General features: G+C 45.5%; 10 protein-coding genes across 19 annotated transcripts; 5 read left to right on the forward strand and 5 right to left on the reverse strand.

Moving 5' to 3' along the window:
* Nucleotides 1-7,863: 7,863 nt before the first annotated feature.
* On the forward strand, nucleotides 7,864-42,742 carry PHAF1 (phagosome assembly factor 1). Its single transcript, XM_064723207.1, has 17 exons — nucleotides 7,864-7,900; nucleotides 8,240-8,366; nucleotides 12,933-13,015; nucleotides 16,764-16,847; nucleotides 21,578-21,621; nucleotides 21,914-21,993; nucleotides 26,478-26,572; nucleotides 29,039-29,136; nucleotides 30,687-30,799; nucleotides 32,797-32,930; nucleotides 33,587-33,670; nucleotides 34,364-34,446; nucleotides 35,236-35,279; nucleotides 37,210-37,253; nucleotides 38,583-38,641; nucleotides 40,181-40,253; nucleotides 40,696-42,742. Exons 2-17 carry the CDS (start codon nucleotides 8,303-8,305, stop codon nucleotides 40,783-40,785), a joined length of 1,272 nt encoding a protein of 423 aa, XP_064579277.1. The 5' UTR covers nucleotides 7,864-7,900; nucleotides 8,240-8,302; the 3' UTR covers nucleotides 40,786-42,742.
* A 5,515-nt stretch (nucleotides 42,743-48,257) lies between these two features.
* B3GNT9 (UDP-GlcNAc:betaGal beta-1,3-N-acetylglucosaminyltransferase 9) lies at nucleotides 48,258-59,041 on the reverse strand. Of its 2 annotated transcripts, XM_064723448.1 has the most exons (3): nucleotides 58,719-59,041; nucleotides 52,395-52,437; nucleotides 48,258-51,605 (listed from the first exon to the last, which is right to left on the reverse strand). In XM_064723448.1, exon 3 carries the CDS (start codon nucleotides 51,539-51,541, stop codon nucleotides 50,294-50,296), a length of 1,248 nt encoding a protein of 415 aa, XP_064579518.1. In that variant the 5' UTR covers nucleotides 51,542-51,605; nucleotides 52,395-52,437; nucleotides 58,719-59,041; the 3' UTR covers nucleotides 48,258-50,293. The 2 variants fall into 2 exon arrangements, with proteins under 2 accessions (XP_064579518.1, XP_064579519.1); XM_064723449.1 differs by lacking the exon at nucleotides 52,395-52,437 and having other exon boundaries at nucleotides 58,719-58,820.
* A 1,153-nt stretch (nucleotides 59,042-60,194) lies between these two features.
* On the reverse strand, nucleotides 60,195-70,093 carry TRADD (TNFRSF1A associated via death domain). 2 transcript variants are annotated; one of them, XM_064723466.1, is made up of 5 exons: nucleotides 70,023-70,093; nucleotides 68,673-68,824; nucleotides 67,363-67,640; nucleotides 65,507-65,699; nucleotides 60,195-64,580 (listed from the first exon to the last, which is right to left on the reverse strand). In XM_064723466.1, the coding sequence occupies exons 2-5, from the start codon at nucleotides 68,812-68,814 to the stop codon at nucleotides 64,273-64,275; spliced, it is 921 nt and encodes a 306-aa protein (XP_064579536.1). In that variant the 5' UTR covers nucleotides 68,815-68,824; nucleotides 70,023-70,093; the 3' UTR covers nucleotides 60,195-64,272. The 2 variants fall into 2 exon arrangements, with proteins under 2 accessions (XP_064579536.1, XP_064579537.1); XM_064723467.1 differs by lacking the exon at nucleotides 70,023-70,093 and adding an exon at nucleotides 68,913-68,973.
* Nucleotides 70,094-74,404: 4,311 nt separating this feature from the next.
* HSF4 (heat shock transcription factor 4) lies at nucleotides 74,405-95,175 on the forward strand. The gene is made up of 13 exons (XM_064723484.1): nucleotides 74,405-74,527; nucleotides 78,444-78,552; nucleotides 79,638-79,765; nucleotides 80,612-80,736; nucleotides 82,923-82,998; nucleotides 84,401-84,465; nucleotides 86,714-86,813; nucleotides 87,508-87,632; nucleotides 89,419-89,643; nucleotides 90,873-90,978; nucleotides 92,300-92,365; nucleotides 93,866-93,953; nucleotides 94,979-95,175. Exons 1-13 carry the CDS (start codon nucleotides 74,405-74,407, stop codon nucleotides 95,173-95,175), a joined length of 1,533 nt encoding a protein of 510 aa, XP_064579554.1.
* A 3,417-nt stretch (nucleotides 95,176-98,592) lies between these two features.
* On the reverse strand, nucleotides 98,593-110,624 carry DNAAF1 (dynein axonemal assembly factor 1). 4 transcript variants are annotated; one of them, XM_064722777.1, is made up of 12 exons: nucleotides 110,352-110,624; nucleotides 109,122-109,257; nucleotides 108,185-108,276; nucleotides 107,110-107,331; nucleotides 106,220-106,386; nucleotides 105,845-105,966; nucleotides 105,195-105,379; nucleotides 104,458-104,718; nucleotides 103,745-103,857; nucleotides 101,057-101,125; nucleotides 99,625-99,973; nucleotides 98,593-99,340 (listed from the first exon to the last, which is right to left on the reverse strand). In XM_064722777.1, exons 1-12 carry the CDS (start codon nucleotides 110,488-110,490, stop codon nucleotides 99,243-99,245), a joined length of 1,953 nt encoding a protein of 650 aa, XP_064578847.1. In that variant the 5' UTR covers nucleotides 110,491-110,624; the 3' UTR covers nucleotides 98,593-99,242. The 4 variants fall into 4 exon arrangements, with proteins under 4 accessions (XP_064578847.1, XP_064578845.1, XP_064578848.1 ...); XM_064722775.1 differs by having other exon boundaries at nucleotides 99,625-99,976; XM_064722778.1 differs by lacking the exon at nucleotides 104,458-104,718 and having other exon boundaries at nucleotides 99,625-99,976.
* HSDL1 (hydroxysteroid dehydrogenase like 1) lies at nucleotides 110,601-116,085 on the forward strand. 3 transcript variants are annotated; one of them, XM_064722780.1, is made up of 5 exons: nucleotides 110,601-110,731; nucleotides 111,538-111,770; nucleotides 112,404-112,849; nucleotides 114,684-114,911; nucleotides 115,797-116,085. In XM_064722780.1, the coding sequence occupies exons 2-5, from the start codon at nucleotides 111,551-111,553 to the stop codon at nucleotides 115,869-115,871; spliced, it is 969 nt and encodes a 322-aa protein (XP_064578850.1). In that variant the 5' UTR covers nucleotides 110,601-110,731; nucleotides 111,538-111,550; the 3' UTR covers nucleotides 115,872-116,085. The 3 variants fall into 3 exon arrangements, with proteins under 3 accessions (XP_064578850.1, XP_064578852.1, XP_064578851.1); XM_064722782.1 differs by lacking the exon at nucleotides 110,601-110,731 and adding an exon at nucleotides 110,918-111,219; XM_064722781.1 differs by lacking the exon at nucleotides 110,601-110,731 and adding an exon at nucleotides 110,918-111,215.
* A 2,711-nt stretch (nucleotides 116,086-118,796) lies between these two features.
* Nucleotides 118,797-140,157, forward strand: MBTPS1 (membrane bound transcription factor peptidase, site 1). The gene is made up of 22 exons (XM_064722774.1): nucleotides 118,797-118,983; nucleotides 119,432-119,689; nucleotides 120,094-120,297; nucleotides 120,671-120,781; nucleotides 122,008-122,117; nucleotides 122,486-122,602; nucleotides 123,577-123,644; nucleotides 124,152-124,254; nucleotides 124,975-125,126; nucleotides 125,960-126,121; nucleotides 126,628-126,772; nucleotides 127,833-128,021; nucleotides 128,577-128,749; nucleotides 129,339-129,454; nucleotides 131,364-131,520; nucleotides 132,279-132,403; nucleotides 132,802-132,879; nucleotides 134,393-134,533; nucleotides 136,804-136,935; nucleotides 137,448-137,574; nucleotides 138,249-138,379; nucleotides 139,390-140,157. Exons 1-22 carry the CDS (start codon nucleotides 118,797-118,799, stop codon nucleotides 139,584-139,586), a joined length of 3,183 nt encoding a protein of 1,060 aa, XP_064578844.1. The 3' UTR covers nucleotides 139,587-140,157.
* Nucleotides 140,158-142,811: 2,654 nt separating this feature from the next.
* On the forward strand, nucleotides 142,812-147,337 carry SLC38A8 (solute carrier family 38 member 8). The gene is made up of 10 exons (XM_064723162.1): nucleotides 142,812-143,006; nucleotides 143,463-143,661; nucleotides 143,862-144,015; nucleotides 144,151-144,255; nucleotides 144,563-144,620; nucleotides 144,885-144,999; nucleotides 145,126-145,276; nucleotides 145,361-145,560; nucleotides 145,731-145,785; nucleotides 147,080-147,337. The coding sequence occupies exons 1-10, from the start codon at nucleotides 142,812-142,814 to the stop codon at nucleotides 147,174-147,176; spliced, it is 1,329 nt and encodes a 442-aa protein (XP_064579232.1). The 3' UTR covers nucleotides 147,177-147,337.
* On the reverse strand, nucleotides 147,269-216,919 carry NECAB2 (N-terminal EF-hand calcium binding protein 2). Its single transcript, XM_064723161.1, has 13 exons — nucleotides 216,705-216,919; nucleotides 207,867-207,891; nucleotides 180,440-180,548; nucleotides 165,080-165,105; nucleotides 162,355-162,452; nucleotides 152,529-152,665; nucleotides 149,861-149,979; nucleotides 149,671-149,750; nucleotides 149,311-149,367; nucleotides 149,087-149,199; nucleotides 148,710-148,787; nucleotides 148,255-148,346; nucleotides 147,269-148,071 (listed from the first exon to the last, which is right to left on the reverse strand). The coding sequence occupies exons 1-13, from the start codon at nucleotides 216,900-216,902 to the stop codon at nucleotides 148,043-148,045; spliced, it is 1,161 nt and encodes a 386-aa protein (XP_064579231.1). The 5' UTR covers nucleotides 216,903-216,919; the 3' UTR covers nucleotides 147,269-148,042.
* A 23,753-nt stretch (nucleotides 216,920-240,672) lies between these two features.
* OSGIN1 (oxidative stress induced growth inhibitor 1) lies at nucleotides 240,673-267,215 on the reverse strand. 3 transcript variants are annotated; one of them, XM_064723473.1, is made up of 6 exons: nucleotides 251,191-251,343; nucleotides 247,182-247,287; nucleotides 244,628-244,764; nucleotides 244,095-244,286; nucleotides 243,685-243,776; nucleotides 240,673-243,027 (listed from the first exon to the last, which is right to left on the reverse strand). In XM_064723473.1, the coding sequence occupies exons 2-6, from the start codon at nucleotides 247,264-247,266 to the stop codon at nucleotides 242,034-242,036; spliced, it is 1,500 nt and encodes a 499-aa protein (XP_064579543.1). In that variant the 5' UTR covers nucleotides 247,267-247,287; nucleotides 251,191-251,343; the 3' UTR covers nucleotides 240,673-242,033. The 3 variants fall into 3 exon arrangements, with proteins under 3 accessions (XP_064579543.1, XP_064579541.1, XP_064579540.1); XM_064723471.1 differs by lacking the exon at nucleotides 251,191-251,343 and adding an exon at nucleotides 267,169-267,215 and having other exon boundaries at nucleotides 240,679-243,027; XM_064723470.1 differs by having other exon boundaries at nucleotides 240,679-243,027; nucleotides 247,182-247,284; nucleotides 251,191-251,317.
* Between the last annotated feature and the right edge of the window lie 14,230 nt (nucleotides 267,216-281,445).

A 281,445-nucleotide genomic window follows, 5' to 3' on the forward strand; every position in this document is an offset into this window, starting at 1 on the left:
TTAACTGTTTCTCAGAATTCTTAACCAATTCTCAACCAATAATTTGGGTTGAAAGGGAGCTCATCTAGTTCCAACCTCCCACTAGACCATGTTGCTCAGAACCCTGTCCAATTTGGCTTTGAACAGTTCCAGGGATGGGGCATCCACAGCTGCTCTGGCAGCCTGTGCCAGGGCCTCACCACCCTCACAGGGAAAAATTTCTTCCTGATACTTGATTTAAACCTCTCCTCTGTCAGTTTAAAGGCATTTCCCCTTGTGCTGCCTGCCCATACCCTTGTCAAAAGTCTCTCTCCAGCCTCTTTGCTTACTGGCATGTCTCTGAGGTCACCCAGAGCCTCCTCCAGGCTGAACTCCTGTCTACAGAGGAGAGGTGCTCCAGCCCTCAGAGCTTCTTTGTGGTCTCCTCTGGGCTTGCTCCAGCAGCTCCATGTCCTTTTGTTAAGGACCCCAGGGCTGGATGCAGCATTGTGGATGGGGTTCTCTGTGTTTAGTCTGTTTACTGAAGTCCTCAAAATGTGGATAAGCAGGTTTCCTAGTTTCTCTGGAGCTGTCCTGGGCTCATGCTCCCCTTTCTGAAAGCAGAAAACTGAGAAAATGAACTGTGAGTGAAAACAGCAGCTTTTCTGTTCCTGCAGACCTCTGCTGGTTTGTCTAATAACCAGCCTTGTTCAGGTGAGGGCTGGGAAGTTGGATGAAGATGTGGTTTGAGAGAGCTCCACAACTGCATGGCCTGGGATGACCTTGGCAGGACTTCTATATATTTTTTTTTGTTTGCTGTTAGTTCAAGACTCCAGTCTGTCATAGATGTATTAAAGAATCCATCCTGTCTGCACAGAACTAGGACCAGTTTCTGTGAAGTTGCATTATTTTGTTACTACATTTCCAATGCAAATAAGAGAATGACAGAAATGGCTTCAAGGATGGGAATTGCAGTGAGAACTTAGAGCAGAGTGAACATTTGCATGGGCAACATTTCTCATAGCTCATTTGCCTGACATCCTGTCTTCACACTGCCACCAAATGTAAATCCCAGGCCATGCATATTCATCAACTGCTGCAGCTCAGAGCTGCTCAGGGTTTAAGTAACTATTAAATAGGTTTCTCAATTACAGGTTGAGATAAGTGAATTTTCAGAATTGCCTTGGGCTCATTTCTTAAAGCTCAGGAATGAGAGAGGGGGAAGTAGCACAGAAGAGCTGAGTGCTGCCTCCCTGTGCTGTCACCTGGCACAGTGGATAGCTGCGGAAAGCAGTGGGAAACCAGAACACTTCTTGCTCAGTTTTGTGCCTCTCCCTGGGCCTGGTCCACAGTTTACCACAGCTGGGGAGACTTCTGCCAAGTCTTTGTTACTTCCCACAACTCTTCTAAGATGTAACTGCTTTCTACCCTGTTGACCTGATGAGGTCTTGGAGGACCCCAGAATGGATTTTCCTGGGTCTCCACTTTCTTGTGTTCCACAGGCTGTGATTCTCTGCTTTTCATGGGAACTGGTGGCTCCGCCACCTTTCCCTCTTTGCAATCTTCTTTCTTTCCTGGAGCAGGTCATGAGTTTAACTTGAAAAGAGACAGACCTTCTAGGAATGGAGCACAATTTACACCTGAAAGCTCTGGCTTTTCCAGCTGTTATCCACTGGCTTGCTGGGAGAGCCTGTCCCTCTGAGCCTTTCCCACCTGCATGTCCAACCCTTTCAGCTTTTGTTATTCATACCTCACAGAACCCCAGCACAGTCTAGGCATAGAGAAACAGCAGTGTAAGGAACCAAAGCTCTTTGTCTGTGGGATGCACTTGTCCCTGATCACTTCCCATGTGACTGCTGCTGAAGCAGATGACTGGGGTAGTTCTGCTGCCCTTGCCGGATTTTGGAAGAATTTCAGGGCTTTGGTCCCTCACAGCAGCGGTGCACAGGGGGAGTGACATCCTGACGAAACCCCAGGAGCTCTGAGCTTGGAGGAGAGCAGAGAGGTTGGTGGGGAGAATGTGGGTTTGCTGCTGGGTTGCAAACACAGCTGGGGGGTGACAACTCTTACCAGAAGACAATTCTTAATAAAGAGGCAGCTTTACCCAGAAACACCAGACTTGCCGTCACCTCATGGCCAGGAAGGCTGCTGAGTATCTCACTTCCCAGAATGATGTGCCACCTGCCCAGAGGAAGCACCAGGTTCCCTCCCACCGCCACAAGAACAGCCTGTCCTTCACTCCAGCCCCTGCACGGGGCAGCACCCCAGTGAGACACCTGCTCTGGGGGTGAGATACTGCAACACCTTCCAGCACCATCCAACTCCTCACTGACCTGCCCCAGCTGCCCCAGCGAACCTGAGGGTGGCCACCAGCCTGCAGACACCTGTAGCATGTCCATGGAGCCAGGAGCCTGTGCCCACCATGGGCAGCCTGTCCATGGAGCCAGGAGCCTGTGCCCACAGCTGCTGTGGCCCAGGAGGATGAGGATGGCTGGGGATGCTCAGACCTGCATGAGAGCCAGCTCCAGCTCACATGATCATACAATGCAAGAAATCTTAGCATTTAGTCCATCCCCTGGATGGACAGGAAGGATTCCAGGTCATTTGCTCTGGCTGTGTTTGAGGTCTGGGGCCAGGGCAAGGAAGGAAGGCAGGGCCAGGCAGAGCTGCAAGCACAGCCTGTGTCTGAGCTGCCCGGTGATTTCCTCCTGCTCAGGTCAGAGCTGCAAGCACAGCCTGTCCCTGTCCCTGAGCTGCCCGGTGATTTCCTCCTGCTCAGGTCAGAGCTGCAAGCACAGCCTGTCCCTGTCCCTGTCCCTGTCCCTGAGCTGCCCAGTGATTTCCTCCTGCTCAGGTCAGAGCTGCTGCTGAGGAACCCCCAGACATTTCCCTGGCAGCGACAGCCCCGGCCCAGAGCCCCTTGGCGGGTGCTCCCACACAGATGAGAGGACAGATCCTCTTTTTGGTTCTGCTTTCAGTTCTGCTCTGCAGAGCACATCTGGCGTGTGACTGCCGGGACCTGGGGCCGGTGGTCCTGGCGGCTGCGTGACTTTCTGAAACCACCAGCCCCAACACGGAGCCTCAGCACTGGCTCCTGCAAACCCTCTGCACATCCTGACCTCTGCCTCAGGGGCAGGATGTGCCACAGGACCACGGGCACTGCCTTGGGAGGAGGCTCAGGGAGCATCTCTGCTGCTGGCTCTGCCCACCACAGCCCGTGAGTAACACCCGAGTCACACCCTTGCTGTTTGTTCACCAGAAGTCAGGGACAAAATGGGCACAGATCTTCAGGGGCTCTGAGAGGGCCCTGCAGCTTTGACTCATCTCCTTTTAAATGATGAAACCTCAAGTACCAGGGCTGGAGCAGGCTGGTGTAGGGGGCTGACCCCTCTCTCTTTCTCATACCATGCCCCATGGCCCTTCCTCATCATCAGCTGTGACAATCAAACATCCCTTTTGGAAATATACCTGGAGGTGAAACTGAGCCCAGGTGAAAGCCCTGCCACATGTCCAGCACCCCGGAATCCATAAACCATTGCAATAAGTGGTTTGGGAATTCTGTAGAATCCCCAGATCCATCTTTTACCTTTTTTTTTTTTTTCCCATAAAACCTATGCTTTAATTTTATTTTTTTTTCAGAATCCCTGTGCTTTTCCCCAGGGTAAATTTCCCCACCAGTTTTCAACGCACGATTAAAACCCCAAGTGCTGGGCTGGGCAACACCCGAAGGCAGGATGCAGCAGCTGAAGGCAGGATGCTGCGGCCAGAGGCTCCTGGAAGGACTGACGGTCCCTCACAGCAGCTGCTGAGGCCGCTGGCTCCGTGCCGGCCCCCCGGGCAGGAGCTGTGCCCATCCCCGGTGCCCACCCCGGTGCCCACCCTGGTGCCCATCTCCTGTGCCCATCCCCGGTGCCCATTCCCGGTGCCCATTCCCGGTGCCCATTCCCTGTGCCCATCCCCGGTGCTCATCCCCGGTGCCCATTCCCGGTGCCCATTCCCTATGCCCATCCCGGTGCCCATCCCGGTGCCCCGGTCCCGCCGCCCTCCGGCTCCTGCCCGCGCCTGGCGGAGAGAGAAACCAGCGCATCTGTTTCTAATGAAGCCGAAGCCAGTTTAGATCCAGCCCCGCACGAATCCGAGCTTTTGAAATAGATCTGGAGTTCTGTGAAATGCACATGTAGCGCTGCCCTGGGGGGATGCAGGGGAGCCGCTGCCTGTGCTGAGCAGCCCCTCCCGAGGCCAGCCTGAGCTGCCGCTGCCTTTCCTTCTCGGGAATGCTCCCTGTCCGTCCATCTCAGCCCCTGCCCTGTGAAATGCTCTGTGTGGTGGGGCAGGGGCTGTCCCTCTGCCTGGTCGATGTTTAAGGTGTTTTATCTCCTCAGCACCCTCGGGTGAGCGCTGGCACCTCCCGTTCCTGCCCATCTCCAGACACCAAGCACGGTGCAGAAGCTCTCCATCCGGTGAGATGGTGAGAAGCGGTGCAGAATTTCCATCCAAATCTGGGATGTGAGGAGTGATGCTGGCGATCACCGTGGTGCTGGCTGAGCACAAGCTGCGCCTTGCCACGCTCCACACAGCCCGTGCCGGGCACACATCACCTCCCTACCCCTGGCCAAGCACGGAATCGCCTCCAAAATATTTATTGTGACTGTGCTGCACGGTCCAGCACGCAGCAGGGAGGAGGATGCTGGCCTGGAGCAGCCGGGGAAGGCTCCGGACAGGGCTCAGGACAGGCTGGAGGCTCCGTGGGCCCGGTGGAAAAGGCACCTTGTGCCCCTCAGCCCTGCACGGCAGCTCTTTACAGCACCAAAATTTCTGGTTTCTAGCGCTGATCCTGCTCATCCCGCCCGTGTCAGCCTCCGGAGGGTGCCAGGGGCACTGAAAACCACCCGGGCACGGCAGGGCAGGGCAGGCTCAGCCCAGACGAGCAGGGGAAAAGCTCTGAGCAAGGGAAGGACAGAGCCGGGGGTCTCCTTGGGAAGGTTCGGGTTCGGTGCTGCAGCAGCCCCTGCCTGCCCAGTAACCCCAGCCTGGCACTGCCCAGCTCGGAACCCTTGGCTGTGGGATAAATCCCCCTGAGGAGGTGGGATAGTCCCCCCCTGACGAGTGCAATGTTCCCTCTGGAGCTGCCAGCCCCGTCTGGATCCATTCCCGAGTGCCAACCCAGGGCGGGGCAGCTGGAAAAGCACTTCCAATAAATCAGAGCAACTTCAGAGCTTTATAGTGAATATCTTTCGTCCAGCTGAATCAGCGCTGCCAAGGCTGGGGTGTGCTTCCAGCCGTTTTTCCGGCCGCCACGGGCAGGTTTCCCTGCAGGAATGTGTGCTGCTCTGGGATCCATCGGGAGAGGGCAGCTCGCCTCCGCCTGAGAGCAGCGCTTGTCCCTCCTGGTGCCTTCTGCAATTTTCTGCTGTTTTTTAACCGGCTGGGTTGAGAAGCCCAGCTCTCCTCACCCAACATCTCCCTGCAGACGTGTAGAATTTAGGAAAAAAAGAACCCTCAAGTTTACAAAATTCTGAAAAATTTAAGAAAAAGCAGTAAAAATCCGATTTTTACCGATTTAGGGATTCATTAATCCCCTATAGCTGCTGATCTCACCCCGAGGCTTTGGTAGAAGCATCTCTGATGGATGCACCCACTGCCATTCACTCAGTCAGAAATGTCAACAACAGAGACAGGCTTTAAAAATTGATTTTGGTTTTCAGAAAGCTGTGCATTGCTTCCTGAGCCCTGGGGCTGAATTTCCTAAGAAGTGCTCCATGATCTGGAGAGTAAAAAGGGTAATTTTACCCTTTTAAAATGTAAGTTTTTCCTGTCATGAGCAGTTGCCAAAATGATGGTGCTTTGCCCAATCTGCCCCAAGTGGCAGACCTGGCAGTGCCCAGCCCTTCTCCACTTAGCCTGGGGTTTGGGTTGGTGAGTGAAAATGGGTGTTAGTGGAGAGGCACAGTCAGAAATAATTCCTTTTTTTCTGCCATTGTATTTGGCCTTTACTCTCCTTGGTGTATTGGGCTTGTACTTGTGATACTCTCCTACAAAGGAGGCTGAACCTTTGTGAGTGAAAGGCCAGAGTGCTGCATCCCCCAGTGTGTAGCACTGGGCATTCAAACACAGGAATGAGGTGGAGAAGGGTTTCTGCAAAGCCCAGCTGCTCTGCAGCCTCCTGCTTTCCACCAGCACCTCAGCCTGAGGGCTGCACTGCCATGGACCTGCTCAAAAGCAGGTGCTGTGTTTGTATTCTTCACATGAATGAGGCATGCAAAGCTTCTAGCTGCATATTTATTCTCCCAAGTACCTTCCTTATGGGTGTCACAATATGAAGTTACATATAAAAACACACAAATATTGTATATATACAAATATACATATATTTCATACATCTACAGTGAGCTGGAGAGAGGCAAGTGGCTCATAAGGATTAGCTCTGCTCCCAGGAGAGGAAAGGCTAATTTCTGATGTTGAGCCAATGAAGATGTGTCAGAGGGCTGGAGTGAAGGGGAAACATTGGCAGCACCTCTCTGCTTTTCAGCATATTAAGATGTCACCATGCTTGGATTAAAAAAAAAAAAAAAGAAAAAGCAAGCAAGGCATGAATAATAAATAGAGCAACATGCAGCTGACTTCAAGGGAAAACTAATTTCCCTGGGGCTTGCTCCACTCCATATACATTAAAATCTCACCTGCTTTGACAGCTCTGTGACCTGAAGAGAGATGCTGAGAAATTGGTGTTCAGAGCAGAGCTGGCCAGGGTCCTGCTCCCAAACACGTCTGGGATTTCTTTTCAATGCTTTGAGCCCCCTTGCCAGCCATGGCTTGCTCTGCCTGTGGAAGGAGCCACAGTGCAAACCTAGCTGAAATAGCTGAAATTATGTTTGACTATTTATTATTTTTCAATATGCAACCCTCAAATTTCTGTGTTGGGCAGGCTGAAGGGTATCCTGCTTTCCTGATGTTTTCTGTCCTGCTGTGGGACAGTCCATGTGATGGATCTGCTCTGCTGCAGACCTTGCTGGGACATGGTGGGCACAGGGATGGGGTGTGGGGTCAGGCTAGGATTGCTACTATCTTCAAATAAATATGGAAAAAATGCATCTCCCACCAGTCTCTGCTTTCCCCTGGAGCCTCAGCCTGCCAGCAGCAGGAGTTACAGCTGCTTCCACACCCTCTGCACCCTCTTGAGTTTCCATCACTGGTGCTGCCCTACTCCAGAAGAGCTGTCACTGTGTGAGCATGGCACGGGTCCATATTCTTGGTTTTTCTCTTTGAGTTCTTTGCTTATTTGGGCAATGCTTGACCTGGTGCCTTTTATCTTGGATCCAGTTTCCACCACAGAAGCGAGGGCTGGTCTGATGTGGGCTGTCCCAGGTGGTGGCACATCCTGGCAGACAGGGAGGGTTCCGTTTCCTCCTCGTTCTGGGGGGGAGCTTTGGGTGTAACCAGAGCAGGTTCCTGTGCTGAGCCCCATCCCTAGGGAAATGGGGCCTTTCCTGGGCTCAGCACTCTTGGGTGGCACTATTTGTTTGCTCAGACAGCGCAGCAAAGCCACTGACCTTGTTACTCCTCTCTTCATCCTCACTGAGTCACTCCCGAGCTCATTCCGAACTTTGCTCGTGCCACTGACTAATTTATCCCTAGCATTTCTTTCCTGCACTCTGACCTTTCAACTGGAAGAGCGGGTTGGCCGTGGGCAGTGGTTTGGGTGGGTTATTTTGTTTTTTTATCCCGAGGTTATCCGGGTGTGTCTGGGGCTGTAGGCTGAGCCCCATCTGCCGACAGTGCTGGGGCAGGACTCGAACCCACATCTCCCGCTCTCCAAGCCGACGCCTTCCCCGCTCGCCCACGGTCGAAAGGCGGGGCTCAGCCCGGCCCCGCCCTCTCCCCGCCCCCGCGCGGGCGCGCCTGACGACAGCTGCAAAGCACTTTTTCAGCAGCCGCAAGTGAGGTGAGTCGCGGCCCCGCGGCGCGGGGGGGGTCGGAGCCCCCCCGGCCCCTCAGGCCGGGCCGGGCCCAGCGGCGGCGCCGCGCCCGCTCCCCCGCCCCGCCGGGACCGCGCCGGGGCCGCAACGCCCGCGCTCCGGCACCGGGCGGGGCGGGGGGCGCGGGCGGCGGGGCCGCGGGGCGGGGAGGGGCGGCCGGCGGCGGCGGAGCTGCGCCTCCCGCGGAGCGCTGCCGGCGCTGCCCCGGGGCTGGGGGCGGCCGGTCGGTGCCCTCAGGGGGCGGTGGCGGGGCCGGGCTCGGGCTGCCCGCTGCCCCGGCGCTTCCCTCCCGCGTCCCTCCGCAGGGGTCCGGCGCCGCGCCCCGGTGACCGCCGTGCCAGCCCGCGGCCTCCGCGCTACCGGAGCCAATGCTCGATCTGGAGGTGGTGCCCGAGCGCTCTCTGGGGAACGAGCAATGGGAGTTCACCTTAGGTAAGTGTGCTCTACCCCCGGCCTGCGCTCTGCGGGTCCCGGGGGGCTCTCCCAGCGCTCTCGGGGGGTTGGGGAGAAAAAGGGAGCGAGAGGCACAGCTCGCCTTTAGCTATGGCTAAAAATACTAAAGTACGGGCTGTAAGCATTTCCTTGTTGTTCATAGTTTCACCTTTAGCTTTTGCGTGCCAACTTGTGCTTTGTTTATCTGATTGTGTGCTTTCATCTGCTCGTTTGCTTTCTTTTGTCTTGCCCTGTCAGACTAGTAATTCTTTTAAATAACTCCGAAAAGAGGAAGCATGAATGTGCTGATTGTCACCTGAATATGTGTCAGGTGGTACTTGCTCCAAGTGCTGCGCTTTTCTGTACAAACCCTTCATAAACATGAGTCGAGTTTCACAATTTCTTTGTGTCGCTGTTCGGTTGCGAAATAGTGGAGAAAGTAAACTTTGGAGATATTTTCTCAGGGTTGGATAACAAGTATTTTTCCCCCCAATCACTTGTATTTTTTCATCTTGCTGAGTAGTCCTTCCCTGCCAGTTATTGCTGTAGTTACCGTGATGAGAAAGAACTTTCCCTCAGCTGATGCAGATTTGTGTGGTGCTCAGGCAGGACACTTATATGAGATGATGTGGATTCTCTGGATAACCTGTGTTTTCACGCAGATATTGGTAGTCCTTAAAACTCTCAGAAAGTGCTGTAGATGTCACCTTTGCTGGGTGGCTGTGTGACAGATCAGTGTTGGCCTCTTTCATTTCCGTTTTTCATCACTGCTGCAGCTCTGTGTGTGAAGGTGGTGAGGGTTTGGTGGGTGTAAAGGAGCCCTTTGTGTGTCACCCTCTGTGCCTGCTTGGAGTTTCACTGGGGCTGCTGCTCCTGTCACCTGGCCGCCAGGGCACAGACTGTTCCTAAGGACACTGTTACACAGTTGCCCTGAACTAGGCTGGTCCTGAGGAGTGGTGCTGTGCCTTGGGGTTGTTTATGTGAAACCCATCAAACACAAAGGGCTGTTTGTGCTGCTGTGCCTTCACTCAAGTACAACTTGATGGTACAGACAGGGCTCAGTGGCTTTGGAGGCTAATTATAGCACCTCAGGTCCCACCCTTGGAAATCTGGGGAACTCCTTGTACCCTGAATGTCCTGTGCTCTCAGCTTGTGTCACCTTCTGCCATCCTTTAGTGCCTGTGTTACCTGGGGAAGAGCAACCTCCAGCTGCCTACCCTGTCTTCATAAATAGAGTGCCAGCTCCCCTCCATTCTCCATATCAAAACAAGAAAAGGAAAGAGAAAATGTTCTTCCTTACCCCAAGGAAAGCCTGTCAGTGCAGTCTCATGGTTAAAGTTTTCCAGTGTCTCTGTGTGTGTGCACAAACACACACATGCATAGATGTGAGAGGGGGAAACTCAGCTGTATTTCTTGGAGTAAACACGGCCCCCACGTGATGTGTCTAATATATAATTAGCATGACCTGCTGGTGCAGAGCAGGAGGCTGGCTGGCTCTGAGGATCCTTGCCTGTCCTGCAGCAGCACTGGGGTGTGAGGGTTGTCCCTGCTGACAGAGCTGCTGCAGCTGAGGCAGGGCTGCTGTCACTGGGGCTCTCACTGCCAGCCCTGCTCCACTCGTTGTTTGTTTAGCTCTGCTCTTAGCAGAACTAATGGCAGTATTCCTGAACTGCTGCTGACTCTGGCTTCCAGCTCTGTGCCCACAATGGAGATGACTGAGGGGAAATGCCAGGAAAATTTTGTACATGACTTTTTGGATTCTGTTTCTGGCTCTGGTGTTGACTCACTGTGTGACTGGAGCATGAAAAATTTAACTGAGACTGAGTTTAGGTACCTGTGCCACTGCACCTCTTGGGCTGCATTCCTGCTCTTTTAAAGGAGAACAATTAAATACTTACTCTATAGAGCCTATAGCTATATTATTAGTGTTTCAGATGTATAATTTCTAAGGCTTACTTGCATTTCTCTTGGGCTTTATACTTTTCCTACTGAGTATCATGTATATGTATTTAATGCATTATGATTAATCATCGATTTTCTTATATTTTTCTCCTAATCTTTATTCACTTCTCTATCCCCATTCCTTCAAGCCCCACACTCTTAGCATAGGCTGATGCTTCAGGCCCTGATGTTCCTGACCAGTGTATGTGAGGGAACTGCCTGTATCACTCCAGCATTTGGAAGAGGGAAGGTCTGTGACAGAGGAGCCCCAGCACTGTTCTTTGTGGCCATTACTGCCATGGCTCAGTTTGGTTGGGTGTCTGATGTGCTGGAAACCATGTTTGCTTCCCCATTCCCCTGACTGGTGAGCAAGGGAAAAAGAATTCTTTGTTTTCCTCTTTGACTGCAAAGGCTGACGAATGTTGAGGAAAAAGGGGATGTTGTGTATGAGAAGACTGGAGAAAAATAACCCATTTTTTATTCCTCCTTTGAATTTCTAGAAGCAAATGGAGGCAAAGGGAGGATATTGGCTGTTCAACACATTTTGGGTCCTGTAAACTGTTCCTGGAGAATTTGGGTTGCTCACTGTAGCTCTGCTAAGCAGCTGCATGGCCAAATCTGATTCTCAGTGGCTGAAAACTGAACCAAGGCAGTCCATGTCCATTTGCTTGCAGCCTGAGAAAGCTGTGAGTAAGGGAGTCACATGAGCCATCTGTTTGCACACTTAGCAGCCCAGGATTGCATCAGTTTACGTGAACTTGGTGTTTCTGCACTTCTTGAGCCGGGTGCTTTGTGACTGAATCCCCCCAGGCTGCTGCCACCATTGGCCCCTGGGTCCTGTCAGCCTGTGCCACTGGTTTGTGTTTTAACTGAGCCCATGCTCTTAGCTCTGCAGGGATTTCATGAATACTGACTTAGAACGTGGGTTTTGTACTCTTCAGTCAACCTTACTTTTTTTCTGGATTCACACTTATGCTAGGCTGAGAAATGTGGAACTTCCACAGCAGCATCTTTGATCTTAGCTTCTTGCTGCTATTCATGTTTCTATTCCATTTGAAAATATTATCTAATACATAATAACTGTCAGCTTCAAACTCTGCTGCCTAGACTGCAAGGCAACTGCTGTTTCCTAGATAATAGGAAACAGTACTGCTTTATTGTGTGGCTCTGCATTTTAATTTCATTACTGTTATTAAACTAATAACTCTTTTTTTATTTAATATCATCTACTGATGTATAATTCCTAGCTGCAAACCAAATTGTCTCCAAGATTATGGGCTAAGGTGAAAACCAGTTTGGCAGACAGGTTTGTATGTGGTATTTGCAAATTGAATCACTGTAGTTGTAATCAGTACATCTGTTTTACCAAAACTTGATTTCATCATTTCAGCAAAGCTGCAATATATGGGTATGACAATGAAAATTATATTTTTGGGGTTTTTTTCTGTGTTATGCCATTATTACTTTAAAGCAGTACCCATGGTGAGCTTGGTGTGTATGTTATAAATAGATATATATGAAAAGAGAGTTTTCTCACTTTAATACTGTAGATAATGTTTAAAAGGACATGACATATTGTCTGAGTTTGGTTGGTGTAGCAAGTAACTAAAAGTTTTGAATGTAATAAATGTAGGTTCAGAGGTAAATTATGCCTAATCAGGCCAACTTTCTTAACATTTAAAAATTAGAAATAGAAAAGGACAGGGCAAGGAATGGAAATAAAATGTCAGATAACAAATCTAAATTGACTTGCAGCAGTTAGTAAGAAAATTAAACTTCACAGTTATGAGCTCATAACCTCACTTTATAAATGCCTGCTTTGAACCCAGGAATGTGATCACATTTCATTTGGAAAGGCAACAAAGGTTTTTAGTGTGATAAATGATGAGATGGTGTGGTGCTGTTTTTTCTGCAGAATCAGCTGTTCCATTCTGCTTTCAAAAATATATAATTGTAAAGATAAGATATACACTAAGGAAAGAAAAAGAGCCCTTGGAATTGTATGAGGGGCTGAGTGACTATAAGTGCACTGCCTCAATTGAACCAAATTTTTAGTATGTATATCCTGTCTGTAAAGTGAGAAGATAAAGTTTCTTCCTTGACACAAGCAGACCCATATCAGCAGCTAATGTGGCCTCTGAGGTTTGAGGGGAATCATTGCTCTGAGTTAGTGTTTGTTTGTGCTCCACCAGGGTGGATAAAGTGTAATGGAAGCTGTTTCAGGAGCTGTTGAATGTGTAGGAGTGCCCCAGCCAGCTCTAGTGCAGTTTAATTTAGGCTGTTTTATCAGTTATTGGACTGATGACCCCAAAAGCAGAAAACTTTGTGCACAGGCTGTGGCAAGCTCCTTGCTCTTTCTGCTTGAACTTTGCTGTTTAATTTTGTGTCTAGAGAGCCTTTTTTTCATATATGCCCAACAACTGGTGGATAAACAATGACTTTCTGTTTCCAGACGCCAGCTCTGTGCTGATACCATGAGTCAGGTCAGCTTGTTTGTTGACCACATACCTTTCTTTTGTAACTCAGTGTTTGCTGATGGTGGCTTGGTTACCTCATGTGTAACCTTGCTGTTAAAACCTTTGTTACCTGCTGTCTGCACTGAAGAAAACCTGTTTTTATTTCCAGGAATGCCGTTGGCTCAGGCTGTAGCAATTCTTCAGAAACACTGTCGCATTATCAAAAACGTCCAGGTCCTCTACAGCGAGCAGGTGAGCAGGCATGGGCTGCCCAGGAAGGGCTCCTCATGCTCAATGAAAACATCTTTTGTGCTCTTGTACATTTTGGGAGAGTTGTGGGGCTGCTTGAAATTGAGCTACACCAAATTATTGCCACCATGTGAGAGATGCAGCTTTTATAAGCTCCTTGTCAGATGGAATAATCCTCAGCACAGCAGTACAGTGATTTAATGACTGTCAGTTTTGTACATGCAATGGAGGAGTGGCATTGTTTTCCCTTTAAAAAATGAAATGTTATGTAATTAGCTGGACAATTTAATTCTAGTCTATTTACTTTATCATTGTGAAGTGGTGCTGCAATTTTAACTGAATCACTCATTACTTGCTGCTCTTGTGTTTGGTCCAGTGGTGATGAGCCCCATGAAAAACCTTTTGCACCTTTTCTCTGCATCTGCAAATTTGTCTGCAGAAAGTGGGTGCAGTGATTTAAGCCAGCTATAAATGTTTTAATCATTCTTCATAACTCAGCAGTAAGTTCCTGATATGTTTGACTTCCATCAAGAAGTAAAACCCTTCTGCTAGATCAAGTAAAATGTGTTATTGTGATGGAAGTGTAAGGGGAGATAGGACAAAGGAGTCTCAGATGTCTCAAGGGACTCTCCAGATGTTTTATGTGCAATGCATGTTAATAAGAAGATCATATTCATATGTTGCAAATTACAGCTCTTTGCATCAGGAAAAAGGCAGAGTCTGTACAATGTTAGTTTGTATCCAAACAAGGATTCAGGCCTTGTGCATTTGCAGTGAGTACTGAATGGCCAAGAACAACCTTGACTCTGCTGTTCAGTGCTGGATACATATTTCATGTTACTAAATGAATTTTTTTTTCACTTCATGTGGATTTATGGGTTTTCTGATGACTGAATTGCAAATCTGGCTCATTGTGATTAATGCATGGGAGCATCTGTCTGGCAGTGAGCATGTTTCTTGTGTTTTGTATTCTTTGGAGAGTTTTAATTTTTCTTACCACAGTGCATTTGAATTACTCTAGAGTTGTTTAGATAAATGATGAGATCCCTGTTCCACTCAGATTGTAGAATCACAGAAGGATTAGTGGTTCAGTGCTAGTAAGCAGAGGTGTACCACTCCTTGGTCTTTTGCACCTCTTGGAAAGTTAAAATGTTCTTGACTGTGTGCACTAAACTTCTATTCTGGCTGCAGAGGGCAGGTTTAGTGGTTTGGGGTTTTTTTTAAAGATGTTTTAGCAGCTGCATCATCTGACAAAATAGTCGTTCCCACCTTTCTGGAATTGTTCTGGTGATTATTTTTTTCCCCTGTATATTATTGCAATTCAGTGCCTGCTGGTTTTTTTCACACATCACTCAGGGCCTGCATTTGACTGTCTGGCTCTGTCCTCACCCTTGTGCACAGTGTCATGCATTTCATTAGCAGCTGAGCACAAAGAGCTCAGTTCTTAGAAGATTCAAAGCCTTAAATTAACTTTGCCATGCACAACTTCTATCTCAGAAAAACTACCTGAACAGCCTTCATGTTTTTCCTCTTTGCCTTGTAAAAGAATGCCTTTGAGCACTGTGATCAAATGTTATTTAAAGCTGTTGCATCTCTAAATTTGAATTTCTGATCCTGGAACTCCAGCAGTGAGTATTTCCTTTCAAAGATTTATATGGCAATTAAATACAATTAGATCTGCCCATGGTGCTCTCTTTAACTTGACATAAATGGGATGCCCAAACTGTGCCAAAAAAGCTTTGAGTCCTTTTCTGTGAATAAAAGAATTTTAACTCATTTTTGGTCAGTTTAAGTGGGGTTGCCTAATTGCCTAAAATAATTGCCTTTGTTTTCCTGAGCTTCTTTCTCTGCATTGTGGCTGATGGCATTGTTCAGTGATAAGATTTTCCTGCATCTTTGTGTAGATCAGCAATATAACTGCAGATCTGTGGTGCTTCCTTCAGGAAGATCTTTCCTGTTGCTTCTTGGCATCATCTTTCATACTTGAGGTTCTGTTTTGTGTATTGAAAGTCACATGAACTAAATTTGTGCCCTTGAATCTTTCCATGTATTAGAAAAATATGCCAGCATAGAACAGAAGCTATTTGCTGTACTAATTATCAAGCTTTTCCTCAGATGTTTGGGGTTTTTTTTCCATCCACTCAAAAGTACTTGTAATGCTCTCATTAATTTTGGAATAACCTTATGGAAACTATTTAGAAACCAATAAAATGCAGAGCATATCCCATAGCAGAGCAACTCAGCTGGTGTATTTGAATGCCAGATTACAAGGTTGTTTTGCTCTATCTGTAGCCTTTCTAAATTAGATTTATAAGGGATTAGAAAATGACTGCCATGATCAACATTAGGCCTTTTTATCTCATGCTTACAGTTCTGTGGCAATGCTGCTTCAGTTCTGCACAGAGCCAGAAAGGTTTGTCAGCAGGAGTGAGGTGCCATCAGTTGATGGCATTGTGTGAAATATTGTGGAAGTTTCATTTAGGACAGAGTTGGCACAACAGCTCACTGGTGTTCAGGAAAGATGGACTCAAACTGGACCAGCTTCAGGGAAAGCTGCTGCAGTGACCCAGGGGAAAGGAAATTGCATCACAGGGGATGGAAAGCCCCATGGCTTGTTTTAACTCAGGGATGTGAGGTCTAGGACCTGATTACTTGGCTGTATGGTTTGGGAAGGGCTGGGACATGCACATGGAAATGCTCAGAAGATATCAAGGCTAGAACACAGTGCTGGTGTGAGGAAATTGAAGATGAGAATTGGCCTTTTGGCAGTCAAACCCCAGAGCTCCTCTGAGCAGAGCAAAGTTTATGGTTTATTCATGAAAGGGCTGTATGGTGTGGCTGTCCACTTTAGAAGCCTTTATTTGCCCCAGTTGTCCATCCCCATTCTGTTTTTTAGCTAGCAAACTGCCTGGTGCAGTTCTAGGGCATGAATCTTGCTGCCTGCCTGCCATTCAACCTTTTTTCTCCTCTGAGCCAGCTGTGGGGATAGAGCATTATGAAGCAAATGTGCTTTAGATGGTGCATGATCAAAAAGCTGAACTGGGGCCAAGTGGCTGTGTCTGTGTGCACTGCCCTCAGCTTCCCCAGCAGAGCCCATACAGACACCAGCAAAGCCAGAGGAATGGCTCCTATTGACTCCAGCAGACTGCAAATGAAGCCTTTAGTTGTTATGATTCACAGTAACTAAGGAAACCTAAATTCACAACATGAGAGTCTGAAGCCTTCCTTTTGAGGCCTAAAAAAGACTGTGACAGTTTGATTTTTGAAGTGGCAAGCCATCTCTTTGTCAAGCACATCCCTGGCTCTGATGTGAGACTTGGTGTTTTTGTGCACCAAGAATGCAACAGAGGCTGTCCCTGGATGATGAAATCTCTGATGTTAAACTGGGAATGTTAATTTTCAAGGTGGGGTTTTGTTTGTTTTTCTTTTTTTTAATGGGGTTGAGAGTTATATTGTTTTGAGTTTTTTGGGGTTTTTTTCCCCACTTACAGTAGTGGACAAAGTACTCCTAGGAGTTTTTGCAGGGCACAGATATTATACAGGGACTTCTATTTCTTTTCATAAGGAAATGGAAGGTTTGAGAGATCTGGTCAAATGTATTTTAGTTATGCTTATTCATTGAACAAGTGATTTTTTTCTGAGGTAGTTTTGTTTTTCTAAAGTAACCAATTTATACTTTTACAGTGATGTATATCTTAACAAAGAAGTCTTGAAATTAGAAGCCTAACAGCATTTTTCTTTGCTTTTACAGTCACCTCTTAGCCATGACCTCATCCTTAACCTGACTCAGGATGGAATCAAACTGCTGTTTGATGCTTTCAATCAGAGACTTAAGGTAATGAAACATCACTGCTGCAAGGAGACAATGCACACCAAAACCCCGGGATGTATTGACACTTGACAGAGCATAAGTGGCTCCTGTAGACATTTAATTTGTCTTAAGTAGAGTGCTCTCCTGTGATTATGAACTGCATTTTTTCAGTTTGGGATTTAAATCTTTGTTTCTGGCAGTAAGGCACCTTAGCTGTGCTCTGGGATGTACAAGTGCCACAGAAGTGTGGTGGTGCAGTGTGGCCTCACCCATCTTGTCTCAAGTGGCACAGAAATGCACTAAAGCTAAGCATTGGGTTTGAAATCACATCATCATTAATGCAAACCAGACAGTGTTGTTTCCTGCCCAGGTTGTTCCTTTATCTAGGCTGCCATTTTATTTATGAAGTTAAACTTCCTCCTATTCACAGTTTTCATTTAAGGTAGCTTTGCAGAGTGCTTGTGTGGCTGTGAGTGTGTGATTCCCCCCAGAAAACCACATCCAGGCCTCTGGTGAGCAGCTGGCTCCTGCACTGACTTCAGTTTGTTCTGCATGGGTTTTGATTCTTGCAATTGATGTGTTCAGTTCTGCTTCTGTGCTTTTAGGTGAGCAAGAGTTGATGTGCATCTCTCAAGGATGCTTAGTGTAGTTAAGATGCAAAACAAAAGGCAGGCTGCTCACTGCCTTCCCATGGCATTTCTCCTTGCAAGGTGTCTGTCATGGAAGGGGTTTGTTTATCCATACAAAGTGGGCAACTGTGGGGCTGTAGAGCTGTACCCATGGCTACATGGGTAGAAAATTTTGAAAACCTCTCAACTGAAGCCTTTAAAATATCTGTGTGTAACACCTTAGATATTCACAGTGGTCCCTTCAGCCAGACCAGCTGTGCTGAATAATTGTCACTGGTTCTCACCTGGTGGGTGTAAATGTCTCTGTGACAGAAGTGTTTAGGTGTTGATTTGGCTAATTGGGTGAGAGTGAGCTGCTCTAACTGCTGTGCTGCTTGACACGTGAAAGCAGAAGTGTGGAGTTAAGTGTGATACTAAAAAATTGAATGTTACCTGAAATTACAGTTTAGGTAAGTCTGGAATATTGTGCTCACATCCATACTTGCAGGGTTTGGAACAGTGGGAGGTGGTGCCCTCTGCCCTTTACTCACATCTAAAATAAAACCAGCAGAAAAATACCCCTCTCCAAAGTTCAGCCATTGCTTTATCCTAAAAATTACTGTAGGAGAGAAGCATGTGCTATCAGCTGAAACTCAGGCTCTTTATATATATATATCAAATTGTTGAATAGCAACTCAGATTAGTACTTATTTCTCTAAGAATAGGCTGTAACACCATGGCATGCTTGTATTTTTCTAAAAATTTTTATATTATAAAAATTTTATATTATTATATTATTTATAATATAAATATATTATATTTATATTATAAAATTTTTATATTATAAAAATACGCATTTTGAAGAAAATTTTCAGTTCAAATTGAGCTCAGCTGAGGGACAACTGAGCACTTTTCCCCCCGAATTTCTGTTTGTAATTATAATTGCCTTATGGTAGTTTCTGTTCATGAAATCTTTCTATAATAAAGGTATTCTCTTTTTTAACAAGTTTTTGAATTTACTTATTCAGACTGTGTACGTGGGCTCACAGTTTTTAAGATATCTTGAAAATTCTTTGTCAGCTGTACAGAATCTTTCTAACTGGATGTAATTCTGCAGGAGACTGAATTAAAAGTTGGCATAGTGATTTCAAATACATGGCCTGCTGGTTGGCTTTTTTGGGCAATGTTGCAATCCTGTAGTGTTTTTGAGGTGCTGTAAGTAATGTATACCATGTATCTTCATCTCCAGTTTCTGAGGGTCTGATTTTGTCACACCCAGTGTGCTAAGAACCAAGCAGGAGCTTTTCTTGCCTTTCTGCATTTCTTGCTTTTTTTTCCATGCTTGTCTGTATTTAAAAAGTAGTTTTAAAGAAAAAAATAGAAACCCCATACTCTTCTGGTATGTGTTTCTAGGTTTGCTTTTCCTGTATTATTTTTATTTTTCAAACAATCTCTTCTATTTTGTTGTGGTTCAGTGGTCTAGTGATACTTCTGTTTGTTTGAACTATGAATAGTCAAGCTGTGTAAATGCATACAGGGCTATGAAAACTCATACTTGTAAAAGTGTCCAGAAAGCTTTCTAAAAGAAATTTGGTGGGATCAGTTCAGAAGGGAGCAACAGCACTTGTAAAAAGATACAGTAGGTGTAAAGCAAGTAATGCCTGTTTTTAAGATGGTGTGACTTTGTTTTCAGTGTTGCTCAGCAGCAGCAAAACTGGAAAAATCAGGAGGCCTTTATTCTTTGTGTGTTTTTTTTTTTAGTACACACTTGCTAATAAATTTGACTGTGAAAAAGATTGAAATATAGGCTACTAAGATGGAAAATCTTGGCAATTCCAAGGAAGCTGGTGCAGGAATAAAGTCAGCAATTTTCCTGAGAAGTTTTTCCCTTTTTTCAGGGAGAAGGGGGAAAGACTCAGCCTCAGTAGCCAGAGCATTGCAGGAGATGTTGCTGATGTGAATTGGTGGATCCAGGACCAGGTTCTGAGAGGAATTTTAGCATTAAGGTCTCTCATGTGTCCTCCCTCTGAGGTGGAGACAGAGTTGGCTTTCATAGCATTGGTCTGTTATTGCTGGTAACAGACACCTGAACATTTTTGTGAGTCTTTGTAGTAATTATCAAAACTTTTTATAAAAAAAACTTACTATAAAAAAATTATCCAAAAGTGGGTGTGAGGAAACATCAGCTTTTACTCATTTAAAGCAGCTGTCTTCTGACTTGTAGTAAACCCATCACTGAGCAGTCCTTGGTCTTAGTGAATGTTCTCTGCACACAGAATCACACTGGTCTTTTTGGCAGTATAGCTGCTATAATTTAAAGAATTTTTTTTCAAGTGCTCTGGCCTATTCTTCATTATGAATTTCATGACTTATGAGATCCTTTGCCATTAATTTTTCCTATGTTTTATTCATTTATTCCTCTGCTGTTGGTAAAAAAAAAAATGTTGGTTTGAGTTGATCTTTTTGAGTCTCTTAGCAAACTGGTGCCTGTTGGCTGCTGTCAGGTGTTTCTCCTGGGGGGAACCACATTTGTGTCCCTGCAGTTCTTTGTGCACTGCTCCTGGTGTTCAGCTCATCCTTCTGTCCTGCACTCTGCAGTTTTGGTAGAACTTCAGGAGGGTGCCCAGTGCACACAGCAGTGGCTGCAAAACAAGATCTGGGGTGGGGCTGGTTCTCTCTATTTTCAGAAAAAATTTTGTGGAGGGAAAAGATGTGCAAGAGCACTAAAAAAACCAGTAAAATCAGTCCTAGCTTTTCATAAAAGTAGCCTTTGTTTTTTAATAGGCTTTAACAGTAAAGGAAATCTGGACATGTCAACTGCACTTGAATTAAAATACTAGATAACTAGGTTTTTCCAAGGAGCATAATTCCAAGTGTATTTTATTATGAAGAAGGATGTTTGTTGTCTTGTTGGTTCTGCCAAAATGTTAATTTGTTACTTGCTTTGTGCCCTACTTGTTGCTTATATTTTGAAATGCCATTAAATGTTGATTTATTTTTTTTTCTAAATATATATAGAGGTAGTGGTTTAAACATGGCAAGTTGTTTTATTTAGGGTTATTTGCTGGGCATCTCCCAAAACCAAGACTTCCTTCTCAGCTGGTGATATTTTTAGGCTTTAAAGCCACACTTGGTAGCAAGCTCCCTGGGAAATTCTGCTTTATTCTCTTGCTGAAGAGTGTGTCCTGCCAGAATCTGCCAGTTATTTGTTGGAGGATTATACAAAACAAAAAACAAAAAAACATGTTTTACCTTTGCTTTATGGTGGTTATGAGCTGTGTGTTTTCTTTTCCTGCTGACATAGGAACACATATGCAAGGTGGAAGAAGCTTGTGTTTTTCCATGGCTACTTGCCAAAAATCATCTGCTTAAAGCCCAGTATAGCCTCAAAATCCAGTGGCAGTCATAAAAATCATATGACATCAGTCTCAGATGCATGTTTGCAGTAATTATTCAGAGCAAAGGATCCATATCTTATATTTTCTGCAGAGAGGAAATCTCCTTGGAATATTCAGTGAGGTTTAAAGCATTTTCTGACTATCAGAACAGGATATTACTGCTTGCCCTGATTCCTCATGGACTGTTCTTCTGATTGTCTTCTGTAATGCTTGGTGAGGCTGCAAGATATCTAAAGTATAATTGAAATGGGATATTATTGCTAAGCCTTGCTGTGTTCATCTTTTACTTTAGAAGAGCTGGAGAGTTCCAGCAGTGCAGTCAGTGTAAGGCCTTTGTGCCCTCACAGGCATTCTTCAGGGGCATAGGAGCAGCCCAGGGAATGGCCCACTGACATTCATCAGAGGATTCCCTAATTAGCTAATCCTTGGTGTTGCTTTCCTTTCAATTTGTTTGAGTAAACTTTGTAGAAATCAAGATCCTGATGTTTCAGTGACCTGCAGGCAGTGCTGATGTGCATGGGATATGGGGGTTCTCTCCTGACCCCAGGGGTGTTCAGGCCTTATTTCAGATGTGCAGTTGTTGGTCAGTTTTTGAGTTTGATCTCTGACACTGTGGTTTATCATGGCTGAGTTCTGTAAGAAGGAGAGCAAGCAGCACTAGCTAGTCTTGCCCTTTGACAAGGATTTATCTCTGTAATGATTTGCAAGTATCTGAACTGTAGCAATGTTTCTGTTTCCTGTGTTTCAGGTGATTGAAGTTTATGACTTGACTAAGGTGAAGTTAAAATATTGGTAAGTGGTTGAAGACCTCCCATGATTTCCTCTTGGTTAGAGTGGCTGGTTTTACTCACTTTTTTAAAGTCCTGAATTCATTTTTTCAATTATTCATTTTAAAAATCAAAAATAGCTGTCATGAGGGAGTGTGCATAATCATCCTTTCTTGAACATGGCACTCAGTTAAATTACCAGTTTACTCTTCAGTCTTGGAGACTTCTTACAATTTAAATGTGGTATTGCCATTAGTAAATATTTGTAGCATCTGTTTGGCTTCCTTTAGGCAGATTAATTCTGTTTTCTTTTTCAGTGGTGTCCATTTTAACTCTCAGGCAATTGCTCCAACCATAGAACAAATTGATCAGTCATTTGGAGCAACACATCCAGGAGGTAAGCCAAAAACTTTCTGAGAAGCACACCTAGCCTGACAGACTTCTTTCTAGGAATCCTTTCCAGTGTGTCTGCTTAGAGCAATGTGTAGGCAGTTCTGTTGTCATATGATCTGGAGCTGTGTTCCAGAGTGGTCATATCCTTACAGCTGGAAAATAATTTAAATTGTATTGTCAGTTCACTTATGGCTCCTTTTTAAAAGGGAAATGGTGAGGCAGAGAGTCACTGGCACAGAGTTTGTATTCAGATGTCATTGATGATCTGTTTTGAAGTGCCAGTACCAGAAAATGGTGATGTTGGTTGTTGTTACACGTCCCTGTGCACAGTCAGCTCTCCAGCATCCTTAGGGATTGATTGTGTGTGCCATGAGCACAGAGCCTTGAGCTCTCTGTGCAGGGGCAGCCAGGGCTGTTGCTCAGTCTCCATGCTCTGTGAGTGTTATTCCCTGCTGGGCAGCAGCAAACATGAGAACATGAGCTGTGTGTGAGTGGCTCACACCTCCTGAGCCCCCTCCTCTGCTGGGCCACTGAATGTGCAGCATGAGCAGAACCAGAACAAGTTTGTTTCACCTGGCTGAGCCCACTCTGACTCTTGCATAGCCCCTTGGCTGTTCCCCCTCTCTGCAGCTTCCAGACCATCTGGAAGCTCCTGGTTTATGTATGAAAACGAGGAGTGGATTTCAGGGGGTTCCTAGGCCATGAAAATAAGGTGGTAGAGAAGCTTTTGAACTTCATAATTAAATTGCCTGTGAACTTTCAAGAAATGGAGCCACAAACTGGCACAACAAGGAAGAACTTTACCTCCATATAGTCAAGATACCATTTTCAGAGCCTCATTTTCTATTTTTAGCTGAAGCCAGTCCATTTGCAGTAGTCAGGCTGATCCCAAACAGGCAAATGTTCTTTGTGATGGATGGTGATTGCATATCCAGCCTTTGTCTCTCTCTGCAGACAATCTCTTGCACATTACAGAACAGGATTTATTAACTGGGGAGGGTCATGTGGGTAGAGCAGTATTATTGCATAAAAGCCTGCAGTAGTAGATGAATATCAGATTGAGATAAATGAAGCTTGGAACATTTCTAGCTGTAATACTCCAAGGACCAAAATTAAGCTTTCTAAATTTTGGTCCTGACATTAACAGTTCCTCTTAGATGGAAGCTCTGAAATCTATGGTTAGATTTATTATGAAAATGATATGTACAAGAAACTGTAGAAATAAAGAAGGGTAAAAGTAGTTCCATGTCCTGGGTGGGTTATAATTTTTATTTGTTCTGTGATTATGGTTTATTTGCAAATATGTGGAAGTGGAGCTTCCAAAATTGTGGTATTATGAACTGTGAAAACACATATCTAGCCATAAGCTTTGCCTGTGATAGTGATAGCATATTTTATTACTGCATAAAATTGTATGCAAGCACTTAAAAACATAGTTTGGCACCACGTGTCCTTGTGCTGAATTTGCAGATCTTGTTCATCTGTCATACTCAATTAAGAAGACTTGCATGCTTGCTTCATCTGGTGATAGCTTTTCATAACATCTTTTCATCTAGTGACATGTAGATAAGAAAATGTATTTATTAAAATGCTGGCCTCTATTACCATTTCACTAGTGCTTTTGCTTGTTCAAATTTCCTCATTGGAAAAATACTTCTTCCATTAACAGCCTACTTAGCAGAAGTAAATGCTCTGTATTAAGCTGCCTGTCACAAACAGTTTGAACTGGATTATGCAACTCAAGTTTTTGATAACTCTCTTTTTCCTTTGGCTTGTCTGAAACACAAAGGGTGAAGAAGGAGAATGGTTTTCAGCATGGGGGAAGGATGGTGATGGTGTTTTCATGTCTCACAAAAATTGGAGCTGGGATGGGAGGTGAAATCTTCCTCTTAATGTGACCAAAGCACTAAATACTAGGTTTCATGAATGAAAGGAATATAGCCATCCCTTTACTCCTCTGTGCTAATGCTCCTCCAAACCCCCAATGCAAGCACTTCAAACTTATTTTGTTTTTTATCTCTATAACAAACCTCCACTAGAATTTCACTCAAAATGTTGTCTTTCACTTAAAACCAAGGTGGTTGCAGCAGAACTTTCCTGTAACAGGATACAATGCTAGTTTCAAAATAAATTTCAAAAGGTTAGCAACAGTTTTGTGTTGAAACCAACCTTCAGTGAGCATTTTTGGTTTTGCCAGATCAGTGGTTTTAAAAAAGAAGAGTCATCAGAAAAATCAATCAGCTTCATTACTTTTTGGCTAATGGTAGTTTGAAACATTGCAGTACCTTTGTCATGGGGCTTATTGAAATACAACCACTTTGGAGGTCAACAGCTTCATCAAAGCCAAGATTTTTATCCCACATTTCCATGATTCTCTGACCTGACCTCCTGCTGGGAAGGACTTGCTTTTGCCAGTGGCTCTATTGAAACCACATCCTGTCCTGAGTGCTCATGGATGTGGCTTTGTGCCAAAGTGCCATTCAGCAAGGACAGGGCTGTGGCCTTGGGCTCAAGTCATAAGGTAGAAGAAAAAGTGCTTCCCACCTACCAAAGGCCTTTGGGTGGAAGGGATTGCTGTGTTCTGGCTCTCTAACTCTGACTTCACCTTCCCCTAAGGTGCCAGAAAAGTCTTGTGATTGATACCAGAAAGAATTGACTTCTGGATCTGCCTCTGCTTTTAGTAAAGCTGTGTCCATTTTGCAGCCTTGCTGCTGTTGGTGGTTTTGTCCTGTCAGCTCTACAGAAATATTTCCCAGCTGGTCACACTCTGCTGCCTTCCTGGAAGGCAAAACCTCCTCCCTACCCCCCACCCAGAGTGCAGTAGAAAAGAAGCAGTCTTTTTGCTTCTGTCAGCAATTTTGAATGGAATTAGCAGGGTACCTGTGTGAATAAAAAGAAATTTAAAATAATAGTACAAAAAATCCTTACCTTGTTCAGTCATGTGGTTGTGATCTATGGTTTTGAGGGAGACATGAGAGAACTTCCCAAAAATAAAAAAATTCCTTGCCCTTTAAACCCAAGCATCAACAAACATTGCAGGGGATGGGAACTGATGCAATTTGTATAATCAGATATCACACTTGGCATGACTAGGGGAAAAATAGTTCTCCAGCTGGCTGTGGGCTTTGGAAAAGATGTATCATAATTTATCACATGAGAGAGATTTGTATAATTTTCCTGCCGATCAAAACATTTCCCTCTCTCCACACGTTTTCCTTTCAGTGACAAGCGTGGAAAAGACTCTTAGCCAGCACATTCTGTAGAAAAGGCAAATGATAACTTTTCAAAAGTTTAATGCTTATTGCTCAACTATTATTTTTCTATCCTGGGTGGCCTGGCATTGTCCAGATACCCTGTGATATGTCTTTTAAGTTGAACGTTTGAAAGACATTGTGGGAGGGATGGAATAAAATATTTCTTTATATGCGTTTTTTCTCTATGCTATGTCATTTTAAATATAACATTGTAAGAAAAAAGGGAATTTTGAGCCTTTGGTATTCCTTTGGTAAAGTGGAAGAAAGCAGCTTCTCTTTTAGAGGGTTTCTTTATTGTTTTAAGCCTCTGGTGTTTTCAAGCTGTCAGAGCCTGTGTGTTGCTAGAACACTCTGTTCCCCTAGTGGCTACTGGGCACAGGTTGGAGTTTATAAAATCAATCCTAAAACAGTTCCCAAGCTCTCAGTCTTCTGGGATTGTTTTTTAATCTTTCCACAGTCTCAGAAAACAGCTTGTCTTGTTAGAGTAAGTGCTGGGACGACATTTATTGTTTTCATAGTTGATGTTGTGCAATGGATTGCAGTGAATCAGGACATCTCGTGATGTGGTGACAGCTGGAAGTCTGTGCGTGCTCTAATTTATTAGTGCTCTTTGTGGGAGCTGACTGGTTGGCTGCTGTTTCTGGTGATGCTATTTTTAATTATCATTGTAAATGGCCTAGGACCTGTGTGTCTGAAGCATTTCCTCCTTGGGCTGTGTCAGTGTTACCCGGGAATGCAGGAGCTGACTGGGGCATGGGAGCTCCTCCTGGGAGCAGAGGTGGAAATGCAGGTCACAGGGTCAGATCTCCTTTGAACTCCCCATGTGTGAAAGAGGAAGTTATCAGTGTTTGTGCACATCTCTCTCAAAGCCTTTCTGGTTAACACTGTCCAATGTTTTACATAACAATGAACAGAATTGTTTTGTACCAGTAGTGGCTATTTAAACTACTTTAGAGATATTAAGGTATAATTGATTGTGTCATGTTGTATAATTGTATTGTTAGGGATAGGTTAGTGCCTGCAGGCTTGCAGAAGCAACTGCAATGAATCTATGGTTTCTCTTATTGCTGTATTTTTACTGCATGAAATTAAAAGCAAACTGTTACTGTCCAGTGTAATTGTGTTCCTCCTGTATTCTGAGATTCATTGAGGTGATAAAGGTGCTGTTAGATATGAACTGGAGAAGTTTTAGATTATTTTGGTAACTCTGGTTTTACTTTCTTTTCCCTTCTAGTGTATAACTCAGCTGAGCAACTCTTTCACCTCAATTTCAGAGGACTGTCGTTTTCTTTTCAGTTGGACTCCTGGACTGAAACCCCAAAATACGAGGTCAGCAATCATTCCTAGTTAATGGATGGTGGTTTTGCCTCCATGGTACTTGCAGAGTATCACCTGCATTGTGTCTTGCTGTCTTTTGCAAACAAAAGAAACCAGTAATTTGGAAGGAATTGAACTCCTCTGTTGTGTTCTTATTAATGCTGTGTAACCATCTCAAAGTTAAAAATTTACTTCCTGTTGACAAAAGGCGTGTGATTAGGGGTTTTGCTTGCATCATAAACTGGGACTAGCAATTCTGTTGGTAAAAGGAGTAGTCTAAAAATATGAGTGCTGTCTATGCAAATACATAAATATTAAGCAATCTGCTGGGAGGCTGTTCTTTTATCAGATATTTTTGAATCTCATTGAAGTGATTATGCAACTAAAGTAGGATAGACTTCATAAAATACATTTTCTTCTTTAAGTGTCCTTCAGTATGAGTGCTTCTAGCAAGCCAAATGAATGAGTTTTATTTGTAATGCCTGTTTGCATATTCACCAAATGTTTGGATGAGTTACTGAATAATTAAATGCATTACTGCATTCTCTGAAATCTTTGGAAATTCCCGTCTAAAGTGGAAACAAGATCAGGTCCTCTGTGGTTTCCTTCTGTACTAATGAAAATGTATGTGTAACTTGGTTTGTGTGAAGATGGAAATGCTCTCAGTTGTATAATCTGCATTGACCAGTTAAAAAGCATTAAAATAAAGGAGCATATAAAGAGCCAAAACAAAGAAGAAATCAACCCACATAATGACACATGCTCTTTGTCACAGCTTAGTGCTTTAGTGGCTGTGGTTGACATGTCTCAGGGGGTAACCAGGGGGAGTTATTGTTCAGCAGCAGTGAAGGTCAGTTGGGTTGCAGATTGGAAGGTGAATAGAAGCCTAATAAGGCAAACAAAAAGAATGCCCCAACAAAGAGTAGCTTCTTTTCATGCAAGAGTTCCCAGGGCATTGGTGAACGAAATAGCCAAACTACTGAGGAAGTAAATTGTTTCACCAAAGATTTGAAAAGATCATAAAATATCTCAAGTTGGAAGGAACCTGTAGGGGCATCATTGAGACCAACTTCCTGCTCCTTGCAAGACTACCTAAGATGTTAAAATCAAACTGATGGAACAGTGGAGAAAGTAATTTTGCATTCTCCAAGTGTCTCATTCAGTTGCTCTAGTGAGGTTAGTAAAATGTTCTTTGCCAAGAGTGTAATGCCAAAGTCTCCCCAGGAACAGGTAAAAGTAGGGTTGTTTTGAAAACATAGCAGTATGAAACAGTCCACAGGGAAGACAAGTCTTTGTGAAAGTTTTTAGAGAGGAACATTAGAAAAGATTGCAGAGTGAAGTCAAATTTGAATCTGTCAAGTTCAGGGAAGATCATATAGAAATGCTAAACTGCTTAGCAAAGCAGTATAATCTTCTGCTTATGGAAATGGAAAAACTATGAAGAAAACTCTGGAGTTTATTGTACAGCTGGAGCAAGCTGCAGGTGAGGAGAACATGAAAACCTTTGCTCGCTTCAATAATCGGTAATTTCATGTTCTTTAAGAAGCAAAAGGTATTAATGTTCTGGGCAAATTCAGGATGAGAATTGAAATTGGGACATCTCTAGATTTGCTAAGTAATGGAGGTTCCTTTCTTAATATCTATAGCAGTGAAAACTGTTGTTCTAGGTTAATTTTTTTCCTAAGAATTTTTTGTGTGTGTGTTTACCTTATGTGATGCCTGCTAAAGTAGACCAGGTAATAGTTTGCATATTGTGCATCTTGTTTTTGTTGACTGCTTGTGACAAAGATAGGGTTTTTTTCTGTCTGGTGACAACAAAGTATGTTACTGGTCTTGAATGTCCTGTCACATTCAGAATTGAAAGAAATTCCTTCTTCTAGTGCAGTAAGAGTCAATCTGACTTCCTTAACATGCTTTCTATTTGATGAGAGCACTCAAATCCCTGTCAAAACAGTATGTGTAAGAATGTGGTGATAAGGAGAGTGGAAAATCTATTTAATGAACAAGTTTCTGTTCATCAGATAAAGCATATTGGGAAGCAGCAAAAATGTTAAAAGGCAGAAATTAATGCAGTGGGAGACAAAAAAGGGAAGTTTTCCTTTAAGACAGATGATTTCTTAAATACAACAGTGTATCAGGACAAATACTTGAAAATTGCTAGCTGCCCATGATGAAACCAAGGAGAGACTTGAATTCTCAGTTCACACAGTGACTAATTGTCAGACTAGTGGCATCTTTTGATGAATGAACGTGCTGAGTGTTTCACCCCAGCTCAGGAATCCAGGAGTGGTGGAATAGAAACACCACCTAGAAGCTTGGGTTTTCTGTTATTTTGCCCCCTTGTCTTTTGCTGGAGACTTGCCTGAATTGGTAAGCATATACAGCATCTCTAAAGCAATTTCTGACCTGAAGTGTCTGAAAGTGTCTTCTGAAGCGTCTGCTGTGGTGTATAACAAGGGTGATTTTGTGTTTCCCCAGCCTAACTTTGCCCATGGTCTGGCCTCTCTGCAAATCCCGCACGGCGCGACTGTGAAACGCATGTACATCTACAATGGAAACAGCCTGCAGGACACCAAGTATGTGCAGCTGCTCCTGCTCTTTCCCTCATTTATTTAATGCTTTGCCATTGCTATATACAATAGTATATTTTTTTAGTTCACTTTGGATCTTCAGAATGCCTTTAGATAATTTAGATTTCTGTACGTGTTGTCCTCAGCCCTTATAATGAAACATTGGTTTGATTTATGTTCCTGTAATATCAGCTTGGTTCAGCTGTAGTAGGCAAGTTCAATTGACCTGAAAATGAATTAATGTAGGGAACATTGTGAATTTAGTAACACCATGTTAAGGCTATTCTTCCTCCAGATTTTGTTTGTGCTGATGACCTCTTCTTAAGCAAATCAAACTCTGTGTAGGCAGTCTGTAAACTTGTAGGGTATTGAGAATATGTATGTCATGGCAGGGCCCTATTAAGAGTCTTAAATTCTCTTGCTAAACAAAATTAATAAACTATGCCATATGCATAATCTGGCATATGTTCAATGTATTTGCAGATACCTGACTGAGCTTATTATCTTAAAGGCCAGGCTGGGTGGGGCTTTGAGCAACCTGGCCTAGTGGAAGCAGTCTCTGTCCATGGCAGAGGGCTAGAATTTGGTGTTCTTTAAGGTCCTTTCCAACCCAAATCATTCTAGGATTCCGAGAATGATCTTAGAAATAATCTTAGAAATACCCCAAGTGATAAGAGGGTATTTTTCTCAGAGAGACAGTTGAGTTTTAAGGCCAGGAGATAAACACTGCTCAGAAGGGAGGGAGCTTAGTTTATGCAGACATTGTCTCTTAATTAGAAACAAGTGCACTTGAGAAAAGTGCTGTTGTCTGTGCCCATCTGTGACATGGTGAGCTTTAGTGAAAGCGCTGATTGTTGCATGGGGCTCTGTTGTGTGTGTGAGAGAGAGCTGAAAGCCCAACTTTTAGCTTGTCATTCACCCAGAGGAGGAACATAAGAACAGGGAATTTTAGGGAGCACATACAAGTTGATACACAGAAAATATGCCTTTCAATTAAAAATATCTCACTTGGCACTGTGATTATTTTCTAAAATAATGTTGGTGTTGAATTAAATTGAGAACTTCCCCAGTAAAGAAGCACAGTTGCCTTGGGTGTACCTGCACAAACTGATTTCATGTTTTGGGCTATGCAGTACCTTCCCAAGAGCAGTGGGAGCATCACAGAGAAAGCTCTTTTGCTGCATTTGGGTGATAGTTAGCTCTAAACACTCCACAATTTCATTTTCCCTGGGAGTAATCTGAGCTGACGTTTCCTCATAGGCGATATCCAAAGGCTAGATACAGTTTCTATAATTCCTTAATTCCTGGAGTCTTTGAAACTTGCTGGTTTTTTTCATGAATGGTAAAGATCTTGCATTTGAGTGCTGACTTGTTCCTCTTATTTTCCCCCATGCTTTCTGATCCTTCTGTTTAATAAAACTTTTAATCTTCAGTCTCGGTTACATGCAGCTTTGTCAAAATTAATGTGCTCTGTTCCAGTGAACTGGTACCAGCTTGTTAGAGGAAAATTTGAAGGTGAAGCAAATCCTGTGCACGTTTTGTTTGATTGGTTTCAGGGCCCCCTTGATGCCTCTCAGCTGTTTCCTTGGGAATGTGTATGCTGAGAACGTGGATGTTCTGCGAGATGGAACTGGACCCTCAGGTTTACGGCTTCGCCTCCTCACTGCAGGTACTGGAGAAACTCAGAACATTGCACTGCTTGTTCCCTTCAGGGAAATAAGGGTATAAACCTGTGTAAATTAAGCACAGGTTATTTGTAGTGATTTAGTAAGGGATTTCAAAGTGTTCTATCTACCTTACTTTGAATTATTGGAACAAAACCCAGTTAAATCTGTTTGAAGATGAACCTGCTCAATGCTGCTTTTTCCTGACTCTGGAGAAATTACTGGGAACTGGAGCCCTCACATGTTCTGAGTTCTTAGAATATGTTTGCAGAAATGGAATTTGTCTCCAGATGTATGTAGAAGAAAACAGATCACTGTTCTCAGTACCTCACTAAAAAAACCCATGACAAACCAAGAAAGCTTGTGTACATGTGCTTTTTGTGACATTCCAGGGAGCTGTATGGTGTTGCTATTCTTGTGCTTAAATCTGGAAGGCTTTTTAAAGTGCTAGCAAGTGACTGCATTAATGCTGCAGCATTAAACTGCAATTCCCATTCAGTTCTGTTTTCATTTACTGTAGGAGACAGTGGTGAAAGTGAAGAGAGGCTGATGAGTCTCTCTTTTTTTATGTGCTTTCAGAGATGGGAGGGTGCTTAGAAATTAGGGCAAGATGTAACAGCTGCAAAGGAGTCTTGTTCAGTTACCATAACTTGAGACTTGACAGTGTTTTTAAGAAAAATAATTTTTTACAATTTTCATTAGGAGGCTCAGCTTTTCACCTGTCCTGATTGCTAGCTCTGTGTATATTGAGGAAACATTTGGAATACACCCACAATATGCAAAAGTTGAAAAAAGAAAATTATAGATGAAGAATAAAAAAGGAGCAGATATTTTCAACCTACTTTGCTTCTCTTATTACAGAGGAAGATAAAGTAGAGCTGTCTAGTGTAGAGAACATATTGCCTCATGTACTGGGGAAGGAGTTAGCTATAGCATCATAATTACATAAATGATTTTGTGAAATTGGACATGTATAGTGTCAAGTTTTGTTAAAAATGTATATGCATGCAGTTTAAAGGAAATATTGTTAATGAGTAAAATAATTATTAAAATATCACTGATGTTCAGACAAACTTGCACAGAGGCAATCTGGACACGTTCTGTTCTTATCTTGCAAAGTTTGTAGAAACTCTTGTAAAATATATTACACACCTGTTCTAGCTCAAGTTTCTCTGCCTATGTATTATTTGAAGTTTCTGTTGCTTAAGAAATCAAGGATGACTGAACTGGATTTTTCTGATTTATTTTAGTGGGTAACTAGCTACATAAATAATGCATAGTGAGGAAAGCCAAGTGTGTATTTAGAGCACATCCTGTGCTTTGCAGTAACTGCTGCATATGTGTCCTTGCATTCTTGTAAATGTAAGATGCTGCATTCCTGAAAGCAAGTGGGCTCACAAACTGCAACATCTTTCCATTTCCTCACATCTGGTAACATTTGTCAGCAATTTATCTGTGTAATGGCTATTCAATAAGATCTGCTTTAATGTTGTTTGCACAGGGATATACTTGCTATTGATTTAGTAAGTTATGGGAATCTTGAATAAAGAATGTGTGTTTTGTGATACAGTTAATGTGGATGAGGGATTTCACTTCATGTGCTTGATGATTTTAGCTGGAGGTAAATCTCTAGCTGATGAAGTAGAATATTCTAGGGATAGAAATAATTCCTGCTATTTACTGCTAATAGCCAGCTGATCAAATTGAGATGGGCTGGGAAACCAAGTCATGTCCATGTGAATGGCAAGGGAGTGAAGGTAGTATGGCTGAAATTGGAGGTGGAAATGGGGAACCATGCAACAATCAGCACATGCACTGCTCTGATAAGAAATATTTACACTGCTGCAAAGTACATGGTTAAAATTTGTTTGGCACTGTTGTCTGAGGAATGCAGCTGTTTGGTTTGTGATAAATAGAGGAATGATGCTAACCTTTTGGTGCTGATGTAGTGATGTATCTGTGATCAGGAAGGATGGATGTAGAGCTGTTTTCTGTTGCTCAGGCTGTGGCCCAGGTGTTTTAGCCGATGCCAAGATGCGGGTATTCGAGCGCTGCGTGTACTTCGGTGATTCCTGCCAGGATGTGCTCAGCACCTTGGGCTCTCCACACAAAGTCTTCTACAAGTCTGAAGACAAGGTGAGGGAATTCATTCAGGCACAGACTTTGTTCATTGGTATCTCAGTCTCATCATGGTGCTTGTGCTTGGCAAGGTCAGTGAAGTTGAACTTCCATGTAGCACAAATTACAAGTGCTCAGCATATTACTTGACATGATAGACCAGGCTGAACCATTATGTAATAGGCTTTAAGAAGCTTTTTCAAAATCTAAATTGATGCAAATCTGTTTACACAATTTGATTTTCAAAATAAATGTAATGTTAACTGGATTAAGAATAGTTACAAATGGGAGTGCTTTTGTATCCCAAATGTGCCTTAGTAAGTGTGTGCTGCCTATTTTTTTTCACTTAAAGTGTATGTAAAATAACCTCAGTATACACTTTGATCTTTTCCTAATGTTTTTACACAGCATAATCTAAGTAAACCTTTTAATTATGTTTTAATTATGACCTTTTAATAATGTAAGTAAACCTTTAATTATGGTAACTGAAAAAGCTGATGTGTTACTGTGCCTGCTGCAAGCAGGTGATGGTCCTGTCATGAAGCCCAGTGTCTTCCTTAGTTGAACAAAGGTTTCAAATGAGATTATAGCAATTTGTTTGAATGTAGAGTTGTTATTAAAGGCATTCATCTTTAAGCATTATTGCATGCATCTGAAAAGTGTATTTCTTGCAGATGAAAATCCATTCGCCCTCGCCCCATAAGCAGGTCCCATCAAAGTGCAATGACTACTTCTTCAATTATTTCACACTTGGAGTGGTGAGTGGAAAGCTTCCCTGAACAATTCATGTAAACTTCTGATTTAGTTACACAGCAATCCTTTCAGGAGGCTAAAGGCTGTGGGAAATGAGGCTGCAAAACTCTTCATTGCTGCCTTAGGAATCTCTGGATATGAAAAGCTTCACTTGACTTTCCTTTAACACTTACAGATTTAATCAGCAGCATTTTATCTCCACCATTGGATGGAGGGCTCTTTGTACTCTGTCAGCTTCTTAGGTTTTCTCCTTTTCTGTAGTAGCTGATGCATAAGTAACTAGTTCTTGTTCCTGAGATCCATGCCCCTGTCCCACAGAGCTGAGGCAAGTGTGCCATAGCATCACTTGTGAAAGCTTGCTGATCTGTGGGGTGTAGTTAAGTCTTAATTTTTCTCCTTGCAGCTGTTTTGCTTTAGTTTACATTACTGTAAATAATATGCAGAAAAACAAGACCTCCTTAGAAAACTTGCTAACATTAGCAAATGAAGCTGCAGTTGTAATTGAGTGCTGGAGGAAATGTGTTATTTGAATTTACAAATAGTCTTATTTTCAAATACTAGTTTTCATAATTTGATTCAGTTTCAGTGAGATAAATGTATGTTGCTCTATACAGGGGCTATTTTAAGTAACCTCAGGTTAGTTATGGGAATGCCCCTTCCTACCCAAATTGCTTCATCTTGTTTTTTGTCTTCAACAGGATATTCTCTTTGATGCAAACACTCACAAGGTGAAGAAATTTGTCCTGCATACAAATTATCCTGGTCATTACAACTTTAACATGTGAGTGTACAGTACTCATCTATTAAAGAGTACATTAAAACAACTGAAAAGGAAAATCTTACATTCTCTTTATAGAATTACAATATATTTTCTAAGTCTCTTTGATGTATCTAGGAGCCTGTGGAGGTTGCAGACATCATTAGTAACATTTTTTAGTTGTGTTTTCTTTTTACTATTAAATGCCTTTATATCTACTGGCAAGTATGTCTTAAAGCAGTGAATGAGATAAGGTAGGTCTTGGTCCAGGTGTGATGTGCAAACTCTTGATAGAGGCAAACTTTGTATTAGCCAGAGTGCCCATTTTCTGGTAGCTACATTGCTGTTTTCTTCCTAACGTGATTTCAATTAGTAATTAAAAAAATCTCATTTTCTGAACATATTTTCAGTACTTTCTAAGTGTAAACTCTTTAGAGGAGGAGTATGAGTTAGTGACTGGATGTCTGAGTAAAGCAGTTAGTGACAGAGAAATCTATAGTGCTGTTTCATAGCTAAGTATTTCTCCATCCACTCTGTGCAACAATAGAGTAACAATAATGTAACAATAGAGTAATTGATGCTAAAGGACTTCTTGTGTCCTCTAAAGAATTGCATTAGGACATTCCCAGGCTCCTGCCTTTTTTGATGTAGAAAATCTAACTGAGAACATAATGTGCTATCATAGATCATCACTTCCATTTTATTATTGATATGACTTTTCATGAAAGGGATTATTAAGAGCTGTAAGTGTGTGGCTGTGCAGTTTCTTGGCTTCTCTGTTCTCTAATAGCTTTTACAATTTTCACTTTCTAGTTACCATCGCTGTGAGTTCAAGATTCCACTCGTCATTAAGAGAGGTGAGCATTTCCCTGCTGTCCTGCTGCAGGGGGCACAGAGGGCTCCAAGGGGAGCTGGGATCACTCTGTAACTGTCCTTCATTGTCAGAGGATGCTAACAGTGACAGTCTTTGAGGCAGAGAGGACGTTTTGGGATTAGGTTTATATTTAAGTGGAAAAGATACTTCAGGGCAAGGTAGCAGTTCTCTGATTTTACTTACACTACCTCTTCACTTACTTGGATCATGCAAATATTCAGCTGCAATATCACAATATCCTGTAATGCTGCTGCTCTGCTAAAATCAATTACCTTGTACCTGGAGACTCAAAATCTGTAAGGCAGTGTTAGTCTGAGCTCATCTGTCCAGTCCACTGGTATTTAATATAATCTGGTTTATCTGGGAATGAAAGTAAACATCCAGACATGTTGGCTCTGTGTGCTACAGACAAAATGTCTGTGTTCACCTGAAAATAAATCTATAAAAAAATAATTCTATAATCAGTAGTGCTGATTTGGCAAGGTACTAAGATATTCCCAGCTCTGTGCAGTAACTAATCTCAGCAAAGTAGGGGAGCCCTGTCTGAAGATCACAGTGATCAAAGTACACTTCTTCAACATAAGAAAAAATGTGTGCTGGGAAGGTATTTGGATTATCCAGGGAATGCCAGATGCTGCCTAGGTTTTGGCCAGGGATGTTTTCCTCATTCTGATTGGTATTTACTGCAAGCACTTTGCTTGCTGTGTGAAGTGCAATCCTCCTGTGGCTGTCACAGCAGTTTGAGCATATGGAGGATTAAAAACCTGGAAAAACAATGTTTGTGTATACAGGCTTACATGAAAGTTGATTTGTACTTCAGCCAAGAGAATGAACATGAAAATCCTCACTTCTAAAATTATTTCCCTTAGGTTATTGTACTTCAAAGCATTAATTTGTGATTAATTTTATTTACCTCAAGTAGCATTATGAATTTATTCCTAATGTGTCTCTCTATTTGGCATTTCTAACCAGCTTTTCTGGCCTCTAGCTTATGTCCAGGACATGCAACAAGTTGTGAACAGATGTTATAACAGCTTTGAAGAGCCCATGTTCTTCTCTCTGGTGGCAGTGTCTGATGCAGTTTTATTAGTTCCCTTTTGTGCTTCAAGTTCAGATGATAAATTAAGAGCCAGAGTTCAAGTTTCACAGACACTGAACTCTCAGCACAAAGAGAGCATATTTAGAGAGGGAAAAATACAGAGGAGCAAATGGTCTTTAGCTTGACTGAAAGCTCTGTTTGACATTTTAATGTCTAGGTCCATTCCCACTGTTTTGGGAACAAGCTTTCAGTATTTAGGAGTACCTAAATATATGTGTGTAAGATATGTATGACAGCACTTGAAACCACCAGCAAACAGTTTCTGTTTAAATGCTGTAATTGTAAATGCAATGCTGTCCTTTTATTTTTTAATAAGTAGGCTGTGATTCCCAAGCTCTTTGCCATCTTTATTGTGGAAGAGTGATGTTTTCACTGATCTCAGGCCTGCCAGCTCCTGAGTCTCCAGATGTCACTTTTAGCCAGCTTTCCTTCCAAGTGCAGTGGAGTGATTTGGAATTAATGAGTGGCACATCATGTTACCTCCTGGAGTGGCTGTGCTAGGCCTGGTAGCTTAGTGCAGAGAGATGGGGTATCTTCTACAGAGGTGTTCTTCCATCTGAGATTAAATCTTAAGCTTTTATAATCTTAAAGTTGGGACTTGCTGTAAATAGGGAGGTTTGCTTTATGACCTTAACTGGCATTTAGTCAGTGTTACTGACAATTCTGATTGCTAGTGAATGCTGGTAAATTTGTGTAAGACCTGATCTAATGCTCCTGTGTCTCCTGCTATCTGAATTAACATGCCAGAATAAAGGATTATGTAGGGGGCTGTTCAAGCTTAAGCTCTAAAAGCTTTTCTGGTTTTGTTTCATAGATAGTGCTGATTCACAGACAGAAACGTGTACAACATACAGCAAGGTAAGCCTGTGCAGAACTGAGTGTTCTTCTGATTTTCTTAAACCATGTAAATGATTCATGCCAACTTTACAACACACTTCAAGGAAATTACAGCAGTGGTATCATGCTGTTCTAAAGTGGAATAGTGGAAGGCCAAAAGTTAGTGTGTATCTTGTGTTTTAAATATTTTGGTATGTTAAATGATTGAGTTCATTTGTAATAACACTCTTCAAGTAAACTAAATTACTACATTATGGCATAGCTTTAACACAGCTGCAGGTAGAAATAGTGAAATAAATGATAGGGGAAAACAGCAGTAATGTTAGCTGGAGACATGTTCCTAAGCAAAATTCTCACAGAGCTACTGTACTAAGCATAGCTCTTGAAGACATGGAGAGTCCAGTGCCCTTCCACTTTCTTCTGAAGGGCACCAGTAATGGGATGTTTCTTAGGCAGCAGCCTTTAAAAATGTCACTGCCAATGTGACATCTCCTGGTGACAGCAGACTCCTTGAAGACTCCACAGCCTTTCCACCTAAATGAACTTCCCAGCTGGGCAGGTGCTGCTGCAAATTTGACAGCTGCATTAAGTTGAAAAACTTCCCAAAAACTGTTCATCAGTGTCTCTGCAGTCAGCATTCAGCCAGGGTCACCGCTGCTCTCTTGGTTCCTGGGGTGCCAAATGAAGGCTTTCCTTGGTGAATTTTGGCTCCCATACTGGGAAGAAAAATTAGAGTCAGCAATCTGGAAGATTCCATTCTATGCTTTTTGACTTGAATTAACTTACTCCCTTCAGTGCTTTGACTTACTTCAGTCTTGTGTGTGAAACTGCAGCTTCTTGGAGTCTGGTTCGAGTGAGGAAAACTGTTGGACACTTCCCAGTCATTAAATAGTGCAGCTTTCCTCTTCTCCAATATTGTGGCTTAAATTAAGGAAAGACTTATGGGAGAGGTAGCAGTGGGGCTATTTTTCCTCTCTGCAAATGTATGCAAGAGGATATTTTGTTGAAGCTTCCCACAACTGCTTTGCTCTCTGAAGTGCCCCTAAAATGCCACAAGACTTTCCAGCAACACTTTATCTATAAGCCCAATAGAAATTTTTATATTAATAATTCTAATTCCAAACTGTTTTTAGACAAAAATAAGAATATACCTTAAGATTACTTACTAGCCCTAGCAGTGGATAGTTCCATTACTGAATATAGCTTCAGTCACAAAATACTTATGTGAATACTTCAAGTTTATTTGACAAATAGGTTTGTCACTAACAAATGTGCATGGCAGTCTTCCTAGATAAAAAAAAGAGGTTTTTTGTGCCTCATTTTAACACGAATTAATTGTTGTATTTACAGTGGGACAGTATTCAGGATCTACTGGGGCACCCTGTAGAGAAGCCAGTGGTACTTCACAGGTAAAAATCTCTCTCTATTTTACTTGGCAGGGACTGGGTTGACAACAGAGGATGATGAAGAATGTTTATGGTGCTGGTTACTTTTGTACTGCTTTGCTGGTTAAAGTTTCAGGGTTTTTTGGCCACTAACAAGATGAGATAGCTGCTCTCAGAGGGAGTAAACTGACATGCTGAGTGAAAGCATTTCCAAAATTCCTTGAAATGCCAAATCCAGAGAAGATCTCAGAGTGAGGAAAATCTTTCTTTATGAGTAATAAATAGTGTAGAGTTTTTATAGTTTTTATAAAAGTATTTCAATAACATGACATGATATAGCACAGTATATATGCACATGATGTCATATACAACAGCAGTCTGTCTGAAGAAGCTTGCCTTTTATGAACATACATGATTCTACAGTTCCTTCAGGCTGACTGAAGATAGAATAGTCCTTAAATTTCCTGTGTTTCTGCAGGCATTGAGATGGATACTGGGTTAAATGGGCATTATTTATTTGTAGAGTTATCATTTTAGGATGTGAAACCATGATTTTTATCTCAGGACAAGTGTAAGTGATAGGTACTGTGCAAATACCACAGCAATTTCAGATAAATTAATGTATTTTTATCAGACTTTCACATGATTTTGATTTTTTTTTTCTTTTTCCCCCCTTACTCATTGTGCCCTTTGTTCCCCTTTACTCCTGTTATGCCAGTGAGATGATTAGAGCAGAAGCCATGTGAATGAAGTAAAGCTAAGGTGAAATAGTGATGACATAGAGCCCTTCTATTTCTTCCATCTGTGTTGTAGAGAGTAGTTCAACCAGAGAGCGCTTTACTGAGCACATCTCAAATGGCTCAGACATGCAGTTTGAAAAACTGACCAGTTTACAAGAAAGGACAAAAGGTAAATATTCATTAGGGTTTTTTTTTTTGGCTGTAATCTCAAATTCATTGCAGTCAACAGAAATTGTCAATGTACAATCCAAAAATACCAGAAAGAACTGGAAGAAAGTGGTACATAGATCCTGAAAAATGCTGTTTAATAAAACTTGGATTATTCTATTTCAGCATCATATAGGTTAATCTTCTTAACATGCTAAATCCAGTTGATTAACAGACAGTATCTAGTTAATATAAGCAATAGACTATATATAGTAAATATATATGGTAGAGATTGAGACACAAAGGGAAGGATCTTGCACAAAAATAATGGGCAGTAACATGGTGCTTCTCTCTTCCTGTGTATCTGGGGGTTTGTTAGGGTTCTTCCTGTTCAAGTTAAGTGCAGGAGAGTTTTCCTGTAGAGGTCACTAGTGGCTTTTTTTTTTTTACTTTATCCCCAAGTGTTAATAATGGCTCTGTGGCATCAACCAGAGTTTCCTTTGGCTCACTTGGAGTCTAGCAATGGTGTTCCATAATGTAGAGGTACTTTCTGTGGATAAAAGCCATGATAAAGATGCTGTAATTCACTTTATGTTGCTGAGTAGTTATTCCTCCTTAAGATGGTCCTGATCCTCAGATTCCCATTTTAAAATTTTTTCCCCTCTTTTCTGTTCAGGTCATCATCTCCAAACAACACTAACCCATTTGGGTCTACCTTTTGCTTTGGACTGCAGCGAATGATCTTTGAGGTTAGGAAAAAACCTTTTATTTTTGTCTGAGCATGGGAAGATGAGTTTGCTATTACTATGAGTGGCTTCCTATGGCAGTAAAAGCCAATGCTTGGGAGTGGTATAATTTTAGTACAGGGAAACTTTGCAACCTCTTCTCTGAGGTTGTATGTTGTATTGTTGTTGTATGTTTGTATATTGTTGTATGTTGAAGCTGAAACTTCAAGTTTGTCACCTGGAACTCGTGCTAGCAGGAGATAATTCACATGGCTGGTTGGAGCAGATGGTGTTGTGTCATGAAATCTAAGAGACTGTTTTAAGGAACTAGCCAAGAGCTTGTTGCTGTCGTTGGGATTTCTTTCATCAGGCAGATCACTTCTGTATTCACCATTTTAATACTTCTGATTTTCTGTTTATTGTAGCACTTAGTTTAATTTCCCTTTTCCCTGCTGTGCTTTTGCAGGTGATGCAGAATAATCACATAGCTTCTGTTACTCTGTATGGCCCCACACGGCCCAGCAGCCAGTTGAGAACGTCGGACCTTCCCCAGTGAGCATCCCCTGCAAAGTCAGCTAATCTCAATGCTACAGAATTAGTACAGCGTGCCTTGATTTGCTGCCACTTATAATATGGAAAGCACGTTATGATTTTATTTTTTTTTCAATAAGCCTTTCCACCCTGGAGTGGTGTGGAGAGGAAATTTCTCTCAACCCTTCATCATGGGGCATGGAACTGTTGATGGAGGAAAGCAGCTTAGGTGCCTGTGCCGTCATTTATTCCTCTCCGTTGCCCTCATCCTATGCAGCACAGACATGAAGAGACTGTCCCTCCTGCTCAGCTGGCAGAAGGGGGAAATGGAAGAGGGGCACGTAATGACTGCAAGAATTAGAAGCACAAACTTTCTGAGCCTTGGAGCATCTGGAAGCAGGTATTGATTTTAGTCTGTTTGTGTTACTGTATTGATGTGGTGGTCACATTTTAAGAAAACGTGTGTGTATATATATATAGATCTAAACACCTCGGTATTTCTGTGGCTTAGGACATTGTACCAAGTGTGACAAGGATGTATATATGTCCATGATTTCAGGCACCACATCTTTGTGTAACTTTAAACCAAGCAAGTAGCATGTGCATAATACTTGGTTGTAACATTTGCACTACATACACTTTAATTACTTGATAAACGTTTATCTTCACTGAGGAGCATCTGTGTACTGGGTGTGAGTGGGGTGTGGTGGTTATTTAATGTACACTGCGCATAAAGCTTATTTATACAGTGGATCAAATTTATCCACCTTCCTGCACTAATATGTACTTGATATGCTGATACAATTTTTTTCTGTCATGGCTGGTTTACTAATTTTTTTCATATGCAATTTCGAAAGAAAAAAAAAATTCTGGAAGGGGTTATTTCTATGATTGAATTATGTTTTAATGAAAAGATTTGATACAATTTTTCATACTAGTGAAAAATTTAACGAAGAAATAATGTTGCCTCATTTGCCTCTGTTCCAAAATCCTTTATTCCTCCTCTATTTCCTCAGAGAAAGAAAAGCTGTATATAATGGTATCTCAGAAAGAAATTCTGGAATTCCGCCATCACCGAGATAACCTTTTCTGTAACTTTTGATGTATGATTTTAATTTATGCCAAAGGTTTAGCCAAAGACATCCTCGTTGTAGTTTCACCATTTCTGTACATAGATGCTAACTGCACACCCCACCCCAGCAGACAGGATAGAGGCTTCTTTCTAGTTGGGAGATGCTGCTCGCGACATTTTATCCCAGGAGGATACTTTAGGTTTCTAGTTCTCTTACCAGTCTTATTTGGGAGAAAATAGGTGGTCTGTCTTTGAAATAATGAACCCTTTTTAAAAATGGACAAGAGAAATGTATAATTTTATCCCATTTTTAATATTTTGGTGTCGCAACTTGTGATACATAGATGACAATTTTGTGAGTTTTACTATGTGTGTACAGATTTTTGTAAATATGACATTTTTGTAATTTTAACTCCATGTACAGTGTAATCCTGTATAGTTTATCAATGAATGAGAGATAGGAAAACGAATGTTAACTGAAGTTTGGGATCCTGGACCAGTAGCAGGGATAAATGTGTGTGTGTGTGAGACGTTCTTTGCCATTTAGTCTTCCTGTATACTGTGATACTCTAAACTGTTTTGCTAAAACAAACAAAAAAGCCCCATGGAGAATCTAATGGATAAGGAAAAAGTTACTGTTTACCTTTATCCCTAGGTGTCACTCCTGTTGAATCCCTGTTCAATCTGTGCTGTCTCCTGTGATCGTTGCTTGCTAAGAAAATTCTATGCCTCAATCTTCCTTTTTGTTTCCTCTCTAATTTTAATTTCATTTTACATAGCCCTTCTGTAAATTAAATGGAATAATAATGAGCATGTACACTGAAAGAAAAATAAAAAGAGACTCTCAGTTACTGTTTTTGTGTTAAATACAGTTGCTGGGTGTTTTTGTAATAAAATCATGGTTGTTCTTGCTTTTTGTTTTCTTATCAATTAATTCTTTTTTTTTTTACTGTTTTTCAGCCATTGTATTAGAAGTACCTGACTAGTGTATAGTGACTTTATAGCCAGTTCAGTGTGTTCTCCAAAGAAACAGTAACTAACATAACTTGAAAGATACATGAAAGCATTTTGTAAGGTTTTGCCCTGAAGTGGAGAAGTCTTTAAACTGTGGTTGATAGCACTGTGGGTTCTGCATTGTGTTCAGAAATGAGATTGTTATGCTCCTGTGGGCCCTTGGGGGATCATGGAAATCAATTGAGCTTCAAAGAGGGGAATATTGCACAGCAGAAGGGAGGAAATGCCTGCAGTGAAAGCTGCAAATGTGAATTCTCCTTCACAGAAAAGCTTTGGGAGTCTCTGTGCCCTGAATCAGCTCCAAGGTTAATGCAGGGCACAGGGAAGGGACTCCTGCAGCCTCACCCTGCCTGCCCTGGCTCAGGGGGCTCTCACAGAATGCTGTGGTCTCTCAACTGAGATGCTGTGTGTGCTGATTCTTATTACTAAAATGTGACAGCAATCCTGATGCTAACTTTAAGTTTAATCCATCCTTTTCTAATAAAGGCTCCAGATAAGCTGCAAGAGGAGATAAATCCTTGATGGGATGATTTGAGTGATGGCTATGGAGGTGCCACCAATATCCTGCTCTCAGGCACATTGAGTTGAAGTTCTTCAGAGGAGTGAGGTCAGGCCTGCTGCTGTAGCATGAACCCTGAGACCTAGGACAGGAGCAGCAGCCAACCTGTGGTATTTGTTAACTACAGTGGCTCCCAGCTTCACTTGTCATGCTCTGGTGAGACCTAGTGACTAAAATAGTATTGATAATTAACAGTTCTCTCTTAACAACCCATATACTTCTCTAGGTCAGCCCCTTGATATTGAAAAATTCTCTGCACAGACAAAAAATGAAAGGCAATTTTGCATCTTGGCTGGTGCTGCTGGGCTGAGCTCAAAGCATTTAAATTTTGGGAGAGGCAGATCTGAAGAAGCACCAGGAGAGACAATGTGGAGCTGCTTTTATGGATTTCCTCACCCACCCTTTGTGGATGCAGCTGTTCACAACTCTCTTGTCTGAGATGTTTTGATTTGTTTGCTCCTTTTTGGACTAAGCCAAGCTGTTCCTGAGCTGATGCATTAGAGAAGCATTGTGGAGCATTTAAGGACTTGCTGGCATGAGAAGTTCAGGGATGGGTAGAGGTGACTGATGGGTTTTCAGAAGAGAGGAAGGAGCAGAGGAGCTCTGGGGGCAGGGCAAGGCTGGCAGTGTGGCAGGAAGGGAGGCTGGGTGAGGCAGGTCACCTGAACCAAGAGCTCCTCTGGGCAAAGGGCTGCTCAGGGGGGCAAGGGGCCAGCTCTGCCCCCTCCCAAAGGAACTGAGAGGTTTGGGCTGCATCAGATCCCATTTTGCAGGTGGCCTTGTTCCTTGTGATAATCCTGTGTGGTTTGATACAGATCCTGCATGTTGGCAACATGTGCATTGGTCCACCATTTTGGATTCATGTGATAAAACTGTTTGATATAAAGTTAAGTACAATTGCATTTTTAATAAAACATGTAGTGCATTGATCACCTTGTGATGTGTGCTGTTTTCCTTTGTTAAGAGGTGAGGAGTCTCTGTGTGTGTGTGTGTTTAACTTGAATATTGCAGTACTGTCCACAGTATTTCATTTGTTTATACTTGATAAAACTGATCATTGTGCTCTTTTTTAAGGAAGTGAAGCTGACATTTCCTCACCTGTTCTTCAGCCTTCCAGCACTCCTGGGCTCCTGTGATGGTTCCAGGCAGTGCTGTATAGATAAGTGCTGCTGTGTAATACTAGAACTCTCTGTTCCCCAAAATGCAGTTCTGACAAGAAAAAGCAATCTTCTCTTGCCAGGAACTGCCACATTTTTAATTCTAAACAGATTTTTTTTTTTTCCTGAAAGACTAATCATATGGTGTGTGAGAACTGATTCATGTGATCATGATCGTTCAAATTCCAGAGCTCCCATCCAACCTGTTTAAAACAAAATCTTTCAGCACTACAAGGAGATGGTGATTCATCTTTGCTTTGGGGCTGGCTGGAGGTGAGGGGCCAGCTGCTGTTTTCAGAGGGAAATCAAGGATGTTGCTGCCCCCTTCACACTGACTCTCTACCTGCTGCTAGAACCTGTTGGTCACTACTCTAAGCCAGAACTTCTACTAGGTTTTTGTGTTTGGTGGTTCAAAATGTACATTGCAAGTAAATCTGCCTGTGTGAGTTAGTGTGGCTCTTTGAAAGAAATGTTGTGTCCAAGCCCTCTCTGCTTGCTTTCTGCAGCGTATTTGGGCAAAGACCAAGTTGTCTGTTTTGGCACAATTTCCCATGGGCTGGTTGTGTTCAGAATAATTTTTGCGATTACGATGCAAGAAACGTTATTCCATGCTAGTTGCAATTTTTCCGTGTCAACTTCTGCCTGATAAACACCCTTTTTTTTAACCTTGATTACACCAGTGCAAAGGCCCCTCCTGTCTGCCTGACTGTCAGCCACAATGTGACACAGCACTTGTAGGAGATAAATACCTCACTGTGTGTGTGTGTGGAGTTAAAATACTGGTTAGTTCTGGTGGTTCTTTTCATATAAAGTGTGAACCAGGTTGTTTCAGAGAGGTAAGGCAAGGCTGAAGTAAAGCAAGGGGAAATGAAAGTTGAATCTTACTGAAGATCAAACTCTTTAGCATTAAAAATAGGCTTAGTAAAGGAGAGCCCATGAAGGATTTTTTGAGGGGAGTGTATATGTTCCTTTGTTCCTTTGTGGGCTCTGGTGCAACTTAAATGCCATCTTCTTTGCCTATGTGAATTTTTGCTGTAACTAATAAAGTCGCTGTTAAAATGTTTATCTGCCAAAGCTCACATCCCAAGCTCTTGTGGTGTTTGTGGGGATGTCTGTTTTTCCAACAGGTGAAATAATTTCTCTTCATGATCTGGAAAAAATGAGTGCTTGAAACAGCAGGAAAGGTAAGCTGAAGTTTGCAGAGTTGGGCACTCATTGTGGTGTAAGATAACATTATTACTGTAACTTTTGTTCTGGATTGGCTGGTTTAACATTATCTTTTTCATACATTAATGAATTTCCCTTTAAATTTTATTCCTTTAGTTATTTTAAAGTACTGTATATTCCAATTCTGGAAGATGGTTTTAAGTGCCTTAATGCTTTACACCTACACTATATATATATATATATATTCCACTGAGTGCTTAAGTTTCATTCTTTTATTATTATCCTTCAGAGAGACATTTAGTTTAAATACCAATCACAGAAAGCCCTGCATGATTATGCAATGTGCAATCTAATCAACTAAATTATCAAACCAGCCTGATTTTGCTGTATTCCCTTTTCCCCTCTGCTCATCTCAGAAAAGCTGCAGCCCTGAAATTCTGAATTTACCCTGTCCCTTGCTGGGTAAGCTCTGCTGCATCCACAAGTAGGGAGGTTACAGAGATTATTCCTCCCTATTCTGCTTCTCTGGCTGTAGACACCATTTGTCACTGTCACACCTTGATTCCCACCCAGGCCAGGCACCCCCTGGGACAAGGCTGCCACTGCAAACCTGTGTTGGGTTTTTTCCAAGGTTTTCCAAGGGATTGCCAACAGATGGACTGGGAAAGGGAAGGAGAGAGAGAAGATCCATGAGCTGAGTCTGAATGGTTTGGAGAGAGCATTAGGCTGGCCAGGAATGGTGGGGGAGCTGTTTGCCACTCCTGCAGGGACTCACTTGTGCTCCTCCTTTGGGTTTACTTTTCTCTTCGCTTTCACCCTCATTCCTCAGTATGGTTTTCTTACTGATCATAAACCTAGAAAATAATGAAAATTTGTATTTGAAAGTTTTACTGGTTTTTAAAGCTGTCACTGCAGTTAGTAGCAGCATTAGGGACATGTAGTGGGCAGATTTTCTGGGCTGCTGAGACTTGCAAGTCCAGCTGCAAGAGGTACAGCCCAGGAGATCAGCAGTTTTTCATGCTGGACTTTGGGATTGACTTCTTTTCTCTCTGATCTGAGTCTTTCAGCACTCCCCAGGGAATGTTCTCAGTGCTGATATGTAGTGAAGGGTCTCTGAGCTGTTTGATTATTTTGTACTGTTGGAGTTTGCAGCTGAGGTTTGCTTCTGAGAACCTGCTGTAGAAAGATGAATAATTAAGCTGCAGACAGGAAGCACAAGATTTTAATACTGAATTCCTTCAGAGTCCTCTTTGGCTTTTTTTTTTGTGATGTCTGAGTCTGCAGTGGCTTGACTGAATGATGGATCTTGGCATTCCCTACCAGTTTGTGTGTCCAGAGATGCACTTGGAGGTGCTGAATGTGAGGCTCAAGCCAGCTCTGCTCATTGCAGTGACCAAATCTGGCCACTTATGTAGAGCAGGAACAAAACTTGACTGTGTGTGGATGCTTGGGACTCCATAAAACTTACTGTACTGTATTAGTGTCAGAAGTTTATACTGAGAAAGTCTGCTTGCCTTGTTTGCTACTGGTGGCACCCACTTAGGATGTTTTAATGTTTCTTTTAATGTTTTCTTGTCCTGGGTTAGTCATGAAAAGAATTGCCAAGCAAATATTTATAGCAAGTGTGACTGGTGCACTCAGTTGGCCAGTTAATAAAACCTACTCAGAATGTCATTCTGAAAAGGATGGTTTGGGTTTCTGTGATGCATCAGAAGGGTTGGTAGAGGCTCCTTCCTGCCAGTTATCAAAAATACCTGGGGCTTAGGGTTTTCTGAAAAGACCCCCATCCTTATGGAAACAATCTCCAGCCTGGGTGAGGCCAGAGCCTTTGCCTACTGTAGCAGTAAGCAGAACTCAATGAACTGCAGGGGTTACAGCCCAGCCCTCAGCATTCCCCAGAGCATTATCCTCACATGTGGTGTCTGTGAACTTCCAGCTCAGCTGCAGAGGCAAATGGAAACTTAAACCAGGTCAAACAGGCCATGCAGCAGAAGCTGGAGAACAAAACCAGATGGATCTTTCATCAGGAGAGATTCTGGTATTCACTGGATAAGAGAAGTGAGCTATTCTATAGACTAAGATAATAGAGTAAACAGTTTACTCTAGTTCTGTTTCTGCCATCAGGGTGTGTGCTGGCACAGACTGTGTCAACACAGATGTTGAACAACAGCTTTGATCTGGGACAAAATGCACTCATTAATGCTGTGCTGTGGATAGATTGCAGATCTCAAGACATTACAGAGGGAGGCCCCAACCTCTGCATCTTCAAATGTAAAAGGAAAACCTTAATGAGGACTGCTGAACCTGACTAGGTGCCTCATAGGAAATCACAAGGTAAACTCTGTTTATTTCTCTGTCATTGCCATTAAAATAAGTCCAGCATAAGGAAACACTTACCAAGTTATCCAAAATAATGAATAATGTATTTTTCATGTGACTGTCTTCATGAAAAACCCCTGTGGTTTTAGTCTTACAACATGTGTGCAGGTGTACGTGACAAACTCACTCTGACAAGAGGCACATCTGCATGCTGTCTTTTAATGATGGTATAAATAATTTCCCAAACTGTAAACTACTCCCAGGTAATACATTTCTGTACAGTCTCATAAACACACATGTGTCACACATGTTAGCAGACATGGGCAGGGGTGACTTTGTCCTACCAGTGAGGCTTTGGCTTAGTCCCACACCCTGCTAAGCTCCTTGTGAAGCTCACGTGAACATTTTGTATTTCAGGATTGCATCCTGAAAATATCTTAAATGTAGAAATCTTTCCATTTCTATAAAGCTGAGTTTTTCTTGGAAATACATTATTGTAAGGCTTGAACTCATGATGAAGATTACCAATGTGTAAAGCTGCTGTCCATGGGCTGTTTGCCAGCCTGCTGCTCTCCCTGTGCATTGTCAGTACCAGCACTGAGCCCAAAGTGCTGCAGGGAGGGAGGGAGGGAAGGAGCTCACCCACAGATATGAAATGCAGCTGTGCTCCAGGCTCTGTGCAAGGGAAAGGAACTTTGGGCTTTCTTTGATGGCTGATTGTAATTTCCTTTGAAGCTGTGTGGATGTGCCATCCTGAGGGGTTCTCTGATGGACAGGAGTTTTGTTGAGGGGGTAAAAATTTGTAAAAGAATGAACAAACACAGTATCAGAGGTGAATTCAGGCTCTTTGTCCCATGAATTTCACAGCTTTGTAACCCTGATTTAGAGGAGTTCACTTCTGCTTTGATGCCTGATAAAAGTATATTCTTCTAAGGTAGTCTGCTGTTGGGAAAAACAAAATGCATCAAAGTCTGGACTATACTTTGAAAAACTGAGCAATTCAGTGTTCTTGTCTGATGCTTAAAATACTCACAAAGCTCCTGACTGAACCTTGGAAAGCCAACAGAAAGATTGCTGTGTGGTTTTGATTTCTTGCAATAAATTTAGATGGACTTATATTCTGAAGTCCTTTTGTCTGAAAACTTTCTCCCTTCACATGACATTTGCAGCAGTATGAGAGTCCTGGCTGCCCTCTGCAGCTGGCTGTGCCAAGCAACAGCCCAAGGTCTGTAGAAACCAGCCCAGTGCACTCTTTGGTTTGAAGCAGCTCCCAAATGTGATGCAAGCAGCAGCTCTGTGTGGGGTTATGCTTATGAGCAGAGGCCAAAGGATCTCTCCAGATGCAAACCTTCTGAAAATCTGAGTCAGATCCTGAGAGTGATCCAATACTGTTGGTGACTTCTGAATTTTCCATGAATGTCAGTCAGTGCAGTGCAGAAAGCCTGAGCTCAGGGAAGTGCCAAAACCTGTTCCACTGGTCCCCTGAATCTTGAGCATGTCAGTAGAGCAGATACTTCAACTGAGAAGAATGATGAAAAATCAAGATTCAAAGTGATCAATTTGAATTTCTTGTCCTTTCTCTTAAGGCCCTTTAGTCTGCTCCTTTCCAGTCATCTACTTACCTCTCCTTTGCTCCACCAGCCACACCAGCCTCAGCATCCAGTTCGATTTCTTGTAATCCACCTGAACTGCAACTGTAGGACCCCATTTCAGGAGCTGTTTGTTGTTCTCTTCTTACAAGGCCTGTGGAAAACCAACCAGGCAGCAGTGATGTGATCTGAGCAGACACTAAGGGGACTCCGTTTCCTGCACTCCAGTTCCTGTCTGGTCATTTTTCAATGAGTCCAAGTCAAGCAGGAAGTTGACAATGATCCCTGTGCTCCCTGGTGTCTGTTCTTACCCTGTCTTCTTTCATTTCTCACACTTCTGACCATGCTGAAAAATGTCCAAGGGCTGCATTTTTCAATGTGCTTTTGCACACTGTCCCACTAGGCACTACTATAATGCTAATAAATAATAATAAATTATATATATGTTATGATTATTTGGACTCATTAGTACACAAGGACCCACATGATATGTATGTGCGAATGTGGAATTTGGGCAAATTCCTGCAATTGTTTGTTGTCTTCTCTTAATGTAAATAAGACATGCTAAAATACTTGGAAAGTTGGTTTGTTGGGCAGTGTCAGTTCCAGGCTCCCTTTCTTGGCTGGTTTGCTGTGTGTGCTGCACTCTGCCTGCATTATCTGAGGGGTGATGCTGGTGTTGTTATCTGAGCTTTCTTCTTCCATTGGAAAGGCTTCTTCACCTGCTTCTTCTGAGTACAGGAAAGCCGTGGGCTGTGGAGCAGGTTCCACATCAGCCAGATCTCAGCAACTTTCAGGCTATGAACCACCATGAGGTCTTTGTAAAAACAGGGATCAAAGGTCTGCAGGTGTGGGGCAGCAGAAGGCTTAACAATGCCAAAGGTCTTGAACCCTTCGTGCAAAATGGGCTTGAGGTTGATTCTCTGTAAGCACATGCCCAAAAAGACATCATCAATGGGGAAGAGCTCCACTTCTCTGCACGCCCTGGAGAGCTTCCTCATGGTGCAGCTGGACAGCAGGAAGCCTCCTCCCCCGGCGTAGGCGGGGTAGATGCTCAGCCCATACATGCTCTCGGGGATGTAGTACTTGCTCTTCCGGACGCGGATGGGACGCGCGTTGTAGATGATGTCCCCAACAAAGAGGTCCTCAGTGGGGTCGTGCCTCTTGAGGAAATCAACAATGTTCTCCACATTGACAAAAACATCAGCGTCGCCTTTGAAAATAAATTTCACATTGTGGCAGAACTCAGCAGCCCAGCTCAGGAAGTGGATCTCCTTCAGGGTCAGGTTGAAGAAAGTGTCCATGAAGTCCCAGAGTAAGATGTCTCGGTATGTCTGACTCTCCTGGTGCACCAGGGTCTCCCATGTTGCCAGCACTGTCCTGTTCTTTGGTGTTCCCAGCAGGAACACCCGCTGGATCTGCTCCCCGTTCACCAAACCCTCCCTGCCCCACGTTTTCCGGACAATCTCACGCCTGTCAAAGTCCTCAACCACGGATTTGATAGCGATGAGCAGGAAGGGACCTCCTGGTGTCTTTCGGCATTTCCTGGGCTGGTTAATGAGGAGATTGAAGTTCCTGTTGTCCTTGTTTAGGAGATAGAGCTTGAAGTTGAAGGCAGAATCAGTCAGTGGGGCTGGAGTTGTAGTTTGGACCCTGGTTTTGGCCACTTCTGTTGGTCTCATGGCAGGGGTAACTCGGGGTCTGGGTGCAGTTGCCTTTGCTGGCATCAGCCTCCGAGGTGCTCTGGGATCAGAGAATATTTTTGGTGCCACTCGAGGTTTGTTCTGTGCTGGCTCCTTCTTTCCTGCTGGGATCAAATGTTCCAGCTGGGAGTAGAGCAAAGAACAAAGCGCCACCAGCAGGAGGAGGGTGCAGATCACATCCCCTTTGAGGCGAACTCTCATTGTCTCTCCACTGTTCCTGGGACTGCTAAAAGCTGTGTTTGAGCTGCCTGGCACCACTGCCCATCTGTAAATGAACACAGAGTGTGTCAGCAGTGAGGATTTGGCAGGTCTAAAGCAGGCAGGCAAGACTAAACATCATTTAAAAACCGAGCAGCAAAGCACATTTTACTCACACAAGCAGTGAGACGTTGAGAAACTTGTCAAAAGGCACACGGGGTTGCAAACTTACTGCTGATCCCAGTGCCAGCCAGCTCTGAGACTTGGTTAAGCAATCGTCCATCATCCTGAAAACCACCCTCTAAGCACAACCCAAAATCCTGCATCTCTTACTGCTGAACGTGCTTTGTCATTTCAGAGATTTCACTGGGAAAAGCAAAGTGGAAAATTATGAATGATGCCATTCTCCCATAAATAATGACCTTTTTTTCCTAGCTTGACAACCATTACTTGCTGCTTTTATCCTTTTTGACCTGGGAGGCCCAGAGCTGACTGCTGAAGGGCAGACTCCTCATGGCAGTGTGCTGCTGGTGTTTCCCTGCACACAGAGCCAACTTTTGGTAAACTGTGATTTGTACTCAAAATGAATGCATTGGGTACAATCTGGAATTCACACAGGACCTTTCTCCTGCCAGAATTCTTTATAAAATATTAAACCATTGTAAGTAACTTCCATTTATAAGGTTAGAAGGGGCCATGGGTATTTTTCCTGTGCCAAATCACCCTAACTCCCCTCAGTGAGAGGTGGGGAAATAAATCCCAATATGCAAAAGCAAGGCACAGCATGATAGGAAAATTTGGTTCATGTATGATAGGTGAAGCTGCCTTTTGAAATACAGGATTTTTCCTCACTTACACTTTTCCTGGAGATCTTCTGTCTTATTTGATCAGTTCTTCAACTGCAAACAAAATGAGAATGAAAGAGTAAGAAGGCAGCAAACAGCAGGTCCTCTCATCACCCTGTGGGTGCAGCCACTCCCTGCACCAACAACAGCAGAGCAGAGGGACCCCACAGCTGCTCCAGGAGGAGGTGGGTGACCATCATCATTCCCATGATCCATTCCCATCACCATCACCATTCCTCCTGTCCTCAGCAAAAAGGAAGGTGAGCCCCACCTGAAAATTTCCCCACAAGTATTTTATGCCCCCACTAATAATGTATCAGGTTCATGTGTGATTTGTGGCTCTCTCTTGCCTGTGCTGTACTAAGAGAAGCTGCCTGTGAAGGTATTACAGTTCTCTGTCCTGAATTAGCTGAGATCATATCCAAAGATGACTTCTGGGATAAACAAAACTGGAGAGAGATGTTTGATGAGGGCATACAGTGATAGGACAAGGTGCAAATGCTTGGTAAGAGTTTGGTGGTATCTGTTTTCAGCAGATACTGTCCTGGATTGGATCACTTGCTAATTGTTCATTAAGCAGCCATTTTATATCAGCCATAATGTTAAGTTTTCAAACTCAAAATTAGATTGATGAGTCTGTAATAATGAAGTAACTAAACAGTGGTTTTGTACCAATACCTGTGATATCTAAGCAATATTTCAAGACTTAAGAGGAAGAAAATTATTACACCAGTTGATTTCCTGGCCAGACCCTTTAAAATTCTTAGATGCACATTGTTTGGACATCATTATTTAAATACTGTGTTTTTCATTACTTGTTAGCTTCAGCTCCAAGGTACTGTTGAAATAGAGTATTTCACCATCATATGCTATTTCTTATCTTGGGAAAAAGATAAGCAGCTCCAAAATGTTTACTGACCTTATTCTCTTTGTCTCCATTATTTATGAAATCATTATTTTGGAAAACGGCATACCCATGCCTTGGTGTAAGGCTCTTTGCATTCCTGGTGGATTTAAAATCCCTTTGGCCTTGTCCTGATGACCATGGGTTTTTTCCTTAGGCCTTGTTTCTTACTTTTTCCTGCTCTGTGACAGAGGTTTTTCTTCATTTGTTAGCTTTTTTTGTTTACCTTTCACTCCTCTCCTAGGCAGATGTTTTCACTGGCATAACTTTGTTACTAATAGCAGGATTGAACAGTTTTCTCAGATCTCTTGTAAATTGTTGTACAAATGTTTAGAATATTCAGGATCTGTTTTCTGTTTATGTTCTTTCTGCCACGTGGCTTGGCTCAGAACCATGCTCAGCCTCATGGAACAGTCCCTCCTGACACGTATAGGATGTTGGTTTGCATTTTACATCTGAAGTCCCCTCTCTTTCTTCACAGAACACAGCAAATTTCTTTTTCCTTTTCTATGCAAAAGTTTGATCTTATTTCAGCTGCCAGGCTTCAGATGGTAATTAAGGAGCTGGATGAAAGTCCTGGATTTTTCCTGTGTTTAATGTTATCGACAAGGGTTTGGAATAAAACGAGCGTGTCATGAAACTCGTAATTTCCATGGCTTGCAGCTTCATACTGCCAGCATCTCAGAATCTGGCAATAAGTGCCCTTGGAAAAGCCAAGAAAAACCCTGAATTGTTACAAGCCTGGGCAGATAGCCCAGATTTTCCTCAGTGTTTTCTTTTATTGAAAGTAAAGGATCCGAAAGAGTGATTTCCACGCTGAAATAAAACAGTTCAGTGCTGAATACAGAGCTCTCATTTTCAAATGAAGTTGCCAGCCCTTGAAGTCATTCCTTGATCTAATTATATGGATTTTCCAGTCTTTGTTAGGTATTTCCTTCTTTGGAAGGAAAATACCCTTGATTGTCACAGTGGTGTAAGCTCTATCCATGGATGTCAGTGTGGGAAAAGCTGTTCTGCTCTCGAATACAGAGGGACTGATGATTCTGGCAGAGGCTCTGGCATGTCCTAAAGCCAAAAGGATTATTCATCCACCTTGACACCAGGGGAAAAGAATTACAGGGCTATCAAAGTGAGCAGGAAATGTGTGATGCCAAAGGAAAGAGATGAGAGCACAGCAGTGTCTCTCAGCACAGCACATCCCTGAGGGTCCGAGGCAGAGGCACCTCTGCTTCCTCTGCTGCTCTGGGGAACCTCCATCCAACCTGAAATGGAGCTGGGCTTACAAACTGCATCACTCAGGGCCTTGAGGAATGGCCTGGCTGCCAGCAGTGCCTCCTGTGTCCTCCCAGCTTGGAAAAGCAGGCAGCTGCCCCTCTTTGGCTCTGTGGGGATGGACACAGAGGGGGCTGGGTCTGGCCTGATGGGGTCTGAATGGGATAATGGGGCTGGGGATGTTCCATCCTGGGCTGGGCACCAGCAATGTCAGAGGGCTGAGCTGGGCAGGAGGAAGAGGAGATGGCAAGATGGGCAGCCATAAACAGGGAATGAGCTGGAAGAGCCAGGGGAGCACAGCCTGCAAAGCCCAAGAGACAATGAAAGGCTGGAAAGCTGGAAGGGGCCAGAGCTGGGCATGGCACCCTGATGAGCATCCAGGCAGGAGTCTGACCTGTGCTGCTGCACACTAGGGCAGAGGGCCCAGTCCTCTGCCTGGTTTTCATTTATTTGAGAGGAGGATTCTGAAATATGGCCAAGAACAGCTGCAATAAAAGCAGTCAAGTGATGATAAAAAAAATAAATTGCTAGCCCTTCATTCCCAGGTGAATGATATGAAACCTTGAGCCCATCCTGGCAATTCTTTTTGCAGCATTCATCACATCCATCAGTTCTGCTCAGGGCCAGAGTAGGAAAAAGTCCTCTGGATCCTATGCTCAGATTCAGTCAAGAGGCCTTGGTGATTCTGGCACGCTGCTTTGTGCCTTGAGGAATGGTTGTTTGATCCAGCCAGCCCTGGGAAAAGCAGCTGAGATAATCAAGCTGAAAACATGATGCACTGAGCATGGGGGCACAAAACCAGCAATGAGCTCTGCTGCCCACTCATCCCAGCCTGGCTCACAGAAACATCCATCCCACCCAAGCTGTGGGGTGTCCTTGGATCAGCCTCTCCCTGCTGCAGGGCAGTGCTCCCAGCTCCCTCCTGACCCCTCACTGCTGATGCTGGAACTGCCACGGGTAGGTTTGGCTTGGGCAGCAGAGGGACACTGTGTGCCCATGGAACGTGTGGGGCTGTGGCTGCAGATGGAGGTGTCCCATCTGTCTGCCCATAAAATGAGCTAAAGAAAGTGTGGGGCATCCAGCACTGATGGGTTTGATGGGGATTTTTTGTAATCATCAGAGAAGATTGTATAATCTTGGTGGTGGGGATACTTTGAGGCAGTGCTTCAGGTTTGGGATATTTGTTTTCATTTCATGTTTGCTGAATGCATTCCACAAGAACAAAGTCATCTTGTAGCAGCCAGGGCTGGATACTGAGACCTGCCCCAGCTCTGGCCTGCAAGGGGAAAAGGCTGCACACGTGTCCCTCTCCTGCCTCATTTACAGGAGTTTTTCCACTCAGATTCCCTCAGCAAGAGCAAAGCAAACTCCCAGAATCCTCCTCACCTGGTTCCTCTGCCTCAGGAAAAATCCTGACCCTGTTCAAGAAGCAATAATGACATTCCCTCTGCCCATGCTGAAGCTGGGTCTGCGTGGAACAGATGTGTGCAGGTGAGCTTTCAGCCACCAGAGCAGGATGCTGACACCAAGAACTCTGCATTGCCTGCAGCCCTGGAGGCTGCATCTTCCCTCTGGCACCCTTGGTCCCATCCCCTGCACCCCTGAGGGCTGTGAGAGTGTTTGACTCCTGTGCCTGCACCACTTTAACTTAAATGTCTTGCTGAACTGTTTAAAGGGGAAGAGTAGCTCTGTGTGTTGGAGCAGGGGAAGAAGCAGTGTTCTACTTCTGTTTGGGTGTCATGTAATGGCCTTTATTCCTCCATGGGTTTGGGGTTTGTTTCTTTCTTTTTCTTTCTTTCTTTCTTTCTTTCTTTCTTTGCTTTTCTACTGCCCCACTCATAGATGAGATGACCCTTATCTATTGATGAGGTCAATAACCTTATCAAAGTCATGGCTTCAAGTGGCCCTGGTGTTGAACAACTCCTCTCTGCATTTCAGAGTGCTTGTGAAGAGGAGAGTGCTTTCATTTGGAGTTACAGGGTCATAAAGTGATGCTGAATGATTTGATCTTCTTGATTAGAAGACAGAGATGGCTGAAATACAAAGACCCCTTTTGGCATGTTGGTAAGTGCAAAGCCCTAGAAAAATGAAATAACCAAAACTCTTGCTGTGCTGCCTTACCAGATAAAAACTCATCCTATTCAGCTGCTTACAGGTTCTGAAGTCTATAAACAAACTGAGAGCAGGCTGTAGGATTTAATTAGCTGAGTGTCTTCAGAGCTGTCCCAGGAACTGGGTTCCTGAACCAGAACCAAGGGAGCACAGGGAGAAAGAGCTGCCCAGTGCAGCACTGCAGCATCACTGCTGCTGGTATTTGCTGCGGCACCTGCAGGCAAAAGCTCTGTTGAGTCAAATACTGAGGAAGCAGGTAACAAAAATGCAGGCCCTGCTCCAAAAACAATTTCCAACTTTCCTGTCAGAGCTGCTTTTCAGGGCATTTTTAAATTTTTTTCCAGGCCAGAGCAAACGAATGGATGAAATCCATGCTGTTACAGGACAGGGTGCCTTATTTGTCTGCCTGCCTCAGTCCTCAAATATGTAGTTTGCTCAGCTTCCCAGCTGGCTGGTCCCATTTTATTGCAGTTTCTCCTGCTGGCACTGCCAGCCTTCCCTTTGCAATGCCATTCACGTTGGGTCACTGCTGCAAATGGCTGCTGTGGTCGCCTCCTTCACCTTCCAACCCAGTAAGAAACTTCTGTGAAATGCAGAAACTCAAACACAGAGGAGCTGCAGAGCTGCTGTGTGAGGCTGCTGAGGTGTCTGTTTGCACATGCAGGGGTCCCAGAGAGGAACTGGCCCCTCGCTGGGGATTGCAGTCCCACGGGAGCCCTGCTGAGCCTGGGCAGGAGCAGCTGCCTGCAGGACTGAGCTCAGGGAAGGAGCTCCCCCTGCTCCCCTGGCCCTGCTGGCCCAGTGTAAGCACTCAGGGCACAATTTGGGGCTGCAGCTCCTGAAGGCAGTGCTTGATGCTCTCTGTCCCTCCTGGGCAGGGGGCAGTGCCTGCAGAGCACCGAGCTGAGCACTGAGCTGTGCCAGGCACACGGGCTGGGCCCCCCACACCTCTAACAGGTGCTCAGCCACCTGCAAGGTAGGAGAAGGTAAAGCCCAATGACTTTCTGCAGGCTCAGCAGCCTCCAGAGGTGCTGTCCTACCTGCAGATGCAGTCCTGCTGCTGGCAGTCTGATTTTCAGAGTGGCAGAGGGCTCAGCAGCTCAACTCACACCCTGAGTGCTTTGGGGAGAGGACAGATCCATCCCGAGTAGCCAAGGTAAGGAACCTGCTGTCTCTTTTCCAAATGTTATTTTTTCTGGACCCCAGGAGGGGAATAAAGCCTTGCAGGTTTGTGAAGGAGTAAGAAACTGAAACAAACACCTTCCCCTCCCCAGCCCTCCCCAGGCTGCAGTGCTCGCCAGCTCTTCAGCTCCCAGACCCTCTTCTGATAGATAATCTGCCCAATGCACCCTAAACCCAAGCAACTGCAGTGCAGTAGCATGGAGGTATTGTTAAATCCATGGCAGATGGTGAGAAAGGGTGTTGAAAATTTAACTCGAGGTAGAAACAGGGAGTACATGCTGATGTACCCCATTAATTTCAAGATTATACCCAACACATAAGTTTCTCAGAATCTGCCCAATAGCTATTAAAAATATAAGTAACTGCCTGATGTTTCACAGGGGCTAAATTCTTTTCTATCTTTGTGAACCTAGAGAGCTTGAAAATTCCCATGTTTTGCTCACAGCATACCAGAGTGTAACATGGGGGAGATTCATGTCCTTTTACTGATGAAGAATGGCTTGTAAATGTAACATACCACCACTGGGACATGTCTGTGGTTGAGAGGAGGAAACCCCGTCTCAGAGCACTGCAGGCATTGTCTAAAGAAGGCCCAAATTTCTGTAAAAACAACCTAAACATTCAAAGAAAGTTCTTTGAAAAGTAAAGAGTAAAGCAGATGTCTCGGGGCTGGAGCCTGCAGCCGAGCCTGCTGCGTGTTAACCATCACGGGCCGGCCTGCCGCATTTAACACAATTCGAGAGCAGCAAGGCAAAAAGAAAAGCTGGGAGCAAAGGGAAGCAGTAAGGACAGACTCCAGTCTACCCTGCTCGCTGCACAACCCTCCCCAACCCCCCGAGATCAAACACACTCAATAGATACTTACAGCCCATTCGATAGCGCTGATCCCGCGTCCCCGCGGTGCCGTGTGTGCAGCGGGCTGCCAAGCAGGCACATCTGGATGTGGTTATGACAGACATCGCTCGGCTCTCAGCTCAGCCTGCCAGCGGAGCCCGGGACACGCTGGGGGCGCCGAGCAGCGCCGGGGCCGGGGCCGCTCCCGCAGCAGCGAGCGGAGCTGCCCGGGCCGGGGCTGCGGCTGCGGCGGGGCCGGGAACGGGGCTGGGAGTGGGGCTGGGCTCGGAGCTGGGGCTGGGACCGGGAGCGGGGCTGGGATGGGACTGGAATCGGAGCCGGGATCGTGGCGGCCCCGAGCGCAGCCCCGGCCCCGCAGCGAGCCGAGCCCAGCGATCGCGGCAGAGCCGGGTCCCGGCCAAGGCCGACACGTGATGGGCCCGGGAGCGCCGATGGCTCCGGCGGGACAGGGCGGAGGTGTCCAGAGGGACAACGCTCAGCCAGGTTGGGGATTTGCACCAATTCTGCTAAAAGGCCGGGTTTTTCTTTGCCGCCCCTCCACCGTAACTTTTTTCACTAGGAAATGAACTAATTTTTCTGAGTTTCTTTTTCTTCTATACTTTGGCTTTTTTCTTTTAATTTCCTTGTGAGTATTTACCTCTGCAAGGAGTCAAATTGAAAACTAGAGGTTGGGTTTAGCTCAGAAGTTAAATCCATTTGGGGGTTGTTTCTTTTTCTCATAGTAGGGAAATGATGGGAGGATGAGTGAGCTGAGCAGTGCAGAGGCTGGAGACTGATTCAAGGGTCCCTTTGAAAACAAAAAAAATACCAAACCAAACCCCACTTTTTTTTGCCATGCAGTTGGGAATTCAGCTTTGTAGTAGATAAAGAAGGGCTGATCTTGTGATTTTCAAACAGTGTTTGAGATTTAAGAGATTCAGGGTAAAATACATCTCTGCCCCAGTTCATGCAAAAGGAGTTTCCCTGGATTCAGCTGTCAGGTTAGCCAGTGGCTTCCTGTGCAAAGCCGCTGCAGGTTTCATATCCCAGCTCCCTGGCTCCCCTCCTGCGGGACAGGAGAGCTCACTGGGAGTGAGGCACTTGAGATTGCAGAGGTGCTGTGGCCTCAGAGGAGCCCCAGGTACCCAACAGCACTGAAGGAAGCACAGTGAGCTCCTCCAGGTGCCAGGGCTGGGACAAACCTCCCCTTCTGGCCATGCTGGCTGAAAAAGGCTCATCAAAGCAGTGACTGGAAACTGAACAAACCAGAGGCTTGGTGCTGTAATCAGAGCTGATCCCTCGCAGGTAGGACCAGCCTTGGAATGTCAGGAGAAATGTGTGACTTTGGGCAGCCACCCTCAGGCTGGATGCTGCTCTGGAGCTGCACCAAACGTGGCCAGAACTTCAGTGACCCCTCTCTTACTACTGCAGGTAAGTGTTCAATCAAAGTCTCTGAGGCAGTTTCATCAAAAGTATATATTTATTTATAAAAAAGAATGGGGGAAAATATATATACCAAAGAGGTTTTTCTGTAAAAGACAATTCCTTGGAGGCTGAATGTCCTAGACCCAAGAATGCCTGGCATTATAGTTCATAGCTGATCCAGATCTGATGCTGAATATCATGGGAATTTGGAATCAGATGGTCAGCAAGGGATTTTTCCACTGAAAACTAAGAGACATTAACCACACATCTCATACAGGTTTCTGTTAGAGATGTAAAGCCAGCTCCCTTCAGGGGGGTTAAAATTCAATCCAAAGGAAAAAAAAAATTTTTTTTACTCTAGGCCTTAAATTGCTTCAGTGTTTGAGTCCATACAAAAGACACATGGGCAGCCCCCTGTCCAGTGTACAGCACCAGTGTCAGGCACAAACTCCAATATGTGGGTCAGACTCACAAACTCTCCTGATCCCTCTTCTTGTACCTCCTTGGTTTAAGGATACCAGATACAGTACCAGAGGTTCACCAGAATTTTCAGCTTAACTAAATCAGCAATTTAAGTGAATTTGAGGCTCCTCATTCTGCCCATGCTCACTCCTGGTTTCAGAGTCTGTGGGCAGCTGCCAGGTGTGGTTCCTTGGGAACACAGAGGGGAGACAGTGACCCAGAGAGCAGGACAGCTCCTCAATGCTGAACCTGCCTCTGAAATGAAAGGCAAAATAAACAGAGGCAAAATTGTCTCTTTTCCTTTGAGACCCTTCTGTATCAGGGGATCCTGTCAGGTTTGCTTCTATCAGATGCCTCATGTCAAAGTATGTCTGGTGAGCATTTTAACTTCACTCTCCTCTTTGTTATCATCTGTTTGAACAACTGTAGGTCAGCTATGCCAAAACAAGTAATTCAAATTCTCCTTTGGATGGAACTTTTATTCCTTCTGGCAGACTGAATGGAGGCTCCTTCAAACCCGAAACATGGTTAAAATGACAAAAACAATCTGTACCAGAAAAAAAGGCCCTCTTGGATCTCTTCCTGTAAGCACATTTTGGCCTGATTTCTGCTGCTTGTTCTATGTTTTTTCTGGTTTAGATTTTATATGGAATTAATTAGCACCTTTATTTGCTTTTAATGTTGTGTTTGGTTCTGAAACACTAGCATGACCCCTGATTTTTTTCTTTTCCACAGATATATCTCAGTATATGGAGAAGAGCAGGGATAAGGCAAATTTCTCCAGCAGCAGCACTGTCCATGGCTTATCTCCCACCATGATGATGACTACTTATGGAAAAGGAGGTATGAAACAGCCACTGCTATGTCCCAAACCATGCCATGTGCTGGAGACAGTTTCACCATGGAATGTCACTGAAAAACCCTGTTCCTTCAAGTCTCTGCAATGAAGGCACCTGTGAATGCTGCTGGAGATTAAACATTCCAGAAAGGTTGCCAGGGGCTCCAGCACTTAATGGCACTTCTGAGAGGGAATTCTAACAGGGAATATGTGAGTAAGAGGAAATACACATGCCAGTCACTGGCAGAAATAAAACGTTTACATTCAGAAGAAAGCATTCATGGTTAGTCCTCTGCAAAACAGTAACAGCAGTAAAAAGTTTTCTGGACTTGAAGTAGATGCTGAATAACAAGATTTGCTCATTTTGAGCATTAACATGCTACAAAAACTAGTAATTGTCACTACTCAGTGGCTGCCTTGTAACTATATGTGCAACTTGTGCACATATAGCTGGTCTGAGAGCTTAGAACAATCAATTGCAAATGAGACAGCAGGCTATGCATGTGACCTTCCTTTCTTAAAAAACAAGGTCATATGCATATGGCATATGACAACAATTACTTTTCTTTAAAAAGTAATTTCTGCAAGATCAAGAGCAAACTCTCTTGCTCTTGAAGTAAATTTCAAGTTTCTGACTTTTTAATTTTTTAAAATACAATTTTTCAGATGGGTTTCTGCCAAACAGAGTTCCCCAGCTGGGATTTGGCAGGAAAGCTAAATCCTCTGAGGTATGGATCCACAGCAGCCTAAATTAGGCAAGATCAGCACCACTGTGTTGGTCCCAAAAGCAAAACTGTCAGAGAGGTCATTGCTTCCTTTTGGGAAGACCACTGGTACTACTGGAAGGGAGAGGGTGGGATGTGTGAGCAGGAATGGAGGGGATGAAACTGCAATGGCACTGATATAAAATGGCTTAATAAAAGGTGATGGAGCCACAGTCTCTGCAGAGATGGTGCCTGCATGAAGTTCTGTTTCCTTGGAAGGCAGGAGCAAGATGGAAACAGATTCACTCACACCTGAAAACCTTCTCCCCACACATAACCCCCTCCTTTCCTGGCTTTGTATGTAACCTCAGGGGTTCAAAATCTGCAGAAAACAAGTCATGATTCCCTGGCTTACACTGAGGATGGGATACTCAGCTCATTTGACCCCAGCTGGCTCAAAGCAGGGCATCTAAATCCTGCCCATCCAGGTCCCCAGTGAGTGATGCTCAGCTGTTCCAGCAGAAGGTGCAGGAATGTCTCCAGCCCCAGGAGCTTGGATCTGAGCCCACACCTGAATCTGAGGTTGTGTTCCTCCTTACTGAGTCACACGTTTGACTCCAGGGAAACAGTAAAATGTAAGTTGTGGTTTAAAAGGCCTCAAAGTTGTTCCTACCATGGCTGCTAGCAGCCTGATATTGTCATGTGCACACAGACTTGGTGTGTGTGGCCAGAGTCCCCCTCTGCACCTGAAAACATTTCCACAGCCCACTGGCTATTGCCACAGATGGGAAGGGAAAGAAAGGATAGAATTAATGGAATAGTATCAGTAAAAACCTATCAGGAAAGCACTGGGAATATGGCACAGGTAACTGAGCTGCTTTTGTGCTTCACAGGAGCCATGTCATGCCAGGCACTCACTGCTCTGTGCTTTGTCACAGCAGAAGTGCAGCTGCTGTGTTGACATACCACGAGACACTCAGCTTCTCCCACAGGAACTGAAAGCAGAAGTCAGCCCTGGGGTTTGGGAGATTTGTCTCTTAAACCATTTTTACCCTAAAAATCAGTGCAGGTGAATCCAGGCACGGTGGCAGCTGGTGTTGGATTGTCACACAGTGACAGCAGTGCCAGGGAAAGGCTCTCTGTAGCTCACCTGTGGGACACAGCAGGGTGAGCTGTCCCCTCCAGGGGCCCAGCAGGCTGAGGGTGGCCAGGAGGTGAGAGCAGCCAGCTGGGTGTGCTGATGGCTCAGCTCTGTGGTCTGAGGATGGCATCTGATGCTGCAATGCCCTGAGGGAGCAGCTCCAAACCAGGCTCCACAGGCACCTTGCTGATGAGGAGACTCTTTTCCTTCCAGCACTGTGTTTGGCTTTCCACAGCTGCAGGCTCCCTCAGGCTGGCAGGTAAGAGCTAATCAACAGTATTACTGTCTACCACAGATGAGAAAATGTTGACAATCATTGTCTGAATTTGAGTTTGTCCATGTTGTTTGTTCAGTGTCTGCCATTTGTTGTACAGCAGCAATCTTTTGCCCTGTGGAAGACTGTGGCTGTCCCAGGTAGAAGGAAAGCCTTCAGGGGGTGAGAGGTGGGAAGGAGCTCTAACAGAGCAGGGCAGAACAGGTATTCTGGCCATGAATGTTCTTTGTTCTTCAAACAAAGAAGGAAAATAACGTAAAATTGATATTTCCTTACTTTCTCCTTTTTCTTTACTTGATGTCATGGCTGAGAGCAAAAATGTTTTCAATGTAAAAATATATTGCAGCTCTCCAGGTGTGCTGGACACAGCCTGAGAAGCAGTGGCATTTTCTGCTTCCCAGAGAAATTCTGTGAGAAGGCTTGCTTGCTTTTCTCCTCTCCCTAATTCTCCCCTAGGGCTCTCTGTCTGGTTGCTTCCCTGTCACAGTCCTGAAGGAAGTCAGGGTGAAAGCCTCTCACCATTCACAGGAAGGTAGTGCTATATTTCTGAAAACACAATGAAATAAGGCAAATCAGAGGTCCATGCTGGCTTCTGCAAACACAGAACCTCTCCCCTGAGCATTTCCACCCCTATGGAAACCTGTGGTGACATTCAGGACGTTTACATTCCCAGACACTGGCAGCAGTTTCCTACAACAGCTAAAGCAGGAAAGCCCTTAGCAATGGCACTGTCCCTGGGCTCTAGGAGCACTCCTCGCTGGAATGGAGGCCCAGGAGCTCCTCAGCCAAGCTGACAAGCCCGTTCTCCTCCAGGGCTGTGACCAGCCGGGCTATGGTGGCCCTCTTGCCCTCGCACTGGATGAACCTGAGCAGCATCTGGTAGGCCTGTTCATAGAGTCCCTCGCGCTCGTACTCCAGCGCCACGGTGTCGATGGCAGGGTCGCGCAGGGCGCGGCAGGAGCTCTGCAGGGAGCGACCCACCTGCTTCCACTTCTTGGACACGGACTTGGCAAACTTCTGGTGGTCATCTGGTGTGATTGTTCTGTTGTCTGAAAGGGGCAGAGGCCAGGTAAGATACAGAAGGTTCATGGCTGATGTGATGCAGCTGGGGCCAGTTCAAGGTTTGGTCAGTACCCTGTGGAGCAGGGAGTCTGAGCTCCCTGCCTTGCCCAGCTGTTCCCTTACAGAAATCCTCCCACAACAACAAAGCAGCTGGGCTTGTCCCTACCCTGCAAGCTTGGCAAGGCCTATTCTTTTTTTTTTCTCTCTAAACTGTCCTGTGGTTTGCCAGAGTCCTTTTTCTTTTTTTTTTTTTTTTTTTTTTTTTTTTAGCCTTTCATAGGCAGCTTGGTAAGGCCTTTCTGACAAAGTCCCCTGTTCCCCACCTAAACATCCTCAGAACACTGGAATCCTGACAGGAGCTCTCTCCTCAGCTGTTTAGTACTGGAGACTATACACAGCTTAAGCCAGCTCAGAAATGATCTAGCTTACCTCAAGCTGATATTGCTATTGAGACTCTCTGAAAGCTCTCTGTAGGGACAGACCCCAAAGCCAGCTGGTGAACTGAGGGAGCCTGGATAAATCAGTCCTGTCTGAAAGCAGGGCTGAGGGTGTCCATGGGAACGTCCCCAATCTGATCCAACCGACACTATTAACTCACCTCAACCAAGTGACATGGAAGAAGAAAAAAATACTCTATATTCCTCCTTTCACTATTAATTTTAAGTTGTGAGGAATGTGGAAGGGACACAGACTCTGAAACATCTGGTTCTGTGCCACCCCAGAAAAGAAAACAGGTGGAAGCCTGATGCGAAGCATCATGGCAATATCTTAGGACTACCATAATTCCTTTCTTATGGGATGCTGGGAAGTCCTTGGTTTATCTGAGGTAGACCCCAATATGTAGTGATGATAATTCTTCCTGCTGGGCTGTGAGGCAGACCAAGGGCTCTGTTGGTCAGCTCTAGCTACTCACCAAACTTTTGTCCCTGAAAGATGAAGGTGAGCTGTGGGGGAAGGGAGCTGCCTTGAGGAGGATAAGGCTGAGATGGGGACTTCAGAGATGTGCAGTCTTTTGCAGCCACATTGTTGTTGGTGCTCTGGTGAAGCATCAGGCTCTTGAGGCATTCCTCCAGCTCTGTGATCTCCTCGTCTGGCAGGCGGTCAGGCTGTAACACAAACAGCATCAGTAACTCTGCCAGGGCCACCAGCTGCAAAGCTGAGCTTGCTGAGGTCAAGAGAGAAGCAATGAGATACAGCATGAGCTGTCAGCCAGCCCAGTGAGGTGGTCTAGTAGAGCTGTGGCTGTAACAGGACGGCTGTAAGTGGATTTGAATGTAATGGGATATGAAATAGACAATCTCTCCCTGCTGGGTTTCTCACCTGCACCACTGAGTGCTTACACTTACAATACACTTAGTTTTGTGCAACTGCTACTAGCACATGTTAGTTTCCAGCAGCCCTCTGCACGAACTAGGGTGCACTGCAGGCAGCAGGCTTCTCCCAGCTCCCTGTGAGGGTGAGACCCACAGAACAGGGTGATCTGATCCAACAGCTCATGGCCACACAAGCAGGCAGCTCCTATTACCCACCTTCTCTCTCTCTCTGCCCCTCTGCTCCCTAAGGTTTGTTGTTCCTGGCTCCTCACCAAGCCAGGTTTTTTCACTAGCCAAGAGAAAATTAGTCTAACTTCCAAAATGCAGGTAATGAGAAAAGGAGTAAAGAAGGCAAAGCACATGGGAAGAGTCAAAGCTGGCAGTGCTGTGCCTCAATCAGAGGCAAACAGTGTTTAGCTCACTTACAGCAGGTACCCAGCACTGCTCTCAGCTGCTGAAGGCTGTGTCCCATCTTTCTGCCTGTTGCACTGTTAGGCAGGGTCAGACTGAGTCACTTTTGGGGAACTGAGAATAAGCTCATTTCTTTTGCCCAATCAGCTAGTTCAGCACAGGGAAGGAGCAGCAAGGCACAGTTCACAGGGTATGGGATATGTTGTTTGGTTTGGAGATGAAAGGTTTGGGTTTATTCTCTGTGCTTACAGAAAAGCAACCTGGAAAAACGTGCTCTTGTGCCTAATATTCCTGATTGATAGTGAGTGCCTGGTGCTCAGGACCATTTAGAGGAACCAGAGCTAAAGTTCCAGATGGAAAAGAGAGGAGGGGAACAAGTTAGTGAGTTTAATCATGTCAAGTGCCTTGTAGTGAGATGACAAGATCTCACTGCTCTTGCAAGCAGGATTAGAGTGCCAGTGCCAAAGTGTGCAATGAGCCAGATGTCAGATGAGAGAGACTTTGCCTTCAAAGGGCAGCCTACTCCTGCTGGCAGCAGGTGCTGTATGTCCCTACTTTGACACAAGTTTTTGGTGTGATGTGCAGTGTGTGCACTCACTTCCACTGCTCATTTCCAGCTGCAGTTACCTTTGACACTCTGGGAGGAGGTGTTGTGCGTGCAGAGCAGTGATGGCTCCAGCCAGGGCTGCTCCCCTCTGCCTGCCTCACAGCTGTACTCAGGCACACTTGTGCTGACAGCTGCACTGTCTAGAACTCCTTGTCTTAGTGGGGTTAGCAGCCGCACTAGCTGTTTTACACAGAAGGCACAGAGAGTTAGCAGGATTTCTGCAGGCTGCTTTAGGTAACTCTGCTGCCCTTCCAGAAAAGTGCACAGCTCTTTTCTGAGCAAGGGCAGAGCTATTTCTCCATGTTAGAGTTAAGAGCTGAAGGACTGAAAAGTTTGTTAACCTGACATGCTGCATGAGAAGTAGATTTGCAGCCACCTCCGCAAGCCCAGTGCCACCCCTCCTCATTGCTGTCCATCCTCCCTCCCTCTCCCACTCACCTTTTCTCTGTAGATGCACTCCAGGCAGCGATCCTCATCCTTCAGCATCTTGTCAAGGTGCTCACTGCCAGCCTTCAGCTCCACTTCCAGAGGCACCATGGTTGTGGCCAAGGAGAGCTGGAGGTGGCTCTGGAGGGATTTCTGGAGCGCTCCTTCGCGGTAGCTGCGCAGGAAGCGGCGGCAGTTCTCCTGCCTGCAGAACCGCAGCTGCACGATCAGGTGGGGGTGGCTGCAGTGCACCTTGAGCATGTCCACACCATTCACGCTGCCAGTGGAGTCTGCCAGGGACAAGGGAGCACAGTCACAGTCCAGCCATGAGCCAGCCTACCCAGATCCACACCCATCTGTTGCGTTGTGATTTCAGGATTTACCTCAGAGACCCAGTTCCTCCCATGATAATTTCCTGCTAGGTGTGTTAGTCATCTCTCCCTCCCCCTCCCCTGCTGCCTGCTGAGCATTCCAGAAGGGCATCAAGTGATTGGGCAGATTCAAAGATGTCCCCTACCCCTGGGGACATTGGGCTGTCCAGGTGTCCTTTGTCCCTTGAGACCTCCCCTCCCATACCTGGTTGGTGGTCCCTGTGTTCCTTCCCTCCCCCTCTCCCCCGGGTAAAAAGGTGAGCAAACCACATGGTTTGAGACTTCTGTTGGAGCTGTTACTGGATCAGAGGCCTGTGGGCCAGGAATAAAGCTCTGGATCCAAACCCCTCCATCAGAACCAACTCCTTTCCTTCACCATTGCCTTAAAGCTTCTCCACCAAAGGTAAACCTGAGCTCTTGCATGTCTGGACTTGTCTCCAAGCACCCAGCTGCAACATCCAGCCAGCCAAAAGTGTCTCTGAGGTGAAATCACCACAGTTGTCCCTTTTTGGTCAAGCAGCAAGGGCCACACAAACTCAGGCATGTCCCGCCCAGCTATATTGGTAATTAGTCCAATACCCATCCACAACAAGCCTGCAATGGAGGAACTTTTGAATTCTCTTTGTGATAAAGTCCTCTGGGATGGAAAATTGTGTTAAACCAAGAGGGAAGTGTGGGAATTTATAAAAACTAGAGGGTGTCTCACAGCTCTCAGCAGGCTGTTGGTAGCTCCCCTGAAACCTTCTCTTCCCCAGGCTCAACAAGTCCAACTCCCTCAGCCTCTCCTCAAAGGAAAAGTACTCCAGCCCCCAACCATCTTGTGAACCTCTGCTGAGCTTCCTCCACTTTACTGCCTTTCCTAAACAGAGTGAGCATGAGCCCTCCTTACCCATGAGGGTGAGATTAAAGAAAGGCCTGGCACTGCACACCAAGATACCAGAGGATGGGTACCTGCTAATGCCAGCTTCAGGGCCTTGAACACACAAGGCTTCTTCTGGGAGCTCTCGTAGAGGGATGGCAGAGTGATGGTCTTGCAGGTGGACTGAAGGAACAGGTAAGCACTGCCAGTCCATGAAGAGGAGCTGCCTGCCATCTTCAGCACCCTACAAAATCACATGGGCAAGCTCAGAAACCATAAGGGATGCCAGGGGAGTGCTACAGCACAAGCACAACAGACTTATGGATATTTACTCTTATTTCTTAGAGCAGTGCTGATGTTGCTAAAGCAAGTGCAGCCTTTGAGGGGTTTACTGTTGATCTGTAAAGCACAGCACAGTGGGACACCATATCCCAAAGAAGCTCACAAAGCTTTACTTTCATTTTCCACTGGAGTCCATTCATTTTATAGTCCAAACATACTCTGAAGCAGAGTTTCAGTTCCTGTGCCTCTGACTAGCCAAGCTGGCAAAATGTGAAATGACTGAAGTGCTCCTGGGACCACCGAGCAGTCCTGGCTCTGGCATGCTCCCATGGACTGAAGCCCCACTGCAATCAGAGATGTTCTCCTTTAGGTCCTGGTCCCCAGGCTGTTCAGATGGGCCCTGAGCTCTTGTTACAGGACGCTCTACACAGGCAAGACAAGGGAAATCGTTTTAAACTAAAAGAGGGTAGATTTAGATTAGATATCAGGAAGAAATTTTTTACACTGAGGGTGGTGATGCACTGGCACAGAGAGGTGGTGGATGCTCCATCTCTGAAAATATTCAAGGCCAGGTTGGACTGGGCTTGGCTCGAGTTGAAGATTTCACAGAGGAGTTGAACTAGATGGCCTTGGAAAGGTCCCTTCCCACCCAAACCATTCGGTGATTCTGTGACCCAGGGCTACCTATCTGCTTTGTTTATGCCCTTTGTGCCCCTGCAGTGTAACCCAGGGGTGAATATCCCGTCCAGTGAGCACTGCCCCATCCAAGTCCCCGCTCCGCGGTCACACCGCTGTGGGTGCTCCAAAAGCCAGCCCGGACGGCAAGCCACGTTTGCGACACGGCTATTGCCTTTTCGCTGACTCCTGCAGGCGTCAGGCCGCTGCTGCGGCTCAACTCCCGTCCCAGCCCGGCTGGGAGGGGGCTGTCCCCGAGGGAAAAGCGCCGGAGCAGCCGCCGGCCCGGTCCCGCCGTGCTGTGCCGCCCTCAGGGCCGCTGGCTGCCCGCGCTGCCCGGGTGTCCCCTCGGTGTCCCCCCAGCCCGGAGAGCGGCCCCTCCAGCCCGGCCCCTCCAGCAGTCCCGGCGGGACGGCCCGGCCCCGATCCCCGCCCCGGCCCCCTGCCCGCGGCAGCCGCGGCCCGGCGGCCCCGGGCGGCGTTACCTCCTCAGCGCCGGCCTCGGCCCCGACACTTCCGCCAGGGCGCGGCGCCGCTCGGCACCCGCTGCGGGCGGGGAAACGGGAAGGCGAAAGTAAATCCCAAGAGCCCCTGGAATGGCCGGCGGCACTTCCCTGTTATGCCTGCTGGTTGTCCCGGGGCCCGCAGGGCAGAGGCTGCTGCGGGAAGCCCGGGCCGGGGCTGGCCGACACCCTGGCGCTTCCAGGTGTCCCCGCCGCAAGGCCGCCCGCCCAGCTCGGTGGCTGGGTGTCTCGTGTAGGTGAGGATCTGTCAGAAATACTCCGTTCAGGTGGCACCAGAGCTCGAGCATGGCATCCGTGCCCGAGAGCTGGGGTGGATGTGTCTCTCTGGACCATTAGCGATGAGGAGTGCGGTGGCTCGAAGCCCCTGCGTGGCTTGAGGCTGACACACGCGAGGCTGGTGGGTCCCGGCTGGCACTTGTCAGCTTGTCCCCGTAGTGCTGCTGATGAGAGTTCGGATAGGTAGAGAGAATGAAGCAGCATTTCCCAAGTCCATGAGAGGTTCTGTCAAGTCAAAGCACGATTTGGGTCTCCATTGCTCAGCCTCAGGTAGCAGCCCCCTGTCCAGGCTGCATCTGCCTGCACAGGTGCCCTGTGAGCTGAAGGACAGCAGCAGCTCCCTGGTTTGTCTCCAGCTGGTGAAAAGCTGCCATGGGCCTGGGGCCACATTTTGGGCTCACGTGCAAGCTGCAGCCACTCTGGCTTGGCAGTGGTTTGTGCAAACTGGGGGACTGAACTGCAAAAAGAAGCAGGAAGGATTTTAAAACACTAAAAATACCTATATATCTGATGCTATTTTGCAACAACAGTATTTTATCAATATAAACCTAATTTGTTTGCTAAAGGAAAGACATGATTCAAATAGAACTGTGAAGGAGTTCATCTGGGTTGGATCTCCTGGGTGCTCTGGATCACAGGGTCAGATCTAGGGAGTCAGGCAGTGCCCTCAGACCCCTTCAGGGTCAGCAGGCCTGATGGTGCCAATGCTTCTGGAAACAAAGCATTTATTGCTAACAGTTTAAGCAGGTGAGTTAATACATTTAAGTCTATATGATGGGGCTAAATGAACCTGGACATCCCAACATTTCACTCCAAAAGCTAAACCTGAAGCAGTGCTGGCTCCCAGAATCAGATGGGATCCACAGTGTGATTGCTGTGGGGAGCATCACCCATGTCCTGGAATGTTTTGTCTTGAAGCCAATCCACCTGCTGTATATTGTGGGGGTAAGAAAAGGATGGGTAACTGAGCCCCAAGTTTCTCCTCTGCTGACCCTTGCTGAGTTTGTGCCTTCTGGGAGCATCCCATGGGGTTAAATCAAAGTGCTTGATGAGCACTTGGAGTTTCATCTTGTTTGTGGGAAGTAAAGATGACAGCGAGGGCAGAGGCTGTGGCTAAGTGGGGCTCAGCTGGCACAGAATTGGGGTGTCAGGGTTCAGTGGCAGTCCCTGGGGGGCTGGGGCTGGGATAGGACAGGCTGCCCTGAGCTGGCAGCAGTCAGAAGGCTAAAAGCACACTCTTACTGTCAGTAAGATTGACAATTCTCCTTAACGGCTCCAAAGGCCTTAAGGAAATCATAAAACAAAAGGAGCTGAACACATGAGATCTCATTCATTTTGCCTTAACTCTTTGGCAGATGTGTGTTAGAGACAGTACTGAAAGCAGCTAAAAGCAGTGTCCGAGCTGTCGAAGTGATTGCCAGAGAAGGTGGCAGAGGATGCTGAGTTCCCAGGAAGGAAGCAGGACGGTGTCACTGGGCTGCTGTAGCCTGCTGGGTGGGAAGGGAAGGGGTTGTCACTGATACGATGGCAGATAAGATAGCAGAGCTGCTGTGCTGCTGCCACCTCACACTCCCAGTGAGGAGTCACGCTTCAAAGCAGCACATTCTACAAAAACGTGCAGTCCTGTTCCCCTCTGCCTTACACTTTCTGCATTGCTGCTCTGTTCCTGCTTCATGGGTTTCAGCTCCATCCCTTCCTTAAGGCTCTCTTGGTGCACAGGTTTTCATTTCAATGAAACCTGCCCTGCTGAGGCAATGCTGTGACTCTGGATTCCCCAGCCTCAGAGAGGGCATGCCATGAAATTCCGAGTGAGATTGTAAAACTTGGCCCACACTCCAGTGCTGCCCTGGGAAGGGGAATGTTTGCTTTTAAAAATGTCTTGCTTGGTTATGAGAGGGCTGAAAAAACATGTCATGGGGGTAGTTTAGTTTGTGCAGAAATCTGGAAGACAAGTGCAACACATTTTGGAAGAAGGCAAATGGAAAAGTTAGGTAATGATGCTCTAAACCTACTTCCCAGGCACTTACTCTTCTGCATTATGGTTCACAGGAAAGGTTGATTAAAATACACTTTGATTAAAATACACTTTTCCCTTATTGTGTCAGACATTGTAAGTGCAGTTACTGCAAACTGGAGTCAAAATCCAAAAGGTTTTTTTCCAAATTTCAACATCTCATCACAGACAAGGACCACTGTCAGTAAGCTGCTGGTTTCTACTCTAGGCCTTCTGTTGCACTATCAGTAAAAAATGGATATGTGAGGCTGTTTTCTGTGCAGAGCTTCTGCTTGCAAAGAGGTTTTTCCCCCACAGTTTGAGAAATCTGTCTCAGCTTTTTGAATACCAGTGCAGCAGTACCAGAAAATTCCCTTGCATTTTTATTACTCAGAGTAGCAAAACCTCACTGTAGGGAAAAAAGACAATTTTTCCCAAAAAACCTTTGATCTGACGTTTTTAACTCTTGAAATCAGTCAGCTTATTAGGATTGATTGAAAAAAAAAACAACTATGAAACCACTGACCAAGAGATTTTCATAATTTTTTAAGTTCAAAATGTGGTGAAATTTTAGGTTTGATTTTTTTTAACCTCCTCTGTAGTCCAGTTTGATTTGTTAGTTAAATCCTAATGTGTGTCTCTGCCTCTTTTTTGATGCACTTGTTTTATTTTTCTCAACAGGGACTCTTGAGAATTAATTGGAAGCTTTCCCGTGTTTAAACCTGACTGAATTGGCAGAATGTCTGCTCCAGTGCCAGAACTGTGGCATTACATCTCAGAAGGAAATCCTTGTCTGAATGTTGTATTATCTTTGAGATGGACACAGAATATTCCAGGTATGCAGACAAGGGGCTGCAGCTGCTCCTTCCAGCTCTGTTTGGCACTTCACAGAGCTCAGGTGAGAGGAGTGGGGTCCTGTGTCCAAGCACTTTGCAGGAATAACCTGATCCTTGTTTCCAGTGTGTGTCAAACATCTCCTCCACTCTGCTGAGGCACTGCTGACCTTGTGCCTTCTGTGTGTGATGATGTTACCTGGCATGGCTAGCACCTGCCTATATCAAATGTGTTCCTTGCTGGGTTTTGTCAGTCCCTAACGGTGATTTGGGTTTTAGGGGAAATACCACATTCTTAGTACACTGTTCTAAGTTGCCCTTTAAAAATGGCAAGAAAAGATTAATGCATTGTTATCCTTATCATGACACTTACTTATCTTGTCTCTTCTCACCTCCTGACTCTTTCAGTGTTTGGCCTTAAAGGACTCTGTAGGCATCAGGTGAAAAGTCTGTTCCATTTTTAAGCAGGAATATTGAGCTTTGCAAGTTTTTGCTAAGGACCTCAGGAAAATTTAATGTCGATTTTATATTTTATTATGTTATTTAAAGAGCAGTTTCTGAGTTGAAATTTCCCTGGCATTAAGCCACACATGTATTTAGAGCTATTTAATGCTTTTATATTAATGATAAAACCATCTTGTCTAATAGATTCTATGTGTAGTTGTTTTTAGCATCCTCTTTTCTCATGCAAGAAATAAATAATTTCTGTTGACAAATAACATAGCAGCTAAACCTGCTTACAATTTTGGCTTTTCAAACTCATGCTGAAGATGTACAGCCCTGAGTCTGGTCAGCTCTTGTTCGTCTATGCCAGCCAAAGTTCAGGACAAGGAAATTCCAGACTAACAACTCAGGTGCCTTCAGAAAGCTGTGATTTCTGTGCCTGGGTGTCCCCCAGCCTCTGGGCAGGTGGGCTTGCTCTGGTGACTTGCCCACCTCCCAGCATAAGGTGGGCAGCACGTGTTCCCTTTGCATGACGCTGCGGATTTATTCACAGCTCTGCGAGATCGGCTGCGGTGCATTTTCATTCTGTGCATTGTTCTCTGGGGCTGGTGATGCCATCCCATTGTGCTGAGTTTTTAAGAGTGTGAGCAGCACTGCTGATGTGACTCCCTGGCTGCCTACTTTCCACTGGCCTGGGATAAAATTGGGTGGCTCACTCTGTGCGGGACGCAGGCGCGTGCGGGGCAGCAGGCGCGCCCAGGGCGATGGGGTCAGTTTAGCTGGGGCACTGCAGAGCTATGCAGGATTCACCCAGCTCTCTGGTGATGGATGGATACTCCAGCAATGTCCCAGCCTTCCTGACAAAACTCTGGACGCTGGTGGAGGACCCTGAAACGAACCATCTCATCTGCTGGAGTTCTGTAAGTGCAGCAGGTACTGGGTGTCACTAATGCCTGCAGCAACAGGGGAAACCCAGGGGAGCTGCATGGCACAGGAGCTGCCCTCTGCTTGGCAGGAGCTGCCCAGTCACTGGCAGAGTGCAAAAACCAGGATTCAAGTACAGGCACTTCTGGATATACTTGGTATTATTTATCTGAAATATTGTGGCTTTTCTGTTTCAGAGGGGAAACTGTTTTGTGGGTGTTTTAATTATAATATTTACATGTTTCACTTGAAACATCCTAAAAAGTGCCTAATGTTCTAATTCTAAGAATTCCACATGCTTTGAGAGAAATATTTTTCACCTTGCTTGAATCTGCAGCTCCCTAACATTTTCTAGGAAATGAGCAAAGCCCTCAAAAAGTTTCACTGTTGTTTGGTATTATCTCACGTGTGTTTCTTAGCAGCCTCTCACAAATATCTAGGTGGAAGGTAGCAGATAAACAGCACTCAGTACTCAGACTCAAACCTATAATTTAAACAGATCTCAGACTATCACCCTAAATCATTTTGGAAGAGCTTTATATGATTTTTCAATGAGTCTGTGTGATGATCATGGTGATGTGAGTATATATTGTCTGTACAGCTTCAAAGGGATAGATTGCTTTTCTTTGGCTTCTTATTTGTCACAGAGGCATTAATATACTAAGTGCAATCACAGAAATAAAATTATTTATCCCTTTATACAACACTTTTATACCACATTGTGCTTTTGACCCACAACTTGCTGCAAATAACATGATTTGTTTTCAGCAGGGTGCATAAACTTGTTCTCCAAAATCAAGAATCTGTAAAACCAGCAAATTTAAAAGGGGGTGGAAAAAAATCTAAAGTAGCCTTTCTTATATATACTTTGTGTCCTGTAGAGTTTTCATTCAAAACCTGAGACAGGATTGGAGCTGCATTGATATCTGTGACCATGGTTGTTTGATGCTGGTATTACATGGCCAAACCTCTGAGAACCACCAAGTTTTAAATAAGGATTTTAAAGCTTGAAATTATTTTCTAACCTGTGTAAATAGTCCCCTCTCTGTTACACTTAGAACATTGTTATTTTTGACTGGCTACCACCCTGTTCTACTTTCCTGCAAACTAGCATTGGTTGCAACTGCGTCTTTGGAGGTTTTGGTAAGGCTTTTAGGTGTCTCATTTTCCCCTTGCTGTAGGTATCCATGTTTCACATATTCTTCAGCTTCTATAAATTGGTAATGTTGGAGCTGAGAGATTGTGTGCATACCTAAGATTTCTGGGTAATCAGTACTTCTAGAAAATAGGACCCATAAGGAGCTGTGAACTCTTTCTTAGCATAAAGCAGAGATGGAGAGGAGATGCAGTAATGGTTTATATATACACTAAAGTCTGCTGTAAAGTGGAAAGGAAAAGTCTGCTCTCTGTGTGTGTGGTAGATTGGGCAAGAAGTAATTAAATTAATTTTTAAAATGGAAGTGCAGTAAGGGAGAACTGGCAAACTCCTGGGCTATCACTTGTCTTGTCAGAACACAACATGTCTGTCCTGGTGGTTCTGTCAAAAACAGTAAAGATAAGCATCTGCCATGATTGCTGTGCTGCAGAGTCAGTTTGGCTTTGGGCAGAGAAGACTTCCAGAGTTTCTCTGAGTTTGTGCTCCTAAAACAGCCAAGGCACAGCTGCAGTGTGGGAGCAAACTGACACATGCACAGTTCATTGGTGAGCACACAGTGACCCCAAAGTCTCTTGTGTCTGTAGGAGCCATTCGGAGTGTGCCAGCTTCTGAGAACTTTGTGGCCCTGAATTCAAAGGAATGGCCACTCATGAGAGGCCATAAGGACTTGCTGAGGTATACAAAACTCTTGTGCTTCTCATTTTCCATCAGGGGGTCCAGCCTGTGACACACAGCTGTATCCCAGAGTAAGGGGGCAGAAGCACAAGGGAAGCAGAATAAACCAGCTGGGTCCCCAGGGCAGTGTCTGCAGTGTTGGGAAACCCTGGTCCCTGCTGTCCTGTCTGCAAACTCTCAAAGACAGGATAATTCCAGCATGCAGGCTGTCAGTGAATCTCACAAATGCTTGATCAGCCTTTGCCTCTGCTGCATGGGGTAAGGAATGATAGGAAAGACCCCCAAAATGGTCCAAGAGCACTATTGAGGCACAGTCATGTTCAGTGTTTGCAGCAGTAAGCAAGTGTTAGCGTTCAAAAACACATAATCACGTAGGGATTACATGTGGTGCTTTTTATTAAAGAGCTCTGGGAATCGGGGTATTACCCAAATCTCATTCCGACATACATCCAAAATGATCATGGTTTTATACTCTATCGTTATATAACTTTCATGTTAATTATTAAACTTATATTGTTCTATTGTATACATAGATTTAGCCCCCCTCTGAATTTCCAACATAGTTTCTCATTATTCTTCTTATGGTTATATAATAATTATATTTAATTACTAAACAATCATCACATCTAACAATTATATAATTTATTATACTGCTTACGCAGGTGCAGTTGATCTGGGAAAACACAAAGCTTAACATTTTAGATTCTATCTTTAACTTTTTTCCAGGGCTCCACTATCACAAGGAGCAGAAGTGCAGCAGAGCCAGAGTCCCGTGTTAGTGGGTGTTAATTGTTAGGGCTGCCAAATGAGCCTGAGCTCAGAGGCAGCTGGCACCATGTGCTGATGGAAATGCAGTGTAGGGCAGTGGGGTTTGCCAGCTGGCTGGATTCTGGAGGCCATGGGCAGGTGCAGGCACACACCAGCCCCTCTTTAGTCACTGAGCATCTCATGGCCCTGATTGCACTCCCTGTTTCAGAGATTTCCACACCTCCCTGAGAGCACCCTCACAGCTGCAGACCCCCTGATGGTGTGAGGTGGGACTCACACTGGTACCCTCCTCCTGCACACAGAGCCTGAGGGCTCTTACAAAACACTGTCCTGTGTCACAGACCAGCCCCTGGGGAATTCCCACCCAGGCTGACAAGCCTCTGCCTGCTGCTGGTAGCACTGAACACAGCAGGAGGATGATTGTGGTGTGCTGGTCTCACTGCCAACGCAGCGCAGACTCTGGTGTCTTCAGCTCTTGTCCCGTGAAACTCAGCTGCAGCTGAGGCAGGTCCCTGATATCTGCTGGTGTCATTGCACTGATGCAGCTGTCAGCAGGTAGAAGGCCAGGCAGGGAAGGCACATGGCCTGCAGTGCACCTTCTGCCAGCAGTCCCAGGCAGTTTGCCTTGTTTGGCAGGCATGGATCATTGCAATGCAACCCCAGAAATGGAAGCTTTAGCTGATCAACACGTGTGTTGCTAACTTGGACTGCAGAGCATGACTGTCAACATTTTGTGGGTTATCCTTGTGGCTGTTTACTATTAAAAATAATTGTTAAAATGTGTGTAGGGCTTCTGGGCAAGTGTGCTGTCTCCAGAGATGATTTGCTTCTTGCCTTGCTGTGTTTCTTGTGCCATGTCTCCAGGCAGTGCTCCCTCCAGGACTGCTGTGCTCTGAGCAGATGGGTTGGGGTTAGATCTGAGCAAGTAGGTCATAATGGCAGGGTTGTAATGGCAATTCCAACTTTCAGGGCCTTCTTAAGACTCGAGTCTTTCTGTGAAGTCCATGCAAGAAGGGATGATCACAGACTACCTACCAGCTATTTGGGCACAAAAATCAGTGGTATCTTTCTCACATCCAAGACTCTCAACTAAGCAGTGACAAAAAGCAGAAAAGAATCAAACCTGCAGCCACAGAGGCCTGACGGTACCAGAACTGAAAGGAGCACATCTGTCACTGAGGGCTGTTGTCACTCTTAGCTTCAAGGTGGCAGTTCAGAGAACAAGACTTCCCCTGCTGTAGGGCTGCTCCTGGGCCCCTCTCGTGGTCAGGGACTTTCCCCTGACTTCACCTTTGTCCTTGTCTCCTTTGCAGAATGGCACCAGCTTCCATGTGTTCGACCAAGGCCGCTTTGCCAAGGAGGTGCTGCCCAAGTATTTCAAGCACAACAATATGGCCAGCTTTGTCAGGCAGCTGAACATGTGTGAGTGCAGCTCCCAGGGCCAGGCACATGGGCCCCACACACATGGGGGGGATAGAGAGAACTGTGCAGAGGAAACTTTGGGGTCTCATGTATATGACTTGTTGTGGCATTATTGATTTTGCCAAAGAGGGTTTGCCTCTTGCATCCCAGAGTAGTGATCTCCTTGTGTTTACCTTAAATTCCAGCATGGAATTTCTGTTAGATTACATTTCAGGATGTGGGCTAAGAACTTTCACCTACCAGGTGTTCTGCTTCTCTTGCACTGATTTGATGACCTATTATTACTATTATTAATTTTCCATTTTATTCTATATGGAGCTTTATCCAGCCACCAACTGTGACACCTCCCCCAGAATGTGCTGCTCTTGTGGGTTGTGTGCCCTGAGCTTATCCCTTTCACCAGCCATATCACTGAACTGGTAACAGACAGTTCTTCTCCCTGCAAACATTGATATTTTTACCCCTTAAAGGAGCTGTCATTTAAATTTGGTGTAATTTTCAGCCACTTCAACAATATGATTGTCTGATAGTTGTTGGAGTTTTTTCAATGAGTAGTTAAGTTTCTTAATTCCTAAATTTTAACTTTGCTATTTCACTCTGTAAATTTTTGTAATAATAATTAATTTTTGTAAATTTTAGGCCAGTCCTTAAATACAGCTTAGAAACTTTCAAGGACTTCAGAGAAGTACTCAAAGCAGATTTCCAAATGTGCACATGACCCTTTTTTCCAAAAGTGACACCTGTTGATGGTCTCTGCCTTTGAAAAACCTTCCCCTGAATCCTTGTGGCTTGGAAATTGAGACAGGAATTCCCTAGGAGCTGGCATTTCAGCTCCTGGCAGACCAACATGCTTGTGATGGAAAAGCTTTCATGGCACAGGCTGCAGCAGGGGTGGCCAGTGGGATGCACAGGGCTCTCCCTTGCCCTGGGTTTTTGGTGGTTATGGCCCAACAACATGTCCAGGGGAAAGCAGTGTCAGCTCAAAAAGTGTGCAGGGTGATCAGAAATGTCCTCTAGAGTGATGAGGGTGAGAGGTGCAGGGGGTGCTGGGCCCTGTTGCCATCAGCTGTGTGCTCTCTGTGCAGATGGCTTCAGGAAGGTGGTGAACATCGAGCAGGGCGGGCTGGTCAAGCCTGAGAGGGACGACACTGAGTTCCAGCACCTCTGCTTCCTGCAGGGCCACGAGCACCTCCTGGAGCACATCAAGAGGAAGGTGAGGGCACTGTGTGGGAGAGGGGAACCTGGCAGATCCTGCTCAGCATAACTCAAGCATCACCCTGGGCTTGTTCCTGTCCTCCCCACAAACACATGAACCTGGGCTGGGGGCTTTTGGGTTGCAGGGCCTGGCTTGCATCAGAGTTTTGTCTGGGTTTTTCTGCTCTGTTGCTCTGTATCACTAGATGTTTGTGTAGTGCTGCAGGGCCAGGCTTGCTTCCCACCCCTCTGCCTTTGAATTGTTACTGCTTTCCTAGAGAAATATGGCATAAGTCCTACAGGGTCTTCAACAGCCATCTCTTTTTCTTATACAAGAAACAGCCTACTCCTGCCCTCTGCTTTCTGTCTTTTAACCTATTATTAGTGCCCCCAAAGTGTTGTTCTCTTGCTAAATTAGCATAGCAACTTCTAAAAAGGGATCTGAATAAAAGCTTTTTGGAACTCCAAGTGTGTATGTCAATTTGAAGCATTTCATCAGACTCATCCCTGTAAAACATGAGGCTTGATTGGGTATCTTTATAGTTAAAGTAGAAAGATTAAATTAATCTAGATCAATTCCTCCCTGATACGCAATACTTTTGTTTTCCCCCCAGGCTGGTTTGTAATCAGCTCTGACAGGGAATGTAATTCTGCCAGCAGACCCTCTATATGAATGGATTTGTCCTGCACTTTGCTCTGTCTGGCTCTTGCAATAGTACCCCTAGAATAGTTCAGACTCTTTGGCACGTGGCCTGTCCTGGTATTTCAGCTGGTGCCAGTCCTGCACCTGGGCCACCACAATGACTCTCCTGTCTGTGGCCCTTCTTGCACAGGTAAAATCTGCCTTTGATTTCTTTCTCCTCAGGTGTCAGTAGTGAAAAGTGAGGAGACCAAGATGCGCCAGGAGGACCTCAGCAGGTTGCTATACGAGGTACAGATTCTGAGAAGTCAGCAGGAGAACATGGAGTGTCAAGTGCAGGACATGAAGCAGTGAGTTGAATCCTACTCAGGCTGCTTCCTATGGGCATTTGCTTCTCTGGAGTGGGGAATGGTTGAAAGGAGGAGCCTGGCACACTTCCCAGGGACTGACCAGAGATCTGTTGAGACAACAACTTGTAGGATTTCTATGCACATCTGATCTACAAAATATGAATTAATGCTCAGCCTCTCTGTCTCATTTGTTTTCCCTTCACAGATGAGGAAAGCAGAGAAGGTCAGGCAGGAAATATGTGCATAACCTGGGGACTTAGATAACTATTGCATCCAGATGGAAATGGTGATGAAGATGTAACTCTCACACATACAAGAGTCCTTGGCAGAAATGTGGTGGAGTCCACTCCAGCTATTAAGAAATTACCTTTGTCCCATCATTCACCTCCAAAATTTATGACTGGCCTAAAAAATATAGTATGTTATAATATATAACATAAGAACTTGTGTATAATTTAGTCCATGGACTCATGTCCCTGAGCCTCTGTCATCTGACATGGCCAGAATTGTTGGATAAGAGCAAACCAAGCTGGTGCAATGCTTCCTGGGCTGCCTCCAGCTGTCTGAGACTCTGGGATTTTCTGACTCAGACATGGTCACTAAAAGATTAGGAAGTGGATATGGTTTTATAAATCATGTACTTGGAGAGGTTTTTCTTTGCCTCCAGAATTTTAATATTTACAGAGAGCTGTGTTTAAAAAGCACTTGAATAATCAAATAGACTCAAACCCTTTCTTTTATAATGAGAGCTGATATTCATACACCACCAGATGACACTGTCATTGTGGGCCTCAGGAGTAACACTGCATACTAGGAAACTTCATTCCAGACCAGCCCCTGACATGCAATGGATACATATTTTTATCCTGCATCAATTTTTAATGACTCCCACACTTATTACATGCATGAGTTTGCATTGTGAAATCCAGATACAGCAGCAATGAGTTTCTGATCTTGCATTTCATTTAATTTTTAAGGAGTTCCAGTATTAGTGATTTGTCATTGATTTTAATTTATTCTCCCTTTTGCTTTGCTTGCTCCTTCCCTCCATCTGGCAAAATTGCATTCAGCTGATGAAAATAATATGATTTTTATAAACTATGACAGAGGAGAAATCCCAAGCTGAATCCATGTTAAGAAATTTGCACTGGTGAAGAACAATTAGGACGTAACTCCAGTGCAAGCTGTCAGACTAAGGAAGGCTGCTTTGCTGAAAATCCTGTCAGGACCAGTACAGAAAGCTCACTGCAGAGATTCTTGCTGTACAAGCTGTTCTACTGTGCTCTTCAGATCTCTGGCCTTACCTTCCCAGTTCTAGCATCCATCCACACTAGAAAGACTGAAAAGCAAAAGGATTTATCACTTTCACCTGTATGATAGGTTTTGCTGGCCTGACAGTTTAGGTACATCCATATACTCTGGAGATAAATTGGCTGGCAAAACCTTTAGCAGTATGGACTTGGCTGGCATCCAGACTTGGAGGCAGCACAGTAAATAAACTCTGCCCCTCTCACTCCCACCTGGTGAGGCTGACTGTTAGAGCAGGCCTGTAAGCTCCCCTCTGTGCTGCTTCATTTACAGACAGAAAATACATTTTCTTTATGCACACAGGTCTGTGCTGGGTTAAATCAGTGGCTCCCACTAATAACAGCATTACAGTCCTCCTAGTTCAAGGCTCTGAGATGCAGTAGCATCTTTTTGTCTGCTCCAAACATGCATTTGAACCACCACTTGCATGAGTTTTAAGCATATAGCATACACAGGGTCTCTGTTCATATTCCTGTCTTTGGGAGCACTGGAGCAGTTGTGGAGAGGTTGGGCTTTTTTGGCTTCCATGGAAGGACAGTGGGTGATCCAAATAATTCAGAGTCACAAATCAGGCCTTGCTGAAATTCTGAGTTTGGCCCAAATGTTCCACAAAAACATGTGTCCTCCTGTTACCTTCCCCTATAAATGTTGGCTTCTCTTTATGTTTTTCCTCCATGCTTTGATCTATAGCTCTCTTGAGATCAAGAAAGAAAAAGGAAGGTGATTGTGTGAGCTTGTTTGGGACCCTGAAAAGAGCCAAACACTGCAAGAGCCCGGAAGTGAGACAGACTTTGCACAGTTGAACCTGCTGCTGTCATGGCAGTACCATGGGCTGTTGGTGTTTCTGTTCTCATGGAAAATGTCTGTTTCACTTTCAGACAAAATGAAGTTCTTTGGCGGGAAGTTGTTTCTTTGCGGCAGAATCACTCACAGCAACAGAAAGTCATCAACAAGGTAGTTACCATATAAACTCCAAACTTGCTTATGCTGTCTGGTCTATGTCCTCCTCTCATTTTTTTTTTTTGCTTGTCCCATAATTTCCACACTGTGATATCACAGTGTAATTATTTTCCCTTTCTTTTAAGTTGTGTGATGCTTTTATGTGTGCTATACAAACAAGTCATTAACAAAGCACAGACCGTGCCCTTAAGCAAAAGATTTTAATTTCTGTGTCAGTCCTTTCTTTGATGTTAGAAACCACTTTTTTGTTGAAATCCTGGGCAGGAGAGCACAACTCTCACTAATTGCCCTGTGTTGGCTGTGTTCTGGTTGTACCAATGCCTTTGGGCTTCCCAAATCTTCCTCTTCCAATTGTTCACAAGAGGAAGTTGCAGGTGGCAGAATTGGCCACCCATTGCCCCACTGGGGGAATGTAGCAGCAACTGCTGCATTTTCTGGCATTACTGGTAGAGCTGAGGAATTACTGTACAACCTTTCAGGCTGCAGAACCATCTCCCCTAAAGTCTAACATGACCAGTATAGAAAAGGCCTCTCCAGTGATTCCTGGATGGTGCTGACATGACTGAGCACATCACACATCCCAGGGCCCACGTTCTGACCCTCACGTGGCATCATGGAGTCACAGGACTGGACAGAAATGCACGAGGCCATCAAGCCTTCCTCCAGCTCTGGGACTGGAGCAGCCTCATGCTTCATTGTAGAAGCTTTTATGCAACTCTATTTTGTCACATTAAGCAATGAGTTAGAGCCAGCTGTGATATATAATAATAATGCTCTCTTTGTTTGGAGGTCAAAGCAGAGCATTAAGTTCAAGCTGACCTGGGAATATGTTGCTAAGTGACTCCTCTCCAAAGCTACTCTGCTTCCTTTTTCGTGTCCTGTTATATCAACACTGACATTCACAGAACTGAAAAACTCAACTGAAAGAGTTCAGACCCTATCCAGGCTCTCCATAGGGAGTTGCCTCTTTCACTTGCAAATTCTTTGCCAGACTTTACAGCACCTCTTCTAAAGGTCTCTGAAAACTTTAATGGATCCAGCTCTAACTCCAGGCCTAGGAATGTTTGCATGTGCACTGCACAGGTCTGTTAGGACCAGCTGAAGTTCTTCATGCACAAAGTGAAGAGAGAAAGTGCTGAGCACATGCTTCCAGGAACCTTTGCACAAAGCAGGCACCTGTCCCTTGAAAGCCAGGCAGGCTGTTTTGAGTTCTTGGACAGCTCATTTCTGTTTCAGGCTCCAATGTCTCATGCAGTTTGGCTCCTATATTCTGTGGCTGCTCCCAGCTTTGGGGTGCTGCTGGGAGGGAGGAATGTGTGGGATAAGAATGGCTGCGAGAGCGGGGAGTGCTGAATCACTCTGCTGATTAACACCGGATTTTGATCTCTCCTGACAGCTGATTCAGTTTCTGTTTGGCCAGCTCCAATCAAGCCCCAGCAGCTCTGGGATAAAGAGGAAGCTGTAAGTCCCCGTGTGTGGTGCACACGCTCACGGGTGCATAATGCTGCCCCCTCAGTAAAAGCACAAGCTCAGCTCGCCCGGGCGGGCGGTCACCGGACCAGGCTCCATGGTGATGGCAGCTGAATGGGCTGAAGTGCAGAGTCAGACCTGCTGACAGCCCCATTCACTGCTCTGTGGAGAAGCACCCTGTCAGCTCATGACCTTTATCTGGGGAACACAGCACGCAGTGGGACATGGGAGTGTTAACCAGAGGGAGGCCAAAGGGCAGGACCCCACTGCTGCTCCTGCACGTTCCAGTTTTGCCACTTGGCAGCCCACAGACACCTTCAGATTGACCCACAGTCACTGAATGGGCTGTGTGTCCAACACTGGCTTGGTGGTGTTAACCTGCAGGCCTCACAAAGAGGAAGGTGGGGGAAAGTTTTAGGTGAGGGGTATCTTTAGATAGGCTCTTCAAGGCAAGTGAATAGAATGACCTAAATTTGGAAGCTTAGTGCCTTTCAGGAGAGCAGCTATGCCTTTCTTGCCCTGTGCTTGTGATTTAAAGAAGGGGAAGATTATATTGAGTGGAATTTGATGAGGACAGAGACCTGCCTCCAATTCCTACCTTTATTACCTTGTGGCCTTTGACAACTTAGAAGCTCCTCCGTGCTGCAGAGAAAGGAGCCAGACCTCCCTCAAGCAGCTCAAAGGGGTCAATTTTCATTAAGTCAGTGTTCTTGTTCTTGACTGACTCCTCTTGTGAGGATTACAAAGGCAACACAGGATTGAATGGAGGAGCCTATAATCTGTACAAGCCAGCAGGGTATGTGCATCTCTGCCTACCCCCTCTGCTGAGCCTCTTGGAAGAGCTAAACACTGCAGATAGCAAAGAAAAGGGCTCATAGGGAGAATAGCAGCTGATCAGGTTCATGACTGGGGAAATTTTCACCCAGTAGAGTGGGCAAGCAGAGAAATGAGATGCAGATCTGACCTCTAATTTTCATGGTCAGGGCTGTGTCCTCCCTGTAAAAGCTTTGCAGCCCAAGAAATGCCTTAGACCATCGCTTTTTTGTAGAAAGTCAAATAATTGGTGAGAAACTGTGCTGAAAAGGGCAGAAGAGCACAGAACTACCTGCACAGCAACTGTATTGACCCCCTTATGATGGGGGTTACACTTCACACAACCAGCTGCAATTTGCAAGGTAATTTGAGTTCCTGCTTCCTTGGAAACACAAAGGTCTGTCTTCCAGAAACCTCAGCTCTTGTGTCTGTATCTGCATCCTTAGTGTCTTATCTTTCACAGTTGTGTTTTCCTGCCTCTTCTAAATGGCTGCAGGAAAGGATGGTGTGCAGAGTGGACACTAATACTGGTGCAGAGTGGTGCTGCCTGGGGGCTCTGGGTGGGTTTGGGCAGCATGGACAGGTCTGCATTCTTCCTCTCTCTGTTGGGTAGTGCTCTTTTTTGATGGTTGTCGGATCTCAAGATTTCAGTCCTGAGATGCTGAGCCTCCGAGACCACCTTGGGGGGCTCGGGAGTCCTGGAATGTTGCCAGAAGTGCCTGGTAGCTGGACTTTGGTCCTGCACAGGAGACGACAAGGATGAGGGCTTCACAGGGTGAATGGTGAAGGCATTAGCTAATTAGAGGGTGAGACACAGGGTTTAGGATTTATGTACAGGGGGGTTTGGAGGAGTAAGATGGAGGAATTGGGGTGTGTCCTGTCCTCCTTCTTCTTCCTCTTCTCCTCCATCTTCTTTGGCCACGGTGGCACCTTTGGATTGGTTATTACTGAGAGTACACCGAGTTATAAGAATAGATGGTATTGGGGAAAAATGATAAATATTGTACACGTAACAAAGGGTATAAAGATACGTGGCTGCCCGGGAGGGCAGACAGTGTGCCCATGGCTGACTGCTGAGCAGATCTCTGGTGGCTGAAAGAACATCTTTTAGATAAACAATTAATAAACATAAAAACCGAAAGAAGAACTGAAGCCTCTTCTCGTCCTTCGATACGCGGGCTGCCCCAAGGCCACCCCGGGGCCTTTCCAGGCCCCTCAAACAGCCGAGATAAACCGGACAGATGGTGACTCCTCCAAAAGTCTTGTTAGCCTTCCTTGCCCATAACACGGGGCAAGAAAGACTCTTAGAGCTGAGGAGAACCAGAGCAGACAGGGGAGAAGAGCTCTTGGCTCAGGGGTGTTTTGTGTATGAGCAGCCAGGAGCCAGTCACTACCTGCTGGAAGACAAAAGTGTTTCTCTCCACAGACCTCTGATGCTTGACAACGGGATCTCAGCTCCACCAGTGCCCAAGTTCAGCAGACATTTGTCCCCAGAGCCCCTCCACGAGCCCTACTTCATCCAGTCGGTGGGTGCAGCCCCTGGGCCCTTGGCATGGCTTTGGCTGGGGGGAATGCTTGAAGTAATAGTAGAGATTATGGAGTAAGTAACTTGGCAAGAGTTTGGCAGTGAAGAAGAAATGAGGTTTGCTAAGCTGGGTGACATTTAAAACTCCCCAGTTCTATGGATGCCTTCATGAGGGAGGCCATGGGCTTTGTGGGGAAAGGCAAAACCTGCACACTGAATTCTCCATGTTGTTACCCCAGCCTGGTTTACCTTGAGGGAAGAGAGGAAGAAGTGAGTTCTAAAAGTGGGATTTTTGAACCCTCTGAGGGATCCCCACCATCATCAGAGCAGACACCAGACACTTTTGTCATGCAGTTAAAATACATGAGCTGGCATGAGAGGCTCATACAGCCCTGTTGGGCTGTGTTGGATCTTTTCCTGCAGAGGAAGCTGAGCAGTCTAGGCAAAATATCAGACATGCTAAAACCTCTTGGTTGCTGACACTTCACAGGGTGTATTTCACACCTGTACCTCTGTGCGGTTGGAGGAAAAGTGAGTGGAAATTATAATGTTGCATAGTAGCTAAAAGCTTTCTTGGTTTCCATAAAAGGGGGACTCATAGTCACAGTGAATAAACCCTAACCATCTCAGACAGGGCCTTGGACCTGTTTTGGGGTCAGAAGGATAAATCTGTATGATTTTTGCTTTCCTCTTAGCCCTCGACAGAGCCTGCCTCTTGCTTAAACAGCCCTGCAATTGCTGGAGGACCCATCATATCTGATGTTACTGAAGCATCACCATCCAGCATCATGAATATGCAATCCCCTCCTGAAAATGACAGGTAAACATGTTTGTGATTAAAAATAGAGAGAGTTGGATATAAACATGCTTATGCAACTCTTCTCAAGAGTTTTTTGTGGCTGTAATTCTACCAGATTTTCTGTCTGATTCACAAATCTCTATAGAGATATGGGATGGAATGCTTTTTTCTAGTTTACAAAGTGGGTCAGGTTTTCAGAATTAGAGGGGGGTAATAGCAACGTAACTTTCAAAACAAATTCCTGAGTTTCATGCTGAGAACTTCCACTCCCCTCTTTGAGAAATAATCCATGTTTCTAATCCAAGTCCCAAGGCAGGGACTGTCTCAGACTTAATCAAATAATGAGATACTAACACTTGTTGGGTTTGTTGAGAGAGAGAAAGGAGGGTTTCCTTTTGGCCTTGGCAGGGAAGAAGCAATCAAATTGTACATCTAACAGCTAATGAGAACAGAAAGTTTGCATCACAACAACTTCCTATGTTTGACAACTTTTCTGTGAAAAGGCCCCAGTAACTTAAGAGCTGAATGCAGAGGTATTTTAATGCTTATCTCTTCCTGCCACAGACATGCAGTGCATTTAGGGCTAGCAGCAGAATAGCTAAAGCTATGTCAGTGGAAAGTAAGTAGACAGATGAATCATGGAAACAGTTTCTCAGGCATAGAGGCAAGGCAGTATAATTTCTAGTTATACTCTAGAAATTGCCTGTAAATCTGTTGCATAATTGAAACCATAGCCATAAAATTAACTAGAAGCATGTAAAGAGGTTCAGATTTAAAAAAAAAAACAAACCTGGAAGCCATTTCTAAAGCAGAAAATCTTTAATATAACCTTCAAGTTAAGTTGCCTATTTCTACTAATTACTGAGTGCCATCTGGTGGCTTCTGATCTGCTCTGTGTCTGCACAATTTTTAACATCTGAGCCAACCATGGTCTCAATCAGTTTAGATGTGGTACCTCCTAAATCAGCTGTGCTTCTGGTGGGAATTTAAGCCCCCTGAGATGAGATGGTTTGAAAGGAATGTTGCGGAAAGCTCTGTAGTGTCACATACCATCCCTGTTATCTCCATGCCTTTGTCACTTTGGCTCCAGCTGTGCAGGTTCACAGGGAGCTCTGAAGTCTCCTACAAGTAACACAGAGTAGGTTTTTACACACAGAATGCTTCTAAACAAAACTTCACTATCATTTGTCCATCTGGAAATAATGTGGGTCGGCTCTCCATTGGAAAAGGCAAACGTCTGCCTCCAACCGAGTAAAACATCTGACAATGACTGTCAGATCTCAACAGCTTCTGTTCAAGTCCTGCCACAAGGACACAGGGCCACAAGATCCTGACCTGAGTCACTGGGATCTCTAGAATGCTTGCTGATCCAATCCTAACTCCTGTTTGGGAGGGTCTTACTGATCCCATTCTTATCTCTGTGGTGGCGACTTTTCTTTTTCAGGGGAATGTCTTTAGCCCAGTGTCCCTTTAACCCGTCCCTAACACTCACCCAAGAAACGATCTGTGCGCAGAAGTTTATTTTCCATATTTGCAAAACAATTGAATGAGGCAAATTCATTATAGCTGTGACTGATGAAATGACTGCAGATATTCCAGCTGCATTCCAGGAATACATGAGCATGTTTGTGGAGCTTTCTGAAAAGAAAGAGAGGCTGCTGGCTTCTTTTGCCCATCTGAGGAAATGGAAAAAAGATCTGTGGAAGTTTGATGGAAGTGGAAGCAAGGCCTTGTGCTCCTGCCCTTCCCAGTGGCACGAGGCCTTTGCAGAGCAGCTGTGTGGTGCTGAGCCTTGTCTCTGCTGCAGGGAGAAGTGCCTGATGCTGATCAAGGAGGAGCCAGTGAGCCCTGGGGTGAAGGGCAGCGCCGAGCCCGAGGTGCCCCTGCCCGGCTGCCGCGCCTGCTCCGAGCCCCCGGTGCTGCCCGTGGCCATGGTCCAGTCTGTCCTGGAGGGCAAGGGCAGCTGTGCTGCAGCACCCCCAGGGACCTCCCAGGCACCTGAGAGGAGAGGCAGGAGGGCCCTGCTGGACAGGTGAGGAGCCTGGGAGAGCTGTGGCCTCTGCTCCCATCCCCAGGGTGGGGAGGGAGGGTGACTGCAGGCAGCCAAGGGCAGCCTGGTGAGCTCCATGCTGGACCTGTGGCACCTGCCAGAGGAGCCCTGAATGCCAGGGGACAGTTCACAGAGGTAGAGGGACATGTGGATCACCTGCTTGAAGGACCCAGCAGAGGAAGAGCTGTCAGAGGATGTGCATCAGAGCTGTGGGAGCAGGAAGAGGCTTTTTGCATTGAGGGGGATTTGCCCAAGGTCTGAGTGACAGCTGGAGCCCAGAGCAGGTCTGTGTCTGTGTCTGTGCTACACCCCTGCCCAGGGCACTGCACTGTGACACCAGGCTCAGCCCCAGGGTGATCCCAGTGAGCCTCTGCTGGGGCTGTGCTCTGGGACTGAAATCCCAACTGCACCCATGTCATGGGGAGTGACAGCAGAAGGAAGGCATGGTGCAGCTGGGTGGATCATGTGGAACTTCACTGCAGTTCATTCTTGATTGCAACTGCAGCACTGTAAGGAGGAAGATCAGGGAGGGGAACCCAAAACACTCAATAGGGTTATCAGAAAGCTTCCATTTTCCTTTAAGTCCTTACAGAGAATCAAAGTCCTCCCTCTGAACCCACTGGATGCTTAAAAGCATGTTACTAGAAGAAAAATAATCCCTGTTTTAAAGACCTGATTTTAAGAGAAAGTTTTTATAGATTTTGAGGGTCTAATCACAGCAGGGCATCACTGTTGCTCTTTTAGCTGAATGTCTCTAGTAAATGCAGCCTGCAGGGTAAATGCCTGCAGCTAAAATCACTCCTTTAAAAAGCATTAGTTAACAGTAATTCAGGCATCTTGGACCAAGGAGAATTGCAGTGCAACCTGTTCTGGTTCCAAGTGCATTTCTAAAAGGATTTATTCTAAGGAAAGCTTTAATTTTCCCAGTGTTGAGGAGATGTGCACAGACCATCCATCCCCAAACCACGTGTCACCCAGGAGAGGGATTGTCTCATTTGTTTTACCATCTGCCCAGTCCCTGTGTGCTCTGCTGAGTTGTACTCTGGGATTAAACCAAGTTTTGTGGCATAAACCCAGGCTGACAGCAGGCTCTTGGTTTTCAACATGAGATTTAAACAGGAACATCCTTTTGGGAGACTGCTCAGTCCTGCTTTCTGTAGGTGTCTCTGCAAGTTTCCTTTGTGGCAATGTTTCCCCTTGTGTTTCCTCAGAACAGATATTTCAGACCCGTTGGAGGGCACTGACTGGAGCCTGGAGGGGCTGCAGCTGCTGCTGAGGAGCCAGCAGTACAGCCTGGAGCCTGCCAGCCTCTTGGATGTGAGTGTTGCTGGGGAGGCTGCATCAAACAGAGCTGCCAAGTTCACAGAGGTTCCTCTGGGCTGGGATTCAGGTCGTGCTGCTTGTTCTCATGTGGCATTTTGTCTGCCACGTGTGGCCTGTGGAGTCACAGCTCTGTTTTAACTTGCTTATGAGATTTCAGCTTTAAATTGTGCCTTTATTTTTTTTAAAAATATGCATATTTGAACTTTAGGACTACAAAACACTGCATTTGGTAAAGAAATAAACATGAGATCTGACACATTTATGTAAAATAGGTTTAATATGACTCTCTAGCTAGTTTGGTAATTGCTTTGTAGGGGTTAATTTATTTTCTGCATATTCTACATCTTAGATATTCCTGTATTGTGTTTAGCTTTTTCTACCTTCCCCTCTTCCTCATATTCTGGGAAGTGTAGCCAATGTAAAATCCTCTCTATAAAGTCCTGAGCTATTTATCAGTCTCAGTTCTTAGATCACCTTTCTTTAGAAATGGATGGTGGCTTTTTCTTAATCAGACATGTAGAAATAGGAAGATTTGTTTATTTCTTTCTACATATAGTTGGTATATGAAAGGTTTTTGCCAATAATAAAATAACTCTGTATGTTAGAAAAAAAATCTTTATGTCAAATATATGGCCCCTTGAGGAGGTGCTTCAGATAAAGGCACATTGTAAACTTGCATGGATAAACAGATGAAAAGTCATTTTAAAAAAATCAATCTTACTCTCTTCAAGCAGTTCCCAAGTGTCTGTGACTGATTCTGACTTTGCAGAGAGCTTTTCTAATGGCCTGCTCTATCTCTGACTCTTGGTTTCTGTTTCTTGTTTCTCATTAGGAAGTGTTTTCCTGTTACTGACACACTTCTCTCTCTGTGCAACTGTCACAAGAGTGAGAATGAATCATAAAATTGGCCTCAGATCAACAGATCCCTTTCCCAAATTCCTCAGACTTGTCAAGAAATTGCCACCAAAGCCCTGATGCAGCAGTAACCTGTCCTCTGCTGCTAAATTCTGGAATGCTTTTAAAAGTCATATGGATCTGAGAGTGTCCTGGGACTCAAGAGCAGCAGAAAGGGGCTTTGATTTGTGTGTGCAGTGCCCTGGTTAGTGACAGGACAGTGGCAGGGGGTGTCTGTGCCCTGCAGGGAGCAGGGCTCGTGGGTCAGCACCCAGCTGTGCCCAGCTGTGCCATGAGTCAGCCCAGGAGCCTCTGCCTGCAGCTCAGTTAGTGCAGGGCTGCACCTGTAGCAGGCAGGGGAGGGCTGAGAACCCAAACCAGCCCACCTTTCACAGCCATAACTGTATTTTTGTCCCAACAGGTCTTTAATCCCAATTTATCTCTGAGTGAGTGGAATGTGACTGAAATGGAAGCCAGTCTGCCCCCGGTAAGAGCTGTGTGTTTCTGAGCTCTGGAAACAGCAATCAGAGAGCCCCAGAATGGCCCAGGTGGAATGACCTCAATGTTCCAAAGCCTCTGCCCACTGCAGGGACACCTTCCCCTAAATAATAATGGAGCTGTGAAGCAGAGCTTGTGCATAACTGAGGGAGTTGTTTCATAACCAGAGGGCAGAGTGAGCTGAAGCACAGCACGTAGGCATCTCCTGGGGACACCATGGCAGTGCTGTGTTACACTCCTGACCTGTTTTTCCCTCTCAGCCAGGCTTTGTCTGGAGACAGGCTCTGACTGACTGTTGGTATCCTGGAGGCTTTAATTGCAACTGGCTGCTCTAAACTTTCTCTCAGTGAGAATGTCACATCCCACTAATACCATAGATTTATGAAGTGGTTTTGTGCCAGAGCTCTTTATAAGATATACCTTTACAAAGTGCAACCATCCCTGCATGTTTCAGGAACAGTAAAATGCCATGCAATTACAACAGAGATTCCTGCATGCCTGTACATGAAAAAGCAAGGAGAAATTGTTTGGCAGTATTTCTTTGGAATTGATACTTACAGAGACATTATACAGAAAGAGCAGGTTTAATAAACAGTGAAGGAAACTGTACACTCACAGAAGGATTAAGGTTGGAAGTGTATTGCATGGCTGGGTTCCTTTCCTGTGTGATAGTGAATTTTCAGAGCCTTTCCTGACAACCAAGTTGGATGAAGGCTTGGATGGTTCTGCCAGATATCTCTACAGATGCACAAGTAGAGTGTTATCTACTCTAATGAAGTGTAAAAGGTCTCTAAGCCTTCTTCATGGTATCAACATCCTTTTAAGGTTTTAATGATTTTGAATTTACTAGGTAATTCCACTTCCTGAGTGTTAGGAAGAAGAGTGTTAAGAAGTAGTTAATATTAATTAGCAAGTCTTGGAAGCAAGGGCTATAACCTTTTAAAAAGTATTGCAAGAAAAGGCCAGGAAAGGAGGCTGCAATGTTCAACAGTTCAGTCCTTGTGCCCACTAAATTTCCCAGGAGCTCTTGCTTGTCCTCCAGAAAGTCATGAGTGTGGAGAAGTGTGGAAGCAATACATGCAGGAGCTCTGTGTAAGCAAAAACCAGCTTCACTTTAAAGATAGGCGTAGGAAAATGGAAAGAAAATCTCTTTCTTCTTTGTACTGGCTGCAGAGGACCGTGGGTTTGCTGTGTATGGCAGCCCCAGTGACAGCAGCCTGGCCCTCATGTGACATGAGCTTCACACACATTAGCCAGTGCTGAATGGGGGATTGCACCTCCCACAGCCGTGTCCTTCATCTGCCCTGAGTGTGGCTGTCCCAGTGAGGGGCAGTGAGGCTGGGAGGAGAGGCTGGGCAGGGAGGATGGCTTGTGTTCCTGTGGGTGTTGTGCACTGGGGTGAAGCACTGGTGCTCAGACATGGCCTAGCTCTAACAAGCTCCCCTGTCTTTGTATAATTGTACATTGTAGTTTATATTTTTGCACCAAGATGCAGCGACTCACAGTGGATCTGGAGAAGAGTGCAACTGAGTTGCCCCCAAAAGTGTTCAACCCATCATTCAACACCACCTGCCCAGGTAGGAGCAGCAGCAGCTCTGTGCACCTGGCAGTGGGGTGTAGTTCAGGCAGCCAGATGGGATGTCCAGCACTGACAGTTTGCCATTTCAGGGAGCAAACCACAGCTGTCATTTTACTTTCATGATTGTCAGGCAGCCGTGTTCCCACAGCAGCTGCTCAGTTCTTGAGCAGTGGGAAAAGGGTGGGGGATAAACTGAGGTGTAAATGGAATTGAACTGGTTGTGCAGTGGGTCCCCATCATGACTGTCAGTGTTTCCACTGCCTTCTCTGCCTGTTCATTGCCACCTCAGGGCAATGTGGTGATCTCAGTGGGTAGGAGTGGTAAGAGCTGGTACAGTCCTGGGTTCCTCTGGTTCCTGCTGCAGAGGAGGTGCCCCAGTAGCTGCTGGCAGCCAGAGGCACAGGCTGTGTCTCCCCTTCTCCAGACCTTTTAGCAGCCCTCAAGGGAACAGTCCAGCTGGTGCACTTGCTGACTCTGATAAAGTGTGTTATTGACCTTAGATGTGAATCCAGGAGTGTTGCCCTGGCTGTGGAATTGTGATGTATGTTCATGTGTGTTCAGCTGGGACACTCCTGAAAGAGAAGCTCTTGAGAGCCCCAGTTTGGTGCTGTAGCCACCTGAACCTGCCCCAGTTTTGATTCACTGTGTGTCATTCAAGGACTTCCAGCCTCAGCCTCTTTCATGAGCACCCCAAAGGCATTAAAAGCCCAGGTACACTGGAGAGAGTCCTTGAGCATCCCCTGTTTGCAAAGCCTGTCTACAAAGAGGGAGAAAGATACATCTTGAGTAAAGGAGAAGAGCAGCTGCTCTCATCCTTTTCTCAGTGTCTCCAACATTCAGCCATCCCTTTTTCACATGTGAGGCATCTCAGCTTTCAGGCAGAACACCTGGTGACCTGCAGAGACTCCCCTTGATTTTAATGGGCTTTTGAGTAAGCCCAAGATTTGTCACTTTTCAGTTCTACATATGTAAAACTAGGCAGCCTGCCTTCCAGAAGCTGAATTTTCTGCTGTCTATTCCTAGGGAAAGATGTCATCCTTGAGAGTGCCCAGCAGTTCCTCCTCGACCGTCAGTCCATCTTTGGGAATGACCTCCTCAGCTTGCCTGAAAATCCCTCACTTTATGTTCCTTCTGAAAATATAGCTTCCTACATGTCCTCTGGGGGTGTCCAAGGGGATATCCCTCTAAACCTGAGTTCTTCCACGGACAACAGCCAGTGATTTAGCTCCCAAGAAACAAAACCTCCCTCCCAAACATCCACAGGTTTGAATGTGAAGAAACAAAACTGACTCAGAAAACTGCAAGAGAGTTTCTTTTTGTACCCTTTTTATTTTATTTTTTTTTTTTAGTAGGTGGAAATGGTCAGTAGCTTTGCATTACCCTCCCTGCACCTGGATTTCAGTGTTTTTTAAAACAAAACACTACTTCTGGTGCTTGCTCTGAGGGGGAGTGAGAACTTGCCAGGATTTTTTTTTCCTTGAAAATGCTTTAGAAATTTCAAATCTTTTAATGAAATTTAAGTGAAGAGTAGCTTGAAAGTCCATCTGGGACTTCATAAAATAGTGATCCTGACTAGTGCCTGCAATGGCAAACTGTTGGATTTTTACTGGGGCAGCACAGATTAGCTAAGATGCCTGACCCTTGTTGATGCTGGTTATTGAATAGGAAAATAGTTCTACATGCCAGTCCAATGCTCTAAAAAGGTTTTTTGACCATTTTCTGGGTTTTATGGGATGCACCTGTTCCTGCTGGGGTGAGTAGGTAAAAGATCTCTTGGGGTAGAAACTTGTTTTCTCTTGGTGTAGAAACTTGTTTTCTGAGTGACCCCACCAAGAATGTGCCTCTGGCTCCTAGGGGAGCTACAGACGATCACAGGCCACAAATCATCCCATGCTGAGTTGAGAGTTTTGTTATTTGGAATTTGTTTTGCCCCAAATTTATTTTCTCTTAGATATAGGCAGGGCACTCCATACTTAAAAAATAGAAAAGGGATAGACTTTTCTGCACACACAATTTTCCATGTGCAGAGAGGGCTGAGGGAGTGCACTCTGGGTTTTGGTGCTGGCTAAGTACTTCATGTCCAGTCCAATGGGTTTTTTCCTTGGCTTTGACCTGTTCTATTTCCCTTGAAGATGTGCCTGTTGGTTTTTTGATGTGTAAAATCTGACTAAAGAGTTTAATTTATTGGATCCCCTTTTTAGATGGACTCTCAGCTGCTCAGTGTAGGAGAGAGGCAGAATGGTTAGTCCACCATGTCCCACAAACTTTTCTTCTGTCCTTTGTGCATCTGAGACCAGCCTCAAAGGCTGAATTAACCTTCCCCATCCATGTGGTTTCTGACAACTGAGTTCCTCAACAAAGCAGAGCTTTGTTTTTTATGCTGTAGTTCTAATGAGAACGTATTATTTATCTCAGTATCTTCTACCTGAGTTGCTTTTCCTTAGGAAGGTTACCCAAATGCAGTAGGACAGACCCAGGAAATTCCATTAACTCAGGCCTCCTAAGGGCTTAGACAGGGAGGTTTAAGCTGTGCCAGTATCATCTGAAGAACTGCTTTGCCTGCCTTCATTGCCATGACAATTCTTGGTTATGAATCGCATTTCTGAGCATTGTGGGCAAGCAGGATCCACCCCAGAGTGTAGCAAACCACTCAGACGAGTGCAGGCTCTAAAGCTCCTCAATAAGATGAGCATTTTTAAAATGGACCTTCCTGTCACAGCCCTTTCCTCCATCCATTTATCACTGTGTGAACACATGTGTTAGTTCAGAAACATTCACTTTTGAGCACATTTTTGCCCAGCTGACTGCTGTGCTGGGAGCTCTGTCACTGCCTTGGTGGTGTGGTCTGTGCAGGAGCGAGGTTGTGAGAGCTCCTGAATTAATCCCAGCCACTGTTTTTGTGTTCAGGACTAAGGGAAAATTCCAGCAGCCCCCACTGGCCTGGTATTTAGATGATGTGCTTGAGTGTATCCTGGACAAGGTTTTTATTTTTGACAAATTTGTGCTTAGAAATTTCACCTAGATCAGCCCATTTCCACCCTATTTTGCCCTTTCCAGTGATGGAAAGTTGTTAGTTGCACTCTGTTCACTTCTTTTCTCATAGGTAATTGAAAACTGCCTGGTGTCTCCTGACACTGACAGTGCATGTTCAAGATTTACACCCTTCTCTGAGCTTCCACACTCCAGGCTGCTGTCCTGTTAACACTGAATGTATTGATGCAACAAAGCATTTAAGCACATGCTTAACTTCAAGCTCCTGAGTAGTTTTCCTGTGTTTCTCTGGAGCCTGTCACATGCTTGAGGCTGGCACAGCTCGTGTCTGACTGGATTGTCTGGTTGGGCTTGAGAAATGAGCCCCTGGGGAGGGATGCCCGTGGGCACAGCCAGGTGCAGCCCTGGCTCTGCCTCAGGCTGTCCTCCAGGGCAGGCTCCAAGCCCGTGGGGAGCAGCCTCTCAGGAGGCTTCCAGGGCTTTTCTTTAGGCTTTTTGCTCTTCTATAAAAACATGAGATTGGAGCTTGATGGTGAGAGAGGAACCTCCAGGAGGAGCACTCAGGAGCCATCCCTGTGCAGAAGGAAGCTTGTGTTCCTCAGCTTTTTACATTGTTAATTTTACTTGAAGGTGATGTGCTGAGACTGCGTTTTTGCACTATGCTGTACATTTGTAAAGTTTTACAGAAGACACTAATTAAACATGTTTCCTTTTTCTCATTTAGTCCTGCTTTGGCATTTCTCACTCCTTTTGTCTGTCCCTTACTCCCTTTCTCGTTCCCAAGTCCTCAGTGACAAGTGAAAATCACTTCTTAGCATTCAGATTCCCTTGTGAGGGCCCCCGGGTGGGTTGTGGTCACTGTGTGAACACAATCTAAAATGTCCCATCTGAAATGTGGCCAAGGGAACACAGCTTGGAAAGCTGAAAACTAAAATGCCACTCAGGGTGGATATAGCTGGTAAAATCAGGATCACAGTAAAAGAATCTACAGTTCTTTAAACTATTTGCTGGGGTTTTTTTTCTCCTCATTTGCCCTGTTTTTCTTGCTTTCAGTGATAAAAGAGCTCAAACTTCACTCTTGGAATTATTTTTTTAAACCTTTTGTTTGCAAACATAGTGTGATACTTTCTGCTTACTTGTTTTTAGTGCAGTAAGTGGATACCAGGACAGGCACCAAAACACAGCATGGAAAATGCAAATTCCAAAGTCCTAAAAATAGTCCTTTTCCAGTTTTCTGTCAGAAAAGGAAGCAGGTACATTTTAGGATGGAGCTCATACAGGTTGGCAGCAGCATTTGCAGCTTTCTGAAGAGCAGATTCCTGCACCAATGCTTTCAGATACTCCTGTGCTCCACGGCCCTTGGCTTACCCCTACCCTGTCCTGGAGGCCAAGGCTGTTGCCAGCATGTTAGAACTCGTGTAGAGGGGAATGGATGGAATTTAAAACAATTGTGTTGTCCTCTCTGAGGGCTTTCACTATTTTGTGTTACTGTGAGGTCTGGTTTTCTTGCCACCAGATGGCACCTAAGCCCAGGTGATAGGGAATACATCTTCTCAACAAGCCCACAGTGATACTTTATTTCTTTAAATGTGCACACCTAAAGGAACTGTTAAATTTTATTTATTACAAATCATCACAGATGTATAGAAATATGAAAAAATACATTCACCTAAACTTGGCTATACTCAAAACACAGATCCTGAGACACATCTCAATGAAAAACAATAAAAGCAGCAGATAAAAGTGTATGTTTCATTACAGATGCCCTAAAAGGTAAAACCAGATTTTCTGTGCATGGATGCTATTTCTGCATCTTTTTAGGCATAAACAATCATAATGTCAAGGAATATTAGATCAGTAAAATATCCCATCAAGAAGCAATCTCATTTGCCATTGGAGTCCATCTGCTATGATGCACACTGGTATGGACTTAAAATATAAAACACCAAGTGAAAATACATGTGATTACAAATAGAATTTTTATTTAGTCAAATGAAACACTGAATTATGCTTGAAACTACATCTGTAATGAAACTCTGACATATAAACATGGAACTAAGGCATTTCTAGAAGGATGCAAAGGCACAAATAACACAAGACTGGAATATAACCTCAAAACAGTAATTTTCAAAGCAGTGACCAGGCAGCTGCCCTGAGGAGCTGGAGCCAAGGGCAGTGAGTTTTGATATCACAGTGTTAGATCAGTTTTAACAAATGGTCCCACTGCCAGCCTCCATACTTTGGGAATATTTCCACACTGTGCTCCATCCAGATTTGGTCTGGTTTTTCTAAGTGATCAATCCAATCCACTCTCATCATCCTTGTCAGCTTGTGCTTTATGAGAACATCCTTCCCCCTCAGCCAGGCCCTGTGCTTCTCTATCATTGCCATTCCCTGTTAAAAGCACAAAAGCAAAGGGCAAATGAAACTCACTTGTGGTCTTAATACTGAAAAAAGAAATACAGAGCCCAATTTTTAAAATCATTTAAATGAAAATCAGTAAGAAATTCTCTGTAAAAAAAGAAAACATTTTAATTCCTAATTTATTAGGATTCCCACATAAATAAAAGGGAGTGGTGATTGTAACTAACAGCCTTCAACAGGAGCTGAACAGATCCTTAGTGTGTCTGTGCCAAACCCTGTTTTTTCTGTGATTAATACTGTCCCTGTAATCTTACCATCCTCTTCCCATGAGCTGGGGTCATGTGGTTGGTGACAGTCTGGTGACAGCAGCAGATGATCCTTGGGCTCAGGGATTACCTCTTCTATCAAGGGTTTCAAAGGGGCTACCTCTTGATCTTTGGTCTCCAGGTATCCCTCTGAATTATCAGGCTCTGTAAACAAGCTTTGGAGAAGGGGTCTTAAGTGCTCCTTTTCATGCTCTTTATGGTTCTGACATACATTTGAAAAAATTGCTGTTGGAACTTCTTCTACTGAATTCTCCATCATGCTTTTATTGTTTTCCTCTAATGCAGAATTGCTGTCATTTGTCACTTCAGAAATTATTTCAATCTTTGGGTGATAGTCCTGCTGTAAAGGTAGAAATGTAATTAAATATTATTCTTAGATATAAAAGCCAAAGGAAGGGTAAATATCTCTTGGATCCATGTAACAGTTATCAGCTTTAATGTGCTGTTCTCTTAAAATATACGAAATAGATGCTTAATATATACTCTGCTGCTTTGTGAATGAATCTTAGATTAGCAATTTCTCAGGCATCACCAATGAACTGACCATAAACTAATTAACAGTTCATAAAAAGAGCAGTGTGTGGGCTCTGTTCTAATATTTTACTCCAGAGGAACCTGAGCAAAATCTTCATCTGCTTCATCTGAGAAGTGTTCAGCCTTTGGAGCAGGACAGCTGCCAACACATCCTCCTTCCCTAATCCTCTTACCTTGCCTTCTTTTAATTGGAGGCTTTGTTAGCCAAAACATTTTGCAACCCTGTTATGAGTCTGTGATCAAAAGGGCAAATCAATTCCATGCCTTATGATGGCTGTAGGAAAGTTGGCATTATCTTGGAAAGACTTGTAAGAGCATGTCCTGTACCAGCCTCTGTCTCCAGCAAGGCCAGTATGATTCTGTGATCAGCATGAAAATCAAAACTGTGCTTTTAAACTTTGTTGTCCTCTTTTTTCTCTTCTTTTTAGGCTTGTGCCTAAAAGATTAGTTTGAGCAGAGCAAAACTCTAAGGTGGACAAGGACCAGCCTGCAGTAGAGAGGAGGAATTTCAATTTCTCTGTGATTTCAGTTGAAAAGTCAGATTTTATTCAGCAGCAGGCAATTTTCACCATATTATTACTGGTACAGTATAATCTCTAGTATAACACTACATCCTATTAAGAAATTAAACTTATGTAACTGTTGCATTACTGATCATAAGTTTTTATTCTATTTTTGCTAGACAAGAATAGAAAAAAGTCAGATTTAAACAAAGGAAGGTTTTCATGTAGATATGAACTGATGAAACCATCCCTTTTTGTTTGTAAATTTGTACGTGATTGCACCTCCCAAACCAGCATTTCACAGCTTGGATTATCCTCATTTTGCAAAACCTTTGTAAATGTGTTTAGGGAAGTTTCATTGCTGGATTTAATGAAAATATTACCTTTTGAACAAAGATATCATCCTCTGGGGGAAACTCACTTACAACTACATCTTCTAAATCAGGCAGATCCTGAAAACAATCACAGATCAATAGTCAGTGAGAGGAGCTACTGTGACCAAATGACATCTCTGGCTCATTGGACAACTCCTCCAAAGCAGGGCTCAGGGTGTGAGGCCCCAGCCAGCAGGACCCCCCTCCATCCCCTCACAGGCACAGTTTGCTGTTAAGCACCTGTGGGAAAGGGAAAATTCATCTCTCTCCAGAAATAGCAAATGGGAAAGCAATAGCTCAAATGTCAGACAATGCTGTTTTCTACTGTGCTGCGTGATTATGAAAGAAAACAGGATAAAGAGTGAGGCATTACCAGGATTTTAAAAGCAAACATGGTTTATTCTCTTAGCTGTTTCCTGTCTATTCAATAGACTTAATCCCAATTGCAACCCATCTCTATGGGTAAGTGCCAAATCCATATCCTGAAACTGCATATCAAGCAAACTCTGTTAACCTAAATACACCTAATAAACCAATGTTTTACTGTGAATGCCTCATAATTAAGACACAGAACTGCAAACTTGCTGAGAACTGTTCTTCCTCAGACAGGTCTGATTTCAGCTTTCCACAAGAAAATATTACCTCAGACAACTAGCATTTGTTGACATGAAACACAGAAGGTGGGAATGCAAAATTACAGGTAGAAACTAATACCTTTCTGAATTTTTTTTAACTGTAGGTCAATACTGGGATAAGCATTTCCTTTTGCTTTTAGATATTTTTAGCACTTCATGACTTTGTAGCAGGCTGCTAAGCATGGTAGCATCAAGACATCTGTACTGTCTTGTGTGGTGAAGATTATTACACAATTAAAATCAAGAAAGGAAATTTCTCCTTCCTGATCTGGTTGCAGCTAGTGCAGCATGTCCTGAAGTCACAGAGTTTTATAAAAATTGCATTAAAAATGTACAAATTAAGATCTGAGACTAATGTGGAGTTTGATGTCAACAGGGAGATGCAATAGGTCTTGTTTCAGTCATCAGGTGCATTTGCAGACCAAGTACTAGATAACCCAGTCCAGGTATGTGGGAATGTGATTCCCACACAGCCAAGGCATGTGCAGCAACAGGAGCTTGTTTCTGCTTGACACAGGGATGTCACAACCACCCACTGAAATTCTCCTCCACTCTGCTCCCTTATATTCCCCCTGAGACCATTGGAGACTCAGGATATGAACAAGGACAGTGCTGCTGCTCCAGAGCCTCTCACCTTGGCCTCTCCCCAGCCATTCCCTGCAATGTCAGCACTCAGGTTCTTTGGAATATCTGCACTAGGGTAAGTACTGCAGGCTCTTGGGAGGGGCTCTTTCTGTCACTAAATGTTGGAGAACAAGTAGCACAGAACACTGAAATGTGTATTGGTGTGTGATTTGGGTTTGGTTTTCCTTCTGTAGAATTAAAACAGTCCCACTTTTTACATCTCTAAAACCCCACAGATGTGTGCTTAAGAGTTACTTTTATAGTGCCTTGAAGTTTGTGCACAGGATCTTCCTATGGTGCCACAGAGCATCAAGGGAAAAACCAACACTGAATCAAGGAGATCTTCACATTGTGGGCACCTACAGTGTCACTACATATTTACTTCAGACACTGTAAGATCTTTTACTTTTAATAATAATATTGTGCATACTTTAATTGCTGCCCCTTCTCTCCACTGCCTGTTTTAAACCTATGATTAAAACCAGCTAAACAGAGGGAGGCAGCAGCACACCCTCTAGTGAAGCAGGGGGCAGAGCCCTACAATAACATGGAATTTTTGCCTGGGAAATTAAGAGCATGGCTGAGATATGAGGCTTTTCTGCCAGCAGTTAACAATATACAGGGTATCACAGAGTGTATTAGGGCTCTGGGAAGGCAGAAGTTCAGAAGCTTTTATTGCTGATTATATCACAGTGTGACACTGTCAGTTTATCAGCAGTGTCCTAATTAGGACACGTTGAACAATTCTCCTTTGAAGTGAGTTTGTATTTTTCAGTGGTATCTATGTCCTCCTCATGGTTAAATGTGGTAAACATATTTAAATGTTTATCAGATAGACATTTTAGATAATAGAAGACCATGCTACAAATGTGAAACACTTATTATATATCTGAATAATGTACATTCTGCTCTTCCTGGAAACAGACATCAGAGTTCTATTTTGAGAATAAATTTATAGTATCTAATACTGCTGGGTAACATTTACAATGATGGGGCTGCTATTTCTTCCCTATGGTTCTTCTGAAATAGTTCACATTTTCAACTGCATATTTCATTTAAGTTTTGATTAAGAGGACAAATGTGTCTACTAGATTCTTTTCACTGCATTTTCTGTTTTTAAATGAGGGCCCTCATTAGCTTCTCCAGAGAGATCACAGAGATAGAAGGTCAACTTTAGGTGATTTACAGGACAAAAGGATTTATAGGATAAACAATTTAAGGACAAAATAAACTTTGGAAGCATTCTTCATAAATGCTCCACTGGAGAGAATACCCCTGCAGCTTTACTTTTTGGGTTATTCTTTCTTTTTATTTTTCCTAACAGCAGACCTATTAAAAACCTGCCCATACAGTTTTATTAGCCAGAATGTTACAAGAATTAACTTGTAAAAGACAATATACACATGTGAACTTCTCCAAGTCTGAATCCAATACATACATCAAGAGAAAGTGCTGCCAGCGTCTCCAGTTTGAACTGTTCAATTTCAGCATATTCCTTCTCCCTCTCGGGAAGCTCAGCCTGGTCAGTAGCTGCCTCCTGTCCTGGTAGATCTGCAGAATAATCAATATCAGTTGCAGAGAACTAATGGAATAAAAAATGTCTACATTGCAAGCACTGCAGAACCAGACTGCTGGGGACTGGCTACCACTGCAGAATTCACAGCTCAATCCAAAGCTTGGTTTTTCTTTTATAGTCTGGGTCTCTCTTCTTTGTATAAATTAATATTTGCATTTTGCAATAATGTGTTCCACAAATCTATAAAAGCATTTCTCCATGTGTGAAGGTACAAAACTCCTCTAGAGTGATGACCAGCTTCTGGTGGCAGAGACTGCCCAGTTTGTGTGGGAGCAAGGGAAGTCTGTAAACTCTCCTGGCCTTTCACTAAACCTGGCGTGTTTGAGAAGTGGAGTTCCACCTTTAAGTTGCAGAAGGTGCAGGTTAAGCCTTCAGAAATTTACTATTTATTGTATTTAAAGAATATTTTACCCAGTATTGCTTGATTTCACCTTGTCACTGTGGAAATCTAATGGAATGTTTTTATGTATGAGTTAGTTGGCCTGAGCCACAGCAGAGGCAGTGCTCCACTAAGAGAGGCTGGCTCATCATCTCTGCAGGCTCAGTTTGCTTTGGCTCTTCCCTGTGTACATTACCATCTGCCTCCTGCTTGACATCTGCACATTTGTCAGAGTCTGGTTCCTGTGCATCCTCTTGACCTTCACCAGGCATATTTCCAGATGTGAAATCTCTGCTATCTTCTCTATTTGGTAGAATTGTTATCACTTCATCACAAGAATCAAACCCCTCATTTTTAAATTTCTCAGTCTTTTCTTGAGCTGCTTCTTCTTCTGATCTATTTGAAGTTTCTGATGTATTAGAATTTCCATCAACATCTACTGAATTTGCAGATACTCCTACAGAAGAAATAATTTCATAAAAATTGCTGAGCTAACCTGCCACTGCTCATTTTAAATTTCCAAACACTACTGCAATAGGCTAGAATGTGCATCAAAAGCTCCTACTTTGAGCAGCTATCCATGGATGAGTAGTCCTCCCAAGACTGCAGCAATGCTGTTTTGCCATCTCAACTCCCCAGCAAACAGAAGTTCCCCACAAAAAAAAAAAAATCACCTAGAGAAAATGCTTAAATAATAAATGTCTGGCATTTCTAATACTTTGAAAAGGCTCACAAGTGACTACATATTTAAATACATCCTTGAGGATTTTGATGGATCAGCAACAAATGCTGGTTAACCTCTCCTTTGTGCAATCCACTTACTTGAAAAAAAATTTTAGTTGGTAGTCAATCCAAAGATGTATCAGATAAAGACTCCTCTGCACATTCAAATTGAAGTGGTCACAGACATCTTCCAAAACAGTAAGCACAAACCTTCTTGGGTATCTGTTGCAACTCCTTCCATGCTCTTTTGTTTCCTCTTTTCCTGTGCTCTTTCCCTAATTGCTGCTAAAGCATCAATGCTATCTTGGATTTTTTTTCTCTCTCTGGTTTCCCATTTTTCCATTTCTGCTTTCTCAGCTTCAAGCCCTCCAACAGCCCAGGCTTCTGCACAGGCTCTAATGAAAACACAAAGGCTCACTGTAATACAGCTATAAAAGCCCACCTTTGCAATGAGAAAGAAGTTTAAAAGAGTTTGCAACAGCACAAAATAGCTGCAAGAGAAAAAAGCAGATAGCAGTGACAATATCTTATGCAACAGGGATATACATTTATCTCACAAAAGAAACAGAGATATCCAAATGCTGATTGCTGATTACATCACCAGAGATTGGTCTGATCTTGGCTCAGCTGTTCCAGACACCTGCTCAGGTTCTGTTGAAATCAGGAGAAAAAATACACTGCTTTTTTCTAGGTATGTTAGATGTAGAACTCTGTAGTACAATACTCTTCTCCTCAAAGTCATCCACTTTTAATAAATTATACTGGTCAATCTTCCTTCCATGACAGTATTGACCAAAAATGGATGAGTGATTGTTAGCACCTGATTCTTATAGCTGTGGAAAGATGGCTGTGTTTCTTACCTGTCCTTTGGGAAAACTGGTCTGTCATCCAGATAAGTCAGCTGTTTTAGTCGAACAGTGAGTGTTTTTCTATAGTTAGCAATTTTCCTTATCACCTCATTTCCCATCAAATTCAGCACATGCTAGAGAAACAAGGGAAACCATTTTTAAGCTTGAGTAGCAAAAACCCCAGCCTGGATATGCACTTCCTCTGTCATTTCAAAAGCAAGAAATGAATAAAACATCCAAGGTGTTACAGGTGATCTACCAGAAACAAACCAATGTTTAATAGTGTTTCTTTTAGACTGATACCTACTGTGCACTGAACTACCCAACAAAGCCACTTGATGGGGTTCACCCAACACAAACACAAACCCTCAGCTATTTTTGGCTTACCAGATTGGGCATGGTCTCCAGGATAGCTACAATACTTGGATCACTTAGTTTGTTGTGGGAGAGATCAAGAACAGAAATACTTGGGCATTCCTGCAAGTGCTGGATGTCTTCCACTGTCTGTAACTTGTTGTGAGCGATCTGCAGAGTCTGCAGGACTTTCAGACAAGCTGCCAGACAAGAACAAGACAATGCAAGGAAAGGTAAGAGTTGTCACTTCACAAAGGGCTTTATGAGCAAGTAGAAAACTGCATTGTCAAACCAATAGTTTATATTGAATTTGGAGCTTTTTTCCAGATTTGTTATTCTGCTATATATACTTTTTGACAAGGCCTCCAAAGCTGCTTTCTTCACCCCAGGAAAAAAATAGGTGCTTGGTTTTAGGGTGGTAGTTTTTTAAAATTCACATTTCAAACTAAACAGTTACACAAAAGCAAGAGCTTGTGTTTCAAAATTCTCAAGTATATGCAAGTAGTTCTGTACAGAAATACAATAGCTGAAGACAGAATCAATCTTTTAGCAGATATAAAAGATTTAGTGATCGTGTCTGCAACTGCCAAAGCACATCTAAACTGTAAGGTAAATGGTGAAAACTGGATTGTCAGCCTGTCTGCAACACAGATAAGTACTGAGATGGTATTAAGAAGTGAGGAAAAACTACTTAATTATCCTAGGTATCCATGTGAAAGTAGGTTTTCTGTAGTAGTATTTTCTGTTTCTCAACATAGGTTTTATTCCTCCACAGAAGCCCTGTGGGCTTTGCTATGGATGTTGTGCAAAATTCTAACACAAATTAAAAATCCTTTGAAACTCGTGCCACTAACAAAAGCTTAGTCAGAACTTAGGAAATATGGGCTTGCCAGAGGCTAAAACCTTGCAGCAACAGTTCTTACAGAGATTTTCAATGGTCCTGATGTAATTGTTACTGATATTGAGGGAATCCAGCTTTTGTAAGGGTTCAAGGTTTTCAATTTTCTCAATTAAATTGAGTTGCAGGTAGAGGGAACGCAACTCTGTCTGAGCCTCCAAATTCTCAATTTTTCTTAAGCCATTGCATTGCAGCCACAAACATTTCAGTCCTGTATATTCTTCAAGATTCTCCAGTCGGTCAAATCCTGCAGAACAAAAAAAAGATGTTTTAAAATGAAATGGCATTGGCTGAAAATGGCTCTTTGGATGAGAAAATTATAGAAAAAAAATATAGGAAAAACCAGAGCTGCTGAAACAGCCTGAGAGAAGACTGGTACTGAAGTCACTGCAGTATTTCCACTGAATCCCTGGTACTGTTTGTGGCCCATAAAGGACAAAACCAGGTTTGTACCTATTCTGGTCTGTATCTCAGCAGCCCTTTAGATGCTAAATAACACATAGCAAAACCAAGGCTGAATGTAGAAGGTAGCATATCCTAATTATCCAGAAGAATTCTTAGGCTAACTAGGGCCAGGTAACTGCATCATGCAAAAACCTGCTCAGAGATCACCAGAGGATGAGTAATGTTCATTCTAACATTTTTTTTTCTTTCAGTAGTGTTTCAAACATGCAGCAAGTATTTACTGTTTATTTTCTTCTTGACCGTTTTTATTTGGCAGTAAAAAAGTTCCAAAAGGTGGAAAAAGCTTTTTATACAAACCATTTAAGGAAAAATATGTATATTTTCCTCTGAGTGCAAATCAAGACCAGTATTTTAATTTACATTTCTCAGAGGCTCCTGTTTCAGTAAAAAAACCCAAAAATATGTCCCTTGATTCCTACTGATCCTGTGGATGGCTCCACAAAGCAAGTTAGATGTACAGTTTACTTTCCTACCTTCATATTGACTCATTTTGTTTCCCAAATCCAGTATTACATAAAATTGTGTTCTAATTTAGAAGAATGACTCGATACCTTACTCCAGTGAGCCATGAAGTAGATTCTCTGCTAAAATGCTACTTGGAATGATCAAGCTAGGCAGCCATGTCCACATCTTACCTTTATAATGCAAGTACAGTGTATCATTTAAGTATGGGGTCCAGTATAATTTCTGCTGCTTACAGATGTCCAGCAGAATCTTTTTTGTCATCCTAAAGCAGTACAGGAAGCAGAAGCAAAATAAAAAATGTATTTCAGTGCACATTCTGAGATCTTTGGTTTCTTTACAGATTCCATTGCAATACAATTAACATTTCTTTCATGACAGACAAATAGCTACAGCTTTCAAAATTATATTTTAAAAAACCCACAAAAACAAGCTGGGTTTTTTTAGTGTGGCTTTTCATTTCTACCTTTGAGGTGAGTTACCGGGCCCTTCTGCTAAAAAAGGAGGGTTTATAGGAAAATGGGCAGGGAATTAGAGAGTTCATCTTCTTGGAAAAGGGCAGCATGATTTTATGTTAGCTTTTGGTTCCAATGTAGCTTCCTCTCCAATTCTTTCCCCTGTTCCTTGCTCCTTTGGTACAGGACCTTTGGTGGCAGAGCCAAATGCACTGTTTTTCTCAGACTAGAAAAATCAATGGTAATCAACCCAACATTTTATTGAAAAGCTGACTCCAAAACAGCAGTCAGGAAAGTTTTGATATAGAGCTGTTGGATGGCTGGGAATGCCACTAGGAATTAACAGAATGCTTTGTCTGAACTGAGGCAGAGAAATGGTTAAATCTACTGGCACATGACTTCCACAGGAGTTTGCACAATTTTCTACAGATCCATTAAATGACTTCATCATGTGGTTAGAATTTAGTTTCTATAGTTAGCAGTATAGTAGTGGCCATAAACCCCAAACATCTGTCCAGATGCTGGAAATATCCCTAATACCTGATTTATCCATTATTCTCAAGTTCATCTTCAAAACTGTTCTCCAAAACTGAGATCAACACACAGAATAGCAAAACTCCTGGTGATGCCAACACATCCACAAACAATGTATTACCTTACAGAGCCTCTCTTTTCTACTGTCTTTTGGCTGGATGAGCTGGTCCCAGACTTCTGATCACTATCTGATTTTTGTTCATTCTCTTGATCTGCTCTGGACGTACCGTTGACTTCTTTCTCTTGAGTTTTATCATCTTTTTAAATAAGAAAATGAATTGCAATTTAACAGCAAGGGTGGGGAAAATGTGTCATGTTGCCAATTGCTTCAAAGAAATACTGAAGAGCACTTGAATGTGAATTTTAAGAGTGTTTTAACCAAGATTTCTGCTGAGATTTTTAATGAAACTTAACTTTCTTACACAGCATCATAAAATAAATAGTAGCAATTGAAATCTGCATTTTTTTTAAATCAGAAAGCTGGATAGTACCCATTATTCTTAATATTCTTATAATGTACAGTCACAATAAAGTACTGATACCAATGTTCTGATGGTGTTAGACATTTAATATATATTACATTTAATCAACACCAATTTGAGTTTATTGTAAAGAGACTTCAGCAATGGTATCAGTCATCCCAAGCACTGTTGGTCTAGCTATTCTACAAATTTACCCTTTTGCACTCCTTGGAAGGTGTCTTTACACTGCCTTTGATTAATTCAAATTTCACTATTTGTCTCTTCAGATATTTGCCCTGTACCTTCTACTTGCTCTTGTAGTTCATAGAGAAAGTGCTAACAAGATGATTGTAACAGTTTACTTAAATACGACTGTAATTAAAACATAATAATTGGACATGTTTAGTAACACAAGAGGCATGGGCTGAAACTGAAGTACAGGGAGTTCCACCTGAACATAGGGAAGAACTTTACAGTGCAGGTGAGCATGCACTGGAGCTGTTTGCCCGGACAGAGCATGGAGTGTCCCTGCCTGGAGATGTTCCGGAGCCATCGGACACAGCCCTGTGCCCTGAGCTCTGGGATGGGAGCTCGGACCAGGGACCCGCTGTGGTCCCTGGCCCAGCCTGTGCCTTGTGACTTAGAGCTCAGGCTGGCTGTGTGATTGCAACACTGGGAGAAATACTTCTCCAGCAACAGGAAAGTAAAGAAATGTCGGAAAAGGAAAAAAAGACCATAGGAAGGCAGGAATTGAGTGAGTGTGCTTCAGTTATGTCAGGATTTCCAGTGACTTTGCTGGCAGGAGGCACACACTCGCATTTGCATCCAGATCAGTGTGAGCAGCCGTGATGTGCAGGCTCTGTGTGCTGGGGAGAGCCGGAGGGGCTCACCTGTGCTCACAGCGCTGCCCTCACGCTCCGTGTGGGCACCTCCGCTCCCGGGCTCGCCCAACGGCGCCTCCGACGCCTCAGGCGCCGGGACCTCCTCTGTGCGGCCGCTGTCCGGGTCTCCAGCGGGCGCCGGCTGCATTCTAACACCCCCGAGCCGGTGGGCGATTTACGCTCTGCCTTTTTCAGACAAAATGTCCGCAGGCTTTAGCCGGCGGCAGGCGAGGGACGGAGCAGAGCTCGAGCCACGGCTGCCGCCTCAGCCGTGGCCATGGCGACGCCGCGCGCAGCCCCACAAGGCCCCGCGGCCGCTCCCGGCGGCCCCGCGCGGCGCAGGCGGCAGCGGGTGCGGGCAGCGCGGCGGGCCCGGCCCGGCATCGCGGGTGAGGCGCCGGCGGGTCAGGGCCGTGCCGGGGGTGGGTCCGGCCGAGACAGCCCGCGCCAGGGAGGGCTCCGGGCCGGGTCATTCAGAGCCGGGGCTGGGCGAGGGGCCTCGGGCCGGGCCAGCTCGCTGGGGCCGCGCGGAGACGGCGCGCCCGGAGCCCGCTGTCCGCCCTGGGCGAGGGGCGGACGGGGTGTGGCGGTGCCGGGAGGTGCGTCCGGTGCTGCCGAGGAGAGGACGGATTTGTGTTTGGTTAAAATACGTATTAAGTAGTGAAAGCGTGAGGCACAGCCAGCGCGGTGTGCGTGATGCGCTGCACCGTGCCGTGGCTCAGGGACAGCGGCAGATGCGGTGCTTTTGAGCGCGCTGGGCACTGACGCGCTGTCTGTGAGCCTGCTTTGTCTCTATGTAGCTGTTTGTCCTTGAAAGAGCCTGGTGTTTCTTTGTGTCTCAGCTCTCCCGTGCTGGTTATCCTTGCTTCTCTTGTAGGTAACTTTTCATCTTCCAACATTGGTTTTCACTTGTTCAGTTTCTGCTTTAATTGTTTTATTTACAGAATCGTTGATCATTGTTGTTGCAGTATAACTGATTAATAGCTCAACCCTAGGAAAAGGAATAAACAGTACCGATACCAGTGAGGTTGGTGATAGGTGACACCCAAATTTTAGCACACTGACTTGTGGTTTTTCTGCATCAAAACAGTGCTCAAACTGTAAAATGCTGTATCTCAAAATTATCCATACAGTCTGAAAAGTTTACATGGGTCAGGAGGCAATTTTAATTGCCTGTGTCTTTTTTCTTTTTCAGGCTTGTGATCACCATGGCTGCAGTGGATCGATTCTCCCTCTTGTACCGAGAAATCAGTCGCTCCTGCAGTGTCTATGTAGAAGCCCTGGCTATTGTTGGAGCTTGGTACACAGTCAGAAAGGTTGTGTCGCTGGCCTTGGACACTTACAGTGCGCTCAGGCTGCACGTGATTCCAAGGCTGAGTGGGGAGGTTGATCTGGTCAAGAAGTACGGGAAGTGGGCGGTGGTCACGGGTAAGAGATGGTGAATTTCCTTGTGTTTATGTAACAATGTAACATACTGTGCCAGTACTGTGAAACTTGGTGGCTTGTGACGCTGGGTGAGCTTTATATCACAGGCTGGAGCCTGTATGGTCTCTGATTGCAGGTTAATCTGCCTGAGCAGTGGCTGTTGTTTATTGCCTTTATAAATGAATTCTTCAGGAGATGGGCAAGCTAAGTGAGTTGATGGACTGCTGAGAAAGAATCACAGCAATTGTTGCCCAAATTTGCAAGGTACCTCTTGATCAGCTGCCAGTGTAGACAGGAATGTAGACAAGATCCTCTTTTTGCTGTGGGGTATTCATATGTGCCCTAGTTCTTCAGCAAGGTTTGAGTCCTCTACCTCTGACATCCCTGCCTTTCATTAAGGTTCTCCTTTGAGCTCTCTCTTGTTGTCATGGAAAATATAAAACTTTTATGAGGGGAATTGCAGAAGATGGTTGACAGTGTTGTCTTTACTGTTGCGTCTTTGAATTCAATATATTTAGTGCCACATGATCTCAGAAAAAGGAATAAAGCTACAATTGAAAGAACTGTCAAGAGAGAAAGAAGGCTGGTGTTGCTCAGTTTTTCACTTGTGTGTTCTATTGCTGTTTTCTCTTGCAGGTAGCACAGATGGTATTGGGAAGGCTTATGCTGAAGAGCTGGCAAAGCGTGGTGTCAACATCATCTTAGTCAGCAGAAGCAAAGAGAAGCTGCAGGCTGTCTCCAGGAGCATATCTGAAACCTATAAAGTGGAAACAGATTTCATAGTAGCTGATTTCAGCAAGGGGCGTGAGCTTTACCCAACCATTGAGGAGGCTCTGAAAGACAGAGAAATTGGGATTTTGGTGAATAATGTGGGAATACTTTATGACCACCCAGACTATTTTACTAATCTGTCTGAGGATTTGCTATGGGACTTGATCCATGTAAATATTGCTTCTGCTACCATGATGACACATATTGTGCTGCCAGGCATGGTAAAGAAGAGGAAAGGGGCAATTGTGAACCTTTCTTCAGCATCCTGTTGTCAGCCAACACCGATGCTCACAGTCTATGGAGCCTCTAAAGTAAGTTGGGCTGTAGTGTTAAATGGCATGCACTGGAAACACATTCAGCAAGGATGTCAAAATACTTGAATGTTTCTAGGGGTTTGCTTAAATTTTGGAGGTGAATGATACATGTGTTATGCAGGAAACTCTCCATCCTCACCAGTACTGGGCTTTGAACCAGTCAGTGCTCTTGGATTTTGTGTGAAGTGTAGCATAACAGTCGTTCTAGGAGAAATGTTGCCTTTCTCAGATGCACAAAGCAGAGAAGCAATTCTGTGGGCCCTGTTGAAAGGGTCAAGAATTTAATCTCTCTCCAGCTGAACTGTGCACATACCTCAAGTCTTGCATACCAATATTTAGTAGCAGAAAGGGCTATACTCATGCTCAAGCCACCACTGTGACACAGAGCGTGGCCAAATCATGTAATACCAAGGAGTGTTGTGGCATATTTGGGGACAAGTGAAAAGAGCTCCCCCATAATTGTCCTTCCTGAAGAGATCCAAGCAGTAATGAATAGGACTGGGCAGCTGGCTGATGCTGGAAGAATGAATGCTCATGGTGATGGTGAATTTACCCTGCATGGCATGCTGCTGAATCCACAAAAGCAGCTGGGATTGTGAAGGATCTCACCTAGATCCAATGTCTAAACACAAGTGGTTATTGCTCCCAGCTGTCTGTGGCTGCCCTCTGTTGTAGCCTTGCTCCTGACATAGCTCTTTTATTTCCTTTAGCTTGGAGCAAAGCCAGCTCTTAAAACCCCAAGGTGTAAAACTCCTTGCAGACTTCCTTCAGTGTGGAAACTGGCTTCCAGTTACTGGTTCTGTGCAGAGTATCTGCCCCTTTGATTTTGTCAAGTGTTTGTAGAACTGCACTCTGAATTAAAACAATTAAAAGGCTTGAATGAGAAAGAAGAATCACAAATGTTCCAAAGTTTTTTGATTTAGCTGAGGTAATTAATCCATATGCTAGGTCAGCAATCCAGCTTTAAGCCTGGCCTCTGAACACAAGTGAGAACAGGCTGCTGTAACATCCTAAGCCTCTTTGTGTGCTAACAATGAACAATGCTTGAAGTGGTTGCTTAATTTTCCTAAAGCAGCTGTAAGAGAGTTTGTACAAGATGCTTTCCCAACAAACTGTTGGGAAAACCTTTTGCAAGGCTGGTTGGAAGCAGCAAGATATCTGCTCACAAGCTGAGTCTAAAATGCTCTTTCTAAGGGAGAACTGGCTGTGTGGCACAGCAGGGAAGGCATCAGTGTTGCTGCCCTGATAAGACTGAGCCAGGCTCATTTTTCAGTCTGATTCCAGCAGTCCCAGTTACCAGCCATGTGCTTTTCTTGTTCTGTAAAAGTAAAATGAGCTAAAGGGGCTAATGCAGATACATGTTAATGAATCATTTTGCCTCAGAGAGTCCCAGGAAACAGCTAACCTGGCTTCTGGAGAATGAATGCAAAATTCATCTGTAAATGTATTAAAGAATGGGACTTCATTTTTTTTCTTCTGACAGTAGTAGGTAGAGCTGTCTGTAGAGTATCCTTGCAATGCCCCCAGACCAGATAAGGTGTTTTAGATAAAATAAATGTTTTTGTATTATTCTTAAGCAGAAATTGTCAGATTGTGATAAGCAGTCACTTTGTCCTGCAAGTTATTGTACCGTGGCAGGTTTATAGCAAATAACACAGAGAAGAGTTGATAATACTTCAGAAAATCATATTTTATACTATTAATATTTATTAAAGCTGGTGCAAAAAATATGTTAAAACTTTTCTGTAATTTTAATAAAACTTTGTCATGAGATTTCATTGTTTAAGAAAAAAAAGAAAAAAAAAGTGTCTTTCTGCTTTTGTTTTTCTAGAGCTACTTGGACTATTTCAGTAGAGCACTACATTATGAGTGTGCCTCTAAAGGAATTTTTGTTCAGAGTCTAACACCATTCATTATTGCTACCAAAATGGTATCATTCAGCAGCATTATGTCAAAGAGATCTATTTTTTTTCCTACTGCTGAAGAATATGCAAGTCATGCTGTTTCTACTCTTGGGTTATCCATAAGGACTACTGGTTACTGGAAGCATGCAATACAGGTAATGGAATTCATGAAACTATTTCATGTTTGTCAGTAGAAGTAAGTCAGCTGTTTACTTTCTTAGGAGGCTGAATGAAAACTTCTCATTCTGCAAAAGTGTAATATATATTGTAGACTTTAAGGCTTTGTTATTTTCCCAGTAGTTCTGCTTTATAAACGTATGCTTGGGCATGCTTACTTTAAGATCAGAGAATGAATCCAATTCTCCCTTGAAATGTGTAGCAGAAATGGGAAAGTGACAAGTTTTTACTGAAAAACAGAGTATCTCATTTCTCTTGGGGTGTTGCTGACTGGGCAATTGTTTCACTGTCTTTGTAAACAGAAATAGCTTTTTTCAGTCTTAACATATTGAGCATATTTGTGCTTTGGGAAAGGGTGGGTAGGGAGGATGGAATAATAGCAGGAAAAACTCTGTATTTTCCTCCATTTGTTAGGGTTTTGATTTTTGGGGCACACTTTATCATGCAGTTTTTTTCATGTTGGTCACATCTCATGTATCCTACTGAGTGGCTTCCTATGGCATTGGGTTGACTAGATGGAAATGAAGAAATGGGGATTAGTCCAAAAGGAATAAAAGAGACAGGATGCATTCTGGCAAAATGTGGCAATTAATGGAAGTGGACAGAATGGCTGTTGTGAACTTAATCAGGTCAAGATTCAGTATTTATTTGCAGAACTGCTCAGCTGTGAGTGCTACATCTGAAACAGCTGAGTATGTGTGCTTCAAGGGGCTGAATTTAAGGCTTAGTTGATGATATTCTATCACATTTTGCTTTGCTTCAGTAGTGATTTGAGAAATTGTTTATTTTAATGGAATCTTACTCTGTCCCTTTCTGTCATTTTCTTTTTTTCTGTTCCCTTTTCTCCCTGTGCCTCACCTCAGTGGACGCTGGGCGAGTGCCTGCCGGAGTGGATGTGGGCATGGTTTGCTGTGTACTTGAGCAGAATTGTACGCTAGCAAGGTCTGGCAGCCAAAGCGAAATAGGAGTGGCTCGATGTCCCACGAGACAATTCTGATGAGTGCTGCAACAATGTTTAATGGACCTTGGAGGACTTACTGTAACTTATCCATACCTTGTTAAGCAAGCTACGTAACCTAGACAACAGAAGTCTGGATCCTCTCTGTATCCTTGTATTAAAATAGCTCCTCTGCTGCTTTCCTTTATGAGAGAGCGCTGATGTTCCTGATGTTAATCTCTACTCACTTTCACATTGCGATAATAGGGCAGGAGCAGATACACTGTTATTTCTGTCATAAGTGACAGTCCCTCACATAGTGCTACATGATGTCCATTTGTAACGTTGAGAGAATTTGAGACTCGTCCAACTCCATCAGAAACGGGACCCCAGAAAAATCAAGCCATTCACAGCGACAGCTATGAAGTTGTGGAGAAGACGGGGAACAGCTGGGAGGTACCAGGGTCAGGGACCCATCACAGGGCTCTGTCCACGGCTGACGCCAACCTCAGCTCCCCTCAAAGCCGTTTGCTTCAGTTGTGCGGGGTAAAGCTTGTGTTGCCAACAACGCCTTCCGCTCGCTAGCGAAGGGGCCTTAAAGCCATACATTTAGTTTGTGTAAGGGTTTAAGCGCAGCCTGCTCTCGGTCCCCCGGCCGCGGCTGCCGGCGCCATTCCCTGTGGAGAGCGGGACCCCCCCCGCGCCTCCTCCCCCTGAGCGCTCCCGGGCCGGCCCCGCCCACGCCTGCGCAGCGCGGCCCGCGCCGCTCTCGCGAGAGCGCGCCGGTAAACAGCGCTCAAGATGGCGGCGGGCCGGGCGGCGGCGGCGGCGCGGTGAGCACGGGGCGGGCGGGACGGGCCGGGAGCCCGCGGCTCCCTCAGGCTCTGGGGCGCCGGCGGGGCGGCGCTCGCTGCCCCTCGTCTCTGGGGCGGCCTCGGCCTCCGCCGCGGCGTGGAGCGCTCCCCGCCGGCTGTCACTTCACCTCCGCCCTGGCCGGGCCGGGAGCAGCGGCGCTGCCCCTCACGGTGCCCGGCCGCGCTCACTGCGGCTTTAGTGCGGCCGGACGGTACCGGGCCCGGGCTCGCTGGGCTCGCTGTGGTACTGGCGGGGCTCTCCGGACGGGACGGTTCTGCTGCGCTGCAGCCGGGGGTCCTTGCGGTCCTTGCGGGTGCCCAGCCCGCGGGGTGGATGCATGGGGGGCCTCGCCTCGGCAGGAGCTGGGGTGACTCCGAGCGGAGCTGGCTCGGGCAGGGGCGGGTTGGCAACTGCGAGTCCCGTCCTACCCTCACGGGGTGGGTGTTAAACACAACAAACCTCTGGGCGTGCTGCTCCTTTGCTCTTAGTAGCCGTCGTACTCTGTTATCGGGCTTACATACAACCTGCTATTAGCCACAAGGGTGTTTATTTTGCTCATTTGTGTGGTTGTTTTATTTTATTGCTATAGGAGTTATTAACCGATGAAGTGATAAGGCAGGCAGAGCTTAGCCGAGGCCAGAAGTCAGTGCACTGTAACAATGTTGAGTTAGGATTGAGGGGAAAACTGTAACTGCCCACGCGCAGTTCCCAGTCTGTCACGGTGTTGTCAGTCAAATAAAAATAGAGGAAATTTCTGTCCTTATTACAAGGAAATACTCGATAACGCTAAATAAAGTTAATTGAAAATGAAGTAACAGCTGTTGCATTCAGACTCGATTTATCTGCTGTGCTGTGCGGTCAGCCCATCATTCCCCCAAATCCTGTGAATCCCCTAATGAGGCCCCTACGCTCCAGTCCTGGTCACAGCTGCAATACACAGTTCTGTTCTGCTTGCCCAGGTGCTGTGACAAACCAGACATAAATGTTTTTCTTTTCTTGTCTTTTAATGGCCTTGTATCTCTCAGTTGCTGGTTGAGTGTTTGGAGTTCAGAAGAATACTAGCGTTGCAGTTTTTCTTGAGTGTATTATGCACTTTGGAACATAAGGGGGAGAGGCTGTGCCTCCATGTGGAAACACTTTCAGCACCATCCGTCAACTTCACATGCTGTTATCAGCTCTTATTTCCTCAGGTGCCCGTGTTTTTAATAACTCACACACCCTGGCTCAAAACAATTTTGAAAGACTTTTATCCTGTAGATTTTCAAGCACAGTCACTGCAGCTTTGCCTCTTCTGGTATCTTTTGTCCTTACCTGGCTTTGGCATAGAGTTTGAATCTGATTTGCCTTGTGTGAAATGAAGTTCTGTGCATTATTTCTATTTGTCATGTTTCTGATTGGAAAAAAAAGCATGCTTTTTAAAGTGTCTATGGACACTTTTAGTATTTTGTTTTGCACTTTTTTCCTGCCATGGAATTCAGATGTAATTTTTAGCTCTTTGCTCTATTTACATGAAGTGGTTGAGTTTGGTGGTCATTGTTGCCTGTTCTCTTGTGAGGTTAGTACCCAAGTGTTTCACATTTGCTCTGCTCTGAACAAGGGAAAAACTTCAGTGTTGGTGAAAAATTGTAAATGAAATATGAGGAACTTTTTCCCTGTTATTTCTAAAACAAACTACCAAGGGCGCCTTTTCTCCCCTGGTTTTCAGACTGCAGTAGCACACAATATTAATGCAGCTAATTATTTTCTGTATTGCCCTGCCTTACAGGTTGCCTTGCAATCAGCTTTGCTAATTCTTCCAGGGAGTTAACTTTGCCATCAGAAATGGAGTACAGGACTCAGCTGCCACATCCTGAGTGACTGAATCATTGAATGCAAAATGGAGAAGAAGCGGAGAAAGAAATGAGCCTGTTCACCTGGCTTGACCTGAAAAGACCATGAAATCTCGACTTATTTTGGATCCAGCTTTCAGAATATCCAGTTGAGCAGCACAGTGAAAGCAACGTTTACTGAAACAGAAATGAACTAGTTTATAAAGAAGAAAATTGTGATTTGAATATATGGAATTTTTGGAATGAAACCATTTTCTTCTATGACCATGAAGTTTGCAAACATCTGGCTTGTTCTGCTTGTTATTTTACTCTGTGGCAAAAAACACTTTGGTACCAGAGCAGGGAATTCCTCTCATGAGGCTCACGTGTGTCCTGGATGTTCTCGTCTTACTTTGAAAGTGGAGTTCACTTCAACGGTTGTGGAGCATGGTAAGAAACAGTGAAGCAGTAAAAAAAAATAAATCCATGTCATGTTCATGTGTGTGTCACTGATTTGTGGTGTTTGTGCAATTGTAACACTTGGGGTTTCTGTGGAAGCACATTATCTGTTAAATTCTCTATATTTGAAAAGAGGAGCACTTTTTCAAAGGTTCTTTGTTTAGCTGGAGACAGGGTTCCAACAAGAGAGAGAGAGGGAAACCCAGAGGATATTTACAATTCCACCTTCCTTTCAAAGGCTTTTGTCATATTTCTTGTTTCCAACACTCCCACCCCTTTACACAGTGCAGAAATAAATGGCAAACTTGTAAAAGCAGCAGAAAAGGGCCTCAAATTGTGATTATTTGTTCTAAGTAAAGAAAAATTCAGACTTTGCAATGTGAATTCATGCATAAGCTGCTTAAACACCAGTTCTGATAAAGTTGTGCTCTTGTTCCAGAGTATATTGTGGCTTTTAACGGATACTTCACAGCTAAAGCTCGAAGTAAATTTATTTCAAGTGCATTAAAAAGTGGTGACATTGAGAACTGGAGGATTGTACCTCGCAACAACCCAGCCAGTGACTATCCCAGTGACTTTGAAGTTATTCAGATCAACGAGAAGCAGAAGGATGGAGTGCTCACCCTGGAGGATCATCCCAACATCAAGCGTGTCACACCTCAGAGAAAGGTCTTTCGGTCACTCAAGTACTCAGAGTGTGAGTTATTTCTGTGTGCCTGCATGGGATCTGCTTTGGAAAAGTGTTCTTAAGCTTATTTCAGACCATCAGCTTAGCATTACACAAATGGGGAGTGCCCTGCAGTTTTTCTTTAATTAACAGAAATCTATTCTTTTGGCTATAAAATTGCAAGGGTCTTGTCATATGTTTGCTGAAGAATGCTGGTCTGTCTGCGACATAGAAACATTTACCTGAGACCAGGGGCTTCCGTATCCATAATAGACAGTCCAGCAGCTTTTACTTATATTGATTAGAGAAATTCAATTCTCAATAATCTAAAACTTTTGTTGTAGCAATATGATGCCTTAAGTTTGCGTAAAAATCAATTCTATGATGATTTTCCTTGTGCTGTTTTTAATTTTCCTCATCCTAATTGTGCCCAGCTGAGCCAGTGCTGCACTGCAATGAGAGCAGGTGGACTCAGAAGTGGCAGTCATCCCGGCCCTTGAGAAGAGCAAGCCTTTCCCTGGGCTCTGGCTTCTGGCACGCCACGGGCCGGCACTCGAGCCGGCGCCTGCTCAGAGCCATCCCCCGGCAGGTGGCTCAGACCCTGCAGGCAGATGTCCTCTGGCAGATGGGTTACACAGGTATGCTTTGGCTTCTTGCCTGAGAACAATAACCTGCTTGGAAAAACAAGTGAAGTGTGAGGAGAGGATAATTGACTCGTGTGTGTTAACCTCTCGCTGGCTGCCAGCTTGCAAAGATTGAGAAATAATTTGGTTTGGAATGCATTGTATATTTATGGAGTGCTTGTTTGTATGTGTGCACTTTACTTAGGGGAAGTTGGTAATGTTTATGATCTTTGACTGAATTTCTGAGCTGGAATATGAGTTTATTTATTACCTATAGTTGATTTGAATTGTAAATTGCTTACTACATTAAACAAAAGTTCTCTTTTAACTTGATAAAATAGATTTGCTATGTAGCTGAATCAGAAAAAGCAATGTTTTCTCTTAAAAGGTGCTGGTGTGAGAGTAGCAGTGTTTGACACTGGTCTGAGTGAGAAACATCCACATTTCAAAAATGTAAAGGAGAGAACAAACTGGACTAATGAGAGAACCTTGGATGATGGTGAGTCACTGTGTAGTTTTCCAGCTCTTCCTGACACTGGTGTGTTTTGTGCTTGCAGTTGTGCTGCTGACATCTGTTACAACTGTGTATCTTGATATTTAAAGCTTAACTTTGCAGTGTCGTAGATACATTGTACTCATACCAAATTCAGCAGGGACTATTAAGGTTCCAAAAGGATGGTGCATAAGTGTCCTTGGAGTCAGATGTGACACTTCATCATAGCTGTTGAAAAAATGTCAGGGCAAAAAAAGTTACCTGTGAATACATTGCCAGGGAAGGTGTCAGAGCAAACCCAGCAAAGGTGTTTTCTTTCCTACTCCTTTTCACGTTGCTGTTTCACAGTGGTGCATATTTCCATACTGATGTGGGACAGCATTTTCCTTCCTTACTGTGTAGTCCTAAACAAATCAGAGTTTGGCACCTTCCTGTAAAGTTTTTCAATTCTGTATTACTGAACCTCCTATTTTCTACACTGTTTGTGTTCCTTTTTTGTGTGTTGACTCTGACTTGCCCTGACTGTGTGTTTTCACAGTTTATTAACTTCATACACTTTGGGTCAGTGAGTCGGTTGGCTATTGAATCTCCCTAAAGTTCAAGGTAGATGCTTACATTGCTCAGTCTTGTGTGCACCTCCATGGTTTTGTTTACACAGTAATTACTTTGCATTGCAGCACCTGCTTTTGGATAGCTCTTCCTGTAAATTCTGCAACCAGAGTGTTGCTGGACAGGCAGATTTGAAGTACAAAAATAATATGGGCAGTCCAATAAAGCAAAAGCTAAAGCATTTTTTGAGGAGAGGAGAAAATGGTGTTTTCTTGTCTCACTGCTATGCTTAACAAAATTTGGTTATTGCAGACTCAGGATAAAAATCCTTTTAGAAGTCTGCATTAAAATACATTGACTTTGAAATGAGCTGCATTTTCCAAAGTACTGTTTTTGTCGTGATTTCATTGGTAGCAATCAGGAGTGGATGGACTGGGCAATTAATCAGCCAAGTTTCATCAGCTGGTTGTCTGGCTACAGTGTGCTGCAAATTCTGTCCCCACTGAACCTGGTAGCAAAATGTGGTTCAGAAAGACTGGGACTGAGCCCAGCACTTGTGGTTTGTTGTAAAGTCTGTTAAATTTATGTGATTTTTGCTATAGCTGATGTTCAGGGTAAAAATTCTTTGCAATGGAATTCTTTGTGTTCTGATGTCTTATTTTGCTTCCTTCTCATGCTGACAGGTTTAGGCCATGGGACTTTTGTAGCAGGTGTGATAGCCAGCATGAGGGAATGCCAGGGATTTGCTCCAAATGCTGAACTGCACATTTTCAGAGTGTTCACCAATAATCAGGTGCCTGTTTTACATGTGTTTCAGTTCTTGCCTTTTCAGGTTAATGCTGTAAAATCCTTTCCTTTGGGAATATTCCATGCACTCATAAATGTAGACATTGATAAGTGGAAAGGATACAGGTTTCTATTTATAAAAGACTTGCTGTGAGATTTCTGTGAGTTTCCAAATCTGTGTTTTTGAGAAACAGGATATGGAAGTCTTAACTGTATAATGGAGCAGTCACTCAAGTGTACTGAGTGCTAGAAATTTAAGACCATTTTCAGTTTTGTGCTTTATTTTGGTGTTGTTTTTCCTCTCTGTCTAAAGTCTGCATTGTCATGAAATCAGATTTTTTTGAATAGTAACCTTTCCCCCATTTTCTTACATAGGTCTCATATACATCTTGGTTTCTGGATGCTTTTAATTATGCAATTTTAAAGAAGATAGATGTACTGAATCTAAGTATTGGTGGGCCAGACTTCATGGATCATCCGTTTGTTGACAAAGTTAGTATGAGGAAATGAAGTGGGCATAATGTTTGTATTTCTCCCACAAATGCTGGACTTGCAGAGCTACTTGTTTGTGTCTGGTCCTGCTGACAGTTTCTGTGTTTCATTTGTGTGGCAGAAATTTTGTACAGTGTACAGGTTTTTAGAAATATGTATAAGGAATGAGTTAAAAAAACCCCAAGCACAACCCAGATGTTCACAGAGTTATGGAAAATGCCCTTTAACAAAATGTTTGCTAATATGCTAGAAAATTACTCCCAAGCAGACAACTAAAAGGACCTTTAATATGAGACACTTACCTAAAATCCACTCTTGGGTGGTTTATTTGTTTTAAATCTCTGCATGGTCAAATTACTTCATGGTAAAAAAATATGTATGACATGATTTCAGTGAATTTAAGAAGAAATAAGTAAAATATGCAGGTAGTTGATTCAGCTATGTGCCAAGAGATTTGGTTCAGGTTAAGATGGAATTAGTTTTTGTCTTTGTAAAGGTCACAGTTCCCTGAATGTTTGGCCTGGCCTTCAAAAGCATTAAGAGAATTAATTCACTTTTCAGCTAAAGGATAGAGTTGTTCTTTGTAAAGGCCAGTTAAGGAGTTTGAAGCGTATAAATTGTTCCTTTTGTTCCTTGTTTTTTTTTTTTTTTTCATTAAAAGCTGCATTGAAATTTAATTTGACAGTGATTTCAGTGTACTCCCCAGAGCACTACTGGAGGGGGTTCATAATAACTACTTGACTGTCACCTGCAGTGCTTTGTTACAGACAAGAGTTTTTCCTTTGGTGTAGGAAGGTTCTCTCAGCAGTGTTGCTGTCAGGGCTGGGTTGTTGCTAAAATCATCTTAGGAAAATTCAGAGCTTAATGCTAGATATACAGTGAGATGTATTTGTAAGGCTCAGGAAGAGGTTATGTCTGTTAGAAAAGTCTCTTTTTTGGTGGCAGAGCCTTATTGTAAACATTGGTTTTTGTAGGTTTGGGAGCTGACTGCCAACAATGTCATCATGGTCTCTGCTATTGGCAACGATGGCCCTTTGTATGGGTGAGTGTCAGCCACTGCTTCAAAGGGAGCTGGCTGGGGTGTTCTGTGGGTTTGGGAGTAGTTGTGCTTGGTCAGGAAGTTTTCTCTCCTTTTTTTCTCTCTAATCTTAGAAAGTGACTCAAGTTAAACTCTTTTCCCTGTCCTTATTACTTGCATTTTGTGATATTTTTCTTTGAAATAGTGGAAGGTCAGCAAAAGAAGAATGGCAGTGCTTCCAGCTGACACTTCTCTCTTAGTGTGAGCAGACAGCTTTGGGTACTGATCTTGGACTTAAGGAATAGAGAGAGGATCAACCCAGAAATAGATTTTGTTTTGTCTTCAAGGTACATGCTTTGATAGGTTCTGAGTTAGTAACTGCCTGATAAGTTGCTGTCACATGTGAAGTATAAGTATGTGACAAAAATCTGATGGCAGCACTTCTGTCACCACCATAAACTTAAGACTGTATCTTGATTTTTTGGGTGTTGTTTTAATTTTTTTATATTCCTGTCTCCCAACTTATTCTAGGACTCTGAATAATCCTGCTGACCAGATGGATGTGATTGGAGTAGGTGGCATTGATTTTGAGGATAATATAGCTCGCTTTTCATCTAGGGGAATGACCACTTGGGTAAGATATTTTCATGGTGGCTGCTCACATTTGCAGCCAAAATAAGGCCTTGGAAGGGCAACCTTTTCTGAGTGGGCAATCCTGTGTAGATGTGTGTTGGAGAAAACATTTCTTCAGAGATCAGAGTAGTTAGAAATTGTAAGTCTTTAAGTAAGAAGCTTTATGTTCTTTTCAGGGTTTCTCATATTAATTCTCACTACTGTTAACATTTTTGATGAATTTATAAAACATCCACTTCTTTTTGATTGATGGTGAAGACTTGTCTGTGTGGTTAAATCTGCAAACATGAAGGTCTGCTCTTGTCCTTTAGTTGAAAAATCCTGGGATTTCCAGGTGCTATATGTGAAATGGCACTTCCCTGCCTGTGGAGCTGAGGGGGTGCTTGCTGCACACACACGTGGTGTCAGATGTGCTTGCACAGCAATCTTGATCAAGGGGGCTGTCACAAGCTCCTGTTTGTGTAGCCAGTAATCAGTGTGGTTCTCCTTTGGTCAGTGGTTTCCTGCTTAGCAGAAATGCTGATCAGCCTAACCTAGAAAAGTTGGGAACTTCTGCTAAACAGCTTGAGTCTTTCTTTGGCTTAGTTGCTGTTCTGTGATGCTGAACCTCAGACAATTTGGTTGCTGATTTTACTTGTGAATGACCTCCAGTAAATGCCCAACAGAAGCCATCAGTGTTCATTTTACATTAGGGCAATAATCCTTTTGTTTTGTTTCACAGGAGCTGCCTGGAGGTTATGGCAGAGTGAAGCCTGATATTGTTACTTATGGCTCTGGGGTGAGAGGGTCTGGTATGAAAGGTGGCTGTCGCTCCCTCTCTGGGACAAGTGTGGCATCTCCTGTGGTGGCAGGTGCTGTCACTCTCTTAGTGAGGTAAATCTTATATAAGAATCTCTAGAAAGATACCAATCAGTAGGGTCATAAAATTCTCTATAAAGGAATCCATCAAATAAAACTAAATTGTGTTTACATGTAGGAAAACAAACTTGGAGAATAAAATCACTTGTTGTACTTGAGACATTACCTTCTCTGGCTACCTCTGTGTTTCATGAAAACATTTGAGAACTGTTTTGAATAATAGTTAGGTCTTTGAGAATATAGTTAGGGAGAGCAGTACTATCAGACAATTTTGTCACATTTTTAAAGAATTTGGAATTGCTGCCCTTCTGTCAACTGTTGTAAAAGAGCAGCTGCTGAAAGTAGGCACCTTTAGTAGGTAATTTTTTATGTACTTGTAAAGTTTATAGGGTGCAGGGTTTTATGGGCGTTATCCTGTTGCGTAAGCCAGCTCTTGCACACTGAAGAATTTGAAAGTGGGAGCTGCAAGTCCATACCCTGTGTTTGTCATAGCTACTCCATAGGGATGAGACAAACCTTTATTTGAGAAACATGCAAAAATTCAAAGTCACCACCATGTTTCCCCCAAAGAATGGTGTGGTTTTGTTTGAACAACAGAGGTATTTTTTTCCCCCCAGAAGACAGATATTTTATTTAGCATATAAAGATTCTGCCCTGGTTGTAATGACTGCTGGTCCTGGAGCACATTGTAAGGAGAAAATGTCATGTATTATTAGCTTTAAAGAGAAATATACCAGAAACTTGTTCCTCTTCTACATTTGTATAATGAGAAATCAAGCAATAATAGACAAATATGAACAGAGAATGTTACAGCAAGCTGATTTTGTGGTTATTTATTTCTGTTTCAGCACAGTTCAGAAGCGTGAAATGGTGAATCCAGCAAGTATGAAGCAGGCCCTCATTGCATCAGCACGGAGACTTCCTGGAGTCAACATGTTTGAACAAGGACATGGCAAATTGGATCTTCTAAGAGCTTATCAGATCCTCAACAGCTATAAACCACAGGCCAGGTTAATTTTAATCCTTAATTAATCAGTGGTACAATAGAATTTGCTCTTTTGTTTAAGAGAGCAGGTGGTGCATGTGTAGCTCAGTTGAGCAATCTGTGCTTGTGCAACAGTGAGGACTTGCACAGATCTTGCATAATCTCAAGCATGAATTTTGACCAGAGAATGGATGAAAAGTCATGCAGCAGTGTAGGGGATGATCCTTTTCTCTTATAGCCTTAGATGTTATGAATAATGTAAGGACACAGTGGAAAAGTACTTAAATTTTCACTTTTTTTAATAAGGACCTTCTCCCTGAACTGAGATGTTTCTCTTTCCATGAAACTTAAAATAAAAAATAGGAAGGGAAGATGATTTTGGGGCATATTTGGGAAGTGAGATGAGACCTTGGTAAACTATGACTGGCATGGTTTATCTGAAACTTTTTTGTAGTTATGTGTAGTGGCATGTTCTTCTGTTTATTGTTAATTTTTTCCTCTTTAAATTTTCCCTTCTCTGTCCTGCTGTAGTTTGAGTCCAAGCTATATTGACTTGACTGAATGTCCCTACATGTGGCCCTATTGTTCTCAGCCCATATATTATGGAGGGATGCCAACTATTGTTAATGTTACCATCCTTAATGGCATGGGAGTCACTGGGAGAATTGTAGACAAGGTAAGTATTAACATTGTTCCAAATTCTGACTGGTGGTGTTGCTAAAACCTTCCCAGAAAATACTAGTTTAGCTATGAGTAAAAACATAACAAACTTCATAACAAACTTCACTGCTGGGAGCAAGAGATGCAAAATATTTGATTAAAGGGTGCACCCACATTGGAAGATTTGTCAACATGAGCTGTCTACAAGTTCTCAAGCATTGCATTGGTTTCAGGGCGTGTAACATTTTATCTTTGCAAAACCAGTTTGAATTAAGATGTACTTAAAGATTTCTTTGTATTCTCTAATAGCATTTAAAATCTTCTGAACAGACCTTGTTAATTATTTTTTTTTTTTTTCATCCTGGAACATAAATTATCTCAGTGAAGAATGATGACACTAAATTAAGCCTTTTTCATGGGTCAGGGCAATCTGAATGTATCAGCTTAACCAGGCTCTGCTGCCAAACCTGTTCTTTCACACCCCTGATGTTGAGCGTGTTGGTTGGCTAGGGAGGTTTTAATTAAGTTTAAATGTAGAATAGATTTGAGAATTGATACAAGTTTAAAAAGACACCTGTCCTGTAACTCCAGCCATTGTAAAATGAGCTTAATTTAAACATTTTAGTGTGACTCCTGAGGTTTGTTTTAGATTCAAGTTTACATTAAAGGGCACTGAAGCTCATATCAAAGGTCATCAGCTTATGGTAATACACACAGCTGATGCAATTGGCCTGTGTCTGTTCCACTGTTAGCTGGCCTTGTTATCTAAGGGAAATCTTGTTCTCTCACCAATAAATGTTTGCACATGATCTCAGAATGTTGAAGCAGCTTCACTTGGGCAGCTTCTCACAGTCCTGCCTCTGAAAAGCCTCTGGTCTGGGTCACTGACACTGTCCCAATTGGGGTGATTCACTGACACAACACCAAACTTTTGGGCTTGGAGGGCATTTTTAAATTTGATATAATCTTCAGAAGAGCTAATATTTGTTAGCTCATGCTGAGGAAAAGGGCTATGTGTGCAGAAAGTAGTGATTGCAAATACTGTGCTAGCAGTGTTGTGTATTCTCATTTCACAGCCAGACTGGCAGCCCTATCTGCCCCAAAATGGGGATAACATCGAGGTGGCTTTCTCCTATTCCCCAGTCTTGTGGCCTTGGTCTGGATACTTGGCAATTTCCATCTCTGTAGCCAAGAAAGCAGCATCTTGGGAAGGCATTGCTCAGGGGCATGTTATGATCACAGTGTCATCTCCTGCAGAAAATGAAGTAAGTTCTGTGCATTTTGGATTTTCTGGGTGAAGAGTTATCTAAACTGCTTTCTGATACACAAATACCTTAGTTTTAAGGGTTTGCTCTAGCCCTGTCATTTGAAGCATAAGTTAAATTTGGGTCAGGAAATTAGAGAGTCCAAATAATGTTCTTTATAATTGAAAGCAAATTGCATATAATTTAGAATTGGGAAACTTCTCTTTGGGACCAACATCATAATTTCATTTGTTTATTGTGGATTTTAAGTAATGTATTTTGAAAAAGATTGCCTGAATATGTTTCTTCTAGAACCATGCTTAATTGTTCATGAGAAACTTCTAAGATTTTGAACAATTGAACCAGATCACAGTTGTAATATATGTTAAGTTCTGAGGATAATTGCAAATTGTTGAGTGCAGAAAAAAATACTGCGGCAATTTAGGGCAAAAGTAATCTCTTTGGCACTGGTGACAAAAAGTTGATTTGGTACCTCCAGTTTTTTGGTCTTTTACAATCCATGGTGAACTGTGCTGTGGGGGGAAGGATTTCAGTGCAGTTTGTTCTGTCCCTCAGTCTAAGAATGGTGCAGAGCAGACCTCAACAGTGAAGCTTCCAATAAAAGTGAAGATTATTCCCACTCCTCCTCGGAGCAAACGCGTCCTCTGGGATCAGTACCACAACCTCCGTTACCCACCAGGATACTTCCCCAGGGATAATCTGAGGATGAAGAATGATCCATTAGATTGGTATTTATCTCAGGTTCTATTAAATCAGTATTTCTTGATTGTGTGTTAAGGATATGGGATATCTTTACTGAATGTTGTGGTTCTGGCCTTTTTCAGAGGGGCATGGGATTATCTTTTGTAAGACCTCCATGTAAAGCACTTGGACTCTATGCTTTTGGTGCAGGGTTTTTTTCATGTGAAATGAAAAGCTTTTAAAATGCTGATTTAAGATACTGAGATTTTTTTTGGCTTTTTTATTCTGACCTAATTTCTCACAGGAAGTTAAAGGGGACACTTTATTAACTGCTTCAGCATTCACTTACCAAACAAACCTGACAATTCAAAAGACAAGAAGAGATCCTTTGTCTCTTAAGCAGGGAAGGACTTTGCTGACCTTTCATAGATGGAGCAGGGAAGCATCCACAGGAAAAGTCATGCAGCAGTATCTCAGTGAGGATTAATTGGGTCAGTGACCAGGACAGAAGCTTTTAGAAAGCTTCTTGGAGTAGGCAGAGGTGGCAGGTGGACAGGATTTCAGAAAATCAAAAAGGTGGAAATCAGATTTCTACATGCCAGATCTAAATGTCTTCAACACTTTTCTTTTTCTAAGGAATGGTGACCATATCCATACAAACTTCAGGGACATGTACCAGCACCTCAGGAGCATGGGGTACTTTGTTGAGGTTCTTGGTTCCCCATTTACATGTTTTGATGCCAGTCAGTATGGTAAGCATGAGTTAATTGCCTTGTTCTCCATACTGTTAGCTTTTTCTCAAATGACCTTTTGTTGGGAGACCAAAAATGTGTTGAGGGTACAAATAAAAATTCTAGTGGTAATAGAAAAATGTTTTGGCATTGGGAGTATTTATTATTTATGTGCTGATATTTAGTGTGTGGAGTATTGCTGGGGAAGCCTGCTTGGGGGTTTAGTAGAATTAATGCAGTTCTCTGTCCTTACCATGAAAAAAGAGAGGGAAAGCCAGCCTCTGAGTGGGTTAAAAACTCCTCAGTATTCAGTCCCACAAAGGCAGAGCTGCATTTGCCAAAAGAATTTGGTGCAGTCAAAATGAAGCATGACCTGTTTAACAGAATAAAATCAAAGGTTCACATCCTGGTTCTTTTTTCATGTTCAGTGATCTTTGATCAGATAAAAGAGTGGATAAAGTGTTCATCCAGCCATATGTGATAGCAAAGCAGTATCTGGTTTGTTCATCAGGAAGGAATCCCCAGGCTGGGGACAGAGCAAGCTGTCTGCTCTTTTCTGCTTCCATATCCCCCTTGTTTAACCATGGCATGCTCCAAAACTCCTCTTCTGCTTTGGGCTGGGCTGGTTTTCAGTGCACTCTAAGGTGAGGGTTCATTCTCCTGAGTGCCAGTTCTGGAACTGTTGCCAGTAGTAATCTTTTGTTTATCTTGATCTCACCACTGCTATTAGAGTTCAGTGGAAGTACACATGGATACATAAATGTTAGCCCTTTAAAAAGTAGCAAAATAGTATTTTTTCTGAGACCACTAGTTTTATAATTGATAGAAAGCAGCATTAGGGGACATCTCTCTCCTCTGATTCACCATTGTGTTGTTTGTTCCTCATTTGATTGTAGTTTGTTGGGCTTTCAGAATTTCCTGAAGAAGAAGTGAGGGGAATAAAACTCAGTGATCTGTGGTCCATGTGCCCCTTGTCCCTAGCTGGTGTTGTTTTCACACTTGGTGAGGGTGCACTCTGTCCCATTTCTACAGGATCTTTATCAGAAGGCTTTCCAAATGCAGGCTGCCTGCATGCCTGCACTTGTGGAGTTGGCTTGGTTGCAAGGAACTGTGAGATATGGGGCTCACAGTGGTTTATCAGATTGCTCAGGGTATCATCCTGTCAAGATTTGTGTTGTCTCTGAGGATGGAAATTTCACCACCTTTCTGGGCAATCAGAAAGGGAAGAAGCAAAAGGGCTGGTATTTAGAAGCAGTCTAGAAGCATAAGCATGTTTTTAGGGAATAAAAGTGTATTTTTCTGGTTATGTTTTTTTCAGTGATACAGAGAAGGTTGTGCTTGCTTGTTAACAGGAGTGAGAGAGGGTTATGTGAAAGTGGCAGTGGCCCTTTAGCCAGTCCTTCCAGAATGCAGCTGTGGTTTTCAAGGGGTGAATCAAACCACATTTCAGAGCAATTGCTGCCTACCTGGCAGCCAGTCTGCAGTAGTGAGGGGAGTGCTGTTAGAGCTGGAGCAGTGAAAAACCTCCTGACCAGGCTGCATCTGCATTAGCACTGCAGTTGGGATCAGTGGGGAATCCCCTCACTGTCCAGCTGTGCCACAGTTTGGCTCAGTTTATGGAGCATTTGGGTCACCAAACTGCAGAACACACACCTGACACATGTGGGCATTCAGATCTTGAGACCACACAAGCAGGACTCATAAGGAACACCCTAAAAACTTCCTGTGCTGCCAAACTTATTTTGGGATATGTTTGTCTGATATTTACCATCCTTAAATAGGACTTCATTAGATGAGCTGCTAAAGCAGGGCACATGGACCAGATAATGTGAAAATGTGCACTTGTGTTGGCTTCTGTGTGGGTTGTGTGAACAGTGGTGACCTGACAGTGCCCAGCCTGGAGAACTCCTGTGTCTGCTTGTACACACAGGGACTCTGCTGATGGTGGACAGTGAGGAAGAATATTTCCCTGAAGAGATCACCAAGCTGAGGAGGGATGTGGATAATGGACTTTCACTGATAGTCTTTAGTGACTGGTACAACACATCTGTGATGAGAAAAGTCAAGTTTTATGATGAAAACACAAGGTACTGACTTATTTCCAAGTGCTTTGGGAAACAAAATGCCATAGAATTCTACATGTTACCCTAAAAATCCCAACTGTGATGCACTGTACTTCAGCATTTGGATGTTACCTGTTATAAGGTGCTACCTTAAGTAGCAGAACTGATCTTAGGCTACAACTTAAGGAGCATAGCTACCCATTTTATCATGAAGGCCTCTTTGGCACTGTATTCTACTTTTAATGCCAAGAAAAACATTTACAATGAAGAGAAATAAGAAATTAGAGATGAGACCAACAAATGAAAATGGACATGTTTTTACTTTAGGGGAGCAGAATAGAAAAACAATGTGCATTGCAAGAGTATCACCAGGTCATGTACCTGTTACTGAAAATACTGCATGGTTATATTGCATATAAAGAAATAATATCTCACATTTTGCTTCTTTATAAATATGAGAAACAATGTATATGACTGTCATTTTTACCTCAGCCAAACAAAGAGCATAAGACTGAATTTCTTTCCAGTAAATTGAAGTTTTTCATGGAGCTGAAATGTACTGAGAACCTTTACATTAGCATTATTCAACTTTAACTCAGAAGCAGAGTTGTCAGAGACAACTGCTCAGATGCCCATGGAGTTAAAGAAGGCTCTAAGATGTCGTTCATTATTTAAATGGCTTTGGAAAAATCTGTATGCAGGAGGACATGTGACTTTGTTATCCAAACTCTAGGAGTACATTCTGTTTACTAATAAACAGTGTTACACTGTCATTTTTACAGGCAGTGGTGGATGCCTGATACTGGAGGGGCTAATATACCAGCTCTCAATGATCTGCTTTCTGTCTGGAATATGGCCTTTAGTGATGGGCTGTATGAAGGAGATTTTACCTTGGCAAGTCATGAAAGTGAGTACTGGAGTCCATTTCCTACACAGGCTGCAGTGGGGTGTTTGAAAATGGTTTTCTGCAGGTTTGTGGTTGAGCAAGAGTCAAGGGAACTGCTCAGATTCAGTGAAAAGAGTCTTATAAATGATTTCTTAAATTATTTCTTCCTTAGTAGACTTTTTCATGGTATTTGATTTAGCTTTTCAGTTTAAAAAAACTAAATTGAAAGATTTGGAAAGTGTGTAAAGGTGAGCCTGTGAAAGCTGTGCTTAGCAATGCTTTCTCTGCAAATACCCACATTGGTCAAAATGTGCAAATTCAGTGCAGTGTTCCTGGGAATGATTTCTGCTGGGGTTGTTGGTAGGGAAGGGAGGGAAATGTTGTTTTTGGTCTGACAGCAGTTTGGTGATGCCTTGCAGTGAATTACGCGTCAGGGTGCAGTATTGCCAAGTTCCCAGAAGATGGCATCGTCATTGCACAGACCTTCAAGGATCAAGGTATGAACTTCCTGGTGCTTTTTTCCGTGTTTTGAGTAGAACTTTGAGGTCACTGCACAAGCAAAGTTGCAAAGTCTGAAAGTCTAAAAACAATAAATACAGAACCACGTTGACAGGGTAGGTATTTTTACATTTTCTCATTTTGCCTAGTGCATGTAGCTGATGCCTAACAGGCAGCTGCAGTGTGACTGTATACAATTATTAAATAATGCAATATCCAAGCGTTATAGGCAGCCCTGTATTGTGGTTGCTGTGTGGAAACATGATCACACATGTACATGTGTCTCTGGAAGGGGAGGAGTTGTGTTGGAATTGTGTTACTGGTTCACATTTCTTGTGAGTTTCAAATGCTACTGAAATATATCCCCTTGCCATATTTCATTGCCATATTTAGCATGAGTGTTGTGGTAGCTGTGGTGATCTAAAGACATAAATAAGGAAAATTTTAGTAGACAAAATGTCACCAGTGAAATGTCACCACTCTCATGAAGGAAAATTTTATGCATACAGGATGCCTGTGGTCTCAGACTTGAGTGCTCTGTTCTCTGTGCATCTCCATTCTCTTTTGTCATAATATCTTTTCATTTGGGAGAGGGCAATTCAGAACTGTAATGGCAGCAGGTAGTTTAAAAAATAAATCTGATGTTTGATGAGCTTTTAGGAAGTGCTGTTCAGGAGCTCTGTGAGCAGAGTTCTTAGGGTGTTGCAGGTCAGTTTTGTGCAGATGGGTGAAGAGTGTTTGAGTGTGAGAGCAGAAGCACATGCAGTGCTTCTGATGCAAGTCAGCAACTGCCAGAGAAGATCAGTGAGTTCATTGTAGTTTTGACTTAGCAGAGGTAATTACCTCCTGGAGAAATTCTCTGGAACAGCAGAGCTCATCTGTGTCAGCCTTTTGGAGGAAAAGACAATATCCCTGTATGCCAATGACTTATGTATTTCCTTATGTGTGAGAGAGAAAGTGTGTCAATTTGACAGGTACCCTGCTGGACCTGCCTTTTCTGTTGAATCCTTTTCATTGCAATTCCTGAGGCAGAAGAGCTCTCTGGTTTGCTTCTGCTGTCTAAACAGTGTCTCAAGTAAAGAGGATAAATTTTAAATACAAAAATGAAATTTGTATTTATTTTTTCTAATGGATATAATTTTAGGAATGAAAGGTAGGAAACTTTTAACCTGAAACCAGCTTCCTGGAGAATTCTGCAGAAGGATGGAAACAACATAAAGACCTTTTGCTGAAGATCGTAGAATTTTTTATTCAAGGTTGTTGAAGATAAAAAGACCACACAACCTGGATTTTCTTTCTTTGGTGGAGAAGAAAAAAATTTATTATCAGTAGGGAACTTTACAATCAGGATCTTGGAGCAGTATCATTTTTACTATAGCATCATGGGGATTCTGAAACCTTCTTGCAAAAATGTGAGGCATTGTTGCATTTGTCAGCTGGAAATGCAGGCTGTGTTGTTTCATTGGTATTGACTCTCTGCAGGCTCTGAAATTCATTTGTGCTTTGCTTTAGGTCTTGAAGTTTTAAAGCAGGAGACTGCAGTGATTGAACACGTGCCCATTCTGGGGCTTTACCAAGTTCCCTCGGAGGGCGGCGGCAGAATCGTTCTGTACGGCGACTCCAACTGCCTGGACGACAGCCACCGGCAGAAGGGTGGGTGAGCCCTGCCAGGCCCTGCCTGCCCTCACAGCTCTGCTCTGGGCCTTTCACAGCCCCCAACAGCAGCACAGGGGTTTTAGGGACTCCAAATATTCCTTACAGGGGCTTGATCTCAGTTCTGCAGAGCTCTGCTGAAATGCTCTGAGGTGCAGCAAAGGAGCATCCCACATTACATAGCTCTCTGATAAATGGAGCTGGTACCACACACCCATAAGCTTTGGGGGCTGATTTTTGGGGTGGGCTGTTTGGCAAGGGGATTTGGTTTTTGGTTTGGTTGTTTTTTTTTATTATTTTTAGTGTGTTTTTGTTTGCAGAAGGCACTAACAGTTACACATTCTTGACCTGAAGTTATGAAGAGACCATTAGGAGTTCCTCCCACTTTTTCCCTAGTTACACCTTCAGAATGTTTATATAGAACAGTGGGTTTTATCTTTTGAGTTTGCACCTCAGCCTGCCTTGTTCCCTTTGCAATGTTTTCTGTGAAGATTTATGGTAATGTTCAGTGTTTCAGTTGTGCGTTATTACTTTCAGGTTATTCTATTTTGACACCAGCTGGTGTAGACGTGTCAGAAAGTAGGAACTTCCATTTGTTGTCAAGGCATTTATTTGCAGCTCTAGGTAGCATTTGTATGAGTGTTTTCTGTGGCTCCCAGAGAAGCCATGCTCTCTGCCTAACACTATGGCTGATTCTTATAAAATATTTTTTCTAGCAGTTTGCAAATTTTTAAGAGCTTGCTTAGGTTTCTCAGGACTTGTAAAGCACAAGCTGGAAGATCTGTGGCTTGAGGGGAGGCAGATAATCCAATATGTGAAGTCTTTTTCTGCATTTCCACTGAACAGAACTGAATTTTCCTTTTGTGATGAAAAGTACATCTATAATTGTTTAAGCTTTTGTCACTGATACTTTAAAATACTACATTGTGCTATCCATCCCTTGCCTAATTTATTTAAGCTTAAAGGAACTTATGGCCTAAGGGAGCTCTCTATTTGTAGCTCATTTCTTTCTCTACTATACATTTTGAAGTTTTTTTAGAGTTCTGTGATTTTTCCTTATCTGCCTTTGGGTTGCTTCCTGCACATTGGTGCCTTAGTGCTTGCTGCAGGTTATTGAAAGCACATAACAAAAGAGAAGATACATAGCTTTAAATTAAGTAATATAAAATAATGCTCTCTGACCTCCCTCATACTGTTAAATTCAGTGTGACATCTGATGCAAGAAAGAGTGGGAATGCTCTAAAGAAATCCTTGAAAATTAGCTTTTAAATTGTGAACCAGGAGCTATGTCTCCTGCAGAGACATTGGTAGCTTTAAGTGAAGAAAATTCCTAACATTTGTGAATATAAATCCTTAAAATCTGTTTGACCTCTTTGAAAAATCAAAGGTGAGGGTTTAAGGGACACTGGGATTATGAAGATTAACTCCCATTCCCAGCCAACTGTTCCTAGGGGCAGAAGTTCTGAGAAAAATACTTTGCTATGTGGTGGAACCAGCTGATAAGGCATTGTCCTACTCCTGCAAAGGGAAGCTTTAGAGTTGGGATGTGAACTAGCTGGAGTGCTTGTTCCTTAGGGGTAGCTCTGGATTAAGGTAGTAATAATTCAGGAGAGAATCAAAGTGAGGGATCAGGAGCTTTTGAAGTGCAAAATAAACCATGATCACGTGCATTGTGGTGTTGGTTGCCAGCCTGGTCTGTACCTCAGCTGCTCTAGGTTATGCTTGGACCTTTAGCTGGGATGTAGCCAGAATGTTTCTCCTTTGTTTGTTTGTTTATTTTTTAAACTTGAGAAAGCAAGTGAGTCATATCCTTGCACTGTAAACACTACCTTGTTCTTACTTTTCTTTGCAAGGTATTTATTTTGTCCTTTCAAAAAAAACAGTTGGTTCTCCATTTCCCTGTTAAAAATTATACCAAAAACTCAGAGCTTTCTTTGCTCCCACTGAAGAACCTCATGATGTTTGTCAGAATTTGAATGCCTTGTGCAACCTGGAATTCCTGTATTCAAAACCTTTTTTTTTGTGTTCTGCTCCCTAAAAGAGCCTGGTTTGGTACACAAGGGATAATATTTTAAGACTGAACAGTTTAATGCTGTGTTTGTGTGTTGAAAGTTGCATCTTTGTAAAGTGAGCCTAGAACCTCAGGAGAAAAGCAAGCACAGCAAAATGGATTGTAATTCTAAATGTCATTAAAGCCATCTTAGCAGAAAGATAAGCCATTTAAAATGTGGCATAATGCATGTCTTGTTTTGGGGCTGTGAAACCCACAGATTGCTTCTGGCTGCTGGACTCGCTGCTGCAGTACACGTCCTACGGGGTGATGCCGCCGAGCCTCAGCCACTCGGAGCACCGGCAGCGGCCGCCCTCGGGAGCCGGCTCCTCCCTCCCCGAGCGCATGGAAGGTGAGAGAGCCTCAGGGGGCACGCACAGCCCGAGGCTGAGCCGCTCACAGGGCAGGAAGGCTGGGGCAGATCCCTTGAGATAAGTGCCAGCAGGGTTGGTTTGCTGTGAGCTCTGCAGCGTTGTGCTGTTTTACTGGAAGAAAGCACAAATTGCAGGGTTTTGTTGGGATAATGTAGTTGTGATTAGACTGAAGAAAATGTTCTTTTCATAGAGTAGGAATGTTCAGGTGCCTGGTTCTGTAGGGAGGCATTCTAGTTACTAACTACACAGTATTACAAAGCACTCAGTCTTATCTCACATGTTGCCAGAAAAGCTTGGATTAACTGCTGTGGGTAGGTGCAGACTCTGACTGTTTTGTAAGGTACCCTTAGGTTAATTCACTCAGCTGTGAGTCCTCATTGCTGTAAGCAGCTCCTGGGTTTACAGCAGCACTGTTTAGCCCGGGGTCAGTGCTGGTAACTGTTATCTTGCCTGTCTGTGGGTAAGCCAGTCTCTCTGCTGTGGGTTGCAGGTAACCATTTGCATCGATACTCAAAGGTGCTCGAGGCTCATTTGGGAGACCCTAAACCCCGGTCCCTTCCTGCTTGTCCTCACCTGTCCTGGGCCAAACCACAGCCTTTGAATGAAACTGCCCCCAGGTTAGTATATGTCTTCCTTATACAAGAAGTCTCACTTTTGAGTTCAGCTGAAAAATAATTTGTCCTATCTGCTTTTGAAAGGGACAGCTGTAATCCCTTTTCCTAGAAAAATACCAGATTGCAAAGAGGAAATAATGATTAATTCCTCTTCAGTGAATAACTCTGACTCACCTGACACTATGAAACTCAGGGATTTTAAAAATAACTTCACAAGTCACTGTTGTGATTGAGCAATTCCAACTTTGAGTGAACAGTCTTGATAAACCCATCATCATCGTGTGCCTTGGAGTTTTCTGGAGCATCTTCTTGGGCAGCTCTCCTGTTGCTGCCTTCTCTTGTGCCTTTTGTCAGTCCCTTGAAGGAAAGTGCTCAGTACACAGCCCTTGCTTGTCAGCTGGTGGTTACTTTTGGAAGTCTGTGTGCAAGAAAGAGAGTTGTTGGTAAATAGTTGCTAATCTAGGGATTAGCACTATCTTGTGTCCCTTTGGTGTCTGAATTTAAATTTGGAGGCCTGAAAACTGCAGAACCTAAAGAATGGACTGGGTCATCATGTGGGTCCAGACTAGTGAGTTGTACATAGCTTGTATAGGTACTGTCACTTTCTCTGTATGTTCCTACAATGAAGCATTAATGAAGCAAGTGGGCAGACACCTCTGTCTTTTAATTTCTTCTAGCAACCTTTGGAAACATCAAAAATTACTGTCAATTGACCTTGATAAAGTGGCACTGCCCAGTTTTCGACAGAACCGACCCCAAGTGAGACCATTGTCCCCTGGAGAAAGTGGAGCATGGGACATTCCTGGAGGTAAATATTGAAAAATATGTAAGTTGCTGTTTTGGTTTTGCTTTTTGCATAAGCTTTGAAAAAAAACCCAACACCCAGTGCAGCCATATGAGAGGCCACTGTTTATTTTCAGCTGTGAAAAACATGCTTACAGTAGCATGGCTGTGTTATTAAAGGCTGTCTGATGAAGATTTTTTTTTGTATGTGAATGGTTTGTTCAATAGAAAGTGTGCATGACATACTGGGAGGAAGATCTTGGTGGGTGCATTTTGATAGTTGAGGTTTGTTTGGATCCTGTTCATTCTGATGGGTCAGCAGCAGCCTCTGTCCTTGGGAGCAGTGGGAACATACCCACTGCTAATTAAAATTCCTTCTGTGAGTGCACAAAAGCAGAATCCAGAAGAGTTTGTCAGAATGGTGCCTTGGGCAAGCTGTTACACTAACAAACAATGTCTAGCACTCAGAACAGCTTTCAGGTGGGCAGCTCTCCTTCACAAGATTGGCATTGCAGGCTGAGCTGGAGGCAGTTGGAAGCCTCATATGTGCTCTTTTCCCAGTCTGAGCTGCTAGACCAGAGACACCTGTAGAAATGAAGGGTTTGTTTCTCTAGCTCATCCTCACTGTATGCACAGTCTCTGGAGCAAACAAGCATGAAATCACTTTCCTTGTTCCATCAGGATGTGAATTACAGCAGTTACTTAGTAGTAAGATTATGGTCAAGTGTCTCCATCTCTCTTTTAGTGCAAAACAGAAGACTGTTGTTGCAGGGGAAATCTGGGCTATGCTTTCATGTGCCCAAATAGGTCAAGGTGGAAATGCTGGTGCTTTCCTTTAACTTTAGCATCCCCTCTGATTTTCACTAATCGGTCTGCAGCTGTTAATCTTCCTGTCTGAAGTGTAATCTGATTAATGGCTGCCTGGGCTTTGAACAAGAGTTAGGGGCAGATCCTTCTGCTCGATGGCATTAGCAGCACAAAGCCATCGTGGCTCACGTGGTGGCTGCTGCCTTGCAAACCTCTTTGCCTCTCTAGGTATAATGCCGGGCCGGTACAACCAGGACGTGGGACAGACCATTCCTGTCTTTGCCTTTCTCGGTGCCATGGTGGTCCTGGCCTTCTTCGTGGTGCAGATCAACAAAGCCAAGAGCAGGCCAAAGAGACGGAAACCGCGCGTGAAGCGGCCGCAGCTGGTGCAGCAGGTTCATCCACCAAAGACACCTTCAGTGTGAAACTCTGCCTTGCCAAAGATGACCTCCTGTGGCTGCTCGCTCCCAGTGGAGGTGCACCTGACATCATCTCAAAGTCTTTGGTTTGTGGAGAGAAAAAAAGAACCTCAGCTGATCATCTGTACATAAAACTGCAGCTTTAAGCAGCTGAAGCCACCAAAGACTTGAATAGTGTTGAAATGGCTGCTTAGTCACTACATATCCCAAGAGGGGGAAAATGGACCTTTTTTTTAAGCTGACCAAACTAAAATTTATTTGTTTAGAGGCTATTTTCTATATTTATTGTTGGGGAGGGCGGGGGAAAAGTCACTTTAAGGACCTCTGCTAAGGAAAAACAAGTGCATTTTTTTGGATGGAATGCAATTTTTTAGAATGGTTCTATGCTGAAGAGAGTATAATGTGCACCATTAAAGGAGGAAGGGACTGAGAGAGACCAGTACAAATCAGTGAGGCATACTCCTGCAGTTTATTTTTATAAAGCCAACTACCATGATGTTTTGTAATTTTTGGTCACAATTTCACCGTTGTTGGTGAAGCAGATTTTTCAATAAATATGTTATCTATATGAAGCAAAGACAGCTTGCTAAGTGGCTCTTCTTTCCACTTGCAGTCAAAGAGAGCAAATTGCTGGGTAGTGAAGATTTTCATGTCACCTCTCTTCCCACTGTATCTTTGTCCTTACCAGTGGTATCCCAAGTTGCAGGCTTTCCTTTGGAGCACTAACTGGGCAGTCACACAAACAGTGCTTGCTCTGAGTGAGCACAGAGTTCTGGAAACCTTCAAAATTCTGCAGCACATAAGGAGAAAGCTCTCAAAGAGCTGTACAGAAAATTGTCATGGGAATGGCACCCAACAGCACTGTGTGGTGTCACAGAGATGAAAACCCAGTCTCCTTTGGTTTGTCCTGCTTGAAAGCCTGTGAATTGTCACTGGCTTAAATAAGGATGCAGGCACAAGTTTCCCCATCTGTGCAGTGCCAGTTAATGTTGCCATAATTGAAATAGCTTCTCTCTTTTCCTAGTGAAGCTGTCAGCTTCTCCCTGCCAACTGCTTTCCTCATTGCTCCAGATGAGCACCTTTTCCTAGGAGCCAGGAGCTGGTGGCTGCTGTATTTGTGAATGGAATGGCAGCCTGGGCAGGTAAGCAGTGTGCACTGGTGAATGTTCCTGGGTGAGTTTGTGGGCAGCTCTGGGCATGGCTGGAGAAGGAGGAGGCAGGGACAGCCCTGCTGGGCAGTCTGACTGCACCCATCCTCCTAGGGCTTACCAGCAGGGATGGGGGTGGGCTGTGGGAAGTGCACTACAGGAGAGAACTTTGCTCCATGTAGTCGTAGAGCCATGGATAGGGTTTGTGAGTGTCCTGCAAAAAGATTGGGCAAACCAATTTTCCCTAACTTGAAGAGTGGTTGCCTTTTTCCAGCACTTCTGGAGGATGCACTGGGAGAGGCAACATTCTGTTGCCATGGCAGAGAAGGCACTGAGCTTTTGCTTTGGTGCTGTTAGTGGAAGCTTGTTAGGGCTGAGGAGATGGTCCCTAGGCTGGGCTGTTTGTGCCATCCCAGAGGGGCTGGAGCCTCTTGCTCCCCCCTTTCTGAACACAGATCCATAATAGGGATAGGGAGAGGGTTTTCAGCATCTCAGCTGTGACATATGGGTGAGGACCATCACAGGACCAGCCAGCAGCAGCCGTGCAACTTGTCCAGGTTATAAAAATCAGTAAAGGTGTGAAATCTCAAGGGCAAACCCTCAGAAGGGATTGCAGGTAGCAAAGCATAATTGTGATCAGTGTTTTTATTTGTATGAAACAAGGACTGTCCATTTGCATTTTTGTTCCTTCTACAGTCTTCAAAGATGATAATGTGGAAAACATTAACAGCCCTTTTTCCACCTGCCACAGGGACCCAGCATCAGGTACAGCTGCCAACCCACAGGGACCCTCAGGTTATGGCTTGCAGCCCAGGGACTGGAGCACCCAGATAAATGTGAGAAAAGGAGGAAATTATAAGGGAGGGAGCTCAGAGCCACTGAGCATAGAAGCTGTCTGGGGCTGCTGTGTTGGTGTGGGAGATGAGCTGCACCTCTTCCATCATAGGGAGACTGGAGAGCTTTGGTGCCACTTCTCAGGTCGGTGCTAATGAGGAGACTTGCTCCTCATCACAGCACTAATGAGAGATTAGAGCTCCACTGCAGCCTTGAAACCAGAATCAAGCTGTATCAAAGCACCAGTCCGAATTAAGAGCCTTTCCCAGTGGCTGGTATTTTACAGCCCAGTGGCCAATTTCTAAGTCATAGAGGCCAATTATTTCCGAAGCCTTTGGTGTGCAGCTAATGAAGGCTTGGAAGGGCCCTTCTGAGTGTTTATAAGTCCTGTAGGCGGCAGAGATGTAATGGAGGTGGCAGGCACAATTAGCCATCCATAATTCCTCCTAGCAGCTGATTAAAGTCTCTTTATCCGTCTTACCAAGATCAGAAGGGCACATGTTTGGGAAATCAAAAATGCATTAGGGGCTGTCAGCCAAGGCCAGGGCCTGTGTGCTGAGCCCTGGGGCAGTGGCATGGGCAGGAGTGGCACAGAGCTGCTGTGTGTCCCCGTGTGGGGAATGGGCGCCTCATTCCTGTGGGGTGCAGCCTCCTCCGTGCAGTCCTCTGCAGCATCAGTCACCCCATCCTGTTATCCTGGCATCCCCTTTGCCTGTGCGCAGCAAGCAGCAGGATGGGATGGCTCCTCTCCAGAGTGTCCCAGTGCAGGAAAGCACCAGTGGGCTTTTAGGTGTTTAGGAGACACGCAGGGGGGCTGGCCTCATCCTGCACCCAGCGAGCTGCGAGGGGTGAGAGCTGCAGCTGCCTTCCTTCACCCTTCCCGGGGCACTCCCTAATGCCCTTTGGTGGCAGTTTCATGTCTGAGTGAACAGAGCGGGATGAGGGTGGCCTCAGTCCGCCCAGCCCCGTGGTGATGATTTCGGGGATAGTGAGAGCACGAGTCCCGGGCGGCTGTGCTCCGTCGGAGCGCTCTGAGGGCCGGGGTGCCGCACGGGGCTGCGAAGGGGTCGGGGCTGTGAGCGGGACGGGGCTGTCCGCGGCTGGGCTCCTGCCAGGGCCTCCCCCGCCGCCTCCCGCCCGGCCCCCGGCGCCCCCTCCCCAGCCCCGCGGGGGCGGGGGGTCCGCGCTGCCCGCGCCGCCCCCGCGGGGCCCTGCGGAGGGGCCGCGCTCGGGCCACAGCCCTGCCGCGATGGAGCGGGCGGCGGGCGAGGGCCGGCCCCTGCTGCCGGCGGCGGGGGGCTCCGCCGGGCTCTCCTCGCCCGGGCTCTCCTCCGCCGGCGCGGTCTTCATCCTGCTCAAGTCTGCGCTGGGCGCGGGGCTGCTGAGCTTCCCCTGGGCCTTCGGCAGGGCCGGCGGGGCTGTTCCCGCCCTCCTGGTGGAGCTGGTAAGGGGGACTCGGGGGCAGGGGCTGCGGCAGCCCCAGAGGGAGCCGAGGGGCGCCGCTCCGGGGAGGGAGCGGAGGGAGGGGACGCACCTGCTCTGCTGCTCGGGGAGCTGCGGGCACCCCCTCCGTGCGGCACCCCCGTCCCGACCCCCGCCACATCCTTAGGGTGGTGTTGCGGTGCCACCTGAGGGATGCTCTTTGCAGCTGAAGCCACACTTGTAGCTGGCTTGTAGCTCGACTCAGAGTAAATGGGTGTCTGCTCCCGTACATGCCCCAAAACCCCAGATCTAAACCCGAAGTACCACCGTGTCTCCATCTTTTGCTGACCTTTGTTACCCAGGCCCACAAGGTGATCTGGCCGGTAAGCTGGTCCCTGGCCGTGGGCCTGCTGTGTCCTGCCCTGTTCTGGGGGTGATGGAGGGGATGTGGCGCTCCTTGCCGGCTCTGTCCCCGCAGGGCTCGCTGGTGTTCCTGGTGAGCGGGCTGGCCGTGCTGGGCTATGCCGCGGCCCTCAGCGCCCAGCCCACCTACCAGGGCGTGGTGCGGGCCGTGTGCGGGGCGGCCGTGGGGAAGCTCTGCGAGGTCTGCTTCCTCCTCAACCTCTTCATGATCTCCGTGGCCCTCCTCAGGGTGGTGGGCGACCAGCTGGAGAAACGTGAGTTGTTTCCCTTCACTGTGTTTGGGGCTTGCTTGGGGAGTGGGGGGAAGGTGGTCCCACGTGGGCTGGGGTCACCCCCAGGGTTTTCCTGGAAATTCTGAAGACATGGGGCTCCCTGGTTCTGCCATGGTGTGATGCTCCCGGCCTCCTTGGGCCATCTTTCAAGGTGCTGCTGACCCCCCCACTGCCCCCCACAGTGTGTGACTCCCTGTACCCCAACGGGACACTGAGCGGGGCCCCTCAGCTGCCCCCCTGGTACGTGGACCAGCGCTTCACCCTCTCAGCTCTCTGTGTCCTCGTCATCTTCCCACTCTCTGTCCCCAGGGAGATCGGCTTCCAGAAGTACTCCAGGTACCACCTGGGCTATCCCTGTGGTGGCCCACCCCTAGGCACCCTGTACCCCAGGTTACCTCCTCCTAGGAACCTGTGGGAACCCCCCTCCTCCCTTCCTCCTGGCTGTGTTGATGCTCTCCCATGCCCTGACAGCATCCTGGGCACACTGGCTGCCTGCTACCTCACTCTGGTCGTCACCCTGAAATACTACCTGCAGGCAGAGAGCCTACGTTTGACTGAGCCGCCCCAGCCCTCCAGGTAGGAGGGTCAGCCCCATGTCCCTCCTGCCCTGAGCTCCATGGCCTGAGCAGTGACATGGGGGCAGGGGTGAGGTGGGGCAGGAATGGCACTGGGCCCTGTGTGTGGTGGGGGTGAGCTGGGGGCAGCTCACAGTGGGTGGTAGCTCCCAGCCCCAGCTTTCACCGCAGCAATACCCCTTTCTCCCAGAATCACTGGGAAAGAGATTCCCACAGGGTGCAATCCAGGCTGCCCAGTTTATGGCATGGTTTCTTCTCCATGAGAGCCTCATGCCTTTTGTTCTGTGCTTCCTCTCCACATGCCACAGGTCCTTGTCCTGGACCTCCATCTTCAGTGTCATTCCCACCATCTGCTTTGGCTTCCAGGTAGGTCACCCTGGCCCCTCTGGCTGCAGCTGCCAGGGCAGTGCTGGCAGCCCCCCATGGCATCCCAGACCATAGGGATGCCAACCCTTGAAGGGCAGGTTGCAGGAAAGGGGACCTGTGGCTGTCACCAGAGGTGCTGTGGGGCAGGACACAAGTGCTGGGAATGGGGCAGAGCAGGACAGGGCACCCATAGGTGTGAGAGAGGATGCTGGGGGTGGGGACTGTCCCTGCATGGGGCCCCAGCACCATCCCCTTGCCTTGCAGTGCCACGAGGCATGTGTGGCCATCTACAGCAGCATGCGCAACCAGAGCTTCTCCCACTGGGTCACCGTCTCTGTGCTCTCCATGCTCATTTGCCTGCTCATCTACTCCCTCACTGGTAACCCCAGCACCAAACCCTTCACTCCTCCTTGCCCCGGGCTTCCCTCTCCCCTTGCCTCATCCCTGCTCCTCAGGATTCCTCTGTCCTGCTCACTGCACAGCTGCCCACCCCCCTCCCTGTCAGCAGGGCTCTATGGCTACCTGACCTTCGGCGAGGCCGTGGCGTCCGATGTCCTGATGTCCTACCCAGGGAATGACCCGCTTGTCATCGTCGCCCGCCTGCTCTTTGGTGTCTCCATCGTCACCATCTACCCCATTGTGGTGCTGCTGGGCAGGTGAGGGGAGGGTGACAAGCTGGGTGTCCCCCGAGCCAGTGCAGCTCCCCTGGGTGCCATCAGCCCCTCAATCCTCCCTCCCAGGTCCGTGGTGAAGGACCTGTGGGCAGCCCCGAAGCGCGGGGCCATGGCGGCGTCTGAGGCACACGAGCGGCGGGGCCGGGTGGCACTGACGGTCACCTGGATGGCTGCCACGCTGGGCATCGCCCTCTTTGTCCCCGACATCGGCAAAGTCATCGAGCTCATCGGGGGCATCAGCGCCTTCTTCATCTTCATCTTCCCAGGCAAGAGCAGGCACAAGGAGGGAGGAAAGCAGTGGGGGGACACTGGTGCCAAGGGCATTGCTGCAGGGGAAAGTGGCCTGTCCTGGCCCTGTTTTGGGGGTGCAGGGCTGTGCTTGGGGGGGACAGTGCAGTGACGGGTGCTGTGTGGGGCTGAGCTTCTGCACTGACAGCAGGGCTGTGCCTCGTGTGCCTGACTGGGACCCGCAGCCTTGGGCCACGCAAAAAGTGAGTGTCTGCCTGCTCAGCGGTGGTGGGGGCAAGGGAAGGGACAGGGACAGGGTGTGGTGTCCCATGGGCCATGGCCAAGGCAGACCCCTGGGCAGTTCCCAGGTGGGAACCCTGAAAGGAGGGGAATTGAGGTGTGGAGGGAAGTGCTCTGGGCATGCTCCTGGATGCCAGGGCTGTGTCCACACATCAAGGAGGTGCCCAGGTACCAGAGTGACTTTAGGGGCAGAACAGCTGAGGGTTTTGGTGGCGCTGGGGCACCTGGTGGGGACTGGGTGGGGTCAGGGTGGGGGTCAGAGGGGCAGGGTGCCCCAAGACAGGAGACCATCAGGTGTTCGGTGTCTGTTGTGCTGGGATGGTGTGTCTCCATCACTGCTCCTGTCTGGAGGGGCAGGGGCACAGCAACCATGTAAGGGGGACCTGACATGGTGCTGGTGAATTTGGGATGTGTGCTTTAGTGTGTCTGTGGTGCCCCTGGGGGAGCAGCAGAGTTTGAGGGAGGACAGAGGTTATGTGGTGAGTGGAGGCAGCACTCCAGGACATTGGGGTCTTGGTCAGGAGGGTGCTCTGGGGACCCATGAACATCTAGGGAGGGGTGAGGGTGTCCCAAAGGGTGCCAAAGTGCTGGAGGGGCCAAGGCACAAGGTCAGCAGGGGCACCCAGGTGGGTGACAAAGCTTGAGGAGGTCCCTTGGGGAGACCTGCCAGAGCATGAGCCCGTCATGAGGAGAGGGGCCGACATGAGCTGGGGCGATGGAGACTGCGAGGGGACAGTGCCAGCCTGCCCAGGACAGTCTGGGAAGGAGCACGGTGCTGAGGACCCTGCAGCAGAGGAGCAGCTGCTTTGGGGTGAGTGCTGCATGCAGGGGCTTGGTCTGGGGTGAGGTGGGCTGTGTGCCTGGGGAGGAGGGAGCAGGGAGGTGCAGACCCAGGGCTCTGGGGATTGGGGCTGGGGAGGGGACAGGGCTGGAAGCACGTGGGGACAGGATGGAGCTGGGGCTCTGTGGGAGTGGCTGTGTCCAAGGGTGGGGGGATATGGGTCTCTGCTCCATCAGCAGGGCCACTGGGCACAGCAGAACTGGGAATGATTGCGTGGTGGCATCTGCTGGCTTTTTGACCGAGGTTTGTGTGTCATTGCAGTGGGCAGGGGCTGCCAGGCTCTTCTGCCATCGACTGGGAGCGGGGCAGAGGAGGCTGAGCCTGCAGGGAGCTGCACAGCCAGAGGAGCTGGGGTGCAGGGGTGGCTGTCGCTGAGGTCAGCTCTACCCCGGCAGCCTCTGCTCGTGTCGCTGCAGGGCTGCTCTCATCGCCTGGGGCGTTCTCTCCGTGCTCGGCGGTGCCTTTGTCTGCGGGCAGAGCGCTGCCCTGGCCGTGCTGGGGCTGCTGCGCTGAGGGACCTCAGAGCCCACTGTGTCCCCACTGTGTCCCCACCGTGACCCCCCAGCGTCCTGCCCCGCACAGAGACCCCAACACAGCCACACCACTGGATCCCATGGCGGTTTTATTTGGCATCACCGTCCCCGTTGTACAGTGGCTAATAAAGACAGGAGAGGGTATTGGCAAAGGTCCTGTGCCACACACCCTGAGGGACCCCCACACACGGCAGGGTGGGTGTGGGATTGGCACAGATGGACAGACACACAAATACAGACCCCAGGAGGGAGGGGAGGCAGCCACTCTCACGCCTACAAGGCACCAGCTGCAACTGTGCACATGCAAAGGAGACCCCTGGGGACCCCCCACAGCTGGAAAGGATTAAGGGGCACCTAGGGAGAAGGGAAACCCCCCTCTACCACCACCCTGACTCCCCCTGGGGCACGGGTCCCCATCCCTGCAGGGACACACACACACCAGGCACAGCCTCAACCCCCCAGTCTCCTTGCAGGGTGGCCCCTGGGGACTTGCACAGACCCCCAACCCACTCCCTGCTTTCAGGGGGGGCTCCAGCCTCCCACTCCCATTCCCATCCCTCCTTCCTAGGGCCTGCGTGCCTGCACCCGTTGCCCCCCTCCCTGCCTACCTATATCTGAGGATGTCCCCCTCCCCAAACCCTGCCAGCCCCTCCCTGGCAGTCCTTCTTTCCCCTGAGACCACCCACACCAGGGAGAGGTGCCCCAGGTGGTGGGGGGCTGAGGGAGGACTCTCTGGGGTGGGGGACACACACACAGGGGAGTTTCCTTCACTGCAGCCAGGTCACACTGACACCTCCCCCAGGCACCGCAGAGGGGCAGGTGCTGGCAGGCCCCTGGCACTGACCGTCACTCTCGGCTCAGGGTGCACCAGGCAGCTGCAGGGGAACATCGCTGGGTCACACCTGCCCAGCCCCTGAACCCACCCCCAGCCCTGCCAGCTCAGCCCGTGCTGTCCTTCACACCATGCCCCCTGCCCACCCTTGCTCCCCAACAACTGGAGAGGTGCTGGCTGTCTATGGGTCCCTGTCCCCCACCCCCTGGAGTGGCTGCCCTCCTACCTGGCACGGCCACGCTGGAGATGGCCTCGGGCTGGCTGAGCGTGTCCACCTTGACGTGCTGGAAGCCCTTGCAGGTGGCACTCTGCAGGTGCCTGTGCCCAGGTGGGAGAGAGTGGGTGACACCCAGCCCCCCAGAAACACCAACCCAGCCCCCCACAGCACCCAGCTCTGGCAGGGCTGGGTGCCTGCAATCCTGCTCACTTCCCCTTGTGCAGAGCACCCTGCCCTGTCTCAGGACACTGACCCTGCTCATCACCACATCCAAAGGCACTCCCAGCTGGGAGGTGTAGAGACCCACCCCAAGCCCCCTGTCCTGTTTACAGGGACAGCCCCAGGACAGACAGACAGACAGCTCCTCAGTCCTGCTGTCAGATGGGACAGAGCTTGGGACTCAGCTGCTCTAACAGCCCTCCACGACCAAGCCTCCCAAAATGGGCTTTTTCAGCCCTCCCTACCTCTTCCAGTCCTCTTCAGTCTCCCAGAACTCGTAGACGATGAAGGTGACCCCATCAGGAAGCTTCACTGCAGTGACACTGGCAGAAACAGGGAGAGGGGGTGAGCCCCCAGTGTGGGACATCCCTCCCCCCTCTGCAGCCACAGGTGTGCTCCTGGGTGGGCTATTGAGGGGGGACCCAGCCCCAGCAGCCCAGCTAGGGGCAGCCCCGTCACCATCCCAGCACTCCCCAGCCCATGCAAAAGCAGTGTTGGTGGCTGAGTGTGACTGCATGCCAAATCCTGGCTGCTTTCCTCAGTCCTTTGCTTGGTCCCCACTCCATCCCACGCCAAGCCCCATCTCCCCAGCCCCCAAGAGGCAGCTGCTGCTGGTACCCACTGGAAGCAGTCCCGCTCCCCGGCCACGCTCTTCAGGTACTGCTTCAGGGAGCTGCAGAACTCGCCCAGGTGCTTGTGTGACACTGTCATCTCGTTCCTCACCAGGAGCAGGTACTGCAGGGCCCCCAAACACAGCATGTGAGACCGCAGGAACACAGTGACCCCCCAGTGTGGCTCTGTGCTGCAGGGGCACCCCAGCACCCACGGGGTACACGGCACACTCACCGCGCAGGCCGTGCTCTCGCTGTCCGACAGCCGCTGGTGCAGGTCAAACCACAGCGTCTGGGAAAAGGGCAACAAGCAGCAGAGGGGATGTGGATTCCCTGAGGCTGCTGTCCCTCCATGCTTGGTGGCTTTCTGTCCCCACCATTTGCAATGACTGTGCCCCCTCTTCCACAGGGAACGGGCTCCAAGAGCCACTTGCACCTCCAGTCAGGACCCTTCACAATAGTTCCCTCTGCTCCCATTGCAGCCAACATCCCCAGCACCAAATCCTCATCCCTGCCCCAAAACAGCTGGGGCAAGGTCCCTGAACTGTCCCTGGGATGGCAGGACAGCCCCACACAGGGAAATGCTGGCCCTTACCTTGTCCTCCAGCTTGCCAATCAGCTTGGCCAGCCTGTTGATCTGCCCCTCCAGCCCCTCTGCCTTGGTGTCAGGGGAACCTGCACAGAGCCAGGAGACATTGATGGAGTAAGGGCAGGCATCCTCTGAGAGTCCTGTGCTGCTGCTGGCACCCGAGTGCTCCAAGCCACCCCAGGCAGCCAGCACTTACCAGCCTGGAGGCTCTTTCCTTGCTCCCTGGGGACCATCCAGGTGCTGGGAGAGTAGCTGGGGACAGAATTGTCATACCAGGTGTCACTCAGGCCATGACCATCCTTGCTGGGGTAGTGTCTGCAACCAGAGAGCACACAGGGGGTCAGGACAGCAGAGCTGGCACTCACAGAGTGGCATGAGCCAGCCTGGGGAGCCAGCACTGGAGCCTCCTTTCTGGCAGCTCTGCCCATGATGCCAGAGCCCTTGGAGAGGTGAGAAACAAAGGAATGTCAGTGGGCTGACATCACTTTTCTTTCCTGCTTATGGAACAGCACAGCCCTCCTGGCACCACCAGCAGCCTTCAGGGCCTCTTTCTGTCCTAGACAGACACCTGCAACATGGGGCATTCAGGCCCCTGTGCCCAGCCAGCTGCACCTTACTGAGGCTGGTTTTGCAGTCCAATGCCTTTGGTGGCTTTCAGGCAGGAAAAGCTGCTGCCACCCAGACTGCCCATGCCTGAATGGCTGCCCATGAGCAGAGGCTGCGTATCCCACTAACAAACTGCAGCTGCTGTTGTCCTGGAGAATGGAAACACCCACTGTATCATTTCCTCCAGCATGCTTTCTTTGTCTGGGTCTACAAAGCCCATTTGGCCTGGAGGTTTCTCATAGATCCAAAAAACTGTCCTGGAACACTTCCACAGATGGAGCATCCATAATCACCATCCAGCAGCAGGTCCTTGGTGCTCCTCCTAGGCCCTCATTTATTTGCAAGCCAGAGAACATGAGAGATCTGCCATGTGCCTCTAGGCCCTCATTTATTTGCAAGCCAGAGAACATGAGAGATCTGCCATCCTCACAAGGGTTTGCAGCTGCCATCCATGTGAGTGAGAGGGGAATGGGTTTGGGGAAGAGTGACCCTCTCCTTTCTTCTCCACCACCAGGAATCCTGTGCCAGAGAGGGAGAGGCTGAGCAGCTCAAAGGATTTCCAGTGTTTCCTTCCAGCAAGAGCAGCTCTGTGCCATCTGACTGCTGACAGAGGTGCCTGGGAGCCCTGGCTCCTCTTTGTTAGTCAAGCAGCTCCCAGCTGGAGACAACATGCTGAGTGCCCAATGGGCACCACACCAGCCAGCATCTCCCTGCCCCCCTGTCCCTCCCCTGGCACCTGGCTCCTCCTAAGCACCATTCCTGGGCACTCTTTCCCCAGCTACCTTGTAAATCAGCCTGTGTGGGCTCCACCATATACACAGGGACACAGTGTGCAGGTCCCAAAGAACATCTCCAAGATAAGGAAGCAGGAACAACAATAAAGGGTGCAGGAGCATCCCTTTGCTATAGGCTGTGCAATTATAACACTGCTGGTCCTGGATTATCCACTGTCAATAGACAGGAAATTAGGCAAAAACAGGCAGAGATTTATTTTAATCAGAATTTAATGAGGTGTCTCCATCTTGGACCTCTGCCTTTGCACTTTGTTCTACAGCCCTTTATTTTCATGCTTTTTAGACCACCTCTTTGTCTTCATGCGGATGCAGTAGATAATTTTTTTGTAGGATTTGTTTTTCTTTTTAGCTATTATCTTCATGAGAAAATAACTACAATACTCCCCATTATGATCTGGGCCCACACATCAGCAAATAAAAGCCAGCAAAGTCTTTCATGGGCTCTAATTGCTCTGCCTGATGTTGGGTTTGTTTCCTCTTCATTGTTTTGCTGGAGCTCCTACTTCTTTTTGTACAAGGTTTGCCACAGAACAAAGAGAAGAAAGGGATGTGAGATGATGAAACCCACAGCATTCCTGCTGGAAAAGCTGGTGAGATGGTGGCAGAGATGCCCAGGTCTCGCTGTGTTCCACAGAGTCTGTCTTAGGAGGGAGCTGGGATTTCACTCTCCATGTGTCTCTCTGCCCGCTCATGGCTTTGGGAAGCCAAAACATCTCCCTGCAAGCATTCCAAGGCCTCCTGGTTTGAAGGAACAGCAGGAGAAGGGTTGGTCTGACAGACAGGTTTCCATGGCAACCTGTCCTGGTTAGAGCTGGTGACAGTGGCACTCTGGGGTGCTGTGTGACACTGACACCGAGGGGGCTGTGCTGAGGTTCTGCCTCTGCTGCTGCCACTCCTTATAGCCCAGCCCTGGCAGCACTCAGGAAACCTTGAGATGATCTCCTCTGTGCTGCCCAAGCTCAGTGGTGTGTGCTGGGCTGCTGGCATGGGGACAGCCCCTCACAGGACAAGGGGACAGAGCTGCCTGTCCTCAGCGCACAAGCGCCCTTTCCCTCTGGATGGTGACACCTGCTGAGTGCTCTGGCAGGAGGGGCAGCATCCCTGGCATGGGAATCTGTTCCTGTGGGCTGTCCCCAGCCCACCTCAGGCTGTGTTTTGCCCAGAGCTGCAGCCCTGTGCACCCAGTGCAGCCCAGCCAGGTGCTGCCCCTGGTTTGCATCCCCACACACAACACTCTTGTTAAGGGTGACCCTGGGGACTGCAGGAGAGGAAGGAACAGGGCAGGACAGAGCAGTGGAGAAAAGCCCCCAGAGTTCAGGAAGCTGGGAAGGGAGGCAAAGAGAAAGGCCCAGCTCCCCTTTGCTGCTCCCCTTGTCTGCTGCGTTTCCCTCACCCCACAAAAGCATCCTCCTCCTCCTCCCCTCCCACCCTCCTGCACCAGAGGAGGGCAGGAGTGCTGCAGACCTGGAGGGGTTGGTTTGCTCATCGATGGCATCCACAGCACTCTCCACGGAGCTCAGCAGGGACTGGGTCTGGTTCGCCGTCTCCTTCAGCAGGAAGCGCGTCACAAACTGATCCACGTTGCTGCCGCTCTCGTACACCTGCAGGGGCACACGGGGAGCAGGGTGAGTCCAGGGCAGCACCTGCAGAACCACCAGGGTCCCTGGGCAGGGCAGCCCCTGGCCCACAGCCCTCCCTGGTCCCCTCCCATGTCACCACGATGTAAAGAGGTGTTACCCAAAGCCTGTAGTTTCTCTCTTTAGCATGATCTTACATTACTTTACTGTTGCCTTGCAGCCAGTGCATGGCAAAAAGTATGAAAAGTGTGTCCTGTGCTTTGGAAACCCCTACCCAGAGAATTCAGCACATTATACAGCGCCCTAGTCCACAACAGTAAGGCCAAACCAGCACTCAAGTTAAAGGGGTTTGGAATGATTCACAGGGCTCAACATGCTGTTAGACTGACAGGAGCTCCCAGAGTAATAAAACTTTTTCAAGACAAAGAACACCTAAAAATATTTTAATAGAACAACTGATTCGCATGAAGCACCCAGGGCCCCTTTCCCAACACAGCCTTGCTGAGCCCTGCCCTGCTCCTCCACCTCCTGACAGTCACCAGCACAGATGGGACACTGGCACTTACTGTCCAACACTGACCCAACCAGTTCAACACCAGCCCAGTGGCCACTGACCTCATCAGCTCTGCCTGAAGCCAATCACTCAGCATCAGAACTGAAAACATTTGCAGTAAAACAAGGGTTCCCCAAAACCCAGGCTCAACAGCACCACTTTTTCCCAGACTCTTTCCCACCCATCAGTGCCTGCTGGGACAGCACTTTGCCCAGGCAAAACCCTGCTGGGCACTCTGTCCCTGTGTGCTCACATCTCCCAGCATGGGACTCCTCTGGGAGGAATTACTGAATTTTTGGAGCCATGAGACAGGGATGGATGTCCTGGCTCCCTGCATTCCATCAGCAATGACCACACTCATGGGACTGGAGTGGTCCCAGCACCGCTGGTGATCTGAGCCTGCAGCAGCACAACATGAGCACCCCAAGCTCCCCAAAGCAAATTATCCCTGTTTCATGGTGAAGCTATTAACAAGGGTTATTTCCATGGCAACTGGAGCAGCTCTGCAAGAACCCAGAGGGCCTTTATCCCCGCCCTTATCTCCTGTATTAAATCATAAAAGAAAAATGAGCTGATGGAAAAAACCCTTTGGGGAAACTGATCACAGAGCTGATTCCTCGCCCTGGTTTGGAATGGGAGCATTAGTTTCTTGACAGCTTCTTGAGCATCCAATTAGCACCATTTAATGACTTCTGTCTGACATAAGAAAACCTGCTCACAGCCACAGTGTTTCTGGGGAAAATGCACCACACAGTGGAGGTGATGGTGATGCTGAAGCTGTGAGAAGATGTGTAGTTAAATGGTGGATTTTTTATTACCTAACCACAGCCTATATTCTTGGTTCAGCTTTAGGAAAAATCAAACAGGTGATTCCCACATTCATTTAAATCAGTTGAACTCCCTATGTGCACATTGGATGGATGGATGGATGGATGGATGGATGGATGGATGGATGGATGGATACAAAGCTATTCCAGCCAGTGCAGAGAAAATTGGGGTGTTCATGAAGATCTGATGCTTTTTGACAGGCCAGTAAGCCAAATAGATCTGAAATCAAAACAACAGGGATTTTATTTCTCCCACTTAACTAACTGGCCATTTGCCAGCCCAGCTGTGAGATTTGCTCTCAGGATCTGAATCAGAAATGCACATGCTTAGAGGTTTTTTAACAGTCCCTCAGGTTTTCCTCTAGCACGTGTCTTCTTCAGGGCTGCAAAAACAAGCCATTAAAAAGACCAGCTATAAAGGGATCCTTCCCATTGTCTTACTAAAACATTTGTCAGACTATCCTAGTGAGATTTAATGAGGTTTAGTCTTATTAATTCCACCCTGAAGAGTTATTTCCTCCTTGCTTAGCTTGAGAAGTTAAAATATTTATGGAGATCATGTAATAATTGCTGCTCAATGAAGCTGCTTTGTGCCAGAAACTCTTGCACATCTCCAAGCCTGCTCTTTCCCATCCATCATTTCCAGACAAGCTCTTTGCTGAACTGCCTGGCCTTGACCTCTGCTGCAGCAAACAGGGGGGCCTGAGTGTTTGCAATGAACAGCAAGTGTGAAAACATCATTGAAAGGGTGGCCTTGAGATTTCTGTGATGATGGCTCTCAGGAGAGCCTCAGAAAGCTCAGGATCTGACAAAGCAGGAAATGAAACAGAGACATTCAAAAATGACAGAGGAGTGGGGAAAGGACAGCGTGCATTATTGAGGAAATAACGGGGTTGGTTCTCCGGTCTGCTGGCTGAGGTCCAAACCCCAAATCCACCCTCCTCCTCCACACCACAGGCTTTTCATGTGTCTGTAAGGCACCTTCCCACACACCCTGGCAGCCAACATAGGGGCACAGTCTGCTCAAAGCCCCACCACAGCGCTTCCAGCTTTTGATTTCCACAGGAACCCACCCAAAATCGCCCAAATTCTGGCACAGATTAATGAAAACACCCCTGGGATGTGTTACTTGTGCAAAGCATAACTGGGATTTTGATGCTGTTGGGTGCTTGGATTTGCCAAACAGTGCCAAGTTTCCCTCACCAGACACTGCAAATGGATGCTTAAAAATGGGCTCTCATGGCCATGTCCTTGTGGGGACCAAATACTGGGGAATGAGAGTTTTAATGTAGTTGAACATCTCAAAGCTTCTTTGCTGGCATTTTTAAAGGTCACTATTCAGCTCATTAAGACTACAGGATGTAAAATATAGATTATTTTGCACCACCCACGAACTTGGAGACCCACTGTGACCTCCCCTCACCTTCCCTTTGCCTCACAGGGTTACAACCTGACCAACAAGGCTTCCCAGGGCTGGCTTCCAGCAAGACTGGCCAAATTGGCTGACAATTACCACGCCTGGGGACACTGGTGACTTCTCCAACTGTTAATAACCACAGTCCAAGCACACCCACAGAGTGATGCTGTTTCAGTTGGAAACCAAAGGCAACTCCATTTCACCCACACTTTTCCTCCAGTTAAAAAAGCAAAACCCAACAGCAAACCTATTGCCATGCCATGTAACACCCATCAAGCCTCATCCAGGATGATGGGAGGTTATCTTCCACCCACCTAGCCCTTTAAAAACCAGGCATGTGTTGCACTGTAATCTCTGAGTGGCTGATTTAAATTCGTTGCTCATAATTGCCTGTTTGCTTCCAAGAGATATTTTCTTATAATTAAAATAACACTCAGACCTGCCTCTTTCTCCTCTCCCTCCCCCCAGCTTTCAAATCCCTTCCAAAGCAGACCCAAAACTGATTGCCTGGCACATAATCAGTAGGAGAAACCTGAGGAGAACAGGCATTTAAATAGTTGATAAATGAAAGCATTACCATATGAAAGACCCTCAGCCTTCCCGAAACAGCTCTAAAAAACCAAATGAGACACCTGTTCAGATTTTAAAAATGACAACAGCATCATATGGATTTGAAAACTTTTTGCTGTAAAATCCTCCTCCTGCAAATCTCAATGTTGGACTCTTCTCATCTCATGCTTACCTTGTCTGGTCCTGAAGGTTTCCAGCCATGGACTCTTCCCAAGCAATTTATCACAGGACTTCTCTGTTCTCACTATCAGAGAACCTCCCTGCTGCCCTGGATCCATCATTTCTGGTGCAGCCACAGGGGTGTGAAGGACAGGTGTGTGCTGGCCCACACAGGGGCTGTGCTGCGCTTCCCCAGGCTCACCTGTGGATCCAGAGGCTTCTGGCCCCTTTGCACCCTCACCCAGCAGGCTTGGAACAGGCTTGGGAATGTGGCCTCCCACTGCTCAACACCCTCCCTATAAATCAGCCTTTTGCTTCACACATGCTCCTAATTAGCTGTGTTTAGTACCCACAAGGTAGCAATTTGACACAGATTTTATTTCAGTTTTCCAAGGAAAGTGCAGATTTTGTTTTCCAAACAGGACCTACTCAAAGGACCCTGCAGATGTAGCAGTGTGGGATGGTCAAGCTGCTGAAGGCTCAGCCTGGCTGTGCCACATGCTCATGCTTTGACTTGCTCCCTCCCTTCAAAGCTGCTCTCAGACTACTTGGCAAGACAACAGCACTGGCACCTCCACCGTACAATTTACCTAAATCCCAGGAGCAACAGACCTAAAATGGGAGGGAAGAGGAGGAAAATCATGTTCTGCAGGAGGTCAATGAGAGCTGGAGCCAGGACAGCACAAGCAAGACCTCCAGAGAAGATGCTCTTCCTTTTCAGAGAGAATGGGGGGACATGAACTTGGCAGCAACAGACAAGCAGAAGAGCAGTGAATGAGGATCTTAATCTAAAAATAAGTTCCAAGAGAGACCTTAAGATTCATGTCCCTGCCAGTCCCTGCTCCCCACAGTCTGGCAGCCCAGGTGGATCTCTTGCACAGCCCCTGCTGAGCTGGCAGGAAAATCGCTCCGGATGGCATCGCACGGAGAAGCAGCTTTCTGGTCTGGAGTCTGAACTGAAAAGTTAGGGAAAATTCAGCTCTTGCAGAACTGAAGCAGCACATTTTGTTTTAATTTGTGGTGCAATATTTTCTTAAATCAGCTTCAGAGAAGAGTTGCAGAAATATATTTTGAGAATCTAAATGAGCGCCTCCTTTCCTTTCAGATTATTCTTCAACTATAAAGTTCCATAACTTTTCTGGAGATCAGCATCTGTTTTTCACTGTAGAAATTGACACAGAAATTGTTCAGAAATGTATCATTCAAAACACATGGAGAGTTGACTCATCCTTTACCATTTCACTGACCCATCACCATGATTACATCTCTAACTGCACCTTTGGAGTGTTTCAGACCTGGCTGTGCTGCACTGCAGTGGCACCCCATGACCTTCAAACCCAGACCAGAAATCTTCAGCTGTTGCTCATTTAACCACTTTGAGGCAAGAGCAGAACATGAGGTTTGTGAGAAGCTTGAGCAGCTCACATTTTCTGGGCTGGGCACAACTCAGAACTGCCAGCACTGTGCTGCTGTTCCACCCTGCCATGGGTCCATCCCCTGGCAAGGCACAGCCCTGCCCCAGGAGCCTGACACCCTCAGTGTGAGCACCAAATCCATCCAGCAGAGCAGGAGAAAACCTGCTCAAGTTAAATGAAAGGCTGAGATAAAAGGTTAGCTGGAGGATGGGAGGAAAATGTTCTTTTTGAGGATTATTTCTAGTGACTATTTTATCTCGAGGTGTCATCTTTCAAAAAAGAGCAACATCACTTTTGGCACGCTTAAGTGTGGCAGGTAAGAATGCAAATAAGAGCACTTTGTATTGCTGATCTGGGCTGTGCTGTAAAACAAAAAATACCATCCCCCATTTTTAGCATCTAAGACTGCTGGCAGATGGTTCTTGCTCTGAGGCTGCAACTGAGCTGCTCCAACAAGTGCAGTTTGCAGTTTGCAGTTTGCTGCTGGGGGGTGAAAACTGGGGGAGCCCCCTGGTCAGCCTGGACCAGCAGCAGGGAGAGCACATCTGCTGCAGCATCTCCACGAGCCCCAGGAGCCCAGCATCTCCTGTTCACTGCAAATACATCTCAAAGGCAGAGACAAGAAGGGTGGATTGCTGCAGGAACAATTTAACTCACAAATAACATGCAAACCTATTCACCTGTATGGAGATACCTCTGGGCTCCCTGCTGCTACTGGAGCAACAGCAGCTAGTATTGAAGGTCACTGCACTCAGCTTTTTATGATTTACATATTCTCACATCTAAATAATGAATTTTAAGGGGAAAATGCATTTGCAGCTGCTTTGGGTACAGTGCCAGTCCATAAGACACATATGGTGTTTGGCACTCTGACAGGAGAAGGCTCTCAGGGGGTGTGTGCTGTGTCACCACCTGGTCATATTTCCTCTCCAGGTCCATTAAATGAGAGAACTGAGAGACTGGCAGTGAGAAAGTAGGGAGTGAAACACTGTCTTTCACATATCCTCACTCTCTCTCCAGGACAAAAGGTGATGCTGAACACCAAGCAGCAGCTGGTCCAGGGCTACCCTCAGATCCTCATGGGTGCTCCATAAACCCTTCCTGCTGTACCCTACTCTTCCCTGCAGCCTGTTCATTCTGGCACGTGCATGGGCAGTTGCAATTTCAGCTCCAATTTTGGGTAATTTTGCTTTCCAAGCACTCTCCTTCCATCTGGGACAGGGCATGCACCAAGGTCAGCCACCAGACTTGTCTGCTGCCCAACAGGAGCATCCCCAGGAAAAAATGATTTGACTTTAAATATGAGCTGCTTCATCCTTGAAAATATTCATCACTCAGCATTTTTTTGGATTATTTGCAGCTTGTTTTTAAAGTTTGCTTCACCACTTAAGGTCAGCCTTGCTGATGCTTCCATGGTCAGTCGTGCAAAATGCTTAATGGGCAGAAGCTGGAGGCAGGAAAAATCCCAGTGCAGCTGGCAGTGGAATCTGGACCTGACAGGAACAAGACTAATTGAGTCTCTCAGGCTCAAAACCCCACACTGTTTTTTTACCAAGCTAAGTCACATTTCCTGGGGTGAGCACCACCTCTGCCGTGCGCAGGCACTTCCTCTGTCACCCCCAAAGCTGACAGGGGTGGTGGAAGCATTGGGCGGGCCCTGTGCCCTAAGGCAGGGGACTCACCTGGGGAGAGGCAGGGACAGCACCACCCTGGCTGTGCTCTCCCAGCTCCCACCACCCCTCACACCCCCTGACCCTGGCACAATCCACCTCCTTCCCCCTCATGTTGGTTCTACTCTTTGCTGACTGCACCACACAACAGTAAAAGTGAGTTATAGAGGAACATGTCCTGCTGTCAGCTTTATTTAGAACCCCAAAGTTCATTTCCTTTCTCTCCAATTTAGCTTTGCATTTCCAATTGTCACCGGCAGTGATTTCAGTGCAGCACGGACATCATTGTATTGGAAAATAATTACAATGACAGATTTTGTTTTGCTGTGTGAGACCTTCCACTACTGAATCTAATTACTGCTGATACTTTACGAGTTCCTTCAGCACGATATAATTGCTGCTTTTTCTTTTTATAAAGCAAGAAATAGTCAGTTGTCTTTTAAGGTGAGAAATATAAACAGCAATTAAATACCATGGTTCCTCGTGCCCTCTTGTCAGCTGGCACCTCTCAGAAAGACAACACAGAAAAAGGTTAGGCTTCATTTATTGTTTGCCCCAAATTCATTGTTTGAAAAGGAGGGAATAGGAACACTCCTGAATGGTCAATAGTTTTCTCCAGCTTAGGAAATGTGTATTTTATTATGGAGAAGCAGGAGCAGCTCACAAGCAAAGCAGTTTGCTTACAATTCACAATGTTCAGCATCATCACCTGCCCTTTGCAGGATCTGGCCACAAGAAAAGGCCAAAGACAGCAACAGGGGGCACAAAACCAGACTTAACTCTACCAAAACCCTGCTGCTTTGGTCACCTTTCACCTCTTCCAGTGTTTCTAAAAATATCCATGAAATCTTTTAACCATCCTGCTACCCCACCAGCATGGGACCCTTGGTTACAGCATCACATGGAGTGAAGATGGAGCAGAAGGAAACCACCCCATGCCTGAAAGTGCCCAGGCCAGGCTGGATGGGGCTTTGTGCTCCACTGCTCTGGTGGAAGGTGTCCCTGCCCATGGCAAAGTGGTGGAACTTGATGGACTTTAAACTCCTTCTAAAACAAATATATCCTGTTTGAACACTGCAGACAGGTTTCTCTACCACCCACAACAGCTTCTTTCCTGTTGGGTTTTTTTCCCCTGCTTCTTTACATGAACAAAGTGCCTGCCTTTGAATAATTCATTGATGAGGTTTGTACCACTTTGTTCACAAAATCACAGTGGGGAACAGTGCTTTTCATTAAATACTTCTTTGCCAGCTCCTCTCTGTGATGGAGCCTTGCTCCCTTGCCAAAAATCTTCCAGGTGAAGAGCAGCACAGCGCAGGGGCTGGTGAAATGAGAGAATGGGAGGATCTGGGGCAGCCCTCCCTCACCTGGCTTGGGAAATGTCTGTGCTGTGATCCTTCAGTGACACAGCAGGAAGGTGCTCTAGTGCTCCAGATCTCCCTGCTCCTCTCCACAAAATCATGATGGGGTGACCAGCTCAGGTTTAGGTAAATAACCTTGACCTGCTGCAATTCAGGCAGGTGAATCCTGCCATAATTTGCTGAATTGAGGAGAGGGGAAGGTGTTCTTCTTAAGAAAAACTATCCTGCTTCTGCTGCAGATGTCTCATCCAAGGTAATGCCCAAATGCTTAGATGTCTGATTTATAAGCAGGGAATAGACCATCTTCCTCTTGCAAAAGAAGAATTAGTCATAGATATTCACATCACTCTGGAAAAGCAGTGGTGGAAGGCACCACGAACAGCAAGCTGGAATGAATTACTAAGATCTCTATTAGCATGTTAACATTTATTTAAAATACATAGTTGGCAAACCTGATGGTCATGGAAATTGCTAATAATGAATATAAATGAGACATGAACAGACACAGAAGCTGAATCATAAAACATTCGTGTTGTCCTGATTTTTTTAACCCTTTCATAAAACTGTTAAAAAATCACTAACACTTCAGAAAGATCGGTGTTTGGCCAAAGTCTTCTGCCTTTAATTTATTATGGCAAGACATCAACATGTTAAATATGTACCTTCACTTTCCATGCTGCTTTCCTCACAAAAATCAAAATGGATGAATTTTGATCAAGCAAGGAAATCAAGTTCTTAACTCAGCAGCAAAAAGGGAGAGAAATTTCCCATTTCTCATTCCAACTTTTGCAATGTCTTATCGTTGCGACTTCTTTAATGTGGAGGAATTTGAGTTTCTCTTTTAGCTTCAAAGATAGATGGAAGGGAGATCCCCATGTGGATTACTTGCAGGAAGGCTGCAGTTGGATTGGGAAGTACTTACAACTTCTTGGAAAAAGCAAAACCTTCCTCCTTGGCTTGGCCCTCAGTGTAATACCTTACTGTTCACCCGTGAAGGGGAAAACTGCTTTTTATTCATCATGGCAGAAAACAACAATGCAAATGTGGCTGAAGGTGGAAGTAGGAGAAGGGATTGATTATCCTGAGGCAATAAATGTCATTGATACAGCCCAGTTGCACTATTAAGTGGTGTGGAAGGACAGGAAAGTAATTTCAAATTAACTAAAGCCCTATAAACACTTCTCTCAGCCTGGTAAGACAACAAATGAGTGGTGCACCTCTTAGCAGGGATGGTTATATGGTAAATCAGCTCAGATTTTATAGGTATTCATAAATGAACTTCAATATACTTCTTGATCAGTGTCACTGTCTATAATAGTCCAGTATCACTATCACATGATGGATTTTTTTTGCACATAAAAACCAGGTCATTATGTCTCAGTTGTGGTTCTTGCATGATTCCTCTGCAGTCCCTCAAGCACACAGCCCTCCAGTTTCTAATACACCAGCTTCACACATGGTAACTCTATTGGCCAAGCAGTTTGCCCTCCAAGGTGGAAGCTGGATTTCAAGGCAGCTTTATAATATGAAGTTTCCAAAAGCCCTCTCAGTGATGCTAACAACAACTCATGCATTCCAAACCCCACCTGAGAGACCCAGAGGCTGTGCTGTCTGCAGAGCAGGAGGACACAGCACTGCTGAAGAGGATGAGGACCTTTCACATTTATGTGCTCTGTTAATGCAAATTTTACAGCACTCACTCTGAGCCTGTGAAAGGTGAGGTGCAGGAAGGAGCACTCACCCGTTTGGTGTAGTCCATGGCCTTCAGGATGGAGAGGTTCAGCATCTCCAGGGAAGCCAAAACATCCTCATAGTCTCCCATATGGTCAGCAAAATAGTCTGGGAAAACCAAGAGAAGCATGATGGGAACACGTTAATGTGCACAGCAAGATCTATTACTGGTGGTAACATTAACCTGACAGGATGGCTCCAGGGGTATTTTTATATTCTATGTCCTCAGCCAAAGTCACAATTTGTCCTTCAGGGATGGGAAGTGGTGTGATTCCCATGAAGTTTGGGGCCATTGCAAAAAGGAAATGTAAGACCCAGTAGCTCCCATTGAAAATAACTCCTCAGGTTCTTTATTTCTATGCCTACTTCTGCATTTGATTGTTTATGGTCTCTCTCCCGCCTACTGCTGGCATGGAGGAAGGGGTCTCAAAAGAAATTCCCTTTCCATTCCCTTTCCATTCTTTGCCACTCAAAGCATCCAAATACCTTCCAATTCACCCCAGTTTATATGAGCTGAGACTGGCCTTACATCTTTCCCTACATTCCTGTCACATTTACACCTCAGCCCACAATCACAGGTTGAACAAGCTTTTGAGAGTGAAATATGCCTTGAAAGGAAGAGAAGAGAGCTGCAAGCTGGGCCCAAAATCACGTGTTCTCCATGGAATGAGCCACACATTCTCTGTGCCATCCTTGTCCTTTCCCTTTTCTGGTGACTGACACAGAGTACAGCAAAAAGCTGTTCCTTAAAAGCCACCAGTGCTGCTCTCAGCCTAGGACAGGGAGTTTCACACTGAGGTGACATCTCTGTGAAGTGCAGCAAGACATAAACTTCAGGAAACAATCCCACTAATTAGGTTTTCTTGGCTTAATTAGAAGTGCCTATAGCTATTTACAGTCTGAGAACATATCCAAAGGGAAGCAGCTTTTGGCAGAACCGGAATGTCACAGCATGACTGACAGCAGCTGTTCCACGATAAGTAAACAGCTCACTCTCATTGCAGTGGGCTTGTTTGGTTTTCCCTTCCTATTTGGGAAAGAAAAATTGAGCAGATCTGATAGGTAAAGACTTTTTCTAAGTCCCAATATAAAAAGCTGGAGCCATCCATTTCAGGGGAGATGAGCTGCTGTGGCACAGCCCTTGAGACTGACCAAGGAGCACATGGAAGGAATGCTGCTGACTTTAACAAAGCATTCTGCTGCTTTAGCATTATTTATTCATGTGAACCTGCAGGGCTCAAGAAATAACTTTTAAGATGCTCTCAACATTTTATAACACACAACCCATTTCAAGAGAGACACCACAGCTCCCATTTAGACAAACTGAGGGTTTATGTTTAGTGCTTAGAGCTGAAGCAAGCAAATAAATCACAGGCAAGGGCAGGTATTCAGCAGATAACAGATCTAGGCAGGAGCTTGTGCTGATGGATCCTTTCTCTGGCTTCCCCTTGCTTTCCCAGGAGGTGATGGGTTTATCTCCCTTCTCTCCTGGCAGCTTCACCCCTGGGAGAGGCAGTGAGATGGGATCACTCTGGGTGACAGCCATGCAATTTCCTGATTTTATCAGAGCGACGGAGAAAGCTGTGAGGGGTTAAACAATGCCATGGTTACCCCAGAGCTGATTTCTTGGGTCAGCCAGCAGGGAGACCTACTGCAATAGGAATGGAGGGGATGGGATAAGCCCTTCATATCCTCACCAAACCAAAAAGATTTTGTAGAAGTCTTTGTTTCTTGCCTACCAAGGCAAGGACAAGCAGGAATAACCAGTGGAAAGGGGAAATGTTACTGCTTTTGCTGCCAGCTGGGATGCTCAAAAGGGTGTGGGCAGGGGTTGAGTACACCAGGAGGAGGGAAACCCTGGACAATGTCCTGGTGCAGGCACACCCACGGGCAGAGAAGTGTTTAAGGTATGAGGAATAGGGAGGGAGTAACTGCCTGGTGCTGGCACAGGCACCCAGTAACCCCATCTCTGTCTGCAAACCCTCTCCCAGCCAGGCTTCCAAAGGCTGGAATTAGCTCCAGAGTGGTGAAGGTAAATGTTGAAAACCTGTTGAGGTGGCTTCATATATTCTGAATCCTGGCACAGGAGGAGAGGAGAAGAGATGGAGGAGCTCTCTGCAAAGCTACACACCTCTATTCCCATCTCCTCCCAAAAAGCTGGGGTGCAGGAAACACTTCCCAATATCAAGCATCCACAGAAAAATCCACCTGAGGGAGCAGTTTGAGTCACTTCCTAATGAAGCAAAGCCCTTCAGAAATCCCAGCAGGAAACATTCCCTTTCTGGTCAAGGTGTGGGACAAAATATTATCACAGATTTTCTGTTCAGCCTTTAATTTTGGCAAGCTGTGGGAGGTACAGCAGAGGTAGTGCACCCCTCAGGCAGCCTGCTGGGGAACAGGAAGGCTGGCCTGGGGAGAAACATGTTACAGGTCTTGCAGAGGGAGATGGATTATTGAACTTTAGAGTGAAGCTGGAAGCCACAACACCTCCAGAAATTAAACTCCAGCTTGTTATTGAACAGGGTCCATGTGCCTTGCTTAGCTCTGACCCCATTTGTGTTGCACAGAAATGAAAAAGTTCTGCCAATTTTCCTGTGGAACAAGGAGCAGAGCAGCAGCAGCAGGGCTGAGATCCCCCAGCTCCACAGCACTGCAATCTCTAGTGGGGTTCATGCAACCTTTGAGGGCCCCCATGCACAATGATTGCTGCTGCCCAAAGGAGGGACTGCACTCACCACACAGCTCCTTGGTGTCCACATTGCTGCAAGAGGGGACAACGAGGCAGGGAGGAAGCAGGACAAAAAGAGAGAGAGAAAGAAAGAAAGAAAGACAACTTTAATGACAAGGACAGATGAAGGCTGCAGTTAGAATTCCTGCAGGCTTAACTCCATCAACACCACCCACCCTGTCAGCATCCCCAGCCACAGGGGAGAGCCTGTGCAGAAGAGCAGGGTTGGTTCACGCAGAGCATCTTCAGCATCTGTGCAGCTGGAACAGGTTCACAAGTTATTCTGGATGTTCCCTGAGAGGGAAATGGGCACTTGTACATCCCCCCTGAGGAGGGGCCTTTGCCCAAGGGGGGACGCAGCACACCTGGCACACCAGCTCCTCTGACTTCCTTACAAACATCCAGCCTGGCAACACCCCGGTGAGACACTCACACAGGAATGTGGTTGTTCCCATTTACTCAGAATAAAAATTAGCAAAATATACTTTTCTCCATGGACCAATTCTCCTAATTCTGCCCCTATGAAGCAGCTCTTTCCTGGGACTGCCTCCAGACAAGATGGCACAATTACTCCTTAACACAGGAACACTTCGTTTACATAACAACATCTCAACAGACAAGCTGCTTGGGAAATAAAGATTGCTGCTAATCTCTTTGTGCCTCCTATTCCCACACAATCATTAGTGCCATTCAAGGACTGGAACGACCCCTTAATAGAATTATATCTTATCCATCCATTTATATCCTGGGAAGTTATTTCTTTACCTAAACTCATCCCTGCTCTGTCTAACCTGCATAAGTGGATTGGGGCTTTCCCTGCCAGCATCCTCCTGCCCTGACACCCAGATCAAGGCAAGCACAAATGCCTGGAGCCCAGGAGGTGCTGCCTGGGCCAATCCCTGTTTCCTGCTGAAAAAGGAGGTGGTGGTGCTGAAGCACAGCCTCTTTGGGAAGTGCTGCCTGCCATGGGGAGAAGATGTCACCTCTTGTCTCAGCCCCTCGTGGTCAGGACACTCCTGCAGGGCTGGTGGCACAAGCTGCAGCTGCCCCTCTCTGCAAAATGTGCTCCTGCACTAATTTATCTTCATCTCTTGGATACTTATCTTCCTCAAACCCTGGAATTATTTCCCTGAATCCTACAAAACTCCCTGGCGAGCTGTGGGCACAGCTTCCCTGGTGTTCTCGTGGGCAGATCCACTGAACCCACAGATCCAGAGCACTGAGCACCAGAGCCACTCCTGACCCCAGGGGCTCTGGCACTGCCCAGCCCTTGGCAGCAGGTGATTCCAACACGGAGCTGCAGCAGCAGAGGAGCTCAGGGGAGCCCCAGCAGGTGCATTTCCAGCCCTGACACAACCCTGCCTGGTTGTTCCCCAAAGCTCTCTCCAGCACACAGCCTGGGAAGTCAAATGTTCTTTGCAGACACATGAAAAGTAATTTTGACAGCAACACGACCCACAAAGTGTTTCAATAATATTTTCCAGAAGACAGTTATTGTTTATAAACACCAACTGACGTGGTTGTGGGTTTGCAGCTAGGGCATGTTACTGAGAAAAAAAAAATCTGTTATTGTATCCCATGTGATTCTGCATTGTAATAATTGATCTGCTGCTGCCAAAATTGGTCTTTTATTTCCTCACATCTTGCCATTGTACGATTTAACTTAATTGTGCTTGAATGTTAATGCAGCTGAGAAGTTGCTTTTAATTTTAAGCCATCTTGCCTTCAGAATAAGGCTAATGAAAGAAATTACTGAAGTCACAAGCTGACTTAATAAAAAAATATGATAATGTTCAGATGAAAAACTGTAAGGAGAAATCAGTGGGTACTTGAGCAGGCTGTTTCCATCCCCCAGGAGTCTGCCTGCTGGGAACATTGCTGACACAGAGCCACGTCCCCACTGCTCTTACAGGAGGGCTCTGGCTCAGCTTGGGAGCTGCACAGCAAAAGCCACCACAAAACAATTTATAGGCTGATCTGGGTGTGTAATATGCAGCCACAAAACAATTTACAGGCTCATCTGGTGGTTTCATACTGTACTAAATAAGCCCCACCTGGGTTATGCCAGTAGGGATTTTTATTCTGCAAATATTCAGAGGATCTGGGGGTCAGGCTGGCAGCTCCTGATGAGCTCCCTTGTCATTCCTAACCCTCCATCCCAGAGCTTCCCTTCAGAGTACATTTTTGGAGCAATCAGGTATCACAAATCCCTAAAGAAGAAAAACATTTATGTGAGCATTAGTTACCAATTTCTTTTTCACATACCAAATATTTAACACTCCTGTACACAACAATAAGCTAAAAAGAAAAATCATGACAAGTTGTTCTCGTGTTTTCAGGAAAATAATTTTAAAAGTCTTTCAAGTACCAGAACACTTGGCTGTGAATTAGCTTTCAATTTTTATTACATTAATATGACTAATTCAAGAGCTTATTGAAGCCATAACCCAACTAACTAAGAAGAGTATAATGAAGTTTAAGTAGAAATGAAGGAATAATTAAAGATTTCTGTGTCATACAATTTTTTCTGCATAGTAGGGCCCACATATATCTGATCTTGTTCCAAAACAAAAGTCTTTCTTCCAAAGGAGAAAAAAAAATTAAGAAAATCCAAGTCTTTTTGAAAATCCAGGCCTTCTCTCTGTTTTCCAGCCAATGAGGCTGCAGCATGGAGCAGCACAAACCTGCATCCCCAGCCCTGCAGGAGTATGCACTCTCTGAGGTGAGTTCAAGGCAAAGATGTACTTTGGAGATCCTCCTTCTGCATTTGGCACATGATTGCTCCAACAGGAGCAGGAGACAAACACAAGAGCTCAGACTTCAACCCAGATCAGCTTCTGGAAAGGCAGAGACCAAGCCATGAACTGCTGTGGCCACAAAAAAGGACAACTTATTACCACCATTCCCCCCTTTTTAAAGACCCTGGGATCATTTGACCAGAGAAACAATTGGCAATAGGGAAATAGTTTTCTCTCCTTGTTCACATCCAACTATTTCCAAGAAAAGGAAAAGACCTCTAAGTGTGATGCTCCTCCTGTGTGTGTGGGAGTTTAAAGAGCAAAGGAGGAGTTCAAAGAGCAATGACCATGCTGTGAGAGCATCCCCTCAGTGGGCTTAATTAACTTGTCCAGTAATTACTGATGCATGACTTGTGCAGCAAGAGGCTGCCCAGAGAAATGGCTGTGCCTCCTGCATGCTCCAGAAAGAAAAACATTTCTCCCCACAAAGCCCCACCCAGCACTGAACTGTGTTTTGATGAGCACCTGAGCTAATGAGGCTCCCTGGGAAGTCACATCTCTCTTGCCATGTCCCTGACTGGGGATTGTCCATGGACAGGGCTTTTATCAGAGCTGTCCTGCACTGACCCTGCTGCTTCTCCATCAGCTCATGAGCTTCCTTATTTCTGTGGATGCCTTTCTTGGAACATGCTGCCATCCTTGGGACTTCATCCCAGGAAGAAGGCACCATCAGACAGAGGAGCTGTTGCATCTCTCCCTCCCAGCATCTCCCTGCCTCCCTCAGGCAAGGCTGGCCTCTGACTTGCTCTCCTTAACATATTTTTCCAGACTTCAGCTGAAGAGAGGAGAGAACAAGTTATCTCAGAATGAAAGAGATAATGTGGAGGAGAGGAGCATGAAATTTCCTTCCTGGGCTTCAGCTCAGCCACAGGAAAGGTGTCCCAGGCACTCCCAAAGGGCAGTACAATCAGAAACATAACGGGGATTCAGAAGTTGCAAATACATCAAAGTCTCATCCTCACGTTTCTCATGCAAATATCTGCCTGGATGTGCTGCTCAGTGTCCCATCAGCTTCAGCTGAAGATAATAACCCTTTTCCTTGGGCAGATGAAAGGTTTGCATCAGCAGCCACACGGCTTAGTCACTTCACCAGCACAGAAAATGGAAGGGCTTTTTTCCTGAAATCACATTCTACTTTTATTTCCATCTTTTATTCACAGCTTTGGGTTTGCTACAAGGCTTCAAACGAGCACGGAAACAAATTATCCTCTAGCATTAACCACCTGCAGAACTCATTTTCATTTAGGAAAGACTAAAAAACAACAAGTGCAGCTGGAATGTATTATTATGTCTGATGATAAGGCTTCCAGCCCCATCAGCAGCAGCTCTGTGTTATCTCAACACCTCAGAAGTGGCAAATATGCATCCAGATGCCTACTAAGGGGTCACAGATGGTCACTTCTGATCATTAGTTTCTGAGCTCAATAAAACATGTTTTACACAAACCCCACAGTGAGAGAAATTATTCCAGACAGAGCAAGAGAAATACCAGATACTGGATGCCAGTCAGGAGCTGAATAATTCTAAAGAATTAAATAACTTTCCAAGCCCATCATTTTATCTACTGGTGAATTCTGGTAAATCCTTCCCAAGACCTACCCAAATACCTTCCTTATACCCACCTGATTGCTGAAGAAAAAAACCCAAACCAATTTTATGGTATTACTTATAAAAGGACTTTCAAAATCTGGTGTGCCACATGCAAAGGAACAGCAGAAACCATATGCCAAAGCTGTCCAGAATCAGAGGGACATCCAGCCACCTGCAGCTTCAAATGACACAGGCAAAGAAGGATTCAGAACATAAATCAGGTTTGGGCTTCATTTCTTTAGCTGTGGCAAGCTGGCAATCAGGGTTCTGTGCCCACCTGGCTTTACTTTAGGGATGGTCTTCATTTGCTGCCAGATGTTTCTTGCATGACATAAATCTGTGGTGTGCTTCACAGGAATAACTCTAAGGTGGTGCACCACATACTGGTGCAGGCACAATTGCCCTGCTCCCTATCCAGTGCAACAATAAAGACATTGAGCCTGAAATAACCCAGCAGGAATTTGCTTTTCCCAGTGGGGCAGAGAGCACCACAAAGGGGGAGCCATGAGGAATGAGCTGACACAGGGTTCATCATCCCCTCAGACAGAGGTTTCTCCCAAAATCCAAATTATATGAAAGAGGAAAGGTTTTGCAGAGTGCACATGGATCAGCACCTAACTGGGACGCAGCCAGTACTGCAGCACGATGATTTAGATTAAAACACCCGTGGAGAGCAGCTCCATGGGGGCTCCTGAAGGGGAGGAAAATGCTGCCTTCTCCTAAGCAAAACCAATAACTTTATCCTTCCCTTGGCATGTGCTCCATCACTGAGCACCTGGAGAGCACAGTAAGGGCCTCTGAAAGCCCAGCAACAAAACATGATTTTCTCCAAAGCCCTGGTAACATAGAGGGGAAAAAAATAGGGACAAAGAATTGCCCAGAAATAGAGAAACAAAAGGAGGATTTTGTATTGTTTTCCCATATTAATTTTGTATTACAGTCTCATCACCTGTGGAGCAGGGTTGGGGTTTATAACACATTTTGTGTGCTTTGAGAGATGGTCTCTCTCCTCCTACCTGCTATCAACAGGATTTTCACTCACCAGCTGGGCTGAAGTCCAGTGCCCCCCAAGGATGCTCTGCTCACCTAACCTGGGGTTTGGCTTCTTCCTGCTCCTTGCACACCTTTCCTTGGCACTTAGGCAGATGATGACCAAGATGGGGCAGTTTTGCCCCTTTCACACCCCATGCCAGCTGTGGCTCTGCTCAGCAGGATGGAGGGTGAGCAGCCCTGGGGCTGCACTGCACTCCTGCACCAGGCCCCTGCACAGCCATGTTTCAGTGTTTAATATTCTTTAACAGAAACATTTTCACACGGTTTTCTCTGCAGCCCCTTGCCTTTTTAAGCCATCTGAGTACTCATTAGCTGAGCTGCTGCCCAGATCCAGTTTCCAAAGCACACACCCACGTTCACTGGCAATGCTGGTGCCCAGAGCTGTGAGCTCTGCTCTGTGTGCTTCCCTCTGGAGCACCAGGGCAGCAGAGCCCTCATTAAAAGCCACTAATCTGGAAAACACTGATTTTCCAAGGTAAACTGAGCTGACCTTCTCTGCAAACAAGCACAGCAAATCTGGTAGGCTCAGGATAAAACACATTCCTTTACTCATCCTGTTCAAGGCTGCTCCCTGCCTGTACGACGAGACCCTGTGAAGCTGCACACTCACACCCTTGCACACCACTCACACTCACAGTTTTGCACACTACTCACACCCTTGCACACTACTCACACTCACTTGCACACTACTCACACCCACTCACACCTTTGCACACTGACTCACACTCACACCCTTGCACACTACTCACACTCACAATAAAGTCCTGCCCCTCCCTACCCATGGGTTGGCCACCACAGCCCTCTGCAGCTCCACTGTGGGCAAGGGAGGGTTTCCCCCTTCCACACCCAGCTGGGGCCAGCCAGGATCTGTGTGTTGAGAGCAAAGTTTGGTGGAGCTGTTTCTGCACAAGGAAGACAATTTTGGGTGATTAAGGCACAAAATCCCAGAATCCCAGAATAATGAGGTTGGAAGAGACCTCTGAGCTCATCGAGTCCAGACTGTGCCCTAACACCTCACCTAGACCATAACACCAAGTGCCATGGCCAGTCTTTTTTTAAAACACATCCAGAGATGGTGATTCTACCACCTCCCTGGGAAGAGCATTCCAGTACTTTATTATTTTTTGGGTGAAAAATTTTATCCTAATATCCAACCTATACTTTCCCTGACATAGCTTGAGACTGTGCCCTCTGGTTCTGTCAGAGACCAACCCCACCTGTCTGCAACCTCCCTTCAGGGAGTTGTAGAGAGCACTCAGGGCACCTCTGAGCCTCCTCTTCTCCAGGCTAAACAACCCCAGCTCCTTCCAACATTCCTCATAGAGCTTGTGTTCCCAGCCCCTCTCCAGCCTTGGCAATGTCCTCTTGGATCATTCCTTGTAAAACCATTTCGTGGTTTATTGTCACAGATGGCCAGAACCTCTAACCACTCACTCACAAAAGAAGAATCTCTTGAAAAGCTCACAAAAACTCTGAACAAGATGATTACACAAAAAAGTCTCCTGCTAACAGCACAGTTAATATCCTGAAAAACATATCAATGCAGCACACTGATTCACTAATCTTAATCCAACAGTTTCTAAGCATAGTCACCACCTTAAGTAAAACAGACATTTAGTACAGTATGAAACATTTTCAAGTCTCTGTATGTGCCAAATTCCTAATAAATTACATCAAAACCCTCCTTTTTTTTTATTTTTAATGGATGACTTTTTCTTGAAAAATATCACTCTGCCCACAAGTGCATCAAAGGAAAGAGAAGGCAGGTTTAATTACAGCCTACAAGTAACCTAGCTGCTAGGAGGGACGGCACTTCCAAATGTATTAAATTGATGATTACTGTGTTGATTCTATTCATCACCCGGCAGGGCCAGGCAAAACTGGGACTGTATTCCTTGGAGGGATGGGCTGGACACCTCATGGGCAGCACAGAGGCAGCACAGGCAACTTCTTTGCTCTCAGGGTCCCCACTTTGGAAACACAGCATGGTTTTCTGTGAAGTTATCATGATGCTGCATTGAGATAGCTGATTATTTAATTCTGACATTTTGGTCCCATGCAGTGTTTTCAGCAGCACAGCCTGCTTGTAAACCCCGCTCTTCATCTCCCCAAGGCCTTTCAGGAGCAGTAAATACAGCAGTTAGCGGCACATCCATTTTGCTGTCAGGCTCAGACAGAGTTTTTAGATGCCAGCTGTTCGCGGTGCGCTTGGACTGCTGTGAATGTAAACTCTGTCACAGGGATAGCTGCTGTAACTATTTAGAGTTTGTGCGAAATGGATTCCCTATCTGCAGAAAAATATAAAATAAGTAACAGGAAGGAAAAGAACGGTTTCAGCCTGTGATGCTCATTCACAAAATCGTGACGCGGGGTTTCTATGTGGTGCAATGTTTCTGAGCGGAGCGCTCAGAAAAGTGCTTTAAAACCCACAGAAACACAAATTTGTCTGGAAAAGCTCCCACCCCCTGCTCCGCCACCCGGGGAGCGCCTTTTCCACCTGGCCGGGCAAAAGACAGAACAAGCGTGTCCGAGAGCGGTCAGAGTGCAGGCTGCGGCCCCGCGCACCGGGAGCGATCTCAGGGAGCGGTCACCGGGATGGATCACTGGGAGAGATCACCAGGAGGGAGCACCGGGAGCGGTCACCGGGAGCGACCCTCGGCAGCGATTCCCCATAATGATCACCAGGAGCGATCCCCGATAGTGATCCCCGACAGCGCTCCCCGGCGCGATCACCAGGAGCGATTCCCGATAGTGATCCCCGGCAGCGATCCCCGGGAGCGATCCCCGATAGTGATCACCGGCAGCGCTCCCCGGTGCCATCACCAGGAGCGATTCCCGATAGTGATCACCAGGAGCGATTCCCGATAGTGATCCCCGGCAGCGCTCCCCGGTGCGATCCGTCGCAGCGATCCTGCCCATCCGCGGCCGGGCCCTGCGGCTCCTCCCGGGCCCTCAGCCGGGCTGCCGGGCAGGGCTGGGGGCTCGGGCCACCCCCCGAATGCCACCGCAGGGCCCTGGGGACACTGGGCTGTGTCACCCCCCCGAGCAGGACAGCAGAGATGGGCAGAGAGCGCGGGGTGAGCCGGTTACAGCGGCGGAAAGGCTGAGAGGGATCGCAACACGGACTGGAAATCGCTGCCGGGTTCGGAGAGGTTCCGAGCCCCTGAGTGACCCCCAAGAGCCATTTCCAGCAGCCCGAGTGACCCCCTGTGACCCCGTCCTGCCCACCCCGGCAGCCAAGCCAAGGGGGCTGCGACATCTCGGGGACACGGTAATGGCACAAACACCTCCGGCTTGCAGCCCAGCTACGCTCCAGCTGCTGTTACACAAGTGCCCTCCACTTGTTGGCCCTCTCCTTTACAGCAAAAGAAGTCATACATCCACCTTTTTAAGCTTTCATTATTTCTTTCAGCTCAGTTTTGAAAGCAGACCACTAAAACAAATGAATATTCTTTATGGAGGAAAAAGATCTCTTATGTTTTTATGTACAAACTGTCAATGCTACAAAACAGTCAGAAATGGCCTTTTTTTGATGAGTGAATATTTAACATTTTGCCTATTTCCACTTGATAAGAAAGCCTGGGCTAATCCAATTCCTACTTGTAATCTCTGTAATATTGGACTGCAAAGGAGAGAGGGATTGTTCAGAGCTCAGCTGAATGGGTTGCTAATTGCCAGAAGGAAATAACAAGATATTGAGCGCATGAGGTAAAAGTAAATCAGCCTTCTCCTCCTTCTAGATTTTGTAGGTATCTTGTTTATGACCAAAGTTGTATGGAGGAGAAGAAGAAATTAGAGCAGCAAATGTGCAGGTTTGGGTATGTAACACACAACTGGCAGGGAACAAGTAAAAGAATAGTAAAGCAAGAAATCCCTGGACCCTCTTGCTGTATTTTCCCCAATGTCTTTGTTTCTCATGAATGCTCTTCTTCCACCATTGAAAAATTATCTAAAAACCTCCTCCCAAATCCAGTCCCCAGGCAGAGAGCTTGCTCAGCCCACCAAAGAGCAGCTGGACATGTCTGCTGCTGGATGCTGGTGCCCTAAGCACATTTACCCAGAAAAACCCCAATTAATTTGCACAATTGGAGCTGCAGGGAAAGTCTACAATCTCCTTGAATGCCCCAGACATGACTCAAACACAAGTGGCTGGTTAGAATTAACATCTTGGTCACTTTTATGGTTTTAATGCAAGATCTTGGTGTCTTTCCATTCCCTAGAATGGAAAACCATTGATGCAGATGCACAATCCACAAAATAAGGTGCCGAGCTCCTTTTCCATCTAGAAAGGTCCCTGGTGTGACAGTTCCTCGCTCCATTTGCACAGATAAACCCTGCCAGCCCTCTCACTCTGCAGTAAGCACCAGCCTGCTGCTCCCAGAGCCAATCTGCCTCAGCACAAGACAGCCTCTCCCCAGGGACTGGCAGGGAAAACACCTGGGAAATTGCATTAGAAATAGAAAAAATGGCCTCAAATGTCAGTTCAAACAAGATTCCGTGCAGTTTTTCAGCTTTGTGCTTCTTGCAGTGACCTTCCCACTGGGTGATTTGTTTTTAAAGCCCCTTTTCTTTGGTGAGCCTGAGATGTTCTGTGTCTCCATCAGCACACAGATGCTGAGCACCAGCCTTGGCACCAAGTACTTCTTCACTTACATGAAAAATAGAGCACTGTATAGTTTAAATTACATGTTTAGAGAAGAATAAGCTAGAACTCAAAAACATCTTCCACATAAACAAAATCCACCAAGTGCCCATGCTCTTGAGAGCCAGAAATTAGAGCAAGACATGTAATTTTTGTGCAATCATTTTGTCCTTTTCAGAAGAGACAAGAACTATCTCTTGAATCAGTTAATCAAAATCTTGGCTGATTAAACCAGCCATAGTTTATTTCCCAGGGAGTTAATTGAGAACATTCCATATTCAGAAATGAAGCTGGTTTCAATGGGCACAGGCATCTCTGTAGTGCAGGCTTCAGACAAACACAGCATTCCACTGAATCAGGTTTGCAATGCAAATAGTCAAGATTAGGGAGAGGGAGAAAAAAAAAAGCCAGGAAAAATATAATCACAATCATCATTGTTCTTGCTCAAGAAGTAGAAGCACTTTCTGTTCAAATTTAGGAGGACTGGACTGCAGAAACCCAGAGAAAAGCACAGAGAGCAGAGCAGTGCTCCTGAAGTCTCCCTGCACAATCCAAAAAATGGATTTTCTCAGAGGGAGATGTCTCACAGCAAAGGACACCAGCCCTGGGGTGGGTGGTGGGAAGGGAAAGCGCCTCCCATAGTGCCTGGAGGGACAGTGGCAGCCAAACAAAGCAGGAACAACAGACCTTGTCCACCAGAGGGAAATAAGGGCTGGAGCAGCAGGACAGCAGGTGGCTGGGCAGGAGGGACTGAAGGTGTGTGGGTCTGGAGCAGGGCTGTGCTGGAAGGGAGGTGTTGAGAAACTCATCTCACCTCTGGGTATGGATGCACTCAGAGAGCCAGAATCAGTCTGTGGAAAGTGTAAGACCCATTTTGGGAGCTTCTGCCCCCACAGCTGGTGATGCCAGTGAAAGCAGGGGCAGTCCAAAGCTCCCTCCCTGTCCTCCTGGCACTGTGGGTCCCTCCCAGTGCTGGAGCTGGCTGCAGAGCTGGAGGCAGCACAGCTGTGTTGGCACAGTGCTCCTGGGCCTGACACGCTCTGCTCCACTGTGGGACTGATTAGTGCAGGCAGAGGAGCTCATCAGGATCATTACCTGCTTCTGGGGGTCCTGCACCTGTCCCCCAGCTCTGAGCAGGCTGGTACCTACCCTGACCACACCCTGTACTGTGTTGGTGAGTTTTACAGCTGCTGCTTTGGTGCCAGTGCCCCCCAGCACAATCACTGCTTCCCACTGGATCTTTTGGATGGGTGGCAAAAAATGTAGCACTCACATGGGCAAAATCGCTGCACCCTGAAGTGACCCCAAATTACTGATCTATAACACAGCCCCCTGTGACCCCAAATTACTGAGATTTATAACACAGCTCCCTGTGCTCCCCGGGCAGCTGAGGGGTCAGAGCAGGATCCTCAGAAGGATGCTGCTCAGCATCAGTTCTCCCCTCCATCCCCTCAAACCCCTCTGGAGCACAGCCTGCCCCAGTCAGAGCCCCAGGGATGGGAGGTGGCACTGCCAGGGGCAGGACAGGCTGCAGAGCTCAGTTCTCCATTTGTCACAATTCTCTGGCAGCGGTGACAGTCTGGGGAAGCTGCAAAGGCTTCTGAGAAGCTGCTGTTAATTATCCAACATGCACACTCCAGCCTCTTCTAGTGTTTGCCACTGGAGAGAAGAGCTCATTTAGGCTGGGGAGAGGGGGAGAACAAAGCCATTAAAAGAGTAGCTGTAAGCCTAGCAAAGAGATAACAAATGACAGAGCAGCAGAATGCTGATGCCATGTCCTTGTCTCCTTGTGAATGGACCTGTACAGCTCATCTGAGCAGTCCTGCTCCAGTGAGCAGATCCCTCCCCAAAGGATTGTCCTCTCCAGCTATGAAAAATGAATGAAGCAGAAAAGGAATTTTTAAAATCCTCTGCAAGGGCTGCCCTTGTTTGGTCAACAGCCATGTCTGACATCCCAGTGCTTCCCAAGAGTTCAGAGGGGCTTCCTCCATCCAAGGGGATGCAGAGGGGGAGTTGGTACCAGCCCAGGGAGCTGGCAGGACATGGGAGCTGTGAGCCAGACAAAGCTTTGTCCAGTATCACAGAAATACCCTTAAAGGGTTTCAGCTGTTCATTTGTGACCCTAAAACTTGTTTGATCTCATTCCTGCAAAGACTTTTTCCTTTTAAAATTGATACATCTTGTTAGAAAAAGTAAGCAAGTGTGTAGACAACTCTGCAAATATAAGTGAATTTCCCAGGTAACCATTAACTGAATTTCCCAGGTAACCATTAATCCAATGTTTTCTAAAGCCCATTTCTACCACTAAGCAAAAAGTATGTATTTAGTTATGTGTGTCCATATATGGCACATTATTTGTGCTGTTCCAGTAGCTTTGGTATTAATTGTAACATATCATTATCTCTTCAGTAATCTTCAGGCAGCTCCCCAAGGAGCACTGCTGAAACCTCCTGAAATAACAGCTAAAACCAGTGGTGAAAAACCACTCAGAAATGTTTTGTTCTTGTCCCCAGCTGTAGCTGGGAAGGGAGAAGGAGAGCAGATAGTGTGAGCAACAGAGAGAAAAATGCTACTTTTTTGTTGTTTATGAATATAATTTTGCCTAAAAATGCCAAGAGGAACACGGGACACCTTTTGCACCTTCCTGCTGCCAGATGAGTGATTTGGTGACTGTGGGACCCACAGCACAGTTCTTCATGGAGATATCTGGTATAGAACCTGGGCTGGGTGTTTGCAGCCCATGCCCAGCACCCCTCACCATTAATGCCCCAGAGACACCTCCCAGGCAGCCAAGAAGAATGGAAGCAGCTCATTAGTGCTGCTGGGTTATTCTGGAATCTCCCTTTCAGTTCAGCATCCTGCTGAGAGCACCTTGCTGTCATTGGGAGCTCTGGGACAGAAGCTCAGACTCCTCCAGCCACAGCCCCTCAGACCCAGAGCAGCACAGCTCCTCCTGCATCCTCAGCCCCCCTCATCCTCCCTCTCCTCTGCACAGATTTCCTCTTTTCCACTGTCTGCCCAGCTAATCCCAGTCAAGAAACTGGTGCAGACATTCATTTCATCCACTCCAGTAAGGCAGCTCTCTGATGCTAAAAATACCCCAGGAAATTGAATCAACATTTTGTAATTGGCTGGTAGCAGCAATTACTAATAATCAGCAGGAACATAATCTTCTTCATTTTCTCCTCTTGCTGTAATGTAATCTCAATAGCAAACTTTGCTTTGCACACTAAACAAACACAATGGCCTATATTAAAAAAATGGGGAGATAAAGCAGAGTTTCAAAAAACTTAAAAATAAGTAAATTTCTATAAAATAGCAAAAAACTGTGATTCAATGGCCTATATTAAAAAAATGGGGACATAAAGCAGAGTTTCAGAAAACTTAAAAATAAATAATCTTCTATCAAATAGTAAAAAATTGTGATTCACACAGCCTTTGGGAAAGATCAAATTAATATTGTTTCTACCTTCCCCTGTGTGATGGAAAAAGGAAAGCTCCACTCCTCTCCTCTCACTCAGGGGCAGCATCCCCTGCCAGGCTCCCACAGAACCCATTCCAACCCATTCCCTGTGAGGTACCCAGGGCACAGCAAGGGGAGAGCACACAGGACTTGGACTTGAAGGACTGTACTGGATGCAAGACTGCATCAAGCAAATTACCCAGTTCAAACAACTCCAGTTGTGCAGGAGGAAGCCTGGCTCTGAATAGGTCTTCTGAAGAATAAGGCAGCTCTTGCAGATTACAAACAAGGAATATTTTCCTTGCCAAGCTAGATAAATTTTCTGTAGATGTCTGTGCTTTGTAAATCAATAGACAAGTGCCAGTTTCATGCCAGGGTTTGGCTTGGGAGCGTGAGCAGCTCGTTGCTTTTCCTCCCAGCCAAGCAGAGCAGATGCTCTGCTGCTCTCTGCACGTTCCAGTCCCTAACAGGTATTGATGCCTCCATCAGCCAGCCTGGCCAAGGACAATCCCTGCTGGACTCTGGGAGCTCTTGTCACACTTGGGAGCTCCTCACCAAGGCTCCTTGCCAGCAGCACTGCTCAGAGCATTTACAAATGGCACATTTTCTCTCTGTCCAGTTTAGATCTCATCCTTTACTAAGGCTCAGAGAAGCTGCAAATTCCCTACAATCCCCAAGCAAAAATGGGCTGCAATCAAATTTCCCATTTCAAGGAGACCAGGAGAAACTTCCCCACACTCACCCCAAGTGTCCTGGATTGCACATGAACCATCTGCACCCTTCCAAAGGCCAGGTGGGCACTGATAGGCTCAGGCAATGCCAGAAATTATTTCAGAATAGGGGCAGGTGAGCACCCAAGAGTCCATTGGGAGCCCATCTGGGAGCATCACCTGGAGCTGGATAAACAGACCCACAAAGCAGGAGGCAGCAGCTGTGGGAGAAGAGCCTTTAGAAAAGATGGATCATTCCCAGAGAGTTAAAGTAATAAGATCACTAATAAGATCACTAAACTTAGTAATAAGAGTAATAAGATCACTAAACTTTCTTTGGTGCAGGGAAAGGTAAATACCAGGCTGGTCTTTGCTATTTTCGACCTTGGAAAACTTTGGAAAGTGCACACATTGAAAAGACATGATTTTGAGAAACCTCACATTTACTTTGCTCTTGGAAATTCTTCAGCAGTGCCTGTACTGTGTTGATGAGTTTCACAGCTGCTGCTTTGGTGCCAGTGCCCTCCAGCACAATCACTGCTTTCCACTGGATCTTTTAGATGGGTGGCAGAAAATGCAGCACTCACATGGGCAAAGCTCCATCTCCCTGCTGCCAGAAGGATTTATAATCAACCAGATTATTATTTTTCAATCGCTTGCTCACCTTGGAGATAAAGGGGTTTGTTTCTGTAAGTGCTAGAACAATCACAGCTTTCCTGGGCATTTTTGGGATTGGAAGTGAAGTAGGAATGGTCTAGGTGCAGAGACACCACAAAGAGACAGGACAGATGTGCTTAGAGAGATTCACACTGCTGCCTTTTACAGCACAGCAAAGCTTTTAGATAAAGAGAAAAAGTGAAGAGGTATTTAAATGCCCACATTAAACTAAGCATCGTTTCAGATGCTGTAAAGGCCAGAAAATGGCCTGAAAAACCACCAGGACAAAAGAAATCAAGATGGCTGTCAGGATAAGACACAAACCAAGCAGAAATGGAAATTTTACAGAGTTTTGCAAAGCAAGCTGCACTCCTGCAGCCTGTGCAGAGCTGCTGCACACCCTGATGTGATCCAAACACTGTGAAATGGAAGGGTGTCAGCACCCTGGGCTTACTTGGTGTTGTCTGAGTCAATGGTGTGAAAGAGCTTCTCAAGTTCCTCCTCGTTGAGGTTCCCATCAGAAAAGAAGGCCTGGAACTCCTCCAGGGACAGCTTCCCATCGTCTGCAAACAGCAACACAGCACCATTAGGGACAGCAAAGGGAGGGGCAGGGCTGAGAATCAAGAGTTATTTACAGGTTTAAAGCTTCACACCAAAATGATCTCCAATACCTCTGCAGAACTGTCCCCCAGCCAAAGCAGAGCTCAGAGGCCTCAGGGTGGGATCTGCAGCTCTGGCTGGCCCAGAGCAGAGGAAGATGATGGACCAGAGTAGATGGAGATGCTCCTGGGAATGGATGCAGTGGCCATTGGCAACTGATTGGGCTCTTAAGTCAAAGCATGGCTCAAACCCAAAGAGGAAAGACTGGTGAGCTTCATCCTAACACTTAATTACATTTAAAAAATTATGGAGTGTTTTGTCTACCCTATGTTCAAATAATGCAGGATGCTCATTAAGGGACATTTACCAGACAGGAAAAGACCCTGGGCTGGAATTACAACAGAATTACAGCATTATCTCTTGCCATCTCTGCATCCTCTCCAGCACAGTCCATGTCCCTGCTCTGGGCAGAAATGTTAAATGGAAGCGATTTCACTGATGTGGAAATCTGGCCACAGACTTTCTCTGTTATTTCATATATTGGTCCAAGTGTTCATTGAATACTGGGGCCACTATGGACTCCTTAAATGACCAAGGGGAAAAAGAAATTATCAAATTCATGTACAAGGGGCTGAAAGAAGGACTCTCACAAGTTGGACTGATAAGGTGACAATGGATTACAGTTAGCTGATAAATCTGGGGCCTTGCTCTGTGCTCTGTGGACAGGAACCCAGAAAGCTGCTCCTGTGACAAAGCTCCTGTGAAGCTCAGCAATAAAGCAACAGGAGAGACAAAAGAAACTCTAAAGAAACTATAATTTATCATTTCGTGTCCAAGCTGCTGACACCACACTCTGGTGTGCAGCAGTGCTTGGGGGGAATAACTACCCCAAGTCAAGTATTATTTAAGATCTTTCCATTCATACCCACAGAAGAGTCACAGGCTGGAAATGCTGCCTACTTTGTGGTAGGAGAATGTATCATTTATTATTTAATCAAATCAATAATAAACCCTGCTGTTTCTTTTTCAGGAAATGATGCTAGAGGAAAAAAATTATCCAACTCCTCACATACACATCAATATTTCTTCCCTAAAGTAAGGCTGCTGCTCCTAAAACATACCTGTACTGCCAAATGCTAACCCAGTTTCCCTTGCCTGGCACAGACAAATTTAGAGCAGTGATAAACTGAGTCTCAGATGCCCATTTAATTGGCAATTATGGAAGGAACACAGCAGGAGAGCAGTCTGCAGCAGCACTGGGTGAGGAGGGCACCATTTCCAGAGCACCACAATGGCTGCAGGCAGGGTCCAGCTGCCTTTATTGTTTTCCCCATTCCCTCCCCAAAATGTGACCTTTTTGCAGCAGGCAGGGTGCAGATCTGCAATGCACAGCTCAGGGAGTGGTCCTAAATCTGCTTTATTTTGATTTTGAGAACACTAAAGCACCGGCACTTCAGCAAGAGCCTGTTGCTTGAGCATCCCCCAGTGTCACCTGGAGGGTCACCCTGTGCTGCCACCCTGTCCTGGAGGAGACAAAAAGGCTTTGTCCAGGCAGGAGCCCCATCCCCAGCTCCCATCTCCACCCTGCACCCCTGCACAAGGAGCTTTTCCCCCTCAGTGCTCCCATTTGTGCAGGATCCTGGCTAAGATCCAGGTTTGGCTTCTTCTGATCCTCCCTGGCGATGAATGCACATCTTCAAGCACCAGGATCAAAAGGATGACAGCTTTGCAATCCCACAAGGGCTAAGCAATTCTTTATATATAGAACACTTTATTGTAAACCATAAATCAGTGCTTGTTCACCTTCAAACTGTCCTTCCACACATGGGGCAGCAGAAATAAATTCCCAGGAAAGTCACATAAACCAACTTCCTGGGAAAGAGAAACTGTAAAGTAGAGTGGATTTTTTTTTTTCAGGAGAGTTCTTTGATCTGAATTTACAGTTTGCTTAACTCTGAAAAACACAAAGGTGTTGCTAAGTTTAAGGCAAAAAATCCACACCCTTTATCTAGTTTATATCCTATAACTTCTGTCTTGCATTTTACTCTTGCTTGATTTGTTTTGCTCTGGGGTTTTGATATAATTTATTTTTTTTTAGTAAAGTGCTCCAGGATGCATTTTTGCTGCAGCCTCTGAAATATCTGTGTTTGAAATCTGTGCCAAAACACTGCTCTGACTCCTATCTCAGAGTGTCCAGAGAGAACAGGTAGACAGATACCAACTACCATGACAGGTCAGAGCACTGGAAACCAACCTGCCCTGAGTTTTTGTTGGCATTTAACAGCCTGAAGTAATAAACCAGAATGATGTAAGGATCTATAGGAAGAAGGAGGTGACAGTGAGTTTTATTAAATTTTTAATGTCTGGAGACCCCACAGCACTGCTTGAAGAAAAGCATTCTGACCCCGCAGAATTTGAATAAAAGTACCAATTTTATTTGCAAGCAGTGCTCAGGACTTTCATCTCCCCCTCAGCCACCAGCACCAAGAACCAGTCAGCTCAAAGCTGATGGTTATTTAATATAAACTGGAATCCTTGTCTGCAAGCACACAAAGCAAAAACCTTTCTGAGTGAGGAGATAATCCTTGAGCTGCATATCTATAATTGTGGAGCAGCCTGAGAGCCTGGGTTTCTGGAGCCCAGCAGGCAAAGATGCCTCCAGGGAACCTCAGGGTGATAAGAGGCAGCAGCAGAGAGGGGCTGGGATCTGCCAGCTCAGATTAAACTGTTAAAAAGCCCCTGGTGAGGAGGATTGGCCACAATGGCAGCAGCACCAGGTCCCCTGGCAGCAGCTGCTGTGATAAGGGAGAGCTGATGGGGCAGGAGGAGCCTTATCAGGACAGGCCCAGCTTCTCCTGCAGCACAAGAGTCTGCACACAGCAGGGAATGGAACAGACTTCCAGAAAGCAGCTCTTTGCAGAAAACTGCTGGGTTCAAGAGGTGCAAATTCTCCACAGGGACAGGCAGAGCCTCAGTTGGTTCAGGCTCACCCACACCCTTCCTTGGAGAGCTGCTCTGGGATCTTTCAGCCCTTGGGAGCTGCTCCTGACAGGAAGCATAAGGGGAAAAATTAGATTCTTTACCATATCTTACTAAACCAAATAAAGTTTCCATCATTTTTAAGATCTAGATCTCTCAAAGAGAGAAAAAAAATCACAAAAGAAAACGTCACAATTACTTGTGTAGATCTAGGTCATCTCAAAGAGATCTAGATCATATAGATCTTAAAATCTAGATCTACACAAGTATTTGTGACTTTTTTATCTGGACTGCCATACTAAAGGCAGACAACCTGTTTCCAGTGACTCCCTCCCTCCCCTCTACACCCAGCACTTGAGGGTAACACCCAGCTGGCAGCAAGGACAAGTGCCACTAACTAGAAATTGCCTCCCTCACACTGATGGGCTGAGAAAAGAGATCATCAGGCCACAGCTATCCTGCCATCACTTCTTCCTGAGACTGCAATCTTCATTTTCCCCTAGCTTTTCAAAATAATTCAATCACAGGCAAAGACCAAAGCAAATTACCAGCCCAACAGAGTTATCAAAGTTAGAACTGACTGAAGAGGGAAGGACATGGGAGAGAGCTTCAGAAAGCCCCAACTGGGATGTTATTATATCTCCATTTGCCATCATGAAAATGTGAGGAGTCCAGAAGTGGCTTTTATACCTTCTAACTCACACAATCAAGCTGTTCTCACTCGCTAACACAGCCCAGGGAAAAATCAAACTGAGATCATAAATCGTCCAAAGTATAGGAAATCTGGTGGCTGAGTTTCTGGAAATCCACTCAGTGGTACAAATGGCTTAAAGCAGCTACAAAATAAGGTCATTGTTCTGAGCCTGAGCTTGCTAAATATGTTTTCAATTACATGAGTCTGAGACTGCTCATATATTTTCCAGGTATATTATGAATATATTTTTCAGCTATTATTACGACTGTTCTTCATTATTTACTTTTATTGCTCTGTGAGCTCTAAAATGCTCTAAGCTCCACTTACTTGCAAGCGCCCAACAGCTATGGGTAAGCAAATTGGATTTTAGTAGGGCCTGTGAATAAAAATGAGAACTATTTTTCCTTATTTCCTGGGGGTATGCATGTGCAGATACATGAGCCAGCAAGAACAGGAATTGGCTTCCACCCTGGATCTTCCATCCAGCCCCCTCAGAAGCCAGGAGGAGAGACTTCATTCATTTAAAAAAGGGGAATGTGAGCTTGAGCTTTCCATCCTGGGCTCTTGGGGAAAATGACCTCCAGCCCCACAGGTCTGATCTGAACCTTTCCACTGGGCACAGAAGGGCTGTGCATCACCCAGCCCGCGCCAAAAATCATCTGCAGCTCCTCATCACTGACCCAGGCAAAAGAACCAAATCCACCCACCTCAGCTGCAGCCTCCCAGTGCTGTGCTGGGGCAGTGGCCCTCAGCTGGGAGCAGGGCTGGTGATTCACCCCAGAGCTGGTGATTCACCCCCAGATTGCCCCGGTGAGGCTGCAGAGCCAGCACAGCCCACGTTTGGGTGGCTCTGCACAAGAACAGGGCCATGGGCACTGGAGCACAGCCCCTGCCAATGCCTTTGCTAATGAGATGTAGCACACATCATTACAAGGAAATTACTACAATTACAGTAATTTTCTAGTGAAAGAAATTTACGGAACAGCTCCATAATTTTGAAACTTAACTAATGCCCAGCACAGCTGTTTGCACAAGGGTCAGTGCCACACCAAGCAGATAACCTGAGAGAGATGTTGGTGTTTCCAATGTAGTGAACAATCTCTGTCTGAAACACTCCTGTGCATTCCTAACGCAGCTGGGAATGATGGAGGGTCCGGCTGGGCAATGCTGGCACAGGAATGCAAAGGCTGGCACAGAAGAAGACAATTTAACATACAAAGCCAGGGATTGAACTTCAGGATCTGGGGTTCAATTCATTGAAAAACATGTGATAAATGCTTTTCTGTGTGCTGGGCATGATCCCCTCCTTTGCCTCCTTGCCATGAGCACAGTTTTGGGGTGGTGTTTTCCATGTGACCCAGGACAGCTCCTGTGGCAGTGCCCCCATTTGGGGCAGCCTGGGCACATTCACCAAAGCTCACTGCCACTGCCCCAGCAGCTCCACCTCAGCGTCCCCTCTGTGCCAACAGCTCATGGAAACCTCTGGGGGTTTTATCTTCCCAGAACATCTTTCCTTCCTGGGCCTGGATGAGGCCTTGGGGGAACATCAGGTGCACAAAGCAAATGAAAGAAATCCCTTAAGGAGACAGGTCCCCTCCCCAGTCATTCATCCCAGGAATGAAGATCATCTCTTCTTTGGGAATTTGGCTAATCTTTGTCTTCATCAAACACAATATTTAGCCAATTTTGCACTTCTCCTTTCTTCTCTGCAGCATAGGATGAAGTTTTGTGGTAAAAGTGAAATTGGGACATACCCAAAATCTGGGAATAGCACTTGATAGAAGGACCGAGAATCCTTTTTTGTGACTGGATTAGCCTTTGCATTTCCATTAAAATAGGGGGAAAGTGACTTTCATTTCAAAATTACCACCTCAGTCAGTATAAGACATTGAGGAATGACTTAAAACCTGGTTCTTGTCTAGGGTGATGGGTAATGCTGCATGCACCAAGCAGACAATGCCTGGGAATCTTCCCTGTAGGACCTGGACTGGAGAAAAATGGCATTTCCATTGTAGTCAGAAACTGCACCTCATTCCCATCAGAAATTGCCTGGGCATTAAGCAGTGTCCATTAGCATGCCAGAATTTTCCCCAAGCTGCTCAGCTTTTATCATGAAATCAAGCCTTTTGTCATCCTAGAGTTAGAAGTAATTTTGAAATTATTTTTAATGGCAGCTATAGATAGTTATCAAATGTAAGCTGTAGGTAGGGAGGCAGGCAGGACTGATCTAACACATTTTCTCTCACTATCTTTTGTGAAGATTCTACTTATTTCCCACATAATTCTCAGCCTGCTGTAATGACCTGATTTAAATATGTGTGTGTGAGGGGGGTGGTGGTTTCTGTGCTCACCCATTATATTGGACTTTTGATCACAGGTATCTAGGAATGCCTTCCACAGAAATTCCAGGTTGTTTATAAATTAAGTGCTGGAATTAGACTTCCCCAGGGTGTAAATAGCCTGGCTAGGTTCAATGTAATTGCTGCTTAATAGAGGTTATAGCAAAAATCACCCAAACATTTAGAAGAGGATTCAGACAGAAATGCCTGTAGCCCACAGAGCTTTCTCCAGCCACCATTTTCCTCCTGAAAACAGGAGATAACGTGCTTCAGTTTTCCTTTCACTATCCAGGTTATTTTCTCTCAGTTTAAATAGAAAAGCAATGTCAAGAGCTGATTTCAGTGCATTTGTTTCACACCTGTAGCAGCACAAGGGAAGCAGAGTCAGCCCCTCCTTGTGCTCTGTACAATTGCTGGGAGCTGCAGGGCACTGAGCCCTGTGTGGGACCCTGTGTGCATGAACATTGGTCTGGCTTGGGGCAGAACAGGGGGAGACACTCAGGCCAGGAAAGCAGAGCTTGCAGGGAGCAACCACCTGGCAGAGAACTCATCAGAGAACTCATTTTGAGAGGCAACAGGTGAATTCTCCATGGGTGCCTTGGGCTCCAGCCTGGGCAGCCAAGAGGGGCTGGAGGGGAGGCTGGGGGATGGCTGTGCACCAGGGTCAGGGTCATAGCACAAAGCAGACCTCTGGGCACTGGACCATAAATAAACAGTATTAGACAAATAAATAAATAAATAAATAATGGAGTGTCCTGATTTTTGTTAGGATAGAATTTATTTTCTTCCTAGAGGCTGGTACAGTGCTGTGCTTTGGATTTAGTATGAGAATAATGCTGATAACACACTGCTTGCTGTTCTAGTGGTTGCTGAAGGGGTTGGGGACATCCCTTCACCTCTCCCCCATCAGGAGATCTCTGTTTCCAGGCTGCTGCAGCCACCTGCAGACCCAGCTCAGCTCCAGACACACAACTGCCGCTGCCTCTCAGTTGTTTTTCATCTTAGTTGACCTGAGACTGCCTTTTATATTGGGTGCTATTAAATGGATGATTGACTTTGAACAACCAAAGCTTTTTAGCACCTTTGATTTATTTACTCATGTGAAGGCTCTGCCCTGTGAGCTCCACAGCAAAGCAGAAGTTCCTGTGCAGAGCCTGCAGCTCCTGACCCAAACTGCCTTATTATCTCTCCCAAAGCCTTTGGTTCTCCACATATTCAAACACCTGCCCTGCTCTCTCCATTGCTACTCAGTCTCACCCCCTCTCTGTCATCCTGAACATCTACTGAACATCTACTGAACATTTCCTTCCTTCTCCATTAAAGTGCCTCCAGTGTCTCCCCTCCCCATAGGTCCCACCTTCTTTTTATATTTGAACTCTTAGGTGTAACATGTGACATTGCAGACACAGCTATACAAAATCTGAATTTCTGTTTTAGAGAAGATATTCCAGAAAGAAGTGGTTGCAACATCATCAACCTTTGATCTCTACCCCTTGATCCCCAAAATTTCTGTTTATTGCCAGGCAGCCTTGCTGCAGACCCTTTCTACAGTGGCCTTCCTGAAACACTGTGCACAGATTTGATATTAGGAAAAATTTCTTTACTAAAAGGGTGGTCAAGCATTGGAACAGACTGGCCAGGAAAGTGGTGGGATCACCATCTGTGAAGGCATTTAAGAATTTAGATGTGGCACTTGGGGACAGTGAGAGACTCCAAGGGCACTCCATGATCTTAGAGGGCTTTGCCAACCTTGACCATTCTGTGATTTAAAAAACATCAGCAAACTTTCCTCTACCAAACCCCTGTCAAAGCCCATGAGCCACCAGCAGCCTCTCTAAATATTTGATCTAAAGTGGAAATGAAACACAAAGACAGCACAGCTTGTTGTTAATATGAGATCACTCTGTGCTTCAACCATCCCAGAGCAGTAAATCCTGACTTCAAAAGTTCTTCCTTGCATTTAAGGCAAAATTCTTACAGGGAGACCTAGCTAAAAGAGAGCAGAACTTATCTCCTGCAGTGCCCTAAAAATAACTATTCTGGACAAGAATTACTACAGACAAGGAAAAACGCAATAAAATAAATAGTAGGAGGAAAAAACTGATATTTGGATATTTATACTAAATTATTAAATAGCATAGCTTCTATTTTCCTATGCAAAAAATAGTTAATTTTCATGCATCAGCAAACTGCAGTGTGATACATAACTCCCTGCAAGGTTAAGCATTTCTTTGTGTGCAGAATAGAGGTGGCCTGGGAATCACAGAGAGAAATTTAACTCTGCTCCTGAGCCCTGCCACATCAAAGCAGAGCAAGGGGTTTATTTGGGAGACCCCTTTGCAGTTCCCCACTCTCACATCAAAAGCTGTGCATGGTTTCAAGCTGCTGCAAGGCTCTTACTCCTGCCATGCCATGGTGATCCTCCAGGTGCTTCCCACTGGGGAGATTTCTGCTGGGAGGGAAAAGTCCTGGGATGATGGGCAGAGATGTAAAACCAGTGCTGCCCCTGCTGTGCTACAGGAATAATGTGGGATCTGAGGGAGCTCCTGCCTGTCTGAATTCCAAGAGACCTTCACCATATCTGAAGAAAAAGCCCCTGAGAAGCTCCCCTGGGTAACACCTTCAGGGTCCCCTCTGCCCAGGCTGGCTGAGCACAGGTCACACACACACACCAGAGCCTGGCCTCAGCAGCCAGGAGGGAATCCTGCGTTTCTCTGTAGGGACAAGTCAAATTATCACTTCTGAAACTTATCAGGTCACTTGTCGTCCCTGGAAGTGTTCAGTGCAAGGCTTTGAGTAGCCTGGTCCAGTGGAATGTGTCCCTGCCCATGCCAGGGATTGGAACTAGATGAGCTTTAAGGTAGTTGCCAACCCAAACCATTTTATGATTCTATGATTCTATGATTTACTTTATTTCCATCTCCAGATGGGCAGCCAAAAGCTTCATTTTGCTGGAAATCAGTCCCTGAAGCTGCAGTTCCCTCCGGCACCCAGACAGAGCAGCAGAGTACAAGTGATGTTCTCAGGAAATCGCTGGAACAGCCCCAGCAAGGGCACAGCTGCTCTGCTGCTGGAGAAGAGGTTGGATGTTCTGTGTGTCCCACTGAGTTTAAGGAACAGCTCAGTGCTCTGACAGCAGCAAACCCAGAGCAGGGGGCTCACACAGAGCTCTGAGTCCTGGAAGAGCAGCAGGGGATGCATGGCCATGGCAAACAGGAGAGAGAGAAAGAAGAAAATTTTAGACAGCAGGTGCTTCATCTTCAGATATGAGGGAACACCATTACTTAGTGACAGTAACCTCATGCATTCTTAGAACCCACTGGAGCCTATAGAGGGCTCTCACACTGTCCCCTGCCAAATTAATATCCCCACTTCTGGTTGGGGACAGCTGAGATCCCAGATTTAGAAAGGCAATGTAGTTCTGTGCTGTGCCTGAGTGGGAATGGGCTGGCTGAAACATTTCTGCACTATCAGCTCCAGGCAGACTGCCAGCTCCAAAGTTTCCAAACTTTATCATTAAAATTTGTCAGAAACATCAAAAGGAAAAGTAAACCTGGGATGATAGATCAGGAAGTTTCAATCAAGGCAAAGCAGAAGCCAACACTCCCAACTCCAGTGCACCCCAGCTCTGCAACAGCCTATTAAATCCAGATATCTTGGAAAGCTCGAAAAAGGCACCAAACAGCCCCAATTCCCCTCTGCTCCTCATTAACCAGCCTTCCTGCTTGCTTTTTAAACCTGCAGATAGTTGAATATTTCAGAGAGCCAAGGCAGGGTTTGCACTATTTCCAGCTCATTATACCCAGCAGCCAGCTTCAAAATGAGGAAGAGGAAAAAGAGGAAAAACTTATGGAAATGCTTGGTGTGGCCTCTCAGCAGTGTGGTCCTGGTGTGGCCAGGGCATGGCAGGGGCAGAACCTCCCTGGGGCTGAGGCTGTTCTTGGCTGGGCTTGCAGCACCACGATGGATCTTGGCACAGCCTGGGGATGCTGCCAGAGGCTGCTCTGTGAGAGATCACTGCTGGCAATTCCCTGGGAGCTGCTCTGTGAGAGATTGCTGGCAATTCCCTGGGAGCTGCTCTGTGAGGGATCACTGCCACCAGCTCCCCTTGAGCTGCTGCTGGGGATCACTGCTCCACACCACAAGAGCCACCTCTCCCAGGGACAGCCTGGACAGGAGCCATGGGGAGCATTTCAACTGTGCTTTCCCTACCCAGGGAAGCACAGTGTTCATCTAAGGGAATTGCTGCAGGTAAAACAATAACACCTGGTTTGGTTTCCTGATCTCTGACAGCAGAAGTTGCATTTCAGTCTAACTGGAGGATTCAGTACAACAGCCAAAAGCAGTGCCCAGGGTGCAATGACTGTGCTGGGTCCCTGTGTGATGGTGGCATGTCAGGAATGAGACGGGGGCAAGTCTGAAAACTCACCTGGGTTCTGTCACTGCAACAGTTCCCCTGTTTCCCCCTTGTAAAATAAGCATTATCTGTGCATAGTAAAGCCTTGCAGTGGATGGGAAGCAATGGATGAGAAGAATGGGAAGCAGTGGATGATGAGAAGCAGTGGATGAGAAGCTGTGGATGAGAAGGATGGGAAGCAGTGGATGGGAAGCAGTGGATGGGAAGGATGGGAAGCAGTGGATGATGAGAAGCAGTGCTCTGAGTGACCTCCCACAAACACCCACCAGAGGCAGGCAGTGGCAGCGGGGCTGTTTCCATGTGGTGGCCACTGGAGCTGTTGACTGTTGACAAATTAGCAGCAAATTGCTGCAGATTAGAGAGCTACAAACTCATCTCTTTCTGCAGTCTCATGAAACAATATCCAGATTGCATTGGCAGCATCAACAGTTTTCCATTCAGCTAACAAGCTGTGCAGAGATGAAGACAGCAAATTAAGCTAACACGAAAAGCAGATTCCTCATTTGCATTCTCAAAGGCAGAAGAAGTTTCCTGACTCCTCTATCATCTGCAGCACACAGGACATCCAGCTCCCTGTGCCAGGGCTCAACTGGTGCTTGAATATCAAATGCAGAGCCTGCACCATTAATTACTTGTTTCTCATGTTAATTCCTGAACTGTGAAGTCCAGATGGAAGCCTACAACACTGACCTCCTGCAACACTAATGCTTCATTTCTTGAAACTTGATGGTCTCAGAATCCCTGTTGATAAAAGTTCCAGGCTCTAAACAAAACAACTGCTCATGTTTGATGGTCCCTCTCTGAGAAACCCCTTTGCCAAAAGATAATTTTTTTGGGGTAGTCTCTGCCTCAGTACAAATGAGAGCCAAAGGGGTCCCTCCCCATGGGGTGCCCTTGCAGGTCTCCAGCATGGTCTGTCTGTCCTGGCTCCCCATGGCTGCAGAGGGACAGCAGCCAAGCCAAACCTCACTCAATCCACCACAGCTGCCCTTATTTTTATGCTTCCACTTAAGAAGCTTCTGCATTTCCCATTTATTTTCACAGTGGAAATGTAAGCCCTCTGCTCAGTGTCTCCAGCTATTTGTCCAGGGTGGGATGGGTGTCTCAGCCCTGTCAGAGATATTTAACTTCTCTAAGGCAAACAATGCAGATCTCTTGTACACTCTTTCATCCAGCAAAGCCTCTGAGCAGCACAGAACAGAGCAGTCCTGCAGGGAAGGCACATCTGCTCTGGAAAGATTGCAAAGAAAAAACAAAACCTAAATACGTTTTTCTGTTCCAGCAAACTCAACTAGCACCTCTTTAATCACAGATTTCTACTTTTAACAAAGCTGCAGCATGAATATATTCTCTATTTTTTGTAGTTTGTTCATTTCAAAAGTAGGTTATTAAACCGCCAGAACTCTTATCTAGGTTTTTGGTTAAGGGAGAAGAAAGATAAGGTGTTTTGCTGCCTTTTCTGCAATGACCCACGTAGCAGAGACTAAAGTACAAATGAAAAACCACAAATTAAACAAATGATGAAAACAATAGTAAAAAGAATCGCTGCAGCTGCCCGGCAGAACCTCCCCCGACCACGGCACAGCTTTCACAAGTAGGTCAGGGCTGGCACCGAGAGCTGAGCATCCCCATGGGCAGCTGAGCATCCCCACAGGTACCTGAGCATCCCCATGGGCACCTGAGCATCCCCACAGGTATCTGAGCATCCCCACAGGTACCTGAGCATCCCCATGGGCACCTGAGCATCCCCACAGGTATCTGAGCATCCCCACAGGCACCTGAGCATCCCCACAGGCAGCTGAGCATCCCCACGGGCACCTGAGCATCCCCACAGGTATCTGAGCATCCCCACAGGCACCTGAGCATCCCCACGGGCACCTGAGCATCCCCACGGGCACCTGAGCATCCCCACAGGCAGCTGAGCATCCCCACAGGCACCTGAGCATCCCCACGGGCACCTGAGCATCCCCACAGGTATCTGAGCATCCCCACAGGCAGCTGAGCATCCCCATAGGCAGCCAAGCATCCCCACGGGTATCTGAGCATCCCCACAGGTATCTGAGCATCCCCACGGGCACCTGAGCATCCCCCTCTGCCATGCTCTGCCCTGTCCAGGCTGCACAGGCTGCCAAAATCCCTGGTGCCAGCTCAAACGGCAGAGGGAAACTTGTGTGCCAGCTCCAGATTCAAAAGGCAGAGGGAAACCTGTGTGCCAGCTCAAGATTTGAAGCACCCCCGTGTTGTGAAGCCCCCCTGACCCCCATCCCTCCCAGCATCTCGCACCAGCTCCTCCTGTGCTCAGCATCCCAGCCCTGCCCGGGCACTCTGTGATCCAGCCCAGCCTGTTTTACTCTGGCTAAAGCCAAGATGAGGAAAAAGAAAAAGGGTATCTGAAGGACAAAGTAATTGGAAAAATGCCTACAAGTTTGTTTGGTTTTTTTGTTTCTTTTTTTTTTTCCCCAGGGAAAAATGAGGTCATCTGGCTTTTCTTCTTAAAGAAAACTTTCAAAGGAACATTTGAAAATCCCAGGCCTAAAGTATTTCAAGTTTTGTTTCAGTTTAATCCTTATATCTTCCCCTGAACACTGACAACAGCCTCTCAAGTTTTTACTTTCCTACAACAAACCTGAACAGGTCACTGAGTTCCTAAATAGGAAAGGAAGAGGAAAAAAACCTCTCTACTGCAGTTTTTCATTGAAAATTGAGAACCACAAATGCTCAAACCACTGGGGTGAGCTGTGCATGGGACTGTTTCCTAGCACAGTGCTGGGGAAGGGTCTCCCTGCTCACTCACCCAGCCCTGCTGCAGCTCATCAAAATGCTTATTTGGGAGACCGTGTTTCAGAGGAGTCTTTGTGAATTTTTAATGCTCTGTGCTACTTAGTGTTTGCTGAATTCACAATTTTCCACACCACCTCAGCAGCATCTGCTGCAGCCATGAGGCCTGGAGCAGCACACAGCCCTTCCCAGCCCTGCTGGGAGCCTGGACCACACAGATCCCAGGGAGAGGCCCATGGGCAGGGCAGGGAGAGGCTTCCAGACCTTTCTGCAGAACCTTGTGGTGCAGAACTTGCCCAGGGCATCACCCAGGTTTAAGGTGGGTTTGAGTGGGGAGCACAGAGCAGCTCTGCCCACACTGGCATGCTGAAACCCAGCAGAACTGCAGCCTCTGCACAGGGAACTCTGCTCTCAGCTCTTCTTTTCTCTTTAAGGTCTTACAGAGCCCAAAGGTGAGGCAAGGAGAGCAGAGGGGTGTGTAGCCATGATATTTTCTGAAAAATCCTTTCCTTAGGATTTTTCCTCCTGAGAAGCTGAGAGACCTCAGGAACAGAATTTAAACAATGGTTATCTGCTGCAGTGGAATGGAACAGGTGGATCTGTGATTGGCCTCATGTGGTTGTTTCTAATTAATGGCCAACCACAGCCAGCTGGCTCAGACTCTGTCTGAGACACAAGATTTGTTATTCATTCCTTCTTATTCTATTCTTAGCTAGCCTTCTGATGAAATCCTTTCTTCTAACCTTTTAGTATAGTTTTAACATAATATATATCATAAAATAATAAATCAAGCCTTCTGAAACATCATCTCTCCCCTCATCCTCAGACCCCTGTGAACACTGTCACAGAGTGGGGAAGCTCTGGATGTGAGAAACCAGCTGGGAAGGAGGAGAAAAAGGAGAATGTGGCCCATGAAAGCCAAGATACACAAGCTGTCTGACACCAGGATGAAGCATGTTCTTTCTGCCTTTGGCAGAACTGAATTTACACAGGAGAGCAGCGGCACCTAGGGCCTCCAGCCGTTAGGGTGATGCTTAACAGTTTCCAAGATAAACCACACTCAGATGAGCTCTCTTCTGCTGTCCCCAGGCTCTGGTAAGAAAATCACTGGAATCCTTTATAGTTTTTAAAAAAAGAAACAACACCAGAAACCCTCCCACCAGAACCCAAGAGCACCTAGATTCACAGAAGTGCCATGTCAGGAAATGCTGTACAAGATACTCATAGGAAATCCAAACTGCTAACACTTTTTTCTTCCCCCAAAGCTGAGGAGCCCTAGGTTGGGAGCACAGCCCTGCTCTGTTCTACTTAGGAGTACAGAGGCACTACAGAATACTACAGCAGGAGTAAAGATAACCCAGCAACCAAGAAAGAAAACTCAGGAGCCACTCTGCACATGGACAGCTCACTGTGGGTTGCCTGGCTTGGCAATAGAAATACTTGAGGGAAATCTGTTCCCCTTTGATACGCTGAGCATTATGAGCTTTAGGTAATGGAATAGAAAATGGTAGGTTTAGCCCTCGATGATATCTCCTGTGATGTTTGATCAAACCCTCCTCGTGTGGAGGAGGTGATTTATTAGCACAGATTGGGCCCATTTGAAGAAGGAAGCATCCTGGTGCAGGAGAAGGCTCATCTGAGGGCTGCATCAAAGCAGCAGTTTGCAGAGAGGTTTTCTGTCTCCCAGCACTACCAGCTCACATGTCAGTGCCAAGCCTGCCATGAAAAAGCTTTCCAGAGAGCAGAGAAGCATCCTCACAGCCTTGGAGGAGCACAGCTCTCTGCAGGCTCTTAATTTCTAAAATTTCCTGCCTTCCCAAACTGTTAGCACAGGCTGGATTTTGGGACTGGTTCAATGCACAAAGCCATGGGTGAAACACAAAAACAGAGGACATAGGAGATAAGAAACAAGAGAGTCCTTGCAAACCCAGTGGGGCTGGTGAGGGCCAGGCCATGCTGTGGTGCCTGGTCAGGGGACATTTCTGACTGAGGGCTTGGTGACATTGTCCTTGTGAGATGACACAATATTTGCTGTTTCCAAATGTCCATCCTAGTTAGAGAGCAGCTAATTCCAAACCTTGCCTGTCTCCCCCATGCACACACTGCTGTGCTTTTGCAGGGAGAAGAAAGCTCACAATGGGCTCTGTGGTTTCCTCCCTGCCCAAATCCCACAGGATTTTGGCTGTGCTACACAACAAGGTGGCTCCTGATGCTGATCAAGCTCCTGATGCAGCTCAGCCCCTGTGAATGTGCACCCAGTGCTGCAGCAATAGCTGGGCAGCGAGAAACGTTTAATCCTCATTCTTGTTTTATAAAAGGATCAAAATGCTCAGCATGCTGACAATTCAAAGGTTTAGCAGCCCAGCACAGAAATACCTACTGCAGGCTTAAAACCTGAATACTAAAATTCTAGAAGACAGACAGTAAAAAAGAAAAAAACCCTACTCATGCTGCACTGCAATGGCCCAGTCCTGTTCTGTACTTATTTATGAATATAAGAAACTGCTTTCTTTCACAGTGCCTGGGTTCTCCAGTCACTTGCTGCATGAATACATTTGCTCAGGTCTGTAAGGGGCTCTCAGAAAAGCACAGGGGAAGGGAGCAAGTGGCCCCAGTGATCCAGAGTTTAAGGATTTCTTGATACTGAAGAAACCATGGGTCTGTTTGCCCTGTTAAATCTTTCCTTCAGCTGCAGCCAGCCCCAGCTGGGTTTGCTGTGAGCAGCCTGAGCTGTGTCTGCAGAGGGCTCACCCGGCTGGGAGGGAGCACATCCTTCATCCAAATCCAGCCCCAACATCCCATCCACCTTTCCTTGCCCACTTGCCCCATTCTCAGTCCCCTAGAGGAGGGGAAATGGGAGAAGTACCAGCTGTCCTTCCTAGTTTGGGTATTACAAATCCACCTTTTAGGAAACATCTGCAGGGATTGTGTGCCCAGGCAATGAGGCAGCCCAGCCCCACGTGAAGGACAGGCGAGGCACAGCACAGTCAGGTTGCATTTGCTGAACAGCAGCCACCTCTCCCTGCCTGCTGACCTTTGAAATGTCAGGCCCCTCATTTAGAAAGCAACAATTGGGTTTGAAAAGTTTGTAAGGCTCTGTGCCCTGCTCCAGCCAATTTTGCAGGCAGCGTCTCCCACTGCTTGGTTTTTCCTTGCCCTTCATCTCCCCAGGATTTCAGCATTCAGCACCTCGTTCTCTCATGCTGCTCTTGGTACAGGAGGGTTTAATATTCCTGGCTGTGGACAGCCCCACTTTTATAACTTATTTTCATTTAATTCTACCTCCAGTTCAATGCTAGAAAACAATTTCCCCCCTCTGACTTCCAGCTTAGGAAAACCTTTTGCAAGATCTAAACTCTGCTGTTTTCCTCCAAGTAGATTACAGGATGCAGGAGAGAGGAAACGAGTTTAGTTCCTTTCTTTGAAAAATATAAATATTTTATCTTGTTTTTACAGTCTTATGCAAGTACTTCCATTTATAGCACACACTTTTTTTCCCCACTGTTTGACACATACCAAGTGTATTAATTGATCACCCCAGCTACAAAAGGATAATCAGACAATTCTGCACGTGGCTGTGTTTGCATGCAGCCAAAGCCTGAGCTTCAAAAAGCCCAGGGACAGCCATGCATTCCCCATTCCCCACCTCTGGTCTCCAGTTTGAAACCCAGACAGGCAAGCTGTGCCTTCCTACCACTCAGCTTTCCAGGCAGAGAATTTCAAATTAATTCATGGTCCCTTCCTGCCCCTCTGTCCTTCCTTTCCTCTTATCCCACCCCATGGGGATGTCACAGGGGTTAAATGAGTGCTGCACATTTGCTCTCTGCAGATGGTGCTGGTGCCAAGGGAGGATTATTATTATTATTACTATTATTATTATTATTATCATTATCATTATCATCATCATCATCATCATCATCATTTTCATTATTATACTACACTGCAGAGCCCATTGATGTGAATACATTGGTAAAGATTTTGATAATCTTGAACATTTTGCCAGTATTAATTCAAGCTTTTTTAGAAGGTGGGGAGGGATTTATAAAGGAAAAAAGAAAGCAACTGCTGGTACTACAAAGGCGAGGAAGGAAAAGCAGCCTTGCTTAACAAAGTGTAGTATGTTTGAAAGCCAGCAAAGCAGCCAGCTGGAAAAGTAACAGGTCCATGATGACACACCCTTCTCTCACATGTATGTTATCTATGTATGTTATCTGGTACTTTAAATGAGTGAGAAACATAGGAGGAAGAAAAAGATACCTAGGATTTATAGCTGTTCCTGGCCAATTGCCTGAACACAGGCTGCCAGAACATATTTTCTCACAATTGTCAGGCAAAAATTGCTAGCACATTATGAGGATAACTTGCAGCAGTGTATTTGTTCTGGATTCAATTTTTGCCTTATTTAATTTTAATAGCTATAATAAAAAATCTTCAATAAATACAGCTGATCTGCAGAAGATACCTAATTAAAAAGGATGCCAGAGCCCAGTGCTCTGTCCCTTGTTCCCACAGCAACAAGAGCAGAGGAGAGCATGCAGGCAGAGAGGCAAAAGGAGTGCTTCTCCTCCACTAAAGATCTGCTCCCCTTCCCTGAGGGACCTTCCCAGGGATTAAAGGCAAACACAGGATAGCCCTGCTCCTGAGGAAGAGAAGCAGCAATAGAAGCTCTCAGTGAGATTCAGTGGTGTGGCAAGAGAAATAACCTGAGCTGGGGGTCACAGAAGAAGCCTGTGGTGGTGGCAAAGGCATGTTAAGGAGTCCCCACACTCCTCACCTCCACCTGGGTGTGCACTGTCACTCTGCACCATGCTGGCACTCCTCAGCACACACTGGGACGCACAAACTGCCCCAGGGGAGATCAGGGTAAAACATCCAGGCTGGAGCAGCCCTGCACCAAAGGCAGCATTTGCACCAGCCCTCCCAAGGGAGATTCACTGAGCACAAATGGAACCTTTGAGTGAAGTGATCTCACAGCCCCTCCGTGCCTTTGCATGCAGTTTAGGAAATGCGGCACTGACACTCCCCCCAAGGGTGCAGGACAAAACCAGGCCTTTTTCAATCTCAGTTATGGCACTTATTTAATCTGCCAGGATACTATATCCAGTCGAGCTGCAAAAATCCTTTCCAAGCACTTTAAAATTGTGTATCTGTAAAAAAAAAACCCACCCCCCCAATCCAAAACCCAAGAAAACAAAAACAATGTTAGCAGAAGAAATATTGATTTGCTGTATCTACTTTGAAAAGCAAGATGAGATATTAATGAGACAGATCAAAAATTGTTAAATCCTCAATGTCAGGGCAGATTCCCATCGACAAGGAAAGTACATGAATATAATATTTACATACATTAATATAATTTATATACATTAATATAATATTACAACTGAAATTGCTATCAGGATACCTACAGCCATGCTCCTCCAGGTCAACAGTCCTCATGCTCCAGAAAAACCAGGGCAAGAGCCACCACTTTTAAGGCACTATCAATAAAGGTTACATTTTTGGGGTTGGGTTTACAAGGTAATAACTCCACAAGTGTTTTATCATGCCCTTTGCTGGCTGTCCTTGTGCCATGCGCACACATTTGCTCTGCAGCCCCCAGTTAAACCTCTCAACTTTGGCTCTGGAAACAAACATCTTTAAAAATCCTCTCAGCTAATTGAGCAGCTTTTCAAAGTCTCCTTGGTAAACAACAATCCTTTATTCCCACTCTCCACAACATGGCCATTAAATCTCCTACAATAATATATCCCCTTTACTCCTGTCCAGCTGAAGCTTCTAATGAGGCTTGCAGAAGAAAACCCACATCTCCCAATCCACAAAGAGAAGAAGAAAATAAACTCCATCTCCTTTGGGCTGCACTGTGTGTCAGACCCTACTCAGAGTGCTTCAAAGGCTGCAGGAAAGCTGCCCATGGGATACAGAGCTCAAGTCCCCACCAAATTGCCAGGCTAGAGCACAACCCCTGCTCCTCTCAGCCCCAAATTGCCAGGATAAAGCCCAATCCCTGCTCCACACCCCCTCCCTGCTCCTCTCAGGGACACTCACAGCTGCTGTTTGTCTCCAGCCCTCTGTACTGAAGGAATTGAAAGGAGGAGCTGAGGGAGAGGGTGGATGGAGCAGAGAAAGAGCATTGTCTGTGGAAATGCACAGGCTCTGAGCACAGCTGCCCTCCCCAGTGCTCAGCCATGGGGCAGAGCCCCAACATGAGCATCTCCCTGCCTGCCAGGTCAGCACTCACTGAGCACAGGGAGCAAGGTGGGCAGGCAGGTTTGAACCTCAGACAGGGACAAACACACAGCAGGAAGGCTCAGCTGATGGAGCAGACTGGAAATCCACCTGTGGGGCAGGCTGGCGGGGGTTTCCAATGCAAAAGCTCTGCTCCAGTCTGCTCCCCCACATCTGAGCACAGAGATCACAGCTCAGCAGTGGCCCAGGGGCTGACAATCTGCCCAGACAGTGCTCACAGGGCAATGACCCTCCAGGTCAGCAGCACCATCTGAGATTTTAACAGGCTGAGGTGTAGCCTAATATGCAAGTGTAAAAGCCTGTGTGCTCGGTGTCTGACTGACTCTGAGGTTCAAATCCATTTATTGCTGGTGCAGAAATGTCAGGAAGCCCTGAGGGTTACAGCAGTTAATGGCTTTTACCATGGGTTTTGCTCAGCAGCTGGATTTTTGAGAAAGGGTGGAAAGAAAGGCTCAGCAGCCACAGGGAGGGATGTGCTGGGCACAAAAGGCAGGCAGGAGCTGCCAGCACAGCCCTGGGGTGCAGCAACATGTGGCTGAATATATTCTACAGGCACAAGGCAGCAAAGCACCACAGGCAGCAAGCACGCCTGAAGGAGGCCAAATACCAAGTAAAGATGATTTTCTAAGTTTTTCTTTAAGTCAGGTTGATATTCTAGCTGAGGTTTTACAACAAAAGGGCAAGGACACAGGAGATGGCCACCTGCACTGCAAAGTACCTTGAATAGTGAGGAAAGGGCACTCTGCACAGGATCAGTCAGGAACTCGGGCTGCCAGAGGCCAGCTGAAGTGTCAGCACACAGGTTGCACTCTGTTTAAACAGAAGAGCATTCCCAGCTCGTTATAACCCTGCCAGTGCCATTCCCTGCTCCTGGTGGTCACACTGACACCAGCAGTGCCCCCACTGCAATGAAGGATCTCACAGCACTTTCTATTTTGGCTGCCTGTTCATCCAGCAGGACAACAGAAATCACAATTTTGGACAGTACTGGGCCATAAGTCGATGCTGTGCAGAAATAGGTGGAATAGGGGCATTTCTGTCGTGGAAATTAAAGTTTTTGTGCTGTCACATCATTGACTTGAGTTCTTGGGGGTTTCTGGGCTGAATCCAAACCTTGCCCAGCTCAAGCCTTCTCTGGTTAAGCCTGGCACTTAGCAAGCCCCGTTTGGGCCCTGATTAAAGCCAGGCTGCTGCATAATTCAGCCTGTAGCACATGAGGGTGCAATTGTTTACAAAGTCATAACCCAGTGCACCCAATTCAAGGGCTGCTCTGCAGAATTAAGGTAATCCAGGAAAAAAAAAAATCCACTCCTTGATTCTAACATGAATTTGCTAACAAATGACAGGAAATGAATTTAGAAGAAAAACAGATCCTAAAAAACTCCCAGCTCTTCATTTCTGCTGCACACAGCATGCAGCAGACACCCTCAAATCTTTGAAGAATGAAAAAGGCAGCCCTGAAAGGGCAGGAGCAGCTGGGAAGTGCCCTTTCATGCCAGTCAATGATGAAAATCAAATCACAGAATCCTTTCCTAGGTTCACAGTGATGAAGGGTGGATAGAAGTACTGGACACATCTAATGACAGCCTGTAGAGCGTGGCCAGCAGCCACCTTTCACAATTATCTCAAAATTCATCATCTGGTGGATAGGTTTGTTTATTATTTTGGGAACAGCATGTCCCAATTCAAGCAGATGTCCTCCCTCCCAAATCATGTGCTGTGAGCTTTGCAAGGACTTGGAAGCGTAACCGAGAGACCTTGGGGATGATACAGGAGTCCAAATAACTGAAAACAAATCCAAACTTTCTCCTTGTAAATAAAGATCACTGCACAGCCTTACAAAAAGGTGCTTTTTGATTGTCACATGAAATCTAGACTATCTAAATGCAAATCTTTTCTTATTTACTCAAAAGACAAAGATAAATACATTCAGATTGGTCATCTGGTCATGGAAGACCTATCAGATTTACCCATAGTAACAAAGCCTGATTCATCACTGAATTTTTCTACTCATATGTGGGAGGCTGCTAATACTGGTTTTGTTATGCAAGAATTATAAATATTCTCACTGAGAACTAATGACTTAATTTAGATGCACCAGCAGGATAGGAATAGCTGAAGGTTTTCCCAGCACATGAGGAGCAGTGGCCATGCAGAAGGTAATTACCTGGCTCTAGAAATAAGTGGTTTTGAAGAGTGATAACCCATTAAGACAGGAACTGCAAAACACCCAAGAGCTCACAGCTAAAGCACAATTCACCACAGGGCTTGTCACTGTGGAAAGAAGGGTTATGTGTGCAACAAGAATCTTATTAGGTGTTCAGGGTCTTTTTATTCTGATATTATTTTTATATATATAGAGTTATCAGTCCCCTAACCTAGCAACTTTTTAGGATCCAATAAAAACACCCAAAGTTACAATGCCTTAATTTTTCCTCCTTGGATGCTTTGAAGGCCAGGTTATAGAAGTACTACTTGCTTACAGCAAGTCCTGTGCAAGTGTATCTTCTAAAAGGGCCTCAAATTCATGGGAAAATGGGGGAAGAGAAGTATTTCAAGTCTTAGAAACAACTTGTGGACAGTTACCAAGCTAAAAATGGGGTCTTTGGGTCATCTGCTCACCAGTGATCATTTTCTCCATCAGAGTCTGTGAATTTCTCTGTGATCCCACACTACCAGAACTGAAGAGATATTTTCCCTCCATTTTGCCCCCATTTCTGTAACAATAACTCAAGATCAGCAAGGGGCACTCTCAGAGTGAAAGGAAGAAAAGGAATAAATCCCACAGTAGCCTGTGTCTGATTGCATTTGTGAATTTGAGCTCTAGGCACATCCACAGACAAACACACATTTCTCCCACTTTAGGCTCACTAGAGGGGATCAAAATAACTTCTCCCAGTGGGGTCTGGACAAGGTGGGTGAGACTATGAGAGCTATTATCACTAAACACCCTGCAAATTCCCCAGATTTGCAAAGTCCTCAGAGGAACTGTCCCTGCCCACAAGCCTGACACTGAGGACAGGCACACAGCTTTTGTGAAGGGCTGGAAATTGCTGGTAACTTCACCCATGTGTTCCTCTGGAGAGCCCCTACACCAGGATTCATTCATCCTTCTCCCTCTGCTGAAGGCTCAGGACTCTCCCTGCTGTCCCACCACCATCCCTTCATCAAGAAATCCCATCCATGGGAGAAGCCTCACTCTCTTCCTTTGTGTACTGGTTTAACAAGGCTGATTTCTACTCAGCTGACACTTAGGACGTGCCTTCTTGAACATTATGAAGAACTTGAGCTTTTGAACATCTCAAGCTGGGGCTGAGAGAAGTGCCTGAGGCTTTTCATTTGCTTGGTTTTGTTTTTCTGCCTTTTTCCAGCTTTTGGAGCCCATGAGGTCCCCATGCCAGGGGTCAGCAGTGGCACCAGGGCCACAAAGCCACCAGGCAGAGCAGCAGGGCCAGTTTCTGTGCAGGCAGCAGAGCTCCCTCGCCTCACAAGGGCACAGCCCCACTCACAGCTGGCCAGGCTCCCTGGCCACTTTGTGGTGATGCTGATGTGCAAATGCAAAGCCATTTGTGTTCCCTTCTTGTCAGGAGCTCTCTGTGTGCCCCCATGGCTTGTAGTGCAATTTGCTATGAGACTTGTAGCACTGGGATGTGCAGACCTTTCCTTACACAGAATAGCAGCATAAATCTCATTTAATGAGCCCTTAAGTGACTAACAGAAGTCTGTGAGCAGCTATTTAAAGGACAAGCCCTACTGGGATAGGAATGGGCACAATGCCATTGCCCTCATGGCTCTTAACCAAGAAGCCCTTTCCAAACACCAATTCCTGCTTCATTCATGCTTCCCTTTTTTCCTTTATTAGCTCTGCTACGTCCTCTGCAGGCCCTCAGCTGATCATTCAGACCACTGAAAGCTGAAACCTCCTCTCAGCATTTGTACTCTGGGTTTCTTCACACTTCATTGGATTTCATTTCTGATAACAGGAGCTATTCAGGACAGCACTGAATGGCTTAATTCCCATCCTTCTCCAGCTATAGTTTGAAGGGAGAACCAGAACAGTTTGGGCTTGGGCTTGGTACAGAAATCACAAGGAAGATGCCAGGTTGACTGAACCACAGTACTAACCCATCACTGGTCACTATCAGGTGCAATACTGCACCACTGCCAGCTCCTCCTGCCATTTTCTGTAGGAGTTTTATAACCAAGATTTTGGCATATTTCCTTTTGCATCTCTCCTCTTCCAGGGCAGAGGTTGAGGGGAAACCCCCTAAAGCTCCATTGCCTGGGAAGTGAGACTGTGGGTGGGTCAGACTGGTGCCCATTGCCATGAGCAGGATCTGAGAGTTACAGCAAACCCCACCCAACTAAAGCACTAATAATTACAGCAAACCCCACCAAAATAAAGCACTAATAATTACAGCAAACCCCACCAAAATAAAGCACAGATTCAAGCTGGCTGCACTTTGCATTTAGTTACACTCCAGGCATGGGGGCTGGGTAGTTGCTGTGAGCTGGAGATTTCCAGATAAAGCATCGGTTTTTGGGAAGATGCTTATCTATAATGGATTGTTAGCAGTTAGACTGTTCTGCCAAAATGAAACTCTTTTAATCTTTCAAAGAGGATCCTGGGCTATTTAATTGATTAGCAGCTTTCTAATGAGAGGATTAAGTACACAGTAGATAACTGAGATGATTGGCAGCTCTGCTGCTCCAGCCTAAAACAAGATGCTTCCTTTTTCCCAGCACATTCCAATTAAATGATTAAGTATTGTTTACCAGGACTGGGAGGATTACAAGACAGTAGGTGGATTTATTAGCAGAGAAAGGAAAAACACTCCTACACAAAAGAAAAAAGATTATTTTGAATGACTAACAGCCATGCCCCTGCAAAGCATGACTAGATCTAAGAGAGTTATTCACTCTCAGGTTACACTCCAGCCCTTCTCCCTTTTTCAGAGCATTTGTCAGTTTATCCAGTTATCTCCAATGTGCTCAGCATTTCCAGGTGTCTCATGCAGACCATTTTCGAGTTTATCATGTAGATAGTTACAAAACTACTTGATGTTGTCACTGGGGAAAAGGTTGAGAACTTAGCTCACATTATAGACAGAATCTCACTCCTCTGGAACAGGAGACCAAGATATTTTTTAACAAGCAGGAGCTGCTTCATTAGCAGCCTTTTAGTACATGTAGGCACTGAATGAAATCACCTAAACATAAGTACCTGAACATGGCAGGGGAAATAACATGGTTTAGCATCTTGCAGCAAGAACATCCAATTTTACATGAATTAACAATTTATGTGAGAAGGTTTGGAAGAAAGGGGGAGGAGGAAGATGCTCTTAAATTCAACCTATCAGGCTCCATAGTTACCGTGCCTGAGCCAGCCACTCTGCTTTAACACAATATGTACAATTTTTACCAAGCTGGGGAAAAAAAATCAAGATGCTGAAAAGATTTCCAAATTTATGACCTCTTGACTGCACATTAAATGAGACTACTCCTTATCTTACAATCCTTTCCTTTGCCTTTTAGGTAAGCCTCTAACCCTCTGATCTCTGCATAGAAAAAGTTAAATGAGATGTTGTAGTTAAACCAGATGTCAAGAGCTGAAGTTTTATTGAGATTTTTCCCTGCCCTATTTCTGCAGGGTTCCTGCACAGGTCTGTGAGAGTGGCTTTGGCACAGCTGAGGAAAGCAAGGGTTGCCAGCTCTGGGTGAAGCTGCCAGCCCTCCCTACCATGGGGGCTCTCCCCAGTATCCCCCATCACACACTGAATAATGACCCATCTCAGCTGGTTCAGCAGAACAGCAAAGCCCCTGCCAGACACGAACCTCTGCTCTGTGCACACCACAGAAATAAAATATTTTGGTAATCTGTGCACTTCTGTTTTTAACAGCCTGTCCAGGGCTCAGGGCCCCATCCTGGGATTCTGACAAAAATAAAAAGTGTGAGATTTTCGTTTTTCCTCAGAGGGCTGTGCACAGCACCTGCTGTGAGACATAAAAGCAGCAGGCTGATGCTTCCACTGTTCCTTGGAGCTGTAACAGGCAAAGCCATGAATAGGCTGAATTTCAACAAATCAATAAATTAAAGTCCAGGATGTCACAGAGAAATTGTGAAAAAGAGATCCCCAGGGATACGAAACACAAAGATATTACCTCTGGCTCTGGAAACCTCTGAGCCCTAGTTTTCAGAGAGGCTGTACCAATGGAAATATTCTTGCACATCTCCTGCAGCAGCTGCTGTGAGCTGCAGGAGGCTGGAGAGGGGCTGTGGGGAGCTGTGAGCCCAAAAGGCTGCAGAGGAACACACTGAGCTAATTGTAATGAGTGGCAAACTCTGTTATCCAGAGTTCATCAAATATGAATGGCTGGTGACACCGGTCATCATGGCTAGCAAGTGCTGTGTCAAGGAAAAAGCAGCATCTAAATAAATGTGAGGAGAACCCCTGGAGGATGCACAGTCCTTCAGGGGACAGCCCCAGGGTGACAGTCCCTGCTCCAGAGTGACACGAGCCCCAGAGTGACACCTGGCAGGGGACAGCCTGGGGACAGAGGTGCCACTTAGCTCCAGGTGCTTTGTGCCAGCCTGTGCCCATGAAAAGGAAAGGGCAGCACTGATCCCATGGAGAGCGCCCACTGTGCTGCAGGAGCTGCAGCTCCTGGGCACTGCAGGCAACAAGAGTGGGAGCAGAGATGGAGAAAGCTCCTTCACCAGAGAGCACCTGGCCTTCCTTAGGAGATCCAGCCACTCTCCCTGCACTGAGGATCAGGAGAGGCAGGACAATTGACCTTCTCACCCTTGGCAGTTCAAATACCTCCCAGCACCATCTCTGAAGTCAGTCAATCTGATGCCAAGAGCATAAACTCATTTTTAACTCTCCACTCTCCTTGTATCACACAATTGCTCAGTTTTTCTAAGCAGCAAACTTCAGTATCTCATTACTCTGTCAGTTGCCATTACCAAGTGCCCACAGCTACATGGCATTTATTCTTATTTTGAGCCAGCTGGCAGCACCTCCTTAGCCAGGGGCAGTGAGGATACCCATCCATGAGCCCCAGCAGAAATCAAGTATCTCCCTTTCAAAGCTGGAGGAGAACAACCAAACTCTCCCCTGTGCTCTTCTGCATGACCCTCCCACAGGTCCCTCTGCAAACACACAGAGTTCTGATGCACATTTAATTTCCTTCTACAATTTCCTTCTACAACAAGGAAAGAATAGACACTAACTCTTGGGATTCCATCTGAAATAAAACTGCTTTTCAGGCTGTGGAAAGATCCTGGGGTTGGGCCCACTGACTCTTCTTTCCTTAAGCTTGTTATCTTTCCAGTTCTCCCTTTCCAAGTCATTTAATGAAGACTCATCCAGGTTATTCCAAATGCAAGGACTTGGCTGGGCTCAGTGCAGGTGTTCAGCTTTCCACAGGCACAATGTGTGCTGCTCTTTGATGTATGGTCCAGTCCCTCAGGAACCAAACTATTAATATTCACAAGTTAGGTTTGTTTTGCAAAGCTACTTCAAGCTTACCAAGGGGTGGATCCTCATTTATCACTTACCTGTGATTTATTTTTATATTGTTTTTGTGAAATTCCTCTTAATATGGTGGATTCTGCCACGCCAACCTGCATACCAGGATCACTTCTGCTCTAAGAGCATCTTTCCCAAAAAAACCCCAAAACCTCTTCTGATGTTTTGAGTGGATCAGTGTCAGACCCAGCAAACTGAGCAACATTTAAACACTTGGATGTTACTATCAGGAAAAACAGTAATACTGACAATATTCCAATCAAGAAATGTGAAGTATGAATGCACAGACTTACCATTTTTGTCAGCTCTTCTGAAAATCTAGAATTGAAAGAGAGAGAGAGAGAGAAATGTGTTAGCTGTGTTGTCCAGCATGGGGGTGAAGCCCTTTGCTCAGCCCCACAACAGGGCAGGTTCAAATGCTCCAGCCCTCAAGTTCAGGGTTTTACTGAGCTCACCCTCCCCAAAACTCAGCTTATCTCCCCCAGAGCAACACAAATTACTGGTGGAATAACTGCTGGAATAAATGGTGGAAATGCTTTCAGCACTTCCAGCACCTCCCTCATTTAAGAAAACTGAAACCATGAATCCAACACCAGAAAAATACACACTAAAAAAAATCCCAACAGCCGTGCAGCCAGTCCAGACAATTTCTCTGGAGTCAATAAAATCTCTTAAACCAAGTTTCACAGCTCTGCACTTCTGAAAAAAAAATTATTTACAACATTTTTTTTAAAGCAAGTCTCCTGCGTGGGAAGGAGATTATATTTAGACTTAAAACTACAGCGTGGAGAGCAGCCCACAGAGAGGAATCAAATGGCCATTTCAGAAGGAAAAAATTGCAATAATGTGTAGCACTGTAGAACTTGCCAGGGAGAAAGAGGACAGAAACAACTGCAGTTTTTTTCACCAGTCTCATCTGAGGAATTGTCCCCTAACTCTGAAATCAGCTGGTCACTTGGAGGGCCCTTGCTCTAATTGAGTTTTTAACCACACACACTGATTACACACTCATTAGCTAGCCCCACTTAGTTGATGCAAATGTATTACTTAATTTTACGCAGTCACACCCCTTAATAAAAATCCTCTCATGGATCCTCAACATCTGGAGTCCTTTATAGGTGGTTGTTCCTCAACCTCCACTTCTGAATAAGCCAAATATCTTTGTTTTGCAATAACTTCTACTTTGTCACCCCTGCAGAGCTGAGCTGCCATCCTGCCTGTGTTTTGCATGACTTCTCCATCCCTAAATTACATCCCTCATCTGCTTCTCCAGGGCTGTGCTGTTTTGCTCTGCTGACCTTGCCAATAAAATGCAATTAATAGCAAAAGGCCTGTGCAAGGGCTGGAAAATTACAGGTGCCTGCCAATAATGGCCACTAGCACAGGTTGGCCATAGATTACCAAAAAATTAACATGGGCAGAAAAGGTAAAATATTCTCATCATCTCTTCAGGCCTGACCCTATTAATTTGAGCAAGAACAGAGATTTTAGTTGTACAAAGAAATTTCCCTGAGGAGGGAATAAAAGCACCAGCAAGACAGATCAGAGTCAGCCATAAAATAGAATCTCATATTTTCTGGGTCACAAAACCATTAAATAAAAAAAAAATACCAGAAGAGAAATTGCTGCACAAAACAAGAACCCCCAGAGACAAACTGAATTGCAGAATATGCTATTTCACTGAATATGGCTTAATTAAGGAACATTAATCATTCTTTTGTCCAAAGTCCTTGTGAGGCTCTGCAGCCCGGGGCAGAGTCAAAGCAGGACCTTCTGGTGCACTTCAGCAGAGGCAAAACCCCTCTGCCTGAGCCAAACCAAAGTGTTGGGAGCCACAGAAACTGCCTGCAAGGATTACAGCTTGGCACCACAGCAAAACCCCTCTCGTGCTGATCTCCATTTTATAAGAGAAATTAGAAGGTTTGGAAGGGAAAATCCAACCTCTCTCCACACTTACAGATTTCATTGACGATAAATTTGGGGTTTGAAGTGCCAGCCAGTCATGGTTTGTCTATGGGAAGGAGGAATAAACCCCAGCAGGGCCCCAGCAAGTTGCTGGCTTCAGCACACATCCCTCACTGTGCTCAGTGTGCCCTGCCCACTGCATGAAATATTCCTCTTTTCACAGCTTGGACACCCCAAATCCTCACTCCCCACGAGCACCTCCAGATGAGGCAGCTCTCTTCCTGGGTGCTGGTTATTTCTGGGGTTTTTGTTTCATCAGCACATCCTTCTGTTGCCATTCCCACTGCTTTGAAACCAAGCAGGAGCAATGCCTGTCCTAAGGTCCCAGGGGAGATCACCATCCCACTAAGCACAGCTGGCAGAGGGAGAATGGGGAGGCAAAACCAATAGGAAAAATGTAAATTAAAGCAGGAGAAAGGCTCAACCTGCAGTGCTCTGCTCCTTGCAAGGAATACTTGGAGCAACAGGAAAAAAAAAATTAAGAAATGGGAGAAATGTTTAGAAATTGAAGTATTTATATCCAGCTTCACTAAGTGAATATTTTAGGGCTTTAACTCTCTCAGATACTCCCTAAAGTATGACTATTAGTAAATGAACACATTGATGTGTTGATGAAAGATCACATCAGCTGTGTTACTTATCAAAGTTTATTCCACAGGACCAAGCTGCTTGGCTTTTATTGCTAATGAGCAGGATTTATTCTTTCAACTTAATTGAAGCACCTAAAATTTGCACATATAAAAAAATAAATAAAAACTGGGACACCTGGAGGGAAAAAACAATTTAAGACAAAGTCATCTGTCAGCACAGGCAGACACTGCATCAAGGTATGAGCACTGGAATGAGCATTGGGAGCCTGATAAAGATGTAATATAGTCTGTGATAGCTTGGCAGTGCTGCCAAAATGCTGCTGCTGTGAAGAACCAGGATTTATGCTCTAGCTCAGCAGAGTGCCCTCCCCCACACACCCAAAGACACCTTCTGCTCAGGTCTTGGATTAGTTGTTCCACTGTGGGAAGGAGGTGGTGAGATTTCCATAAGGGAGAGGTGTGAGAGCTGGGGATGGAAGGGAAACCAGAGCCCCTCACAGCTTCCCTATGTGCCAGAGAGCAGACCCATGATGGTGCCAGGCTCCCAGGGGGCTGGGGGCAATGACAGCTCCAGAATAAGGAGCACCAGTGAGGCTGCTGTGTCATTCCAAGGCAGAGCTGCAGAGCCCATCCAGCCCGCAGCAGCTCCATCAGCAGCAAAGGCACTCAGACTCAGCCCTGGAGGTCAGGGAGAGAGGAGCCAATGAAATATGGATGGAGAGGTGCCCTGTCCTGCCAGGCCCCCAGCAGCCATTGGCTCCCCAGGCCTGCACGTGGCCTGGGACCGTCCCCTGGCTCAGCCTGGCCAGGGATGCTCTTTCCGCTCCATCACCCCCTGTTCCCAACCGGGGGGCACTGCAGGATCTCGGATGGGAAATGAGGAATTATCCACCCCAAGTACCACAGCCACCATCTCCCCCATCAGCTGTGCTTTGAAGCTGTTAAGCAAAGCTCCTGAAGCACAGGCTAAGTCGCACAGTGAGCCCACAGGATGCCCACAATATGGGCATTTACCCATTTCATAGGATTTATACAGGCAGTGCATTCAGTTTGCTGTCTGTGGCTCACTTAACACATTTACCAGTGGTTTAGATGAATATAAACACTATTTTCTCTAAAGCAAAGAACTTCTGTCAAGATTTCCAATAGGTTTTCTCTAAATGTGTGTTTTTGCTATTCTCTCAAATGGCTACTGTAGATATTTAACTGCCAGAAGTAAGCAATTCAAAACCCTGGTGGTAATAATAAACGTGAAAAAAAATGATGGCTTCAAATTTAAACATTTATATCTGCCTTCTCAAAGCTCCTGGATGAGAACATGCCACACTGGAGGCTTCTTAATGAAGGGTTTCTCACGAATTTTATTAAATTCACAATAGCACTCCCCTAAGAAGCCCAAGAATTATTAAAGGTTTGTGGAGTTTATAATCCCTTCACCCGGTTAATAAGATATTGATATAAAATAGAATGCAGCTGAGCTGAAATTCTGTTTTCCACCATAATCCGGGTGCAGAACAGAAGACAAACATAATCATGTCTCATGCATGAGGAAAGCCTATGGATGAGAAGGCATCCAGAGACCCACACAGACCTAAAAATATTGTTGATCCTCATACTATGGTCCTGCATTCCTGTTCTGGCTTTCTGTTCCTCTCCCTACAAGTCTTGACACTTCCTTTGGAGGTGAGACAAGATTTTCTATCAGGTATGGCCTTTATTTCTCAAACTTGAGGCACCAGTAGGAATCTCCTCTCCTGCAGCCTCTCTCTGTTGCTCTTTCTGGTGAAAATGTGAGAAAATAATGACCTGAAGCTTTGTCACTATAGACTATGTCCTTAGACATCCCCAGGCTGAGTGTTCCCCATGCAAGGAGAAAGGTTTTATTTTGTGTAAGTAAGGAATATACCATTGGTGTAGAAATACTGTTCCATCTGTATTGGATGTACTGTACTGGCTCCCCACAAAACAAGGTTGTGCAGAGCTCCAGGTCTCTGGGCATTTTCCCACTTCAAAGCAGATCCTTTTTCGTTTTCCCTTCCTCCCCAAGAGAAGAGCAGCTGACACCATGTCCCAACCTCTGCTTTCACTCTTACCTTCTCTTTAGACTTCACCTGGCTGTCCTAAATTAAAGTTGCATGAGAGAGGTGAGAGCTGCAGCTGATGTTCTGACCTGGTGACGTTCAGCACTAGAAGTTACTTTTCTGTTCAGCTGCATTTCAAGCACCCACTTGCAAAGGCTGGAGATCAGAGGAGAGGGATGGGCTCTCCTGTGTGATCCTGTGCCTGGCAGTGAGCAGCTCCTGAAGGAAGAGAGCCTGGCCTGCCCTGGCCCTCCTCTCCAGCTGTGCCTGCAGGCACAGCTCAAGGGAAGATGTCAAACCATGGATTTCACAAAGGGAGGATAAAGGAGGAGGAAAAGAGTCCTCCCAGCTCACTCACAGTGAGGAGGTAAACAAGGACAAGGGAAGGGGAATGAAGCAACCTTGAAAAAGAACATAAACAAACAAAATGAAAACAGAAGGAAAAAGGTGAAAACAGAAGAGGAGTGAGAAGGGATTCCTAGGATTCTTGTGGCTGAAAGAGCCTTGCTATTGAGGGCTCCACTGGAAATCATCATGGACAGAATGGCTGGAAGTGGATGTACATTTGGATGTACAGAATGGCAGTTCTGGATGTACATTAGGAAATGCACCATTGGCACAACCCAAATTCTCTGTATTTTCTGACTAGACACCTCACTCAATCCCATGGGGCTGAGGAAGCACAAACCAGAGTTGGCCACATAAGTGCGGTTGCAAGACTTGCCATAAGAATGAGAGATGGATTTGAAATTATCTTTTTGTCAAAGAATAAAAAATCAGACAAGGGTCAAAATTAATTTTCAGCAAGCAACAGGGTAGATAAAACAGAAAGCTTTGTCTCATCTGAAATGAATGGAACTGTGTTCTTCAGGAGTGTTTAAAATAAAGCCAAAAATCAATGCATTGGCAAGAAAGGAGGCAGGGAGGCCAGTGCTGCTTGGGGCTCACAGTCCTGCTGTGGGGATGCTCATTCATAACCAAGGCTGATGCTCATTTTAGATGCCAAGCAGGAGATGAGCTGTGAACCAGATGGAGCAGCTGCAGCTGCTGTGACCGACCTGCCTCAGGTGCTCTGGGGTTCCCACCTCTGCTGCCAGCTCAGGCTTTGGCAGTGACAGGAAGGCAGGAGGGAATGAGCAAGGGCAGTAGACCAGCCAGCTCTGAGGCACTCCCAGAGAGAGCAGCACCTGCCTGGACATGGCCTGTGCCTCCAGGGCCATCCTCCTCAGCCCTGTGTGCACGTGCGCTCATTCACACTCAGCAAATACAATCTCACTTTGGCTCACAGACAATTTACACCCACAAAACATATCCTCCTTTTCATAAGTGACATTGAGGATTTGTTCTTGGCTGGAAATGCCACCATCTCCTCGTGTGGGTTGGAGCAGCTCTGTGACAGTGTGTCATACAGGGGGTTTGTCCTTGTGGGTGCAGGAAGCCCCAGATACCCTGTGTCCATCCACAGCCTGTGCTGTGAGTGAGAATTCCTGCTGCACATTGCACAGCCCTGAGCCTTGGGCTCCTGCAGCTGGAGCAGACCCAGAGAAGGCACCTGAGGGTGGGCACAGGGTGGGTACAGACCCCTGGCTCAATCTCAACCCCTTAAGATGATTTGATCAATGTTGTAAGAGCTGACCATTCATTCATTCATGCTGAACTAGTAAACATTATTCAACCTTTTTTAATCTTTACCTAAAAGGCCTGAGGCAAAGTAAAAGAAAAGCACAGAAGCCAGCCCAAAGCTAAGACTGATCTTCCAGTGGCAGTAGCCAGGCTGATGGCAGGAGACATCTCAGCCCCTCGTTGTGTTTTGTTCCTCCTCAGCCTCAGTTTTGTCCCACAACAGCACAGTTGTGTTTCTGTGGTGGGAAAAGCACAGGGAAGTTTGTTCTGACACACCAGACACCCTCATGGAGGAGTCAGAACAAGAGACTGGGGATGGATGAATTCAAAGAAAGCCAGAAGAGGAAGAAGAAGTGACTAAGGTACTATTAGTGTCAAAGCCATTTTACCTAATTCATAACCAAGCCCAAGCTTTCCCCTCCTCCTCCAGCCCCCAAAAACTGCCCACATAGCTCATGGAAACCTGTTAGTTAAACATTAAATCTTTCAGGTCTTTTCCTTCTTCCTCCCCCATGGAGAAGCTGCTCTGCTGCATGGCTGGGACTGCTGCTTCCCCAGCATATCCATCAGCAAAAATGTGAAGGAGTTAAATGGAAAACAGGTTATCATCCCTGAGCGTTCAGTGGGATGCTTGTTACTTTCATGCTAATGTGTGAAAATTAAGCTAGATAGGTGTTCCCTGTTGAAACCCTTTGTATGAAAGGGGGGTCTGCAGTGCACTTGAAGAGCCCATTACAGCGAAGCCACAGCTTCAATTGCCTTTGCTATTGTGCCTGGAGAAAAAGGAGAAAATCAAGTTCTAAGGAAGGAGTGAAAAAAACCCCTAAGCTCTCAAATCTTACATTTCCAGAATCCATTTCTACTTTCAGCAGGTGAGAAAGGGCTCCCAGTACCATTGTGAAAGGGAAAAATGATCAGGAGCTTTACACCCAGCTCTATTGTACTTCCCACTGAAATAATACAATGCTCTACTGTGTTTCCCATTCTGAAAGTTCATGACTCTTTTCCTAATCTCAAAGCTCAAAGTGAAAAAAAAATCACTTAAAGATAGTAAAATTGAATGGATAAGATACCGTTTTGGTGGCAAAACACTCATAACCCAAGAAACCTCTTAGATAAATTTACTGTTGCTTCCTAATTGCATTTGTGCTCTGAAACTCCGATTCCAAATTATTGTAAGATTTTGGCAATTTCAGGACAGATTAAAAATCAAAACAAGCCAAAACAATAAAAATATAGAAAAAATCCCAGGAATTCCCTCCTGAACAAGTTAATTTCAAAGACATAAGGGTGTGAGTTGCACTTGTTTCCCCAGAAGCTCACTCCCCCAGGCTGCAGCTGCCCACCTGCTGGCCCCTAACACGGGCAGCATCACCCACCCATCCATCCTGCTCTCTGAGCTGCCTCTGGCAATTAGAGACAATGGTTCCTCAGGGAACCTCAGTGCCTCCCAGCTCAGGGTGCTCAGAGGTGGAAGAGCTTCAGGCTGTCCAGCCCACGCCAATGCCTACGGGTTCAGCAAATTATTTACAGAGTGTAAGGGCTTGCCTTGAAGAGCTACTACTGCCTATCCTATCTCTGAGGAGAGCATGAGTTATCCTTTACTACAGCCAATGCTTCAGTAGTTTATTTTGCATTCATTACTTCTTTTTTAATTTTTTTTTTTTTTTAGGCTAGGAGATAGCAAAACAGAGGATCCATGTGTTTAATTACTGGATGCTGCAGAAATACTGTAATTACACCATTTGCACTCCGGCTGATTCCACCCCACTCTCCCAATTCATTTAAGTGCAAACAGCCTCTGTAGCTCCCTAATCAGGAGGTCTATAAATACAGCAATCGAGGCACTGAGCACATCCCTACCAGCCCCTCCAGCCAGGATTAAACACCTACAGTGCATCCTCAGATGCAGGACCTGGGAAAAGGCTGCAGAACCGGGGTGCACACCCACGCCCAGCCCATCCAGAGGGTGCAGGGAACGGGGCACCCCAAAGCCCAGTCAGCCCTGAGAGTTCAGAGTCCTGCCAAGGAGAAGGACACAAGCTACATCTCCGTGCCCATCCGGTAAAATATGCTATGGGCTCAGGAGAGGAGTGCAGTATCCACACCGCACCCCGTGCCCAGCCCGCTCCAGCAGATGCAGAACCAAGGCGCAGCTTTTCCCAGCTGTCCCAGGGAGCGCAGGGCAGGGGGACAGGGGACCCGGGCCACCCAGACAGCCTGGGCGGTGCAGCACCGGGACATGACCCGGGCTGCAGCCCCATAGCCTGGGCAGCCCAGAGGCACCGATCTGGAAAGAAGTTGTTGAATCTGGGCACCCCTACACCCAGCGAGGCCGGGAGATGCCGGAGCTGGGCTGCATCCCCTGCCCACCCCATACCCATCCCATCCCATGCCATCCCAGCCGGCCGAGGATGCGGGGAACAGCCCTACTGCCGAGCCGCCCGCCCTGCAGGATCCAGGTGAGCTGAGAACCGGGCTGCAAACCCTGCTCAGCTGCTCCGGGAGATGCTGGAGCCGGGAAACAACCGCGATCCGAGCGGCTGCGGGACACGGGCAGGAGGCTGCGGGACTCCCACGCCCACCCAGCCCCAGGGATCGCCGAGCCGGGCGGCTCCGGGCAGCGCAGGAGCAGGGGAACATCCCCGTTACCGAGGGAAGGCAGGAGCCAGGGTGCGGGAACATCCCGAGGCAGGAGCGGGGGAACATTCCCGCTGCCGAGGGGAGGCAGGAGCCGGGTTGCGGGAACATCCCCGCTCCTGAGGGGAGGCAGGAGCCGGGCTGCGGGAACATCCCGAGGCAGGAGCGGGGGAACATCTCCGCTGCCAGGGGCAGGCAGGAGCCGGGATGCAGGCATGCAGGGAGCACTCACATCGAGGATGACGGAGGTGCCCTTCCTCTGGGCGGCGGTGGCTCCCGGCGCCAGCAGCTCCCTGTCGGCCAGGCCCTTGTCGCCCATCCTGGCGGCCGCCCAGCGCAGCAGCCCGTCCAGCCCGCGCAGCGCCGGCGCCGGCTTCCGCAGCAGCTTCTGCACCCCGGCCCGGCAGTAGCGCGCTGCCTGCTCGCACATCGCTCAGCCCGGCCTCATCCCGCCGCCGGGACTCCCCCTCCTCCTCCTCCTTCCCCTCCTCCTCCTCCTCCTCCTCCCACAGCCGCTCTTTGGGCAGCGGGCGGGTCCGCGGGGATGCTGCCCAGAGAGCAAAGGGGGAGTTTTGGGGTGGGGAGAGGTCAGCCCCCCTTACAACACAAAGCGCCTTTTTTAGGGTTTTTATGTCTAGAAAAGACTGTATCCGTGTTATCTCCCCTTCACTCGCAGCAGATTTTGTGAGGGCAGCTCTTTGTGAGGGCAGAAGAGAATGAATTTGTTGCTAGTAAATAAAACTTGCCCCTGCACCCCTATCCCTCCTCCAAAAAGTCCCTATTCAATGAATGGTCAGCGATTCCAGGTGGGGTATTGCAGCATCTGTGGCTACAGCACTAACCACAGTGCCCAGCTGGAAAATACTCCTAACCCTGTAATTCTGTATTGTGAAGGTATTTCTTTGAGATACTCCTGTGCTCAGCTTCAGCCTCTAAATCAGCAGGATTTAGACTTGCAGTAGAGGCAATAAATCTTCTGGACACAATGGCACTAGGCAATTTAATTTCCCACTCCACACCTGAGGAGGTGCTCCCAGTTTGAGTTCACACCCAGCAAGGCACCAAAGCAGGGGAGCTCAGACCCAGAAACTCTGAGGTTTCCCAGGAATTCTGGAGTAGCCACATGCTCCAAAGGGCTTTTCCCACCTGCAGCAGCCAGACCCTCTCAGAGGCAGCTCTAGAGGACTTTGGGACCCAGCAGGGCCAGATTTGAGCAGCTCTGTCACAGGAGCCAGCACACCCAGCATCCCTGCAAGCATTGCAGAATTCCCACACAGAGTCCTGTTCCAGCAGCAGGATCACTCCAAAGGGCCTCACCAACCACTGCCTTCAGTGAAACAAACAGCAGTAAATGGTTCCTTTCAACAGAGCTTACACATTGCAGTTCACCACAACCCAGACCCTCAGAAAAGTCTAAAGGAGAAATTATTTAGCTGCTTCTTTATTCAGGTAAGTTGGGGTGAATTGTCTGCGTTTGAGGTGACAGGTGGGGAATGTGCATTTTCCTCTCAGCTGCTGCTCAAAGAAAAGCGAGTGGGAGCCCAGTTCTTTCTGCTGTAGTACATGGAAAATAGCTGGAAGCTCTTAAAAGCCTCTTAATCAAACGAGGCACAGAGAAGCCCAGCAGTAGGTCAGGACACCCAAGGGCTGAGCCCCTCTTTCACCAAGCTCTTGCCTGTCAGGGTTTCCTTCTCCAGCAATGCCAAACTCACGGGGGGAAACAGAGGAATTTCAGGCGTTTATGATGGCTTGTGGAGCACTTCAATGGCTCTGTGCTCTTTCACAGAGACAGTCAGAGCAGTGTCCAACCCACCCATCACTCAGTTCCCAATCACCTCTCACAGCAAAGCCCAGTCCAGCCAAGCCACATCTTGTCCTCCTTGCCATGAGCTGGCGCCAACCTCCTGTGCCCCTCACAGTCAGAGCTACTCTGCTCTTCTGTACATGTACAATGCTCAGATTATTCACATTCTTCTTTCTCCTTTAGACACCCCTCCACTAAATGGCTGCTTCAGACTGTATTGATCACACCCAGGTTAGCATTACTATAAATGCTTGCTAATTAAAACTATTGACAGAATAAATTTAGAAATAAGGTTCTTTGAAATTTTCTTTCTATTTGCTATGAAGATTCATTACTTGGATTTGAAGTTTGGGGCTATTTCTGTGCTTTTGTGAAAAACAGCTCTTGCTTATGTCAAAACCAGCTCTGTGGCATTAAAATGCTCCTTTTTCCTACTAAACAGATCAAGATAGAAAAAGAAATTCTGCCATTCAGACATTAGGAAGAAGCCAACCATTTGTACTGGGCTGTGTTACTCAGGGCTATTCCCAAGTTCCTGTGAGGCTGAAGTCTCTCTTTGAGAAAAAAGTGGGCACCCAGCATACTTAGTGCATTTCATTAAAGGTGGAGAGAGCAGGACCAGCAGCACCACTGGCTGCCCTGAAAGCTTTATCCAAAATGCAGATGCTGAGTGGCACAGCAATTAATAGGAGAGAAGGGAGAGAATGCAGCTAAAAAGCACAGTTAGCAGCAGGCAAAGTGCATCCCTGGGAAAGCAGCAAGCATTAATTAATTACAGCTTCTGGAGGCTCAGCATGGTCAGGCCATGAAGGGCCAAGGGCAGCACAGCCCCTGCCCTGCTGGCATTTTGCTTCCCATGCTGTGCTGTAGGCAGAGAGCTCCAGCCCTGACCAGCAGGAGAATGGGAAAGGGAAAGGGAAAGGCAGCTGCTGCTGCTGCACCTTCTCCACCCTGACATTTAACACTGAGCCTCCCCACTGCTGTGCTGGCCAGGCACATGCCTTGTTCCAGACATCTGCAGGGTTATAAATGATGGATCAGTTGGACAGGAAGGCTGTTGAAGGCTGTTAGAGATCAGATCTCTTCCCTCTCACTCCCAGCTCCAGGTTCAGGAACTCTGAGATCTCAAAGAAGAGTATTGCCAGTCCAGTTTCAAGGCTGACCTTGACCTGACAATGTGTTTTGCCTGGTACATTTGGAGCTCAGCACAGGTTTATTTCTTCCACTGACAAGGTTTGCTCTGCCAGCTTTCATATGGGGTCTATTCAGGTGCTACAGCCAGTATTTTCCACAAGGACTTGGAGCAGGAGCACAAACTATGTGCTGTAATTTCTGATGAGAAGCCATCTGAAACACAAAGGCCTCTCTGAAGGAAAGGTCCAAGAGGAGCAGAAGTCCTGCCCACAGCCTGGCGTGGGCAGAGGCAGCGGCTTTCATCTCCCCTTTGAGTTCTGCCTTCTCTCCCCCTGTCCCTCTGCACCCAGCAGGCAGCTTTATTTAATTAAAAACTTCCAACAGGCAGGACCTGCAGCCTTGCTTGGTGCAAAATGTCACAGATGACTGACTAATATGTACTGATGATTGGGGTTAATGCAACAGTTCAGTGGCAGGAAGAGGAAATGGCAACCCTGTCACAGAGATGGGGATTTGGCAGAGCAGCCTTGCTCACCCAGCCTGGAAGCAGAACTGACACTTGAGTCCCTCTATTAATTTATGTTTGTTATGATGCAGCATCAACAGGTCACTGTAAGAAAATGTATATCCCAGCTTGAAAATGCCACTCTGCCAACAGCACCATGGTAACCCCAGTCTGAACTGAAGAGGATCCGGGGAGTGTGTCCATGTGCAGTGTGTTAATTCCTGAAAACACAGCACAGCCCAGGAAGCTAACTCCTGAAAACACAACACAGCCCCTTCCCTCTGCAAGCTGGAGGGAGCAGAGCTCATGGTTTGGTGACACAGCTTCCCCTCACCACTCATGAAGTGTCAGGTTCACCTCTCAGGAGCAGCTCAGCTCCCGCCTGGGCTGGGCAGCCTGTACAGCTCAGGACACCTGGGCTGGAGCCTCCACATGAGCTCCTGATATGGCCTTCAGCTCCTGCCCCATACAGTGGAAACCTCCAAACCTGAATAATATTGTCTTTTAGCTATTTTGAGGTGCAGGACTGTAGGCAAACAGTGGTTCAAATCCTTCTGCTGATGGCTGCTAAATAACTTCAGAGGGTGGTGCTTGATTCTGTTTTGGTGTTGGCTATTAAGGGAGTTTACCTGGCTCTGTTGTTTTGGTAATTGAGGAAATGAACATTTAACACCCAAACTAACACACCCTGATTAGAGGCCACCGATTCAATGCACCTTGTGATTATGGATTTGTAGGGAAGAGCTACAGCGACGTTTTTCTTGCATGTTTATTACTTATAATGGTGTTCAGGTAAAGCAAACCAAAATATTTTTCCCTTCAATATGCAACTGATGTCAGAACTATTAAGGACCCTGGAAGAACCTAATCCACTTCTGATGACCTTCCAAAATTACCTTTTGTTTCTTGTGCCCTATACCTCACTTCAGATCATATATATTGGTATGGAAAACATGGAAATGAAGAATTACAAACTTTCACATCTCCTAAGCCTGTGTGTGAACATGACCACCAATTTTAAAAAGTTTAATTTATGGCATCTAAATAAAATATTGCTTCTTCATAACTGACCTCCCCAATTACAACATAAAACTGATTATTTGCACTCTTAATAGTCAAAATGTGTCTGAGAATGTGTTGAGATCAGAGCTATCAAGCTTCTTCATAACAAGAGTGGGGAGGGAGGGACTGGCACATTTCCCATTGCTTATACCCTTTGTAATTAATTTCTAAAGTAATTTCCTTCTTTGCTTGGCAGATATCATCTCTGACTGCACTTGTGGGAGGAAAGAAGATCTCCCCAGTTTATTTCTGACAATAAACACAGTTAATTAGTGCTCAGGAAGTGGAATCTGACAGCTTTCAAAGAAAGCAGGACTCCCTCTGGGGTTCCCAGTGCAGGAACAGCGACAAAGGGAAAGGCACAGGGGACAGCCAGGGCAGGGGCAGGACTCTGGCCAAGAGCTGCCTCGGGGGATGGACAGTTTAGAGAGGTAAGACACAAACATTTCTCATTCTTCACATGTTCAGCCTGTGGCTAAAGCTGTGAACACCTGCAGGGGGCTCAGAAGGACACAGAGCTTTCCCTTTGAGCATCCCTTTGCCTGAGGCATTGCTCTCTGTCCTCCAAGTGATGGCACCGCAGGACAGGAGCGATGTTGGCACAAAAGCCGTGCCCAGAGGGGCTGAACCCACCAGCCAGGCTTGCTTCACACAAACCAGAGTGGGAGTGGGACCCCCTGCCCTGCCCTGCCCTGCCCTGCCCTGCTGGGATGTGAAAAGGCTCTGCTGGCACTGGGGACAGCTGGAGCAGCTGCTGGTGGCTGTGATGTGCCCTCAGGAGACAGCCAGCAGCAGAAGTTCTGTGTGGCTCTGGGGCTTGCTGGTGGCCATAGCCCGGATGGATCCCCAGGGCAGGGGATCACTGCCACTGCAGAGTGGTAAATGGCACTCAGGACAAACCCAGGGACAGCCAGGGACAGGGATCTGCCAGGGGCTCTCCAAAGGACCCTTACTGCAGCTCCAGCTGTGAGCTGGTCTGTGGGTGCAGATCATCAGTTCAGCAGCACACTCAGTGCTGCCTCTTACTGCCCAAGCACCAGGCACATTCATTTTTCCTCCAGCATTTTATTTGTCCTTATTTGCTGTCCTCAAAGTGACAGACCTGGGGAAATTATTTATATCTTACACTGCTCCCACAATTATTCACCAAGAGTTTGGGACACTCACTGCTGGACACACACACAGACAAAATCACTTCATGAGCATGTTATTGAGTTTCCTGGCTGTGGAGCTATTTTAAAATGCTGCTGTGTTTGCCACTTTGGGATCAAACTCATGTAATTTAATGGGTTTCACTGAGACATCTACAGCCCTCAAGGCAGATATCGATTTCCCACAACAAAGAGCTGCTCTTGAAATAATTTAATGGGATCACCAAGAAGTGACTTTGAGCTGCAGGTGCTGGGATGCTTATGAATGTCAGCTTGCTGGGATGTCATGGAAAATGATGCCCAAAAGCAAGGCAGCCCCTGATCCAGCATTCTCAGGGGAGCACGAAGATGGCAGTGAAGAAAGTGCATTTCCTCCATAACTTCCCTTCTGTGCCATAAAGCCAGAGCTGAAGAAGGGTCACCTTCATCCAGTGGTTGTCACCCTCGAGGAAATGTCCCACCAGCAGCCCGTGCAGCTCCAGAGGCTGCACATCCACAGCATGGCATACAAGGACCTCTAGTGCCTGCTGCTGAGGCTGCAGGGAGGCTCTGGGCTGCAGCAGAGTGTGGGTTTTTGGTGGCTCATCCCCTCACAGCAATGAAAAGTCCCCATGGGCCAGTACCAGCAGTGCTCTGGAGAATGGATCCCAGCAGGAGGGTATGACATGGGTCTCAGCTGGGGTTTTGTCTCTGAGCTGGAGCTCCCCAGCAGCCTGGCAGTGCCCCTGCCTGGCACAGCTCCTGTGGCCCCCCAGTCTGGGCAGCTCTGGGTGATTCCGGGCTCCGACACCCACAGCTCCCATGGCACTGAGGGAGCACAGCACAGCTGACGGGCATGGGACAGTTCTGTGTTCATCTGCTCAGTGCCCACCTTTCTATTCCTCTGGCAGCTCTGAGACATTCTCAAAGCCTGGCACAGACCCAGCCTCCCACCTGCCTGCTGCACCTGGGGATGGAGCTGAGCACAGTTTGCAGTGTGAGAAACCAACCCTGTTTGCAAAGGGAATGCTCCTGTCCAAAGCTATCCACAGACAAGCTGGGAAATTAAAGCTGCTTGGACAACACAAACAGGGCTTGTCAAGCCCTTGTGCAAGCAGAAATACCAAATCTCTGAGGATAATTTGAGCTGCTGACAGCTGAGGAAGGTGGACAATCAAGATGTCAAAACAATCTCATGGGGACAAAAGGTTGGAGCATTGCAGAATGACACATGGGTGCAGCAGCAGTTTGAGCTCTGTGTTTGCATGGCACCTGTCCTGCTGGTGTCCCTGCACAGCCCAGGGACACGGGCTGGCAGCAGTGATCCCATGGGATGGCAGCAGTGATCCCATGGGATGGCAGGGCAGGCACCAGCTGAGCCCAGCCTCGTGCTGTGGCGCAGATCAGAAACTCATCACACCGAGGTGCTGCCAGCTGCTCCTACCCACCATCCCCTCCTCAGGCAGCAGCCCTCACTCTGGAAAACAGACATTTGCTTTAAATGAGAATTGGAGAAGACAGTTGGAGATAGGGAAGGTCCCACTGGGCCATACTCCAACAGAGAACCTGCAATAATTACAGATTTAAGATGTCTGTATCCAGCACATCCCCGCAGGCAGGGATGGATCTTTTCATGCTTTAAAGGACATTTACACTGCAGAAATGAACCTGTTCTCAGTGAGAACAATAAGCCCTCATCTTGGGGATGCTGAGCTCTGCAGTCAGGAGAGGGAGCTGTGCTGCTGTGGGACAGACACAGGGTCACCTCAGGGAGGGTTGCAATCCTATTTCCAACCAGTCCTTGCAGCATAATGCTATTTAAACATTTCTTTAAAGAGATCTTAATTAATACATCACTTTTGGTTTTTTTGTTGTCTTCCCCTCTTTCTCTTTGGGAGTTTACAAATCCACAGCTATGCACAAAATTGTTCATGAATAATTTCATGAATAGTAAGTTTATGAATAATTTAATATCCCCTGAAAACCTATTTTTAACTAGCTTGCTACACCCGTCTCAGTGCTGCCCTGCTTGCACAAAGCCTCTGTGCAACATCCCAACATCCCTGAGAACCCACTGGTTCTCCTCATCCCACTTGTCATCTTTTCACCAAAATGTAAAATCCCAGCTCTGACCTTCCCACTTCCAGCTTCATCTCGAATCACACACACCGGTTTGATCCTTTCAGTTGGGGTTTGAACACACCTTCAGAACACTTTTTTCCCAGCAAAACCTGCCCCAACAGCATTATCACCCTTTGCAAGCCCAGATCAGTGTTTTGGGGTTGTCATAGCAGCTAAATCCCTTCCCTGAAAACATGTCTGTACAGTTCAGGGCCAGATAATTACATAACACCACATCCAAGTTACTCTGATAGAGACCATCTCCATTTCTGTGCACATGCCCTGAGCAAAGCCTGGGCTGCCCCTGCTGCCAGCCCAACCTGCCAAACCCTCAGCCCTCAGCCCAGCAGCAGCTTCTCAGGGCTCCCAGGCACAGATTTGCAAAGAAAACCCTTTTACAGCACAATTGAGAGATATCTGAAGGGGTTCACCCTTCCTCTCTCTGCTCCTTAGTGATTTCACATGGCAAGACACAGTGTGGCAATTAAACTCCAGGTAACTTCAACTTTGCAACTCCTGGGAGAACACAGGAAAAAGATCCAAAGCAAATCTCAAATTTAAGTGATACAAAAGTTATCAGATCTTTCACCAGTCCAGGTGTACCTAATAAACCATCTATAGGTACACCTACATCTATAGGTTTATGTACCTATAAACCGTCTAGGTACATCTATTAGGTGTACCTAATAAACCATCTATTAGGTACATTTTGGGTAATAAACCATATATATTTTTTTGTAGGAGATGATGCTGTATGAGACATTTAGCAGAAATATGAAGCCAACTATTTATAACTTTTCCCCATGAAAATGTCAGAAATAGAGATATTAAATGAAGCCATGCTGAACTTATAAGTGCAAAGGACTCCTGGGTCACGCACATTGCCTGAGTTCATTGCAGAAAGCTCAGTTTCAAAAGGAGAGATTTCTTCACAGGTTTCCTCAGAATCGGCTGAGGAAGAGGAATGGGTGGTGGAAGGTCTTCTATGTGGTGGAAGCCCATTTCTCCTGAGAGAGCAGGCAGTGTGAGCACTGGGCAAGGTGCCTGGCACCAGGACACAAGGATCCCTGCTGAGAGATCTGCCAGCAGGTTTCTCCAGGGTTCACTTCAGATTTGTGAGGAGTGGTTCTATTAAACAGCAGCTTGCTTCCAGGGCTTCAGATATAGAGAAACTTAAATTGCAATGAGATTAAGTATGTGGATCTCTCTGTGGTTTTTTTTTTTTTTTTTTTTTTTTTTTTTTTTTTTTTTTTTTTTTTTGTGGCAGAGAACACAACGCTTAAAGGTTGCATCCATTGATTTTAGAAGGATTCCCACCAGGCACCAGAATAAATCTGTCCCCTTCCAGTAATGTTTCTGAAGGTTTCTCTGCCAGGTGATCCCTCTGAGTCACAGCAGATTTACTGCTTCACTTTTGCCTCCAGGATTACAGCAAGTGATTCCAGGAGCTTGTTCTATATTTGAAAGCCATTCCAGCAGGCAGACTATCAGTTCAGTGGCTCCTGACCTGTCCTTTATGTCTCCTTTATGGCTGTGGAGCCCCTTAATGCTCCTTTATGGCTGTGTAGCATTCCCAGCTGTTAGTACCAAACTTGTAAAAAAATAAACCAGAGCTGTTTTTTTTACAGCATTTCAGGGCACACCTTAATGGCCCATTGTAAACACAAAGGACATAAACATTTTGACTGCAGTAGGGAGACAAAAGTCTCCCAACAACCCCTCTGAGAGGAGCAAGGGTGTTTGGTGAGGAGCAGGGGTGTTTGGTCCCAAAGGAGCAGCAGGTTGGAGGATTGTTGGCTTGGGGAGGGGTACAGTGGGATGGGAGAGGCCACCAAGGCTGGTGAGAACACCCAGGCACCTGTGGGGCCCTGAGGAGGCCAAGCTGGGCTGGCCAGCAATGCACTCACTGTGTGTTGCTGGGGCTAATCTGGTTGCTAGGAAATCCAGGGCTTAGGGAGATAAATTATCAATGGGTGCTGGAGACATTTGATCGCAAAACTGCAGGAACCAGCTGGGGCCCTCTGTCCCCAAGAAGGATGGGGAGCTGCTGCAGAGGAGAAAACAGAGGAGCACCTCTGCCATGGAGACAGACTGAGAGAGCTGGGGTTGCACAGCCTGGAGAAGGGAAGGCTCCAGGGAGACCTTAAAGCCCCTTCCAGTTCCCAAAGAGGGTCTGAGATAAGAGAGTTGGAGAAGAACTTTGGACAAGGGCCTGCAGTGAGAGGATGAGCAGGAATGGCTTCAAGTGACAGAGGGAAGGGTTAGAGTGGACACTAGGAAGAAACTCTCCCTGTGAGGCTGGAGCGGCCTGGCACAAGCTGCCCAGAGAAGCTGGGGATATCTCATCTCTGGAAGTGTTTAAGGCCAGGTTTGATGGGATTTGAGTAAACTGCTCCAGTGGAAGCTGTTGCTGCCCAAGGATGGGCTTTGATACCAGAGGATCTTTAAGATCCCTTCCAATTCAAGCCATTCAAGGATTTTGTGGCGATTCTGTAGTTTTGTGAAATGGCTACATGGGTGTTGCTGGGTTATTGACCCATCCCCTTCCTCAGTCCTATTTTAGAACATATTCTGTTGTGCTGGCAAGGTCTGTGCTGGCAATCACAGCAGAGCTGCCTCCTACACCCCACAGAGCAGACACCAGTGCTCATCTCCCCTGGCAGGCTGCAAAAAAGCATTGGATGCTCCATTTTTAAGGCAAATTACCAAACCTTTGACTGACAGAATAGACCCATATGTTTCTGAGTGCACTGCCAAGGGAGATTTTCTCAAAAATTTTTGGGGATGGGTTTTTGACAATGCAATGCTCTCATGTATCCATCCTCCTCCTGAACTGCAGGCTGTCCATGCCCAATCCTGTGGTGATTCACATGTCAACATCACAAACAGCCTTCCCAATACCCTGTGCTTGGGTGGCAGCCTTGCCCAGTATCAACCACAAAATGCTCAGAAGAATGGGCAGAGCTCAACTTTGACAGAGGATTAGGTACTACCAGGAGGCTGCATTTGGGGCTGCTCCTTACAGAAATAAACAGGGATTGTCTTTAATTGTCACTGAAATGTAAGCACCAGGCATCTTTACATTTTCTGGCAGGCAGGGAGGTGAGTTGGGGCTCAGCAGTCTCACCCTGGGCAAGCAGGCAGCCATAAATACCATCTTGTGCTTCCCAAGCCAGCACAAGGACGCTCATCTGTGCCCTGCACTGAGGGGTTCCTGGTGTAAATAAGGCTTGCAATAGCTGAAGGCACCTGTGCCTTCCACGAAGGCCTCTCTGAACCCACCTTGTCCGTGAACCACTGCCCTTCCAGCAGCTATTTCCCAAAACATCTGCCCTTCCCTGACTAACAACACAGCAGGGATCAGCTTCACCAAGGGCCATATGGTGTTGCTGGAGGGCAGTTACACATCCCTTTAATTAAAAACAACACAATTTCCCAGCTCCCTGTAATAATATCACTCCTCCACCTCCATGTATGTGCTGCATTTCTCATCCAAACGAGAGCAAGAAAAATGCAGTCCATGTCCAGCTGAGGTTTCTGCCCCAGCAGCAGCAGCAGAGCTGTGCATGGAAGCAGCCTCCGAAGATCCTTCAGCAGCAGCACAGCTGCTCTGATGCTCCAGCTGAAACCCAAGGAAATCTCTTCAACCAGTTCATTTTCCTCAGGCTCCCTCTCACCCTCCCCAACCATCCCAGTCACTCCCAGTCCCATTGTAGGCCCCCCAGCTAAGCCCAAATCCATCCCAGTTCCCTCCTGTGAAAAACGCATCATAAAAGGGGCCGTAAAGCACGATTGTCGTAAAACTGTCGTAAAGCAACACTGTCGAAAAGGTGCTGTAAAGCACCACTGTCCTAAAACTGCCGTAAAGCGAACCTGTCGTAAAACTGCCGTAAAGCGCGACTGTCGCAAGAGGCCATAAAGCAGAACTGTCGTAAAACTGCCGTAAATCGCGACTGTCGTAAAGTCGGCCGTAAAGCGCGACTGTCGTAAAACTGTCGTAAAGCGCGACTGTCGTAAAATCGGCCGTAAAGCAGAACTGTCGTAAATCGCGACTGTTGTAAAGTCGGCCGTAAAGCACAACTGTTGTAAAACTGTCGTAAAGCGCGACTGTCGCAAAAGAGGCCATAAAGCAGAACTTTCGTAAAACTGCCGTAAAGCGCGACTGTCGTAAATATGCCGTAAAGCAAAACTGTCGTCAAACTGCCGTAAAGTGCGACTGTCGCAAAGGAGGCCGTAAAGCAGACCAGTCGTAAAACTGCCGTAAAGCGCGACTGTCGTAAAGTCGGCCGTAAAGCGCGACTGTCATAAAAGGGGCCATAAAGAGCCACTGTCGTAAGAGTGCCGTAAAGCGAAACTGTCGTAAAACTGCCGTAAATCACGACTGTCGTAAATATGCCGTAAAGCAAGACTGTCGCAAAACAAGCCGTAAAGCAGAACTGTCGTGAGACTGCCGTAAATCGAGACTGTCGTAAAAGGGGCCGTAAAGCGCGACTGTCGTAAAAGAGGCCGTAAAGCAAGACTGTCGTAACGCCTGTTTGCCAGAGGCTTTTGGGACACAGGTTTCATTAAGCACTTTAATAGTATCTCCCGCCGGGCCGTGGCTGCTGCGGAGTCGGTCGCAGCTTGAGTCGTTTCCTGCACGGGGGGTGTCCGCAGCAACCACCCGGCCGACCTCGGCTCGTGGTGCGACTCCGCCCCTTGCCGCCGCTCTGAGTCTCTAATGGGACATGCCCCCCACCTCCCCGTTGGACCGCACAGCTCCAGTACCCGCGGCCCTGCCCACCCCTGGCCCCTCCCGCCATCCCTGCCTTTGCCATCCTGCTGGTCCCTGCTGTCCCGGGTACCGCGGGCCCCGCCCCGCAGTCCCACCTGTGTCACCACGGCCCCGCCCCCTCCTGCCCCTGCCGTTTCTATCCCGTTCTCCCCGAGTCCCACCGCTCTAGGTGCTCCGCCCGCCCCCTTTGCCGACACAGCAGAGCCGGTGGTGGCCCGAGTCCCGTCGCTGCTGCTGCGTTTTTGCGGCTCCCGGCTCTGCAGTGCCGAGCACACCGGGCACGGCCGCGCTGCGTCCCCAGCGCCCCTTGTGCGCGTTGCCGCTCCCCCCGCACCCCGAGCTGCCCCCGGGCCCCGCGGCAGGGCAGACGCGCACGGCAGACCCTGTCCCTGCCGGCGTTTCAGCCATCCCCCCCCTCCCGGCACAGCACCCGGGCGCCCCAGCCGGCCAGCCCCCCGTGCCGGCGCCGCGGCGGCCGCAGCCTCTGCCGTGCCTGTCCCCGCTCCAGCCGAGGCTCCCGTCAGGGCCGCCCCTGCTCGCCGGGCCAGCCCAGCTCCCGGTGGCCGCACGCCGCGCTCCTCCCCGCGGCAGATTCCCGCCACCTCCCTGCCGCTCCAGACCTGCCTCCCGCCCCGCCGCCGCCGCCCGTGGTGGCTTTCCCGCTCCTGCCGCCGCCGCTGCATGGCGGGCCGAGCCGCGCCTTCCCCACCGCAATCCCCCGCTTCAGAGCTGCTGGATAGCGCGGCTCCGCCGCCTCCTGCAACCACGGCCGTCCCGGCGTTCCCTTTCGCGGCCGCAGCCGCAGCCCCGTGTCCCGTTGCCGCCGCCCCGCCACCTCCCGCACCCCCAGCCCGCCCGCCGCCATCACGGCCCCCTCACACTGCCCGAGTGACGGAACCCACGCATGCGCATTTGCCACAAGCTCCGCAGCAGCGATATCACTCCGCGCCGCTCATCCAACCACAGCCGCACGCATGCGCACTTCTATTTCCACGGCCCCGCCGCCACCCCACCTCCCCACTGCTTTCGCCGTCGCTTTGGAACAGCCCGGTCCCGGTTCCGAGCCCGATCCCGGTTCCGAGCCGCTGCATGCCGCTGCGCAGCTACAGCCGGCATCCCAGTGCCCTGCCACGCCGCTTCCACCGGCACCGGGTCTGTACACGGCGCCACAGCCGGCGAAAACAGCAGCGCCTTGCATGTATCCTTCCGCCTGTGTTCCTCTGCCGCACCTCTCCGCCGCATCACCGAGAGATCCCTCCGCAGCGTGTGATCCTTCACAACCGATTCCTGATATCCCTCCGCATTTTTGGAGGGCCCCAAAACTTGGGGAGTTGCGGATTCTGGGAGGGAAAATCCCCAAAATTGGGCATTTGGGGAAAAACGTGATATTTTGGGAGGGGGAGCCCCCAAAATTGGGGACTTTTGCTGAAATTTCGGATTTTGGGAGGGAGAGACCTGAAAATTTTGGGATTCTAGGAGGGGAAAACCCAAAAAATTCAGGATTTGGGGCAAAATTTGGGATTCTGCGAAGTGGGACCTCAAAAATTGGGGATTTTGGACAAAATTTGGGATTCTGAGAGGCAAAACCCCCCAAAATTTGGGAATTTGGGGCAAAATTTTGGATTTGGGGAGGGGAAACCCCAAAGGTTTGGGATTTTGGGGGAATAAAAAGGGGATTTTGGGAGGGAAATGCCCCAAAATTGGGATTTGGGGAGGGAAAAATACCCACAAGTTGGGATTTTTGGGAAGAAAACCCCCCAGAAATGGAGATTTTGAGAGGGAAATTCCGAAAATTTGGGAATTTTGGGAAGGGGGAAACCCCCAAAATGTGGAATTTTGGGAGAGAGAACTCAAAAAATTGGGGATTTTGGCCAAAATTGGGGATTTTGGAAGGAGAACCCCAAAAAAATTTGGGGTTTTGGGATGGAAACCTCCATAAATTTGAGAAACCAAAAATTTGGGATTTTGGGAGGGGAAAAAAAGGAAAAGTGGGATTTGGGTTGGGAAATCATTAAAAAATTGTGATTTGGGGTAAAATTTTGAATTTTGGGAAGGGGAGACCCCAAAAAATTTGGGATTTGAGGAGGGAAAAATTGCCCTCCTGGATCCCAAAATTCCCAAATTTCCTGCAGGGAGGTCTCGCCCGGTGTCCCTGGCAAAAGGTGAGAGAGAGAAATTCCCCCAAATCCCCCAAAATTCCTCTCAAACTCCCTCAAATTCCCATAAAATTTCCCCCAAAATTCCCCAAATCCCCTCCAAACTCCTCCCCAATTCCTAAAAATTCCCCCCCAAAATTCCCAAATCCCCTCCATAAATTCCTCAAAAAATCCTAAAAGATCCCCAAAATTCTCTCAAAGTTTCCCCCAAAATTCCCAAAAAAAGCCCCCCAAAGCTCCCAAAACTTCCCCAAATTCCTCCAAAACCCCTCAAAATCTTCCCGAATTCCACCCTAGAATCTCTCTCCAATTCCCAAAAATTCCCAAAAACCTTTGAAAATTCCCACCCCCCCCAAATTCCCCAAATCCCCCCAAAAATTCCCTTAAACTTTCCCCAAAATCCCCCAAAAATTCCCCAACCCCCCAAAGGTTAAAAAAAAATTCCAAACCAATTTCCCAAATCCGCCCCAAAAAATCCCCAAAAATAAAAAAAAATTCCTCAAAAATTCCCAAAAATTCCACAAAAAATTCCCCCAAAATTCCCATTTTTCCCATTCTCCCCATTTCCCCATTCTCTCCATTTCCCCATTTCCTGCATTTTCCCCGCATTTTCCCCCATTTTTCCCACTTCCCCCATTTTTCCCATTTCCCCAATTTCCCCCCCCATTTCCCATTTTCCCATCTTCCCCATTTGCCCCATTTTCCCCCCATTTCCCCATTTCCCATTTTCCCATCTTCCCCATTTGCCCCATTTTCCTGTTTTCTGTTTCCCCCATTTCCCCTGTTTCCCCCATTTTCCCCATTTCCCATTTTTCCTTTCCCCCCATATTCCCTCATTCCCCCAAATTCCCTCATTTTCCCCATTTTTCCCCCCGTTTCCTCTCACACCACGTTCACCAAGCACAGGAACGGCAGCAGCAGGAACCCACCTGGGATACAGGTGAGATACACCTGGGATACACCTGGATTACACCTGGGATACACCTGGATACACCTGAGGAATTCTATTTCTGTGTTGAAAATGCTTAGATTCGTTCTTTCACCAAGCAGGGGCCGCTGGGACCTTCCATCCCCACAGAGAGTGGGGATCAGACATTCAGCCCCTAGAGAATGAACATTTTATCCTGTGCAGTTCTGCTCCCTTCCCAGGAACCACACACAAGGGCTGGTTCATCTCTGGTGACACTCGAACACAGCCAGACTTTATTGTTTTAGCTGTGGGATTGCTTTTAAATTCCCACAGTTTTCCTGACCTGACGCTGGGAAAGTGTCACATGCTGCACTTGCAAATGAGCTGCATCAGTTCCTCTGCAATGAGCCTTTATCCCTTGGGACACAGGGGTGTCCACTACATTGTTTAAAGGAAGAGGAAATTTTTGGTGGAAATGGACGTAACAGAGCACAAGGAAGGTCACAGGGAAGCCTGGGAATGGCAATTCTACCTCCCTTTGATTTCTTTTCCTTTGTTTCAGGGTGAGAACAACTCACTTGGCCTGCTCTCATCCAGCTCCCCTGTTATGTCATATCCAGATTACTCAGTGGATGAGGTATTTGGAGTGTTACATCAGACAGAGAATATTTGTTTATATAACTCGATTTTTTTTTCTCAGACTCTTGCTTCTCTAGCTCCCTGAAAAACATTTAAATTAATATTTAGATTTTCAGGAATGAGAAATTGTATCAGCCTCAGGATGACAGTCATCTTCACTATAAATCAGTACAAGTGGTTGCTGCAGAGCCCCACAGCAGAGCCTGGGAACCTCTTTTGTTTCTTATAAACATCTGTACATAAAACCTAGAACTATGCAGAGGAAGAAACCACTTCTGGTGCAACACAATTCTGGAATTTCTCCCAGCCTTGAGATGGAGCATTAGCCCAAAAGGGGACCAGAAACCCACCCTAAGATGCCAAAGATTACAATGTTCACTGCAATGCCCGAGGCTCTGCTGTAAGTCCCTGATCAAATGCTGCTTTCTGCCTCTGCCTTTAGTGAAACTTTTCCAAAGGTCTTGCTTTCCCCTCCAAGTAAAACAGAAGAAGGATTTTAAAGATTTTCAGAGGAGAAAACCTTCTGGCTATTACATGTTAGATCAGGTCAATGTATTGCAGAGGTTGCCTCTTGCATGCATTAATGTGCTGCCCCAAGCCACCCCAGTTATACTCCAGCCACCAAAACCAGTGCCAGTTATTCACCCTCCTGAGAAATCTCTTGCTCAAGTTTCATGAAGGTGCAATACGGGGCATGAAGGATGTTTTCGCAAGTAGGGTACTTCAGGCAGTGTCCATCACTGTAATTCATTCACATGAAATGCCACCCTTCCCTCTCACTGTTCATTATCACTGCAATTTCCTGGACAGAGATCCTGTGACAGCAGCAGCATTTACAGGAAAGCTGCTCCAGCAACTTCAAAGGGAGTTTGGCAAACAGATGCTGGAAAGGGCTCAGGGAAATCTTCAATTGCAACATCTGAGCTTGAAACCATGCTGTCATCCCAGAGCCCAGCACTGGCTCTGCCCTCCTGGCTGGGCTGACACCGTCCTTCCCAACCAGGAAAACTGCTGAGCAGTGGATTCCCCGTGTGGATCCAGTTTCCCTTTCCTTGGATTTTCCACTTGCAGAGTCAGAGCCTGCCCAGGCAGGCCCCACAGCTGCCCTGTGCCCTGTGAGGGCTGCCAGCTCGGGCAGGGCTGTCACTGTCCCCTCCCCTGTGGGATGTCCCACAGCTTGTGCCACCCTCGGAGCTGTGCAGCAGCATCAGCTGTGAAATCCCTCAGCATCTGCCAGTGCTGCTGCTGTTCCCAGGCTGTGGTCTGATAACACAGCCAATCCACCCCTGGCATCTGTCATGGTTTGAGCCTGGCACAGAGCCAGTGCCCCCCCATGAAAATGCCTCACCCTGGTGTCTGCTGTGAGATGTGACCAGGAATAAGCAAAACAGGCTCTAACTTAAACATAAAGGACACTTTATTACTTAAACTACAGGAAAATAGGGAAAGACCATAAGGAAAAAGAAGAAAAGAATTGAAAACCTTACAAAAAAAACCATTTTCCTCCTCCCCACCACCTGACTTTCCCAATCCAATACATTCTCCCAAAACACCCGGTACGACACTTTAGTATACTCAAACATCAGTTCATGAAGAGGAAAGGAGTCCTTCTCGTTCCATAGGCTTCTCCTGGAAACACACTGAAACCTCGTGTGCTTCTCTGTTACTTCGGCACCGCCCGGAAAAAAAAAAGTCCTTCTGCCGCTTGTAACATCGTCCTTCCATGCCCAGTGCTCTCACCACTGAGACATGGACCAGAGCTGCTTTTAGGGTTGTCTTTCAAGGATGCCTTGTCTCACTCCAAAAAGGCACAGTCTCTGCTTTTGGGACATCTGTCCCCCCCATATTTTTCCAACCCCCTGGGGCCGGGGGGTCCTCACGAAGAACCTTCCTGGTTTTGAGGCACTGCCTCCCCTAAATGCAGTCTGTGTCACAGGAACAACTGAGTCCATAGCCACGAGAAAAGTCCAGCCAAAAGGCCACTCCAAATCATCTCTCCCCATCCAATCATCTCCACATCTCATCTCTTATCTCCCTTCTTATTCAGCTTCGAGGAGGATTAGCATTTTTGCAAGGCCCCAATCATGCAAGAAAGGGTTAAAAGTTTTCAGTCTCTGTCGGTCCGGAGCGACTCCCACGCACGCTGCCCACACGCTGCCGCTCCGGCCGGGCACTCTCCCTCCTTCTCCTCCTGGCTGGCTGCTCTCCTGGGGGGGGGGGGGGGGGGGGGGGGAGCTGGCTGCCCGAGGGCTGACTCTCTGGGATCTTCCACCCTTCCATCCTCGAAGCCCCCCGAAGCCCCCTCAACCCCATCTCTGTCCAGGCCCCGGGCCTACCGCATGGCCGGCCCCTCCCCCGCCCAGCAGCAGCGGGCTGGGCGGGGGAAGAGATCTGACCTCTTCGCCCGACGATGTCCCAAAGAGGGAGTTCCAAGGGCAGTGCCCTGCTTTTAACCCCTGTGTATTCTCGGAGGTGTGTCCAAACCCCACTGGCCACACCGGACGCCAGTCTCAAACCCAAAACCTTCATTGGTTTGACCACAGCTTCCCAGAATTCCCACTCCTTCCTGGTCAAACCACGACAGCATCCCAGCAACCAGAGCAGAGGGGAAAAAAAGGAAAAAAAATAAAAAAAGGAAAACTCAGCTGCACAGCATGAGGGATTCACATGGATTCACATGGCATAAACTTTCCAACAATTCAGATTTGCTTAGAAACAACACTGCTACCTTAACTTTGTGCATCCTTGTCCATCTTTTTTGCCACCATTGCAGCTGGGGAAGACAGATCTCGTCCCTCTCTGTGTCACCATGTTCATGACACTCTGTGTGTGTTCCTGTTCCTCCCAGCTGCACAAGGATCCCTGTGTCCCTGGATCCCCAGGCAGGGTGCCTGGATGAGGGATGGGATGAACCTGGCACAGACCAGGGTCCTCCCAGGGCACTGCAGCCACGGGAGCATCTGCACTCAGCATCCCACCACTTTGTCATTTGCTTGGTTTTGCTAGATCTTAATGTTTAAAATGAAAAGTCCATTTATTACCCCAAGAAAATACCAAAGATTTTTTTTTTCTGGCATAGAAATTCCCTGGCTTTTTCAATAGAAAGATCTATTGGTTGGTTTATTAGCTTTGAAAGCTCCCTGTGCCTCTGAGACCTCTGCTGACTCTGAGTTACCGTAATGCTGGATAACTCGGGAACTAATGCCAAGTTGTAAATGAGGTTTGCTCCACTGGGCTGGCTCTCCAAAAGAATGAATGTTTTAGATCCAAAACTGCCTGTGGTCTCCTAAAAAAACACAGCTCTCCTGATTTTCTATTTATTTGCCATTATAGGAAGGATTCCATCCTGCTCTTTGCTTGTCCTCTGGTTAAAGTTTGCCTCTCTGGCAAAAGCCTCAGTGGGTTACAAAAGCACAACTCAGATTTGGAAATTTACCCGGCACAAAATCCCCAAATCCTCACTTCGTCACCAGCAGGAACTCTCCCTGCCCACAACCCCTGGTGAGCTTCACTCCCAGTTTGGGTCAGCAGCTGTGTCCCTGAGCAGAGCCCTGCTCTGAGGCTGTGCCCAGCCCCACTGTGCCCTGCTGGAATTCAGGACATCCCTCTGGCTCTCCTGGGTTGCCAGAACCCCTGCCAGGGGGCTCAGAGACCCTGGCACAGGGCCCAAGACCCCTGTGGTTTTGATTATGACCCATGGAGCAAATTACCAACCTTTTATGAAGATCTGCAAGCCACAACAGTTTAAGTAGAATGATAGTGAATTTATCATGGGGTGGAAAATAAATTTTTGGGGTTTTTAGAATGGGGGTTCAGGGGGCAAGACAGAGGAATCTGGGCGTGTCCAGCCTTTCTTATTCTTCTTGGCCTCCATCTTCTGCTGTGATGGTGGCACTTTTGGATTGGTTTAGAGTAGAAGCTCACTGTCTAACATGGGTGATAGGTATTGGAAAGTAATTTTACTGGAAGTAATTGGAAGTATTTGGAATACTAATTGTATTGGAAGTAATTGGAAAGTATTTTACACGTAGTTTTTAGTATAAAAAGATAACACCACCCCAGGGCAGGCAGAGTGCCTTGTGCTGTCTTGCTGAGTGGACCTTGGCAGGACAGGAGAAAGAATGTTAAAGGTAAGATACAATAAACAACCTTGAGACTGAGAATTGAAGAGTTCTGACTCATTTTTGACCACAGGGCTGGGAAAAGAGACTTTCCAACTTATCTTGGGGTGACTCTGACCAGCAAGAGTCCTGAGAGTGCCTCACAGAAAGTGAGACTGTGCCCCAGCACCCCGGCCCCAGGCACCACAGCCCTGCAGCTGCAGCCCCAGCCCAGCTCCTGTGGTATTGTTATATTTTATGAAAAATGTTTTCATCAAGTTTTTTACCTTAGGAACCTGAGAAGCTTCAGCTTCTCCATGTTTTACTTTTTTGGAAAGTGATTTAGAAAAGTGTTTATCTAGCATGTGAATTGTTTTGAATTAATAACTAATCACAGCCAGCTGTGTCAGACTCCCTAAGTCTGTCATGGGTTTTTATCATTCCTTTCTAGCCTTGATGTCTAGCCTCTGATGTCTCTTTTCTCTTTCTTCAGTATAGTTTTAATAAATCGTTTTCATATCATATCATATCATATCATATCATATAATATCATATCATAATCATATCATATCCTAAAATAATAAATCCACCTTCTGAAAACTTAGAGTCAATTCTCATCTCTCACCTCTCCTAAAACCTTCACAACACTGCAACAATTAATAACCTCACTCCTGCCCTCATTTTCTCAGCCCCTGTAGTTCCAGTGAGACTGAGATATGGAAATTCACCTGCAGGGTAAATATCCTAAGTAAATAGCCCTGTCACCTTCCAGAGCAGTTTTCCCAGCTGGCAGGATGCTGGCTGTGCAGCAGGGCCACGCTGCCTGTGCATGGTTGCTGCCTGGCTCAGGATTCCCTTCCTTTCCCCTGTTTCCAGCTTGCTGTGGTGTAGACATAAAACAAAGCAGAACTGTTGACAGTGCTTCCAAGAAATGAATGCAACCAGAAAAAATTGGCCTGGAAAACAAAACCCATCCTGCTTTCCTTGCAAAAAGTTCATGAGGGCTGCCTGCTGTGCTCCTGTAAATCAATATATTTGTATCTCCTTCTTCCTAAGCCCAGCTGTGTAATGTGGGTGCCCATATGGAGCAGAAGGAAGTCAGACATTTTTCCCTGGAGCCTCCAGGGTTTGTTCCACCTTGAAACCTCTTCTGCAAGAGGACTGTCCCACAGCATCCACTCCCCAAGTGTTACAGGCAGCTTAGCCTGACCCCAGGAGCTGTTGGTCAGCAGTGATGTGCTGGCTGCTGGCCTGCCCACAAATATCTGTATTTCACAAATAAAGCAGGTTAATTTAAACCACTACATCTGCAGCAGGCTGACAGCTCCCTAAGGGCCCTTTTAAAGCTAAGGCTTGGGCAATCATTGGATCTGCAATGTATCATAGTGCTCTGTAGACATTTTAAATAGAGTGGTCTGGCCAAGATGTGGCTGGATTTAGTCCTGTGCTCAAAGACACAAGTGCTGCCAAAAAAGTGAAGGCTGAACAGTCAAAAGAGCTGCCAAGACTATTTTACTGAAATTATTTCAATTTAGGAGATACATAAAAGATGGCTCCTTTTACATAGAGGCCACCCTTCCCTTCATTTAAGAACCAAAAGCTCTCATTGAACGTGCTCTGACATCTCACAAGACCTTCACCTAAACAAAAAGCAGAAGCAGTAACTTTGTATTTTAATTGCATAATGAATGTACCTGAGTTCAGGCTTGTACACTCAGTTCTGCCACACCCACAGGTGATTAAAATACATCAGCCATGACCACAAGGACTCGCAAACACAGTAAAATCAAAAAACCACAATTCTGTTTTTTGTCTTGGTAAACTTCAAATCTTCATTTGGGTTCTGAAGGCATCATTTCCCATTGCTCCTGGCAGGTACCAGCAGGTCTCAGGAGCTTGTTCTGCTGAGGAGCCCTGAAGAAGGGAAAATGAGTCCATGACACGGAGCCCTCGTTGTGGTGGGATGAGCACCACTTAGCCAGAGCTCTGTATGAAAAAACCAATCCACCCTACCCAAACTGAGCTGAGCAGGAGCTGCTTGAGGCTCCCTGAGGGCCCTGCTCTGGTCGCTGTGGCTGTGGGAGCTCCCCAGTGGGCAGCAGGAGGGGACACAGAATGGCTGGCAGGGGACAGACAGAGGCAGGGTGGTCTCAGATGTCAAACCCCCGGCTGGCTCCCCAGGGAAGGCTCCAGGTTGGCCTGAGCAGCAGCACTGGAGATGGGGGAGGCATTTAGGTGTCCCCTGACAGAGCTGTGTCACCACCACAGGCAGAGCAGAGGCCCAGGAGGAGCCTGGGTTTATTCCTGGCCCTGGCACATGCTGCAGGTCAAGGTTGCAATGCTTGGGTGAATTGCACTCATAACTAAGCTGGTATCTGTTGACTCTCACAGCTGATTGTTTTGGAACAATAATTCACAGTTGCCTCCCTGGATACAGAGAGCTGAATGGCAGCTTGGATTAGAAGCACACAGCCTTGCCCTGAGGACCTGCAGTTGATGACTAAACCACCAATTCTGCTATTGAGATTCTCTGCTTTGACACCCCTTGGGGGCACAATGTAGGATCTTTTCTAAGCATCAATTGTGGAAAAACCCTCCCTTTCCGGTGCTGCAATTGGCTTGTCCCTCTTGGGCAGGACGGGAGGTGATTTCAGACCCTCAGCTCCCCCAGCCGAAGCTCAGGCTGCTGACACAGTTAGGAGCTCTCCTGTGCAGGGCAAATTAGTGCAGCATAATGCAATATGGGATGCAGGAATGATCAGCATGAGCACTGTGACTTTGATCTCGGCCATGGGAAGGGCAGCATTTCACTTGACACCAATCTTGTGACCTCATTCCCAGCACATGCCAGTGCTCCTTGGTTCTTTTAAATGCTCTTTGGCTTTTGTTCTCCTTCTCATTTGCTTTCAAGACAGGAAGATGTGGCCAAAACCAGCATTTTCAGAGAGGTGAGCATTGATCACTGAACTTTTTTTAGCAAAGGTTAGCTGCAGAAGATCACAGAACTACATTATCCCTCCTTTGGAATGCCCATATTGCCAGGATAACAGAATTAGGGAAAAGTACCAGCTCACGTAGAGAAATGCTGCCAAAGAGAGCCCTGGGGGCATTGCCACCCCTCTGGCCACTGAGCAAGGACACAGACCAGGAAACTCATTCCCTCCACTCTCCTGTGTTCACAAAATACTGAGGGCACTTCAGTCTCAGCCTGCAGAGAAGAGTGAATATTGATATTTTTACACATTGAACCACTCCTCTCAGAGCTGTGCAGTGAAAATAATCCAAAACCACCAAACCTAGAGGCAGTAGTTAAGCTGCAATAGGGACAATTCAGCTGGTTAGGAAAATATCCTACAATTCTGGAAAACAAAGGTGGAAAAAGGTTCAACGGGGTAATCAAATGTTGATAGTGCAATCTGTGTCCTGGAAATAGTCAAAGCTTTCCCCAGCAAGGCACTGAGCAACCAGGTCTAACTGAGCAGCTTCTAACTTTAGTGGGGTTGGACAAGACACCTTCAAATCTAAACTGTCACCTTCTGATCTAAACTGTCCCAGCTGATTTACTGGCCTAGGCTGCGATCTGGGGTTATTTTGCAGACAGGAGGAGAGAGCAGGTGAACAGGAAAGACATCAAAGATCCCCCAGGCAAGAACAAGCCTGGCAAATAACCTGGTTTGGTACTCTCAGCCTCACAAGAGGCAGGCACAGCACCTCACAAGGGTTCTTCATCCTACTGGAGAGACAAAGATAAATAGAGAAATTTCACAGTAGGGTCTTCCTAGGGAACAGAGGGATGAAGGATTTAGCAGGCACAAACCACAGGTCTTCTCTGGGTCAGAGATTCAGAGGTAAAACAAACACAAGGTAAGTCTGAAATCACTTTATTGAAAAGTTTCATACAAGAGTAGTCAGTCAGAAAAATTATTCAAGTGATACAGTAATTCACAGACAAGCCCCTCTCACATCCCAACTCCAGGCCAATTCATTTACAGATGTCTTGTCCCAGTCAGTTTTTCAGGGCCTTTTGATGTCAGTGAGTTTCAGTGCAGCACAGGGAGCAGAGTCTGTTTTTACACCAAATTAAATTAGCTATGACTGAAATTTTTCCTGTGAGAGGTATTAAAGCCTCTGTAGGTCTGTTGAGAATGCTGCTTACAACATTAGGCATCATTGCCATCCACCCCAGCTGATTCAGAACAGACTGAAAGACTGTAACAAAATATTCTGCCAATAAAAATCTTTTAGAAAAACAGTATAAAAAGTTTTATATATATAGCATAAAGCTACCAAAAAGTGACTGTGCCATTTCCCCTCTTATACAAATAATATTTTTTTTTAAAAAAGCATAATACATTAGTAATTCACCCAGTATATAACATATTGCACCTTTCCAGAGTCCTCTATGCAGGAGGAGCCCCATACAGTATGTAGGCATTCCAGGATAGACCTGCAGCTCCCCTTTAGTTCTGCCTGTCTCTACAGCAGCTGCCAAGAGTTTGGCTACCACAGGTTTAGGATTTAGAAGGCAGGAAGCTGCAAGATAGCAAACCAATTATCTGCAAATCAATACCATTTCTTCTCAGGAAGGAGAAGAACCCATCACAGGAATCTCTTGATTTGTTAAAAGAATCATATATTCCTTGTTGCTGGTGTCAGTGAGACAATCCAGTTTTGAGTGCTTGTATGTCAGTTTTTACTGGCAGAGTACTCCCCATGTGCCATAGGTACCTGCAGCACCTGGCAGAGATTTCTGGCCTAGCAGGGACATACAGCCAAACCACAGGAGCACATAAAACCAGGTCAGTTTACTTTGGTTCATGACAAAACACTGTAAGACACCAACAGACACAGTGTTGTGGGCCTGCTATCTGAAAATAATTAACATTGATTCCTCAATCCAATTTCCGGTCACCTGGAGGGTTTTAGATAGAAGAGCAATTCCTGTCTTGCCCTTGCTTTTCCAGGCACAAACTTCAGTAACCATGCACAGGTGTGCAGAAAAGGAGCTGAATTCCCAGGAACTGAAAATACTGCTGTGTGTGGAACCCACCCTGTATTTGGTCACTTAATCTTCTCAAATAACTCAGCAGGAACTTACTAACTCTCCATATAACCTTGAAGAATACCAGGAATGGCCTTTAGAATTGAGGACACCCAGATCAGATGATTTGATGGAAGGAGCTCTAACCCACCCTCACAGAGGATGAACAGGGATGGGGATTTTTGTTAGGGGGGATTTTTGTTGGCTTTCTTTAGCAGAGAGCTGGCAGCAGCCAGAGCCCCTCCCTGCACAAAGCGCACAAAGTTATCTCCTGCCAGAGGCCCCAGGGCATAGAGCCCTTTCTCCTGAGTGCATTCATAGGTGAAGGGATCAACATCTATGGGATTCCTCTTGGGATTCACTGGCTGCTCACTGTCCAGGGCCAAGTCAGTGCCATTATTTGGCAGAAAGGAGAGGTTGGGGTTTGAGCCAGTTAGAACAAGAGCCATGGAAATTTTATAAGCTTTCTGACAGCCGTTCTTGTCTTGAAAGATGCATTTCTTGTCCTTGCCAAAGGAGAGCACGTGATGTTCAGGGAGGCTGATGTAGTGCTCATAGGGCCCTGCACAGGCAGCTGTCTGTTCTTTCATCATCTGGTGGACCTTGTGGTATTCAGGGTACATTGTTTTGGGGAGCTGGTTAAAAATAAGGCCAGGATCAGTGACTCGCCTCCGAAAAACGTGGATTACTGGAATATTGCAATGGTGAGCAAAGAGAATGGCATCAGCAGCTGTCAGACCAGCACCTACAATCAAGACTGGATCTGTCATGATGCCAACACTGTTATTCTTCACTGCTTCCTCAAGGGCAGACAGCTGGTGGTGGACATAGGAAAGGTTTTCTCCCTTGACCCCGAGCCAGGTAGGATTGTCATATGTTCCTGTAGCCAGGACCACATTTTCTGCATAGATGGAGAAGGGCTCTTTAACACCTTCCATAGTTTTGAAAAATCCATCCACCTGAAAGACCTCTGCACTTTTTTCATTAGAGCTCCAGATTGAGTCCCTATCCTCCTGCAGATCTTTCTGGGTGTGGTTGGAGATGCTCTCTGCACTCACTTTCCTCACAGAGGTCACAACAGTGCCACATCTGAAATTCTTCTGCAGTCCTTTCTTCACCACATAGTGTTGGTAATATTGAGCAATGTCTTCTGCTGTGGCTCTATTGTTTTTGAGGCCTCTGTAATAAAGGACAAACAAAGGTCAAGCAGCAGTTAAGTAAGAGACTGGAATTTGTCCCCTCTTGCACTCAATGTATCCTAGAGCCATCTACCCTGGCACTACAGAGAAGACTGATCTAGTTTCCCTGACTTCAGCAAAGTTATTCCTGACACAGAGAGCTAACAGTCAGGTCCAGAAGCTGTTGGACACAGGCAGCTTTCTGTAGCATTAATCCCAACCCCAAGAACATGGCTGGTTATTTAAGCCTTCCTCTAATATCTTGCTTCCAGTCCATTTTTAACACCTGGACTTCTTAAGATTAATTGCGACTCATGTAAAGAGAAGCAGCACCTCAGAGAATGCACAGCAGCAGGACTGATTGTGCTTGTCATCAGGGGCAGCACAGAAGCCGGGTGACCATGATTTCAAGCTTTACTCAGAACTCTTGGTCACAGATTCATCTCCCCAGTGGGTATGGAGAAGGACACATTCCAAGCAGCACTGCAACTTTATCTGAATCACTCAGTATAAAATGGACTGGCTTTGGGGTACAGGAGAGTGTTCTTTCTCTCACTAAAATCATCCATAACAGATGGGTAGCTACATTCAAGAAGTCCATTCCAGGTTCTCTAAAAATCTCCAGATGTTTGCAGATGATCACACATGCATGTCTCACCTTTTCTTTTGCTTTAACCATTCTTTGAAGGGGAGATCTGGGAGTCCCATCCATTCCCCTTTGCTCAGGGTAAACATAGAGCCCTCTATAGACTGGAACAAGAAACAAAACAAAATGACTTTAATTTTTTAATGTAAAAAGTGAAAGGCAGCTTTTCCATGTTCCAATATGGCACAAATGATGAAATCAGTAATCTCCTCTGATTTGCTGTCATGGATAAAACCATCCATGCTCTCCAAAAAGAACATGAAATGGGGAATATAAAGGCTTGTTTTCCTTTTAAACTTTCACTTGTCTCTATATAAGATGTAACACAGCTGACTGGGATTTTAGAGGGGTTTTTCTCTCTCCAGTCAGCACATCTGGCCATTACACAACACACAGACCCCAGCTAGCTCCAATTCACTTACATGCCAGGCCCCTCCAGGAGCGTTTCTGCCCAGGACCAGGTGGGGGATGGCTCTGTCAGGCTCATGCCACCAGCTGAGCACAGATTCTGCTGTCCCATCAAAGTCGGTGTCTGGCCGCTGCAGGGTGTCAAACAGGAGAGCCACAGGGCTGTGGGATCGTCCCTCCAAGCCTTCAGACAGATACTCCAGATCCTGCAGAGAGAAGGAGCAGATGCTCAAAGGGCATGTAGTGCCAGGCAGCAAACTGCTTCCATTCCATTTTTACTGCTTGTCACTCCAGCAGCTCTGAGCAGTGGGCTTGGGCAGCTCATTTACTGGCACACAGACCTGTTCCTGCCCAAGGGCTGCCTCCAGGATCTTGGCAGCAATGCTGGCATTGCAGACAAGGGAGGTCTGGATTACAAAGCAAAATGCTTTGTAATGTGCTTAAGGCTCATTCTGTCTGTGTCCTTTGAAAATCCAAACAAGGTAATCACCCATGATACACCCCTGGGATGCTTTGCTGGGATGTCATCGTTTATCTTTACACACACCTGGTCCAAAACAGAGACTTCTGGTGCCTCTTCCAGTTTTCTTTGAAGAATAGGGTGAGGATGAACAGAATGTCTTTTGAAGTAAGGGGTGTAACCTGACAGCAAATATGAGAGACAGATTCCTGAAGGTCCATTCCCTGAAAAAAACAATTGAGAAGAGTTTAGACTTCTGGAGATAGAGCAGTTCTTTGAGAAGTGTTTCTAATATGCAGACCAATTCAAAAGACATGACACTGCTATGGATACAGGGGTTTCCTGTTCCAGAATGCAATTATTGGATGGAGTTGGGGACGACACTTTATTTTACCCTTCACTTCACTTGCTTCTATTTGCATTGCAAGGTCCTTAGAACTTGCTGAAAACACACAGGGTTAAATAAGTCACAGGCTGCCCTCACCTGAAGCTTGAAGTCTCTAGCATAGTGATGAATGGAGTTATTTCTCTAAAATTAGTGGTCTAGAAGCTGATCATGGGCTGACCAGGGGCCTCAGCTCTCCTGGAAGCACATTTCACACCAGTGCGGAGTAGTTCACTGTGCACAGGATACAAGATCCAGAAAAGATGGTGATTATTGAAGTGAAGGGAAGCCAGTTGTTCTCAGCAGGAAATTCCATCTTTTAAGAGTATTTGGCAATACAGCTTTGACTAATGGGTCTTGAGGACACTTTCAAATGGGAAGCAGCCCTACTGTGGTACTGCAGTGTGTTAAGGAAAGTCTCTCTGCCATGCCAAGACAAGCCCACAGAACACAGCACTGAACAGGTTGCTGGATGGCTGAACCCCTTTGCTGACCACCCAACAGCCAGGGGAAAAACTAGATCAGTGTGACTCCAAAGCCCAGTGAGAGAAGCCTGTGGAAAGTTTGCACATGGCTGTTCTCCAGCATGTTCAATATTTTACAGTGTCTGTGTCACTGCCAGCCTGTCTGGCTGCCCAAAATCCACGACAGTGCAGTGACGAGGAGGGGAGAGAGCCCAAGTGACAGCAGCCTCTTGACACAGTGCCAGCGCTCAAGGGTGGCTGGAGCAAAGGCTGATCCTTGAGGATTCCAAAAAAGTGAGGTCATGGCTGTAAAGCCAACAGTGAGCTATGTGAGGGGCAGCCCATGTCACAGCTGGGGACAAAGGCTGCTGTGCTGACACAAGCCAGCAGCTTCAGGTCAGTGTTTGGAATATTCCACTTGCAGGAAAGTTAGCCAAAACCAACAGCAGCAGACACTAAAAACAAACTAAACTGCAGCTATAGTAAAATATAACCAATTTCAGGTCACCACTTTGCTTTAGGAAGTACAAGGAGGTACCTAAGCCAAACTTCACCACCTGAGTGCTCAACACTCAGAGGATTTATTCTGAGCCACGTCTAAGTTTGACATGGATGATCACAAGAACATCTGGGGCTCAAGATATTTTAAAATGCAACTGCTTCCATGAGGCTGCCAGCAGAGCTGAGGCAGCACAGTGCCTTCAGGAGCAGGGCCTGGGGAAGTGGCTGGAGCCTTCATGCAGTGTTATCCAGCTGCAGGGCAACATCTGGGCTGCTTCAGCCCCACAGCCTCCTCAGAGTGCAGCTCTTCACAGGGCTGCTTCTGAGGCTTCAGGGGCACCTCCACCCTGGCTCCCTGTACAGGTGCACTAGGGAGGCATCAAATTATCCTCCTTCCCACCTAGAGACCTTTACAATGAGCAGCACAAAGGCATTCTCAGATAAGAACGTGCTGGCAGTAGTGTCCTTGTCAGAGCTGCCGTTAGCACAGATTAGGGGTGATGGATGCAGGGCTCTGACTTTGGAGCAGCTGCCTCGGGGGTTTGAATTCAGTGCCAGATAAGGAGGGAAGCCAGCTCTGCAAGGCACGGGATGCTCAGAGGAGCAAGGTCCAGCACCTCCACAGCTCATGGCTGGTCACAGGGGAAGGCTCTGACATCATTACTTTGCTCAAGAATCACCTCACACTGCAAGTTCCCTCTTGAAGTTAGTTGAAGACAGTTATTATACAACCTGGGTTTTTAAACTGGTTTTAAGCTGGTTTTAAAACTGCATTTTATCAGTCTATTAAATCTGTACAAAATCAGTGTAGCTCACTCATGTTTTAAAGGAAATCTGTGAAAAAATTCAAGAAAGCTTAACAGCATCTGGAGTACTTTCTAAACAGACAAATTGGTGGAAAAGGTCACACAACCCTACCTTCAATTCAAGCACTACAGATAATCCCAGCAAGCTGATTACCTATCTGTACTGAAAAGGTTTCAAATCTTTCTAAATGTCCAACAGACAAAAAGCAGGCTGAGATGAACTGATGCTCAAAAGGTTACCAATTTCGCCATTAAAAATAGGTATGTGTTATAATTTGTAAAATATCTTGTTCCTTACTTCTCACAACTCTGAGAGGTCTCTCAGTGTTACAGGAAGTCTGGCTGTCTGGAAAGGATGCAGAAACAGCAGTCAGGCATTTCTGCTTTGAGTGAGAACATGTGGAAGTGGAACAGAATTAAAGGTAGCGAGTCCAAAGCAACAACAGCACAGGAGAGCCCAGCAGTGCTGGCAGGAGAGGACTCACCTATGATCACAACAGGAATTGTCTTGAGCCCACTCCTGTTTGAGGGCCTGGTCACTAATGGACACATCTTCCCATCTGGAAGCATTTATGCTCTGGAATCCACCTGCTGAAATAAATATGTTTTGAATTATTTTCATTTTTTGACAAAAAACCACAAGCAAACAAACAAGAAAAACCCCACAGGATTTTCTCCAGCCCACAAACTGAGGCTAATCTAAAGTATTATTACCCTTGCATTGCAGACTGTCACTTACACTTCCACACTCAGGACAGACCTTCTTATCTTTTTCTCCTGCTGACCCCAAAATCAAAGGAGGATTTTCTGATCATGCACCACAAAAGGGGGACAGAACAGTTATCTTTCTTTTTCAGACATGAATTCCATTACGCCAGGAAAACTGGCAATTTCAGCAACCCTCTGAGTACATTAAATGCAGTGTTGCACCGTGTTAATAAAAACTTCACTTCTGACCATACTCTGTAGAAAATGGTATCATTATCACAAACACTTTTTAAAGTAACTTGTGCATTTACTGATAAGTGAAATAAACCTGACAAGACTTTTGCCCAAAGGCTGGAAATCTCCTGGTTGTATTTTCAAATAGGTACCATTCTATCACTATATGTTTTTTTGAGAAGTTCAGTTCTGGAACCTCCTTTCTCAACTTTCCAGAAAATGGAGAGTTCTAGGTCTGAACAAGTAAATAACAAGTCTTTGAACAAAATATGCATCATAATTATCTTGGAGACTAAGGTGTCATTAGAGTGGAATCTACAAAACTAATCTAAGAATTATGTAAACATCCAGTGAACAGTGAATGTTTCTGCCATTCCTGCAGGAATCCTACCACGTCAAACAATGACTTTAGTTTTCCATGGAATTCAACTCTACTGTCACTAACCTAGAGAAGTTATTTTTACCACAATAAATGTGAGGTTTCTGAAAATCAGCATAAGCTTTAAAGTTATTCTACAGAAAATATTTTCTTTTATAAAACCCTTATTGTCATTTTGGAAAGCTAAGCAAAATCCATGGAATAGCACAACTTTGTCCAGTAGGGCACACTCTCCACACCCTTTCCAAGTGCAGATCTTTGGCAAGTGCACCAGACACTGCCATAAGTCCTGGCACATCACTGCCTTTGACACAGGTATTGCAGCAAATGTTTTCCTGCAGTGTAATGCCCCTCTTTGAGGCTGACATTTACATCACAGCAGCTCCAGCACAGCACAGCACTGCTGACTGACTGGGCAGCCAGGAAACCACCAGCGAGTCCACAACTCACAGATTCCAGGCTTCAGCAGGAGTGCTGTGGGTGCATTTGCTTGCAGGGATGTGACAGCTCTCATGCACAGCAATGTACAGCCATGGCTGGGCCCAACAGCTCCATTCCAACATAACTGGGTTCATCATAAAATTAATTCAAAACTTGCAGCCTTAGCCAAATGTTTGGATGACAGTTTAGTGACACTTACTGGCTGCCTGTTACCACTTAACTCAGCATTAGTCTAAGACTGTTATGCATTTTGCCTGACAGGGCATGAACCACTTAAAAGACATTGTAGTTGTGCTATCTAATTTAAGTAATTTGAAGCATCTAGCTTTGAAAAGAGTTGGATCTCAACGAAACTTATGTTCCCAATTTAAATGAGACTCAAAGGTAGTTGTATTTACTAGAGAAGATGAGCTCCCCTTGAGGCCTCCCCACAAGCCCTGGATGCTGTGGGAGCACAGCCCAACCACCCAAGGATCTCCCCAGCTTTTTGGGTAGGTTCTGCCACATAAACCAAAACCTGCACCTCCTTTAGCAGACTGTGGTGTAAATTCCCCCAAATAATTCCTTCCCACAAAGCTCCAGAACTGAAATTAGCAGAATTCAGCACCAGCAGCTGGGACTGCCAGAGACACCAAAGGAACAGGACACTGGTGTGACCAGTCAGGTGTTCCCCTCCAGCCACTGAACTGCAGCATCCTGACCTGCAGGTCAGCAGAAGTTTCTTCTCCATGATAACAAATAACCCCCTCTCCATCACTGCATTACACAAGAAGAGAAGTTCTTATTAATTTTTCCCAACACAGAGTACACATCCTATTTCTGTGAAGCTCCTGGGAGCCTGGAAGAGGGAAGCAACACCTCTGGGAGCAATCTTGCAGGTTTCTGCTCCACAGCTCCCTGCAGCAGCATGCCTGGGAAAGCTGCATGCACATCCATGGGATTTTAGCTGGAACAAGGACTCTGACCAGCCCAGCAGAGCACAGGGCAGCAGTTGCAGGGCAGCAGCAGAGGCACACACACAGAGAAAGAGCTGCCAGGCTGTTTGTAAGGCATGAGCACAGCCTCACACTGCTGGCTGCCAGCACGTTTCTGGGGGAGCCTGAAGGGGACAAAAAAGGCACAAGGCAGGAGAGGACAGGCTGGCAGTGCTGTTTGCTTTAGAGGAAGGTTGCCTTGGCTCCTGGCCATTGCACCGTGCCACCCCTCTCCACCCTGATAAAGCACAGAGCAGCAGCCGCTCACTGATAACTCCTGCTGCCACCCTCCCCCTGCTTTCTGCACCTCCTGGCACATGAAAGAGGAGCATTTTCTGCAATTAAACCAAACTTTAATAGCTGGAGGAGCATAATTGTTAGTTTGATGAAATTTGGGCTAGTCTCTTTCACATCCTATAGCTGCCATCTCTATAATTCATAATTATTAACTCTTATTTTTAAGTAGAAAGTGAATCAGGTGCTGAACCTGTTTATAGCTATTCCCATCCTGTTGGCTAAAGGTTTGACTTGTGGGGGTAAAACTCAGAGCGCCTCAGGCATTTTAGTTTTGGGCCAAACATTCATCTTTCCTCCCATTAGATGTTAAGGTGGATTATTTTAATTACTTAATTACATATTTTTTTTTCAGTCTTAGACTCCATTACCTCAAAACCTGGGCAGCTAATACAGCGTAGAGGAAAGCCTGTTCTTGCAGAGGCCATTGCAAAGCAGCAGGACATTGAAGTTCACTGCCAATCTAATCTGAACTAGTTAGCACCATGAAAGAGCCTGAGACAGCAAGAAACTTAAGAGTGCTCTTCTCACCCTCCTTTTATGTAGTGTAGTCTGCTGGGCACTCACACTTAGCTTAGTGACACTGAGTTTGGCTCCTGCTTTGAGCTTCCTACTTTAAATGAATGTCCCTTTCCTTCTCCTCATTTGGGAGAATGCAGCAAGTTTCACAACTTGGCTTCTTGCTGCTTCCAAAGCATTCCAGTGTCTGTGTGATGTTACATAATTGTTTCTGGCTGCAAGGCTCCCAGCTCACTCTGGGCCAGGCTCTGCATACCTTCCCTCGCGTCCAGAGGGACTGGAGCTCACAAACTCGGTCAGTGTGGCTCGCACCAGCTCCAGGCTGCCAGCCTGAAACAGGTTTTAAGGCAGCACATGAAAAAGCAAAGGCACGTTTAGCAAGACAAGGGCACTCTGTGATCCTTGGAGAAATACAAAGCCAGGTTACATCAGCCATGTGCAGATAGCTCTCCCTGTAACAGCCATGAGATTTTGCTAAAGGAAGAATCACCAAGTGTGGCCTGAACAGCACATGGGGAGAGCTCAAGAGAGCAATGCAGTTGGGGTATAAACACTGGGGCAGTTTAAAAAGGTACCACAAAACTCAGTTTTAAACAATTCTAACAGAGATGCAACAATAGTTTTCTTCAGCCTAATTTCCTCATCAACTCACTTGTCTCACGAGGTTAATATTTAACTAATTAGTACTTTAAAAAAAAAAGGCAGAGATCTTGACAGCTTTTACATTTTATACTTCCCTACAAGTTTCAGAAGCTGTTCTCTCCTCACAGCATCACTCTTGCATGTCAGGCCAGTTACCCCCCAAACACAATTAAAACTATGTGGAAAAAAAATCAACTTTGTGGTATGTAATAACACCTTTCTAAAAACACCCCTGCGACAGTCAGAAACTGATGTTAGGGTACACCAGACAGAGCTCTCTGTACTTATTTGGAGCCTTCTTACCTTTAGCAGCAGGTCTGATGAGAGGTGGGATCTTTGTGAGAGTGATTGTACACTCAGGAGAGCCAACCAAACTACAAGCCTGGAATCCTCTCTCTGCTCCAAGACAGCTGTTTAAATATAGTAGGCAACCAGCAGCAAGAGAGGAGAGGAGGAGCCAAAGGGACTGGAGGTGGAGCAAGGAAAACAGTAATAAGCATGACTCAGCAGGAATATTTCTCTTCCCAGCTCCTGAATGAATGCAGAGAAACTTCCTTAGTAATGTTCAGCTGACTAATGTGACTACAGCAAAAGCAGGATTACAGGAACCATGCCTGGTAGAAGTCCTGCACTGAACAAATTTTCCATTTTTAACCCTCAGGACCACACAGATACACAGTGGGTCTGAAAAGATTGATTTCAGTTTGTGGGGTTTTTTTTCTTCAGTGAGATGAAGTGTTATAAGCCTTTTGCACAGTAGCAATAAAATGAGTCAAACTGCTTGCATAAACCCCAGAACCCACCAGGGGTTCCATCCTAGGTATCTTATCAATTCAGGGAATAATTGATCTGGCTTGCTAAATTTAAAATGCCCTTCACAAATGAAATACCTTTATCCCAAAGTGTTCGGTTCAAGTAGTAAATGAAGCACACATTTATCTCTGAGGCCATCTGTTTGGAAACCACAATTTCCAGGAAATAGGGCTGCTGATACAGTTAAAGTGCATACTTTCATTCATGTGATCTAAAAGATAAAAGCAGTTCTTGAGAAGGATTTCTCTGCTGTCATGACTCCCATCAGAGCAGAATACTTAATATAAAACTCTATTTTAATTCCACCAGAATAAGTTGTTTTAATAAATGTGAGGCAATTGCTTCACTCAAAGTTTAGTTACCAGTCAATCCTTTGTAAAATCTGACTCAGTAAATGCTGTCAGACTGGAGAGGGTGGGAGGAGAGGGCTAAGGGCTCTTTCCAGTTTCCTGGGCCTTAATCCAAGGTAGCATTTGCACAGAGCTCTTAAATAACTCATACTGATTTTTTGACAGGAAAGGCTTTTATATGCATTATTCAGACATTTATTGGCATGTAACCAATGTGTCCATGTCAGCCATGGAAAAATTAAGCTTTCAGAGAAAATAAGGCATTTGTTTGCTTAGGTGATTTAAGATTGCCCTGTTACTAGGTTTTTCAAATCTGTCTTCAATACATTGCAGTGTTGCATGTCAAACATTGTAGAACAAAGATGTTCAAGCCCATACTTGCTGATACCATAGATACAAGACAAAACCATATATGATGCTTTGGCTTTGTACTAAGGAAAATAAGGAATACTTCTTGTGTGTGCAAATCTTCAGAAATAATGTTGTTCTCTCTTGTAAAAAAGAGGAGATCCTATCCATTTTCTACTAGAATTTATAAAACTAGAATCTGTATTACCTTTGCAAATAAAGCCAGGATGGCTTTCCAGAAGCACAAGCTCTATCCTAGTTTTGTACACAGTACAGTTCTTTACAGGAAAACGTTCATGTACAATAACCCACTGCCCTTTGTTTGTACAGTAAGACCATTGAACCTAGCAATTTGGGAGCTTCTTTTCTGATATCCCTTTTGATATCCCTATCTTGATATCCCAAGAAACACATCACACAGAATAGACATATATCAAAGTAACTTTTTCTCCTTGTGTACCTTGACCTCAAACAAATGATTCAGCCCAACACTTTGGATAAACTTTCTAGAAGAAGAAGTAATTGAGCAATCTGTAGTTGGCCTTGCAGCCAGCCCTTGACCTACAAACTCATGCAATTCACTTCTATTTTTTTCCTGAACTGACAAAGGCCTTTTGGTGGTGCACACATTTACGGACAAAGCCATAACATTGTACTGGGGAATACATTGCACCTGAACCAACCCCTATTTCCTTAGAAAGAAATTTCCTTGTTACTTATTGACTTTTCACCTCAGGTTATGTAAGTTCTACCTGTCCATCTCCTGCTAATGAAACCTGTTGGGTAGCCCTGATTCTGCTGTCTCCTGATTTGGGGGAGCTCAAGCTGTGGTGTCAGAATTCATTGCTGACAGCTCATGGCAGAACCTTTCCTACAGCACCTCTCCATCATCCACCCTTCCCTCCAGCCAGCCTTAAGGTGTACCAGACTGCTAAATTATCCTGACAAACGACATTGTTTCACTCATTAGAACTTCATGTTCTGTTGGTTTTTCATAATGACAGGAGCACTCCCAGTGTGATCCTCCATGGGCCACTGTAATGCTTTGATGCTTTGGTGTTTCTCTCAATTATGGTAAAACAGAAATCTAAAATTCTGCATGTTTTATAGCTAAGAGAATATTAAGCGTCCCATTCAATGATCACACACAGAATGCACATTATTTAATCTAAGACAAAATACAAAATCAAGTGTTGGAAAATCTGATGGAGTATCTTGGTTCCATATGGTCTCTGTGCAGAACACTGCACTTTGTTGCTGTCTAAATCCTCTCCAGCTTTATCACCCAGAAAAGCTTACACTTAGAGTTATATGTTAGCTTAGATACCAAAACTGGGACCCACATTTGTAATGATAATTATTAGTTTAACATTAATACTGTGACAGTTTGCTAGGTTTCTTTTTGCTTCAGCTAAGAAAACCTGCATTTGTCACCAACACCACAACCCAGACCACATCAGCAAGATGATGTAAATGTTGTGGCAGCCCCCAGTCAGAAGCAGCAAGTTGTGGCCATACCACTTCAGAGAGCAGTTGGCTGTCTGAGAAATGTGACTTGCTCTGCTCAATGACAGAGGTAAAAAAGGCTGGGAAGTCCCAGACAATTGCTGGGTCTGACAGAAAAAGCAGCTCAGGCAATGCTGGAAGTATGAGACCCAGTTCTGCTCTCAGTTAAACTTGTGACTTCCTACATGTGTTTGTGCTTTCACATGGCTTCCTCTAAAGAAAGATTTGGCCCAGACCACATTTCCCAACTTTCCCATGTCCCTGCCAAGGCCATATCTGTTATGTGTTCATACCTCTTTTTGCACTGTTTAGGCAGCTGGGTCCAAAGGAAGACAAGTAAAGGTTCACTGCACCCTTTTGTTGTTCACAGGGACATTGACCTCCCAGTCACATAAATGATTGAAATGGTTTTGTCTTAGTAACTTGCTAAATTGTTTAAGGAAAGTAAAAAAAGCAAAACCTTACATTTTGCTGGGACTGTTGTAAGACAGTGATTTTTGCTTTTCCCTCCTTTCAATTAATTACCTTGAAATCATTCCTTGTCTGTTCAGAGAGGGTTGTCTTCCCAAAGCAATGAGATGAAACCAAAGGATTTCACCACCCTTCACTGGCCAGGGGCATCAGCCACTTCCACCACTTTATGGTGAAAACAGCTGTTAGGAAATAAACCTGGGGAGGTGACAATCAACCACACTGCCCAGGAGGGCTGTGGAGCTTTGCTGTCTGCATTCAGTCATGCCCTTGGCCGCTCTGCAGCAGGCCCTGTGCACAGCACTCAGTGTGTGCTCCAGTGCCACTGCCTCCCCGGGACGTTCCCCACCGCCTGCCTGTCCTGGCTTGGGCAGCAAGAACAGTGGTCAAGAGAGTCCCATAAACACACCCTGAAAGAGACATTCCCAGTACAACTCTGGGGGCCAACAGTGGATATTTTGCTAGAGTAGTTTACATGTGGAATGTCTGTGTAGAGGAGTAGTAGAGTGCCAAGTGGCTGTGCAGGCATTTCCTCAGAGAATGGGCCAGGATCACCGTTTCCCTCCTCAGATGGCTGGGTGATAGCCAAATCTGAGGTGCTTCCTTTCAGAAATGAGTAGGATGCAAAGAGGTGCAGTCCTTAGGCTCAGGGACTAGAGCCATGCATGTTTCCCAGGAGTGGATCTTTGCAGATTCTTCATTCCCAAATGCCACAGGCAGAGGAAAGCTCAGCTCCGCCCTCAGAGCTCAACATTGATGTTTTGGAGAAAAGTAAACACACTTTCATATCAAACAAACAGCATCCATAACCTAGTCAAAGATTAAGCTACACATTAAACTGGTTGGGAATTTTCCTCTTATCTAAATGTCAATATATTCAAAATATTTACACGAGTTCTGGAGCACTGCATCACTTGAAGATACAGCCTTTAGTCATACAGTCATAAAGTCATTGGTCAGTTATGTTCTTTTAGTCTACATGGGCATTTAGCAACTGATTAATTTAATAAACTGCTCTAGCATACTATGGTGTGTGCATATGTCCCAAAGCACAAAATATCCTTCAAAAGTTAATGTTCATAATTTCTTGAGTGGAATAACTAACAGAGGAGAAAACTGGAAGTAGTAGGTACAGCTGAACTGTGAGCACTGAGCATCTTCTCTGTACACGCTTTCCCTTAGGGCAAAGCTGTAGTTTCCAAATACAAGTGAGTAACTCAAAGGTGGAAAAGGAGCATGAGCTTGTTTAACTCAGCAACACAAACTTTCATAAACAGGGTTGCAGCAAGCCTTTGGAGTCTCTTGTATTCATTTCTTTGCCACAGCTTAAGCCATTCTGCAGCTCTTTAACCCAGCTTTAGTTTTTCTACTTTACCAAGAATCACTTAATCAAGATAAAGGATTTTGTAGCATTCCTTTGAAACACATAAAGCTAAGGGCACCCAGAGGTACCCAGCCAGCATGTTCAATTTTGTCAAAGAAAAATAAGATTTTCTGTAGCAGAGCACAAGATTTAGAAAAGGAGTGGACTAGAGTTATCCTGCAGCTTCCTACCCTCAGGGTTTATTTTCATCTTCCCCTTAAGCACCTGATTCTCTCAGAGATAACAGCTGCTCAGATCCAGGTTAGCCAATCTGATATTCCTGACTTGCAACATTTCCTTTCTGCCATAATTTTGGGTCTAAGTTCAAAGTGCTTTTTGCACGCAAGTCCTTCCTCCTTAAGAGTTCTTTCGTGCACACTAAAGGTCATTTGGAGTGATATTTCCTTAAACCCCAATTTCCCTTCACAGCAGCTCCAACACTGACTGGCAGGAGTGAAATTTAAAGTCTCTCTTCTGCATAAACCTGAGTGAACCAGTATCTTCCACAAAGACAACCTTATCACTTAGTCACAATATAACAGTAATGCATTGAAGTGTAACAAAATGATTTCAGAGGTCAGGGTTTCTCACCTGTAATTGACAGATGTTTCTAGACCAGCTTGAGGTGGCTGGAACACGAAATGAGCTATTACTTCCAGTAAAACAGAATGCCCTATTTTGAAACACATGCATATATTCTGGAGTCATTTCTGTGTCTTAGGAACATAAAAAATATTTACTATGAGGTCTGAAAAGATTTTGCACAGTGGATTTACAGGTAAGAAAGAGCAGGATTTCTGCAGAATGAAGCTATTCAGTAACTAATTCCCCAAAGCATTTGGTTTAGAAATACATTGCAATTTATGTAATTCCACGTTTAACTGATAGACACTCCTTTTTTTGCATAGGAACAAAAAAAGCTGAACATAGGTCAGTGAAACAAGTGTGCAGTGCTGAATCATCTGTCAATAGACATATTCAGCTTGCACCAGATTAAAATCCAATTTCTCCAAGATCTTGCATGAGTTGTACTTCTGTTTTTTGAAGAAATTTCACTAGAGAGATCTTCCTTGTTTCTCATCCTCAGCTACTCTACAAAAAACTTATCATTTCTGTTGCAGGTGTATTTTTGTTTGAATTAGTTTAGTTCACGTTCTATCGTTACTGTTCTGCTGGATTTTTGGTTGCTTGGTTGGTTTGGGTGTTTTTGTGGTGGCTTTTTTTTTTTTTTTTTAGTGTGCTTTATTTTTTGTCTTTCAAGCAGCTTATTCTAGAGTATAGTTGAGAGACTCTAGATTAATCTTACACCCTTGTCAACAATTATTTTATCATGAGAAATAACTTATTTTTAATCCACTCACATTTCTGGCAGCTGTCAGGCCAACTGCATTTTTTATTTTTTCCACAGAGGAGTTGTCCCAAGCACAGATGAAAAGGAGGAGATGTTTCTCCTTGCCTGGTCAATATTTGTTTTGATTGTGAAAATGCTAAGTTTGAATCATCAGGCAAAACCTCTGCCAAAGAGCCTGGGGATTGTAATATGATTGTAATATGAAGTGACCCTTCACCTCAAGGCAGAGAAGTACCTGAGTGGCTCTGCTTATCAGCCCAGCCTGAGATGTGCCTGCCAGGGCACAATGATGTGGCACCAGGGTGACCAAAGCCTGGGCTATCTTTGGTATCTGCCCCTGGGAGCTCTGCCCAGGGCATTTTCCACAGCCCTTTTTTATAGTCCTGCCACCCTGAAGGGGAACATTCAGGGCTGTCAGCAATAAATAATTGCAGATATAACTGCAGATCAGAGCTGCAGAATAACTGCAGATATCAGAGCTGTGGCACAGAAAGTTCTTCCCTTGTCTCATCTGCTGCCGCTCCCCGTGCCTGAACGTGTGCCTGAGCTGCCCTGGGTGACCAGAGCCCCGTGGAGCTGCACTGTCCCTTGGGACAGGCACAGGGCAGGCCAGAAGGACCCCAAAGGTCCCTCCAGCCTCCTGTGCCACCCTCAGCAGTGGCCAGGGGCAGTCACCCACAGGATGGAACAGGACAAGTGTGTGATTATGTACTGTCTTTTGTCTTCCCCTGCCTCCAGGTATGTGCAGCTGAGCCAGCTGGCCCAAGTCTGGTGAGGTTTGTTCTCTTGCTAGTTCCTTCCATCTGTTTTCATCTGGTCCCCAGTAATTTCACATGTGGCCTCTAGTACTTGTGCTAAAGGGAGGTTACACAACTGGTCCCTCTTCACAGCATCCTATTTACACATTTCTATTTCTCTGTCTTCTGACTTATTCCAAAACCAGAAATTGTTCCATACCCTATATCAACCTGCTTTATCTTCTCCAGATGCTCATCTCAAATGCTGAGATGAGAACAGCAGCATGTAATCCAGCAATCTGAGCACAGATGAACCATGGGTTTATGCATCAACTGTCTGGTTTGGCCTCCATCCTTTCCTAGCACTTAATTCACTTCACCACCAGTTAGCCCTGAGCTGACAGCTCCCCAGAACTATTTCTCTTGACCTTAGATTCAAGTTCAGGCTTGTCCCTACTCTGGCTGAGCTTCCTTGCCTGGACCTGAGCCAGAGCATGAGAAAACACAAAGGAATTGTGCAAAAGTGTGAAGTAATAGGACAGTACAGAAGCATTGCCTAGATTTTTCTTCAAACAAGTGGAGTCAGCCACATGCCTGATAAAAAGCAAAGTGGCAAACCTTGGAGACTTTCTGGATACTCCTGGTTCACAAAGAAACCTCAACAAAATAACTGAAGGGCATGTGTGTGGGTAAAAGCATGTTCTCACCTGGTCCCTCAGGAGGGAGGAGCCCTTGGGTAAACACAGTAGGGAAGCTCAAAGAGCTCTCATTGCACTCCATCCCATGGCCTGATCTTGATCTGTGCTTATCCTTTCACCTGAATAAAGCATTCATGGGGTGCTTATGCAAAGTCTCTCCTCGGGTTGCCTCAGGAGTGGCTGTTATTCTGAAAGGGGCAAAGTACAGGCACCAGCAGGAGTGTAATGAACCTTTCCCTCACCTGGAATGGGGACAATGGATATAAAGCAGCACAAAGGTAATGCCCAGGTAATGTTCTAGAAGACTCCCTATGCTTATTGTGCCTGGGAAACATAAACAAGACTCTTGGGCCTGGGACAGCAAAGCTTCTGTATCTGCCACCCACACTGCAGTGCTAACCCCTCCTGATGCTCTACCATGGTGTACCTGAGTACACATCACACTTCATTCAACTCTTCAGCTCAGCCTGTGAATAAAAATATCAACCATGAGGTCAGCTATTGTGCTAGTCAATGATGTCAAGACAGAATGAGAAAAAAGTAACTTCAGAAAGCAATTTAAGTTGTACTTATTTATAGAATTATGCAGGCTTGCCATACATACCTCCAATTTTTCTGAAATTTTACACCTTTGAATGTGTTATTAATACAAACTATTACAGTAGAACACAATTTTAGAAAATGCCTTATATTTTTAGTTTCCCATAAAGCCTTGCTAAAGGACTGTGAGCCCCACTCAGCTTTGCAGTGCTTTCATATTTTGCAAATGACGTGCATTCAGTATAAAGCCTTGATGGCTTCTCCTTGTTCTGACATTTGGGAAAGTGTAAACAAACTTGTCCAGCTGTCACCAAACTGCTGTTAGTCTTGGAACACAATAAAAGCTGGAGTGTCATTACTGAGCTGCATCCTGAGAGGGCACTCAGCTTGCACCATTCCCCTCAAACACACAGAAGTGTAGCAAAAAAGAAAAACATCCAATCAAACAACCAAGTGGCACACAAATGGACATGTAATAGCAGAAACCCTCTTACAAAATAATAAGAGAGTTATATAATATAAGGAACAGCTCTAATCTTAACAGGGTGTTAATCTGTCCCATCTGACTCACATCCAGGCGTGACTGGTTGTCAAACAGATACTTTTAATCATTTAAAGATACAGAAATTAAATGTCAGCATATTAATTGCTATAAGAGAGGCAAGAAATGAGCACATATCTCCTGGCCTGTGCTTCAGCCACAGGGCTGCTCTAGGACAAAAATTATCCAGATATCTTGCTGTGCTACAGGCGACCAACCTGTGTCACACCTTCCTGTGCCTGCTCACAAGTACTGAGCCCCTCATTAAAATGTGCTAATCTTTCTAAGTCAATCGACTAAGTGATTTTTAGTAGTTATTTACAATACAGATTCATTTTTTGTTGTAGCACATGATCCCCCAGGAATGAATTCACATTTGCAAGCTCTCAGGGGGTTCGTTTTGGGCCGAGACATCTGTCAGTCCCCTCAGCCATGGAACAGCCTGGAACACACCCAAGCTCTGTTCAGGCATGTTTTGTGCATGGGCATCTCTTCTGCTGCAGTGGCCAAACCTTCCAGCACCACTGGGCCAGAGTGCACCTCAGAGCACTCAGCTCTTGCCAAAACCCCCAACAACCCCTGTGCCTCCCTAGGCACAGCCTGTGGTACAGACATTCTGCATCTTTATCATTGTTTCTCAGTTTCACATCTCTCTGAGGTGTTACAATTTCCTACAGAATTGCAGTTTCTACAGAAAATTTGCATATTTTCCAATATACAAGCATTTATTTCCTAGTATAAATGGGAATAGCTAAAACAAGTAGTCTGTTTCAGCATATTTGTTGGACTGTGTTAAAACTCTTTATAGGCTGTATTTATTCTGGAGACATACTTGTTTCACAGCCTCTGATCTTATCTTCAGCCTGTACTGAGAAATTACTCCCATGAACTTTGGAAGGTCAACTTGTTAAACATCTATCCATTCTCCCCTACTCTTTCTAATTATCTAGAAATAATAATTAACTTAATTTTCTGAGATGGGGATGACTACTTTACTACCCAATTCATGTTATGTGTTCCAGATGACTCATATATGACAACTATGCTGCCTCCAAGGGTTTTTCCTTACAAAAATTCCTCACTGAAACTTGCCAAATTATTTTTTTTTCTTGTTCCTTATTTCTTCATCCAAGAGGCAACATTCTTTTCTAAAACTTGCAAAAGATGGCTTTGTGCCATGGTACAGGTATAAGCTCGTCAAAAGTAGCACGGCACGAAGCAGAGAGCCTGCATTTGGGACTCTGCTGGGAAATGAAACAACTGAGTCAGGCAAAACTCCATTCACAGCCTGATATCAGCTCCAGTTTTCTATAGATTCTGCCAAGGTCTTTGGAAATCAGTTGCCCAATACCTCTTTGGGAATAATACTGGCACATTCACTGGTGCGGAGCGGATATTTCAGCAAGGTGCTGAAGGAGTGCTTGGTGCATCACAAGAATGTGCCTGCACAGGAAGGCAGTTTCACTGGGTACAGCTGGCAGAGGGAGAAAAGAGCCTGAGGGGGAACAAACCCATCTCTCCAGCTGATTAGGTGCAATTACTCCTTGGAGGAAACTCGCTGGTTTCAGCAGGAACCAGCTTCCACCAGCAGACAGAGGTGCCACAAGACACAAGGTGCCACAGACATCCTGTTCCACTGGACACTGCTCTCCACAGAGTCACTCTGAAACTGGGAAATACAGATCAGGGTGATTTGCACTTCAATGATACCACCCCACATCTCCAGAGATGCCTTCCTGTTTACTGAGGAAATCACCTCCCTCTAACTTGTACAAAACCTTGCTGGTTTATGTAACCTTACAAACATGAGGCTGTTTCGAAAGAACTCCAAAACCTACAAGTATCTGAGCAATACACGAAAACAAGCCTGAATTTCAGCTTTACAGAGTTTCATTATAACAATCTAGTGTCAGGTATCACAAAGGAACTCATTCTGGCTGAATGGATGAAAGGGAATTTGTTAGCTGAGATACCATAAGGTAGCTGCCAGAATTGCACACAACCTTACCCAGTTAGTTCCTTACATTTGTCACAAAAACTAGGATCATTTCCTTACAGGTTTCATTCATTGTTGAGCAAGGCAAAGTTTTTCAGCTTGTAAATAAGCTCATACATGTTAATTACTCACTTTAATCTACCCATCTGAAACACTAACAAGAGGGAGGCTGTTGGTGGGTAAGGCTTCTGTCAGCATCTCCAGTACCTTACTTTTGGAACATCTTGTGGTTTTTGCTTTTAGAAAAGGTCTGAGCCAAATCACACCACCCTAAACAGAAAGGCCTGTTGAAGCAAAGGTAAACATTCCAACAGCTTCAAGGGCATTTGGATTAGCCTTGCTGTACAATTGATATGTCATGATGGTTTTGTAATATAGGAAAAGGTGCAGTGCTTTTCCATGCACCAAAGCAGTAATCTCACAGTTTTAGGAAGAAACCCAATAAAGAGAAGATTAATCAAACTAGAATCAGATTGCTGCTTTTATAGTAGGACTTTACAGTTTTCCTAAATGACATACTTGAGTTTCCAGGCATGAAAAAAACCAAATTAATACTAAAGATGGGCATAAGTCTTTTCTGGAGCTTTAAGCTAGACTAGCTTCTCTCCATCCTACATTTATCAAAGGAATGTCCAGAAACTTTATAAGCCCATGTACAGAGGTAAAACACAGTCACAATAACAGTTAAAAAAGTACAACCTACACCTCTGTGGGCTGCCAGTCCCTCTCAATTTCTTATGGATGTACTCTTAGCCTGTCCTGAAATAACCTCTTCAGACTCTTCTCAGAAACCAAGAGAACTAAAACAAGATGCACAATTACTCACACAGTAAACACACAGCCCTACGTGATGCAAGAGTATTAAATGTTTGTGCAAAACACTGAGTTAATAAATAAAACCAAATAGATGATAGAAACCTCAACATGCTTGCAGCTGTATTTATGGTAGCAGCTTCTTTAAGTTATAGCTGCAAGTCTTTTCTTCCTCTGGCTCACAGCAGCAGCCTGCACAAATAATGTAGAGTTGATCTGAGCAGTCTGCTTCAGCCCACCACATGCTGTGTCCATTTATGTGCAAACAGACATTCAGAGATCCCTTTCTTGCTTTGGAAACATCTTCAGCTGCTCTTTCAATTCCCTAACTGCTGCTGAGAGCAGCACAGATGGACTCTAATTCCTCCACCCTGGCATCTGCACATTTTTAGCCCCTTACAAAAGAAGGGCAGTTTGAGACTGGCAGGTACATTTTTAACCTTCCAGCTCCAGGGCTCCATTCATGCTGACAAAATGGGATGCTGCCCTCACCCATGCTGCCAAGACCATTCTGATCAGGTGTGCTCTGTCTGGCCTCCTCCTCCCTGACTCATTAAATGTCTGCCAGCAAGATCCATTTACCTTTACCCTTATTCTAACTGCCCCATTCAGGGTGTTTTATTAGCTAAGAAAAAAAAGAAGGTGTGCAAAAAGGCCTGGAAAAAACTTGTATAAGGCAACTCAGATAAGAAGCTCAGCTGCAAGCAGTGCTGAACTCAATAAAGACAACAGTATGCACAGTTTTGCAACCACATTCCCCTCATTTCCAAGTTCAGTTTCACTAATAGTCAAAGATGAAAAACTCCTATACAAAAAATCAAAAATGGAATGGGTCTGTTGCTCTGCAAAGGCATCCAGCTGTCCAGGAGAGTGAACAGTGTTAGAGCAGAAACTTGGGCACCTCCTCTCCTACTGATCTGTGCATCCTCAGCAAAACCAGCACTAAGCAATGAGAGGGATAAAAAGGCTTTTGTCCTTGTCAGGGGTTGGCTCAGTTCCACAGCTCCTCACAGCTCCCTGGGTATTTTCTGCTCACTGTCCAGCACTCAGACACTGCCACAGCCACCTCACAGCTGCAGAAGGAGCTTTGCTTCTGTCTGTCCTGTCTTCAGAGCACTTTTCAGCTATACCTAATATTAAATGTGTTAATTTAAATTCTGAATGTGATTTTAAAAGCAATGAGAAGAAAGATTTAGAGGTCCTATGTCCTGACAAAATCACTCCAGCATAAAGAGTTACTGCCTGATGTCACAACCAGTGGAAAGCTTCAGAGAAGGAACAGAAGGCTACTGAATCTATGTGAAAGGAAGAGTTTACATTGTTGGTTGACAAAAGCATTACCTGATAGATAAAAAACACCTAGATGGTTATTTCCAGATTTGAATGACATTTTAGAAGTCACTTGAATTCTCTGAATTTCCTGTCCTCTGATTGCAGTTCTATTGCATGGCCAGGGAATATTTTTCAAAGCGTGTTTCTACAGAAAAACAAGATCACAACTCCTTTTACAGCTTCAAGAGCTAACACAAACAGTTTAAACAGATCCTTCCTACAGACATATAATGAAGAGCATCTGATTTTTTTTTTTTCACCACATAATTAGAGGCCTTTTCCAAAAATTACTCATGCCTCTGGCTGGGTAGTCTGAAAATCTCAGTACTTGGTATATTATCTCCACAAAAGAAACTGAACCTATTCCAGAATTATATATTCATGGTTTCTCGAGGGCTTTTAAAGTTATATACAGTTACATTAGTATTGCATCAATAAGACACATTACCGTCCATAAAAACACTGCCTCTCGTCCAGTGGTATTTCATTGCCATTCCTCTAACCCAGCGTGGTCCTTGTGAGCTCCAGCTGGCACACTCAGAGGACTGAAATGTGTGTTCAGTGGCCTGCAGCCATCCCTCCTGTAGCTTTCATCTCATACAGCTTCACAACAGGACTGACCAATCTTATCTAGATGCAATTTCCAAGAAAAACAGCATCACAAGCAGAAAAGCTGAGCAGGATGAGATTACACAGCGTGGCTGCATGCAGGGGGTTGGTACCTGGGGATGCAGATGTCCATCCTGATTCCAGGTTTAAGACACTGAAATATCAAAGGCAGCACATTACAAATTGAGCTGTATAATGCATCTGGTTTTAAGGAGTGAAAAGAATCCATGAGGATCATCTTGTGGAAGGTCAGTCTGAGCTCCTGGGAGACATTGGCAACCAAAAGAACCAAAAAAGGCATTTTAAGTCCAGTTACAAGAGAAAGTCAAATACAGTGTCATGGTCCAATTCAGATTTTGTCATTACAGCCTGAGGAATCAGCAAAATTCAACAAGATGCTGGCTCTCACACCAGTGTTGTTTGCATTATAGATACATAAATATTATGCAGATAGTTTACTGAGCCCAGCTTAATTAGAGACCATTCCACTGCAGCCAGAAGAGCTAAACCCCCTCAAAACAATACATGGTGTGACAAGAGAGCTCTAGATTGCTATGGGGTGTTGTCTGGATGACAGGTGCTATGTAGGAGAGTTTGCATTTGAAATAATATTAATAATATAGCATCAGCTGCAGCAGAAAGAACAAATCCTGTGCCCACAATGTTCCCAAGAAAGCACCAATGCAGGACTTGGCTCTATAACTACAGCAAGAATAATAAACTCATCTCCAGTCCATGCAGCATAAGTGCAAGCAAGGAAAGCAATTAAATTTATGATTTAAAAAATATACAGAGACAACAGTAATGCTCCAGGATTTTTTTTTAACCAGGTCTGCTTTTCTGTGCTACAGGACAAACACTTTGTAGCATTCCAGCCCAATATCAGGAGTGTTCATTTCTAGGAGACATCACTGTTGTTTATGCACAGTAGTAATGCTGTGATGATCCCCAAATATAAATATACAAACACCACTCCAAAGATAATTAACTAGTTTACCTCAGACACTAAGGCACTACTAGAAAGATCAGCATGTTTTACACTACAGTGTCTTTGTATTATCTCACATTTCACTTCTCAACTACCAGAGATCCTTTGCTTTTTGTCATTACTAAGTGCATAAAGACATTATTAAAGATGTGATTTCAAGTCACCTGACTGGGAAAATCCTCAGCTGGTTTTGGATATTACACATTGGCAGATGTTATGGATTCCAGTGTAATCAGTGCTTTGAGAATCACTGAATAATTGTTGTTAAAAATAGCAAACTTGAGTGCTGTCATATGGCATTCTCAGTCAAAAACAGGCAAGAGTTTTGAGTTGCTAACACTTCACACTTCCAGGTTTTTGGCAGAATGGTACAATTAGAAAATCAGAACTTTGTTCACATCAGCTGCCTAACACTGCTTTAAAGATTAACTGGAGAGTTCACATAGGAGAGTTTGTCTCACCTTTGTTAGTGCAACTGGCAGCTGATGTTACTGCAACTCTAGCGCTGCTATCTAAGGCTTGATTTCAGCTCCTGAGATCTGAATAAAAACTTATTTATAGGGAAGATCACTCAGCAGCAGATTCAGATCCAATTACTCTGTCACAGATTATGTCACTACTATACAATTCCAGAGGAACTTCAAGAACTATTTGACCTATATTTATTTGACCTATATTTGATCTTGTACTGTAATGCTATAAAAAAGCCCATTAAAATAATTTGCTTTCAATTAATGTTTATATTTCAAAATCAAGTCATCATTGCAGTTAAAATGAAGAAGCCTTGGCACTGAGAGGAAGCAACAACCTCCTTGTGCTCCTGCAGTGAATTTAATTTCATTGTACATGTCCATACCCACTGTGAACAACCTTCAAATCTCAACCCAGAAATCATTTCTATAAACTGTGTTCCGCTTTAACCTCCAAAGCCACGCTGAAATTAAGAAAAGGATTCTCAGAACATGATTTAATAATGCAAACCATCAGCAACAGAAAAAACCAAGACATTCTTTTTGTTCACCTTTCCTTCTCAGTCGTTTTGCACCCTACCCACTTTCTGCCTTCAGTTGTATCAACACACTGTTTCTTGTCAATTAGAGTCGGGAGCAAACACCTTTTTTTGAAAGAAAACCTTGTTTGCATCTTCTCTAACAGTGAACAGCAATTAACTTTGTTCTGTGGCTGCAATGACAATATCAGTCACCTCAGCCCAAGCTGGGGTTTTACTTTGCTTTATACCTCATGATTAATACTTCATTGACTCCAACCTGAGTGAGAACAGTAAAATATCAAGGTTGTTCATGAAAATCACTAGCTGGTTGTAAGAATGGTCTTGAAGCTTTGCCTGCAGGCAGCTCTGAGCAGGTCAGGGGAGGACAGGCAGGGCCATCTGAGAGCCCAGATCATGAGAAAGGCTCATGGTAACGGGGCCAGCCCAGGTCAAGCCCAGAATTCAATATGCAGCTTGGCTCTAGTGAGGATAGCCACGGTCAGGGCAGGTCAGTGACTGATGAACAGGACCACTGGGACAGGGTCAGGGTAAAAATTCACTGCCCAGCTCAGGAGCAGCAAGCACCAGGGCCAGGTACAGAAATAGCAGATCCAGAGCTCAGGCAGGGCCCAGGGGCCAAGGACTGAGCTGAAATGGGTTCCTGGGGCTGTGGGGATCCCAGGTGAGGCTGCCCAGGCCATTAAACCTGCTCTCAGGGTCTCACAGTTATAAGAGCAAGCCCCATCAAGACTCCTCTCAGTCTGTCCAGGAAGGCAAAGAAATAAATCACTTCAGTAAGACCACCCCAATACTCTGAAACTCATTTTTCCATACCAGAAATAACCACATTCAGGAGATTGTGGGTAACCTTTCCTCATTTGCTGTGCGCTGTATGGATAAACAGATGATTTCCATCTCCATGGTTATTAATGTGCTACCTAAGCTTTTGCTTTTATAAATGCACACACATGTATGCATTTGGAAAGATTAGCATCTAACTTGAGCTCTCAGGCCCTAACTGAAGGGCCAATATAATCAGCAAAAAAATAATTTATTCACTGAATCATGCCCCAGAACTCTAAATGAAGCTAAAAGGAAGAACCTAAGAAAGGGAAGATATGTTGTATAAGATTTCCTTGAGTAACAGTCCCTAAAAATTTTGCAGCATGAGATAAATACAAAATTTGAAGTGTAGCAGTGTGAAATTGAGTATTGATTGCTTGAAAGCAGCACAGACAACATGATATTCAGGAGCAACAGAAGATGTTGAAGGAATAATTGTGGCAGAGACTACAGCATGCTGGAGGTGGATTCAGGAGCAACTCAGGATTTTTAATTTTTCTTTCAGCTCAACTAGATTTAACTATTTCCAGAATAGTTCTAGATATTACAGAAAAATTTGGTTATAACAATATGCATAAAGATCAGCTTATCCCATGTTAGTCAAACATAAAGTCAATTTTCTTCTGTGTGAAATAAGATCTGCAGTCTGTCCTTTCTGCTGTCCTGCCAGTGCTCTGAACAATGTAATAACTGTAATTTGGGGTTTGAAAAACTTTAAACATAAACTTGACACTGAAGTTCTGAAGTCTGGATTCTGGGACAGGTAGGACAGGTGCCTGAGTTGCAGATTGACATTCATTACCTCAGCACATCACTCTCCTAAAGCAGGAGACAGAAAAGCAGAAAACAGCAGGACATGGTCTCGTTCTCTGGGCAAGAGGAGGCTGAATTTGGCTGTAGAGCTCCTGCAATAAAACATACAGAGTTCAATTCCCATGGGTTTCCCACTGACAAGTCCTCTGGGCAAAGCAGAGAACACATGACAGAGGCACCAAACACCAAGCAGATCTCAGTTGTTCTCAAGAGACAGAAAATGCCTCAGGCCTCATGTGAGCATGAGCTGTTCCCCATCACCTTGTCTGACCCTCTAAACCTCTTCTGGCACTGTGAATTCCTAAGGCTCCTTCACTGGCACCCCCAATAATTTCCTTTCTTCACAGAGTAGTTTTGAAATTATCTCTGCCTTTTGTTTTGGGGAAATTGATAGCCAGCTTCTTTAACTTCTAGTCTACCAACTTGAGCACAGTACTACAAGGAGATGTGTTTGCACCCTCCAGTAACCAGTGAAATCATGGACTGGTTTATGTTGAAGAAGGTTCATAGTCATTCTAAATGAGACAAGAATATGTACAGATATTTTGAGAAATAAAATTTGTTAGATCGAGGAACAAACACACAAAACATAACACACAAACATTTAAATAACTGACATTCCTGTCTCAGCTCAAATTGGATCCTTATCCTTCTACATCCTCCTCATTGCAAGCATTTTTTTTTAGTTAGAAATCTTATTTGCTATCCATGAAATAGTTACTGTAGTGGAAGAACAAAGACACCCAGATTAGTATGCTGTGCTAAATAACAGATAATATCCTTTTTGTTTATAAAGTCCGGTGTCCAAGGAAAAGCATTGTGGAGTTAAGCTGAAGGCATGCTTATAATAATGTAGATATATAGCAAAAAGGGAAATGTAGATGAAAAAAAACCTTCCTGCAGAAATTTAGATAGTGAAAAAGGTAATTTAAGTTTGCCTACCCAAGATAGTATTAGGTAACTGGAGGGAAGGAAAGAAACCCTGCAGAACACAAAACCACCACACAGAAAAATAACTTATTTTTCTTGTTCCAAAACATTCCAAAACCATGTGTACTTGGAACATTCCAACAAATCCCCCTTGTACAGAACTTTTCTGGCACCATGGAGCAGATTTGGTTCTGCTCCCTCAGCTAATGCTGCACCCACATTCCTTCAGAACACTGCTAAACACATGACTTCCATTTACAAAAGCAAAACCTTTTTCTGTGTGAGTTTTCTCTACCTGCTGGAATGGGTCAGGATCCTGAGAGCACCAACAGGTGCTGGTTTCCCTCATCAGCATCATCTGGGGAGTCCATCCAGGGCTGGCTGTCCCCTGGAACTGCATTGCAGCTCCAGCCCTTGCTGTCAGCCCTTGCCTGAGCTGTGCACAGCCCCGTCCTCACTGCTCCTGCCCTGCTCTCTCCTCCTTTCTGCTTGGGACTACGGCCCAGAAACAGATTAGGGATATGTATTCTACATGCCATAGATTCACTACTTGGGTTTAAAAAGTCCTTTTAGCCACTTAAGTTATACAGCATTTTGTAGACAACAAGCTAACCAGCATTAAACCTGTTCAGGGAAACTTAAATAAATCTGCCCATGGAGGTACTTTGTTATCAGTGCTTATAGCTCATGACATGAATTTGGCATTTAAATACACAGATGATCTCACTCACATGCTAGTGCAAGCTTTTTCCATCCAGTGTGATATGCACAGGATACCACAAAGACTTCAGTATATGCTGGTTTCAAAGTAAAACACCACAAACTTCCAGGAGGAATGAAAAGGTCAGTTCTGCTCAAGATATCATCAGTGATAATCTGGAATAGTTGGTGTGCTTAGTGCAGAACAAAGAATAATGAAATGGTCTCCCAAACTTAACCCTAAGAACTTCCATTCTATTCTCTCATTTGGTTTCTTAAAGTTGCCTTCAGATCCTGTCCAGTCTACCCAGAAAACATGAGACAAATCAGTGATTTATTCCCACTTTCCAGAACCAAGCCACGTGCTGTTTCTACATAATAAATATACAGAAAATAAAGTATAGTCTGTGGAGAAGGGAAACTGAGAATGGTGTGACACTGGCAATGACTGACAGAATTAGGATTGCTCACTCCAGAGAGGAAGGGGCTGAGGCACAATAATGAGTGTAAAGTCATTAAAGGCTGTTGCAGAGCTCTGTGGAGAGCAGACAGGACAATGCTGTAAAATCACAGCTTCTTGATTTGGCTCTTTATTCTGCACTCTGCACTTTTACTGAAGCAGACACAGGTTGGGAACTGACAGAAAAGAGTGAGACTAAGCCAGTGTAGCAGGCTGGAAGACTTTAAAAGAAACACACTTCCATAAACCCTTCTGGATTGCCCAGCCTCCTTTTATCAGAGAAAAAGATGAAAATGTCTCAGTCTAAGAATTCACCTGGTGAATGAGTCTTGGTGGAGATTAGCTATTCTCTTTGTCCTGCAGCAAGGATGAGTGAGAACCAGAGACCAATCTAGACCCAAAATGAGTTCTTTGACATGCAGGACAACGACCCCCACAGGGAACTGAATAAAATGACTCACAGAAGCTGGGAGAAAGTTGAGCCCTGCTTTTATGGGGAAGGTGGCTGAACACTGGAATGTGTTTTGTAGACTGTTCTTGCTTATATTTAAAGCCTAAATCCCATGGCCCTGTGTACCCTGCTCTAGCTGACCCTGCTTTAAGCAGGGGTTGGACCAGGTGGTGTCCAGAGGGTCCTTTCAACCTCAACCATGTTCAGCCATGCTGAATTTCACACATGGTTAAATTATTCACAAGTAGAAATTTTAGCTAAGGCTCTCTTCTGCATAGAAGGCAGAAATTAAAAGGTAACTTTCTTAGTCCTCAACAGGTGACGGTGGATAATTTTGTATATGAATCATAGCAAAAAATAGAGCAGAAAAGCATTTGGGCCTCCCACATAGAGAAAACTGGAGAAAGGATTTGGAAGAACTACTAAAGATACACCAAGGGGGATAATCAGAAGGAAGGGGAACAAGCAGGAAAACACCACAGGCAAGGAGCAGGAGGTTATAAAACTATTTCAGCATGGTCAGGGATCATGAGGAAGAAGTACCACTCTTGACTGAGTGCTGAGAGTAGCCTTTGGCAAGAACAGCTATTGACTCAGGAAATATCTCACATTTTTTGCTTAAGAGCTAACTGAAATATTAAAGCAATGTTTTTGTTTGTTTGTTTTTATATCACTAATCATCTTTTATAGCTCATTTCCTACACACAGAAGTTTCTGGGTAAGGTTTTGGAAAGCACAGGAGTCCCTTGGATGCTTCTAGAAAAGCTCCTCTCTGCTGCTCTGCAGTGTCAGTGCTGCTGACAGCTGAACTCTCCATCTGCTCCAGACATTCCTGGCTAACTGGGACTGTGATTGCAGCACAGCTCCAGTGCAACTTGCTGGAATCACCAACACATTCTTGCACTTATTCCCATTCTCAATTAAAGCTCTTACTCTGCTCTCCAGCCTCTGCTGCCAGTGGTTAGCTGTGTTTCACAGCTGAAGGACTATTATGTAAAGGTCTCCACAGCACCAGGTGGGAATTTATCCAAGGTGCTTCATTTCTTAAATAATTAGGAACAGAACTGACTATAATGAAACAGTATAAAGGATTTTAAGGCCGGGGACAAGTGCCAGAATCACTCTGGAACAGTGCTTATGTTATGGTTTCCTGGGACATTTTGGTTTTATTTATCAACTGTAGGAATTTTTATCTCGTGCCAACACTTATGTGTGATCCTAGTATGCAAAAATCTACTTTGTAAAATCTGGTGAAGTTCCAGGAAAGGGTTATACAAGCTCCATGTGTAAACTGATGATGGAATCCATATTCAATCCTGCTTTAACAAGGTCCAGCTAGAACTGAATCCAGCAAGGTCCATAATGACTGGAGGTCTATCCTCTGCATCCGTGGCAGAACTACCAGTGGTATGGGCAGATCCACATTTGTTAGAGTTTTATGTTTATACTTTTCTCTGTTTGTGCTGGCGGCTCGTTTGATAAATAACTTGGACTGGTTTTTCAGAGGACTCACAGCACCAAATAGAGCTGTGAACAGTAAACTCAAAGAGAAGAGAAAGCTTGTGAGTTGTTTTGAAGGGATAAGGATCCAATGATCCAGAACTTCCTGTGGGAAAATAAAGCCCAAAGACATGATTCTATTGAGCAGCAGTTAAATAGAATCAGCCACAGGAAGAAAGTCTTGCTTGGAGAACTGAGCATGGGATGCAGAAGGGCAGAGTGCAGATCTGGTCATGCCTCTCTGGAGAGCTCCACTCCTGATCTCACCATGCACCTCCTGAATTCTCCCACCCTCCTCAGGGAGACTGGGGACACACTTAAATAACCTCCCAGATTGGAGGCAGAATGTACACATCTGTGTAATGAAGCACAGAAATTTATTTTAATACTAACTTGGCTTAGCATGCAAATTTTCTGTGAGCTAACAGTAAAAGACATGATGTGAAAATATCTGCCTGTGTTATATCTGCCTGTGAGAATTCCTTATACATGTGTGAATTATCCATGGTTTTTCAAATAGCTGCAGAATCCTGGCAGTACAAGTTTTGTACATATAGCTCACCTGGTGCTTATTCTCTGTTTAAAATAAATAAAAATTTCAGGGAGATATTAATTTCATTGAAATCCAAATATTTCTTGCAGACCAGAAGTCCTTTTGATCAGGCCTATCAGGCCCGTGGTAGAATTGATTCAAGTAATGCAGCAGTGACCTCTGCTGCACAGCTGATGCTATTTCATGGCTAAATTAAACCCACTGTTAGGACTCTTTCAGATGAGTTAAAACGATTTTTTTTTCAAAAACAAGCATATTTGCCTCAAGTTGAGAACATTCCTCTTTTTCCTAACAAATAGGAGGGCTTCAAACCCCAGAAGATTATTTTTGAAGTTACTGGCATAAGGATACCACAACTTATTTTGAAAGTTTTCACTGGTTATTGAGGATAGTATCAGCATTAAATGAATCTTGAACTACCCTCATAAAAACATTTCTGTTAATTTTACTGGGAAGGAACCTGAGGCACAAACCACTGGGTGCTGTGCCCACAGTCATACCCAAAGTCTATGGCATCAGTTTCAGGGGACACAATGATTTCAAGCCCCATTCTTTAACCACTGGATGGCACTTTCCCTTTCCTGTGCTGGATCAGAAGAATATCAACCACCTGTAAAAAGCAGAATGCCTGTACATTATGCTCCACACCATCCATGTGGCAAGGAAAAACAACACAAACTGGGAGAACAGGAGGCTTCTTTTAGAGAGCTTGTGCCTCTGCTTGATCATGTAAGAACACAAGTGTCCTAAAGCATCGTCACAAAGTCCTGAGCAGCCACAAATCCTGCTAAGTCAGCAGAGGCAGCAAGGAAAATGTTCCTTCTCCTTCCCTCCCATGACTAAACCTTCTCTTTCCACTCAGTCCTCCAAGGCTCTGGGTGTTTCATGATGGGGAACTTGAGTCTGGCCCAGCATTGCTGCCCCTGTTCAAAACCCCAGAGCTGGCTCAGAGCAAAGCTGGGTGGTCTCACCCTGACCCTGGGGGTGAAACCAGGCTGCAGCAAGAGCCAAATTTCACTCAACCCCCAGCCACAAGCAACAAAACAAAGCAGATTCCTATCAATCACACAGTGCTAAAATGGTGTGTCTCGATTTCACAATGTGCGTCTGTCTCAGGCATTTGTTCATCATTGTGTTCTTACTTTTTCTGTGAAATTCCCATTTTCCTTTCTCATGGAAGAGTTTAATCCCCCTAAACAAGCTATTTCTTGTTCTCCTTTTGATAAATGAAAGGTAACATTCTCCAGTGTCTTGTTGTGTTTTTGCTGAACATGAACATTTCTGGTAAACCATTCTTTGCTTTATTCAGTTCTTTTTGGCATTCTTTTCAGAGATGTGCTGGAGCTGTGTATGGACTTCCACCTTGCTGGTGCTCTCTAGACAAAGATCACCACCCTGTTTCTGTCTCCCTTGCCTTCATTTCAGTTTTGGAGATACTGACTTCCAGGATAAGTCTGATTGTCCAGGTAAGCTCACATTTTATTTATTTATATTTGTTACATGATGGAATAGCTTCAGCCCTACATTTAGGACAAATGCCTTTTGCCAGAATGAGCCCAGCAAGCAAACAACCTAGTTCTCTTCTGTCTTACTTTTTAACATTTCACCACTTTTTTTTTTTTTTTTTTTTTTTTTTTTTTTTAATCAGTCACAAAATTTTATCAGCTGTCAAATTCCCTCTCAGGTTAGAGGACAGGATATTGAGTCTTCTACAAACCCCTGTGAAGCCCTACTAGTGACAAATTCAATAAATGGCAGCTCTCCCCAGCACCTGCTTTCTTAGCTTTTCCTGCAAACCAACTCATCCTCCCCTTCATGTCTGCCTAATGTTTGTAAAGAGCCTCTTTACTTTTGTAAAACCTTTTATTTGAAATGTCATGGTATAGTGAAACTTTAACAATGTTTATCTGTGCAGCTACTCTGTGAATTTATATTCTGATTACTTCTCACAGAATCCTTTACTCACTTCTCTGTGATTTTTTTCAAAACTTACATCAACCAAACTCCTTTGTAGTCACATTTTCCCTTTAATCCTGTCAGTCAGGATTCACCTTTTGTAAATCTTGGCACCAACACTTTTGTGGTTTCACAAAATTCTGGAAGTTTTACAAAACATTTAATGCTTGCAGCATATTTTATGGTTGAGCCAAATAATAATCTGGATTTATATGTTTAGAATGCTTTGTACTTCTGCCATACTGGCACTGTGTTTGTAATATTCCTTGGGGCTAAGTGTAAAAATAACCCAAAAATCTGGGTTGAATATATTATTTTAAGAATACCAAGCATATACTCTGTACCAGTGAGAATATTCACACAGCATTCCTGAGTGCTGTCCTCTAAATGAGTTCCAAATGTGCCTGCTAAGCTTGCTGGATCCATGGTCTCCTCCATGCCTGGTGCTAGCCTGGTGTTCATAGCAGCAATTGTGACACCATCCCTGTTCCAGGAGTAATAGGTAAAGTGGTGGCTTTTCAGCTTATATCTTTCATCTAGGAACTCAGTAAATAGCTGCTTGTCTTTTGAAACAACAAAAAAAATATACTAAATCTTTCTTAGACAACAAATGCATTATCACTATAAGATTTGGCTCTAAAATGAAGTATCTGGAGATTCAAGATCTCTTAAGCAGCTTTGCTGAGAACTTTTGGTTGCGAATGATTCATAGCCAAATGAAAATGTTACTTACAGCTGACATTGTTTATTAATCTCTATGGTTACTTCAGGACTAATGTGTTTTTTCATCCTCAGATTATACAGGCAATCGGATTCCTGCTTTTACCATCAATACACAATAATTAATTTGTACATAGATTTCTGAATTGATTTGTTTTAGATTTCTGAATTACAAATAATTGATTTGCTTTAGATTTCTGAATTACAAATAAGTTTACCACCACCACCTAAGAATCAGCCACTGCCATGACTAAAATGAGACAGGCCTGCTCTTTTCCTCCCATTTTGTTTTCTTTTATGGTTTTACTCTCTGGCTCACACAAAGCAATGCACCATTTCCATCCTCAGTGCCCATCACAGCCAGGGAGGCTGAACTGCCCAGCAGTTCCATCCAACCTCCAGCACATGGAGAGGGTTTTAGGCAGCCTGAATGCATGCACCCATCCATCCATCCATCCATCCATCCATCCATCCATCCATCCATCCATCCATCCATCCATCCATCCATCCATCCTTTCAGTTCAAGGCACAGCACAGTGCTCAGCACAATCAGCACCTCTGGGGGCACAGGGGGATCATTTCCATCCTTACCCTGGCAATGTGTGTGCCACAGGCAGAGGCTGTGTCTGCCAAAGCTGGGGAGAGCCCTGGAAGCTGTTCTAGCACTCAGACAAGGGAGGGACACATTCTCTTCCGAATCCTTCACACTCACACTGATCCTGCAGTTTGCAGTCCCTTGAGGCTCCTGCTGTTGTGCAGCCCTTTGCCCACACCCAGCACCCTCTCTGATGCCTGCTGGAATGCTCTAACTCTTCTGCCTCTCTCAGCCTTACAAAAATTATTGCTTCTGACCTTAGAAGTGACGATTTCTGCTCCCTTCCTTACTGACCAACTCTGCTGTGAGCTCCAAATCCAGTCCACATGTGCCTCCCTGCTTAAATACCTCCTTAGATAATGTTAGAAAATACAAAATTCTTGTTTAGCATGTCACCCCCACTCCCCCACAAATCTCCCTGTTGTTACCATTACTGGTAATGCCTTCCACTGGGTGTATCTCTGTCATGTCATTTTTAACCTGCTTGTTCAGCACTGCCACAGGGACTCTCTGGTCTCTCTCAGAACCTCTCTGTGCCAAGCACTGAAAATGCAGATCAGCCTTGCTTCAGCTACAATGAGGTAAAAGCGGGGAAGAGAAAGCAAATTTGTGGAAAGCAAGAGAAAACAGCAGCTACTCAATTCAGCCAGAAAGGGAGACACCGTTCTCAACATGTGAACTGCTCCAGGGCATTTCCCAACCTGTGTTTTTAGACTGCTGTAGTCCTTGTTTTCCTCCTTACATGGGCAACACTGCTAAGCCCATGTACCAGTTGAATCTTGAGATTCAACTGGTAAGTGGAAGTGGTAAAAAGGAAAAGCAGTTATGTTCCCCTGTGCTGAAAGGGAGAGCTTTCCTCTAAAGAGAAACTGAAATTAACTCCCACATGCTCACAGTGAAAGGGGATGTTTGCCAATTAGGTGACAAAAATGCACCCAAAAACCCCACTTATGGTATAGCAGAAAAGAAACACAACCACATTTTTCCCAGTACTCAAAGGATGACAGAGAAGTCGTAGTAATATGGCAGCTGGACAAAACTAAATTATATCAAGTTGCAGGGAGGTAAAATAAATTTCATTCAACACTTTATACTTGTGGAATACAGCATGGTGAATTCAGTGGCCTGAAAAATAAGCAAAGATTTTAAATTCTCAAACTGACACATGTGACCTCATGAAACCAAAGCACTGTGGTCTTTGAGATCCAGCATGCACACTGATTTTTCAAAGTATTTTCTGGAAGACAAAACAGAGCAGCAAATGGATATAATGTGTTTAAACCTCAATAGAGTATATTCACATGACATGGTTAGTTTATTTTTTAGCATCTTTATTCACCTTTAAGTATTTATTTTTATTTCATTATAATCATACAAAGCCTATTAGAAACTACTTAGAGAAACTTGTTTTCTCTGATACTTTCCTCATGGTTTCCTACCAGCTGATGAAGTTCCTCTAAATAAATCATAAGTGCTTCCTCTAGAAGGAAATTACAGACACAAAACTTCCAATGTCAGTGAAACACTCCCTGTGCTAAAAGAAACAAAGCTTATTCACTAGTGTGTCAAAATATGCATTTTTAGGCTTATAATCAAAAAGAGAAGGGAGAGGCCGGAGCACTAAAATCAGAGACTTTTTCAGAAGAGATAAAAGTATTCAATTCTGTAGCTTTGGCCAACATCTAATGAGAACTGCAAGAGAGCAGCATTATGGCTTACAATGCTATTTAAATTATTCTTTTCAAGATGAGTGTTAGACATTCAGAAACAGATCCTACCAAAGCCTACTAAACAATTACAGATTAAAAATTCATTACAGCCTAGTAAATCCACATTGAACCTTCTAATACAAACACAGCACTTTCAAAGAGCCTACCTTTAAGGGAAGATAAGCTGCAACTACTGGGATTTATCTTCTGTCAGGGCCTGAGAGCACCAAGAACCCCCCAGTCCTCATCTGGGACCTTCACCCATGGGCTCTGCCCACTGGCTCAGGAACTGCATTTGAGCTCAAAGCCTCAGCTGCTTTGTTGGTGAGTCAGAACTTAATATTTCTGTCAATTCTTATTGTCACCACTTCTGATAGCTTTGTTCCTTTTTATTTCACTGTAGAGAGAATCAGCTGATTCTCTTTGAAAGTGTCAGGAACTGAGTTTTTACAGTTACAGTAGCACACCAGTCACCAGTTCCATTGCTGAGTAAGACCAGGTATAGCACAAGGAATTTTTGACCCTATTAGAGATATAGGACAGGAAAATTAAGCAATTGTTTTCTACAGGCAAGCAAGAAAAAGTAGTCATGAAAGCCATGAGCCTCTGACCCCAATTTTCTCATAATGTCATGGGGCAGGAAAAACATATTTTTAAAGCTGTTAGATAAGATCTTTTGGTTATATGATGGAGCCATATGTAAGAACTCAAGTCAAATGGGGTTAACAGGTCCAGTGGAGGTTTTTCCTAATTGTGCAATGCTAAAAACAATGTTGGACATTGCACAAGAAAGTCTTTAATGTCACATCCTTTCTTAGAGCAACACTTCACAGTTATTTTGCAGAAAGTTATTTTTAAAAATACCCAAAGAATTTAATCAATCTGTGCTTACAAGACCACGTCCAGCTGAGTTTTAAACACCTCTAAAGACTTCCACCTCTCTGCACAACCTGCTTAAATGTTCAATCACCTCTTTGCTTCCTCCCATCAGGTGTTTCCGTACATCAGAAAGATCCTTCTGAGCTTTATCATGAAGCTAAGCAATCTTTATTATTTTGCTTTAAGAGGAAAACATTTCCTGGGGATGTGCAAATTCACTTAATGCCAGCTGCTTCTCACAATCAAGGACCTGAGCCTACATTTGTGTAAACTGGGAAAACCATGGGCTTTTCCCCAGGCTTGCCAGTGTTAGGGGTTATCAGCTTTTGCACAAATTAAAAATGTTTCCTTTTCAATGCCTGCCACGGAGCTGTCTGTTTTGATACCTGCTTTCCTGTGCCACTGAAGCTGAGAGGAAATGGGAGTAAATGTCCCTTGAGGACAGGATAAGCCTCGGGGGTTTTTTGGTCTCTCGCAGTACAATCGGGAAATTTGCAACAGGTCATTTCTCTTTGTTGTCACTTCCTGAAAGAGCACAACAGAACAAAGTCCACCCAGCAGAGGCTATTCTGACTCATGCCACAGTGCTATTTTCAGCTTTAAAATGCCAAAGTCAAAAAAAGTACCTCCAGCTATATTATTAGAACTGTTTACTCTTCAGTGAAGTTTGTTTGCCTGTATTAAAATGGATTGCTCACGGACAAATTAAAAGAGTCAAAATATCAATCCCAAAAGATAATGCTGCACGAGGGCAACATTTTCTTAAACTATGGGACTATTCCTATATTTTGGCTCCAGTGTCTTGGCTACAGATGAAGTGCTGACTTCCAAAGAAAGCTGGCACACAGGCAGCGCGGGGCACATAGCACTGAGGTTCTCTCTAGCCTGTTTGGACACTGCCTGTGTGTCTCTCTTGCTGTGTGTGTCCCCATTCTCTCATCACTTTCACAGGAGAAGTGATAGTGATCTATGAAAAAGATCGCTATGAAAATATTTACTGGAAGTAAGTGCCAAGTAGGAGTCAAAGAACTGCAATGTTCACCCTCCTCTGAGGAGCTTGTTTGCAATGTTACAAACGTTCAGAAACTCAGCCATTCAAACTAATATGCAGTTGATGAAACTATGTGTAATAAACAATGTCTTGTGTTCTTTTCATTGTCTTCCAAAGTTTTGGGCCTGTAATGAATAAAGTTTCAGATGGTTTTGATTTGGCAACCTCCAAATGAAAGCTGAATCTTAGTCACTTGAGTACTGCAAGATCTGTTAAAACTACTTTGTTAATAATTTTTGAACTCTATTGAAGTTTCATAAACAGAATTTTTTTTTCATAAAAATACCTCCTTTCACTTTTTTAGATGCTGTCTCTTCACATCACTCATGCTGGATTCTAGCCCAGGTAAAATTTTTAAGGTTGACAAAGGCTCTTTTGGTATGCCAAGGGTTATACAAGTGGTGGTGGTAGAAGTGTTGGGAAATCAAGGTAAATTTTCCACTTTTTACATCCTCTGTTTTAGTTGGCTGCTTTCCACAGAAGAGAAGGAAGTTTTCTTCTCTGGTTGGACTTAATTCCAGTTCAATATGCTAATGATCAAATTCAAAGAATTCATTTCACCATGAGCAGAGTATTTTCCAAATGACTGAAAGCCCACTGATGTTTACTGCAACCATTCAGAGATCCTTCTTCCATGGCACTCCATTTGAGCGGCCTCCAAGCAGGCTTGATTATACCAACACTTACAGGAAATCAGTAGCAATCTGTATGTTTCAGATGCTTTTAATCTACATGTTGTTGCAACTTTAAAAAAAAAACCCAACCAAACAAAAAAAATCTCCAAGTGAACCCAAATCAGCCCTGCAACTGAAAAACAGCATTTGGTCAAGGTCAGACTTTTAAAAAAAATGTTGTTAACAATTTGTGCCCAGATATATATTTTCACACCAGAATTGCCAGGTAGAGAAAAGGCAACACTCAGAATCAAGCCAATTAAAATGTTGCCTACTTTCTGCTGGAAAAATCCAGGAGATAAGCATGGCATTGGAAAATATATTCCTGTTTTGCTGTCCTAGAGGAAAGATTTCTGGGGATTGCTGAATATGGCTGCAGTATTCCTCACCCTGGGACAGGTACCCTTAGGGGAGTGAGCCTAAGGGAGTGTTCACTGTCTTTGCCTAGAAGAGCTTGGGTTTGCTTGGTGTGTGTGAAGTGAAGGCTTTGAAAGGTGCTTATTAAAGCCTCACCTCTGCCACACATTCACAGCAAGGTCACACAATGCAGGCCTCTGATATTTCATCATTAGCTTACTAGAGCTACTTATCTGCAGATAAGGTGCATAATTGACAGACCTGGAGGTTTAGCATTCCTCCACCCTCTCTTAACACTGTTTAGGACACTGTGTTCCAAAACAGATCCCAACTGCTTGGGATGAGGACCAGGGCACCTGTAACAAGTATGGTCCCCTAAGCTCTCTGCAGTCTGGGAGCTCTTCATCTTGCTCCAAATTACATGAATTATTGCATCATATCTGCTTAAGATTTCACTGTATAAATAATTGGGTAATGAATCAATAAATGTCTTTGGTAGAATTTAACTAGCAGAGGTGCTTGGCACTACTCAATTTATGGAATTTGCCTAAGGCCAGAAGCTGTGATAACTTTTGTTTAGTCATCTTATTAATGCCATAATGAATGTTGTGAATATTTTCCAAAATACCATGGTATGGGCATTTGAAGAAACAAATTTTTTTTAACAGAAAAAAACAAAACAAACAAAATAGAAAAGGAAGGCTCAGTTCAACTGCAAACCCATGAAATGGAAAAGGGACACCATAATTTTTTGTATCTAAAAGTATCCCCTTGCAGTGAGTGAGTACTGTGCCTGTTTGGAGTTCTGTCTTCCAGAGCAAGATGATTAAATCATTGCCTGCACTCATACACAACAGCCCAGCTTTTATAAAACTGAACTATACAGCATTTGAATCCTGCAAATCTAAAACCTACAGCATT

Source organism: Zonotrichia leucophrys, chromosome 11 (genome assembly GCF_028769735.1).
Source record: "Zonotrichia leucophrys gambelii isolate GWCS_2022_RI chromosome 11, RI_Zleu_2.0, whole genome shotgun sequence".
In the NCBI taxonomy this organism is placed as follows: Eukaryota; Metazoa; Chordata; class Aves; order Passeriformes; family Passerellidae; genus Zonotrichia; species Zonotrichia leucophrys.

What these genes read in the sequence shown, in the direction of transcription:
- PHAF1 (XM_064723207.1), top strand. Translation starts at nt 8,303, where the DNA reads ATGCTCGATCTGGAGGTGGTGCCCGAGCGCTCTCTGGGGAACGAGCAA. An exon ending in CGTGTACAACATACAGCAAG is followed by an intron (nt 37,254 to 38,582) that starts GTAAGCCTGTGC and finishes TTGTATTTACAG; the next exon opens with TGGGACAGTATTCAGGATCT. An exon ending in AAGCCAGTGGTACTTCACAG is followed by an intron (nt 38,642 to 40,180) that starts GTAAAAATCTCT and finishes TTTTCTGTTCAG; the next exon opens with GTCATCATCTCCAAACAACA.
- B3GNT9 (XM_064723449.1), bottom strand. Translation starts at nt 58,789, where the DNA reads ATGTGCCTGCTTGGCAGCCCGCTGCACACACGGCACCGCGGGGACGCG. An exon ending in TCAGCGCTATCGAATGGGCT is followed by an intron (nt 51,606 to 58,718) that starts GTAAGTATCTAT and finishes GTTCATTTACAG; the next exon opens with ATGGGCAGTGGTGCCAGGCA.
- TRADD (XM_064723466.1), bottom strand. Translation starts at nt 68,814, where the DNA reads ATGGCAGGCAGCTCCTCTTCATGGACTGGCAGTGCTTACCTGTTCCTT. An exon ending in CCTGAAGCTGGCATTAGCAG is followed by an intron (nt 67,641 to 68,672) that starts GTACCCATCCTC and finishes TGTCCCTGGCAG; the next exon opens with ACTCCACTGGCAGCGTGAAT. An exon ending in CTTTCAGGGACAAAAGTTTG is followed by an intron (nt 64,581 to 65,506) that starts GTGAGTAGCTAG and finishes TGCCCCTTTCAG; the next exon opens with ACAACAGAACAATCACACCA.
- HSF4 (XM_064723484.1), top strand. Translation starts at nt 74,405, where the DNA reads ATGCAGGATTCACCCAGCTCTCTGGTGATGGATGGATACTCCAGCAAT. An exon ending in AACAGAAAGTCATCAACAAG is followed by an intron (nt 82,999 to 84,400) that starts GTAGTTACCATA and finishes CTCTCCTGACAG; the next exon opens with CTGATTCAGTTTCTGTTTGG. An exon ending in TCCCCTCCTGAAAATGACAG is followed by an intron (nt 87,633 to 89,418) that starts GTAAACATGTTT and finishes TCTCTGCTGCAG; the next exon opens with GGAGAAGTGCCTGATGCTGA.
- DNAAF1 (XM_064722775.1), bottom strand. Translation starts at nt 110,490, where the DNA reads ATGCAGCCGGCGCCCGCTGGAGACCCGGACAGCGGCCGCACAGAGGAG. An exon ending in ACTGTACTTGCATTATAAAG is followed by an intron (nt 107,332 to 108,184) that starts GTAAGATGTGGA and finishes TTTGTTCTGCAG; the next exon opens with GATTTGACCGACTGGAGAAT. An exon ending in TGGCAGCACTTTCTCTTGAT is followed by an intron (nt 101,126 to 103,744) that starts GTATGTATTGGA and finishes GATTGTTTTCAG; the next exon opens with GATCTGCCTGATTTAGAAGA.
- HSDL1 (XM_064722780.1), top strand. Translation starts at nt 111,551, where the DNA reads ATGGCTGCAGTGGATCGATTCTCCCTCTTGTACCGAGAAATCAGTCGC. An exon ending in GAAGTGGGCGGTGGTCACGG is followed by an intron (nt 111,771 to 112,403) that starts GTAAGAGATGGT and finishes TTTCTCTTGCAG; the next exon opens with GTAGCACAGATGGTATTGGG. An exon ending in ACTGGAAGCATGCAATACAG is followed by an intron (nt 114,912 to 115,796) that starts GTAATGGAATTC and finishes GCCTCACCTCAG; the next exon opens with TGGACGCTGGGCGAGTGCCT.
- MBTPS1 (XM_064722774.1), top strand. Translation starts at nt 118,797, where the DNA reads ATGAAACCATTTTCTTCTATGACCATGAAGTTTGCAAACATCTGGCTT. An exon ending in CTGGGAGAATTGTAGACAAG is followed by an intron (nt 126,773 to 127,832) that starts GTAAGTATTAAC and finishes CTCATTTCACAG; the next exon opens with CCAGACTGGCAGCCCTATCT. An exon ending in TTGAATGAAACTGCCCCCAG is followed by an intron (nt 137,575 to 138,248) that starts GTTAGTATATGT and finishes AATTTCTTCTAG; the next exon opens with CAACCTTTGGAAACATCAAA.
- SLC38A8 (XM_064723162.1), top strand. Translation starts at nt 142,812, where the DNA reads ATGGAGCGGGCGGCGGGCGAGGGCCGGCCCCTGCTGCCGGCGGCGGGG. An exon ending in CCATCTGCTTTGGCTTCCAG is followed by an intron (nt 144,621 to 144,884) that starts GTAGGTCACCCT and finishes CTTGCCTTGCAG; the next exon opens with TGCCACGAGGCATGTGTGGC. An exon ending in GCTCATCTACTCCCTCACTG is followed by an intron (nt 145,000 to 145,125) that starts GTAACCCCAGCA and finishes CCTCCCTGTCAG; the next exon opens with CAGGGCTCTATGGCTACCTG.
- NECAB2 (XM_064723161.1), bottom strand. Translation starts at nt 216,902, where the DNA reads ATGTGCGAGCAGGCAGCGCGCTACTGCCGGGCCGGGGTGCAGAAGCTG. An exon ending in CAGAAGAGCTGACAAAAATG is followed by an intron (nt 180,549 to 207,866) that starts GTAAGTCTGTGC and finishes TGCTGTTTGCAG; the next exon opens with ACGATGGGAAGCTGTCCCTG. An exon ending in GGGGAGCGGGACTGCTTCCA is followed by an intron (nt 148,788 to 149,086) that starts GTGGGTACCAGC and finishes TGTTTCTGCCAG; the next exon opens with TGTCACTGCAGTGAAGCTTC.
- OSGIN1 (XM_064723473.1), bottom strand. Translation starts at nt 247,266, where the DNA reads ATGCTTCCAGATGGGAAGATGTGTCCATTAGTGACCAGGCCCTCAAAC. An exon ending in CTCCTGGAGGGGCCTGGCAT is followed by an intron (nt 243,777 to 244,094) that starts GTAAGTGAATTG and finishes TTCTTGTTCCAG; the next exon opens with TCTATAGAGGGCTCTATGTT. An exon ending in TGGTTAAAGCAAAAGAAAAG is followed by an intron (nt 243,028 to 243,684) that starts GTGAGACATGCA and finishes CCTTTATTACAG; the next exon opens with AGGCCTCAAAAACAATAGAG.